Source organism: Pongo pygmaeus, chromosome 1 (assembly GCF_028885625.2).
Source record: "Pongo pygmaeus isolate AG05252 chromosome 1, NHGRI_mPonPyg2-v2.0_pri, whole genome shotgun sequence".
NCBI lineage: Eukaryota > Metazoa > Chordata > Mammalia > Primates > Hominidae > Pongo > Pongo pygmaeus.
The window spans coordinates 87,345,980-87,633,183 of NC_072373.2; the positions used below are offsets into that span (position 1 = coordinate 87,345,980).

Sequence of the window (287,204 nt, forward strand, 5' to 3'; positions counted from 1 at the left end):
CAGAATTCAGTACCAATTTGCATTGACTGTGCACCTACTAGATATTATCACAATTCTGCAAGGTAGGCACTGGCATCAATACTTTATGTAATTAAACTGAGGTACAAATTGAAGTAACTTGCCCAAAGTTATACAACTGGTCTCGAACTCCATACAGATAGTTAACTGGCTAAATCCAAATCTGATCCAAGGTCTGCCCAGCCCTAAAGCCCACACTGCTCCCACCACGCCCTCCCACTTGATCAGATGCTGCCTTCCAGGTCAAACTTGGAAAATTAACCAACTCTACCAGATAGGAAGTGATCCCTCAGTGCCTTACACCATTGCATTTGAACCATGATATTCTGGCGTATTCAATCTCCAGTAAAAATTATTACAATGTGCCAAAAAAGCTCTTTATTCATTCACATATATTATTGCATTAAATCTTCACTCCATACCCATGAGTAGAAGCAGCAAAAAGATAACCACTCCACTTTACATATGAGGAACCTGAGATTCACAATAGATAATGTGCTTCTTCCAAATTTACAATGTGAGTGAATGGAAGTGTGAAAAACAGCTCTGATTTCAGGTCAACTTCACCCTTCTCTCCCAAAGACAGTGGACACAGTGGTGTGCAGCTCTCATTTTCACTTATAGAATGTTTATAGAAAACCTTTAACAACAAAATTAGAGAAACTATAACCAAAAGCTTCATACTTCAAACTGTGAGGAAATTACATATCATTTTTTACTTTTGTCAAGTCTTTCAAAATTTTACTGACTTTAGATTTCAGGCATTACATTCACTATATTTATAGTAAAAATATATGGCATTTTATCATTTTTCTTCATATCACATGAGGCCTGGGGTGTGGTTCTTTGAAAATTTATAAAGTTTGCATAATTATCTGATACATGTAAACTAAATCCTCACCACTTTACTACTATAGTGTAGCTTACACCAGGAGTTACCCAGTTAGAAAATTTTATTGAAACTTAATGTGAGTGAATAATTTCTTGCTGCAAGTTTACAACTATTAAGACATGATCATGAAAATGGGTTGATCACTAATAAATTGGCAAATAGTGTTAAGGGTCAGGCCCAATATTAGCATGAACTCCCTCAGAATCAGTAAAAGATATTTTTTAAACAAGAAATAATTCAACTGACCCAAACACCTATCTATTTGATTTTTGTTATTAACCACATGGGCACCCACATGAGGATTGTTAGGATTCTAACAATCTTACGATTGTCAGAAGCAACATATGGAGGAAGAAATAAGGCAAAAGAGCTAAAAAAATTGCTCATAAAGCAACGAAGTTCCGACTGCCACTCAGATAGTGGGCAGTATTTCCTTTTGCTGGGGTCAGGCCAAAGAAAGGAGCAGTGTGTGCCTGTGTCACAATTATTCAAGTCCACCTCTTGTCGCATGGAGCACAGCTTAGGCCCCAGTTGGCAGAATAATATAAAGAGATACTCTGTTGGGTGACTCGAATAATTTTTATTTTTACATAAAATTTTTCAGAAAAGAACTCTAATAATTTTGATGTGATACCACTCTAGAGAATAACTAATTAATATTTTTACTTTATCAATTTTTTATTTTTGAGATGGAGTCTTGCTCTGTCACTCAGGCTGCAGTGCAGTGCTGCAATCTCGGCCCACTGCAACCTCTGCTTCCTGAGTTCAAGTGATTCTCCTGTCTCAGCCTCCCAAGTAGCTGAGATTACAGGTGCACACCACCACACCTGGCTAATTTTTGTATTTTTAGTAGAGATGGGTTTTTGCCATGTTGGCCAGGCTGGTCTCAAACTCCTGACCTCATGATCTGCCCACCTCAGGCTCCCAAAGTGCTGGGATTACAGGCTTGAGCCACCGGGCCCAGCCCAATCTTTTTCTCATATGCATACAAGCATGCACACATACACAGTCTTAGAGATAATTCCAAAAGGAAGGAAAACAGTCATAGTTCACAGTTTATTACAAATGCATATTATCCAACTCAGTAGAAATCCATGTACTCCAGAATGTACAGAAGGTATGCAATGTCCAGAGTGTCATTGTCAGCTCTGGTTTTATATATATATTAAATATATATATATTTTGAGACAGGGTCTCACTGTCACCCAGGCTGGAGTGCAGTGGCACAATCTCAGCTCACTGCAACCTCTGCCTCCCAGCCTCAAGAGATCCTCCCACCTCATCCTCCTGAGTAGTTGGGACTACATGCGCACGCCACCACACCCAGCTATTATTTTTATTTCTTTTTGTAGAGACAAGGGCTCACTATGTTTCTCAGGCTGGTCTCGAACTCCTGGTCTCAAGTGATCCTTCTGCCTTGGCCTCCCAAAGTGCTGGAATTACAGGCATGAGCCACTGCGCCCGGCCTGATTATCTGTTTTTTGAATAGTGACCCTAATGTGCTTTTCCAGTTCCAGTAACTTTTGATAAAATTTTTCAGCAGTGTCTTCATCTAGGTCCATCTGGAAAAGAAGCAAAAATAGAGATGTCTAGAAAGGAAAAATAAGATGAATAGTATTTGTATAAAAAAAAGGCATTCAATATATGAAATAAAAAGAAAGGAGGCAGCAGGAAAGGGCCATGGTGGCAGACACGTGGGGACTGTTAGGAAGCTGAGAGCCTGAAGACATACTAAATCTCAGTCTCAGTTCTAACACTCACCAAACCCACTGATGCTTCCCTTAAACAGCAAGACTGAAAGATCTGAGTTTTGCTATCTCCCCCAACTTTTATATGCCCAGGTAACAGAAGACACCAACCAACTGTGATATCAAAGGACAAAACAGAAAAATCAAGAGTTTTGTGAATTTTTAACGGCTACGCACTTCCTAATATCACTCTGGCTTAGTAAAAGAGCCCTGGTTTTAGCTGGGCTCACTGCCCTCTGGATATAAGACGATACTTCAGCCTCCATTGAAACAATGGGTGCCAGAGCCATGAGACTATGTTCTGGCTAGTGAGATGTAAATCATACCTGGAGTCTCTTCAAGAGAAACAAAGCATCCCTTTTTTCTTCCCTTCTTCCATACCACTCTCGAGCCACAAGCCTGAGAGCCATGCCCTAAAGATGGCCAGGTGGTGATTGCAAGGAACTTGGGTACCTGACAATTTGTGGACTTGCCGTGGCAGCCTGAGACTGCCTCTCTCCTAAATGCTTTTACATGCAAGAAATTTAAGATTCTATCTAGTTTAATCTATAGTTATTTTACATTCTTGTGTTTCATGCAGAAAATCTCAAGAGTATGTACAGGCAAACTTTCAGCCCTTTTAAAATAGTGATATCCTTTTTTCAAGCCAACACAGAGCCTAAACTTCAAGAACAGCCTCTTTGTTCACAAAATTCAAAGGCTAAAACTTAAATAAACTTTTGAACATTTTGAAAACAACATTTTTAAGGGCAGCCAGAGAGAAAGGTCGGGTTACCCACAAAGGGAAGCCTATCAGACTAACAGCGGATCTCTCGGCAGAAACTCTACAAGCCAGAAGAGAGTGGGGGCCAATATTCAACATTCTTAAAGAAAAGAATTTTCAATCCAGAATTTCATATCCAGTCAAATTTAGCTTCATAAGTGAAGGAGAAATAAAATCCTTTACAGACAAGCAAATGCTGAGAGATTTTGTCACCACCAGGCCTGCCCTACAAGAGCTCCTGAAGGAAGCACTAAAACATGGAAAGGAACAACTGGTACCGGCCACTGCAAAAACATGCCAAATTGTAAAGACCAGTGATGCTAGGAAGAAACTGCATCAACTAACGAACAAAATAACCAGCTAACATCATAATGACAGGATCAAACTCACACATAACATTATTAACCTTAAATGTAAATGGGCTAAATGATCCAACTAAAAGACACAGACTGGCAAGTTGGATAAAGAGTCAAGACCTATCAGTATGCTATATTTAGGAGACCCATTTCATGTGCAGAGACACACATAGGCTCAAAATAAAGGGATGGAGGAAGATCTACCAAGCAAATGGAAAACAAAAAAAGGCAGGGGTTGCAATCCTAGTCTCTGATAAAACAGACTTTAAACCAACAAAGATCAAAGAGACAAAGAAGGCCATTACATAATGGTAAAGGGACCAATTCAACAAGAAGAACTAACTATCCTAAATATATATGCACCCAATACAGGAGCACCCAGATTCATAAAGCAAGTCCTTAGAGACCTACTCAGACTCCCATACAATAATAATGGGAGACTTTAACACCCCACTGTCAACATTAGACAGATCAACGAGACAGAAAGTTAACAAGGATATCCAGGAATTGAACTCAGCTCTGCACCAAGCAGACCTAATAGACATCTACAGAACTCTCCACCCCAAATCAACAGAATATACATTCTTCTCAGCATCACATCGCACTTATTCCAAAATTGACCACATAGTTGGAAGTAAAGCACTCCTCAGCAAATGTGGAAGAAAAGAAATTATAACAAACTGTTTCTCAGACCACAGTGCAATCAAACTAGAACTCAGGATTAAGAAACTCACTCAAAACTGCTCAACTACATGGAAACTGAACAACCTGCTCCTGAGTGACTACTGGGTACATAACGAAATGAAGGCAGACATAAAGATGTTCTTTGAAACCAATGAGAACAAAGACACAACATACCAGAATCTCTGGGACAAATTTAAAGCAGTGTGTAGAGCAAAATTTATAGCACTAAAAGCCCATAAGAGAAAGCAGGAAAGATCTAAAATTCACACTCTAACATCATAATTAAAAGAAGTAGAGAAGCAAGAACAAACACATTCAAAATCTAGCAGAAGGCAAGAAATAACTAAGATCAGAGCAGAATTGAAGGAGATAGAGACACAAAAAACCCTTCAAAAAATCAATGAATCCAGGAGCTGGTTTTTTGAAAAGATCAACAAAATTGATAGACCGCTAGCAAGACTAATAAAGAAGAAGAGAGAGAAGAATCAAAGAGACACAATAAAAAATGATAAAAGGGATATCACCACCAATCCCATCAGAGAATACTGTAAACACCTCTACGCAAATAAACTAGAAAATCTAAAAGAAATGGATAAATTCCTGGACACTTACATCCTCCCAAGACTAAACCAGGAAGAAGTCAAATCCCTGAATAGACCAATAACAGGCTCTGAAATTGAGGCAATAATTAATAGCCTACCAACCAAAAAAAGCCCAGGACCAGACGGATTCACAGCCGAATTCTACCAGAGGTACAAGGAGGAGCTGGTACCATTCCTTCTAAAACTATTCCAATCAATAGAAAAAGAGGGAATCCTCCCTAACTCATTTTATGAGGCCAGCATCATCCTGATACCAAAGACTGACAGAGACACAACAAAAAAAGAGAATTTTAGACCAATATCCCTGATGAACACTGATGCAAAAATCCTCAATAAAATACTGGCAAACCAAATCCAGCAGCACGTCAAAAAGCTTATCCACCATGATCAAGTGGGCTTCATCCCTGGGATGCAAGGCTGGTTCAACATACACAAATCAATAAATGTAATCCAGCATATAAACAGAACCAAAGACAAAAACCACATGATTATCTCAATAGATGCAGAAAAGGCCTTTGACAAAATTCAACAGCCCTTCATGCTAAAAACTCTCAATAAATTAGGTATTGATAGGACATATCTCAAAATAATAAGAGCTATTTATGACAAACCCACAGCCAATATCATACTGAATGGGCAAAAACTGGAAGCATTCCCTTTGAAAACTGGCACAAGACAGGGATGCCCTCTCTCACCACTCCTATTCAACATAGTGTTGGAAGTTCTGGCCAGGGCAATCAGGCAGGAGAAAGAAAGAAAGGGTATTCAATTAGGAAAAGAGGAGGTCAAATTGTCCCTGTTTGCAAATTACATGATTGTATATTTAGAAAACCCCATCATCTCAGCCCAAAATCTCCCTAAGCTGATAAGCAACTTCAGCAAAGTGTCAGGATACAAAATCAAGGTGCAAAAATCACAAGCATTCTTATACCAATAACAGAGAGCCAAATCATGAGTGAACTTCCATTCACAACTGATTCAAAGAGAATAAAATAACTAGAAATCCAACTTACAAGAGATGTGAAAGACCTCTTCAAGGAGAACTACAAACCACTGCTCAGTGAAATAAAAGAGGACACAAACAAATGGAAGAACATTCCATGCTCATGGATAGGAAGAATCAATATCATGAAAATGGCCATACTGACCAAGGTAATTTATAGATTCAATGCCATCCCTGTCAAGCTACCAATGACTTTCTTCACAGAATTGGAAAAAACTACTTTCAAGTTCATATGGAACCAAAAAAGGGCCCACATTGCCAAGACAATCCTAAGCCAAAAGAACAAAGCTGGAGGCATCACACTACATGACTTCAAAACTATACTACAAGGCACAGTAACCAAAACAGCATGGTACTGGTACCAAAACAGAGATATAGACCAATGGAACAGAACAGAGCCCTCAGAAATAATGCCGCATATCTACAACTATCTGATCTTTGACAAACCTGACAAAAACAAGAAATGGGGAAAGGATTCCCTATTTAATAAATGGTGCTGGGAAAACTGGCTAGCCATATGTAGAAAGCTGAAAATGGATCCCTTCCTTACACCTTATACAAAAATTAATTTGAGATGGATTAAAGACTTAAATGTTAGACCTAAAACCATAAAAACCCTAGAAGAAAACCTAGGCAATACCATTCAGGACACAGGCATGGGCAAGGACTTAATGTCAAAAACACCAAAAGCAATGGCAACAAAAGCCAAAATTGACAAATGAGATCTAATTAAACTAAAGAGCTTCTGCACAGCAAAAGAAACTACCATCAGAGGAAGGCAACCTACAGAATGGGAGAAAATTTTTGCTATCTACCCATCTGACAAAGGGCTAATATCCAGAATCTACAATGAACTCAAATTTACAAGAAAAAAACAAACAACCCCATCAACAAGTGGGGGAAGGATATGAACAGACACGTCTCAAAAAAAGACATTTATGCAGCCAAAAGACACATGAAAAAATGCTCATCATCACTGGCCATCAGAGAAATGCAAACCAAACCCACAATGAGATACCATCTCACGCTAGTTAGAATGGCGATCATTAAAAAGTCAGGAAACAACAGGTGCTGGAGAGGATGTGCAGAAATAGGAACACTTTTACACTGTTGGTGGGAATGTAAACTAGTTCAACCATTGTGGAAGACAGTGTAGTGATTCCTCAAGGATCTAGAACTAGAAATACCACGTGACCCAGCCATCCCATTACTGGGTATATACCCAAAGGATTATAAATCATGCTGCTATAAAGACACATGCACATGTATGTTTACTGCAGCACTATTCACAATAGCAAAGACTTGGAATCAACCCAAATGTCCATCTATGATAGACTGGATTAAGAAAATGTGGCACATAATACAGCATGGAATACTATGCAGCCATAAAAAAGGATGAGTCCATATCCTTTGTAGGGACATGGATGAAGCAGGAAACCATCATTCTCAGCAAACTATCGCAAGGACAAAAAACCAAACACCGCATGTTCTCACTCATAGGTGGGAATTGAACAATGAGAACACTTGGACACAGGAAGGGGAACATCACACACCGGGGCCTGTTGTGGGGTGGGGGTAGTGGGGAGGGATAGCATTAGGAGATATACCTAATGTAAATGATGAGTTAAGGGGTGCAGCACACCAACATGGCACATGTATACATATGTAACAAACCTGCACGTGTGTACATGTATCCTAGAACTTAAAGTATAATAATAATTTTAAAAAAAGGAAAGAAAATAACATTTATCTTCAATCAAGTTAGAGTTTTTCCATAATGGAACTGGAAGAAGCATTATAGAACACTTCTAGTTCAACCCCATCTTTTAACAGAAGAGAAAGCTGACTTCTCCAAATTAATCAAAGGTTAAAATACTTTCTTCAATGCATTTCCATAAAACGCTAATGAGTATGTCAGTTTGTAGAACTAAACATTTTCCCCTTGATAAACAAATCATTCCTTCTAAGTTAATAGATAGTAAGTTCAAATACACCCTGCTAGCCTAAAGTAAGCTATTAGTTTACAACAGAACTCCCCAAACGGATGTTACAGGTTATGTAACATTTGCTTTAAAAAAAATTCATGGTGAAGTACTGAAAACAGCAGGATAAAATATTTCACACACATTTCTTAACTGTTTCAACTTCTCACAGCCTTTACTTTGCTGATGTGTGCTGTACAAGTCTCTGAAAGAGGGGAATGTAATATGAAGCATGGTTCAATTTTACTTGCTAGAGGAACTGCTTCTTGCAAATCTTCTCAAGAAACTAGTATCCCACAGAACATATTTTGAAAAACCTGGAAGGTTCACTTTTAGTGAAGAGATAGCACAGGAAGCCAAGTGCATGGCTCCCCTTTTAACTCATGCTAACAGAGGCCAAGATCAATGCCAGTTACTTGACTTAACTGCGATAACAGTCACCTCAATCTTGTTTTATCTTATGCTAATGCCTCCTCACAACAGGCTGGACAGTGGAAAATCGGAGGCTGAAATAAACCTTACACATGACAAAAGTACAACAAAGTAGTTCTCTTAGTTTAAAATAAATTTTCTCATTCCCCAGTATGTAACTCTATGTTTGATTTCATTTTAGATTACACCAAGTCTAAAAAACACAGTACTGACTTTTTTTCTGCACATTATTCTGTTCCTCTTCAAAACACCAATTTATTAAAGTTGATAATTGTCACAAGCAGAATTGAATACTCAAAGGGAAGTTAACTTCACACAGAAAAACACTTCATATTTCACCCAACTTGCAACGTATTTACTGAGCGTCTACCATGTGTAAGGCAGCCTGCTAGGAAATGGGGTATGATCCTCCTCCTCACAGAGCTTACATTCTGACAGGGGAACCCGAAGGTGAACAAGCATGCTCTGCAACAGGTACGAGATGTCAAGAAAGCCTATTACAGAGGCACCCAGGCCTGGTCTACAGGGTCACTAAAGGCTAAACTGATAAACTGATCTGAAGGATGAGCAGAAATCAATCATCGAGAGGCTGAGAGCAGCTCAAGTCGGGGGAATAAGATGTGCGAGAAGCAGGAGAGAGCAGGATGAAATAAAATCAGGCCAGTGTGATGCTGGTGAACAGTGAGTACCCAGAGAAGGGAAGCTGGGGGGCTGAGGGGCTGGTCAGGAACACAGGCTTAATTCATCAACCCAACAGCAAACATCAGTGCAACAATGTAAGCACATTTACCTTCTGGGTCATAATGTAATTTCTTCCAAAGCCAGTGGTGGCACTCAGATATTTGATCAGAGGATTGAGAGATTCAGGCTTTTGGTGGAAAAGCCATACCTGGAAAGGAAGGATGTGTCAATGATTTGTTTCTTCTGCCCAAGATGAGTGAGGCTGGTGGAGATTCACAATCAGCACTTTATAGAGCTCCCCAGACAAATTATAAACATCCTCTCAAATATCACCAGTGAATGGTTTGGCAAATATATTGAGAACCAATTAAAATATAGTTTAAAAGCACTTGCTTCTATAACCAATTTGTATTCCTACAATAAATGCATTTATTTCTGTAACACCTACCAAAACAAGAGCATCAAAGCCAATTCCATTTATGTTTTCCTTAGCTAATCTCAATTAAGTCAAGATTTAAGAATCTACTAAGTAAGTACTGCAGTGCTAGGTCCTCAGGTTTCCAAAGTGAATAGCAAAAATCCTGAAGGAGCTCAATGGAATGAGGGAGACAAATGTAAAGAACTGACTCAGATACAATGGGTTTTTTATGTAGAACAATTCTGATCCGTTAGTAGAGGCTGCCTCTGGAGCTCTGGGTTGAAGAATATTCAGAGACATCATGTGTGTATAGCAGAAAGGAGTATTATAGCCCATTAGTAATGTCTGCCATTGATGAGGAAACACATGCAACCCATTTGCCATGTGTGATTTAAGGAACTCCACTGGCTTCCTAAGAAAATAACAACTTGATCCTCTAAGAGAGGGAAGAAAATCTTCATAGAGGGGAATGGTGTTAAACCTTGTTGTCCTGGCTCTTGACCCACAAAATGCTCTTTCTCCACGGGAAATCACAGACTAATTGTGCAGTCACCGTCCTGCTCTGCCTGTCCCTCCAGCTTCCCATTGCTCTGTCTCTTCTCTAGCTGCTGGTGTATCTTGCCTCTAAAGAAGTGCTTTCCCTACAGTCATGGTGTCCAGTGCCATGGTAGATGTTAAACTTGCAAACTTCACTCCTAATGTTCTGCGCTTAGCCTTATAGTCCGCTTTAGTTCCAAACAGGACCTCAATTATTCGCAGAGCTTATTCTCTTTATTATCTTTTCTGTTGAAATTATTTCTACTACGAGTGAACCTATAATTCACATCTGCTAAGCCATCATACAAGTTATAAAAACTTCAGTAACATACCAGAGCTTCTGTTCCATTGTATGGTGTCAAAGTGAATGCATTTGCAAAAAAGCGAAGCTGCAGAAAAGAAAACAACAGTTATTTTTTGGTGGTTTAGAATAGAGTCACATAAGAATTATTCATTTAAATATTTTTAAAAACCCTGCCTTTCTGATTATAGAACACTTTTTAAGTAACAAAAAATAAAGAAGTCAAAAAAGAAACATCACTTAATCTCCATTATTCCAAATCAACTACTTTTAACATGAAGGCCTATTTACTTCTGATCTTTACTTTATGCCTGCCCTAAGGAAGAGACACTTCTTCCTGAGCCCTAGAGAGAATCATTTCCTAAAAGCAGCATTTTTCAAGATGTGCCACAGAAACAATGGTCCTGCAAGATGTTCAAATCACAAAACAAAAATATGGTTGTATAGTTACATAATACACAATTATCCCCTTCTTGGGAACTTTTGACGCACATGATCAGTTTGAAAACTTAGAGAAGTCCAGTTAACAGTGTTCAACATGGGTTTTCTAAAATTATATGATTACAGAACTCTTGGGATCTGTGGTGCATGAGCAATGAAACATTCCTTTAAAGAGAAGTGGACACTCAAATGGTAGTGTGGCAGTAACACTTAGAAATATTAAGCAGAGGTTTCACATTAAGTAAGTTCAAAAACCTCAAGTTAAATGGCATTCAGGTTCAATTCCTTAAATCATTTCCCAACCCTTAAACACATCTTCTAGGTCCCAAAAAGAGATTTTTATGAGCTAAGAAAAGAGGCATTCATCACTTACTAGCAATATTGCTGGCATCAACAGTGTCCATATAAAGCGAGGCAGAATTCCATATGTCAAATTGGTCAACGCTGTACCTGGACAGACCACATTGGAATAGAGACCCTGGGAACAGAGAGGTGTAGCAATGAGACTTTAACTCAGTGTATATTGACTCAGTCCAGCTACATGCTAGTTAATAAAAGAGGTATGTACATGAGCCAGAAGTCAGGTAATAAAGAATTTATGTTCTGAGTTGTCTCTGAAGTTGGGTAAAACATTTATGTTGAAGAATCCTGTATTAAGAGAACCCACTGTGAGAGGCACCCAGGATGCAAAAATTAGTGGGACAAAGTCTCTATTCTCATGAACCTTGCAATATAAAAATAACCAATCTTAAAGCTGGGGGAGAAAAGCAGGGCCTGGTTATCTGAGTTTTCCCTATTATTGGCTTAACTGAAGATCAGCTTCTCAATCATTACGAGCATTTAAGATTAAAAGATGTACGGAGTACAGTCCTTGCCTTCAAGAAGTTTCTGGCCTAATAAATAGACAGCTAAACCTAAAGTATGTGTCTGTTTCCCTACAGGTACGTAAGACCCATATCTCTAGCTTGAGGTGGGTGCTCCTGGCATTAGGCTGTATGTGCTGTCACAAAACTTTCTCCAACTGAAGATCTCTAAATCAGGTCCTTAGCCTAGAACTCATTTTAGAAAGTTCTACCCTATAAAGAGAGCCCCAATTAACACAGAGCTTATGTTAATATAAAGGGTCCTATGTGATCTATAGTTAAGCCCTGGAGCCCAGAGATCATGCCTCTTATTGGGATTTGTTTTACTATTTTATTTAGTTTAATTTATACTATACATTTTACTTTATTTTGATATTGACTATTTTAACTCATTTTTATCATTTTTAATCTCATTTTTTCTCTTAAATAAAAAAATAGGAAGTGCCAGTGTAACAGACAGTTCAATGGACAGATAGCACCCTGAGCGACAGAACCTGGAGGCTTTTCATCCTTTATTTGGTACTGCAGAGGCTTGGCACTGACTGACATGGATGAACCATCCCTGAGAATCCCCTTGATTTACCAACAATCCTCTAGAAAAAAGTCAAGAGCTAAGACTTATCCTCATGATAGTCCAAAAGTTTTTCCTAAGAAAACAATGTACTCTGCCCCTAAAACAGCTAATGAAAAGTTCTTATTCTAGGAACTTCCTAGGAACACTTGGGGACTATTCTGTCCTAAACGAAGAAATCTTCAAACTAAAATCCAGCGTTTCCAACATATATAATTTTCTGATGTTGAGAGATAGACAAAAAAGAAAGAAAGAAGACAATCTTAACCAAGACTGTATACTTCCATTTGTTTAATTATAGGGATTAAATTTTGATGATCCTGAGTATTTCTATACAGCTTGAGTGGGGGAGCATGCATGGATAATTAAAGTCTATCAGGCAGTCTATATAGAACCTGACAACATTTCCAGTAACACGGGGCTTCAAAAGAAATCCTGTAATGTCATTCTTTCTCAGCTGCTTCTTTCCTCATAAAGGCCAAGAAGAAAAAGTCATTGGCTGAGAACCAATCTCAACAGATTTTACAAGCAATAGCTAAATCTCCCTCTTTCGTAAAAGATAAAATCCCAAAGCTTACTTGATAATTGAGACTTAAATAGAATCCCAGACCTTTTCATGAAAGGAAAAGCTAATCCCTCTAAAAGGGAGTCCTCAGAGTATCAGGAAGCAGTTGTGACGAGTTTTTAAACATCTCAAGAAACTTCAGAAGGAGGTGCACAATTGGGCCAACATGCTGAGTCCAACCTGCAATATTAACAGCCAATACAAGAACATGTACACGCATGTGCAGACCACATGCGCTGACACCTACACACATGCACACACCCAAAACATACATTCACAAACACATGTGCACACACCCACAAAACCCATACATGTACATATGAACCCGCTACACATGGGTAGGCACACAAATACATACCCACACTCATGCATATCCACATGTACATATTTGTACAGACATATGCACACACAGACTCACATTCTGAATACAAAACACTGCTGTGAGTGCTTCATACAGATCCCCTTCAGTCAATCTTCCCAATAAATCTGTGAGGCAGGCACTATTACTATCCCTATTTTTCAGATGAGGAAACTGAGGCATAGGGAGATTAAATAATATGCCTAGGGTTACAAAGAGTCAGGATTCAAATTCAGTTCTAGAAAGTATGCTCTTAGCTTCAACTTTATAAGAGGCATGATTCAGGCTGGGTGTAAGCGCTATAATCCCAGCACTTTGGGAGGCTGAGGCAGGCAGATACCTGAGGTCAGGAGTTCGAGACCAGCTTGGCCAACATAGTAAAACCCTGTCTCTACTAAAAACACAAAAATTGGGTGTGGTGGCACATCCCTGTAATGCCACTCGAGAAGCTGAGGCACGAGAATCACTTGAATTCAGAAGATAGAAGTTGCAGTGAGCCAAGATTGTGCTACCGCACTCCAGCCTGGGCAACAGAATGAGACTCTGTCTCAAAAAAAAAAGGGGGGCATGATTCTAAGAGCCAGATCACAGAATACCACCTGATAAAGGTAGCAATTCCAGAATAAGCCAGGTCTAGACCATCACATAAGGGTTATATTTCTATGTCTAATTCATGATCCAAGAAGCTCCATTGAGGTAAAACATAATTCTTGATCATCTTTTTATTTCACTTTCCTCCTCAACCCTAAACCTGGCCCAGTGCCCTAAACATGATAAGTCTTTTGTAAAAAATGTTAGTGAAATTAAACTTCTCCATAGCCCCATACTCATACAACACTGTTAATCAAAGCACACAAAAGAAAATGTCCAAGGGGAAGACTGGAGATTTTCAGGTAAGAATTTAGACCTGGGCAACAGAGACATACAAAGAAGCAGTAAACCGCAGACCACAGTGGCCACAAGGACTCAGTATGACCAACAAGGGTCACCACCTCCTGAAAAACATCCTATAAACTGAGATCCTCATAGAGACAGAGCTCTGGAGTCTTACCTAAAACCACCACTATCCAGAAGGTTTTATAACTACTTGACTGTCCTATAAACGTCTGCTATGACAAACACTAGGAGGCAGCATGGTACAGTGGGAAAAGTCCAAGCTATAAAGTCAGACAGCCTCGGGCTCAATTCTGAGCTCTACCATTTACAAGTTGTGTGACCATCAGGTAAATGACTTAAGTTCTCGGAGATTTAGTGTCCTCATCTGAAAATGGTAATACTTAGACCCACCTCCATGAATGAGGCAGGTATTTAATGACATACACAGATGAATACAGCACCTGAAACACAGCAAGTACCAAAACAGTAGCTATTATCACTTTTAGTAGTGTCACTCTGTTAACATAAGTTAGAATTCCTGAAGAACCACAGAACGATGAATGAACTACCTATAACTATAATGTCAGGAGCCAATTATCTCTGCCCTAACACTTTCATATACACCAAATAGCAATCTAAACTACAAGAGTTAGTGGAAAGCCAGCTACCTTATTAGGAAATCAACAGCAGGTAATTAAGAGAACCCTCCTCTGCCATTTCCATATCACTGAGACAGGCCTTACCTGCTGGTTGAAGTTCCTGTTCAAAGCCACACTCAAAAGGTCAGTGGCATATTTGGAAGAGCTGTAGGGTTCCTTGCCTTTGCTGTGCTGGAAGTCCTCGAGGCTGAAATTAGATTTCCTTGCATTGCGAGATGATGTCCAGATGAGCTGAGATGGATTGTCACTGTGACAGAGGACAGGCTCCAGTTCCCGAATCTGGGTGAAAGAAAAAAAAAAGTATTAAAATATACTGGCAGAATACAGATAAAAATTTTGAAACCACTGTACTGTATGGTAAGAGATTAGGGTCAGAGACATCAGTATTAACTAGTTATCTAACAGAGACATGAATTAGTTACACAGAAAAACATTTATAGATATGTATACATACATGAGTTAGTATGTACATATATATATCTCTTAGTCTATCAGCAGAGAGGCTTTAGAAGACACTGATATCTCAGTAGCAATAAGCACCCAGATCTTGGTTTCTAATAACCATTCTCTGATAAAAGAAAACATTTGTCTTTAGAAAAGTAGCTGATTCTAGGACTGAACAAGGAAATACACAAGATGAGTCTGAAGCATCTTGTAGTGCCAGACAGTAAGAAACTGCTCAAAATGAAAGCTAAAACAAAAAGAGAAAACCGTAACGATGGGGGTGTGCCAAAGAGATACAGGAGCCAACTGAAAGCGTTCCCAGTGGCCAAAACCGAAAAAATTTGAGCAAGAAAATAAAATAGTATTTATAATTTCAAAGCAGAAAATACATAAACATGAGTCCATATGGACATAATAAATGATTGAATAAAGACATAAATAAAGGAGAACTGACAAATCTCCCTTGTGGAAAAAATCTAAATAATTTCTGTAGATAACCCACTCTCTTAAGGAGGTAGAGCACTAGCCAGTATGCATTGGCTGCACATAGTAACTTTCTTTCTTTTTCTCTTTTTTTTTTGAGACGGAGTTTCACTCTTGTTGCCCAGGCTGGAGTGCAATGGCATGACCTCAGCTCACCACAACTTCCGCCTCCCGGGTTCAAGCGATTCTTCTGCCTCAGCCTCCCAAGCAGCTGGGATTACAGGCATGCACCACCACACCCGGCTAATTTTGTTTTTTGATAGAGATGGGGTTTCTCTAGGTTGGTCAGGCTGATCTCAAACTCCCGACCTCAGGTAATCCGCCCGCCTTGGCCTCCCAAAGTGCTGGGATTATAGGCAGGAGCCACCGTGCCCGGCCGAACTTTCTTTCAAAAAGTAGAGTATGAAAAGGGAGAAAGAAAAAGTAACTTAACAATGGAGAAACCTGACAAACATTACCTCAAGCCAGGTGATCAAGGTTAATATCAACACTGAGAAGTCATACTGATAGAATACACCCTTGATAGATGTCATGAGAATGTCACTTTACCTCTGTGGCCTTCCTCCCAAAAACCACATTCTTCAGTCTCACCATGAGAAAAACATCAGACAAATCCCGATTGAGAGAGTCTACAAAACACCTAAGCAGTACTCCTCAAAACTGTCAAGGTCATCAAAAACAAGGAAAGTCTGAGAAGCTGTCACAACCAAGAAAAGTCTAAGGAGACATGACTGCTAAATGTAATGTAGTATCTTAAATGGGATCCTAGAACTGAAAAAAGACATTAGGCAAAAACAGAACCTGAATAAAGTGTGTACTTTAGTTAATAATAATGTAGCAGAATTGATTCATCTATTTTGACAAATGCATCATACGGATGCAAAATGTTAATAATAGGGGAAACTGGGTGTAGGGCATACAGAAAGTCTCTGTACTATCTTTGCAGTAATTCTGTAAATCAAAAACTATTGGTACATTTATTAAAGAAAAATCTACTAGGAAAGCTTCCAGAAGTATTCCATGCTCACAATAAACAAGGCAAATGCAATCAAGAAAACTCAAACATGAGATTAAATCAGTTAACTGGTTGCTCAACTATAATAATGCCCTGTACCCAGAGCTTTACAGAAACTATCACACCAAATATTAGCTTATTAAGCCCACAGCTTCTTTACCAGGATAAAATGGCCAAAGACATTGGTCTCAAACACCTCCTGAAGTCCATCAGCAGTGATCTTATCACCCTGGGTCAGCAGGCCTTCAGCTGTGGAGAACATATGAATCACTTTTCTGAAACAGCAGAAGATAATTGCATGACTTTTTAAAGCTTCTTTAACTGGAAATACTGAAAACACTTCCCGACCCATAAACTATACCTCCCTTGATTCTGTAATGACAGGAATAAAAATACCTATATCTCAGACTGGGTTATTGTATCAAATGAAATGCCAAAGACCCTCCTTCCCCCAACTAATTCACAGAAGTACTTACATACTTACAGCTCACACTACCAATAGGAACTTGAGTCTCTCAAAAACCTCCTGCTAAAACTCTCTTCACCTCTTTCCCAATCAGGTTACAGGTAAACTGTTCTAAAGGAATAATAAGCTATGCCAAAGGGACAAAAGTCTTTCTGTGCACAAAGTATGTTTAATTGTCAAAAAAAAAAAAAAAAAAAAGAGTGAAACAGATTTTTTTTTTAACTGGGAATTCTTGAAACATATTACTACAATGTTCTGCTGGGAGGTCAATTTAGTAGGTCAAGACCAATGCGGTGAGAGAGAGAGAGAGAGAGTGTGAGTGTCAGTGTGAGTGTGTGTGTGTGTGTCTGTCTGCCTGTCTTTCAATGGAGAAGAAGTAAAGCAAAAGTATTGGTATAGTAAGTAGCACACAGTAAGAATGCCTATTTATGAATAAGTGTATTGGGTCACAAAGTAAGATTTATTACTATAAATAAGAATTCTCCTGGTTGTGTTTCCACATTTTTGAAAGCCACTACGCTAATCAGTAATGAGAATCACCCAGGAAGACATTAGTTGTCTGCATCTCCCCAACCTACTGGTCAGAGCACCTGACATACAGCTGGGAAATAGTTCAAAGCAGCTTTCCTGGAAATTGGAGTCTCTCTGAGAACTCTGCCTAATTTCAAAATGTTCTTGCTAATAGGCATATCCAGGCAGACCAAAAAAAAATGACCTTCTAAACCATTTAGAATGCCCTGGAGACTTAGAATACCATAAAACACGGGACTTTCGGCACTCCCCACAAAAGAGGATTGCTTTTCTTTCATCAAACGGTTGCAACATCTCCTTTGTGTCTTCGACCTTTTCAACAACCCCTTACCTTTCATCCCCCCAACTTAACACACCAGCAAAACTAGGCAGAAAAATGAACACACTCCTTCCAATCAGTTCACCCATAAAATGAAAATTACCTTGAAAAGAGGCCAAAGAAAAGTGCTTTGATATTTAGTCGTGGATTAGGCATGATCCCAGCATTTAGATATACACAGTCTAATCTCTGAAACCTGCAAGTAAACCACCAAACAAGATTGTGAGTTGCAAGTAAAAACATCAGGACAAGATTGTGTATTCTATCTCTAGAGTGACTAGAATCAAGGAGGCCTAAGAAAGACAAAAAATGCTTTTTAAATTAATAAATTAGCCACAGCAAGCTCAGAAGAATTTACAGTATATTAGAGTTACAGCATTTCTTTCTCAACAGTTTTTCTTTAGCTACAGTAAACATTTGAGAATTCTTTCTTTGGTAGTGGCTTCAAACAGAATCTGTGGAGTCATCGTGGACTTTAGGTAAAACCTCTGATCAATAATTCCTTCCAGCTCTGTCCTCTCAATAAGGAATTGCAGCAACCCTCTATCTCTTAAACCCACTCTCCTCATCTTACAAAGTGTCTTGCTTTAAAAAAAAAATCCACATCTCCTCTGGTTGACAAGTAAAATTTATATACTATTGTTATTCACCTGACCTGATCTATTAATGCTGAAATCTGAATGCCAAAATATATAATAAAACAGAAGATCCACGTGGAAACCTTTCAGTGTTCATGGACAAGTCCTATGTATCCTAAAATGATGAAAGTTTGTAAGAATACAATGAGATTATAAGATGAATGGGGGTAAGGTATTCTTGTTGGGCTCCCCCCTGAATACCTGTCATGGAAGGGATATGAAATGCTGAGTTGAAAAAGCATTTTCAGTTTTAAACCTATGTAAGTCTTCATCTAAGACTTACATAGGTTTAACTGTACTCGTTTTGAACTAGGTTCAGGGCAGGTAAAGCCTGCTCTCATGATACTCACAGACACCATAAATATTCAGAATATCTCCTAGAGTTCTATGTACCAAACTGTCTCTGAATAACCCAAGATATTAAGAGTCATAGCTCCTAAAGTTAGGACCCTGAAATACATACATGGGTCTTCAATACAGATCACATACAACCATTTCTTGATCATCCTATAAATAATTGACAAATGACTCAAATTATTAAATTGACCATTTAAAATGCTGATATTGTTACCATCAGTAAGTGCCACATGTTACCATCATGTAAGTGCCACATGTTACCATCATGTAAGTGCCACAAAGATAGTGTGAGTTCATCCATTGTTGCTTATTCTATTACCTTATTTGCCAACTTTTATCTATGAATATTAACATATTTGGCTAGGAACAGAGAGGAAATGTTTAGTAAAGACATCAAATGAAGCTCTGGCTTCAGTAAAATGACATACCACTCATCAATAAAATAATTGATACATTGCTCTAATATGGATAAAACAGCATCACTATTTCTTACTAGTTTTCATCTGCACTATCTAAGAGAATGCTACAGATAGAAAGACCAGGTGTCAGGGATGGTGCTACTTGAGCCATTAGAAGGGATGCTCAAGCTCTCTTTAGCTCTAGTTTATTTCAGACTTAGAACTGAAGAGATCCATTTGAGCCACTGGGTGCAGTTTCTTGACATAAGTAAGAATCTATCTGGACACTTTCATATATTCCAAATTTGTGAATATCACTACAACCATCATTTCCTAAACTTGAATAACACCAACCATCTCAAAAAAAAAAAAAAAAAAAAGGCTGTTTTGTGGACTAAATAAATACCTCAAAACTTCACTAAAACGCTGATGACAGGTACCTGGGACAACTCACTTATCACCTGAAGTGCTCCCTTCTGCCCCACAGCCTCACTGCCTTGAATCTGTGTTAAGTTGCTAAGTAGCTTACGAAATACTAAATTACTAAACTTGCGATAAAGTACCGAATATCTTGAACCTTTGAAGGCATTTGGGAATAGTCAGTACTATAAATGTTAAAACTTTAGGTGTCAAAAGTAAACTGCATCGGAATGGGATATTATTAACTGGGAAATGAAGGTTCTTTTCTTCCAAATAAGAAAATATAACAAAATCTAAACAAAGCAGGTAAGAAGCCAGCTGGCTAAGAAAGTATGGGAAAAGAATGCCTGTAAACATGATTTAAAACTCCTAACTTCTCTCCACTTCATGGTTTTTATCTCCATAAGGACATTCAGTATACAGTTTCACAGCCCTGGAGACTCTTAAGTTATGGAGGAGTAGGGGATATGGAATATATCAAAATTTATGTGAAAACAGAACCTAGAAAATCTCCTCAGGTTTTGTTTTTTTTTTTTTTAAAGATGCGGTAGAAAACTAATAGTTCAGCAGTACTGGAGAGAGAAACCACATTTACAAAGGACTAAGGCCACACTAAGAAGAGCTGGAGTGAAGAAAACCAGCTTTCACTTTGTAACTTGTGCATTTGGAACAGGGAAATGCAAATGATTATCAATTCACATAAAATACGAAGTATTTTTATTCAGCAAACGTCTTCATCAAGAAGGCCTTCCTTGTTTCTACCCACTTCATTTTACTGTCCAAGGAAACACGGTAGTTGACTCTTAAGTGCCTCAATACTACAATATTTGAAAATTAATTATTCCAGATAGCCCTAGGGCAGCATAGACTAGTGCAGTGTTCTTGGACTTTTTCATCATAAATTTCTCTTACAATTTAAAAACAAATAAATAAATAAAAAGCCCTCTCTGCCCAGAAAAATGCATTGTGCACCTACATGCAATTTTGTGTTCACTTTCAGGGGAGTTATACATCTGAGGACTCTATTCCTTCATATACCAACTATTGATCAAATGTCTATTACATCCCAATTACTGTGAAGGTGTGAACAAATCTTTACTGGCCTAGGGAAAAAAAATCCCCCTAGGAAGCAGGGAGAAGCCCTGGGGTCTTGGACCCACCCAACTAATATAAGATTGGATGACCTTCCTAGGCATATTACCCTTATTTCTGTGTCTCAGTTTCTTCACCTGATAAATGTCACTCACTACTTGCCTTATGTACTTAATGAATTCATTATGTGAAGGAAAGATGTAAAAAATGAATTCAAATGTCAAACGAGTTACCTTAACGTAAGGCAGTGCAACCGATCACACATCAGGATGTACTCATAACTTAGTCTCCATGAAATAATTATGATCATGATTGAGACTGAAAATGTGGTACTGGCTGGGCGCAATGGCTCACGCCTGTAATCCCAGCACCAACTGATCACACATCAGGATGTACTCATAAATTAGTCTCCGTGAAATAATTATGATCGTGATTGAGATTGAAAATGTGGTACTGGCCAGGCGCAATGGCTCACGCCTGTAATCCCAGCACTTTGGGAGGCCAAGGCGGGTGGATCACGAGGTCAGGAGTTCGAAACCAGCCTGACCAACATGGTAAAACCCCGTCTCTACTAAAAATACAAAAATTAACCAGGCGTGGTAGCGCACGCCTGTAATCCCAGCTACTCAGGAGGTGGAGGCAGGAGAATCACCTGAACCCAGGAGGGAGGTTGAAGTGAGCCGAGATCACGCCATTGCACTCCAGCCTGGGCAACAGAGCAAGACTCCATCTCTTTCTTTAAAAAAAAAAAAAAAAAGAAAGAAAGAAAGAAAATGTGGTACTGAGACACAATGGGTCACCCTATACAGACTTCCTCAACATAACTGCTTACACTGCACCTGTTTCTTTTTAGGTTTTTCTTTCCTCTCTTATTTTATTAAGTGTTATGCTGCACAATCACATGAGAAAAAAAATCCCTCAGCAAGAGATATACCTTTGCTTAAGTTCCTTGGAGGCCCGGAAGACCGACTGCAGGTTGCTGACATCCACCTGGACAATGGTGACCTCAGCAGTGGGGTGAGAGGCCAGCAGAGCAGCACGGACAGCTTCTGCCTTGTTCATGTTCCTGCACGCCAAACACAGATGAAGCTCATCATCTTCCGCCAGCAGCCGCTTGCAGAGGGCCAGGCCAATGCCACTGGGAGGACAATTCAGACACAAGATGTGGGTTATCTGGGATGGCGTCAGGTACAGGCATTTCTCTCTGGTTCAGAAAACTGTGTCAACTTGACCTCCAATGAGAAGCCCAGATAGACAGAAAAGACTCAACAATTATTTAAGAAGGGAGGAATCCTCCACTCCAATAGTCACTTGCTTGAGACACAGTCTAGTTTGTGTTTTTCTCATCTTGAAAAACTTCAATGACACAATAACTAGACTGAAAACAAGAGTTGTTCTTTAGTTTTTCTATTACTGGGCTTTATCCTGCCAGTGGTTTTCATTTTGTACTAATTATGCCACTCATGAAAATGATTTAATATATCACCAGTAAGGGCTGAAAAGAGCATCTTATTAGCTGTTTCCTATGTGCATTTTGACTCTGCTGTCTAGGCTCCTCAGGGGCAAGGGCTCTACCACCTATTGGTATCATAAACACCATAAGGAGCACCAGAAATCTCTGATAAAGGAACAGATGAATCTTTCAAGATGAGGCATCGGTAACATGGCAGGATGTACAAATACCTCTCAACAACTATGATTAAATAATAGAAAAAGAAAGAACTCAACATGATTAAGTAGAAGGTAGGAATACACTAAATATTAGATGAGGACCAAGAAAGGGAAGCAGGGATGAGTACACCACTTGGAAACAAAGAACTTCAAAACCAGCATTGTAAAACCGCATAGGAGTGGTGACAGCAGTCAGACCAGCCTGGCTGATAGCAATGAAAAGCTGGGTAATAAGTTCTCTTTCAAGACTTAAGCTGATTCCAGGCAAATATATTAATAGTTAAAACCCAAAAAGAGCCTGGAACCATCAGTAATCTGTTAGCACCAACAACAAAGCATCAAAAATATTTATTTGTCCTCAAATGAGAACAGTAGGCATTTAATATACAATTGCACATTATCACAATATATGTAAAAGAAACAGACAAAATCAATTCAGACTTACTCAGTACCTTCCACATAAGAAGCACCAATCAACTGTTAAAGTCACTTGAGAGGGTATGCTAAAAAGTTGCCAAATGCAGACACCTACCAAGCTGGCTTAGTTAATATGCATGTGGTTAAATAATTGAAAGTGGATCAATCTTAAATGTTTAGCATGTCCTCTGTCTTAATCATTTAAAAATGCCAAATGCAACTAGTAGAAAAACGGTTTGATTGGCTTCATCCTCCACACATTTTTCACGGAAGTGCAAATGACAGGTAAAACAAGCAACAGAAGAGGCTGAGAGACTAAATGAGCAACCCTGGAATTATTATGAGCTGGTTATTCTGCACCCCAACCATGCCTTCATAGGAAAAGGTTAATTTTCTCTGGGTTTCTGAAGAGTATGTTAGCTCTCTAGCACTGAGCTAAATGGAAAGGGATTGTTTTCTCTCCACCGTCCTAATGTTCATGGGTGTTCAAATTTGTAGGCAAAAGGCTTGTACAGACAAACACCTGGAGTATAAGACATGATCACGTGGTCAGGAGCAAACTATTGGGCACTGACGATAAATACGAACAGTAGGCAAAGATGGAAAAGGGGCGGAGCCCGCCTGAGTACCCCATTCCCTTGATAACCTCAGGATCATCACTGCGACACTCATCACTTACTGACGCTCTAGTTTTCCTTTTCACTGTCATGTTTAATACAAAGCACCAGTTACTGAGCACCTCAAGAGGCCGACATGCCCCACACCTGCTGCAGAGACTCCGGGGAACCTAGGCAAAGCCAGGGGCGGGCGCTTCCGGGGTCCGTTCGTGGAGGGTCGCAGACCCCTGCTCTCTCGGACCCCTGATCCGTTGCCGCCTCTGCCAACCCAAAGGAGGCCTCACCTGCTAGCCCCGGTGATCAAAACCACCTTTCGCATCTTCGCGCACTCACACTTCCAAGCACTGAAGCAAACGCCGCCGCTGCTTTCGGAAGTCCTACGATTTCAGGCCGCCTCACCCGTCACCAATCAGAGTACGGCCACGCCCCATCTCCCGTTGCGTCATCGAGACTGCGCTGATCCCTCCAATCTCAGTCCGCCAACCGTTCCCTGCCCTCGGAGACGGCGTCGGGTGAGATAGGCCGAGGGGCGGAGCTGCGTGACGCAAAGCCCGGAGCCATTCCAGGCTCTTCTCGCTCCGCCTCGGAGCAGGTGTCCGTCACTGCTTCCTAGGGCTCAGCGGGCGCCTGATCTTTAATCCTGGTGGGGGCGTCACCCGGCCTAGCACTCAGGACAGGATCTGTGACACGCACTGGGTCTGTGCCCTGGCGCCTGAGATTGGCACTTCATTGCAGGAAGGCCTCACGGTATTTGCATCAGTGCCCGTTTTAGAGAAAAGGTTTGGGTCTAGGAGCCAAAGTTGGGCGATTATTATCTAATTTTCCACTCCTTTTTGGATGTATAGATCCAGGCATTGTGCCACTTCACAGCCCAACTTTTGATCCCAGACCTCCTCCTCTAAAGAAACTTATTTGAGAAAATGAGCACTGATTTTATTAAGAACTTTATGTAGAATCAGACGTAAATTACCAGTATTCAAAACTTGGAATGTGGCGTGGAATCAGAATCTCAGAATTTCATTCTCCGAAGTACTGAGAATGTGCTGTAACCTCCTGTATCAGTGCATCTCAAACTGTGCTAAAGGACCTGTTTTTGTTTCTAAGTCATCCCAGATGGGTGCTTTTAGAAAATACAAAAAAAAAAAAAAAGTGCTAGAAAAAGAAAAGCAAAAGGCATACAAAACACAAGCCCCGGTATTTTATTACTCGATTCAAGACATATAAAAGTACTCTGCCAAAATGAGGCAGAATAGGGTTTGGAGGCAGGGTACTTAAGGCCACTTCTGCTGACTTCCTAAAGCTCAATCAAGGAAAAACAGCAAGGGCTGGAAGTAGGGAATCTGAGACCAATTGGTGCTGGCTTCCCAAAGCTGGATCAAAAGGAAAACACCTGGGTCTGGGGGCCGAGAACCTAGGGCCAATTAACACCAACTTCCTAAAGCTAAACCAGAAGGAAAAACCCCATCTCCCCACTCCCCAGTAGCAAAGGATCAAAGGCTACTCTCCTTACAACCTTCTGTTCCCAGAAGGTTGGGCTGAGGGTTGGGCTGCTATTTTTCAAGGCCCGACAACGAGATGCAGATGAGCTGGGGAGGAAGAGAGTTTTTATTTCTGTAACCGGTTGCAGGGAGAAGGCCTGGAAATTATCGCCAGACCAACTCAAAATTACAGTTTTTCAGAGCTTATATACCTTCTAAGCGAACTGTCTATGTGTAAGTTTGCATTTATCTAAAGACATAAGTGATTAACTTCTTTTAATCTGTAACTCAGGTCTGAGTCCTGAAAACCTTCCTCTGGAGCCTCAGTAAATTTACTTAACCTAAATGGGTCCAGGTGCTGGAGTGATTACCCTTGTATTCTCTCCTGCTAAGTCATGGAGGTTTGAGGAGTTCTCTTAGACCCCCCAATGAACTTGTTTGTGGAGGCCTGGGGAGTTTCTTCAGACCACAATAAAACTTGTTTAATCCTAAAGGGGTCGTGTTAAGAATTCTTTATTTTGTATGCTTTAAGCAGCCCAGGAAAGGCCTAGGCAAAATTCTTGATGGGCTTTTGTTACATCCCAGCCTTTGTATAAGGGCACTGGTTTTTAATATTTAACCACTTAGTCAGTACTGAAACAGTTGTTAGTGAGACCTGGCCTGCCACACACTTCCACCATGTCTCAGATGGAAAGGGAAAGTGCCTTAGATTGGCTGTGGGCCAAGCACTAAGCATGGGCCATGCCATCATCTGCATAGGGCACAAATTCACCTCAGCCTTTACTTAGCCATAAACCAAATCCTTCATCCAGATAAGGGGTAGCCCATACAGACTTCAAAAGAACTACTTAAAACCCAGAAAACTTTGTAACTGGGCCCTTGAGCCACTTGCTTAGGCCCACTCCCACCCTGTGGAGTGCTTTCTCAGTTTAATAAATCCCTGCTTTTGCTTTCGCAGCTTCGTTCCTTTGTTACTTTGTGCATTTTGTCCAACTTTTCGTTCCAAATGCCAGAAACCTGGACGACTCACACTCAAGGCCCTCCTTCCGGTGACAAAACTGCTATAAAGGTTTCTAATGCTTACTCTAGGTTTCTGTATTTGTAGTAGACTGGTAATGGGACCATCACTAGCCCCAGCTCATACAGAATAAAACTGTATATCATACATCAAACGTTACTGAACATACTTTATTAATGGCCTCTTTCAGTGTTTTAATTATTTATGAACAGCAGTGATCCCTAAAACACTGAGATAATTTGTATTGGCTTTTGATCCTAGAGGTTTTGATTAATGATACCAACTTACTTAGTAATCATTTATCCTATATCAAGAAAATTAGATTGAAAGAACAAATCTGGTTATTAGAACATTAGATTCCTAAATAAAACTTTTTTTTTTTTTTTTTTTTAAGACAGAGTCTCACTCTGTCAGCAGGCTGCAGTGCAGTGGTGCGATCTCGGCTCACTGTAACCTCCACCTCCCGGGTTCAAGCAATTCTCCTGCCTCAGCCTCCTGAGTAGCTGGGACTACAGGCACATGCCACCACACTCAGCTAATTTGTGTGTGTGTGTGTGTGCATATATATATATATATATATTTTTTTTTTTTTTTTTTTTAGTAGAAATGAGGTTTCACCATGTTGGCCAGGCTGGTCTTGAACTCCTGACCTCAAGTGATCTGCCTGCCTTGGCCTCCCAAAGTGTTGGGATTACAGGCGTGAGCCACCACGCCCCGCCAATAAAAATTCTTTATCGTAGGGGAGGAACTCAGCTCCTACGCTTATCCCACTTTCAACTGTTCTAAAGAGACCACAATTTAACAATATTTTCTGAAAGTCATGGAGTAAAATTAAGCCTAATTGTGACAGTCTAGACCCAAAGGCTCATTTTAAAATGTCCTAGAGCTCAGAGGTGATGAGGAATAAGAAGAAGGAGACCAGGTTGTGTGGCTGTCCGATGAAAAACTCATTTCTATAAAGAAGGGAGAGGGCCTGGGCTGTGGAGGCTCAGCATTACCACAGTCTCGGGATGACTGCCAGCCTAAGACAGACTGAATTAAGTGAAGTCCAGACAGCTTCCGAGCAAGACCATCTGTCTCTCCTTTCCCCAAGATTTTCATTCAAGCCAAGTGATGAAACTGCTCTCTTCTTCCTTTTTTTCCACTAAAGTTGCTGCTTTCAAGGTGTCACGACTTTTGAAAGATGGGCTGAACTGCTAGAGGTGCTCAGAGAGACTAGAGTTCAAAATAGATGCCATTTAATTTTATATTTTACAAATATTTTATCACTCATAGGACACAGCTTGATAACCATCATAATATGTTTTTATTGATGAGTGAATGGATAGGTATTTTTTTTAATCATCGTAAGTTTATGTTTTGCATGGGCTCATTCTGTTCTCCTGGAAATCAGAAGAAAAATATGGTACACAATGATCCCATCTATCCCTGCCAAACCTTGGCCCTGTGATTTATCTACCATGCCCGGTGTTGAAAAATGTGCTCAGAAAACTCACATATTCTGAGAAATATTCTCAGAAAACTAAAAGTATAAACTTATTCTCAGACACCAGGTAAGAAATGGGTTGTTTGGGGTCGTTTCATTCTAATCTCTAGTATAATGACTGAGTCTAAATTCTGGTTTTCATAGTTTTTTTTGGTTTGTGCATATGCAGGCAGTCTGAGACAGACTATATTTGGATTTAAAAAGGATTTCTGTGTATCAAACAAGACAACTCTGTAACCATAACAATAAGGGATCACCAGTTAATTCTGGACTGGATTCCCCAGAACTGGACTAATTAATGTGAGGACGTAAAATCCCAGTATCTCCTATGTTTGGATATGTCAGAGACCAAGATGCTTTCCTCCCAATAAACAGTCAACTCATATGTTAGAGGCCTATTTAAATAATCCTTTGTTGGACAGCCCCACAAACAGGTATCCACACCACATACACCCCAGCTCTGGCCCGTGCCCCATCACTTCCCCAGGAATGATGTAAGACTATAAAGAGCAAAGTTTACGAAGCCCAGAACTGGCACTGTTTATACAGAAAGGGAGATCCATCAGTAGCATGACTCTTTAATCATTGTTATTTACAATTTATCATCTGACAGACTTACAGAGAATAAATAAAGAAAAGAAAATATACAATTGGTATCACGTTTCTTTTTCTAATACAGAGAAATTTTACGTATTCTATTTGGAACGTCTATGATAGTTTTAAGCAGAAATTAAATCCATTTGCTCTTTACCCCTTGACAAGACACATCATCTTCCAAAGCCTGCAGAAGGGGGCCCAGATGTTTCCTCATCACAGGAAGGGTGCACCACATCACCGCAGAAACTCAGTCCTCAGAAAAAGTTACCAGGCAACAAGGTAGAAGAATAGGATATCATGAATAATAAAGGACATATAATGGATAGGCTAGATTACAGACTCTTGGTGTGTTTGCAGGAAGCCAACTTTCAATTGTGTCCAAGCCTGTTTTCAAGAAAACAGTTTTTCACTGAAAGTGATTACCTTATCCCATTGTGCTTCCCTTGAGTCTCTGCAAATTCTTCCTTGACATGTTCATTGTGATTGTGGATGAGCACAGCCTAGCTTGGGACTCAGATTATTTTCCTGCAAGGCACCTGACATTGTTGCATGTTGTTGACAAGGTGTCTGTCTGCAGGAGAAACTAGATAGCTTGTTTCAAATAGGCTGGGTATGAGGCCAGAGTCTGGTCTCTCCTTTTGATTTGGTGTCCTGTGGAGAACTACCTTTCATTGCTGTCTAAATGCCTCAAAAAATTAAGCAGCTCTATAGATCAATTTCTCCATCAAAAAGTATACAAACAGAGAATGCACCTCACCAGGTACAAGTCTGAGTATTTTTTTCTCTTTCCTCATTTGAAAATAAACTCTCCATGTTACAGCAAAACCATTCTCCCTACATTCACTCTAGTTAACTGGATGAGAAGTTTTTGTTTCCATCTTATGTTCGTTCAAAAAAACAACATTCAGCAAATATTTATCAAGTGCTTACAATGACCTAGAAACTTAATAAGACACACATTGTTATAACCTTGACCCCTTAAATAGGGGACTTAAAAATGTCAATCATAAAACTCAAAACTGTAAACCACAAAACTGGAGTTTCAACTTCTCCCCAGGTTGCTGCTGTATTTGCAATTAATTTGGTCTAATATGGTTGTTATTCCATTTAATAACAGCTATTTAGGCAAATAAAACCTCTCTACCACTCTGAAAATAGTATTTTATCAAACATTAGGAGTCTATACCATCGTATTCTGTTCTCTCCACAAGCTATTTCCAGTGCCATTAACTAAGTGCCAACTAACTCTTGACTGAAATACTGGTTTACTCTAAACTCCTCATTTTGTCCCCAGTGCTAATCGTACTCACATAGAAGAAGCAGGAAGCATCTAGAATATCCTGCTACCTGGTTTTCTAGGCAACAAGCTATGAACAGGTCTTACTGTCTTTTGTGTTGCCTAATCTTTCTAAGTTTGTCTTGGATTGTTTCAGATGCCAAACAGCCAAACAAATCAGAAAATTTAGAAGCAGTGTAGGCAGGGTATTGCTCATGACAAAGGAACACATTAGTGTGTTAATAGTCTCTCTAAAACTGTAGAACTTTATCCAGATAGTATCTTTCCTGTTGTATCCAAGCAAGGCCAGATTACAAATTAGCAAGAATTAAAAATATCCAGCAACTAAATGAATATGTGTGGAAAAACTGGCGAAATTGAAAAAAGGTCTGTAGTTTAGTTAACAGTATTATGCCAATGATAATTTTCTGGTTCTGAAAATGGACTAAGTGAAATGTTATAAACAGGGAAAACTGGATCTAGGGTAAGGCCACTCTACTATTTTTGAACATCTTGTGAGCCTTAAGTTCTTTCAAAATAACAAGCTTTTTGTTTTTTTTTTTTAAAGGATACAGCAACTCAACAATTCCCCACTGCTCTTTGGCACCAAGTAATGCAGCTAATTGTAGCAGAAAACTCAAAATGCCAGAAATCAAATCACCATTAACCACTCCAATCTCTTTCCTTCTCAATTCAGCTCTTGAAAACATTTACTAAGTGAAAAACACATTAATCTGTTCTTATAAAAATGTTACATTTCTATTCAGAAGGATTTCCCAGCAAAAATAAGGATCTGCATCTTCCTGCAGATGCAGAAACATTAGAGACCTACCATATGCACTGCCATAGGACAGAAGTCTTACTAAAAAGGAAAGACTAGGATGGCAAATTCCAGGTCTATAAATTCGATTTACGATCAAAGACTTAGTAGCCATGTATTGCAATTTTCTTTTTTTCTTTTATTTTTGTAGTTTTGGGCAAAACATTCACTGTTCTGTTTTAGTATACTTCCTTGGAACATCTTCATCTCTTTCCATTTTGTGGACACTCCCCTTCTTCTATTCTCCTTTACTCAAAACATATGGTTTAGACCCACATCATGGCTTTCTTGTGGGAAGCCTGGATGGGACTAGAAAAACACATGTTTCCAACATGGTGCATATCTGTTTGTGCAGATATCAGACAAGATTTAATCTTGTCTAACTTATGTGTATTGTTTTGATGTTTGCCTGTGGTTATTCTGGGCACAGCAATGGTGGGCATTATTGAAAATGAACTTTGTTGACAGGTGAAAGATAATAGAACATGAAGATTTATGAACTACCATAAGCTCCACATTTCTGGGTCTTCATTTCCAAAGCAGCACTTGGAAAACCAAGCCCAGTTCAGGCAAAGAGTTCCTTTCTTCTCACCAGCATTTGAAATGGTCCAAGAATATACCCGATGCTCAAACCACCTTCCTCACCCACTTCTTCTGAAATGAAAAGGTCATTCCCTGATGGTTGGTATATCTTTTCCAAAAGGAACTTCCCCTTTCTTAAAATTCTGAAAAATTCCTTTCCATTTCATACACTGAACCTGACTTCATTTCTTAATATTTTTATCATCTCTATCATCCAGAATTTCTTCTTTCTCCATCCATATTTATCTTTTACTTCAAGATACTTACTTTCCTATTCCCTTTCAAAACTCCTTCTTGTTTCAAAATGGATTCCCAATGGCTCCAGCTACTCCTGTTTCTATCTTGCTCGACTTGACCTTCCCCTGTGACTTTCCTGTGCACTCTCCGTTGCCCCTTTTTATGTAGCCTCCTTTCTAGCCCTGACCTTCCTCCATATTCAGTCATATGCACATTCGCGTATCCTTTTTTTTCACCCCACTTGCATACAATCCTCTTCTTTATACAGTCTTATATACTTGCAAGTGATTTTTCCACAACATTAAAACCACATTTTGCTCCTCAGGCACCTCTTTGCACTCTAGATCTTTCCTGATCACATATGTGTCTGGATAGCACATCAAGTTTCAGACCTAGCTATCAGCACATTAGCCAGCAAGAATATAAGTTTAGATCTGACAATCCCAAAACACAATCTGCACATAAAATAATTCACATATATCATGAAGAAGCTAACTTACTGCAAAGGTAATAAGGCCCCACAGTTTCTGATCATTTTTTTCTATCTCCTTTTCCAAATAAGTCCTAGCTTCATTCCTCTAATTCAAATCTGAACTACTTTCAAATTCTACATACTAGGCCCTCACCATGTATTCTGTTGGGTTGCTTGGATTTGTGCTACTAAACTCTAAAGGCATGACTAAGCTAGAAACTAAACCTGTGTCTGTAATACAAAGTTCTCAGTGCCAGAAGTTGAAGCCTTCCTCATCCCAGAAAAGGATACGGATATGTATTACATGATAATACATATTGGGCAGCCATCTGAAACGGATTACTTCTGTGACTCAAGGCCGGGAAAATTCAGACATTGTAAGTTCATTTTAAATACGATTTTTTTTAAAAAAAAATATGGAATCATAGAATAACCCAGTGAACTGGTGCAGAATCATAAAAAAGAATAAGTGGAGAGATTTTAGGCAAAGGAAGATAAAATAATATTATTTTATCTTGCTCCATAAGAGGTCATGGTGTGGTCTGGATATAGCCCTACCAGAGGCATGTGGATAAAGAAGAATAGGCTGCAGGTCCTGAGTTCAAGTCCCTTTAATTCTAATGAAGCTAATACTTATCTTGAAAGTGGAGTGTGGCAGGTCCCAAGGTATCTAGCCCTGCACATACCAAATATGCTAATGTATTTGGAAACACCTGGTAAACCTAAGGCACAATACAAATGGCATGTGTTACTATTACTACCATTACAGTGATTTCTTCCATGGTCTCTTTTGCTGACTACAATTTTCAGAGCAAGAAATGACAAGATTACTAAATCCATCAGTTATAGATCCAATTTTCCAGTGAGTACTGGACATATCAGAACCAGAAAAGACCTCAAAACCATTTAATCTAATTTCCTCATCCTATAAATAAGAAAACAAAATGCAGAAAGACCAAGTGATTTAGCCAAGATGACACACTTAGTGTGAAGCAGAAAGAGGATTAAAGCTCCCAAACCAATGCTCTCTTGACTCTCAAACCAATGATTTCTCCACAGTTAGTCCTGGGATAGACTAAAGCCCAAAGGCATAGGACAACTATGGGGAAAGGACATTTGCTAGGATCAGAAGATGACCTGCAAAATGGAGCCTGTGGACTTGGGATCTATGCTTATGCTGTGGCATGGAGCAATGCTGAAAGCTGAATGGGGAAATACACATGTTCCTGAGAAACTGTTGTAGAAGGTAAACTGGTGAGGGCAACAGAGGCAGACCCAAGGGGTCAAGGCTATTCCTTCTCAGCTTGGGAAGCTGATTTGTAATGTTTTCTTGTTTCTCCTCAACTGGAATTAAGAGTTCCTTTTTCCAGCTTCCCACTAAATCTGAGGATTTGTGGAGTATGAAAGCTCAGAATCTGCTCTGAGCCTTCTTGACAGTGGCTCTGTTTCCATGAATTCTGAAGCCACAGCCTTGAGCTTTCTTTTCTGCTGGTCACGCCATCTCAGAGGCAAGAGTGTGTATACTCAGCAGTAGCAACAGATGTTCATCCTGTGCCTCTCCAGAATCAAGGACTCTCGGAGTTAGAAGGACATTAAACATTGTCTCATACCACCATCTACTTTGTGTTTGAAAACCTCCATTTTCCTTGCATTGTTCTTGAGCCTCTATCTTAACCTTTCCAGCGACAAGAGACTCCTCACCTCTGGTGGCAGCCCATTTATCCTTGTATGTTCTGAGTGCTTCATTTTCCCCAATAAGGAATGGAAATCAGTCTCCCTGTAACTTCTCCACATTAGTCCTAGGACAACTTTTTTGGGGACACTCAGAACAGATCTATTCCCTCTTAGACAAGGCCATTAGGTATTTATGCCTGAGAAATTCAGCCCCAAGCCCAAAGATCCCACAGAGGCTTCATCCTTGAAAACAGCAGGAGATTTGGACAAGATGAACTCAAGAGTCTACCATCAAGATATCAAAACTTCAGAATTTACTGATTAAAAACTCAGATTCTCACTAAAACACACACATGAAAATATCTGAACAAGACAAAGAAGAGAACCCTCTTACAAAATCACAAATAAATGGTGGATAGCATGTCTGTTATGTGTCCTCCATTGACCTCCTTTCCTATGTCCATTATCTATCCATGAATCCTTCCATCCATGAGGTACTTTTTTTTTTTTTGTAAATGACAATCCCCCTTCATACAGTCTTGCAGCAGACATTCTTTCCTATCTACATCCCCAGTTGTTTCATATATGAACTTCAATCCTGACCCCTGCCCATGAATGAACAGAACACCGATTTCAAGAAATTGGGGGTTTTCAAGAGTATATCATTCACTTTGACAGGAGAGAGAAATACAAACAGTGAGACATGTCCAGAGGCCAAATTAGAAAACCACCTGTGATTAGTTGCTGAATTCTGAGTCCTCAGATTCTCCACATCTATCAAGTGTTTTCCTAAACTTAATCTCATGTTTCCCAAGACATTAGTATTCTTCAAGTTTTTCTTTCTGAACATTCTTTTAGAATGACATGGAAAAATATTGTAGAATCTGCACATTTATAAGCACAAGCATAGTTAACCTTTATAAATTATCTGAATTTTCTAGCCTTTGTTATCCAACACTTTGGTATATCAAGTAAGATTTTCTTTTACTAGATTGTATCTGCCCTAGGCTTTTTTTTTCCTTTTTTAGTTCTTTAATGTAAAAAAAAAAAAAAAGTATATATGAGTCAGGGGTAGGGAGTGGGGGTGACCAGGAAAAGAGAGCAAAGCAAACAAGCCTCTGTCTCTCAGGTTCATTAAATGTCCAGATGGAGTGGCATAGGCATGGGTGAGTGGTAGGTCTTGTAGGGAGGACCTGAGCCATAGGAATGTGGCCAGGCACTGACAGCATCACTCATCGCCTTGTTGAAGGAGCAGAAGGTGGATTTCTTGGAATGAGGGACGGTTCTTCGTATCTCTTCTCCAGCAGCTGAGCATCAGCTTATACACAGAGTCAGGGCAAATGGCTGGTTGAGGGAGGTAAGTCTTTGGGAACAAAAATAAAGGAAAACAAAAGAGAGAGAGAGAGAGAGAGAGATAATATTACAAAGATGGGGGAAAGGGAAGTATCTTTGCATCATGGTTTGATTTGCCCCCTGCCCACTTTCTCGAACTTGATAACTGAAATGGGTGTGGTGTCCATTTTTCCTACTCGTGCAAGTTCTGAATCATATCAGCCCTTTTCTTTTTTTTTATTTATTATTATTATACTTCAGGTATATCTCCCAATGCTATCCCTCCCCCCTACCCCCACCCCACAGCAGTCCCCAGAGTGTGATGTTCCCCTTCCTGTGTCCATGTGTTCTCATTGTTCACTTCCCACCTATGAGTGAGAATATGCGGTGTTTGGTTTTTTGTCCTTGCGATAGTTTACTGAGAATGATGATTTCCAATTTCATCCATGTCCCTACAAAGGACATGAACTCATCATTTTTTATGGCTGCATAGTATTCCATGGTGTATATGTGCCACATTTTCTTAATCCAGTCTATCATTGTTGGACATTTGGGTTGGTTCCAAGTCTTTGCTATTGTGAATAATGCCGCAATAAACATACGTGTGCATGTGTCTTTATAGCAGCATGATTTACAGTCCTTTGGGTATATACCCAGTAGTGAGATGGCTGGGTCAAATGGTATTTCTAGTTCTAGATCCCTGAGGAATCGCCACACTGACTTCCACGAGGGTTGAACTAGTCTACAGTCCCACCAACAATGTAAAAGTGTTCCTATTTCTCCACATCCTCTCCAGCACATGTTGTTTCCTGATTTTTTAATGATTGCCATTCTAACTGGTGTGAGATGGTATCTCATTGTGGTTTTGATTTGCATTTCTCTGATGGCCAGTGATGGTGAGCATCTTTTTCATGTGTTTTTTGGCTGCATAAATGTCTTCTTTTGAGAACTGTCTGTTCATGTCCTTCGCCCACTTTTTGATGGGGTTGTTTGAAAAAAACATATCAGCCCTTTTCTAAGCTGTTCCATTTGTCTTCTGCAGTTCTCTGGAGCAGAATTTTTTGATGGGCCATTATGTAGTCCCTACCTTCATGCAAAAGATGAAACAACCAAAAAGAGACCAAATCTTCCATTTATGGGCAACCCATATTGAAGTTCATATTGGCTGAGCCAATCATGGCAGAGGCAGAAAACAACATTTTTCTTTGGCCCACTCATTTATCTTATGTACTCGGGAGTACATTTTCCTTTCACTGTAGTAAGAAGGCAAATTGCCTCATAACCAAGATAGCTAATTTAGACTCCCTGCTGCCAAAATATTTACAGAGTATCAGGATACAATTAAATTCTGAGACCCCTCTCTCATTTTTAATATGCATAATGTATTGTCTCTTGTCAATCCCTTAACTATCTTTGGCTTGCTTGGATCTATTCAAGCCACAGAAGATCCACTTTTTATTGTCTGCAAGATCCTTCCCTAGCTATTATCCTTTTCCTGGTAAAGATACCATAATCCAAGGGTATGCAGTTGCCAGGCCCCTTTGGGGAGGTGCAGTGCTGTAGTTACTGGCAAGCATTAAATTTCAGATCTCACAGGAATTTTAAATCTAAGCCACCCAAAAAAAAGCTTGGAGTATCTTGGCTAGGAATTCAGACTCCTGGGGAGCTTGGAAACTCATCGTTCCCTGAGTCCTGAGATGTCACAATACTGGGCCCAGAGATGCCTTCCAAGAGCAACAAGTTTAGGATATATCTGCCCATTTTCGGACATCCAAGTCTAGAAACATTGCTAGATAGTCAAAACCAACCCCATTTCTTATACTAAGCTATATTTTTAATGAATGCTAATACGTCCCTTTTACACTTTTATTTTTTGACCCAGAAGAAAAACCACATGGTCTAGATCAAGAAATAGATAAAACATGAGAGATAAGACTTTGTTTCCTGCTACCTCTGAGTTGGGGAGAAACCTGACATGACCCTTTATGCTCTCCAAGAGTCAGTGAGTTGACACATAGATAAAGCAGAGTGTATGGATGCCTGGGGAGGATACTGGTCTTTCACATCATCTGGATAGTTAGTGACAAAGACTATCATCTGGATAGTCTGTCTTCCATCTTGGCCCACTCCTGCTAAGTCAGGACTTGCCATTCTCCATCCTTCAAGGTACACAGGTCCACATCCATTCATCCTCAACAGTTCTTACCTGCCTCCCTTGGTCTCGGAAGAACTCTCCAGTATTCTCAATAACCTGTTCATCTGACAGCTGGGAATAGGGCTGTTCCTGACAAAAGGTGAAAGTCTCCCACAAAGTAACCCCAAAGGCCCACACATCACTTGCCGTAGTGAACTTGCCCTATTTAAGTAAAGAAAAGAATGGGAAATCAGAATAACCTGTGCACAACAACAACCGGTTAAATTTCATAATCTGGAGCTATACCCCTTCCCCCACCACAGGCAAGGAATTCTGAAAATGCCAAGATGTGCATGGAGTATTTAGAAACAGCCCATTCTCTCATTCTCATGATCTCAGCTTGATTCTGTTTCTCTGGGGATGAGATCCAAGAGCTGAAAAAAATGCAGCCATAAGCTATTTGACTCTGCAACTGAGTGTTAGGTCAACCTTTCAACTCTAGGGTAGCCTTGGGAAAATGCTCCTGAGAAAGGCAAAATCTGAATGGGAAGTCAATGGTTTTTATGTTAGAGATAGAGGAATCTAGTTTAAGTGCCTACAGTGAATCCAGGACTCTCATTTACCCGTTCAGTGATAATCACAGTGTTGAAAGATAGACTTTAACAAGTGACAGCAATGAGATTCAGGTGTAAATTGCATGCATTGACTACTCACATTTTCTACTCAATACAGACAACAACATTGTGAAGTGGATGATATTATTTATTATTAAATATTTTTTCCTTTGAGAAATGGGGTCTCATTATGTTGCCCAGCCTGGAGTGCAATGGCCAGTCACACGTTTGATCTCATTACTGATCAACATGGGAGTTTTGACCTCCTCTGTTTCTGACCTGAGCTGGCTCATCCCTCTTTAGGCAACCTGGTGGTCCACTGCTCCTAGGGGTGACCATATTAATGCCAAACTTAGTGAGGACACCCAATAGTCATAGCGCAGCACAGCCCAGATTTTCATCCTCCTGCCTCAGCCTCCTGAGTAGCTGGGACTACAGGTACATACCACCATGCCAGTTATCCTTATTTTTTAGATCAGAAAAATGAAACAGGAGAGGTTTCCCAGATTCTTCTGGTTAATAAGACCATTAGTAGTGGAAAAACTGGATTTGAACCAAGGTCCTCTGAATGTCAGTCTAATATATTGTTTTGAACACCACATAATACCTTCAGGGAGAGTAATGCCTAACTATCCCATTAGAAATGGGTAAAATATAGCAATGCACATATATAGGTGAAAACGATCTTTATAAGGATTTATGTGAACTGGTGTACATCACAGCATCATTCATAATAGCAGGAAATTGGAAAGTACTTAAATATCAAATTATAGAGGCATTATTAAGTTATAGTATATATCTACACAATGGAATATTATGCAGATAATAAAATGTTAAGTTAAAAATAGAGAGAGAGAATTGTATGGCATAGTGTCATCCCAATTATGTAATATACATCACATATATGTACATATGTATATAAATGCATGCATAGAAAAAAAATTGCATGCATAGAAAAAATATATGTATAGAAAAAAATCCTCAAAGAAAATATACCAAAGTATTGATAGTGGTTATCTTGGTGAGTGGAAGGGAATAACTATACATTTTTTATTTCAAAATTAATTTACAAATCCTATAAGAATATTAGCAGGAAATAAGCAGATTAATCATAAATGAACAAAACCAAATTGGTCCAGACTTTTCTCTGGAATGTTACACAAGAAAAAAGATAAAATAACATGTACATGGCATTGTAGGAAGTAAAAGTGTATAGTCTAATGAGTCTATAAATCGGCTGAGTGGTTGTAAAATCAACAATAAAAAGTCTCAGGTATGCATGGACAGAAAATATACCTCTAAGAGAGATATTTGGAAAAAATTACTCACTTATGGTATGGAATATCAAGAATCAAATAAAAATTATAAAGCAAAGAATGATGAACTTAAAAAGAACATGTTGAAAAGTATTGAAATACAATTATAGGAATTAGTCTATATAATTATGAGAAACATGCTTATGAAACTAATGGAGAAGAAAATATTTTGTATAGGTAACATTTCTTTAAATGATAAGGTTTTTAATATCTTAAATTAAGAAAAATCACTAGGTAGAAATGATAAAGAGAAACAAAGATAATAAATCTCTTATACTTTTTAACTTGTCTCCCTAAATTTTTATAAGAGTGTTAATTTTTTAGCAGAAATAGGCAAGCATTAAATAATAAGAATTAGTACACAAAGAAAATAATTTCAAATCAGAGAAAATATTACAGTCTATTGAGTTTGCCTCCTGCTGTCTCAGGTTTGTCTCCATGTGTCATGCGTGCGAGCCCACAAGCCAGTTGTTAGATAGGGCTTTAAAATGCTGAGAACTTACCAGCAAGATACTCTCCCAAGACATCCAACGGATAGGGAGCACTGCCCGGCCCTGGATCCGGTAATAGTCACCACTGTACAGGTTCCTGCTCATTCCAAAGTCAGCTATCTTGATTGTGTAGTTCTTACCCACTAAACAGTTTCGTGTGGCCAGATCTCGGTGAACAAAATTAAGAGAGGAAAGGTACTTCATGCCAGAGGCAATTTGGGTAGCCATAAACTTCAGATTGGTGTAACTGAGGAAATAGACAAGAAGACAGAAGGTAGCCTATGGAAACAGGAAGATGTGAAAGGTACACATTCTAAAATTGGTATCAACAAACTAGGGTTGAAAGCTCAACATTCTTTCTCTACTCTTGATGAATCCCTTGCATTGCCCCAAAGGGCAGCTGCTCCATTATTCCCTGCACACTGACTTCCCCCACCATCCCAGAACAGTGATACACTTTAAGGCCCACTGCTCCCTATTTTCAGATCCCAGGTTACTCTCATGACCACAGGGAGGAGACGGAAGACCTGGCTTGTTTACCTGACAGTGGGTACATTGCTGGAGGAAGAATTAGGGGGCTCGTGGCGGGAAAGAAACTGATTGAGATCTCCATTCTCCATGTATTCAGTGATCATGCAGAGAGGGTCATCAGTGATACACACAGCTAATAGATGGATGATGTTTGGGTCCTTGAGCCGAGACATGATCTTTATCTCCTTAAGAAAATCATTCCTTGGGAGGATACAGACATAGATAAATTCAGAAGTTGCCAGAGTCAGAATCAAGAGAGAGAAGAATGCACACCAACGTCTATTCCTGGACATTATGCCAAATCTTGTTTCCCTTTGGATAATTTTTGAGAGGACAGAGAAATTGACACCTGGATCTGTCTCATTCTATTCCTCCTGAAATATCATGGACCTTTATTCAATTGTAATGTTTTTGAGAACAAGATCCATGACTTATTCACATTTCTATCCCTCACATCTAACAAAATCCTTGCCACACAGAAAGTGATTAATATTTGCTGAATCAAAAATAGGCTGCTAAAAACCACTCTACAGAGTAAAACGTTTCACTGAAAATCATATCTTAAGTGCACGAGGATATTTACCTTTTTTTTTTTTTAAAGCCATGGGGTCACTCTATTACCAGTGAAGAAACTTTGTATGATGTGAACAACCATGCTTTGGCTTATCTGATTACTCTTTATTTTCTCGCACTGACTTTTCTTAATGCAGTACGAACCATCAGTCAGTTGCAACATGTATTTAGTAGCCTGTCCAAAACAGAGCTCTTTAAAGGCTGTGGTGGTAGTCATGTCAAAAGAAATATTCATTTGACCAAGACTAATAATTGTTTGAGTACATGGTGACAGACACCCTTGGGTCATAAAGTAGCAAGATTTTGTTAGTGAGGCCTCTAGCCCACATTCCCAAAACTGTTGGAGCAGATGAGTTATAAGCCCTCCAAGAGTTTGCTAGGAATCCTGGACTGGAAGTCATACTATGTCAACATAAACCACTGGAATCAATGCAGTCCTGATGCAACAACTCTCCTCTTTCATTGCCCCTTCTGTCTCAAACCAGGGGTTTCCATGGCTTGGGAGGGTTCACAGTCATGGCCATCCATCATTGCTAAGGACACAGGTGGAGGAATGGCAAACTTCACCAATTGGAACAACAGAGAAAGGCTTTGTCATATCCTATGTCCTGTGGTTTGGTTTTGTTTTGTTTCCCCTCATGCCACTTTCTCCAATCATGTGCTAAGATTAATATAAGAAATACTTCATCTCTCTATAAGACCCAGAGAATGTCACTTTTTATTCTTACCAGTATCTTAAAGATTGAAATTATCAGTTAAATTTCTAAAGCCTCGTTTCATTTCCCCACCTTTCTCTCTTCTCTATCATACATCCTGTCCATTGCAAGACTTTTAGTGAAGTCTATCACCATTCTTGGAATTTATGATAATTTGGAAAATAAGAATAATAAACTTTTTTTTACTATGAATATCAGTGAGACAAATCAAGACAACACGAATGGGAAAATGCATATGTTATCCAGGTGTGGAGATTTCTCTGGGACACATACAGCCAGCTTTCAACCAGCTTGTCTCTCTGGGTGAGGATTAACTCACCATTATTGTAATGGAAAGGCTGTCAGACAATGGAGTGTGGCTGGAAACTGCAATTTATGTAGAAAAAGATCCAAGAGATTATTAGCCAGTTTGGAAAACTGCTAGAGAACCGTGGATCCTTTTGCTCTGAGGTTCATAGATAATTTTCCAAATAGAGGTAGCTTCTCATTTTGAGGGTTGCTGGAGATAGAAGAAAAGGAGCATAAAAGAGAAAAAAGGGATGAGAAAATAAATAGAAATGTGAAAAAAGGAGACTGGAAGAGGCTTAGCAAGAAAGTCATGTGTGATTCTGAAGACTTTGTCAAGAGGAGGTAATGACATGCAGGAGTATGTCTGTGTATAAAGACCAAAGAAGTACACATCTAGACAGTTATATATGTTGGGAACAAGTACAGTGCTTGTGCACAGGGGGTTAGAAAGTAAATATGTGGCAAATACAATGGAAAATGTACCTTTGTGTTTGAGAGAGGTGGAGAAAATGATGAGGACTGCTGACCCCATCAGAATAAGAAAAAAGGATAACAGTGGAAATGGGAGGCAGCTCACTGACCTTCCCACCTCAAAAGAAAAAATTGCTCAAAAGTATCCAGGAGTATTCCTGGTCCTAAAGACGAAATACATAAAGGAAATTTCAAAATTTAGACCACAGACCTGGCATTCTTGTTGGCATCTGCTCGGAGCATTTTCACAGCCACCAGGACAGGCTGGTTGGCACTGACATCTAGGGCAAAATCTTTGTCTTTGAATTTTTCCATTCCCTCCACTTCACAGAGATGAACCTAGACAAAAGTCATCTAGTCTCAGCATCATCATTTCTCCTGAAGATGTCTCAGTACTCTTTCTGGGCATTTCCTGGAGATAAACTAACTCTTACAACTCAGGCAAAATGATCAAAAGACCAATAAGAAGATATGTGTAATATATCTATGATTCAAATAATTGATAAGATTAAAAACAATGGTAGAGTACTCAGCTAATATGCTACTTTCCTGCCTTAGAAATACACATTGATTGGAACATTAAGTGAATGAATGAATCAATAACAATATTATATTATAGCATAGCCCAATATAAAATGTCTTTTATTACAAATGCTTGAACTTCGATTCATTAGTCACTGGATCATGTAAAACATAAGGCAATTTCCTAAAATAATCCCTTAGTATAGGGTTTAGCACTATAAGCAACCCCTGTGTATTAGTAACAGTATAACAGATGTGGGTTTTCAACCTAGGGGACAGAATGAGTACATGTCACACCATGAACAGATAACATGGGTCCCTCCACTTCTTGCAACACCAGACCTATCTAAGGAGAGAACATGAGATCCACACTGAAAACCAGTAACACGTCTTAGGAAACCAAATGTTTTATTTGGAATTTAGATGGCAGTGGTGAAGAGTTCCTATTAGAATTCAAAACATTGCTTTGAGCTCCCAGAAGGTTCATGTGACTGATGCAAGAATGAAAAGTTTAATAATGCATGCATCACTCTGAGGGCAAATGAAAAGAGTACTCCTCCTTATCTTAGTTGGTGATTCATTCCCTAGTGGCTGACTCTGGGACCAAAGGCAGGGGCGAGGTTGTTTTTGACCATTTTACATATAACTCCCATTAAAGGGGAAAAAAACAAAGTGGCTATTGAGCAGCAGAATGTTCCTGGACAGTTCATAAAAGATGATCACATCTTCTGGATCTGACCCTCCGTAATCTATTGTAAACATTTTTGAAAATATTGAATGTTTTTCTAGATATCTGAAGTCTAGTGACTTGCCTGCCTTAAAAACTCCTGTACAGAAATCAGAAGTCCCAGGAATTCCACAGCTATTTGACAAAGATGAGGCTGACCCAATACTGGAATCCAGAGGACAATGCAAGGAGAGACAAGTGGAAGAGACATTCTGTTGTGAATCCACCTCTGGAAGGGTCTCTTTGTTCTACTGATCATTTTTATCCAACCACCTCCTTCAAGCTATAAGGGACTGGAGGCCCCACTCAAAGAATCAACTCACCTCCCCAAACTGTCCTTCTCCCAGCTTCTCTTTGAAAGTTAAGAGTTTCCTGGGGAACTCCTCCACAGCCACGTCTTTTCCTGAGAGCAGGTCCATGGTGACGGCAGGCACTGAGTACGTGTTGCCTCCTGTCACTCCTTGGAGGTTCACTATGTCGGCCTCTGCATAGTGGGGCACCCCCTCAGGGCCACTGGGCTGGACTGGCTTCACAACACCACTGCAGCCTGGGAAGACAAGGGCAATGAGCCTCATTCCATGGAGTGTCTTTGGAGCTCTCTTCAGGAAGGAACTCTGAGAGGAGGGCTAAAACATGCCCCTGTGAAAGCCTAACCTGCTTCATGGCATTCTTACTTGGAAAATGGTTTTGCTTCCTCTAGAGATTTTCTTGTGGCCTTCGGAATGTAGAACATCATTTTATTTCTCATTCTTTTCCTCATAATACATGATCATTAACAAATTCTGTGGCTAAACTTGTGGAATTGTGTGGTGAAGCTATAGGAAGGCTCATAGTATATCAGGGTGGGAATATTAAAGGTTGAAGATTTAATAACTTATTTCCTTAATTTTAAGACACTGTTATTGACTTAAAAACTGATTTTAGGTATAAAATACTTTCAGATTAAAGACATATGATCTAGCTTAAGACATATTCTAACCTAAAAAAACCTTAAAATATGAGGTGGAGGATGTTTTAGACTTAGGAAATAGGTAAATTACTTCCATTCACCCCAAGAAATAAATTAGTTTATATCCTTTATTCTTGCTGTCTCTGTGAAATTACTTGAATTTAGCTGCTCTTTCATGTCTTCTATCCATTGAATAATAAAATAGATGCAAGTTTCCTTTTATCCTTTGAAAAGACCCCTCAGGCTCCTTCCTGTAAAATCCTATGCTCTTGAATTTAGTCCTGTCTGCTTCTATATCCAGCTCAGGCCTAGCTCCTCTCTCCTGAACACTACAAGTTCTTTTCTACTGACTCGGGTCCCTCAGGTTGATGATCTTATAGAAAAGTTGCTCTGAGCTAAAGAGGTGACTCCAGCTTCCCTTCTGATACGACTCTGCATCATTTTTTGAAAGACATTGCAATTTGAATCAACTGACACTACTTACTATTTTACCTGTTTTATTGTTTTATTTCAATGCTTTTATTGAGAAAAGGCGAGAAATATTTTACTCTCATAATAAAATCTCATATTACTCTAATAAATGTTTACCAAAGAGAAATAAACAAAAAATAGATAGCTCAAGTAGTTATTTATTTTAGTTATTTAAATGGCTACACCACTGGGAATTTCGGAATGTCTTTAGCTTCATTTATTTATTTATTTCTCCAGGTGAAAATCTAGTCCTGCCTTTACCCACTCATGAAATTTGGTGTTGAGTGAGTACTCTATCTGGACTTTCTCACTTTCCCGACATGTAAAATGAGGTTAGACTGGTTGGACTGTTTAGGTTCTTCTGGTGTTAACACCTAAATCACATTTTATTTATTTATTTTTCTTTCTTTTCTGCTACGTGGGTCCCTCCACACATCTTATATTCAGTAGCAAAGGAGAGGTGCTCAAATTAGGCCAGGAGCAGCGGCAGACCAAATCTAGAAAGAGAATGTGGACTTCTTAGGAGGTTAGCAGAGACTAAAAATAGATGCAATGAACTGGGAGCAGGCGTGTCATACCTACCTGATGCTTGTTGAGGTTTCTCCCTCGACCCCCTGCCCACCACATCATCCTCACCTGACTCCTCCTCCCCTGGAGCAAATTCTGGGAGTTTTCGTATCAGCCTGGATGGCTCCTGGTAGTCAGGGCGAAGGGGAAAGATGCGATCGTAAGTCGAGTTGGACTCTTGTTCACTAGGTGATGAGGAGCGGTTGTTGTTGAACATGCTAGAATCACTTGGCAGGGAAAGGCTGACTGTCATTTCATCATCCAGCATCCTCCGAGAAGCCTGGAAGAGAAAAACAAGGAGAAAGGCACGTTGGCACAAAAGAGATGGTCAATTCCTCCTCTTCTTAAACTCAGCTCTTCCACTCAAATGAAATAACTCTTTACTACTGTTTAACCCCAGCAACATTGCACGTGCTAGGAATGCAGTCTGGTTCCACAAATGCCTGTGTTGTAGAAACTTAGAATAATCCTTCATTTCTTCAAGGTAGAATTTGATCTTCTAATTTCTATGATGTGCTTCCTGAAACACTTTAAAAAAAAAAAAAAAAGAAGAAGATTATCTCCATGATGCTATAAGAACCTATCAGTAGCCAAAGATCTCAATCTTATAGAGTTTTCTATGTTTTATTAAATGATGGGTTTTCCTGGCTTATCCTTTAACTACTTGGTTTTGGAATAGACATAAATTATTTATTAACTTAATACATGTGCTATAACATGATGAATCAATAGTTCTACTTGATCATTCTGACACCCTAGATTAGGATAATACCCACCACTGACCCATATTTTCACTAACCAAAAATAAAATGGCTACAACATGGGACAGGAAAGCCCCAGGTGTTCAGAGATAACAATGTGACTTACACCTAATAAGGGAGGGAGAACAACAAAGCAACTACTTCTGTGGTATCTTATCTAATATAACCTGCCTGCTCCATCAAAAGGCAAATGCCAGCATTTGCATGTATGTGACTATTTGGGTTTAAACATGTAAAATGCTCCACTCCAGCAAACACAGCTTGGGTGTTCAATGGCGAAACTCAGATGTGCACTTTTCCACTAGACTGAGAAGGTCTTTTGTTGCAGTAATATCCCCAGTACTAAGCATGAAGCTCAGAACAAAGTAGGTACTCAATATATGTGGGTTGAATCTCTCAAAGAAGGAATGTTGAGGACACCATCAAAAGTATCCTACAAATAATGCTACAGTCTACAGCTATGTTAAGTAATGTTCTTAGAATGTATGTGTGTACGTAATGATTTTTCACATAAAATTTTGTTCCCAGGAAGAAATCCTGGGTGTCATTCCAGAGCACCTTGAGTCATCTTACTCAGGACGTACAGGGGTAGAATTTCTTGGAGGACCAAGTTAAATATTCAAAGGCTAAATGTTTGCTCTACCTTTTACCTGGAGATTCCAACATTTCTCTCTTAACCCATGAAAATATTCCAACAGGCCTCAGAATAAAGACTCAGAGAAGTATGGTAAATTGCGGCTCAAATAAAGAGAAAAAGAGCTCATACAGCAGAGAACACAGACCTTCCCCCCTTGGCTAAAATGTGGTCCTAACAGAGTATTTAAGAAGGTCACATATCCTCTTCAAGCAGTTCAATGAACCTTCAGTTCACCACCACCCTCACTCTGGAATATCTCATTAAACACTAGTGTGTTCCAGCATTCTAAAGGGGGAAAAATTTTGATATTCGCCTCATTCATGCCTTGAGACATACTCATGACAGCGAGTGAGTCTCTGTGGATTCTGTCTTTCAGTCTTCTGTTGCTATTTGCGAATTGAAAGCTTTAAGTGTTTTCAGACTGGTAGACATACTTGTGGGAAGCAAGGAGACCTTCTCTTCCATGAAATATTCCTTCCTAAAAACCTTAAAACAAACATCAACCATCTCAGGAACCTGAGGGTGGAACAGGTCAGAAGGAATTGCAGGCTACTCATCAGGATTGCTCCTCCTTACCCCTGATTTGAGGCATTTTTCTCCCATCCTGCATCTAGAAAGCTCTGGAGACTCAAGCCCATTCTCATGGTGCCCTTTCCTCTCCTCTGGAATAGAGGTTCCACACAGGCATTAGTCTCCTCTGAGACCCCACTCCCAAACACAGAAATCAATCAGAATTTCTCCTCCTTCCTCTTCCCTGCCCTCAGGAGGCAGGTCAAAGCCCCACAGCTCAGAGTTTCTGTGGCCTCTACTAGTCCATGTCTATTGAGAGGAACTAATTGACCAGGAGAGATGACCATGGCCAAAGCTAGAAACACTTAATCATCAGCAGGCCCCAAAAGAATCAGACACTAAGCAGCAGTGGGTTGCTATTTGGTCCAAGGGAGTTGCTATTTGGTCCGAGAAACCAAGACAAGTCACAGATATTCCATCTTTGATGAAATGAATGTAGTTTTGAAGAAAGAAATCAATGCATTTCAATATTAACAATTGGAAAAAGCATAGAAAACTGGACACCAGTTGTATGACCTTAAGCACATCACATTTTCTCATCAGAAAAATAGTTAAACATAACAATGCCTATGAGTTATTACTCAATGAGGTGTATATAAAATTATGCATGAGGAAAAAGTCTGTTTCCTGTAAAGTGTTAGACAATGTAAAAAGTTATTCAGATCATTCGGCATAGACAGAGTCTGAAGAGTGACTCAGAGGGATACATAATCACAACCTTCAAGTACATCAAAGTAGAAATAGAATAGTGAGAAACTTGGCTTGAATATTAATGAAGCTGGATGTTTTTCTACACACACACACACACACACACACACACACCCCAAACAGACAAGCGAAGTGAAAAAGACGAGAAGGAACTTCAACAGCATTATCAGAAATTTCAGCTTGGCATTAGGAGAGTAATTCTTAACCTTGAATGTGCATCAGAAGCACTTGTTAAACTTTTTTTTAAATATGGATGCCTGGACTCCACCCAAAATCCAGTGAATCCGAATCTTCAAGGAAAATGCCTGAGTTGAGATTCAATGTATTAAGAAGAGTTTTCTGCATTTCCAAGGAAGGTTAGGAAGGTCTCAACATCTCCACTCTAAAAATGAGAAAATAGACTTAGCTAATTCTTTTCTGGCTTCATTCCTATGTTTGTTGGTAGCCTCAGTTAACTCCAACCATTAATAAATGTTTGCAATTTGCCTTTTACTCCTGGGGCAACAGTGGCTTAAGAAAGAAAGGAGCAGTTTCTTGTATCATGACCGTTCTGCACCTCCTCACCTTCTCCAGCATTTTCTGCCAGAACTGCCTCCAGAGGATGATGACAATGATGGCCAGGAGGATAAAGATGATGGCCACCAAGCAGCCAATCAGGATCCGAGTGTTGCTGTCATCAACTTTAAGCATTGGATCTGTGACCAGGGAGAAAAGGCAGAGAATACAATCATCTCACGAGTCAAGTAAAAGTATGAGGGACTGGACTGGAAACATGGAGGTAGACCCTGTTCCTTGAGGATAATTATGGAAGATGCCACCTTAATACTTCTGCTTATTCTTGCTCTTGCTACTGTTTTATTACCTTTTTTTTTTTTTTCCTGAGACAGAGTCATGTTCTGTCCCTCAGGATGGAGTGCAATGGCGTGATCTCGACTCACTGCAACTTCCCCTTCCCAGGTTCAAGCAATTCTGCCTCAGCCTCCTGAGTAGTTGGGATTACAGGCATGCGCCACTACGCCCGGCTAATTTTTGTATCTTTAGTAGAGATGGGGTTTCTCCATGTTGGCCAGGCTGGTCTCGAACTCCTGACCTCGTGATCTGCCTGCCTCTGCCTCCCAAAGTGCTGGGATTACAGGTGTGAGCCACCACGCCCATCCTGTTTATTACTTTGTTCCCATATCCTATTTCCCTCTTCCATAAGACAGTAGTCTCCCCCTCCCCATGTGTCAGACAGAATAATGGTGAGTTTTTCTATCCTTCCCAAAATTTTGTCTCTGTATTATTATGGCCTGAGTCTGCAGTCCCTTAATCACACCTCGTGAAAAACAGGTGAGGAACCAGTTTCACTCTCTGCATTCTTTGAGACATGCCAAGGTAGCTGAAAGTCCTCTTTGGACACGTTCAATCCCACATGTTTCCCACATTGCTGGCTAGTGTCATCAATGACTGCCTAAAGCAATGCATACGTGGCATGTTTATCTCCAGATGGAGAGATCAGCATTTTGTTTCTTAGATTTCCACCCCTCCTTAGAAATACCCACTATGGGTCTTTCTGACCTAGGAATTTCTGACCTAGGAATGTCCCTTTCCCTGTTTCTGACCCCAAATTCCCAAACTTTCATGGAGAAATTGGGACAACTCCAGACTCTGCCTCAGCTGAAGAAGCACATGAATCCGTAGTGAAGAGAGTATATTTGGATCCATAACTTGGAGGTAGACAGTCCTACCTTTCCAGGGCTACTCTTCATCCAAAGCCAACTGGTGTAAAGCCTCCCACACAGCCAGGGCTTTGCAACTCTCTACCCTTCTTCAGCCCCCAGTAAGTCCCTTCAAATTAATTTGTGTAATTAGGAATCACACATACCATAGGTTGTAGGTGCCATAGGAGAGGTGGGCAGGGCTTCAGAGTTGTTGTACATTGCAGCATCTGTTATAAAACAAGGGTGAGTCAGAGCCAGGGAGAAGACAGCTAGTGTTTTCTCTGAAGGCATATTGTGACCTAGCACATTACAAAATCAATTTAGTGAGTTGCCATCAGTCTTTTAAAAAGATAAAATCATAAATACATTGAATAAAAAAATCACCATTTCTCTAAATAGTAAAAGCAAGTTTTCCTTTGTAAAATTTTTGTTTCACATATTACATACTAGATGCTATGGTACAAAAAAGTTTAAGAAACAGCAATTCAAAGGGCTGTGACCACACATTATCATAAAGCATAAGAAGCAGGACCCAAATTCAGTGAAAATATAGAGAGAATATAGCGGGTAAGTGAGCAAGGGACAGATATAGTGTTAAGATGCTTTTTCCTTCAAGGATATTAGATTGTTTATAAAAGAGTCTCCACTATGCCTCATTGGCCTAGCCCTTCAATTTATGAATTAAGGCTTAATCTTTATAGATATTTACTGACATTGGAGTGTCCTTTACTGTGATTTTGCAGCTTTTGAGACTAAACCACAAAAGTGTATTTGCCAGATTGATGTTGGCAGCTTTGCCAGAGTTTTTCTCTCTGATTTGTCTAATCAAGGGGGTCACAAATTAGAATACGTATTTCCTTTCTAAGAGACATTTCTTCCAGGTATCCTAATTTTTCTTCTTCTTAACATTATTATATAAATAAGGAGGTATCTGGCCTCTGCATGTGCTTTCTGAGTTCGGTTGTCAGGCTCCAGTGAAAACTAATATTATTATGCATTGGATTTAAAACTCAAGAGACCCCAGGAGTCAAGAGACTCCAGGAGTCAAAATTATAGCTATGGTTCATAGCTATAATTAGCTATAATAAGTGTACCAATTACTATGCCAGGAGAATCCCTGAGGATGGGTGGGAATCTATTTGTCCCCCAGTTAACACTTACATTGTAAGTGGCATGACTTTGAGCATCTTGATTTCTACTCTCAGTATTCAGATAAAACAATCAATCAACTTACTCTTAGATTAAATCATTAGCACAGAAGGCATTTAAACACCAAACCTGTTTTCCTAAAAATATGCTCTATTTTCTTATCAGTACATCTTAATAAGCAAACCATCTTGAAATTTTTTTCCCTTAAAAATCAAATCTGAAAGGATAGGTTCTTCTGGTTTATTATTATTATTATTATTATTATTATTTTTAAACAGGGTCTCACTCTGTCACCCAGGCTGGAGTGCAGTGGTGCAATCTCAACCCACTGCAAGCTCTGCCTCCAGGGCTCGGGTGATCTTCCCACCTCAGCCTCCCAAGTAGCTGGGACTACAAGCACGTGCCACCACACCCAGCTAACCTTTGTGTTTTTTATAGAGACAGAGTTTCGCCATGTTGCCCAGGCTAGTCTCAAACTCTTGAGTACAAGCAATCCTCCTGCCTTGGCCTCCCAAAGTGTGGTTTATCTTTAAATTAGTCTCTTTCTCTCTTTTATGTTATTTTACACCTGGACTTTTCTTCCAGGCCCAGTACAAGTCTCATTCCTTTGATGCTGTCTATGACAAACCCACTCTAGTGCCTCTCTCCTTCTGACCATTTATTGTTCATTTTGCCTTGGACATTTCTTTTTTTAAAAGAAAAAAAAGGCATTCTGTATCTTTCATCTCCCCATCTAAAATTTAATGGTATGAACAATGTTCTAAACACCTTTTAACTTTTCAAGATTTGGCACAGTTTCTGGCTCCAGTAAGTTAAATCACTATTTGCTGCTGTTACTGTTCAATCAAAAGCAGTGTTTAAAGTTTAAAATGAATCCCTAAAAGTTAAAACAAATGGAATACGATGAACCTAACTGTATATCACATTGGTGACATAACTATATACAGAAAAGAATTATCCCACTGTTACCCAACTGACCTTAGAACGTAGTGCTTTGACTGCACATTCTTAGTAGGATATATTCTCAGGACAAAGAAAAGAGAATTGCTAAGAAATCTTAATGCTCAATAGTTATGTTGCTAGTAATAATATTGGTATTGCTTTTTGAATAACAGGATGAAGAAAATGCTGTTAACATTGTTAGGAAACATGATATTTAGCATAAATAATAGAGATGAAAGTATAAAATCAAATTTAAATAAAAACCTTATCTTTAATTTGAATTGGAAGTAACAATGTAAACTCATAATCTTTTTCTTTTTAAATATACATATTTCATTGCTTTCTTCCACTGAAAAATCCAAGAAACCATGACAACCTATTAGTAATGAGCATCCCTACTGCCCAGTTTGTGTTCTCTAAATACCATTTCCTACTAAAAGGAGTCAAGATTTCTTGAAGAAATGGTTGATTCCATGTCAGGTGCTGTACATGTTCAAAATGAGCTTGAAATACCTTGTTCTTTCAGAAAACGAGAAAGTTATCAAAGGCTTCTAGGGTCAGATCCAAAGAGCAAAGATCTCCCTTAAAAATGCAAACTCTAGGCTGGGTGCAGTGGCTCACACCTGTAATCCCAGCTCTTTGGGAGGCCTAGGTGGGAGGTTGGGAGTTCGAGACCAGCCTGGCCAGCATGGTGAAACCCCGTCTTTACTAAAAATGCAAAAAAAAAAAAAGCCGGGTGTGGTAGCTGGCACCTGTAATCCCAGCTATTTGGGAAGCTGAGGCAGGAGAATCATTTGAACCTGGGAGGTGGAGGTTGCAATGAGCCAAGATCGTACTCCAGCCTGGGCAACAGAGCAAGATACCATCTCAAAAAACAAAAACAAACAAAAAAAAAAACATGCAAACTCTAGCCAAAGACAGCACAACTTGAGTATTAAAAAGAATAATGGCCAGACACGGTGGCTCACGCCTGTAATCCCAGCACTTTGGGAGGCCAAGGCAGGTGGATCACTTGAGGTCAGGAGTTTGAGACCAGCTTGGCCAACATGGTGAAACCCTGTCTCTACTAAACATAGAAAAACTAGCCAGGCACAGTGGCAGGCACTTGTAATCCCAGCTACTTGGGAGGCTGAGGCAGAAGAATCACTCGAACCCGAGAGGCGGGGGTTGCAGTGAGCCGAGATCACACCACTGCATTCCAGCCTGGGTGACACAGCGAGACTCTGTCTCAAAAAAAAAAAAAAAAAAAAAAAAAAAAAAAAGAAGAAGAACTGCAATCAATTAAACATTAAATTGATAAAAAGCAATGAGTTTATAATGATACCAAAAAATAAGGGTAAAAAACAAAATTAATTAGACATTATTAAGGGTTGCTACGGTATCAAGTCATTACTCTGAAAATTAACAATTAAAGGGGAAAATAAGTCACATATCCTGCTCTTTCGATGTGATTTCTGAGTAAACTGGTGCATGAAGAATAGTTATTCTATTCGGAAGAAATTCAGCTAAGAAATGCAGAAAAAATAAAAGAATTAGAAAATCATCATTTAGCAACTCCTAGTGAAATAAATAATTCAGACAGTGGTTACTGATGGAGGATAAAACTTAAGGAAAAAGTTCATGAGGAATCAGAAATCAATCTTAGTATCACGAAAAGTGAGAGGATCTAGCATTACATCCCCATGATGAAGTTCAGCATAAAATATACAACACTATCCATAAAGAATTCTTGACAAAAATAAATATAGAACTGGAATCAAATTAACCTGTAGATGTAAGCACCAGTCATTAGGAATGACAGAGAACAGAAGCTCAAGTAAAATGACACCACAGAAAGCCGTCAGCCAAGCCAGAATCCATTTAAAAAGAAATAAAAATGGAAGGAATTGTTTTAGATTAAAAGAGACACAGAGCAAATAGAATAAAGAAATACACCAAGAGATCCTTATTTTGATCCTTATTTGATAAAGCCAACTGAATTAAGACATTGTTGGACAGTTAGTCATACTTGAATATGGACAGGATATTGGGTGGTATTAAGAAATTATTTAATAATAAAGGTTATTAGATGTTATCATGGCATTATACCTATGAAGATGATGCTATTTTCTTAGATGCAGTCCAATTATTTGCTAATGAAATCAAATAGTATCTCACATTTACTTTAAAATGCTACAGCCAAAAGGAAGGAATAGGTGAAACAAATATGGCAAAATATCAGTGTTTAGTAAAGCTGAGTGATGGGTGGTTTATTGTTTTCTTTACTTTTGTGTATATTTAGAAATTTTCGTTTAAATATCTCAGTAATGCTTAGGTGTGCTTTTCCTTAACAGCACACTTGTTAACTACCTTAAATTATATAAAATTTTTAACACACTATACTGTCATTTAAAAACATTCTTTCTAAGAAGAGTTACATGAATATTTTTTTCACTTCCATCCTCATCCCATCCCCTCCACAATTAAAACTAGCCACACAAAGGATTCACTGTATCCAGCAATGAGAAGCTGCCTGTACAAACCCACTCCTCTCAGAGACCTGCTAATGAGAAGTTCTGGGCATGTGCATTCCTCCTTCATCACCTTTCTCCCACTTCCCAAAGAGGACCTGAGCTCCCTACCTGATTGGAAGGTGATCTCACTGAACATCATCCAGGTATCAGCAAAATGGTATTGACACTTGATGGCACTGGCCATTCGGTGGTGGAGAGGCACCGTGACAAACCGAGCACTGGGGTTGACGTCATCCAGGACAAGGGGGAAGGAAATGGCATTAGGTTCCCACTCACTGGCTTCAGAGCGGAAGTAGCATTGTACCTCCTTAAAGATCTTCACACCTTTAGCAAACATGTTGTTGCAGTGGACCTGGTAGAGAAAGAGGCATGTGAGTGACAGGTTGGCCCTGCTAAGGTACATGGGGACACAGTGCCAGCCAACTCAGTAAGAGTCAAGACCTGCTGTTTCTGTGAGCACCACCCTTGGTGAATAGTTGGTGTTCTGCAGTCTTCTGGATTTTTCCTCCTAGGAACCTCACAGTGGCAGTGATAGTTGGTCAGGCCTTATAAAACCTGGGCTGCAACCCTGGTCACCTGTATGCACTGTCTGCCCTTGGCCACCTCACTTCATGTTGCTGGACTGCAGTTTTCTCATCTGTTAAATGAGGACTGTACTAGCATCTTCTCAGGCCCTTCCTTGCCTTGAACTCTCTTGAGTCTATAATCCTCTCAACCGCAGTTGCCATCTACCCTAATTCGAGCTATTCTGAACTGAGGTAAGGGAAGACTGCCATCCTGCTTCCTCCTAGGTACATTTCAGAGCCAGTCTTCCTCTTTTCAACGGGGCTAGGTGAGAAACCTGAAATAATATACAATCCAAAACAATTTCATCTTTTTTTTTTTTAGAAATCTCATTTCTAAATGAGAATACACATATTCTCACGTGTGTGTGTATCTATGTGTATAGATACACACACAAATCAGGGTAGATGGCAACTGCGGTTGAGAGGATTATAGACTCGAGAGAGTTCAAGGCAAGGAAGGGCCTGAGAAGATGCTGGTACAGTCCTCATTTAACAGATGAGAAAACTGCAGTCCAGCAACATGAAGTGAGGTGGCCAAGGGCAGACAGTGCATACAGGTGACCAGGGTTGCAGCCCAGGTTTTATAAGGCCTGACCAACTATCACTGCCACTGTGAAGTTCCTAGAAGGAAAAATCCAGAAGACTGCAGAACACCAACTACATATATATATAGTTGTATGTGTGTGTATATATATATATAGTTGTGTGTATATATATAGTTGTGTATATATATATATAGTTGTGTGTGTGTGTGTGTATATATATGTATATATATATGTGTGTATATATATGTATATATACACACACACACACACACACACACACACACAACTGTGCTGGTAAAAAGATAATCTTTGACTCTAAACATTTATTTTTTTCACCTGATATTAAAATAAATTAAAGCCTTTTTATGGGTCTTAAAAATCTGTGGGCCCTGGACACTGTGTTAGTGTTCTTAATGGATATGTCACCTTTAGCATCAGAACAAAAAAAAAATGAGAGCTCACTGACCTATTCTAACTCCCTTACACACAAATGGAGAATCACACCCTTAGAGATGAAGTGACTTGTGAAATGCATTTAGCTAGTTAGTAACAGAATGTGTCATTGAACTGGCATCAGCCTAGACTTTTTTCTAGCATGCCTTTTCTCTACCACACTATGATTTGTGCCTCCTTAAAGAAGTTCCACCATACCTGACCCCACTGACCTTCATGGTAGTGAAATTCCTGATGCGGTCAAATTCAAACATGATCTCAATGTAGCCATTGGTGGCACTCTCGTTCCGCCAGCCCACGTAGTCATAGCCGGGCCACACGTGGTATTCATGGGTCTGGGTGAAATCGTCCAGGCCAGACACACCATCGGTCAATTGGCCTAGCCCTTCTGTCATGCTGCTCAGGCCAGGAGAAGAGGAGGAAAAAGAGAGAGAAATCTGAGTTAATCACACATTCATGGAAGAGCTTTTACCCGGCATCTTTATTCCAGATTTTGTATGAGCTTATTATCTTGGAATTGAAGGATTGTAAATAATCAGATTTGTATTATAGTATTGACTTGTTTATCTTGCATCAATGGAGAATTAAGAATTTCATATTAGTAATTTTTATAGAATATTTGATGCTTACTCCTTTAGTAGTAAAACTTTTAAACAATATCTTATTTAATATGAAAAGGTTTCTATAATTTATTGCACCTTGCCTATTCTTACATACTGAATATGTCTTCACATAATGACTTAATATTATCAAATGCATTTGATTAATTAATTCATAGAGTAAATGATGAAATGGATAAATGCATAGAATGAATACTACCATAGTTAGTAGCACTTGCCCCATTATCAAATAAATGTTTCCAGAGCTTGGTGCTGACTCTCCTTTAACTACATGTTGTCATTGTTCAGTGAATCAATTTCAGAGAATCCAGTCACACTCTCTCCTATTCCACATAACCAACAACCCAGTTTGATATTAAACTAAGGGGGAAAAATATAAGCTCTAAATTTAAATAATAATTTCTATTTAATTTTAATTGAATTTGTAGGATACTAGACCCAGGAAGTAAAATGCATGGATTTCATGAGAATCCCAGGTACTGGATTTAGTTTTGTGTTCTAGCTTAGCAGCCTTTTTTGACTTCTGAGTAAGAGGCTCTATTTTAAAGGCTGAGTTTGCCAGAAGCCTGACTGCTGGATGGAATATAACTGCATTTATGCTTATTTGACTACTTGGAAAACACAAAGAAGCTCCTTCCTTCTTTTTATGGAGGGACAGAGCAAGAACCCATCATGTGGAACTTCTCTTTCCTCAAGCTCTGCATCTCAAGCTCTGGCAGATATGACACAAATCTCCCAATTACGAGATTGGGATACTCACCCTCAAGCAATAATGGGTGTGACCCTTGAGGTTTATAGCCAGATCAATAATATGTAAAATTTGTGAATCGCAAAAAATAAAAAAATACTAAGGGTGATTATGCCAGTCTTTTAAAATATATTTAATCATTGAAAATGTTTGGTAAATTATAAAATTTGCCTGGCCTTATCCACAGTGACCAGAGCCTGGATCTCCCTTCCAAGGTTTTGCCATCTTTTTCTTCTCTCTACAGATCAGAAAGCTAGGAGAACATAAGTTTACTTGCAATAAATATATTTCCCATTATCCCCAGAAAGATAAATCCCATGAAAGTCTTATGAAAAGCAACAGAAATTAAAAGGAATGCCTGTTCAGTTCCTCCTTGGTCAAAATTAAATCAAGTGAAGAAGGGATAAGAAAACAAATTTTCAGTGTTTATATACTTTAGAGTTATTAAAATCACCAGTGAGCATATATTATCCTTGAAATTGTTTTAAATTAAAAAAGTAACTTTTGCTAATATGACTATTTCCTGAGACTCTGATGTCATCTCTCAGTGGCTGAGAGGATCTCTTCACTCAGCCACCTCCACCAGATATTTTATTACCTCAATTATTAAATGAAAGCCAATGATGTCTACATTTTTTAATTTTTTTATCTTTCCTCTGGAGTTCAGAGCCGTAATTCCGGCTACCTTCCTTATTTCTCTACTGAATGTCTTGTCAGTCTCATAGACTTACACCCCAAACTGAATCCATCATCATCCTCTACCGATCTAAATCTTTCTCCTTGGTTTCCCTTTTCCATAAATTATACTTCTCTTTCATAGTAACAGAAAGTGCTTGCTGCACGGTAAGCACTCAAAATATATTTGTCAAATAAATAAATGTCATCCCCATTGTTTCAGTCACTTAGACCGTCAAGCTTCATCTGACCCTTTTTCTCACTCTACTGTCTTGCCCCATACATCCAATCAGATTTCAAACATACCCTAAATGAATATCTCTTCCTCATTCCCTACAGTCATGGTTATGGCCTTGGTCATTAATTCTTTTTACTTGGCAGAACTAAGAGTTTTAAAAGGTTCCTCATAGCCTCCTCATTCCATTCCAATCTGACCTTTGCATGCTGCTTGATTAATCTGTCTAAAGCACAGCTCCAATCATGTCCTTCCTCAGCTTTAAAAATCTTCAATGACTCATTACATTAATGATAATGTTTATGAAGAACAAGAACAACAATTTCTCCTCTTCCTCCTCCACCACTTCTCGCTCCTTTTGGTTTGACTTCAGGTTCCTTCAAGATATGGCATAATCTGCTTTGTTTTGCTTCTCCTGCACTACTTTGCCACATAAATATGGCCCATGGTTAAATAAACTGTTGATTTCTCCCAGACAGTCCCCTAAACTTTATAATCATGATTCCTTTTTCCTCATGCTATTCCCTCTGCCTAAAATTCCATTTCAAGATTCTGCACCTGTGAAAGTACTACCCATTCTTTGGGACCAGTTCAGATTTCATCTATTCTATCATATCTTTACTGGTCCTTCAGTCAGAAAAATGATAATTAGATAACAACTTATATGTGTATAGCAATTTATCTTACGAAATGCTTTTCACACACATTTTAATCCCTTAAGCCTTGTAGCAAACAGAAGTAACTTTTATTATATAAAATCCAGATGTTTTCATCCCCATTTTTGTGCTTTCCTACTATAGTTTACTTTTTCCTTTGAACCCCGGAGCAATCATAGGCTATCTCTTGCTCATATACTGGAATCATAGTAACTTATATTCTGTTTTAGCCCCTACTCCAAATTGTGAGCTCTTTAAAGGTAGGATCAATGACTCCATTACCTTTGAATACCTAACATGCCTGGCCAAATTCCTTGTATATAGTAACAGTTGATTAACAAAGGCTTATTAAATTAAACTGAATTCGGTTGATCTCTGATTTCTTCTATGCCTTGAATACACGCCTGTTGGGGTGTGACTGAGCGAAATTATGCCAAGACAGTTTAAGCAAAAAGGAAAGAACAGTGACTAAGAAGATGGAAAGGAAGTGACTAGGAGTAGAAGAGTGGATGAATCAGGTCTTCACCCAGGGGATGGCAGCTAGAGGGCAATAGTTCATTCTCCACACCTAAGCCAATGGAAGGCTGTAATTCCACATTCCCTTCCTGAGACTCACTAGTATCTCCTTCTCTCGAGCCCTGTCAACCTCCGTCATCTGGTCTGGTCTTCACTATGGACTGAATTCTCTCCCAGGCTCACTTTGCAGATACAGACCAAGCTTAGAGAGAAAAGTGTTAGTGTGGGCTAGAAGAATGGCAAGGCTTAAAGGCTTGAAGTGAAATGGGATAGGTGGGAGCATCCCGTACCCAGCCCTAAGTCCCTACTGTATCTGGTCACACTTCTTTGCCATGGAACTCCTTTGATCCACTTCAGGCTTATCCATTGTTCCATTCTGTTCTTCTCAACTCCAGCTTCTGCTATAGCCAGGTCAGTCTTGCCTTCAGCCCTGCTTTCTTTCTTCTGCTACCTTCTACCTACCTCCCTCTGCTACAATTCTCATCTTAACCTAGAACTTTCCTTGTCTATTGTAAGTCTTACTAGTCCCCTTTTTACAAATTTCAAAGCATTTATATGTATAAGGTCTATTCTTTCTGACTTCTTGACTTGCCCAGAGTATTATACTTATTACTTCAATTCTCTGGCCCTTTGTTTCCATAAGTAGGCCAATATTTGTGTCAGACTACATGTCCTGTTTTGAGGGTCAAAAATATGGCTATTATACTTAGAGCCATATCACAAATTTCAGCCCTTACTTTGTGTAATTGATTGTTTTCTGGGTAATTAACTTGTCTTCCTAAACTGGGCTTTAAGTTCCCTGGAAATAAAGGTCATGTATATTCCTTCATCTAAATTATTTCCAAATGCCTTGTACAGGAACTAAATAAATACTGATTGGTTGATTATTGATCCCAAGACATGATAAAATATTATTCTTTCCTAGTGGCCAATTTCCCATTCTAACAAAGTTTCCCAGGATTTACCTGTATCCAACAGCTCCATCATAGACAGAATCATTCAGATAAATGATGGAACCTCCAGGGAGTACAAACTGCTGCCCAGCTGGAGCATTGTAAGACACCAAGCCATCTGCAAAGGAAACACAGCCAAGTGAGTGCCTACTGCTCAGGCCTATTACCTCAGGGAACTATGTGAGTTTCAAGGGTACAAGCTTGCACAGCGTGTCCAGCAGGACTTCCATCTGGACACCCAGGGAAGACTTCGGAGGAGCGCCCCTCAGTGGCAGTCAACATAATGACTCTGAATGCATGACTCGGTGTGGGGCCCCAAGCCCTGAGTTAATGAGCAATGCTTCTGTCTCTATTCTTCCCAAGAGGGAATCACCATTCCAGGAGTAACTGATCCCATCCCTTTCTGATTTGATTGCCTTCATTTCCCAGAAGTTGGAGTTTTTAATAAAGTCTATAGGCTTCCTGGGCTAGTGACCTACCTAGCCAGACACAGCCGTAAAGCTCTACCCTCATGCACACATTCATGGAGTGGTCGGTGACTGGAATGAACCGGACAAATCTGGCCACAATGGGCGGCTCCAAGTCCTTTAGGAAAATGTCATAGGGGTTACTATTTCCATCCAGCACCTGAGGAGAGAGAAGAGAACGAGTGAAGAGGTGGTATTAAATCATGCTCACTTTTCTTCACCCCACCACCTTTTTGATGGGCTCTTTCTTCTTAATTCGAGGAGCAGAATGCATCTACTCTGCTTTCCCCACAGCCTTGATATTCCTTCCCTGCCTCCCTCACCCTGGGTCACACATTTACAAGGGCATGCCTGGTCTGTGGATACACATACCCACACAGACAACCTGTACACTTCTTCTCCTAGCCTAAGCCAAAATATGGTCTTGGGCATCCAGGGTCTGGATGTCTCTTCTTCCTACCTGTTTCCCATGACGGTTCCGCCAAGAGATCCAGCGAGTGCCATCCCGACTGTAATTGATCTTGTACATGGGGGCAAACTCAATGCCATGACCTCCTGCATGGCGCCCCTGGGTCCCCACCAGAGTGATAAAATGGAGGGTGTGCAAGTCAATCTGCAGAAACTCCTTCAGGTCATCAGGTTCCACTGGAATCTCAGGGCACCAGGCTCCATCCCCTTCTTCTGAGTCCAGCCTTGAGAAGTGAGGGTTGGGGAGAGAGGGAGTAACCATGAAATCATAGAGCTGTTTACTGGTTCACAGGCAAGCAGCTGCCCTGTACTAAGGGGAGAGAGCAGGATGCCCAGTCCTTATAAACATTTTGGGTTCTTGCCACAGTTTTTACTGTCACAGTACCCATTTGTAGTCAGATCCCTTTCCCTGGAGTACCATGAGACCCTGAAAGACAGTGAGCTGAGGCCTTCAGATCACACATAGCCTTCACTCCCCATCCTGATTTAGAGGTCTAAAGAGAAATAAAACTCTTCCCATTCTTCCTATGAATACTCCTATTCATGTTCCCCCATGAGTCATTTCATACCTCCCTTCCCTCTTTCAAACTCAGCCTAACAAAGCTAGCCACCATTTGCTCGGGCATCAAGTTATGGCAATAGGGAGGAGGGATAGTAGGGTCTCCAGTGTGGGTTATGCAATGCAGCAGGATGGGCATTGCCGACAAGCAAGGAGCCATAGAAACACATGGGGAGGATGAGGCGGAAGAGCGTGTCAAGGAAGTAGTAAATAATCTGGTTTCATTTTATTACCTTCAGGCTGAGCTACCACTGAGCAAAATTGTGAAGTTATTTTAGAGTTTACTTTGAGAACCTCCTACCACTTTTCCTCTCCCCTGGATTGCTCCCTTTTCTCACAGATATTACCCATTCATTTGTTGCTCCCTTCCAATTCCTCCAACCATCACTCTAGTCTTTCGTACACTAAGAAATTAAGGGGAAAGGTTCATCAGGATTGCTTTTCTTATGGGTAATTCCATTTTAATAAAATCAATACTTCACACCAAAATAATTAGATTCCAGGTAGAGTATTGGGTCCAACCAGTAGAGCAGTAGGAAGTTTATTGATGTACAAGACCTCTGAAATCAATCACCCCAGGAAACTGCCACACTCTCTCTGTGGGCAAGGATGGCCCTTCTATGTGAGAGATCCTTGAGAGAGAGGGAGAACTTGTTGGAGGCCTCAGTGTCTTGATGCTTTGCAGTGAGTGGTGCTTTGCAGTGAGTGATGTTTCATAGACCTACTGAGAAGAGGAGTGGATGCTAACTCCCAGCATCCTACATAATCCGCACCTTCCCATAGCTGCCGCTGTTGCCTGCCTCCTGCAGCAGCTCACAATGAGAAAGTCAGGGAAAGCAAATCCACTTCCTATCAATGAACCCATTCATTGTGGGTAATGTGGCCCTGGGGCCTCTGTGGTTGAGATAGGGCTGCCAGACCAGTACATGTGGCTAAGCCCTGAATTCTCTTCCTGAAAACATACAGAGCAAGACAGGCCCACTTGCTGTCTGTCCTTCACTCTCCACAGTTCCTGCCAGTAACACCACCTTCCCCAGCCCCTAGGGTCAGGAATCTGTGCCCAGGAAATCTGCTCAACCCCAGAACATGGACTTTCTTGATGTAACCATCCTCACCTTCCATATTTGGCAGCTGTAGACTCTGACCACTGACTGGAAGCTGTGATGTCCTCATCTGGAATCTGGCCTCCTGACATGCCCAGAGGATAGCGGCATATAGCTAGACCAAGAGAAACCAAAGAGAAGAGAGAGGACATGCTTTTATTTTTATTTCCAGAGCCCCCTAGGAAGAATATCACTGAATATTGAACAAGGAATAAGAGAATTTACATCTTCCTAAATTCCTCTATGGCCCCAGTTTGGCCACCCTGACTCTATCAGACTTGTCTTCCTGGCCCTGACTCCAAATTCAATTTGGGCCTCCAAGATTTGACTCCCAGCAAAATCTATATTTTGGTTCAAACTCTGAAAATCAATGTAATGCGCCAATTTATGCTTTGTACTTGGTAATAACCCCAGTGGCCCATCCCATTCTCTTATTAGCAGATGTTCACTTCTAATCAATTTCCTAACAGTAGTGAGGAACCCTCATTATCACCAGGCACCTTTATGATCCAAAGAATTATTTTTTTAAGTAGTTAATTGCATGAAAACTATAAAGCAAACTACACACTTGCCTACGAAGGAATCGAACATACATTTTTGGCCCTGGTTAGAACCATGTTCTGGCTCCTGGCTATAAACAATAACTTCTGGATACAGACTTCCACTTTTAACCAAAGACAGAGTAACAGAGACCAGATTTGCTCTCCAGTGTGAAACAACCAAAAAGGACAAAATACATGAAATATTATATTTTAAGATAATGGAGCATCTGACAACAAAGGACAACAATCTGAGAGTCAGGAAACAAAAAAGTTGAGCCCTACGGTGGCATCAGCTTACTGGCATGAGAGTGTGTCCAGGATACAACACAATGAGTGGGAACTCAAGCAGAGCCTGGAGAATTTCCTGAGTTGAGGAGACAAAAATGTGAGTCCAGAGAAGTAAAGGAAGCTAGAGTCTCAGGACACTGGGCTGCCAGATAAAATACAGTATACCTAGTTAAATTTGAATTTCAGATAAGCAACAAAAAGTTTTTTTTCTTTTTTTTAAATTATACTTTAAGTTCCAGGGTACATGTGCACAATGTGCAGGTTTGTCACATATGTATACACGTGCCATGTTGGTGTGCTGCACCCATTAACTCGTCATTTACAATAGGTATTTCTCTTAATGCCATTCCTCCCCGCTACCCCCACCCCACGACAGGCCCCAGTGTGTGATGTTCTCCACCCTGTGTCCAGGTGTTCTCACTGTTCAATTCCCACCTATGAGTGAGAACATGGGTGCCTGGCCTTCTGTCCTTGCGATAGCTTGTTCAGAATGATGGTTTCTATCTTTATCCATGTCCCTACAAAGGACATGAACTCATCATTTTTTATGACTGCATAGTATTCCATGGTATATATGTGCCACGTTTTCTTAATCCAGTCTATCATTGATGGACATTTGGTTTGATTCCAAGTCTTTGCTATTGTGAATAATGCCACAATAAACATACATGCGCATGTGTCTTTATAGTAGCATGATTTATAATCCTTTGGGTATATACCCAGTAACGGGATCGCTGGGTCAAATGGTATTTCTAGTTCGAGATCTTTGAGGAATCGCCACACTGTCTTCCACAATGATTGAACTAGTTTACACTCCCACCAACAGTGTAAAAGTGTTCCTATTTCTCCACATCCTCTCCAGCACCTGTTGTTTCCTGACTTTTTAATGATCGCCATTCTAACTAGCGTGAGATGGTATCTCATTGTGGTTTTGATTTGCATTTCTCTGATGACCAGTGATGATGAGCATTTTTTCACGTGCCTGTTGGCTGCATAAACGTTTGTCTTCTTTTGAGAAGTGTCTGGTCATATTCTTCACCCACTTTTTGATGGGGTTGTTTGATTTTTTTTCTTATAAATCTGTTTAAGTTCTTTGTAGATTCTGGATATTAGCCCTTTGTCAGATGGGTAGATAGCAAAAATATTCTCCCGTTCTGTAGGTTGCCTGTTCACTCTGATGGTAGTTTCTTTTGCTGTGCAGAAGCTCTTTAGTTTAATTAGATCCCATTTCTCAATTTTGGCTTTTGTTGCCATTGCTTTTGGTGTTTTAGTCATGAAGTCCTTGCCCATGCCTATGTCCTGAATGGTATTGCCTAGGTTTTCTTCTAGGGTTTTTATGGTTTTGAGTCTAACTTTTAAGTCTTTGATCCATCTTGAATTAATTTTTGTATAAGGTGTAAGGAAGGGATCCAGTTTCAGCTTTCTACATATGGCCAGCCAGTTTTCCCAGCACCATTTCTTAAATAGGGAATCCTTTCCCCATTTCTTGTTTTTGTCAGGTTTGTCAAAGATCAGATGGTTGTAGATGTGTGGTATTATTTCTGAGGGCTCTGTTCTGTTCCATTGGTCTATATCTCTGTTTTTGTACCAGTACCATGCTGTTTTGGTTACTGTAGTCTTGTAGTATAGTTTCAAGTCAGGTAGTGTGATGCCTCCAGCTTTGTTCTTTTGGCTTAGGATTGTCTTGGCAATGCGGGCCCTTTTTTGGTTCCATATGAACTTTAAAGTAGTTTTTTCTAATTCTGTGAAGAAAGTCATTGGTAGCTTGATGGGGATGGCATTGAATCTATAAATTACCTTGGGCAGTACGGCCATTTTCACGATATTGATTCTTCCTATCCATGAGCACAGAACATTCTTCCATTTGTTTGTGTCCTCTTTTATTTCCTTGAGCAGTGGTTTGTAGTTCTCCTTGAAGAGGTCCTTCACATCCCTTGTAAGTTGGATTCCTAGTTATTTTATTCTCTTTGAAGGAATTGTGAATGGGAGTTGAGTCATGATTTGGCTCTCTGCTTGTCTGTTATTGGTGTATAAGAATGCTTGTGATTTTTGCACCTTGATTTTGTATACTGAGACTTTGCTGAAGTTGCTTATCAGCTTAAGGAGATTTTGGGCTGAGACGATGGGGTTTTCTAAATATACAATCATGTCATCTGCAAACAGGAACAACTTGACTTTCTCTTTTCCTAATTGAATACCCTGTATTTCTTTCTCCTGCCTGATTGCCCTGGCCAGAACTTCCAACACTATGTTGAATAGGAGTGGTGAGAGAGGGCATCCCTGTCTTGTGCCAGTTTTCAAAGGCAATGCTTCCAGTTTTTGCCCATTCAGTATGATATTGGCTGTGGGTTTGTCATAAATAGCTCTTACCATCAATACCTAGTTTATTGAGAGTTTTTAGCATGAAGGGCTGTTGAATTTTGTTGAAGGCGTTTTCTGCAACTGTTGAGATAATCATGTGGTTTTTGTCTTTGGTTCTGTTTATATGACGGATTATGTTTATTGATTTGCATATGTTGAACCAGCCTTGCATCCCAATGATGAAGCTAACTTGATCGTGGTGGATGAACTTTTTGATGTGCTGCTGGATTCGGTTTGCCAGTATTTTATTGAGGATTTTTGCATTGATGTTCATCAGGGATATTGGTCTAAAATTCTTTTTTGTTGTTGTTGTGTCTCTGCCAGGCATTGGTATCAGGATGATGCTGGCCTCATAAAATGAGTTAGGGAGGATTCCCTCTATTTCTATTGATTGGAATAGCTTCAGAAGGAATGGTACCAGCTCCTCTTTGTACCTCTGGTAGAATTCGGCTGTGAATCTGTCTGGTCCTGGACTTTTTTTGGTTGGTAAGCTATTAATTATTGTGTCCATTTCAGAGCCTGTTATTGGTCTATTCAGGGATTCGACTTCTTCCTGGTTTAGTCTTGGGAGGGTGTAAGTGTCCAGGAATTTATCCATTTCTTCTAGATTTTCTAGTTTATTTGTGTAGAGGTGTTTATAGTATTCTCTGATGATAGTTTGTATCTCTGAGGGATCGGTGGTGATAACCCCTTTATCATTTTTTATTGTGTCTATTTGATTCTTCTCTCTCTTCTTTATTAGTCTTGCTAGCGGTCTATCAATTTTGTTGATCTTTTCAAAAAACCAGCTCCTGGATTCATTGATTTTTTTGAAGGGTTTTTTGTGTCTCTCTCCTTCAATTCTGCTTTGATCTTAGTTATTTCTTGCCTTCTGCTAGCTTTTGAATGTGTTTGCTCCTACTTCTCCAGTTCTTTTAATTGTGATGTTAGGGTGTCAATTTTATATCTTTCCTGCTTTCTCTTGTGGGCATTTAGTGCTATAAATTTCCCTCTACACATTGCTTTAATTGTGTCTCAGAGATTCTGGTATGTTGTGTCTTTGTTCTCATTGATTTCAAAGAACATCTTTATTTCTGCCTTAATTTTGTTATGTACCCAGTAGTCATTCAGGAGCAGGTTGTTCAGTTTCCATGTAGTTGTGTGGTTTTGAGTGAGTTTCTTAATCCTGAGTTCTAATTTGATTGCACTGTGGTCTGAGAGAGAGTTTGTTATAGTTTCTGTTCTTTTTCATTTGCTGAGGAGTGCTTTACTACCAACTATGTGGTCAATTTTGGAATAAGTGCGATGTGGTGCTGAGAAGAATGTATATGCTGCTGATTTGGGATGGGGAGTTCTGTAGATGTCTATTAGGTCCACTTGGTGCAGAGCTGAGTTCAGTTCCTGGATATCCTTGTTAACTTTCTGTCTCGTTGATCTGTCTAATGTTGACAGTGGGGTGTTAAAGTCTCCCATTATGATTGTGTGGGAGTCTAAGTCTCTTTGTTTGTAGGTCTCTAAGGACTTGCTTTGTGAATTTGGGTGCTCCAGTACTGGGTGCATATATATTTAGGATAGTTAGTTCTTCTTGTTGAATTGATCCCTTTACCATTATGTAATGGCCTTCTTTGTCTCTTTTGATCTTTGTTAGTTTAAAGTCTGTTTTTTCAGAGACTAGGATTGCAACCCCTGATTTTTTTCATTTTCCATTTGCTTGGTAGATCTTCCTCCATCCTTTTATTTTGAGCCTATGTGTGTCTCTGCACGTGAGATGAGTCTCCTGAATATAGCACACTGATGGGTCTTGACTCTTTATCTAATTTGCCAGTCTGTGTCTTTTCACTGGAGCATTTAGCCCATTTACATTTAAGGTTAATATTGTTATGTGTGAAGTTGATCCTGTCATCATGATGATAGCTGGTTATTTTGCTCATTAGTTGATGCAGTTTCTTCCTAGCATCGATAGTCTTCACCATTTGGCATGTTTTTGCAGTGGCTAATACTGGTTGTTCCTTTCCATGATTAGTGCTTCCTTCAGGAGCTCTTGTGAGGCAGGCCTGGTGGTGACAAAATCTCTCAGCATTTGTTTGTCTGTAAAAGATTTTATTTCTCCTTCACTTATGAAGCTTAGTTTGGCTGGATATGAAATTCTGGGTTAAAAATTTTTTTCTTTAAGAATGTTGAATATTGGCCTCTACTCTCTTCTGGCTTGTAGAGTTTCTGCTGAGAGATCCACTGTTAGGCTGATGGGCTTCCCTTTGTGGGTAACCTGACCTTCTCTCTGGCTGCTCTTAACATTTTTCCCTTCATTTCAACCTTGGTGAATCTGACAATTATGTGTCTTGGGGTTGCTCTTCTCGAGGAGTATCTTTGTGGCGTTCTCTGTATTTCTTGAATTTGAATGTTGGCCTGTCTTGCTAAGTTGGGGAAGTTCTCCTGGATAATATCCTGAAGAGTGTTTTCCAACTTGTTTCCATTCTCCCCGTCAGTTTCAGGTACACCAGTCAGATGTAGATTTGGTCTTTTCACATAGTCCCATATTTCTTGGAGGCTTTGTTCATTTCTTTTTACTCCTTTTTCTCTAAACTTCTCTTCTCACTTTGTTTCATTCATTTGATCTTCCACTTGATCGAATCAGCTACCGAAGCTTGTGCATGCATCACGTAGTTCTCGTGCCATGGTTTTCAGCTCCATCAGGCCATTTAAGGTCTTCTCTACGCTGTTTATTCTAGTTAGCCATTTGTCTAATCTTTTTTCAAGGTTTTTAGCTTCTTTGCGATGGGTTTGAACATCCTCCTTTAGCTTGGAGAAGTTTGTTATTACTGATACTTTGAAGCCTACTTCTGTCATCTCGTCAAAGTCATTCTCCACCCAGCTTTGTTCCATTGCTGGCGAGGAGCTGTGTTCCTTTGGAGGAGAAGAGGCACTTTGATTTTTAGAATTTTCAGCTTTTCTGCTCTGGTTTCTCCCCATCTTTGTGGTTTTATCTACCTTTAGTCTTTGATGATGGTGACCTACAGATGGGGACTTGGTGTGGATGTCCTTTTTATTGATGTTGATGCTATTCCTTTCTGTTTGTTAGTTTTCCTTCTAACAGTCAGGACCCTCAGCTGCAGGTCTGTTGGACTTTGCTGGAGGTCCACTCCAGACTCTGTTTGCCTGGGTATCACCAGTGGAGGCTGCAGAACAGCAAATATTGCAGAACAGCAAATATTGCAAAACAGCAAATGTTGCTGCCTGATCCTTCCTCTGGAAGCTTCGTCTCAGAGGGGCACCCAGCTGTATGAGGTGTCTGTCAGCCTCTACAGGGAGGTGTCTCCTAGTTAGGCTACTTGGGGGTCAGGGACCCACTTGAGGAGGCAGTCTGTCCGTTCTCAGATCTCAAACTCCGTGCTGGGAGAACCACCACTCTCTTCAAAGCTGTCAGACAGGGACGTTTAAGTCTGCAGAAGTTTCTGCTGCCTTTTGTTCAGCTATGCCCTGCCCACAGAGGTAGAGTCTACAGAGGCAGGCAGGCCTGGTTGAGCTGTGGTGGGCACCACCCAGTTTGAGCTTCCCGGCTGCTTTGTTCACCTACTCAAGCCTCAGCAATGGCAGATGCCCTTCCCCCAGCCTCGCTGCCACCTTGCAGTTCAATCTCGGACTGCTGTGCTAGCAGTGAGCAAGGATCCGTGGGCATGGGACCCTCCGAGCCAGGCGCGGGATATAATCTCCTGGTGTGCCGTTTGCTAAGACCATTGGAAAAGCACAGTATTAGGGTAAGAGTGTCCCGATTTTCCAGGTACCGTCTGTCACAGCTTCCCTTGGCTAGGAAAGGGAATTCCCTGACCCCTTGCACTTCCCAGGTGAGGTGATGCCCCACCTTGCTTCAGCTCACACTCCATGGGCTGCACCCACTTTCCAACAAGTCCCAGTGAGATGAACCCGGTACCTCAGTTGGAAATGCAGAAATCACCCGTCTTCTGCACTGCTCATGCTGGGAGCTGTAGACTGGAGCTGTTCCTATTCGGCCATCTAACAAAAAGTTTTAAGGTGTAAGTATGTCCCATGCTATAAAAAATTATCGGGCATGTGAAAAAGCAGAAAAATAGAAACCATTGTAAGAAAAAAAAGAACAATTGAAATGGATTCACAACTGATTGCATTTCAAAATCCCAATGACATTTGTTACAGAAATTATTTTGAAATAATTTTAAATCCTAAAATTTATATGGAACCACAAAAAGTTTCAAAATAGCCAAAGCAATCTTGAAAAATAAGAAATCAATCAGAAGTATCACACGTCCTAATTTCAAAATATTTTAGAAAGTTACTTAAAACAGTATGGTACCTGAAAAAACAGACATATAGACCAATAGAACAGAATAGAGAGCCTGGAAGTCATCCACACAGGTCAACTGATCTTCAACAAGAATGTCAAAAATATACAATGGGCAAAAAAAAAATCTCATCAATAAATGGTGTTGGGAAAACTGGATATCCACATGCAAGATAATAAAATTAAACTATTATCATACATTTTACCCAAAAATCAACTCAAAATGGATTAAAGATTTAAACATGATATCTAAAAGTATAAAACTCCTAGAAGAAGATACAGGAAAAAACCTTAATGGTCTAAGCAATGATTGGTCTAAGCAATGATTTCTTGGATATGATACCAAACACATAAGAAACAAAAGCAAAAACAGGCAGAACTACAATTGAACAACAACAACAAAAACTTCTGCACAGCAAAGGAAACAATGAACAAAGTGAAAAGACATTTGGAATGAGAGAAAATATTTGCAAATTATATATTTGAAGGTTAATATCCAAGATATATAGGGAACTCATACAACTTGATAGGAAACAAAAAATATGATTTTAAAGTGGTCAAAGATGTTGAATAGATATTTCTTCAAAGAAGACATACAAATGGCCAAGTTACTTGAAAAGGTGTTCAAAATCACTAATCATTAGGGAAATGCAAATTAAAACCATAATGAGATATCACCTTATACATGTCAGGATGACTATCATCAACAAAATCAAAAGATAACAAATGTTGGCAAGGATGTGGAGAAATTGGAACCCTTACAAACTGTTAGCAGGAATGTAAAATGATGCAGTCACTATAGAAAACAGTATGGAGGCTCCTCAAAAAATTAAAAATAGAACTACCATATGCTCCAGCAGTCCCATTTCTGGTATACACCCAAGAGGATCTAAATCAGCATCTTGAAGAGATATCTGCCCTTCCATGTTCATTGCAGCACTATTCACAAAAGCCAAGACATGGAAACAACACAAATGACTATCAGCAGATAAATAGATACAGAAAATGTGGGATACACATACAATGGAATCTTATTCAGCTTTAAAAAAGAAATAAATTGGGTTGGGGGCTAGGGGAGGGATAGCATTAGGAGAAATACCTAACGTAGATGATGGTTTGATGGGTGCAGCAAACCACCATGGCACGTGTATACCTATGTAACAAGCCTGCACATTATGCACATGTACCCCAGAACTTAAAGTGTAATAATAATAAAAAATAATAATTAAAAGAAGGAAAAAGAAGAAAGAAAGAAATCCTAACATTTGTGACTACATGGTTGAACCCGGTAGACATAATTCTAAGTGAAATAAACCAGCCATAGAAGAAGGAATATTGCATGATTCCACATATGTAACATATCAAAAATAGCCTAAATCATAGAAACAAAGTAGAATGATGGTTGCCAGGAGTTGGAAGGAAGGGGAAATGGGGAATTCCTATTCGAGGGATATAAATTTCAGTTATACAAGATTAATACTTTCTAGAGATCCACTGTACAACATTGTGCCTATACTTAATTACACTGTATATTACACTTAAAAACTTGTTAAGAGAGCAGGTCTCATTAAATGTTTTTACAATCATCATCATTATGATTATCATAATAAGGAACTGACTGCATTTTAACCCTAGGCACTTCACTTGTCCGACCCTAGATCATGCCTTGCTATTCAGCAATAAAATGAACTATTGAGGCATGCTATAACAACATGGATAAATTTCAAAACAATTATGCTTAGTAAAAAAAGTCAGACCAAAAAAGCACGTACTGTATGCTTCCATTTATATGTAACTTTAGAAAACAAAAACAAGTTAATCTATAGTGACAGAAAGAGATCAGTTGTTTCCTGGGGGAAGGCAGAGTGGCCAGAGAAATCATAAAGGGACACAAGCAACTTTTGGTAGTGATGGATGTGGTCATTATCTTGATTATGGTGATGATTTCACGGGTTTATATGTAAGTCAAAACTGGTCAACTTGTGCATTTTAATGTGTGCAGTCTATTGTATGTCAATTGTACTTCAATAAAACTGTTTTTGAAATAATCTCTGGAGCAAGATAATTTTGAAGATTTTTGTGTATTATCACTTCCATTTTCAAAGCCTGTAGCCAGGCCTTTATGTTCATTCACCCTAGGGGACATTTATGTTTACAGGGAAGAAAAAAGAAACTACATGAAGACAAAGAACTTCCTAGAAAGCCTGCCCTCAGAAAGGGACTGCAGGGTGGAGTAGAGGTGGCAGGGAGAAAGGCGAGACTTCTCTCAGCTTGGAGGGGTCAGAGAGAGGCAAATTATAGTACTAATAGGTACCAAGTCCCATTCCCAGGAAGTGCCCTGGAGAAGTAGCAAAAATCAAGGGAAAAAGGTTTCACGTGAGCATAATGCCCAGGCTTGGCACAGAAACAGCAGAACTACGTTCCCTAAGGAACATCATGGGCTTGAAGAATGAGGATATCCACTACAACACGAAGAACTGAAGGCAAGAGGGCCCTTCTGCCTATATCATACCAAGGAGAGCTCCTGGAGTCTTATCTCACCCTAAGAAAGGGAAAGATAGCTTTAGGCCAAGGATTAGCTGATACTTCCAGAAACTGCAATTAACCAACATCATATGCAGGAAGTTTTGGCAAGAAACATGGCCATATACCACAGGAACACTTCTATGTTCACCATCTAATATGGTTTGGCTGTGTCCCCACCAAGTCTCAACTTGAATTGTATCTCGCAGAGTTCCCACATGTTGTGGGAGGGACCTAGGGGGAGGTAACTGAATTATGGGGGCCCGCCTGTCTTTCCCGTGCTATTCTTGTAATAGTGAATAAGTCTCACGAGATCTGATGGGTTTATCAGGGGTTTCTGCTTTTGCTTCTTCCTCATTTTCTCTTGCTGCTGCCATGTAAGAAGTGCCTTTCACCTCCTGCCATGATTCTGAGGCCTCCCCAGCTATGCGGAACTGTAAATCCAATTAAACCTCTTTTTCTTCCCAGTCTTGGGTATGTCTTTATCAGCAGCATGAAAATGGATTAATACACCATAAGATATAGTTTGGATATTTGTGCCCACCCAAATCTCATACTGAAAAGTAATCCCCAATGCTGGAGGTTGGGGCTGGTGGGGGAGGAGGTAGGGTGTTTGGATCATGGGGGAGGATCTCTCATGAATGGCTTGGGCCATGCCCTTGGTGATAAGTGAGCTCTCGCTCTAAGTTCACAGGGGATCTGGTCATTTAAGAGTGTGCAGTCCCTTCCCCGCCACCCCATTCTCTCTCTCTGGCTCCTGCTTTCACCATGTGACATGCCTACTCCCACTTTACCATCCGCGATCATTATAAGCTACCTGAAGCCTCCTCAGAAGCCAAGCAGATGCCAATGCCATGCTTGTGCAGCCTGCAGAACTATGAGCCAATTAAGCCTCTTTCCTTATAAATTGACCAGTCTTGGGTATGTATTTATAACAATGCAAGAACAGCCTAACACACCATCCACTATGATTTCCAAGTCAGTTTTGAATCAAGAGATGAACATAGGAATATAATATTATTTTGTCTATTCTTATCAAAAGTATAATTTCTCCAGTAGAGGTAATATGTGCCACAGATAATCATTATGCTTGAATCTTAAGGGCAAATCTGAACTGTTTGGGGATGAAGCAACAAATTCTCAAATTCCACTTTCTGAGAAGTGAAATTGAAGGGAAGAGTAAGGATGAGGAAATACTAACACAGGATGCTAATGGGGCCAAAATTTCCAATGGATGAGATCAATGTACTTTTTGAAAATCACACACAGAAAATGGCCCTCTCAGGGGCCTGCTCTAATCCCTCCTCAACACTGACCTTACATGTCACTGAGTGTGCTAAGTGTTTTAGTCCTTGTCACCAGTGACTTAATGAATAAAGAGAGGCTTCTGGAGGCCTTTAACCTGGGCTACATGCCCAGGTCAGTTTATCAGAACACTCACATTGGCATTTAGGACCCAAGCCCAGCTACAAATAATGTAGAACTTCACTTACCCTTTGTGACTGTCACTTGCGTGTATATCTCCCTCAGGCACCTCCTGGGGAGAAGATCTAGCTGTCCAAGGCAGGCATTCCTGGATCTTTTGACTTTAGTCCATGTCATAGTGTCCCTGATTGCCATCTTGACCCTGATAATAGAATTCTTAACAATTTGCAAAGTGCTGTCCCGTGGCTTACCTTTGCTTTGCCCTTGCAATAACTCTTTGTAGTAGGCAGAGTACACACTATTACTCTCAAAATATATACAGGTTGAGTATCTCAAATCCAAAAATCTAAAATCCAAAATCTGATACTTTTTGAACACCAGCATGATGTTCAAAGGAAATGCTCATTAGAGCATTTTGGATTTTGGATTTGTGGATTTGGGATGCTCACCTGGGTAAATTTATATTACATTATATTATATATTATATTATATTATATTATATTATATATTATATTATATTATATTATATATTATATTATATATTATATTATATTATATTATATTATATTATATTATATTATATTCCAAAGTCCAAAAATTCTGAAATCCAAAACAGTTCTGGTCCCAAGCATTTCAGATAAGGGATACTCATCCTGTATGAGGAAACCGGCAGAAGGCCCACAGCTATTAAGTAGTAGGGATTGACTTAGATCACATTCTGTATCTCTATCCAAAGTTTGCCCCAATACACCAGACTTTAACCTTTGCTTTAACCAAAAGAGTGGCCTGATGCAAGCTGTGTCTCCCAAGATTCCAGGCTGCCACAGAGGCATGTAGCTTAGTCAGAGAGCTGTTCTGTAGCGTCTTCTCTCTCTTCTGAAACCAACGCTGTGTTCAGAGTCCAGTTCTATCTCCAACCCCATTTGCTTATTGCTTTCCAAACCCATGGTTTATTTTAATTCCTATATTTATTAAATAATTCATTAAGCAATTCATTGGCCTTGCGGGGATACAATGGTAAACAAAACAAAGTGCCTTTTGTCACTGGGTTTACATTCTCATGTGGGGAAACAGCCAATAAAGCAAATAAATATATAATGTGAGAGAAGATGGCAAGTGCTGTGAAGAAAAATAAACTATGCAAAAGGAATAGGCATTCTTTTATATAAAGAAATCAAGGAAGGCTTCTTAGATAAGGTGACTTGGAGCAGAGACCTGAGTGAAGGAAGACAGCAACCAGGGTGACTCTTGCAGGGATGATGGTTTATGCAAGGGGAACAGCAAATGCAAAGGTAAAGTTGAGGAAAGAGCGTGCTTGTTGTGGAGGTGGTTTGAGGTACAGCAAGGAGGCAGTTTACCCAAAGTGAAAAATCTAGTTAAAGTTATTATGCTAGCACTCTCCTTTTCCAGTGTAATGAACTTGTACTCAACAAAAGCAAGCATTTTGGGGGGAGGATAGGGCCAATTACAATGAATGCCTCCTTTCTCTGATTTCTCACATTTTAAATATCTTTCTTATACTATTAGATACATATTGCTTTGTAATGTACCACGTGTGAGTCCTATCTCCCCTGCAGGTGGCAAAATTTTGAGGGGAATAAAGCACTGTATCTTATTCATTTTTATTTCTCAGTGCATACTGGGGAGAAAATAGGTATTCAAAAATATTTATTTAAAAAAAAGGTAAACTTTAGAGATAGATGTAAATAAGGAGTAAAGATAACATTGAGTAAAATACAGACTCCCTCCAAAGCTCATCCTCCAGTCTATTTTTTTTTTTCAGGCTCCATTCTTTCAATGACTCAAGCCAAAAATCTTGAGGCCATTCTTGACTCCTTCAATACCCTGTATTCAGTCCATCCACTGAGAGAAGATTCTACTGGCTACCCTAAAAATATTCCCATATCCCACCTACTTCTCACATATTTTACTACCATAATAAGCTAATTCACTGTCTTCCATTGCCAGGAATAGTGCAATAATTTCCTAACTGGTCTCCCTTTGTCCACCTTTTCCCATGTATCTTTTAGAATGTAAGTCAGATCATGAAACTCTTCTGCTCACACTATTCACAATAGCAAAGATATTAAATCAGCCTAGGTGCCCATCAATAGTGGATTGGATAAAGAAAATGTGGGCCGCGCATGGTGGCTCATGCCTGTAATCCCAGCATTTTGGGCAGCCCAGGTGGGCGGATCACTTGAGGTCAGGAGTTTGAGACCAGACTAGCCAACACGGTGAAACCCTGTCTCCATCAAAAATACAAAAATTAGCCAGGCATGGTGGTGTGCCCATGTAATCCCAGTTACTCAGGAGGCTGAAGCAGGAAAATTGTTTGAATCTGGGAGGCGGAGGTGCAGTGATCACACCACTGCAGTCCAGCCTGGGCAACAGTGAGAGACTTCATCTCAAAAAAAAAAAAGAAAAGAAAAAAAGGAAAAAAAAGCAAAGGGGAAAAGAAAAGAAAATGTGGTACATATACAGCATGGAATACTATGTAGTCACAAAAAAATATAAGTCAGATCGTGAAACTCTTCTGCTCACACTATTCACAATAGTGAAGACATGGAATCAGACATCCCCCGGATGTCTTGGACCTTGTCCTTACCCCGCTTTCCCCATCAGCCACACTGGCCTCCTTGTTGTTCCTCAAACACACTAAGTATACTTCTTCTTCAGGAATTTTCATGTACTGTTAAGTATCTAATTCGGTAAAGTAAGAATCTTCATAGAGTTGAGAAAAGAGAAGTGAAATACCACACTGCCCATTCTTTCACATATTGACATCTCTGAAATCTGGATGCGCTTCGCAAGCAAATAGTGTCATAGTTTAACTGGCAGTAGTTTTTTTTTCTTTCTTTCTTAGAGGCACATAAAGTAATGATGCATCTTAGAGTCATGAGTTGCTTAAATTCAGTAAAATGCAGTAATGATGACATCCATTTAGAAGCATTTACCAAGTGTCAGGCAATATGATAAGCATTTTCCACCCAATATTTCATGTTTCCCACTAATCACACATTCTACAGGTAAGTTTTAACTGCAAAGGCCATTCATTGAGTAAATACTAACTCATCTTAGAACTTGGCTCTAAAGCCTGTAATTCCACTGAGCCCACAACCCTTGAAAATCAAGACTTCGCATCCACTCCCAGTTCTACCACTTATACCATGTGGGATCTGAGCAAGCTCCTGGCTCTCTTTGGGTCTGTTTCTTCATGTGGAAAGCAAGGGAGTTCTATTAGGCTTTCTGTAAGGCAGTGGTTCCCAAAGCCAGTCCATGGACCAATAGCATTAGAAAAGCCTGGAGAGGTTTTAGAATACATGTTTGTCAGCCTCCTTTTAGAGATTTTGCTTTGGTATACCTGAAGCTGAGCCCAGTAGCCTGCATATTTTTACAGTCCACCAGGCGACTGTGCTGCGTAGCCAGGCTCTGGAGCCACTGCTCCCAGGTCCCTTCAGTCTGGATGTGTAATGATTCTCTGGGACCATGCTGGGCACCAGAGAAAACCACACTGACAGTCCCACTGGGCTTTCATGCATCTCTAGACACTGGGCCATGAATGCAATGAGAGCCTCTGCTTCTTGGAATATCTAAAGTAAAGCAGAAATAGGGAATGCGGGTCACATGAGGTGAATCATGATATTGTTGCAAATAACTTTCCTTCTAATGTACTGTTCATTCTGAGAATGGCAACTAAGGAGTTTTATCAGAGCTACTGCTGCTGCAGCTGCTTTTATGCCACATTTCAGTTAAATTATATTTCCTAGGCATAGAAACCCTTTATATTTTGTGTCCTAACTGAACCCATTCAGGAATTTTCCTATATAACAGATGAGAAAAATGAAGCAAAAGAGAGGTGAAGTGTGTGGGATGGGAGGGTGGAGGTAGATCCACATAGGATACTCGCTATGTGGTGTCAAAGGAGTGCCAGTTTCCTTCCTGAAAGCTCTTTGATCTATGTACTGTGATTGCATTTCAGTTACCATTTAAAGCTGTGATCTTCAAAATATGCTTCCAGGAACAGCAGCATCAGCATCACCTGGAAACTCATTAGCAATGCTAATTATCAGTCTCCATTTGACCGATTGAGTCAGAAACTCTGGTGGGGTTGCTGGGAGGGGGTAGCGAACAGTGTTTTAACCACTACTCTAGATGACCCTAATGCAGACTCAAGCTTGAGAACTAGAGGAAGTAGGGGAGGACATGAGGCTTCATTTCATGTAAATAACTTGTTACACATGTCAGCGCTCCCCTCCTCCTCGACTCGTCCAGCTCTTCCAGCATACAGAGGGTTTAGGTCAACTGTGTGGTGGACAGCAGAGTGGCAATGACATTGATGAAAATTGGAAAGGCTCTCCCTGAGTCAACCTCTGCCTGGAGACCAACATAGAATTCTTGGAGAGGAAGAGTCCAGGAATGATAGGTAACATGTTACTCTCGACAGGAGGCAGTCAAGGAATGAGAAGTAAACTTGGCCTTTGAGAATCATCAAGTCCATCAGCAAGTTCTACAAATCCTACCTCCTGCAGTTGAGTCCAGCTGTTTCTCTCCTCTATTCTTCCCATGCAGTGTGCAACCTCCACAACCTCCCATCTGAGCTGCTATAATGCCTTCTAGCTCTTCTTCGTTGTTCCTCTATCATCCCTTCTCCACACAGTAGCCCAAATTAGCTTCCTAAAACTTTATTCTGTCATGAACCTTCTAACAGGTTTTCATTCTTCTTAAGAAAATGTGATCCATGGGGTCCACACGATTGGGTCTCAGGCTACTCTCTGGCCTCATCTCTGGCTATTCCCTGTTCTTTGCTCTCTACCAAGCACGTTGACCTTATTTCAGTTCCTGAATGCACAAAGTATCTTCCAGCCTCAAGGTCTCTGTGCATGATGCTCCTTTTACCTGGGATGTGCATCCTCCCTCCTTCACTCACTAGCTCCTGCTCATCCTCCAGCTGTCAGCCAGTCACTCCCCTCAAGGAATTCCCCCAAGTCCCCAGCTAAGTTAGGAATTTCTATTATATGCTCTTATAACAAACTTGTTTTCGTTCATAACAGTTTTTAGACTTGTAATGTAAATAATTGTTTAATTTTGGTCTGCCCACTAAACAGTATGTGTTATGAGGGCAAAGATCATGTCTTTCTTCCTCTGTTGTATCTCCAATTTCTAGTAGGATGTTTGGCATTAACCAAGTGCTCAATAAACGTCTATTGAAAAGTGATAAAGGAAGTGTTTTCTGTTGTTCATCATTTTACAAGGCTTAAAAACAAAGTCCTGGGAGTTTGATCAAGGGTAGCCTTGGCTAATGGTGTTTTAGCAGACAGCAGATTCAGGAAACTTCCTTGTAAGTCTGAGTCATGACATATTTTATTGCAATCTATCTTTACCTGCATGTATTTAGTTCACAAATGTATTTCTTTTACAAATGTGTATGTATTTATTTAATAAATAAGTTTTTGCTGTGTATCAGGTGTTCTTCTGAAGATACAGTAGTAAGCAAGACAGATAAAATAATTTGTCTCATGGATCTTACATTCCGGTAGGGGAGACAGAAAAAAGACAATAGATTTTTCATAATCAAATAGACACAATTTGATTATGTATTTGACAGTAGCTATTACTGGCTCTTTCTATTCAGATAGTGTGACGAAGCTATGGAAAATACTAAAACATGGTATGGGATAAAAGTGATGATGGTGTGTAGGGGGGCTCTATTAAGTAACAAACTTCAATGGAGATTTTCTGTTTCTCTTGTGCTTGTTTACCTCCTTGTTGAAATTGTGAGCAATTTTGAGAATAGTAATCATGTCAGATTCTTCCTTTTCCCCCTCAGTACCTGCCAACACACAGCACCCATGAGATGCTCAACACACATTTGGCAAATAAATAAGTAGATGAAAAGGCAGAGAGGGCTACAAGTATCGCACACAATCTCCGGACAACGAAAGTTAGGATGGAGGTCTAGAAATTGGGACAAAGTAATATAAGGATGAGGATGACAATTCAGAGATAAGAACTTAGTAAATCAGCAATAGTCACATTAAGAAAATAGATAAAGTTTCTCGGTGATTCAGTATGCCCAAGGGCCTTAGAGAAAAGGCACAGGAAAATGGACAAGATGATCTTGGATGACCTTTCTCATCCTACTGAATCTTTGGAACCAGGAGAAGCCCAGGGCAACCAACGTGGCACTTCTCAGCTGTACCAGTGTGGTTTTCCCATTGAATGTGCCTATTTTGGGTAAACTCCTTCTGTGGAAGGGATCTCAGCCAATAGTCAAGACTCAGAACTGCCAAGTTGGCCCAAGCCCTAAATGTCAGGTCTCCTTGCTTTCCCCCAAGTCCACTTCCTCGTTCATCAAATCCCACCAGTCTGTCTTTGTTCTATTATGAACTGTAAAGAAGCATGAAAAAGCAGGGAATGGCAAGGGAAGCAAGAGGCCCTGCAGCAAAGAAGTGTCTCCTGGTTTTTCCTGCTGAGTTGTCTTAGTGGTTTTCTGATGCTTCCGCTATCCACCAATCTCCCGGACAGAGAAGCCAATTCACTTTTCCAGTTTCCCAGAGTGGAAAACTACCAGCACAGGCTGTGGCAGGCCCAGCAGGGAGCTCCAGCCCTCCAAGCTCTGGTAGGGCCTGGCAGGCAGGCTGAGGAGAAGCAGCTGCCATCAGTCCCCAGCTTCCCAAGAATTATTTTTCATACTATCTTGCCAAGGCCGAGAGCCTGAAAGGGCTGCTTGTTCCATAATGTTTACCATCTCACTACTAGCTCCAGACCACGGGCTCCCCGTCAATGAGTGTCCTATATGCAGCTTCCAGGAAAACACACACATGGCCCACATGAGGCCCGAGGTGCAGAGACCTGACACCTGGGCCTCTCTGGGCCCAGACAAGACTGACTGGGGGGCATTATTGGGGTCAGCGGTCTCAAGCCAATCTACAATCTAAAGGGACATCTGCAATCATAAAACTTTGGAGCTTAGAAGCAAATTTAAGAAGCCAATCCCTCTAATGTCTCCGTGTTAAATATCAGAACCTCTGAGGCCCAGAAAGGTGAACTGACTTACTCAAGTTCACACAGAGGGCTAGGGTAACCAGGACTGAAATTCAGGTCTCCTGATCCCTGGTTCTTCCTTCTCCAACCCTAGGCTACCATGGCTAGCTCTTCCAATTTCTGAAAGGACAAGGTAGTCCAATTAAAGAAACTGTCACTGAGGCCTTGCTTCCCACAAGCTTCACAGAGCAGGCTATTTCAGACTGGTCCTTTGTGCAGATAAATATTGACACAATGCGGGGCCAAGAAAGATTATTTGGTTTCTTTCTTCAGCCTACAGGGCTATTCTTTGGGTATAATGGTCACCCAGACCTCTTGCGCAAGTTGAAATTCCCCTTAGGAATAGACCTTTAGGATTGCAGTTTTCCTGGAAGCCCAAAATACTTTCCAGAAACAATTCTTGCAGAGCCCCAGGAGAGCAGTCCCCAAGCTGTAGTGGGTTTCAGGGTACTAAGATAGGGATCAGATAATGAATTCTTCTTCCTGGTTGACAAAGTCAGTGAAGCTTTCATAGTAAATAGTATGTCCTTTCCCCAACAAGAAGGTAAGTTGAAGAGAAAACTGGGTAGCTGTGAAGATCAGGAGTGAAGAAGAAAACTGAGGCCACAATTTGGAATAATGGAAAGTTTATATTAAGACTTGGCTCTGCCACTTCTGAATTATGGGACCCCACTACCAGTTACCAAACCTCTACGAACTTCGGTTTCTTCATCTTTAATAATCCTGCCAAGCCAACGTTAACATAATGTATACAAAGAAGTTAGCATACTTTATAGAATGTAATGGGGCTCAATAAATGATATCTAAGAGGAGAAGAGAAAATTGTTTGTTTAAAATATTACATTCACTCTTCCTCAAACAATTAAAAGGTTTTATGACCTTAGAAAGATTACTTAAGCTTTCAGCCTCTCAATTTCATGGTAGTAATGGCACTTGTTTATAGGAATGCCATAAGGAATATATGAGTTAATTATGTCAAGCACTTAGAGCACTAATGTTCAATAAAGTTAGGTATTATTTATTTTTTAATTATTTTTACTTTGACTCATTCAGTAAAGTTTGGAGTCGGCTTCCAAAGTTGCATAAGATAAAAATAAATAAATAAATAAGTGAAGAAATTTGGATAAAGGAAAAAGAAAATAGGAACAATTAGATAAGCTAGAGCTAAGGTTAATACAGAAAGTGTATTACATTTGGTTCTATACCACTGGCTGATGATGGGTTTCAACTTTGGCTCTGAGCTTCCTAGAAGTGAAGTCAAAAAGTAAAACATGATTAGTTAACATGAATCACTGTGGCAACAAAGTATAAATTCACTTTTTATTAATATCTCTGTTTCTAGGTGGGATGGAGTAGTGTGCAGTAATCAGTGCTCCCTCTAAAAGTAACTGGAAGAGCTAAATAAAATTCATAAATCATCTACTTGAAGGAATCTGATTGTTTCTGAGGCAATGAGAATGCAGAGACCAAGACTTCAGAGAAGGGAGAATCTCAGAGAGGTGAGGGAACTTCTGTAGCCACTTTCGGCCATTTGCCCATTTGGAGCAGAGGCAGGAGGCCGACTCCGGGTTTGGCACTAGCAGAGGGTCGCTACGGGACAAAATTAGCAGAGTTTTTGAGGGAGACTTGGTATCCCTCGAGCACGCAGTATATCTCACTCAGCACATGTGCCAAATGCTGGGGCTGTGTGGAGGGGGAATGTAAGGAGAAGCCCTCTGAAGAGGTGAGCTGATTTTTTGAGAGTCGGACAGGACACAGATTAGAGTTCAGGACCTGGTTGGGAGAGAGAACACGTGGGAGTTTTTAAGAAGCACTGGAAGACCAAGAATTCAGGCTTATATCCTACCAGCTACCCAGAATGAAGACACTCTGCTCTGCTTTCAAGGTGGATTTGTCCCATGCGCAAGCCCAGGGCTCCTCCCATGCCAATACATTTCTCAAGTTAGCAATGCCTGTACATAGACAGTACACATCATTGCATACTTCCTATCTTTAATATAGGTTACAGTAGCCAAAAGACTGAATCTGACTTCCTCCCTTGAAATACCAATCATAAGATATTTACATATATTTGAATTAAATTTAACCACATTTTCCTTTGTGTATAACAATCAAAATGCTCCACTTGTAGCCTAAACGAAGACCTTAGGCATTTAGGAACAAGCATGAAGGCCTCACCCTCCCCTGCAGCCCCGGGCTGCTCTACCTCTGCAAGGAGATGGGCTCTCCCAGTTCTCTAACACTAGAAGGCTGGACCCCTGGTGCTACACTTCAGTAGCTTCAGCTGAAACGGCCTCGGTTCGTTATCTTCCTTCTAATTTACTCACACCATACTCAGCATCTCATCATTTAAAGGGGTGATATTCCTATGGGTTCCTGCTCAGCTTCCCAACATCTTTCTGAGATCAAGTCTCACATAGCATCATTTAGATATTTTTTTGTTTTGTTTTTTGCAAAAAAAAAAAAAAAAAAGCCAGGCGTGGTGGCTTACGCTGTAATCCCAGCACTTTGGGAGGCTGAGGTGGGTGGATCACCTGAGGTCGGGAGTTCGAGACCAGCCTGACCAACATGGAGAAACCTCGTCCCTACTAAGAATACAAAATTAGCCAGGCGTGGTGGTGCATGCCTGTAATCCCAGCTACTCGAGAGGCTGAGGCAGGAGAATCTCTAGAACCTGGGAGGCGGAGGTTGCAGTGAGCCGAGATCGCGCCATTGCACTCCAGCCTGGGTAATAAGAGTGCAACTCCGTTTTAAAAATAAATAAATAAATAAATAAATAAATAAAAATAATAAGAAGAAAAATAAATAAATACAGAGAAGCCTGGGAGTTTCCTTGACTTCCTTTTTCCCCCTCCCTCTTCTTATTCATCAAACATTTGTTGATTGCCTATATAAGCCAAGCACTGTAATAGGTGCTGGTCATGAAGAGACAAAAGATTATCACTACACCAGAGACAAAGACCAAAGTCATAAAAACCTCTGAAGCAGGAAGAAAAAAAAGTTGCATAAATTTTTTTAACAACTCATTACCTCCCACTTAGGCTCATAAAAAAACCTCACTGATTTTAGTGTCTTAACTTCTACTTTACTGTGTGTGTGTCCAAACCACTGATAAATTCTGTGAGGGCTATCTTGCCACATCCATACTCTTCAGAGACCCACAGGCCAGGACTAAGAGCTAAGTCAACAATCACACTATTCTCCCCAGAAAAATAATAATAATAATATATATATACATATATATATATATAGTAATGGATATGCTTGGCTTGAGCACAGGGTCCTGCATCCCTTTAGAGTTAGGGTGGCCAGAGTTCAGGACTGTTAGAAGCCCCATTCCCCAAAAGCAACTTGAGTCTGTCTTGGGGACCACAAGGGACCTTAATGGTCACTAATGGAGTTTTTTTCTCTTTCTTCCTCCTGCATCACCTGCTTGATAGAAACTGTTGTTTCATAGTGTTTATTTTCATTTTCTTCTCTTCCAAAAGTAACAAATCACAGTCTTTGATATTTGCATGTAACTTTCCAAAGCCCATTTATTTCCATTATCTCATTCAATCCCCTGCAGTAACCCTATGAAGTTCAGAGAGCAAAGTTTATGGACCCCATGTTATAAATGAGCAAAGTGAGGTGCAGAGATTTACCTAAAGTCACAAAGCTAGATAGTGACACAGCTGGAACTAGAATCTAGATCTCTTGATCTCCATTGTCGTAGTCTGTCTAGTAACCGTATCACGTGGTCATCACACCCTGCTACCAGCACACACACCCTGTTTATCGTGTGATCCCTAGGGTCAAGAATCACCAAGTTGGGGAAGAATCTGGACTGAGAGCCCAGGGAGGATTATTGCTTGTCTAATTTTTAGAACGCACTGCTCCCAGGATTTGTTGAAATGTGATAGCAAAAGGAACCTGCACCCTGGGAAAGATAGCATGGCATAGCATTATGTTAACACCAGGTGAAGACAAAGCCTTTGATCATAAAACACTTGTCATATACTGAGGATCCCAAGATTATATGGTTCCTACTTTTGGTGCCAGCCTAACCCCACCTTTGCCCTCATGACCCCTCAATAATCACTATCCTCACTCTTGTTTTTCAATTTGTGCCTCTGTGCCTTTTCTTTGGCTCAAAAGCTTTCCCTTCCTCTTTTTACCTGGCCTGGCAAATTCTTTCAGCTCCAGCTAACTCTCATACCTTCAGTGTCTCAACTAGCACGACACTGGAGATTTGACCTGATTGGGTAAAATGTGAACATATTTATGGATATATTTATGGAATAGGTATGTATATATATAAAGATATATATATCTATCTATATATAAAGACATATATATATCTATACATTTATATATAGATATATATGTTCGTGTGTAACATGTAACATGTGAACATATAGATATATCTATATATACATAAATACATACATAAATATACTCACATATATAAATATATGTATAATATTTATTATACTTATATTTTTATCCTATATATTATATTTGTTTCATATCCTTTTCCTATTTTATATCTGTATCAATCTATGTTTCTTACATACTTATATCGCTATATTATATGTCTTGATCTTATGGGCTTGAAGCCCCTAGAGTTCTTGTCAGCTTTCAGAACAAAACATTAATAAGCAAATAAGTGAAGCAGCAGTGATACATGGCCCTAATGGCCCCAGTGCCCGGTTTCCATGGTAAGCGGGGTCCCTGTCTCCTTGTCTGCTCCTGCCAACACTGTTGTTCTTCTGTAGATTCTTAATCTTTCCACATGAGAGCCCTGAGCAAAACCGAGCTCTGCAGGTGGTTGTGAAAACTGAGAGGTCCAGAAAAGGGACTTTGTGTGAAGCTCTTCCTGCAGTCCCATGATAATGTTCCTGGCCCCAAAGTTTAGACTCAAGGAGACTAGGTCTCCCTGGGCCTTTATCCCTACTGACAACAGAAAAAAAGTGGAGCTTTGTTTTTTCTTGCATTGCTTTTAGCTCCTCTGACTGCCTTTTACAACTAGGAATCTAGGCCTCAGAATGCAAAACAACAGGGTGAACGCAAAGTTTTAGTGTATGAACCAGGAATTCACTTGGCTACTTTAGATGGAAAGGTGATGATGCAGTAGATGTATTTGGAACCCTTTTATCCCAAGATACAAAGCCCAGGAATTAGGTGAAGTCTGCCCTCAAAGAAAATGAAATATTTTTATAGTATAGTAATTAAGTTAAATAATTAAAATATAAAGGACAGTATAGAATAATGGAAAGACTAATGAAGTCTGCCATTATCACAGCACAATATACAAAATTAAGGAAGAGGACAGAAGTTCTAGCATTTATTAATCACATTCTGTGTGTTTGATGCTATGCTAGGTACTTTACATATATTCTCTTACTCTTCCTAACAGCCCTTAAGGCAGCGATCAGTGATAGGTGAGAAGACTGCAGTTCAGAGAACCCAAAACTCTGACCATGTTCGTCCAGTGAGTAGGCAAAGGCTGGTTAGGTCTGCTAATAGTCTTTTCAAACATGTTTCCTCCCATCACTTTATCTCCCTAAACCTCAGTTTCCTCATTTGTACAAGATTAGATTAAATCCACCATTCTTAGCCTTTTCTGGAACTGGTCAGAGTCTTTTGAGCATCTGATAATAGAAAACTTTTTTCCTTCTGCAAATGTACTTTTGTCTTCACACATTAAGTTTGGGATGCAATTTCAGGGGATTCACGGGTCTCTGTAGCCCATTCATGGCTGGTCCATGAATCTGGGTTTCCTCTGCCTGGACATTCCTTGAGTCTCACACTCCACGAGTCTCACACTCCACAGGCAGTAGAGCACAAAGGTCAAGAGCATGCTTGTGGCCGAGTGTGGTGGCTCATGCCTGTAATCCCAGCACTTTAGGAGGGCGAGGTCAGGAGTTCAAGACCAGTCTGGCCAACATGGCAAAACCCCTTCTCTACAAAAAAATGCCAAGACTAGTTGGGCGTGGTGGCGCATGCCTGTAGTGCCAGCTACTTGGCGAGCTGAGGCAGGAGGATCACTTGAGCCCAGGAGGTCGAGGCTGCAGTGAGTCATGTTCATGCCACTGCACTCCAGCCTGGGTGACAGAGCAAGACGCCGTCTCCAAAAACAAACAAACAAAAAACTCTTAACTGATACATTGTTGGAAATTTGAAAAACGGGAAAAAGGAAAAAAGAAGTAGAAGAATAGAGCATGCTTGCTGGAGCAGGGTCGAATCCGGGTTCTGCCACTTAGCTTTCTCTGTAACCTGGTGTGAGTTACCTAATGTTTCTTGGCCTCACTTTTTCCTCTGTAAAACTAGAATAATGATAGTACTATTATATAATAATACTAATACTAATAAGATTATTGTGAAGATTAAATTTGTTGACACCACTTAAAATGGTACCCAGAATATATTAAGTGTTCATTGAATATTCTTTGAGTTTTGCATTCTCTTTTTCCCTATTTGGCACAACCAAGGGGGCTCAAGGGGCAGAAGAGTTTCTGTTTTACCCGGAGAAAGACTATTTTACTGGCAGGAAGAATGCCAAAGGCCACTCTCAGGCGTCAGCCTAGACTTAACAAACAAACACACAAGCAAGAAAGAGCCAATCTGGGCAGCTTCCAGCATTGCTCACTTAAGATAAATTCAACCAGAGAGGTCTTTTGCCAGCCTTTTATCTTTTTCTCAGGGCCCTGTTCAGGCCATCTAACACACACTCCCTCCCCTCGCCCCCCCTACACACACACATACACACACATCACAACACTAGTACCTCAGGCCTGGTTTCACAAACCTGAAACTAGCATCACCTTCTCATTAACAGATGAGGCCACATAAACCTTCTCAGCACATCTCTGGGAACATGAACGATGAGAACCCAGGGAAACAAATGAGTTTCCCATTTGGAAATATGTGTAGGTGAATTAACACATAGCAGCCTTGGTGGAAGACAAGGGAGTGGTGATAAAGGCACAACCAGGTGCAGAAGGGAACCAAAGCATCCCTGGTGCTTCAGTTTCTGGGTGGGGGTAAGTTGGCCCTGCAGGGCTTCTAGCTCCAGCCTTCCTCATTTAGCATAATGAGACTAGGTGTGAGCACTGTATATCCTATTCATCTGACTCCATTCTTTGGCCTCAGGCTGTCCCTCAAACCTCAATTACATCTCACCCCCATAAACGTACGTTGGAAGTTGGTTGCAGAAAGGAAGGCATAAGGCTGCATGGATATACATGACTTTTAGATAAAGGTCACTTCAGCACATCGCTCCCTGAGGGCCCAGGTAGAAGTCATCTGGGGTTGGGAGACAGGTAGCCCTGGGTCCCTGTCCTAGCTTTACTATTAGCTAAATGTGGAGCATGGGCAAATCACTCACCTGCTTTGACTCCCAGTTTCCTCATCTGTAAAGTGAGGAAGAGTGACTTAGATATTTCTAAGATCCATTCCAACATGAATAGCCTAGAATTCTAGTTGCCTGACCCTAAGAACTCACTGACATGTGGGATTGATACTGGAAAGAACAAAAACCACAGTGGTGAACCTAAAATAAATTTGGGGCCAGGAGGAGAAAAGCTCTTCCTCTCCTAATCCCAAACCCTGAATGGCTTTGCCACTTTTTTTCTAAGTGGAAGCATTCTGGATACCAAAGGGGGACTCCCACCCCAGGACTCTGAACTGGTAGTAAGTTGCCTGCTTCCTATGAGGGGAAAGTGTGATATGAAAATGGGAAGTTCCAGCACTGCCCTGCCCAGCTTTATACCATGGATCCTAAAGGCCTGGTTTGCCTGTTGAGAAGAAGAGATGTTTCTCCCTTTCCTAAGCACAAATAGTTGTCACAGGCCAAGTCAGGGGAGTGAGAACAAGCACCCCTGTGCTTTTTATACACAACAGTCCTCTAATTGGCTGGGTGGGTCCCAGGGCTTCAGACCGCTGGGTTAGAATTTCAGGATCATCAGGATACTTCTATTCATCCTCCTACCTGGAAAAACATAAGGTGCCAGTTCCCCACCAACCATTGAAACAGTGGTTTTATAACCCCTAGGGCAGCCTGACACTGATGTCCACTCAAACAACTACTGCAGCCCAGTATTTTTGTGCATGATTGTGGGGTCTAAAGAGGCCCCTTTCCCATGGAGATACCCTTAGTTCTCCTATCAAGTTTGGCAGTCCCAGCCCAAGTTGGAAATAAGGGAAAACTTGACTCAAGGATCCCACAGGGGAATGGATCTCCTACACAGCCCCGCTGGCTCTCTCACTCATTACCCTCCACCAGGAGCCCCAAATGTTCCTCACCCTCCTCTCAGCCATTGCATACGCTATATCTTCAGCCTGAAATGCTACTTCTTGGCCCCACCTCTAGAGCAAAAGATGCTCTGGAGCAGGGTAGCTTGTAGCACTATGACTCTCCTGCAGGTTAGGCTGGGGCAGCGTTTCTGCATTCACCTGCCATTAAGCAGAGTTTTAGGGTCTAAAATTTTTAAGTATTTATCAGTCACTTCCTGTGCACTTAGCCCCAGAGGCAAGATTCTCCTGAAATTCAGACTTCACATCCCTGAGCCTGGGAAGTAGTAGGGATTGGAAACAAGTAGTCTTTCTTGCAAAAAACAGCCATGCAACTTCAGGGGCTATAGTTCCAAGCCCAAAGCCCAACAAATCTTCCAGTATGGGCTATAAAGTTCTCACACCATAAAAATCACAGTAATTTTGTAGCAGGAAGGGTCCCATAGATTATCTAATCCAACTTAATCTTACTACAAGTGAAAATATTAAGGAAGTGTAAAGAGACACACAACAACTCCCTCACTGTCACACAATTAATTTATGACCAAGTCAGGATTATAATTAGGGTTGTTACTCAAAAGTAAGCTAAATACTTTTTTCTAAATTAACTCCAAATCATTCATCAGAACTAATAACATTCCAATCATCTGTTAATTTGTATAAATGATTTTCAGAAATTACTGGGATGATTATTTGTTTGATTTGGATGTCACTAGCTAAATGGTATTTCTGAGCCACGATTTTGATATAAGAAACTGCCTCAAATTCTTCCAATAACTTCTCCCACTGGATTAATGATGATTAGGTTCCAGTTCCTGGTGCACTGTTGCAGCTGGAAGATAGCTGAGAACACTGCCCACAATTCAGGACTACGTATATACACCTTCATGTCAGCATTTCCCACAAAGACTTGCGTAGCCTACGCTGCAGGCCCCATTGACAATGCCGCCTTTAACACTGCCATTACTGGAAATGCCACTAACACCATCTGCCTCACTGCCTGCTTTGCCAAAACTCAGATGCTTTAGAACAGTGAGCCAAGAACTCTGCTTCCTTCGTGCTTCGGCCAACTATCTCTGTCATACCACCACTACTCTGCAGCCTCCATGGATGACACCTGTGAGACATTTATGATTTCAAATATTAGAGAGTTTTTAAAAATATAAACAAGATTATTTATCCTCTCTTGGTATCTGCTGAGACCCCAAGATTGATATTTCATATCATATCATATTCAATGTTTGTTATCAGCTAAATCATGCTAATACTGAAGGCTTATTGACCAATAGTCATTGTAAGATCTTCAACAATGAGCTTCAACTAATTATTATTTTATTTTTATTTTATTGAGTTTAATGCTTAGCTCAGTTACTATTAACCAACCAATATTTTATATCCAATAACCAACTAAAATGTTTCAGTAATTTAATAATTGGTTGCATATTGGATTTGCTTATAACCCAGGTCTCCTGGCCTAAGTTCTATTTGTTATATCATGTGGCCATTCCATGGGAAAAACCTAAGTGGCCAAGAATTTACTCAGTCTTTCAGTGCCTTCAGTTACCTTTCAATACTTTCAGTTATGGTCAGTCTTTCAGTTGACACCAGTAAGGACTCCTGAAGAGTCATCCTTAAATCAACATGCATTTATCATATGCTGACTTTATGCTCAGCAGTGTGCAAGCTATAACATTCTATGAGCCTCAGGATTTATGATAGACTCTTTTATCACTGATAATGAATGAAAATTTCTCATCTGCCTCAAACACTCATCTCTGGTTTGACTTGGTAAAATAGAAAGAAATGGCAGAGAGAAGGATTAGTCCTTCAACATGTCCTGTTTTCCTATAAAGGTCTTTGCAAAGCAAGAAGTCTATTTCTTTTTCCCTGTCAGAAAGAGCCAACAAAAATACCTGACACCAGAAATAGAAAAAAAAATTAAGATGACTATTTGCTGTCTCCAAACAACCCATTTCCTGCTCCGGGGCCACAGTGTGGACTCTAACACAGAAGATTAGCTCTCCCGGTTAGTCATTTAAATGTCCTCATGGCATGCCAGTCTCCATGACTATGCTTACCACCAAAACATCCCACCACTCCATGCACTCACAGCACTCTTCCTTAGAACTCAGAGCATGAAGAATGTAGTAGGAGGCAACCAAACATCAACAATTGATTGAGAGGAATACAGAGCAGAAAAAGGAAAAAATGGTACCCAAGTTAGGATCTGAGATGCAACAGTTGAGCTTATTATGAGGAAGTAACAAGGCACTGGGCTCCTCCAGCCAATAATTCTTTGATTTTATGGATGTTTGATCATATTTGCTATTGAAGGTATAAAGAAAAACCCATGCACATGTAACTTTTATGAAGGGAGGAGAGCAAACATTTTCACAAATGTACCATTATGCTATGAAGAGGACAAAATTAAAGCACCCTCAAGAATCAGAATATAGCATGGAACAACTGGAACTTGCATATACTGCTATGGGATGGTAAAATGGTAAAGCACTTCAAAAAATTTTTGGTATTATGCAGAATAGTATATCATATGCTACACATATGAAGTCCCACTTCTAAGTGTATACTCAAAGGAACTGAGTACTTATCTCTACCAAAAGTTTTATACAAGAATAATTATAGGAGTTTTGTTCATAATGGGCCCAAACTAGAAATTATTCAAATTCCCATCTACAGTAGATTGGCTAAATAAAATATTCAAACAAAGTAATATACAACAATGAAAATGAATAGTTGACAACTGCAGGCAACAGTAGGATGAATTTCATAAACAAAATGTTGAGTGAAAGAAGCCAGACACAAAGAGTATTTATGCATCATCTAATTCCATTTATATAAAGTACAAAAATGGGCAAAACTAATCTATGTTGCTAGAAAGCAGGATAATGGCTACCTTTGGGGGGTGGTGAGAAAAGCTACTGGAAGGGAGCATGAAGAGAGCTTCTGAAGTGCTGATATAGTTCTGCTTCTTAATCCGGGTACTGTTTAGATGTGTTCAGTTTATGAATTCATAAAATTGAACACTTACACCGTATACTTTCCCATGTTCATATTTGTGGCAAAATGAAAAAAAAAATGACTCCAATTGTTCTCCAATACCTGCATCCCAGACCTTTACCATCTAATTTTTTGTGCTCTCCCACTCTGACTCGGGGCTTGGCCACATGAGTTGCTTTGGTCAATGAGACTTAGTAAACATGATTTCAGCAGTGGCTTGAAAAATGTTTGAATATTCTGGCTTCTGGTCTTGTTCCTGTGCAATTTCCAGGAAAACATACCCAGGTTAGTCTGCAGGAGGATGAAACAGAGCACAGCAAAGTTGCCCCATTCATCAGTGCCACGGCCATCCTAGATGAGCCAATAGCCAGCTGACTCCCAGTTATGCTTGAGTAAATCAACACAGAACAGAGAACAGTCCAAACAAGTCCAGCTAGGAGCCAAATAAATGCTCGTTTAAAGACATTGAGCTTTGGATAGGTTGTTAAGCAGCATTATTGTATAATAAATAATACAATTATTTACTTCCATTTAAACTTTAAAAATGCATGTAATACAAAATAATCCCACAAATTTGGGCTCAAAAGATTCTCCTAACCTATCTATTTTGAGCATGGCCACACCCTAGAGGAAAGAGAACCTGCCTGAGATCCCACAGGACCAGGATCCCAAAAGCATAACAGGACATCCAAGTAAAATCAAAGTCTAAGACAGCCCGAAACAACTGGCAAACCAACCTGAAGAAGTTCTCTAAGACATCTAAAAATTCTGTCCTGTTTTTCTCAGAAGATGCAGAAGCAAATGGTTGCTTCTGCCACCTCTCATTTTTTTAAATGCCCTCTTACTGCACCCTACTCTATATAAGAAAATCTTTTACAATATTCAACAGGTTGTAAGTATTAAAATACATATATATAAAGCATATTCATTTTTCTTCCTATTTTGGCCATATTTCCCCATGGAGATTTAAAAAGAAAGAGCTTTGTAGTCCCTCTTGGCAGCTTTTAGACCCACCATTGAACATTGATGGGTTTAAACATTCTGCTGGTCTTCTAGCATATAGCTGAGTAATAGCCATGTTACCTGGATTAACCTGAGCTTTTGCAGAACTCAAGATAGGCAACAGCAGGAACAGCACCAAGAGCATTCTGGGAATCAGGATCATCTCAGAAGATGGTGTTGGAACTGGAGTCTGCCACCAACCAATAATGCAAGAAAACAGAAAGAGAAGGAGAGGAAATGAGTGAGGCAGATACTGCCAACATGAATGAATACAATTCTCACAGTTAATTTTGTGTTCCTGCAGTGTTTATTTTTATATGTAGGACTTCGAATCACAGACTTTGGGAGTTGAATGGCACATCCAATAATCACCTAATATAATAATTTTCAAACTCTATCAGATTGCACACTCATGAAATTTAAATTAGCAAAAGTATAGTCAGACAACAAAGTTTTCGTAAGATAAATACTTACCCAAATATTGAATAATGATAAAATAAAACATATTTATCATGTAAACTGATGTTTTCATAATCTTAATATTGATTCCAATATTCAACCAAGGGAAGCATTCAATACTTTTAATGTTTGCCTTTCAAAACATATAAGTTCAATATTTATCCCGATTCATTATCTCTGGAGTGATACCTGGGATTCTGTATTTTCAGGTTTCCCCAAAATGATTCATAATATCTAATCTATGATAATAGATTAGATTTGGAGACATCAGTATGAACTTATGTTTAGCTTAATAAGGATACAAACAGTTACATATGGAAATATTTATAGATATGTGTATATGCCTGGGTTAGTATACACACATATGTTCCATCCGCTGAGAAGGCCTAGAGGCAATGACATCCCAGTAGCAATGAGCAAACTTAGTGCTCAGATCTTGATTTCTAATAACATTCTTTAATAAAAGGAGACAGGATTCCTCAGGAAAATGGCTGATTCTGGGAATGGAGCAGAATATAAACAAGATGGACTTGGAGTACCTTTTAGTGCCAGAAATTGAGAAAATGTACACACAAAAAGATGATGGGGTATGTCAAAGGGACACAGTAGCCAACTTAATGAGTTCCCCCCCCAAAAAAGCAGTATTGAATTATAAACTGAAGAATAAAATAAATATCCATGAGTCCATGCTGCTATAAATCAATGATTGAATAAACAAATGGGGAGAATATGCATATTTCCAATGCAAAAGAATTCCAAATAATTTATGTAGATAATCTGCTCTTAAGAAAATGAAGCATTACTATCTCCCTTCCCCAGCTCCTTAAGAGTAAGTTGCACGTAGTTACTTTGTCCCAAGAAGTACAGTGTAAAAATGGAAAAAGAAAAAGAGTCACTTTTCAGTGGAGAAATCTGACAAACACTTCCTCAAGACAGGTAATCAAGGTTAACATCAACATTGATAAGTCATATTGATAGTATATGTCCTTGATATGATGTGATGAAAATGACACTTTACCTCTGTGGTCTTCCTCCCAAAAACCTATTACCTCAGTCTACTTATAAAAAAATCACCAGAAAAAATCTCAATTGAGGAAAATTCTATAAAGTTCCTGATGAGTAATCCTCAAAACTGACAAGGTCATTAAAAACAAGAAAGTCTGAGAAACTATCACAGCTCAGGGAGCCTAAGGAGACATGATGACTAAGTGTAATGTTATATCCAGACAAAGGACATTAGGGGAAACTGAGGAAATCAGAATAAAGAATGGACTTTAGCTAATAATAATGTATCTATATCAGTTCATACATTTTGACAAATGTACTATGTTAATATAAGATGATAATAATAGGGGAAACTGGATGTGGGATATACAAAGATTCCCTGTACTAGCTTCACAATGATTATGTAAATATAAAACTGTTCTAGAAGGCCAGGCACAGTGGCTCATGCCTGTAATCCCAGAACTTTGGAAGGCCGAGGCAGGTGGATCACCTGAGGTCAGGAGTTCGAGACCAGCCTGGCCATCATGGTGAAACCCCGTCTCTGTTGAAAATACAAAAATTAGCCAGGCATGGTGGTGGGTGCCTGTAAACCCAGCTACTTGGGAGGCTAAGGCATGAGAATCACTTGAACCCAGGAGGTGGAGGTTGCAGTGAGCCGAGATTGTGCCACTGCACTCCAGCCTGGGCAACAGAGCGAGACAAAAAAAAAAAAACTGTTCTAGAATACAAAGTTGATTTTTTAAAAATTCCCTCTGAGTCACACTAATAATCAAGCAAGCATTGGACGCACTATTAGAAACAGTATGTGACACAATATTATAAAGAGAGAAGAAATTCCCTTAAGCTGGAGTGATTAGGGAAGGCTTCATGGAGAAATAAATATCTGATCAGATTCTTGAAGGATGGACAAGACTTTAATAGGCAATAACAGGGATGGAGTAAATAAAAGGATGACATGAGTAAGGCACTTTCTTTTTCAGGAAACGGAAGCTTTCTAAGACAATTTCTAAGCAGTATAATACTGACACACCCAGAGGGGTTAAAAAAAAAAAAAAAAAAGCAATGTAGTCAGATGGTTTTGACTGAAGAGGATGGATCCAAAGCAAATAAAACATGAAAGATTTAAATGGCCCCATAGTGAGGGGCTGAGGGGTATGTGATCCACAACTACAAAGGGTGATGAGCATAGTTTCATAGCATTGATTTGGATAAGATAAAATACATGTCTCAGTGTTCCTAGCCACTTCCAGCAACAGGAACACTATTTCCATAAATAAGTCCCTAAATAAACATGCCCAGAGAAAGAAACACACAGGTGAATCCTGGAGACATTGGTCTTGGCTATAATTGAGCACTAACTCATGACCATAATCCAGGATGTCCTTCCAGAGAGACCCTAGCTCTTTGTAAGCAGCCATTCAATAAGTGCTGAGGCCCAGGACTGACTTGGCTCACCGCCCTCTCCTAGCAGTCTTTTGCAGAAGAGTCCTAGAATTCGCTCTCTCTCTCCTGTGTCACCTCTCTCATGGGTTACTGGTCATAACTTCCTCCCCTCCATAACCTTCCCCAATAATTCCTTCTGCAAAGATTGTCTCCCACACCTCATTTCCTTTCTTTCCTTCACCAAAACACATGCTTGATTTAACTCTACTGGATCCTTCACAACATTGTTATAAAATTATCCATTTAATCATTAACTTCAAAATGGTTCATTCTTATATTGCCAAAGTATTACTTTATATCGTGCACAAAGTATGTGCTCAAAAATGGTTTTTAACTGAAATAAGCCAAACCTACTAAGTGTTCAAAAAATGTTGACTAATTTACTTGTTGAAACTGTTGCTGGGCTTCAAGCTGCGAATCTCCAAAAGCAGTAATTATTTTTCTGTTTTGCTTAAAATTAGATGACTGTCAGCTAACAAACAAAGCACTGTAAAGCACCTAGAAGTATTATACCTATACCATGTATATCTACTGCGAATCAGAGACCATCTCCTACAATATTCACAGTAACTCAGTGAGGTTTGTTTTCAACAAGGAAGCTAAGGAGAAAGAGGTTAAAGCTGATCAGGTAACACACCTGATAGGTGACCAAACTCATATGTGAACCTAAGGCTTGTGTTACTTCAAAATCCACATGCGTTTTTGTGTTGTTGTTGTTGTTGTTCCTTCTTTTGTTTTTGCTCATCATCACACTATATCATCCTTTGATCTGGGCTCCACCTGCCTCACCAGAGCTGCCCTTCTCCTCATCCTTTCCACCTCAGTCACACTGGGGCTTCTTTTCTTTTTTCTTCCATTTTCTTTTGCCTAAGGACCTCTGCCGAGAAGTTTCTCTCCTCTCTTTGCCTAGCTCAAATCTCCACTAAATGGTCACTTTCTCAGCAAAATATTCTCTGATCCTCTTGGTTGTTACATGCTCTAAAAACATAATGTTTCTATATAGAAATGATCATAGTTTCTCATTATATATTCATTGCTGTGATTGTTTAATTTGTATTCCCCCCCAAAACACACAAGCTCCATGTTCATTTTATTCATTAGTGTAGTCTCAACACTACCAGAGTGCCTGATAAGTATTTGCAGAATGAATTAATGATTGTCTTGAGCCATATATTCAGTGACTACATCTGTTCATTCTAAATTCCATACCCTAAAAGGAAGTATCTCCAAAGCTTATTGTGAGCAGAATCACCCTTTTCTGCACCTTTGAATGAGTCTTTCCAAGGGTTCAATATTTAAACAATGTGACATGTGAACAGAACCCAAAAGTATACATGGAAGCATGTCAAGGAGCTACTAGAAAAGCCCTTCTCTACCCACTTCTTTAGTTAGTAGTACAAACCCCTTTGACAATTTATTTAAGCCTTAAGAAATAAAACTCAAAATGCAAACACCCCTGGTCAAGCCATTGGCCTTCATTCATTCATTCAGCAACTATTTTGTAAATATCTATTAGGTGCTATTACAGGTGATAAGCACATCAGTAAAAAAGGCAAAGAAGGTTCCTGCCAACATGGAACTTATAGTACATAAGAAAACAAGTAAATGAAGAAGAATTTTAAAGAAACATATGTACAGGGAAGAAAATAAAATAGAGTAATGTAATAGAAAGGGAATAAGAGCTGTTCTAGGTAAGGTGGCCAGCAAAGGCCTCTCTGAGCATGCAATTGGTATAGAAATAGATAAGCAGAACATTGAAGAGAGTGAACAACCCAGAAAAGACTCATGAATAAATGGAAATGTACTACATGAGAAAGGGGGCATTTAAACTTGGTGAAGAAGTTTCAGATGCTTTAGTAGCCTTTCAAAAGCAAATGAAGGTATATCTACACCTCACAAAAATGAAGAGCCCAAAATGTAACGATGGAACCATAAGAATATTTCAAGGAAAATCTAGAAAAATTTGCTATGAGCTAAAGATAAGGAAGGCCTGCACAAATGAAACATGGAAAGCAAAATCCAGAAATGAAAAGAATAATAAATTTTTCCATCAAAATTCAAAACTTCTTTAAGACCAAAAGACATCATAAACATAACATGTAAACAACTGGCTAAGATAAATATTTGAAATTGTATAATGAAATAACTTCTAGTATTAATAATCTCTATAAATCATTTTTTAAAAGCCACTAGAAAAATGGGCCAAGTAAATAAAAAGCATTCAACAGGGGAGACAATATAATGCTGTAAACATCTAAAAGTATTCAACCTCGCAAGTACTCACAAAGACAAACATTAAAGCAGTAGTTGAATGCCAATTTTACCTATTAGATTGGCAAAATTTTAAAGTGTGATAATATAAAATTTGGCAATAATACGGCAAATGCATGCTCTCATACTCTGCTGCTGGGTATATAAATTAGAAGATAATTTCAATAAAAATACATGTACCATAATTTCTATATCCCATTTATTATTATTTACCCTAAAGAAAGACTTGAGTGTGTACACAATGAGGCATGCACAAAAAAAGTGTTTTGCAATATATTTTTTAACAACAAAAACTTAGAAAAATGTCTACCAACAGGATAATGTTATTAACTATAGTATATTCCTACTGTGAAATGCTATGCAATAGTAACAACGAATGCATTAGAGCTACTCACAGTTACAAGGGTTGAAGTCTATGACATGTTTTTAGGCGAACAAGAAGGTTGCAAAGTTTATGTAAAGCACACTATATATTTTTATGATAGATACACACTCATGTACATTTATATATATATAAGATCTGGAAGATTAAACACCATGCTGACAGCAGTGGTTCCCTCAGAGACGGAGTTAGGAGATGGACTGCTGTATTTGTCAGAGGAGATTGTGAATGGTGATCAAAGGCAGACTTCAGCCTTATTTGTAATGTTTTGACTTTCAACAAGGAAAATGTGTTCCTTGTTAATGTCATTTATATTAGCTTTTCTGACAAAACCAAACAAAACATTTTTCCTGGAAGCAGGTTATCAGAATCTCAAGGACGCTTTCTGTGCATTTCCGAGAGTTGGAGGTGTGGGAGGACCACGTCCTATACTTCAAGAATCACTTGTTGTAGTGCGAAATGTCTTAGCACATCTTGCACGTGAATAGAGTGGAAGAAGAAAACAGTTGAGAATTACTGCCTGTTTCTATTTTAGAATTCCTGAACTTTATCAGTTATTTATAGATGCATTATATCACTGAGCCTCACCACAATCCTGTGGAGAGAAATTATCATCTCCTTTTGACAATAGAAAAGTACGGCCTTAAGTTACTTCACCCTCAATTGAGGCTATTTTACCTGGTCTGGTTGCTGCTTCCCATTCATTGTGCTGAATTAGAGTTTGCTTCTTTACCTGTCTTTCAGACAAGCCTGACCGTGAGTCATTGAAGGTCAAGGATCTTGTGTATCTCTATCTCGAAATGAGATTAATTTTCACTTGCTTGGGTCACTAAGTTAGAAGACCACAGAGTTAGAACTGGATCCCAGTTCCCCTGCCTCCAAGGTCAGTGTTTCTAGGCCCACAGCCCAATATTTACCAAAGAACATCAAGGAGCATGTGGCTCAGAGAGAATATGTCCTTTGTAGTAAAGAACCCACTTCCCTCTTCACAGTCAAAATCCTCTTCCCTAGCCAAGCTGGATGGACATTCCAAATTGATTTCAAAGGAAGTCATGGCTCAGGACTTCCCAGATCTGACAAAAGACCACCAGCTCTCTATCTCAGGACTGCCCCACTGGGATCTGGACAGGCCATGTGTCCAAGCCACCAGGAAACCAGGAAGTAAAATGGAAGATCAGGCAGACAGGAGTGTGGCAGCCACAACTAGAAATTAGCAGCTCTCCAGGAAAGAAAAAAGCAAGAGTGTGAGAGGTTAAATGTTTCACAAATTATCTCTGTACTTGGGTGAGCTTCCAAAAGCCTTTTTCTGAGACACATTCAGGGCCAAATCATGGTGAAAGGGTAAGTTATCTGCACATTCTGCCTGACACAGTTCCAGTCCATGTAGGGTTCTTATAGGCAGGGTTTGCTCCTACCTATAAGAACTTCAATGAATATGTGGCTCATGGATGAGCCAGGAATATGTGGGCATCCTAGGTCAGCTCTTGGTTGTACACACATGACACCATATTTCTCTTTTCCAACTGTCTTAGCAATCAGATCATTTCCCAAAACAAGCTTCACACTAGTGCTCAGATAGGATGGTATGGGGACACAGCTAGGAACCTTGGGAGATAAGTGCTGAAATGATTTTTGACCTGCCAAGTGAGAAAGAGTGAGCAGGAAGTTAAGGTCTCCCTCTTGCCTGGTTTATACCCCTGGTGATCTCAGAGCAAGCCCCAGCACTCTGGACTGGTGGAAACAGCAGCCCTTCAGTGGTTCAAAACACAAGCCCTACTGCAATGTCTGTTTCTTGCTTTAGATCTAAATACACATGATAGATTATATACGTATATACATACATATGTGCATGTGTGTGTGTACATATATATGTGCATGTGTGTATATATATGTGCATGTGTGTGTATATATGTATGTGTGTACATATATAAATATATATTTAAATGATATAGATATGAAGAGAAACACCTTTGAAATGTAGCTATAATAGTGAACTACATTTCTTTGGAAAAATACCACCATCATTTCCACCCCAGTGATAATATGGAAAGTAAGAAGAGCAGGCAACTCCTGGATCTTTTGCTCCAACAAAATGGAAAGTTTGAGTACCTCCATTCTTCCTAAGCCCCTCAGGAGTGACCATAACTCAAATATGGTAGAACTCTTTTTTCTCCAAGTCTGATCATTGGCAAAAACCAACTTTTTCTCTGAAGCAGAACTAGGGGTATACCCCACTGTAAGAAATGCCTAAAGTTACCAAACTCATAAATCATGAAACGTTTATCTACACTACAGAGTAGTTCTTTGCAAAAGGATTCAATGTCGGGTAACTTTAAATAACAAATCCCACACAGTACATTTAAAATAACATTCAGTATACAAAAATATTCCATCTACTTACCAAACTCATAAATCACTAGATGAGTAGCCATTACAAAGTAATTCATCCCTTGACAAAAGAATCCAGTGCTGGGTTCCTTTGAATAGCAAATCTTTTCAGTACATTCAAAACTGATGCAACATACCAAGATCCAGTTTATACCCAACTTTTCAGGAGTACGGCTTGTGTAAAAAGAAAGACATGTCTGATTTGGTAGATGGCCATTCTCTCCATGGAGTCCATTTTTCCAGATCCAAAAGCTAGGGACTATCTGAGGTGGCCTCGACTTTGCTAAAGAATGAAAATTCAGATTTCCCCCAGGGATCTTGACACTGAGCCTGTGATCTGGACCGGAGAGGAAGTGCTGGTCCTCCAGGAAAATCATCTGTGGCCTGTAGCCCAGGCCAGGCCTCTCCACCTAAGCTCAAATACACCTCCCCTGCAGGAAAGGTAAGACCCTGGAAGGGCTGGAGTACGAAGGGGAAAAGAGATAAAGGGACAGGTCAAGTTGGGGCAGGCAAATACAATGTGTGTGTGTGTGTGTGTGTGTGTATGCATGACTGTGTGTAGCACTTGCATTTGTGTGTGTTGAAGATTAAGATTTGGTGGGAGAAGAACACCCCCATGATTTAGGGCTATGTATTTTAATTCAGGGGCCATTCAGAGCATTTAAATCTTGTTTTTCCTCTCTGCTGAGTCATTTTCATTTCAGATTAAACAAATATGAAGAGCAGTCTTGGAGTATTTCATATTAAACAAACAAAATGAGCTTGGTTTTGGCAAGAGATGGGCCCTCAAACACATACACAGAAACAAACAGCAGAGCTGTCCCAAACACTCGCATCTCATGTTCTGTTTCTATTCCTGAGGATTTGTTGAAGTTTTCCTAACTCTCAACTTTCCTCTGGGAGTCCCAACCTCGTGCTTGTCAAAATGCAGCCCCTCGGTGTGGAGCCAAAGGCCCAGAATGACCCCTTCCGTAAGTATCTGGGCACATAGGATGTGCCCCAGGTGACCTGAGGTGACCCACACTGGATGAAATAGCAAGCTCCACTTCTGCCTTTGTTAGAAGAGTACTTTGCTCCCCTCCATCTCAGTCTTTTCTTCTGTAAAATGAGATGCTAGAGTTTGTAGAAGAGGTGAGGGGGGAAAGTGCTAGATGGCTATCTCATTCTCTCACTCCTTTCTAGGAAGACAAGAGGATGCTGAGTCACATCACTATTATAGAAAACATCCCTCTTCCAGGGGCAGAATGGAGTCACAGAACATTGACTGCATTACATCATTCACCTAGTTTCCTGTCTGTACTATACACACTGGAAACGTCAAATATAACGTCTTCATTTGATTACTGGGAGGAAGAAGGAGAGAAAATGCAAACTGAAGGCAGAGCATTTTCCAGATACAAAACAGTGTTTTGGAAGTGTTATAATCCAGTATCCCTCGGCCTGCTAAGACCCTGGACAAGTTACTCAACCTTGGTGAGCCCTAGCAATCTCTGGCTTTTCATTTGGATCTTTTACTCTCACCTCTAACTTGCTGGAAACTTTTCTGCACGTGAGTATCTTTCCCAACCAGCTCCTCTCATTTTGTTTCCCACCGTACCTTCTGTCCCAGGCTCCGCAGCCCTTGGAAGCGTGTGCTGGTGAGCAGAGGGCCATCTTTCCACATTACTGGGCACAAGAGGGTCAGCCTAAGGGACTGTGGTCAGAGGGTTTTGAAATCAACCAAGGAAACATGTCAGCCCTCAAAATCATAGAACCATATGGTAAAAACCTGAAGGGACCTGAAAGCTCATCTTTCTCAATTCTCTCCAATTGGAGGTGATAAAAATAAGGCAGCCCAAAAAGCAGAGTGACCTCCCCAGGGGCAGCAGCTGCTCACAGGCAAGGCCAGGCCCCTGGTATTCCAGCCTAGCACTTGTTCTCTTATCACACTATCCCTATTAGCCCAACTTCCTGTTTTTCCTTCCTAAAGCTCTGAGCCACCCGTACCTTCTTTAGGCCCTGTCTGTCTCTGATAACTGGTTTCTTTAAACCAGATTGAAGTTACTTCCTTCCACCCTCTGAGCCCCTGCACTCAATGTTCTGCCTCCTACCTCCCTTGCTGCTCCTTATGAGTCACCTTGTCTGAGACCAGGCTTGCTGGGTTTGAGTCCTGTCTCCCACCTCTCATCAGCAGCATGCACCTGGGCACACTCTTGAACCTTGGCACCTCTGTCTTCTCACCTGTAAAAATGGGAGTAATAATGGCACCCGCCCATAGAAATGTTGTAAGGATGAAATGAGTTAACACGTAAGAAGTGCCTAGAACCTAGTGCCTGTCTCATAAATGTTACCATTTATTTGTATTTCTCTTTTGTTTTCACTGTGCCTGGCATCATGTTCTCAATAAATTTGCAAAGTTAGGGGCAAAAAGCATGCCACCCCTAGCCATACCCTTATTTCTGTATCCCTTAACACCTATATAGTAAGTACACACAGAATATCTGTAGGTTGGTTGGCAGGTATTTACATGATAGTAAAACAGGCAAAAACAACAATACAAATTTCCTGCCTTTGACCAGGACATTTCGCTTGGTCCATACTGTGAGTGAAGCTGCCTCTGGAGAAAGTGCCTTGGGCTTCAGCAGTCATGAAAGACCCAAGTGGTTTCCCATGAACCAGTAGAGCAGAAATCAGCCTGGGCTGAGGAGAACTGAGTGGCAGCCACTTCTGTGGGGGCAGTGATGTGATTACGCTGCTTGATCAATACTGTGAGTGAGAGTGCTCACACCCCAAGAAGCTTCCAGTTCAGCCACTCAAAGCCACAAGGCCCAGGAGCTTGTTTTGATTGTGCCATTTCCACCAGGACCATCCTACTCTTGCAGTTATGGCTGTGCTGCCTCTTGAGAACACATGGCTCTGAAGGGCTGCTAACTTTTAGCGCAGGCCCAATCAACATGGCCTGAAGCATCACTGAGACATCAATCAATTCTATCTCACCTAGCTATAGGAACCCCTCCTGAACCCAGAAGAGATCACGTGTGATGCCAATAGACCCTCCTTCCTGATCCCTTCAGGAGACCCTCCTTGGAGAGAAACTTGGGCTCAACTTCCCAGACACCAGGCAGGGTCTGTCTACCCTTTTGGCAGAGCAGTCTTAGTGTCTTTCCCTTAACATACTCAAGACTCAGGATATCAAGGCCTACCCTGGTGTTTTTACCACAAAGAGATGGAGACCTCTCACCTTCTCTGAAACCATCAGAGACAGAAAGGATTTCTCCTCCCAGGCCTTTGCAACCATATCCTGTAGTGATAACTTCAGAAATGCTATGGGTGAGGAACTTCTAAAACAGCCAGGTACTAACTAGTCTCTGGGTTTAGGGACACTTTTCTGTCAGTGTAGAAAGTATGAGCTGGTTAAAAGTAGAAAATGGTATCACTATTAAAATTAAATGGGACAATGCATATAAAGAACTTATAGTACAATTCCTGGGATATAGTAAGTGCTTATAAATATCAATTTTTGAATAGCGGTATGAATAGAATGGTGTATAGGAAGAAAAAGATCAGCAGTCAAGGTGGCAATCATATGTTTAGCATCTATTGTGAGCTCAGGACTGGTTGAGTCACCTGGGGCAACACAACAATAACAAAAAGTCAGTCTTTTTTTCTTGCCAGGAGGAGATTTACATGACTAGCGCCTGTGAGCATTTGGAAAAACCAAAAAGACAATGAGCAAGCAGCTTCACGCCAGGCCATGGCTGCAGGGTTGGTGCAATAGATTAGAAGATGTATAAGTGGACCTGGATGAATAACAGACTTTAGAAAAGACCATGAAGAAAAAATACAAAACAAGCAATCTTGAAAAATTGCAGTCTCAACATCCAGGCTGTTGAAAAAGGCAAAGGCTCAGGAAGACCTTCAATTGTGAGAGGGAGAAAGAAAGCGAGAGTTGAATTCAGAACAGACCAGTTTGTTCTCCATCCTCACCAATCCCTGACAGCTGTAGACCTCATAGGGACTTAGAAGGCCTTCTAAGGCTCAACTGCATTGGGAAAAAGAAGCAGGATGAAGACACACGGCAGTGGCTCTAAACTTAATCTACCCCTTTTTTTCTGATGTTAGGCATGGTAGAACAAAGCAGATTGGCCCAGGGACATACAGACACTAAGAGTGAAGGCTCTCTAGCCCCATACCTAGGAAGAATATGGCCCAGGAGTTCCTGCCTGAATCCCAGAGCCTGAAAGCCTCATTCAGCAGTTGGATTAGCACCAAGTGTCTGGGATTCTTTTCCTGGTCCCTACCCTTTCCTCCAAACAAGTCAGTCCCTCAGCACCTGCAGTTTCTGCAATCCTTGCCAAGATAATAAAGTCATTGATCAAGAGAAGTTCAGCTTCTAACCCCTTCCATTTCATGCTTCCTTCACATTGCTGGCCGGACATTCTCTTCTGCGTTAATTTAACTTGCAGCCTCTGAACCAAGCAGTGCAGAAAATATGTTTGTTCAAGGTGATTAAACATCTATAGGCTCCATCTCCACTCAGGAAGCTTCCCCTTGAGTCACCAGCATCTGGTACCTACTTTTGATAAGTAAAGAGCCCTCCTCTCTATCCTACCAGGCCCACTCCTCTCCACTTTCTGGCCCAGGTTAAAAATACCACATTGCCAGGGCCAAGTGTGACACCAAGGGCTTGCCCCATGCTGGCCTCAGAGGCTTCTCAATCTCATTCTCAGAATGCCCTTGCTTGGGTCTAACCTCCCAGCAACTCCACCTCTCCTGCAGAAGACTCACATTTATCAGCCCCTTTGCACAAGAGCTTATGGCTTGTGAGTTGCCCCTTTTCACCAGGTAAATGTATGCTTTCCTTCAAACTCTTGCTCCTATCTGACTTGCCTACCCACCTGTGGGCTCAGACGATGCTTTGAGGATATGAATATATATGAATGTAGAATTTTTCAGTGGTAGTATCTTTATGCATGTCTGTCTCCCTGGCTAGGCTTGAGGAAGGGGTCTTGTCATGGTCTTCTTTACATTCTTATGCAGAGAACAGAGTTGGGTGATAATCAGTGAATGTGCTGGGTAGATGAGTGGATGGCCTGAGGGCTCTGCAGTGTCCAGGAATGGCTGCTGACCTGTTCATCTCACTGCCAGGAGTTGAAAAGATGTCATACACAGATGTCATACACACTATGCTCTTATCTTCACCATGGCACTTCTTCTAGGCCATAATAATCTGTCTCCTCTCTTGAGTGATTCACTGCACCTATTCCCCAAAACTTAGCAGATAACCATTTAGTGACTTAAATTGCTCCTTAATTGTGTTAGCGTGTATGTGTGAAATTTTTATCTCCTCCTCAAGACTGTAAGTCCCTGAAGGGCAAGAATATTTTGCATGTCTCAGGGCTTATGAGAGTACTGATAAACATTTATGGAGCACTTATTATGTATCAGGCAGTGTGCTAAGATTTACATGAATTTTCCTCATTTGGTTCAGGGCCTCAGAAGGATCTTGAACAAGTGAAGAGAACAGAAGCAGAAACTTAGCCAGATGACAGTAAGCTGGCCTCTGGGCCTGAGTTCTAGTCCCAGATCTGCCACTCAACACCCCAGGGCCTAAGCAGTCGTCCCATACCCAGAATGGGCTCAGCTCCCTCTTCATTCCAACAAGGAGGCTGGAATGAGTGAAAATGGAGGAGTTCCAAGGCCCCTGTCTGCCCTGGCACTGTAAATTCTACCAGCCGTGGTTCTAAACACTCCAGCGGGTGCACCACAACAGAATAGAGCTGCCCCCTGATCCAGAAGGAATGCTGCTCCCCCTTTAGCCCAGGCACATACTGTATTACAGTAATGAGAGCTTTGGCTGCTTTAAATATCACAAAACAAAAACAACGGACAGCCCGAGTTCATCATCCCCATCCAGACCACAGAGGAGCACACCGCCAGGCCGAGGCCAGAGCGACATGGTGAGAGAAGCCCACACAGTCGCTTTCAGGGATCCATTGGCTCGTAGCTGGAATGAAAATCACCAATGGCAGGGGCTGTTAAGAGGCAGTCAGGGGGACAGCCCTCAAGGTCACATTGGGACAAAGAGGCCCTGGCTGTAGTGAGATTGGATATCTGGAATCCTGGATCCACCAGAGATGAGCTGGTGCCAAGCCTGAGGCTACAGGAACCACGGTCTCTCACCTCTGGGAGAGCCAGGAAAGTCCAGCCAAAGGTCTCCACAGAAATGAGGCTACAGTCTCCCTCTGGGTCCTGGGAGGCATCTGCAAAGCAGAACAGCAAACATTAATCAGAAGGGCCAGAGTGGGTGAGCATGCAAAAAGCACAGGAGCCAGGTCCTTTTTCTCTCAATGATTCCCCCAAAAGCAAAAGGGCAAATCTTCAGGGGATTCTGGCAGGCCCTGCATGGAAAACCCCTTGAAGCAAGAGCTATGCTGTTGAGAGTCCTTAGTAAACCCCCATTATGTGAAATGGCCCCGGACTATTCAGAAGCCTTATCAGATAGTGCTATAGACTGGATGTGTGTTCCCCCAAAATTCCTATATTGAAATTCTAACCCTCAATGTGACAGTATTAGGAAGTAAGGCCTTTGAGGAGTGATTAGGTCATGAGGGTGGCACCCCGTTTCAGGGTCCTTTTAAAAGAGACCCCACAGAGATGCCTCACTGCTTCTACCATGTGAGGACACAGTGAGAACGTGCCATCCATAAACCAGGCAGTGGGCCCTAACCAGACCCTGAATCTGCCAGCACCTTGATCTTGGATGTCCTAGCCTCCAGGACAATGAGAAATAAATTTCTGTTGTTTATAAGGTACCTGGACTATCTTTTTTTTATTATAGTATCCAAATGGGGTAAAGTAGATAGTCATTTGATGTTGGTATGTGTCAAATCAGGGTGAAAAGCATGTACATGAAGGAACTCCCTACATGGACAATGAATAAGGTTCATGCACACTCTCTTCCTGCAGAAGTGGCTTTGCTGCCCCTTTACAACCCTCAGGCTGTTAGACTCCATTGCTCCAAGGCATTTCCTGGTGATTGGGGAATGGAACAGGCATTTATCTCAGCAAGGTAGGGATTAGGGGCAGGGAGTTGCTTTATCTATATCCCATCTACCCCATAATAAATGGTACCTCTGCCAGAATAGAAAATTGATAAAAGATTTGCCAATATTTTTTGTTTGATAGCAAAGACACATGGGCAACTCTTTCCTAAGCTGTAGGTTCTTTGTAGGATAAGGCCTCCCAATAACTGTGTCAGCCAGGGCTTTAAAAGGGAGACTGAAGGTCTAAAGTCAAATGAAGGATGCCACCACCTCTGCCAAGATTCTGCTCAGCATTAACTGCAGGAATGTGCAGATCTGTCTCCTCTCTTGTGTGCAATAGGAGCCAATGGCGTATGATGTCATCAATCCCATGGGGATCCCAGCATGCACACAGAGTATCAAACTCATTTTGGAAAGACAGACACACTCTGGAAAGTGTGGAGGGGGAGAAGCTATGGGGAAAAATCCATTAGACATGAAAACCAGAAACTGGAATAACTACATAAAGGGAGCTTATGTGACTTCATCACCTCCTTTTGTGAGGTTCCTAGCACACTGCTTGGCCTGCCCTTGAAGGTGAAGATAGTATCTCTCTTCATCTCTAACACCTAACACAGTGCCTTCCACAGACAGGTGATCAAGAAATATTCATGAATTCACCTATAGTAGGTGCTCAATAAATTTTGTTCCCTTTTTAACATTCTTAATCTCTTGTACCTCAGGAACTTAAGCCAATTGGAGGTTCGTGTCCTATTTGCCACACAAGGCTGGCACTAAATGGACAACAGTGCTCTGGCACACACCATCTTCTCATCTTCCATCTGTCCTCTCTTCCTCCCTCACACTCACCCCTCTTCTGATGAGAACAATAGCATAATAGCAGGCTCTTCATTACCTTCCCTTCTCTGAACTCCTCATTGATGTTGATAAAATTCTCTTAACTGGAAGCTAATTTTTTTCCATATGATTCAGTCTTATCTCTATTTTTATCTCATTTTCACAGTGCCAAATATAATACATTTATCTCATTATAAACTCACTGATATCAGGAACTAGGCTATACGTTCTGTATAGGCATCGTGGCACATAGCACAATGCCTTATATACTTCTGAACAAACTGCATATACTCTCTATCCCAAGCTATGACTTTCCTAGTTATATTTTATGCTTTATCACTCAATCTAGTCTTCTTCCTTTACACATGTTCCCAACTTCCAAAAGGAAAAGATGGCTTGAAATATTCATTAACCAGCATTTATTGAGAACTTATTACATATCAGAAAATATGCTAGGTGATAAAGAAGAAAAAATGTATACACACACACACACACACACACACACAGAGTATAAAAGATCAGAAATGCCACAGTTTAAGTCACTTTCTCTATTGAAGCCAAGGGAGTTAGCTAGCTGGGTGGCTTATCGGAAACAGCATCTGACCAGCTGCTGAACTAATGGTGTAATCTTGGATGAGCCAAATATTCTCCCTGAGCCTCTGTTTCTTAATCCTTCATAATGTGAGGAAGACATATCCTCTCTAACATTATGTTCCTTCTGGACAACGAGCAGGACCAAAGCTTATGTAATTAGATCCTATGGTAGAGAATAAATATATTGTAGCTATTGGCATAAAGATTGAGAATCATGAGGTTGAAATAGGATAACATTTAAACTGCATGTAACACCAATTACATTTAAGTTCACATCAACAGACTACATACTCAAAGACTCTAGCAGTAACAGACATTCAATGAATGACCTATACTCAGAGTTACACACATGAATCTAGTTGGGTAGGGAATATCTATTCAAAACCAGGAGCCAACAGTAGGAGATGATACATTGTTCATGTTCTTGGTTTTTCTGAAGTCACTGCTTGCATGGGACCTAAGTATAAGCTGCTTGCATAGTCAGTATAAGATGGGGGAGAAGGTAAAAGATATCTTTTCTCCAGCTGATGGAAGAATTCAAAAATTTTGTAAGGATAATGAAAGAAATAATCCAAGATGGAAGACAGAGTGACAATAATTGCAACGAGCAAAGATGAAAAATATGATTCAGAACTTTATGCATAATAACGCCACGTAATGAGGAAGCTGGGAAGAAAAATAAGACAAAGAGGAGGAAAAGGAGAATCCCAAACTGTACAACTAAAACTAATAAAAAGAACTAGACTCTTCTCAGAGGAGGTAAATTGGGCTTTGTGACTAGAAAGCTGTATCTCCAGGATGCAAAGGTTCAAGGAGCTTAACACAGCTCCAGTGGGAAGAGAAAAGTGGTGATGAGTGACTCCCTACCAAGAAAACAAGGGGATTTACTGAAAGACCTTGGAATGTTTCACGCAGAAAAAAGAAAACTACACTGGGACTTAATGTTGGTCTTCAAATATGTGATGACCTATTCTGAAATAAAAGCATTCAGCTCATACAACAGAACTCCACTCATGACTAAGGAAATTGCAGAGAGTCAGATTTTTATCAAAAATAAGAGGGAACACCCTAAAAATTAGAGCCATCCAAAAACGGGCTGTGCTTCTTTGTGAGGTTATGAGCTCTCCACTACTGGAAATATTCAAGTAGAGGCTGACTAATCATCTTACTTGTGAGGCTGTAGGGAGGATCCTTCTTCATGTAGGATATTGGTTTAGATAACTTTTCAGATCCCTTTCAGTTTTAATAATCTATGTGTCTGTTCACCAGAGTGCAAAAGCAGGGTAACTTGACATCAGCCTGACACAAAGCAAATGGATACTCATGAGCTGAAAGAGCTACTTTATTCATACTGATACAGAGTCAAAGCCTTACCTAGCAATAGTTTATGGCCAAGAGCCATATGGCTTGTAAGCATATGAACACTCCCACATGACCATATCACCTACATAGGTAAATACCAGAGCTGATCATTGTTACCTTCCATTTACTGCAAATGCCATCTGGCCCAGATACTGTGGCAAAACTAGTATATCAGGCTATCCTCCACTACAGCTGAACTGTTTAAACCAACTTTGAGCTTCAGAAGTAAGGTCTGGAAGACAAAATTAATCACTTTTCCAAGGGAGTTGGGTCAACCTATTTAATACCACTTAATAGTTGTAAAGAATGATCCTATCTACAATGGTCAGCTATAAAAAGTGTTTTAACCTACAAACATACATTAGTAAATTACCTCTGCTGCTTTTTTTTTTTTCAGTTCTTCTTCCCATACCCAGATCTCCCCAAGTCCTAAATTATTTATCAGGGTCTTGAATGCCATTGAAATATATACCAACACTGCTCAGTGTTCTCCTGAGCACTGCTGAATGTGGTAAAGTTTCATTTCACCACAACACATGTAGAAGACAGAATGCAAAAAAGAAAACACCAGTTTAATCACACAGCACATAGTTGCCTTTTCTGTCTCAACCAGTAGCTATAAGTGGTTTTAAGACATGAACTATGCCATTCTCGTAGTGCCCTGTAAGTAATTAATGACTCTGAGTAACACCTCATAGAGGCATCTTCTCAGTAATACCTCCTCCAAAGTCTTGCTGTGACCGCAAATCCCAATAATAGAGTAAGAGATTCTCATTTCTTCCAAAATTTTGGTTAGGATGTATGCTTTAACATGTGTAGTAAAAGGACGACCCAGCCCCAGCATGCTCATGTTTCTATGCAAATACCTCCTCTTGTGTAGAGGTCTGCAAGTACATCAGATTTCCAAGGCTGAAGTCATGTGCTAAAAATGCTGAAGGCTCAGCACTCTCCATACTATGCTGGAGTTTCAAAGTCTTAGCTGCCTGAGAATAAAATATTCCCCCGAGTGTGAATCTTCAATATGGCATGCAAACGAGTTGCATGATGTCCTTGACCTAGCTCCCTGAAAAGGGATGTGGCATACAAAACTGAGTGTCTGGGTCATAGTCATGGGATCCACAATAGCCCAATAGACACTGCACTCACAAAGCCCTGAGCCTGGGTAGGATCCAGGGCTGATAAGGAGCACATTTACCCAAATAGCAAAAGATGGTGTTGCCAGTAGAAGCCAGGATATTGTTGCCAAATATCAGGTGAGGCGTGGAAAAGTCATATGGTTAGAATCCTGCAATACTGAAAAGAAGAAATGGTGAGAGATAGGATCAGGGCAAAGTCATGGTCACTGTAAATGTGCTAGACATCCACCTCTGTGTGGTCCATTGCAGTTTAAAGAAGCTCTCTCATGAGTGACCACCTTTGTTTGAAAATAGAGTTGCAGATGCTTTGTTTGAAAACAGAGTTGCAGATGCTTATGGTTATAGTTAGGGCATGTGTGGGAAATCCATTTCCTAACAAATTGAGCTACATATCAACTTAGGAAGAGGTGACAATAGAAGCTAATTAGGAGGAAAAGATCTTTCTGAGTGTTATCTAAACTATTTATTTGTGAATCCAAAAATCTCAGTGTTTATGTCTAAGAATTTTACTGTAGAACTTTGCATCTTATTTTTATATCTGTGTGTTTTAAAACTAAAACTGAGTTTTCACTTGGATAAAATTGATGGCATATTCGGAAATAATGACTAAGTCTTACAGAAAGGAGATAAAAGTGAGATTAAGAGAAGTTGAATTCATTGAAGATATTCTATATTTTGCTTTTATTTTTTCATGCTTTGAATAGAACAAACAAGAAGCAGAGAATGGCATAACTGTATCCAACCACCTGCTGGACAGTGTGTAGGAACCATATTGCAAAACCACATTTAGCCTCAAGCTGTCCTCCAACAACACTCCATACTCTTCAAAACCAATGTTCATGACACTCAGCAATCTCAAATTGGAACAACTGCTACAATCCGTTTTTCACAGAAATTTGGGTTCACAGTACAAGACAAGGTAAGTGCTATTCCTTAAACAGGTGATATTTGGAAGTAGAAGTGTCCAGAGACTATGCAGAATTGGAAAAAGGAGATGTAAATCAATGCAAGCAGAGTGAACATAGATCCTTTAGAGGATACTATTAAGTCACTGTGGCCTAGCAAGGAAAGTGTTTAGATTTATAATGCTAACAAGGTAAGTTTCAATCCAACTCTGCACACAGGTTTTCAGAAGGCATTGAGAAATTCAAATGTCTCTTATCTGTTCTCAAAATCTCCTTGCCCTCTCCCCACATTCACAGGCATCAGGGAGCACTGGTATAAGTTAGAAGCCTATGCCAGCCTTCTCCTGAATCTCCTGTCATGGGAGCTTCCGATTGCAGACAATCTTGGTTAAATAAGCGTAAATCCCAGAGAATATCCTTATAGTATAGACAATCCCAATTTTGGATTACAGATTATAAAGCTCCGCACTATATGAGTCAAACAGGGTAACTTCAGGCTAGGGAAGGCATGCTGATCTTCCTTCCTTTTCTTCAAAAACCCCCAGGACAGGGCTTTAGGAATAAAGCACATTACTATGAGGCTATGAATTGTGGGAGAAGGCCTCCAAAGCTAGCAATGGGAATGACTGGGGAGAATCCTCTGAACAGCCCCTCAGACTGCTGCATAGTTCAAGAAGAGAATGGTAAATTACAAGGTGCCTACAAGCCTCCCACTAGCCAGCTTCTGTTGGTAGAAACATTCCTGATGCAACCTTCTCCCAGCCCTGAGGATGCTTGAGCTATGCCCACCTATACACAGCAGGAGTTAGGGGAGAGGCAGGCAGAGGATAGCACAACCCTAATCATAATGCTAGATTTCAACCCAGCTTGAAATGGAAACTATTCCCCCCATTCCCCTGAAAAATATTCACCACGGCACATCCAGAAGTAAAAAATAAAGGAGAAGGGAGAGTGTAGTAAATATATTGTCTGTAACGTGAAGGCCTGGAAGTGGCAGCGAGATAAGACACCTGGAATGAACACAGATCATGCCTCCCTGGTGCTTTGGATGCCTGGAATGAGCACAGACCATGCCTCCCTCGTGCTTTGAGCAGCCTCAGATGTGCATACAGTAAGAGGCTAACCGACTCTGGTAAGGAAGGCATCTACCTGAACAGCTTCTGAGAACTGAATCCCTTGACTGTTCTGCTTGGACACATTATCCCACAGAGCATTGCCGTTTGTCTGATCTTACCCCCTTCTCAACTATCCCACCTTCTCTGTTTTCCCTTCAGTCAGCTTTCCATGTTCAATTTCATTCAGCAAAGTGTTCTAAGACAGTTCTGCTGCAGATAGACAAGCAGATAAACTGCAGATATTAGTGACCAACAGATTAGCAGATTCTCTTCTCAGTCTCGTTGAGGATTTACTTAATTGGCAGTTGCTGTCTTCAGTGTTAACAGCTATAGATTTTTAGGGTTAGAAATGAAGAACTCTAGCCCATCTACTTCTACTATCACTCCACCAACAACCATAACAAGCAGTATAGCTCAGTGGTTGAGCCACAAGCTCTAGAATGAGGGTGCCTGGCTTTAAATCTAAAAGCTGACCTTTACTAACTGTGTGAGTTTAAGCAAGTTCCGTAACACTCAAGCCTCAGTTTTCTCATAGAAAAATAGGATCCTTTCCAAGAGGATCATCGTGAGGAGTAATCATGAGGACTCAATAAGTTAATACCTAGAAACAGTGCTTGGCATCAAGTCTTAGCTCTTATTATTACAACTGGAGCTGTTTAAACAACTGGAGCTGGTCTCAATTTGTAGTAAATGTATTTTGACTCTCCCTAGTACACAACTAGGCCTCACACATATTAAATAATCATGACATTACAACACTTTGGCAGCAAAAACAAATACACCCAAAGCAAACAAAAAGCCCATCCCCTTTGCTCTAATAAGAAACAGTCCAGGTTAGCATGCAAAATTGTCAGGTTTGATCTCATATTGGAACGTGTTTCTCTAAGTAGGTCTAACCCCACATTTGTTGGGGCACTTCGGTTTTCAGCAAATGACTATGTGAGACTTTGTAGTTTCAAGTTTTCTTTGCCATGAGGTTCTTGTGATTCAGATTTTATGACCCACCCAAGAGATCACCTGGGCTCCAACAGTTGAGGTGCTCTGTGCACTCCTGCAGTGGCAAGCCTTATTTTTTTTAAGTGTCTCTAACTCCATCTCTTCTAAGAAACACACACTCTAACCAATAGTCTTTATCCATTAATTCTATGAAGTTCAACAAAAAGATTAACAGAGAAAAAGTTGTTTAAATGAATATGTTATTACTTTCCTACTGAGCTCTCCCAGTAAGATCATGATTAGACTCAAGGTGCATGTACCCCCACCAACTCCCACCCGCTACCCAGAATGAGAATGGGGAATTCAGCAAAAAGAGGCATGGAGGCCCACGGAGAGGATTCTGGTTGAATCTCTTGTATAATAGAAATCTCAGCAGAGAAGTGGAGACTCTGGGCAGCTAAGTACAGGAACCCAGGCCCAACAATTGGGAAGTACATTCTGGAACCTCGAACAGAGGATTAGCACAGTCAGACAAGTGGGGGCTTTCCAGCCCAGGGGAAGCTGGTGGCTGGGCAGACAGCGGGGGCAGGGAAGAAGGCTGGGAGGCACAAGCTGCCTCTGATTTCAGCAGGAAGAGTTGGGCAAACAGCAAGGGTATGGGTGGAGAGGAGGGAGGAAAGGGGCCTCTGGTTTAGGCTCCAGCCAGGAGGGTGTAGCTGTCAGTTGCATTTGGGGCTGGGGATTGGTGAGGTGCTGGTCCAGCAATCACCTCCACTAAATGTGCATCCAATCAGTGTCATTTTTCAAGCCCTCACTCAGCTTTGGCCAAGGAAGCAGCAATGAAAGCCAGAGGCTCAAGCTGAAACAGGCAGGAACCTGGAGCTAATGAAATATGACACCAAGAGGGAAACTGAAGGGAAAGAGTCACAGCCAAACAAACACACCCTCAGCCAGAGCTGGAGCCCAGAGGCCTGAGAGGGGGACCCTGGCCTTTCAGGGGGAGATGGCCAGCTGTTCCTGCTCTCCTCCTTTCCAGGGTCACAAATCCCCCAGAAAGGGGAGGCTCTTTTTGCTCAGAGCATGCACACTCGCCACATTCACAATTTAGAGACGATCCTTTTATGAACCCTTGTTTGGTGAAACTTTTAGTGTTTTTTTTGTTTTGTTTTGTTTTTTAAGAAAAAAAAGGAAAAGAAGCATTTAAAACACTTCAATGTCTTGTGTCGTTCAGAAGCTATGCCAAACCCATGAAATTTACTATCACTTCTCTCCTACCTTTTAACCAATACTGGAATATAATGAGTGGGTTATGTCATGGATAATCCACAGTAATAGACAACATTTAGCTCTAGAATGAGTTCATTGATTTACTTTTCAATACATAAGCCAGTAGGACCTAGTCATTAGTAGCCTTGCCCATTTTGAGTCAGAGGAACTGTGTTCATAGTTCAGCATTACCTCTGACCCGCTATATGACCTAGGGCAAACCACTCAACCTCTCTGAGCCTTAATTTTCTCATCTGAGCCTTAATTTTCTCATCTGTTAAATGAGAATGATCGTAACAATCCCATATAACTGTTATTACAATTAAATAAGATTGTCTATTTAAAGCAGTTTTCATAGTGCCTGGCATATAGCAAGTATTCAGTAAATGGTAGCTATGAGTGTATCTGAGGCTCAAACATTTATAATTCTCCAAATAATCCTGTTAAAATAATTTTTAAAAGCCCATTTGCAAGACATTGGCACAGTGCTCTACATCCCCATTTTAAGTCTCTGCTCAACTTTCTCCTAATGCTCATGCCCAGCAGGGATCAATAGCATCACTCCTCACACTGATGGTACAAAGCATCAGCTTAAAAATCACGGCTTTCTGGCTGGGGACGGTAGCTCATGCCTGTAATCCCAGCACTTTGGGAGGCCGAGGCAGGTGGATAACTTGAGCTCAGAAGTTTGAGACCAGCCTGGCCAACATGGTGAAACCCCGTCTCTACTAAAAATGCAAAAATTAGCCGGCGTGGTAGCGAATGCCTGTAATCCCAGCTACTTGGGTGACTGAGACACAAGAATTGCTTGAACCTGGCAGGTGGAGTCTACAGTGAGCCAAGATTGCACCAGTGCACTCTAGCCTGGGCAACAGAGCTAGTCTCCATCTCAACAAAAAAAAAAAAAAAGAAAAAAGGGCTGCTTTATTTTCTGACTTGTCTCACCAGCTTTCCCATCGTGTTAAAAGGTTTTGTGTCTATATGAAGGGACTGTAATAAATTGGAAAGAATGTCCACCTAGCACATCAAAAACTTGACAAAATTAATAAAGTTGAATTCAAAATTTTTTTTTAGCAATTAAGTCTAAATTCTAGAACTAAGTCACAGTAAAGATATTGCTCCACAGCCAAAGCAAGACATTTGGATTTTGACATTTGAATATTTTTCATGGATACATTCAAAATTCTCTGAACAAAAATTTTACATGTGATTGAGTCAAATAAAGTGGTATTAAAATTTGAAAGATAATGTTTCTGTGTTTGAGAAATTATGGAACACAAAATTACCAGGAAAAAACAAAAACAAAAACACAAAGCTAGTCTGCTTTTTTGTGAGTTGATGAATAATGTTTTGACTGAAAGATATTTCTATCAGTTACTAATAAAAATACTTCTAGATTTTTTATATATCACAGAAATGTAGCTCAACATGCATTTTTTTTAATATTTATTGAAAAATTTCTAAACATCAGGAACTTTGCTAAGCACTATGAATAAGTAACACAGTTACTTCCCACATGTCTTAGAGTTTCATGGGAGGCTGGAAAAAAGAAAAATCAATGACAGAATGATATGATGGGGCAATGATAGGAGAACACAGGGACTTGGCCAAGGTTTAAGGGGCAGGAACAGCATCTCAGACTAAACAACATCTAAGCTGAGATCTAAGGGATGTGCAAAACATAAAATGAGGAGGTGGGGGAAAGAACTCCACAGGTAGAGGCATCCTCATAAAGAAAGACCCAGAGACTAAAGGGCCTTTCCTCAGAGGGAATGTGGGAAACATGGAATCGCTCAAGTATGGAGTGTACAGCAAAGCAGAAAGATATGAGACCAGTGAGGAAAACCAAAACCTTCTAGGGCATTTACTCTGAGAGCAAAGCAGAGCCACCGGAGGGCTTTTAGGCAGAGGAGTGGCATATCCAGTCAGTGACTTAAAATCAGAAGAGAAAAAAATGGAAACGGGAAGGCAGAGTTAAGAAACTATTACCCTAAAAGGCAACAATGGAGGGGATGGAGACAAACCAGGAGTTCGAGACCACCCTGGCCAACATGGTGAAACCCCATCTCTACTAAAAATACAAAAATTAGCTGGGTGTGGTGGCATGTTCCTGTAATCTCAGCTACTCGGGAGGCTGAGGCAGAAGAAGCGCTTGAGCCTGGGAGGCAGAGGTTGCAAACTATGAGAGATTTAGCTATGAAATCAAATGGATCATGATTTGATTCAAATATGAGGGTGTAGAAGAGAGAGAGAAGCCAAGAATGATGCTGAGTTTCTTGCTTCTGAGGCCAAGGATCCCAATGCAGGGCCTTTGCGCTTACTGCCCTCTCTGCCTGAAATGTTCTTCACATACCTCTCAGGCTCCCTTACTCACTTCATCCAGGCTCTGGCTACAAGGCTGCCTGGTCAGAGGTCCTCTTCGACCACCCCATATAAAACAACACCTAGTCAGTGCCCAAACCCTCAGCTCAGCTCCATTATTCTTTATCCTCTTATCCCCTAATACCACTTCAGAGTATTTCTTATCCCCTGACTTGTCATACATTTGTCTGTTCAATGACCTTGCTGTCCCTTTGAGAATGTAAGCTCCATGAAAGCAGCAGTTGTTTCTATTTTGTTTCACTCTCAGTACCTAAAATAGCTCCCAGCACATTATCACTCTCAATATGTCTTTATTTGATGAATAAACTCATAAAGATAGAAAACGTCAAAAGAAAAAACACAAAGGCGGTTCAGAAACGCTCCCTCACTTTCCAACACTAGTTCTAATACTTTCATTCAGAAGCTCCTTTGCTTTTTAGTTAATGAAAATGTAAGATATACAGAAAAGTACACAAATCGCACATGTAAAGCTCAATGACAAAGTGAACATACCTGTGTTATCACCACTCAGGGCCAGAAATATAACAACCTCAGCAACTCAGAAGCCCCCAGCACAGCCCTCCCAGTCACTAACCTCTTGCTCTTCCCCAAAGGTATCAGGTAAACTGATGTCTAACTTCATATAGTTTTGTCTGTTTTTGAACTTTATATAAATATAATAACTCCATTTGTCTTCTTTTTGTTTGGCCCCTTTCGCTCAAAATTAGGTTTGTGAGGTTCATCCATGTAGTTCTATGGAGCAGTACGTCATGCTTTTTCATAGTTTAATAAGATTCCACTTTACAAATAGCCTATAATTTATATAATTTATTTTTTACTATTGATGAACATCTGGGTGTTTCCAATTTGGAGCCATAACTAATGATGCCGTATAGACATTCCAGTACATACTTTTAGGTAAACATATGGATATACATTTTCATTGGATTATAGCTAGGTCATATTATATGCTGGGTCATAGAGTATGGTCAGATTATATGCTGGGTCATAGAGTATGAAAATGTTCCATTTTAATAAATATTGCCAAAATGTTTTTCAAATAGGTCATACCACGTTTGATTCTTACCAGCAGTATACGTTATTTCCCACTGTTTCAAGTCTTCAACAATGCTTGGTAATACGAGTCTATTTGGTTTCAGCCACTTTGGTGGGCATGTAGTGGCATCACATTTCCCTAGTGACTGAGGTAAAGGTGGAGTGAAGGCAAGCTTCTTTTCAAGTCATTTGGATATCCATTCTTGTGAAGTTCCCATTCTGGTCTCTTTCCCCTTTTCTTGTCTTTTTCTTATTGATTTGTGAGAGGTCCTTACATGTCCTGAATACAAATCCTCGATTGGTCATAAGTGCTCCAAATAGTTCCTCTGACTCCATTGTTTGCCTTTTCCTTTCTTAACAGTGACTTTTGATAAACATACATTCTTCACTTTAATGGAATTCACGTGATCAATCTTTCCCTTTCTGTTAGTGCTTTCTGTGGCTTGGAGCTGTTGTAGGAAGCATTCATAAAGAAGGATGAGTAGAGCAGGGAAATGGAGGTGGAAGGAAGGCACTTTCTAAACGGCGGCGGGAGGAGATGGGTGTCAGCCAAGGCAGGGATGTGCTCTCAAGACTGAAAACACTGGGCTGGACTCACTAGAGCAGAAGGTTTGTGTCAGTAAATGTGGGAGAATGTTTAGCCAGGTAAGGTGAAGCTAGACTGCACGGGACCGTAAGGCAGGCCAAGGCATTTCCCCATGACCTGAAGGCACTGAGGATGCTCTGAAGGTCTGTGTCTCCACCTACCTATAGGCCTTGCCTGTCTTTGTTTGCAGCCTACCATGTGGATACGCCCACCACAGAATTGAACCAGTGTCCCTTGTGATACCTTTCTACCTTCTACCTACTTTTATTTCTGTCTTTATCAGACTGCATGGCAATTTATGTATATTCCAATCTAAACTGACAACTTCAAAAGTAGATATTGGTAGCAGAATGCAAGATCAGTTTGTACAGGCTCATAAGAGCTGATTATTAAATTTTCAGGGCTTCTGTGAGCCAATTGACATCATGTTGGTAGCTTGAAATCAAACATGGCAAGAGTATTTACTCAATGGAAATCAGCAAAAGCTACAAATCAGGGTATCGCCTCCCCACAGAGCCAGTTGTACTTGCCAGCACATCACTAGACATTGGTCTTATTCATCTCTATATTCCTGTCACCAAGCACAGCGTTTGCATCAATGTTTGTTGAATTAAATTGCATTTTTTCACACCTATCACCCCTTTTAGGACTCCACATAAATAAATTCTTTGAACAATCATTATGAGAATCCTGCCCTCTGCTCCTTCAGTACAACCAGACAGTAGGTTGCATTCCTTTGTCATGCACAGTGAGGCCATCCCTGAGAGTTTTCAAGGGCATTTGTGAGGCAATTAGAGAACACCAGGCAATGCACAATTAAGGGCAAGGCAGGGTGTTGGAGTGGCCAATCCTTCCAGAGCCCAGTCCTCAAGAGATCTTTACAACCCGGCTGGTGCTCCTAAGAGGTCTGTGAATCTCATGAGATTCACAGAGTAATAGCAGCCCAGGCACTTCCTAGAGCCAAAAGCTCATCGAACTCACAAGGCCACTAAAGGAGCAGCCTGTGGGCCCGCTGTGTCAGGCACCAGGCATGTCCCTTGTTGTTCCCTCCAAAAACAGGATGGGGAAATGTCAGTTGGTGAGAGAGCTTGTGACTCACGACCATACCCTGGGGTGGAAAGAGGTTTTCAGTAGAAGGAATGAGTAAAGTTTTATCTGCCACACAAACCCGAGAGTCAAAACTTGGTAAAAGAATGAATACAAATTAAATAGACACAACTCCAGCATTTCAAAGCAATTAAAAAATGTAACTGTACATCCGTTTTTAGAGCAAGAATACAACTCCAATGATTCTTAACCGAAAGAATGCCCAGGGCTCAGGGGGCCAGCGGGGAAGAATCTCCTCAGGAACAGGCATGAGGGCTTGTGTGATTCAAACAAAAATTACTCACTATTATAATTGCTTTAATTTATTTTTAGTCATGGTTATTTACTCAGAAATTTCAAATAACATTAGGGAAGGCATAACTTTTTATGTTTATAAAAAGATGTGTGGGTTTTCTAAAGGATGAGAAACATTCATATATTTTAATTCTCATCTTTTACAGATGAGGAAACTGAAAATCCATCTGTAAACTCTACAAAAGCATCGAGGAAATCTATCTTATCACCCGTTATGTATCTAGTACTAACAATGCCTAGCACATAGTAGGTATGCTGGAAAGAGCTGCTGAATGAATCAGTAAATAAATGAATGAGAACCCGAGAGGAGATATGACTTGGCCAGTGTCACACATGTTGACATTTTGGCAGAGCTGGCATGAGTGTCCTAAGCCCAAAACCAGTGAGCTTTCCACCCTAGAGGAGTAGTTAATTAAGAACATGGACTCTGGAGCCAGACTGCCTGGGTTTCTACGCCAGCCCCACCACCTGCTAGCTTTGTGACTATGAGCAGATTATGTAATATTCGTGAACCTCATTTCCTTCTTCCATAAAATGGGAATAATCACAGCCCTGCTTCCAGAAAGCAGTTACAAGCATAAAGTGAGGAAACACATGTAAAGTATTTAGAAAGTGCCCAGCTCTCAGGATGTGCTCAATACACAAAGGCCACAAATGATAAGACAGGACTAAATGAAGTAGTTCCTAATGGCTCAGCATTCTGTCTTTTGTTGTTGTTGTTGTTGTTGTTGTTGACAAAGTCTTGCCTTGTCACCCAGGCTATAGTGCAGTGTCGTGATCTCAGCTTACTGCAATCTCTGCCTCCCGGGTTCAAGCGATCCTCCTAACTCAGCCTCCCAAGTAGCTAGGATTACAGGCATGCACCACCACACCTGGCTATTTTTTTTTTTTTTTTTTTTTTTGTATTTTTAGTAGAGATGGGGTTTCACCATGTTGGCCAGGCTGGTCTCAAACTCCTGGCCTCAAGTGATCTGCCTGCCTTGGCCTCCCAAAGTGCTGGGATTACAGGCGTGAGCCATGGCACCCAGCCGGCATTCTGTCTTCTGTGTTCTTGGTAAGCCCTTTGAAAAATTAACCTAAGACAAAACCTTGATGCCTTCTTTTTAAATGACAATTTACATTTTTTCCAGCAGCCCATCAATTTAAAGTAAACTCAAAGACTAAAAAAAAAAAAAATAAGTGAGACCAATAAGATAGTCTTTGAGGAAAGTTCTGCTTTACTCTGTACTTTATCCCCTAAAAAGCCTGACAGGGGACTGGTGAGATACCTTGGTGGTCACGAGCACAGACTTTAGGCCTTAACTGCCTGGGTTGAAATCTTAATTTCTCAATTGGTTTTCATGTATGACCTTGGGCAAGTTATCTTCTCTGTTGGTGTTAATGCTTCCTCAGTTATAAAATGAGCTTAATAACTGCCCTTACCACATATAGGGTTGTGGTGAGGACTAGCCAGTGCCTGGCACTTTCTTGGAAACACAGGTATTAACCATCACCTCACACAATAGACATTCATGTGACATCACGTGTTTCCATAACTTCAGCTGCATGACAGAGAGTGCTGTTGTCTCGCCATTGGCTATCCTTGAAGACTAAGTTGCAACTGGCACCCGAGCCACAGTCCAGATCCACAGTGCAGCGTGACACTAGCCTGCGGAGATGCGCAAATCATATCTAAAGCCAGCACTGATCACTGGAACCAAGCTCCATGTCAACCAGCCTGAGTTAAAGAACCTAAGTCACACAACAAAAGTGTGCACAATTTTCCCGCAGAACATCATGAGGGGACCAAGGGCTCTGAGGCTTCATCATCAGTGAAAACAGAGCACCAGGGTACGAGCCCCCTGACAAGGGTCTTGGGAAGGCCGGCCCCACAGCTGGAACCAACCAAGCTGTGACTGGCAGGTGCCAAGGGACACACTGGGAGCTGAGCACTCTCAGGTACTTCTCTACTTCTTGGTACTTTCCTGGACCTTCTCCAGCCAGTTTCCTGGCAGAAGCATAGCTAAGTTCAACCCAGGACAGCTTGTGGACTATCACGTCTCCTGAAGCTCCACAGACACCCCTCCTCTGTGCGTCATGGCAGTCTTCTTTATAGAATTCATAACCCACACACAATTGAATTTTTAATAGAGACGTGTATAAATGTTCTTCAACTAGCAGAGCTTAAAACCAATAAACATGTATTTATAGGGTCAGTGAAGTGCTGTGGTTAAGAGCTTAGGCTCCAAGGTAGGTGCTGCTTGAGTTCAAATCCTGACTGAACAACTTATTTACCTGGGCTGAAACACTTAACATCTCTGTGCCTCAGTTGCCATATTGGTAAAATATAATCATTATTTTGACAACTAGTAGTTTCCATGAGAGGAAGTAGAGTTAACCTGTGTAAAACACGTGGGAATTACCCAGAAAATAGCAGGCATGCAGCACAGGCTAGCTACGATTAGTATACCACTTATACTGGGTGGTACAGATATCTGTGCAAATGAAGAGAAAGGAGCCATAGAGAAGTCTCACACTGAACCAAAAATGAGGTTGTGTCCTTGTATGTGCTGTGCTTGTACTGGAGACATGTCAGTCTCACTTGCTTCATTCTTAATGCACGCTCACGTATTCCCATTGATAGAAGCCACTTAGAACATGTCCAGAGCAGCAGCCCTTTCAACTGCTCTCATCCTTTTACTTGCATAACACTGAAGTTGCCGAACCAATCTCATTCAAAGTTTCCAAAACAGTCACCTTTGGACTGAGTCAGCCTGGAAATTTTTAGTACACTGGGTTGCAGCTTCAAATAGCTGTGAAAACACCAGATGCTCACCTATATGGTGTCCTGCTTCTCTGATTGCAGCGGCATATAAAAGGGCACCCAAAAGAACAATCCACCTTGTGACCCCATTAATGCTTGGCATATGTGCCCTAAATACTCATTATTTGTTGCAGGACCAGGTATGTAACTGCACTAGGGCCAGTATTGATGATGTCAGTGTCTTGGAATTCAGCCTCTTCTCTCCATCCCCAACCTGGCTCAGGCAGCATCCCCCTGGTTCTGTACATCAGACACCTCCTCCATCCCCACCGGAAATCTCAGTCATAAAAGAACACAGGTCAGAGTGTCATTACAGTATTATAGTCAGTTATAATCAAAACCGGGATGAGAACATGCAGGGCTACTGGCTCGAACATTAGAGCTCTTTTCCTAAGACAGTTGGGAAAGCAGCCCTTGATGTTATGTTCATCCAACAATGTGTAAAATTAAAAAAGAAAAAAACCCACCTCAAAGTAAATATATATTCCTAATCTGCCATGGTCACTTCTGGAAATGATAAGCAAGCTCTCAACGTTGCTATGGGGAGTCCATATAATGAGCATGGAACTCACAGAAGCCAGGGAAAGCAAGCCCAGCAGTGGGGCCGTTTTATGGCCATGGTGACTACATTTATTCCTAGGCTTAAGACCAGGCCACTGGGCATACAAGAAAGAGCAAACCACTCGTCAGTATTCCAGGTGCAGGTAATGCCTTGCCTCCTCTTCCTTCTACCACATCCAGGCCACCTTTAGGGGAAATCAGAGAGGTACAACTCCACCTTTATAGAAACACAGCGAGGCTGGACATGAAGACAGTGGCAGGCAGCAGAGAGGCCAGAGCAGCCCAAAGCCCGGCAGCCTCATTGTCTTCTCCTTGTTCTGGATCTTCCCACTTTCTCCCCAGTCAGGAGCCCTGCTGAGCCCCAACCAAAATCTTCACCTTGTGTGGGTAACGTTAACAAAAGAAAATGAAATTTAACGCAGCCAACTCTGCAACACTTAGCAACCCAGAAGGCTGAAAGCAATTTAATCCAACAACTTTTTGTTATCAACAAAAACAAGAATGATAGGCCAGGCTTGGTGGCTCACGCCTGTAATCCCAGTACTTTGGGAGGCCAAGGCGGGCAGATAACCTGAGGTTAGGAGTTCAAGACCAGCCTTGCCAATATGGCAAAACCCCATTTCTACTAAAAATACAAAAAATTCCCATTACCGGGTATATACCGAAAGGATTATAAATCATTCTACTATAAAGACACATGCACACGTATGTTTACTGCAACACTATTTACAATAGCAAAAACTTGGAATCAACCCAAATGTCCATCAATGATAGACTGGATAAAGAAAATGTGGCACATATACACCATGGAATACTATGCAGCCATAAAAAACAATGAGTTCATATCCTTTGTGGGGACATGGATGAAGCTGGAAGCCATCATTCTCAGCAAACTAACACAGGAACAGAAAACCAAACACCGCATATTCTCACTCATAAGTGGGAGTTGAACAATGGGGACACATGGACACAGGGAGGGGGATATCACACACCAGGGCCTGTCATGGGGTGGGCGGCAAGGGGAGGGAGAGCATTAGGACAAATACCTAATGCACGCGGGGCTTAAAACCTAGATGGCGGGTTGATAAGTGCAGCAAATCGCTATGGCACATGTATGCCTATGCAACAAACCTGCACGTTCTGCACATGTATCCCAGAACTTAAAGTAAAATTTTTAAAAAAATACAAAAATTAGCTGGGCATGGTGCCGGGTACCTGTAATCCCAGCTACTCCAGAGGATGAAGTAGGAGAATCACTTGAACCCAAGAGGCGGAAGTTGCAGTGAGCCAAGATCAAGCCACTGCAAGAATGATAAATATCTATTCAGAACTTATAAAAAGCTCCAGGCACTCTTACAGATCTGTGGGGAAAACAAAATGAATAGAACGCAGTCCCTCTTCTTCGGTTATTCTTTGCCTAGCACTGTCTGATGCTGAATAGAATGCCTGGTGTGCGTACCTCACCTTACTGGATTACGAATCTCAGCTCTGCCACTTAATAGCCATATGGCCTTTGGGCAAATCACTTAGCCTCTGTCTGCTTCAGTTTCCTTATCTGTAAAATGGGAATAATGATAAATCCTTCTTCACAGGATTGCTGCAAGGGTTAAATAGGTCAAAGGGCTTAGAAAAGTGGCTGCTACAGAAAAACTACTTAATAAAGACTTGCATTAGTAAGCTTCCACAGTATGTATGTCAATAAAACAGCTTCCTTGCCTAGGGAGCATCCAGTCTCTTAGGATATTACAGCCAGAAAGGACCTCCGAGATCACCCAGTTCTCAGTGTGCAGGTAAGAATGAGGTTCAGGGACACCAGTTGACTTGTCCACAATTATATACCTTGTTAAAAAAGTAGAGCCCTGAGATTAGACCCAGGCCCCCAACCTGGATCTCCAGTGTGCCTCCCAGTCTAAAAAGCTAGTTGGTAAATCACTCTGCTGACTCTTCTCAGAACATATTTGTATTTCAGTGACTCAAATAAAGAAATACATAATGTTAGGAGTATTGTTGCAATAGCACCATGACAAAATATATGGGATAGTATTTTAAGGCAGTGACCACCCACTCTCCCATTTCATTCATACATTCTATGAAAGAACACAGATACTTCTGCTTCATTCTTTTCTAAATATATTTCATGCATAAAAACTTAGTATAAATGATTTCTTCAAATCCTCACAGCAATACTGTGAGATAGATATTGTATATTTTATATATAATTATTCCAATCATACTGAAGCGCAAACCAAGGCACCCAATAGTTAAAAAACATGCCCCAAATCACAGCTAATGAAAGGTAAAATTGTGATTTAAACCCAGAAAATTTATCTCCAGAATTCACCCTTCTAGCCACTAGGCCGTACTATCTCACTAGCCTGAGAGGGAAAAGTTCTTGTGTCCCAATTCAAGTTTGAGTGTTATCCACATCTGTAGATTTCAAATTTTCCTGATTTTTAAAGTGCAGATTTTCATGGTAGGAATCACATAAGGTAGCAATGGTGCTAAGGGTGCTATTCATGTGTGTGTGTGTGTGTGTGTGTGTGTGTGTGTGTGTTGGTGTGTGTGTGTGTTTCTGTGCTCTGTGTATGTGGTTTTCAAAGCTCCCAGGACCCACACAATATGAATTTACATATAATCCTCTTTGGGTGGTTGGTTGTTGATTGGTTTGAATCATTTTAAGAATTTTCTGCCCACACAAGCAGAAGTATTCTACTGGGAGACAGAGCATCTATCTTTGAACCACTGTTAGATTGCTGTAAAATCTCTTATTCACAGACTTCTCAGAAGTTCACATGGCCAAACTCTGAGCTTTGAGCAGTAGCAAACTCTAAGAACAGTTCTGCAAGAATGAGTCCCATTCTTCATGCTCCTTAAGGAGCCCAAATAAAGAATTAGTGGTGTTAGTTGGGAAGAAAAAATAAATTAATAAATTTCATGAAAGTTCTTGGCATTTGGCTTCAGGTTTGTGGAGTCAGGGCCTCATGGTGTTGAGATGTGTTATTCACATCAATCAATGTAATAATTCTTTTGGTTTGTAGAATTCCTTATGCTTAAAAAAGAAAGATATTTTATCATCCTTGTCAAATAGAGGCTTGGAAGGAAGAAGGAAGGATGTTCCCTTAAACAGAAAAGAAAACTGAGACAGAAAAGTTTAAGTGATTTAGACCCAGAAAATCAAAGTTTTATAACTGGACGAACTCACCTGTGCAAGGCCAAGGACCTAAACCTGGGCTTCCTGACTCTGAGTCTAGAGCTTTTCTGAAAAATAAGGCAACACAGAGGTGTATTTGTGTGGGTCTATTTCTGAATTCTTTATTGCATTCCTTTGACCTATGTCTGTACTTCTGTCAATACCACACAGCCTTGATTACTACAGCTATATAATAAGTCTTCAAATAGGGTAGACTGATTCCTCCCACTTAGTTTGTTTTAAAAATTGTTCTAGCTATTATGGTTCCTGAGCCTTTAGTCAAAATTTTAGAATAATCCTCTTTCTATCTATTTTAAAAAAACAACATTGCTGAGATTTGGGTAGGAATTATATTAAATGTATATATTGATTTGGGGAGAATTGGCATCTTTAGTATATTGTGTCTTTACTATATCAAGTACTTCCATGAACATAGTATGTCTCTCAGTTTATTCAGATCTTTTTATTTCTTTCATCAGTCTTTGTAGCCTTCAACATACAAGTCCTATGTATGTTTTATTATATTTAAACTTACATAATATATATTACAAATATAATATATTTAAATGTACTTACACTTATTATTTTTGAGTGATTAAAATTAGCACTATATTTCTTATTCTGGTGTCAGCATTTTCATTACAAGTATGTAGACGTACAATTGATTTTTGTATCCTGTGAGCTTGTTGAGCCTGTATCCTGTGGTCTCTTATTAGATCTAGGAGAATTTATTAGTTCTAGGAGAGTTTTTTGTAAACGTATTGGTATTTTTTTCTGTAGGCAATTATGTCATCTTCAAATATAGTTTTATTTCTTCCTTTCCAATATTTATGCCTTTAATTTCTTTTCTGTAATGGCTAGAATTTCCAGTGCTATGTTGAATAGGAGTGGCAGGAGCAGATATTCTTGCCTTGATCCCTGTCTTAGGGAGAAAACACTAAGTCTTTCTTCACAAAGTATGATGTTAGCTGTAAACTTTTTAATTGAGGTAATTATTCTATTCCTAACTTGCCGAGAGTTTTTTTTAAGTCATGAATGAGTGTTGAATTTTGTCAAATAATTTTCTGCATCAATTAATATAATCACATGATTTTAAAATATTGAACCAGTCTTGCATACTTAGAATAAATCTAATTTGATATGATGTGTAATTCTTTTTATACATGGTTGTATTCAATTTGCTAATATCTTGTAGAGGATTTTCACATGTATTAATATAGCTACTCCTGCTTTCATTAGATTAATGTTTATATAATATAGCTTTTTTCATCCTTTTTCTTTGAACATGGCTATGTCATTACATTCAAAGGGGCTTCTTATAGACAGCATATAGTTGGGTCATGTTTTTAAAGCACTCTGCTAAACTTTGTCATTTTTATAAGTCCAAAAAAGTTAAACATCAGTAATTACATGTGTTAAACATAAGTAATTACATTGTTTTAAGCTTCAAAATGATATCCTCAAAATCCTTAAAATATGAAAATTTCACAAGTGAAGAAACTGAGACACAGAGAAATAAAAGTACTTGCCTAAGTCAGTATATCTAGGAAGCAATAGAATTGGAATTTGAACCCAATCTGGCTCTGGTATTCTTGCTTGCACCCATTATTCTTTGCCAGCCTGGGCTAGCCAGCAAGCAGAGCTGCCTCATTCTCACCCCTAGAGTTAACTTTAGCACAGGCTATACATATTTTAATAGGGCCACCTACTCAGTGAACTCTAATCCCACTTGGGAGAGAAGTAAAGTTCCAGTTCACTGATCAGGCCCCTGGCCTGACAGTACTTGCAGCCATGAATGCTGGTCATGACTAGCTGCTGTTGCTACAAGGTTTGAGCAGGCAGTGGGTAATAGTGCTCTCCTTATCATCCTAGAAGTTTTAGGCAGAAAAGGCCCAAATCAATGGCAGGCCAAGTGACTGGGGGAAAGTCCCTGGCCAGTTAAAAAAGGAGATGCATACTTAAGCCTGGGCAAACAGAGCAGCAGTGTCCAGCTCCAGTGAGGCCCACCAAGATAAACATGGACCCCCACCCTCCACCCTCACTGTGGGTTTCTCCAGGAAAGAGGTGGGAGGAGCCCCGGCAGGACACAGGACAGGCCCTTGGGTCTGGTCCAAAGCAAACACACAGACATGATCAGGGACTTCATGAGGTTATTAACTCAAAGCTATCCTGTATTTGGTGGGAGTCACCTAAATGTTCCAAGAGGGACCCAAAATTTACCTTCTTCCTTTGAATGAAGCAGATCATACAATGAATCAGAGCAGAGACATGAAAGTCTATACACAATTAATGGCTCCCTTCTGCTGTGAACCTTCCTGTGCTGTGAACATACACTCTCTGCTATAAACTGAATGTTTGTGTCCCCTTAAAATTCCTATGTTTAAATCTGACCCCCAAAGTCATGGCATTTGGAGTTGAGGCCTTTGTGGGGTGATTAGATCGTGAGGACAGAGCCCTTGTGGATAAGACTAGTACCCTTATACAAAGGACCCCAGAGAGTTCTCTTCCCCCTTCTACCATGTGACAACACAGCAAGAAGACAGTTATCTGTGAACCAGCAAGCAGGCCTAACCAGACACCAAATCTGCTGGCACTTTGATCTAGGACTTCCCAGCCTCCAGAATTGTGAAAAATAAATTTCTCTTATTTATAAGTCACCCTGCATATGGTAGTTTGTGACAGCAGGTCCAACATACTACAACCCTATCTTACCACCTTCATCATCCATAAATGGTCTCTTGGGATTCGGGTAGGCCTGAGTAGCCTAATTAATGAAAAGAGGACACAATGCCCTGGTAAATTACCACTGTCACCAGAGAGGAGAGGACCCGGGTAACTAGCATAAAGAAAAACATATTGCAAAAGACTCTCAATCAATCTACAATTGTAGATTGTGTAACCCAACCAACCAAACTGCAGTCAAAGGTCATATAGATGAAATCTTCACCCTGTCCCTGAAAACCTTTCTCCCGTGTGTCAAGGCTGAGTACAGTGCACGTTAACAAGCTGATATGCCAGTGATCTATTTTATAAAAGCTAGAAAACAGATCCAGGAAGGTTAAGACACTGTCTCAAGGTCATCCAGCAAAAGGGGAAGCAGAGCCCAGGCTTAAAGTCTGGTTTCAATCTGGATCTTTTGGCTCCAGACAGCGTTCTCTTCATTCTACCATGCTTCCTCACAAAAGCAAGCAGACGTCGATGCTCACGTCTCTAAGGACACAACACTCCTCCCAGAAAAGAAGCCAGATTGACTTACCCAAAGATAATCAGCAAGTCCCTAACTGAAATTCAGTCTTCTTAGAAATGTCTTAGCTCCATAATTTCAACTTTATAAAAAATTGCGTTTTTATAGAAGACTGGAATGTGTTCAGCTGATAGGATTATGAATAAAGTCCTCTCCCTCTCCCCTCAAAAAAATAGTCTTTAAGGTTGGGTTATATTATTTTCTTTTTCACCTTTTTGGTAAAGGAGTTCATTTTCCTAAATGCCATTCTAAAGATGACTAAGGTCATTGAACTGAATCCTAAAATTCTAAAGATGACTAAGGCCATTGAACTGAAGTCTTCAACAAGAAAGAAATGAGCTGAACAAACCAGGAGGTATCATGTTACTCGACTTAACTTCAAAGTATACTACAGGGCTATAGTAACCAAAACAGCATGGTGCTGGTACAGAAACAGACATATAGACCAATGTAACAGAATAGAGAGCCCAGAAATAATGCTGCATATTTACAACCATCTGATCTTCAACAAAATCAACAAAAACAAGCACTAGGAAAAGGACTCTCCGTTCAATAAATGATATTGAGGTAGCTGGCTAGCCATATGCGGAAGATTGAAACTGGACCCCTATCTTATATACCACATATGAAAATCAACTCAAGATGGATTAAAGACTTAAATGTAAAACCTAAAACCATAGAAACTTTGGAAAATAACCTAGGAAATACCATTCTGGACATAGGACTTGGCAAAGATTTCATGATGAAGACACCAAAAGCAATTGCAACAAAAACAGAAATTTACCAATGACAACTAATTAAAAAGCTTTTGCACAGCAAAAGATACTATTAACGGTAAATAAACAACCTACAGAATGGGAGAAAATATTTGCAAAGTAGCAGGGCAACAAGAGACAAAGACTTAATGTCCAGAATCTATAAGGAACTTGAACAAATTTACAAGCAAAAACCAAACAACCCCATTAAAAAGTGGGCAAAGAACATGAACAGACATTTTCAAAAAAAGACATACATGCGGGCAACAGGCATACGAAAAAAAGACTTGACATCACTAATCATTAGAGCAATGCAAATCAAAACCATAATAAGATACCATCTCACACTCATCAGAATAGCTATTATTAAAAAAAAAAAAAACAGATGTTGGCAAGGTTGAAAAAAAAACAACACATACTCTGCTGGTGGGAGTGCAAATTAGTTCAGCGATTGTGGAAGGCAGTGTGGTGATTCCTCAAAGAACTAAAAGGAGAATTACCATTCGACCCAGCAATCTTATTATTGGGTATATACCCAAAGGGCTATAAATTGTTCTACCATAAAGACACATGTTCATTGCAGCACTATCCACAATAGCAAAGACATGGAATCAAACTAAATGCCCATTAATGGTAGACTGAATAAAGAAAACATAGTATATACACACCATAGAATACTATGCAGCCATAAAAAAGAATGAGATCATGTCCTTTGCAGCAACATGGATGGAGCTGGAGGCTCCATACTGTCAAAAATATAACTGAGTTCTTGACTTAAAAATATGATGTTCATCTGTGTCTCTGAAAATTTGTATGTTTCTCTTTCCATGTCAGAGAACATGATCTCATTATCCTAAGCAAATTAACACAGGAACAGAAAACCAAATATCTCATGTTCTCACTTACAAGTAGGAGCTAAGCAAGGAAAACACACGGATACTAGGAGCGGAACAACAGACTCTGGGGCCTACTTGAGGATGGTCAGTGGGAGGAGGGAGAGAATCAGAAAAAAAAACCTATTGGGTACTGTGCTTATTACCCAGGTGACAAAATTACCTGTACACCAAATCCCCATTACTATATGACAAACCTGCACAGATACCACTGAAACTAAAATGAAAGTTAAAAAAAAAAAAAAAGAGCTAGTGAGTGTCACTCTTGTAAGAACACGCCTTAGTACTGTAGACACCACACTGTCAAAAATATAACTGAGTTCTTGACTTAAAAATATGATGCTCATCTGTGTCTCTGAAAATTTGTATGTTTCTCTTTCCATGTCAAATTATTTCAAGACCTCTTCAGGACCCTCTCCCTGACGTGCAGGTCTCCAGGACTCTGACTCCACTGAGTGCCAGTCACCAAGTCCAGCCTGGAGTTCGGTGGCTGGGCAGTTTCTCCACCTCACTGGTTTCTGAACACAACCTACTTTGTTGCCTGAGGGAGCCTTAGAAATTGTGCCACTTTGTGAGGACAGATGGTTTTAAAGGAAGATACGAGGTTACCTGGGGAAGGCTAGTCTATCTGCCCTCCAGGACAAGCATGGCCAGATTTGTGGGAAGGAATGCATTCCGGGCAACAGACCAGAGGGATTACTCAGTGACTTACTCTGTGACCTTGGGCCAGTGATTCCTCATTTACAAAAGAGGGCTTTGGATTAGATGATCTTGAGGGTTCCTCCCTGCTCTAACTTTCTGCAAGACTACGTTTCTAGTGCTAAATCCCAGAGGATTTATTTGAAAGAGATAGACACATCAGGTAGGACAGACCTTTAGCAACCAAATATTAATAACAGCTCATTTTAACGTGTTTACTTTGCGTCATGCACTGTTTTAACACTCCACATACATTGCCTCACTTAATCTTCACGGTAACTTTATGAGACAGGAATTATTATTATCACTAATTTATGTATCAGTAAACTAAGTTCAAAGAAGTTACTTAACCTGCCCAAGGTCACACTAGTAGGTAACAGAGATGGGTAACTAGTAGATAACTAGTAGGTAACTACCAATAGGTAACTAGTAGGTAACAAAGTCAACTCTTTAGCTCAGCCAGTTTGACTCCAGAGCCATGTTCTTCGCTGCTGCTTCATGTTGAAAGATCTGTCTGCAGAGCTCAGCATCTCCCATGTGACCTTTACTGACTTTCGGTTTCACCAAATTCACTCTCCCTCTTCCCTACAAGTTGCCCAAATTCTTTATGGCTTCCCTTGTACAAAGTTTAAAAAATAAAAAATAAAAAAACCTTTTCTCAAGTCCCAGCACATAGGTATAAATAATATAAAATGGGAGAGGCAGTGTGGAATTGTATATAAAGTGTATGTGAAAGCTGAAAGCTGAGGGAGTTACATTCATATCCAGCAGGTGGGGAAGTGGTTTAGAAAGTAGAATAACTTCCTGGATCCCTGAAATCACTGACTGCTCAAAAATTCATAAACACCTCCTCCACATTTTCACTTGTTTCTGCCTGGTTCCCAGGTGAGAGTTGCTTGGGAAGTGCTGTTCAGTTCCAAGATGCTAAATTAAAAGATGGAGATGAGTCACTCAACTTGGGGAATGTAGAAAAGTCAGAAGAAGAAAAGCTAGAAGTCCTCCCTTGCGTCCCCCCACCTATTCATGTAGGAGAGGTTCCTCTGTGCCTCCTCTTTCTCCTGGGGTTATCCACGACAATGAAAAACCCACTGGGAGAAGGCATAAGGAGTCTGAGAAGATCAACTGATTTATCCATGAGTACAGTATTGCAAACTGTAATCAGCTATTAGAATCCATTGACAAACAAAATATTAATTGAATGCCAATATGTGCAAAGCAATCTGGAGATATAGGGTACTTGCCCTCTTGACTAAGTCTTCCACGGTAAACCCTCAATAAATTTGAAGTTTTCCACCAAGTGACAGAGCAGCATTTGGAAGTGGCCCCCTGGGGTAGGAAGCATCCTGCCCGGACCCTTAGGGAGGAAAAGAAAAATGCGATAGTTTGAGGAAAGCAAAACCTCTATCCTCAACCCACCATGGGCTTGGATCTCAAGTATGCTATTATCGTTTTTCCTCGTGTGCTCCTGGGATCCAGCTCACAGCATCCAAAGCTGGAGTCAACCCAAACTGGCCACATCTCGCATAATATTGTTTTTGGTTCACTCTCTGTGATTGGCCAAAACCCCCTGAACACAGAGGAAACACTGTTTCCTTTTGACCACTTTAAACCCTTTTATTTCTCACAGGAAGGGCATTGACTTTTCCACTATAAAGAAAATAGAAAACTGAGCATGGGGCATCACAGGGAAGGGAAGTCTGCAGGGCGTGCTTGTTCGGAGCCCAGGCTTTGAGTTCCTGTTTCAGCTCTCTACTTTCTAGCTGTGTGACTTGGCAAGTTACTTATCCTTAGTGAGCCTCACTTCCGTCATCTGTGGAAGGGGTGGATAATATTTACCTCCTAGGATTTTTTTAACTCCAGGGACTTTTAAAAACATTGCACATAAAATCACTGGCTCCCCCAAAGTACTTGGCACTGTGTCTTACACACAGTAGGTTCTTAAGAAATGGTAACTATTATTGCTGTTGTTTCCAAAATGTGCAAGAGGCAATGATGAAATTTTGCTTTGGAGTCTATGTTTGAGCTTAATAAGCTATAAAAGTGTGCCTATTCTTTTAGTTCATTCAACAGACATTAGCTGAGAACTTCGTATGTGCCTGAATGAGCTAGACTCTGGAGATAAATGATACATAACACATTTTCCCCTCCTTCAGGATTTCATAGCCTAGCAGGGGGTAAAGTATTATATAAACTAATAACAACAGTGGTGTGACAATTGCTGTAGAGGAAAGTGCTGTGTGGGCATAAGGAGGGAGCAATTAATTCACTTGGTTGGAAACAGCTTAGTGTGAGTCAGGCTGGAATTACAAGGCCGAGCTGTTCTGCCCATTTCTGCTTGTGACTTGGAGCATGTGACCAGGAGTAAGGCAGAAGTCTTATGAGCCTTTAGAACAAATAGGGAAGTGTTAGACATCATTCTTGACTGTCCACTTGCACTCATGTAAACACACACACGTTCCAATGTACTACCACACACTACATTCACACACACACACACACACTTCAAATCACCTGCATACATGCACATGTACATTCCAACTTAAGCATACACACAGTTTTCAACTCACTTGCCTATAAACACACACACATTTCAATCAGTTACTAGAATGTGACATTCCACTACTTGTCTGTCTTTGGCTGTCTACACTGCTAGGCCAGGCCCAGGACTTCTCTCTGAACTCCAACAATCTCTGAACACCCTTCCTGTCTACACTTTCAGCTCTCTCAAAATGTTCAGTTACCCTTCCTGTCTGTGCTCATGACTTCAGTCTCATTCTCACCAAACCATCCTCTTTTCTGCAGCCACAGGGATTTTTCTAAAACTCAACCCAATAGGGTCTCTTTTCTGCTTAAATAAAACTTCATTGACCACTTCTCTACTTCCCATTACTGATCCTAGCATGATACACAAGGCCTTCCATGATCTCATCTGTCCCAAAAACTCAGCTGTCTTTCTGCCACTTATATTCACTTATCCATTTATTAAACAGATATTAGCTAAGTGCCCACAATGTGCAAGTCTTTGAGCTGGGCACATTCTCCTTGAAACACATGCTTTAGCAGGTCTAACAAAGTGTGGTTCCTTGAAAGCCCCAAGCCATCTCCAGGCTACAGGCCCTTGCTCACCTGTTCCTTTTGACTGGTAGACTTGCCATCAACAACGACATGATCAGGACCCTTCCATTTCCCGCCATCGTCCCCTCACAGAATTGAGCACATGTCCTCTGCAGTTGCTTTCGTCCTGTGGTTGCTGCTGTGCCAGCGCCAGAATCCCTTTCTTCTACTCATTGGCTTACAAGTGCATCCCCATCCCCGCTACCCTGTAATCGCTACATTATTCTACATCTCCACCATCCAGCATCATCCCTGGACCATGGGAATCTCTTAGGAAGCACTTTCTGAGTGAAGCAATGTTTCTCCTCTACTGTTTTTTTGAGATGGAGTTTCACGCTTGTTGGCCAGGCTGGAATGCAATAGCGTGATCTTGACTCACTGCAACCTCCACCTCCCGAGTCCAAGCATTCTCCTGCCTCAGCCTCTCTAGTAGTTGAAATTACAGGTGCCCGCCGCCATGCCCGGCTAATTTTTTTTTTTGTACTTTTAGTAGAGACAGGGTTTCACTATGTTGGCCAGGCTGGTCTCAAATTCCTGACCTCAGGTGATCCACCCGCCTCAGCCTCGCAAAGTGCTGGGATTACAGGCGTGAGCCACCATGCCCACCCAATGTTTCTCTTCTTATCCAAATCGTGAAAATTTAGTTGTGCCATTTTTATCCCTCCCAGTTAAAGAGGTCCTACAGAGGAAACTGTATATCCAACATTGTAGCAAACAATAAATAATCTCTGTATAGTGCTCTGCACCAGTTCATCTTTATACTAGTAGGTGGCAGAAGTAAGACTCAGGTGCAAATTTCTGACTAAATTGTGTGTCCAAAAGAACAGGTAAAAATAAAACAGAGATTGCTGGTGAAACAGTAAAGCAAAAGGGGTGAGCTGCTCTCACCAAAAGATAAATGTCACACTTTACCAGGTTCACTGATTACCTATGAAAGCAGGTTAATCCTGCTCTGTATTATTAAGTCCTAGGAGGTAGAGCTTCTGTTATTCATTCATTAATTCATTCACTCACTCATTCATTCTTCAGTGTATATTACTGAGTAGCAAATACATCTGGGTCTGTGTTAAAGTGCTAGATAATCCATCCGTGAATTAAGAGCACGCGAATTGCTTTTGGTGAGAGAAGACCACCCCTTTTGCTTTACCGAACCCTCTGCATTGGGATTGCAGCCTGAATTGAGGGAGAGGGAAACAGACAGATTGAAGATAGGTTCTGGAGGGTGAAACAAGCCTTGCTGATGGCTCATATGTCGAAAGAATAATCAAGGATGACTCAGCTTGTGTACCTGAATGGATGGTTTTGCCATTTATTGAGTTTGGGAAGAATAGAAAAGCAATACATTTGGAGGAAAGTAAACCCAGCTTTGAACACAGCAAGCTTAAATTATCTGTAAATCATCCAAGTAGAAATAAGCATTCTGATTGTTATCTAATCTGGAGCTCAGAGATGAGGCCTGAGCTAGAGATATAAATTGGAGGGACAAAAGCATATAAACGGCCTTTAAGGATGAGACTAGAGAGATTATCTAGAGAGAGAGTACGTGTAAAAAGGGAAGAAAAAGGGGCCAGGACCCTTACTAAGGCTCTTTCTACTCTACCACACTGCCTTTTTTTGCTTGGATTTGTAAGTGGAGGCAAATAGATACACATGTAAAATGTGTCGGCTGAAATGGACATAGCATGGTCCATGGGGGGAAATGCTGGAACTCGTCTGTTTTTTTGTTTTGTTTTGTTTTGTTTTAACTAAAGTGCTGTAGGTGAAGGGAAAAAATGGAGATCTGAATCATTGAGAGTTCTTAAAAAACAGGTTCTTGCTCTCTTGCTCTCTCTCTCTCTCTCTCTCACACACACACACACACACACACATAATGACAGATGATAATCAGCTACCCATGCACAAATGAAAAATACAAACCCCATGAGTCTAAAATGCTTCATCTTCTCATCTTTTAATAGGACACAAGAGAAATAAAAAGCCAGAGTTGCCCTAACATTAGTTCATTTCTCTCCCATGACTCATTAAGCATTGATGTCACCTTAAAATTTTACGATTAAGAGAAATCGGCCCTTTGTGAATTAATGGAGCTCTTCCCTGCCCTGGACCCAGCAGGGTCCATCTGACATGAAGCAACACAGTTTATGGGGAATATAAGAGGGTGATGTTCCCATACCCTTCCTGAACCGGGGCCCCACCTTTGAGAACACCAACTGGCTCCCAAAAGCTGCCCTCTAAGAGGCTCTTCTGTGCACAAACTTTTTAATGATGTATTAATTTTTCTTGAAAGGTAGGGGAAAGAATTTGGAAGTACATTTGAGCTGATTGTTATATCTACAAAATTAATGTCTTTATGTCTAATTACAGAACTAAAATGGGCAATTAGAGCCCATAATTAAAGAATGTACATAATGATGAAATTACAGTGTGCAATGATTCAGGAAAAATCTTAATTATACTCTGTGAACCTGAAGTTCCTGGCACTATCTCACATTGCTATTTTCATCCCAGAAATCATTTGTATGAGCTCATCTCACAGGTTTTCCATGTCTCTGAGTGGGGATGCTTCATGGGGACAGAGAGGCCCTGAGAACGTGCCCACTGGTAACTTTCACTGAGACCAGTCAGCACAGTCCATCCTCATGAGAATGGCCGCCAGCACATTGAAAAAACCAAAACTGTATCTCATGACTAATGTGACTGAAAGCTGTTCTCTGGGCAGTTTTCAAAAGTTAATCTTTTACCACAACACTACGGGTGGAGATTTGCCTAAGTACTACTTATTTAGACGCACCATCAAAACATTTGGTCAATTAATTAAGAAACAATAAAGTACACATGGATCTATATGTATATATGTGTATACATATATATATTTAGTTTAGTATAAATATGCATATGTGTGTAAATATATAATATATAGTTTTTAAAAGAATATGAAGAAAGATAAGAGCATCGTGTATGATGTAGTTTGTGTAGATCCAGGCACTAATTTGTGCACTACTTTGCAAAAAACTATTGAGAAATATAACAGGGAAAAGTTAGAAAAGCAAAAAGTCAAGGCACAAGAGGGCAAATGTGGAGGACCAGGAGCCAGAGGATCCACCTGGACGGAATGCTAAAATTATGTCAGACATTTTTTTATAAGCACTACTTATATGTTGACTCATTTAATCCCCATCACAACTCTATGAGATAGACACAATTGTTTTATAGATGAAACAATAGAAGCACAGAATGGTTAATAATTTGCCGGTTACCAAGCTGGTAAGTGACGGAGCCAGGTTTAGAACACAAGCACCTGGCTGCAGAGCCCAGCAGTGGCCCACTGAAGGCTTTTGAGCAACAGAGTGACACAAGAAGATGTATCAAGAGTATGTGCTCTGGTAGCTCTAAAGAGGATGAGCTAAAGTTGAGGGAAAACTGCAAGCATTGAACTATAGCAATTGCCCAGAAAAGTGACCAAGACAGTCTGACCATTGAGAGTGACAAACAAATAGAGGGAGAGATGAGAGACAGGGTAGGGCTGAGTGACTGGTAGGTATGATAGGGAAGGTAGGTCAAAGATGACTATGTTTTTTACCTAAATGACAAAACGAATTGTGATAACATTATCAGAGACAGGAAAGGGAAGGAAGAATACAATGGAAGAGTTGAGTTCTTCACAGATGTTGTGTCTTTGAGATACTGAGGGCTTCCACAAGGAGGTGTCCATCAGGCAGCTAGAGATTCCAGACAAGAGCTTAATTTATCGGGCTAGAAAGGCTAATTAGAAAGGAGACTAGGAAGAGAGAACCAAAGCCAGGGGCAGCCTGACAAGGCCAAGGGAGAGAACACAGAGGAGAAGGAAAGGGGAGTCACAGAAAGGACATGACTCCAAAGTAAAAAAGGCAGTAGTTATTAGTCACCGCCTCCCAGAAGCTTCTCAGCCTTCACCTAGAATAACCCCATCTTCCTCTATCATAACTCACACATTTGGGACATGGTAACCCTCGGGAAATGCTAATGATATGATCATTGCTATTTATTAAAATTGCTCAACAGTCAGCTCCAAAAGGGCAAGGGTAGCATCTGTCTTGTTCACTGCTGAATCCTGGAAGCCTTGTGCTTAGCCTGGCATTAAATAAATGTCCTGGGCAACGAAGGAGTGAGTAGAGGATTGTAGGAACTGAGCTGATGAGAAGTTGGCAGTAGGAACTCATTCCCAGTCCGGTGCCATTTCTACTGTGCCCCACGACCTTCTCCTCTCCCAACCACTGCCCCCAGCTTCTCAGGGGCAGCCCTCACAGCCCTCACAGCCCTCACAGCTGATAGGTTCACATGTTACAGACCATGCGTGTATGTGTGCTGACAGGGTACAAAGAGGCCAAGCCACAGCCACTTTTCCCTTCACAGACCACACCCCTCATTTACTGTGAACCTCCTGGCACATGAAGAAAAGGTTAAATACAGCATTTCAACCACCATAACAAGCATAAAATGTTTACCAGGGCCAAAGGAAAAAGCAGAATCCCACCCTCGGGCCTCCCACCACTTGTACCAGAGTCAAATCACTGAAATTAGTGTTCTGGCTCCTCAGCTAACATAACCACTTGCTCCTGGCAAATCAGAGAGAAGCCACTTACCCTTCCAGATCACATGAGCCTCTGGGTATCAACAGACAACAGAAGCACTAGAGGTTTGCATTTGGTTAAAGCAACTAAAATCAGAGGCATCAGCAAAGCTGAATTCAGTCAATCGTATCCAAAGTATTTGGGTTGATATTAGCTAAATTATTAATGCCCAGGAGGAAACTAGAGGGCAACAGTTTCTTTTATCATTGTTGTCACGGCTCTTCTGATCTGTCAGCTTGGCTAGGCTGTAGACCCCAGTTACTGAAACACTGATCCAGGTGTTGCTGTGAAGATGTTCTGTAGATTGATTAAAATCCATCATGGGTTGACTTTACGTGAGGAAGATCATCCTAGGTAACCTGAACAAGCCTGATTCAATCAACTGCAAAGCCTTAAAATGGAGAGCTGTGCCAGGCACAATGGCTCATGCCTGTAATCCCAGTACCTTGGGAGGCCAAGGTGGGCAGACCAGCCTGGCCAACATGGTGAAGCCCTGTCTCTACTAAAAATACAAAAATTAGCCAGGCATGGTGGCGCGTGCCTTTAATCCCAGCTACTGGGGAGGCTGAGACGGGAGAATTGCTTGAACCCAGGAGGCAGAGGTCGCAGTGAGCCGAGATCGTGCCACTGCACTCCAGCCTGGGCGACAGAGCAAGACTCTGTCTCAAAAACAAACAAACAAAACAAATGTTTACAAAGCAAATCACCTATATAAACAAAATTACAGGGAGAACTTAAACCTTTTTAACCTTTAGAAAGCAAACTATTTTCAGGTTTTAAAAACGTGTTATTAGTTGATAATGTATATAGCAGCAGTGATAAAGTTCCCAATTTCTCTGTTCATCACAGCAGGGCCCTTCACTTTGTGCTAGGAGCACTTGCTGGCCATGCTTCTCTGTTAACATTAATGCGCTCATAGAGAAAATAGCCCAGTTACAGAAAGATACAGCTGTCTCTCTTTAAATGGGCTGGTGACTCCTGACCAAAAGCAGGAAAAATAATATGTAGAATATTTCAAGCCCAAATAAACAGAATACCAATTCTAAGGAAGAATTACTGTATTCATAAATTAAATAATTCACATAAAGAGATCAGTTCTTCTGTCTAGCACACAAGCACTTCATAAATATTAGCCATTATTATTGAATTATTAATTAATGAGTATACATTTATTGATTAGTAATTAGGATTGTGATACAATAATTAAAATAACTAATGTTATTGTTGCTGATACAATTAAGTATAACTATACATGCATGTTTATAACAAAAGTGTTCACTAAAAAGCCATGTAACATTCAAATTTTTGGACTTGACTGTGATGTGTTTGGAAAATGGGAGAAAATAGATTTGATTCCCATTTACATTTCAACTTACTTAAAATTCTAATGGTATTCGATCATCTCCATTGTTTCACAGCCTTTGAACAGGCTTCAGAAGCATAACAGCCATATTTCATAAATTAAAAATCAGAATACTGCATTTTACAAACAATATTTTTCCCCGGTTGGTGAATTTTTGTGAAAAACATCTAAAAGTTGTTATATTCGATTATAGTAATAATTTAACAAGTTGCTTATATTGAGAAGAATAAAATAATAACAAAAGGAATATAAAATTTAATAAAAATATTTCCAGTCACTATTGTTTGCATGTTTGAAATCAGAACTACCCTTAAAAATCCTGCATGTATTTGTCACCATGTGACATGAGCAAAGGTTATAATATTTGTGCCCCAAAGGAGCTAAAGTACATTTCTTTAAATATTTTCTTAGGTATTTAAATCATGTCAGGAGTCTGCCCCTGACTCAGCTGCCAGATTCCTGTGAATGGATAATGTTTCTGCTGCACCTAAGTCAAATCTCTCCCCATCCCCACCTATTTAATAGCATGGTGGGTTGAATTGTGTCCAAGAAAGATATCTTTAACAGTGTGGTGGGTTGAATCGTGTCCAAGAAAGACCCTATTTCCAAATAAGGAACCAAAGAGTTAAGGTTATATTCATAGGTAACCTTAGGAATGTAATCTTATTTGAAACTAGGGTCTTTGCAGATGTTATCAAGTTAAAATGAGGTTATCTGGATTGGGGTGTCACCCAATGACTAGGATCTAAGGGAAAGGAGAAAAAGATGTGGACACAAAGACAGAGAGACATACACAAGGAAGAGTATGTAAACATCAAGGCAGAGATTGGAGTGATTGCAAGAGCCATCAAAAATTAGATGTCAAAGAAGCTTCTCTAGAACCTTCAGAGGGAATATGGCCCTGCTGACACCTTGATCTTGGACTTCCAGCCTCCAGAACTGTGAGACAATCAATGTCTGTTGTCCTAAGCCACCCAGTTTGTGATCACTTGTTACAGTAACCCCAGGAAACCCGTAAAAGCAGTCAGATCCATTATTCCTTTTCTTCAGAAGTATTTTTCCCATCAATCACAAGCTAAGGTCTAATGTGTCTAACATTCACAAGCCTAACCAGGGTTATCACATCAAATACTTAGCCTGGATCTCCCCTGCCACGGTACCTTTACTTCCAGTGGCTTTCCAATAAAATTGTATTTACAAACAGGCTGCTGGCCCACAGGCTGTCATTTGCCAACTTGATTTTTTTCAATATTGAATTAAAATTTTATTTATCTTGATAGCTGAGTTTTTGGCATCCCCTTAAAGTTTGTACTCCAGGGGAGTGCTTCACTGCCTCACCCTACTACTGGCCTTATCCCTCTAAATTCTTCCCCCACTCCCCTCACCTCGCTTTATCCATTAGTTTGCATTTTTCCAGGCTGAATTGTTCTCTTTCTTTCCAGCCTCTCTCCAATGCTCTGAGTAATAATTCTTGGTCTCCAGTGACTCTGACAATTGACTGCATCTGCAAATTTTAATAACAGCTAATATTTCCTGCAGATAATTGAGGAAGGTGTCAATTAAGGCCAATCCTAACCATATGCCGACTGGCCTTCCCTAGACACTTCCCTTGAGGGAGAGGGGTAGTGTCATTGTTGGGGTTGTGGGGGTGTCCTTTGTCATTCTCCTGCCTCATTTATGCAATCTAAGCCATCCTAATCATTTGGCTATCATATTGAGAACATTGCATAAAAGATGGTAACTAGTTAAAGGACAGCTCATCTTATGCTGGTCCCTCACTCACCACCAGTGCATTTCTTCCAAATAATATCCTTTAAATGTGTTTGGCCTTGAGTTTCTTGTTTGTGTGTGTGTGTTTGTTCTTTTCTATAATTTAGTGTGACTGCCTGCTCCCTGATCCAAGCTTCTCTGCCTGGTTGTAAAGGTTCCCTGTTGACTTGTGCTTTATTGCAGTGTGACAAAAAGAGCTCTGGACAAAAATTCAAGCCACTGGGAAACACAGGGTCTGCCATAGTCTATCTGTGTGGGTCTCTGGCCAAGCCACTTGCCCCCTTTAGCCCTCCCTTTTCTTCATCTGTAACACAGAATAACAATTTCTGTCCTTTCTTCTTGTGGTGGTTATGAGTAAAGAGAATAATAAGTGTTCAAGTGCCTTATTACTAAAGTAAGTACTGTACAAAAGCTTACAGACATAGATGTACAAGGAAGACCCTTGCATTATTGTTTGTAATCACAAAACACTGGAACTGGGGGACTGGCAGCAAAATATGGTATATTCAAACAACAAATGAATCTGCCATCATTCAAAAATAATTGACTTGGAGATAGATAGATGATTGATAGATAGATAGATAGACATATATGAATAGTTCCATTTTGAAAATGATATGTGCGTATATATATCTCCATCCAAAGTTGCATGGAGATATATATGTATATATTCATAAGTTTACATATATATATTCATGAGTTTACATATATCTTAAATAATTATAAAAATATATATATATATCCATGAAACTTTAGAAAAATGTCAAGAAGGATAAACATCAAACTTAAATGTTAAGAAAAGTAGTTATCTCTGGGGAATTAGAAAAGTTGGCTGGGAAGAGAAATTTTACATCTTATTTTATATAATTCTTAAGTGGTGAGATTTGAGGTTAGTACAACTTAATGATTTTCAGGTTTTTAATTTTTTTAAAATGCAGAAAAAATAAAGTGCTACATAAATGCCAGCTATTCAGCTGCAACCATGTGCCAGATGATTTTACATACATGCTCCTTATAGTACACATTTTTAATCACTAACCCTCCCCCTTTCCCCCACACGCATTTTTTCAACAGCTGGGGAAATTAATCCCACAGTGATAAAGGGGTTTACTCAAGATTACATAACTAGTAAGTCAGAGCAGTGATCCATCATCCACTTTGACTATAACTCTGCGTACTCTTTCCGGAGTTCACACTGACTCATTGCCATCGAAGCTACGCCTGTCCTTCATTTGCTCATTCATTCATTTCACAAATACTTACTGAATGTCTACCCTGTGTTTAGCACCATACTTGGTCCCAGCAAGAGCTGCATAGATGAACAAGGCAAGCTTTCTGCCCTTAAGCACTTCAAAATCTTTTGTGCTGCTAGTAAAAAACAGAAGGAAAAAGAACGCGAGAGAGAGAATGAGAGAGACAGGAGAGTAAACAGTTGGGAACTGTCCATCTGACCTGGCTCCTCTTGTGAGGTTGAGTCAGAAGATGACTCTGATCACCTCCTTCTAACAGTGCCCTTTGTGCTGGAACATGGCAAAGATGCTCTTGGCATTTTGGTACACAGTTTCTCAACCTCCTTCATGGTTTTTGTCCAACATGGACATATGGGTGGTGAAAAGAAAAAAGGGGAGCAATGCATTTGTAGAAATTTGAAGGAAGAAAAGGGCTCTGGTCATGTTAGGAGTTATTCAAGAGATGAAGTTTAAACCAATTTATACTGGCTAAAAAAGGAAAAAAGAAATCCTCTGACTCAAAATAAAGAAACATAGACTTACTGTGGGCCTGTGTGTGATTTTTCTTAGGATTTTCAGAAATATCATAAACAGTCTACATATCCTTCTCCTCTTATGGATCTGGGGATCACAGATTGGACTTTATTGATTAACAGACCATAAACAAAGGATTTAGAGAAGTGTTCACCTTTATCTCTAAAGCTCACTTAAGTAGGTTTTTTCCTCCCCATGGAGTTGACTTTTTATTCAAATGATATTATCTGTTATATCTTTGACATGTGCCATAGTTTTGATAAAAGGCAGCATGTATGAGTGGCAAAAAAAAAATCATACATGCAAGTCCCTGTTAATCAGAATCACTGAGGACAGCATTATAAAGGAAATGGGACATGAGCTAGGAAGGGTCGAATCTGACAGTGGGGTGGGCAGGAGCCACTTAAGATGCAGTGGGAACCTGAGACAAGGTGCAGGCAGATGAATGAGCACACCTAGGGCCATGAGGGAACAAGGTTCACTCAGCTGTAGCACTGCAAGTAATGTTGGCAACCATCTACTACACAGTCCCTTGTTTTACAGGTGTTCCATCTGAGATCTAGAGGGTGAACTAACTGCCTTGTCAAAATCACACAGCAGTACCAAACTGCTTATGTTAAAAGAGGCTCCCGGTCCACTTTATGATGTTTAATGCATGCTCTGTGAACATTCTATGATGTTTAATGCATGCTCTGTGAACATTCTGTCCCCAGGAACAAGTAGAGTTTCAGAAAGGGGAGGTTATGGACACGTACAGGAAACAGGAAGTCTGAAAAGGTTTTTGATTTGTGTAGAAAATATACGTAGGAAACTAAGGGAAGTGAAATTGGGAAGATCAATTGGGATTTGACTCTGAAAGACCTTGAATGTCAAACCAATTCTGTATATGTAACAGAGAACTACTCCATACGTTCGAGCAGAGCTCAAATAGCAAACTTACCATTTTTTATCCCCGGGAACAAGACTAACATATGAAAATAACTAAGAGCAAGGAAAGATATTCCCAAGAGTAAAAAACTTCTCAGAATCCCAGGGAAATAAGGAAATTACCTAGGTTTTTTTATGCATTCTCTCAACAAATATTCCTTTACAATATCTTCCCTTTAAAAAATATGTAACTCATTTCTTTTTCTGATGAAAAAGTGATGCATGCTCATTTATGACTTTTCAATTGCATAAAGAAACAAAAATGGTCCCATAATTCCCTCACCTAAAAGCCATCATAGTTAACATTTTGGCATATTTTCATTAGGGTTTTTTTTCTATGCACTTTCACATCATTGATTGTATGTCTTTATATTACATTGTGACTTCTATCTTGATTTAATATAATATCATAAATACCTTCTTGTGTTATCTAAAACCCTCAAAACCCAAAGGCTTATAACTTATATATTTAACCATATACTCAAGGCTGGTCATTTAGGGTTTTTTAGTACATAATTCTATAATAAATTTGTGTATAATCTTTGTGTATAGATTTTGTCCTTTTCAGCATATTCCTTAGAGTACATTCATAAAACTAAAGTTCCTAAGTCAAATATTATGGAAAATTTTTAAGGATATTCACATATCTTGTCTAACTGGTTTCTATTTCTGATAATTTAATAAGTAAAAAATATACATACAATTCTGGAGTTAGGAAGAATTACTAGAGTTTTTATTGAATGAAAGTAGTTTTTCCTGTTTTAATATCTTTTCTTTAATTAGTAAATATTTAATATTTGGGCAAAAAAAGTCTTCATAAAATTAGTTTGTAGCAAAATAAAAGTCCAGATTAAATTGAATGTCTACTCAGCCCTTCCCCGCATTTTGCACTGTTGCTTTCTCCTGTCTTCTGATCAGTACTCCAGCCCCCTTCCTTTTCTCACTCCTGTCCTCCCCCAGCCTCTCAGACTCTTGGATATTTTCAGTTCTGTGATTTATTAGGGGGTTTCCATTTTGCATTTCCGAGTACAGGGCTCAAGTCCATGTGCTGAGGCTTCTGCACCTTTCCCCAGGACTTTGAAAAGTAAAGTTGTGCAACAAAAAGATTAATGGTGCTTTCCTGATTTTCACGGCCTGTGTGTTGCTCATTATCTTCCCTTGGATGCAATCACTGGCTTTTGTTCCGAAGCCACAGGAGGCTAGACATTGGTCTTCCCAGAGCAGGGAGACTTCTCTAGGACTAATACTAGGCAGAAAGCTGAGTCACCAGCCTCTTGTGTAGTCAAGTCCCCTCCACTCCATTCTGCTTGGCATGGTTCTGCCGCAGCCTCCTTCACTGCCCACCTGCTCTTATCCTGGCCCTCCTAACAAGCCTCTCCACCCTCAACTTCTTTCCCTTCTAGTCTTTTTCATACATTACAGCAAGATCAAGTTTTCTCACAGTAAAATTCATATCATTTTACAACTCTGCTCAAATATCTGCAGCAGTTCTTTGTAACTTACATGGAAAAGAAAATCCAATATTTTGCAACGAATCCATACATATTTATTTATTGAGTTGACGTGAGATAGGAGACCCTCTCCAGCAAGCTCTATAGGTTTTTTAATGGGTAGCCAGAGCATTAAGCACTATGGAATCTGTACAATGAGCTCTATGTCTAGTTTGTGAGCTAAAACAGACACATGAAAAGTGAAATGACTCAGTCCTGCATATTTGACTGCCAGATGTCACACTCAACATTTTTAAAACTCAACTCTCTCTCTTCTCCCCAATCTATGTTTTCAATCTAACGGTTCCATTATTCAGGTTCTCAAGAAAAGACACATACAGGCCAGTGATACTGGGAGATTTAGGGGGCAGGAGACTTTGACCTTGCAATGTCCATTGAAATCCAATTATTACATATTCACTTTCTTAGTTATGCTTAGGGTGAATAAAGGGGCAACGAAATTTATAAAACATAGCCCCACTGTTATGAGTATATAATCTAATGGCAGAGACACAGAGCTTGCTAGAAAGGGTCCTCTGTCCCATGTCAACCCCACACACCCAAACTGTGCCTCAGAAGCTGAAGTCTCTAAATCCCCCTCATTCAGTTATTCAGTTTAGAAAAAGTGGACTAGGACACCTCCACATACTTTCTTGATTCTCTTCTACTTGCTTTCTACTGAATCCCAGTCAATCCAGATATTAGAACAACTATTAGTATTTGCAAGCACTTCATATTTATAAAACACTCATTCAAACATTATCTGAATTGATCTTCACAAAAAACTCACAAGGCATGTTTTTATCACCTTCGTTTTACAGATGAGAAACACATGCTTTAGGGAAATTAAGCCACACAACTAGGTTCTTTTCACTGCAATAAACATATGTCTAATTTCTAATATATGTCAGGAACTAAGGGTAAAAAGGTATGTGAAATGAAGCTCTTTTCTATCAATGACTTTACAATCTGGAGAGAGAGACAGACTCCAAATGGATAATTTCCACATAATGTAGTATGAGAACAGACGGTGTAGAAGTTGCTGCAAAAGCAGAGAAGTAAATGTCCAACCTAACCTGCAGATTCAGAGAAGGAAGCTGGGGTGGTTATGTCACCTGGATGGAAACCTGAATGAGGTGTTAGTTAGCTCACAGATGAAGAAACTAGAATTTGAACTCAGATGTGTCTGACTCTCCAGTTCATGTTTTTCCTGACATCCTGTTACACAATAGCTTTTCAATGGATATTCACTGAGTGAATGAATGAATGGTGAATGAATGAATGAATGAATACATTGTACTTCTTCCAATGAAAAGAATGTCTAAAATATCAGCCCAAATAGTAACTTTGGCTTTAAAACCTTCACATTCTGACCAGCTAAGCTCATCAGCTCTGCATCTTTGGGAATTCCAGGAGGGCTTCCAAGAAACAAGGTTTAACATAAGGGGCTCTAATTCACTCCTACAATCTTTAATTGGTTGAAGTCAAGGTAGACTCTAGAATTAAGGAGAAGACTCTCCACTTATGTCTACCCAGACTCTTCACAAACCCTTTTAGTGTCCTGGACTATGCAGACAAAGGGAAAAGGAACTAAGTAAGATTAAAGCTTCTGGAGTTACAGCAAAGATTCCCACAGAATCTCACCCTAAACCTCTTTGGCCCCAGATAACTCTGGATGAGGAAAAAGAATCTCAATTCTCCTACACCCACCTCCTCTGAAATTTGGTTCTGGGAAGAAAACCAAGATCTCCAAGACTTGCAGAGCAGAGCAGAGTGCCCACATCCTCCAGTGATTACACGGGTCCCACCCCTCCTCCTACAACCTCCGGCTTCACTGTGTTTGTGGAGCAGATGCCTCCATGCCAGCTTCTCTTCTGTATTTTCTGATCCTTGGCCTAAGTCTCTGCCTTCTGTCTCTGTATGCTTGGCATACTCACGCAGCTATTCTTGGAGCTTGTGTGTGCCATCATTTCACAATTCAAAAACCCAAATAAGAGACAGGTGGTGGGATTCTCCAAGAGAATTAAAAGAAGGACTCCAAGCCCATACAGTCTGCCCAGTGAATAGCCCAGAGCGGGGCCAAAACCAGTGCTACCTTTTTAGGAGTAAAATGTGTATTATAACCAACTCATACAAGTCTTTTTATTTCCTTGGTCCCAGATATATTTTTATTCAGAATTTCCTTTTGATTCCAATTCTTGGGGAAAGTCAAACTTGTGTTGAACAATTAATGAAATCAATTTGTGGAGGAGGGAGTCAGCTCAATAAAATTACATAAAATGATAACCATTTCTTTGAGGAGGGACATAGTAAATGGATTTTGGAAAGTCACAGGCTCTGTGGTACCATTATCCAGACCAATTTTAGGCTCAAGACCCTTTGTGGGTTGCTTGGGAATTATGGTTTATGGTTCAGTTTCTCCATGAATAGCCATGGATTCAGATGGGCTTGCAAAGTTTGCCACTGGGGCAAGATAGTACAGCTATTTGATTCTTTAAGGAAATATTTAGAGTCACTCACATAAGCTAGGGTCAGCAAACTGTTTTCTATAAAGTTCCAGATAGTAAATACTTTTGGCTTTGTGGGTCATACAGTCTCTTTTACAACTATTCGACTCAGTCAATACAGCACAAAAGAAGCCATAGACAATATGTAAATACATGAGCGTCACTGTGATCTAATAAAACTTTATTTGCAAAAAGAGGTGGCAGGCTGGATGCCACCAGCAGGCCACAGTTTTCCAACTCCTGTCATAAACCATCTGTTCTGTGCAGGAGTGTCACTCTCAGGAGGGAAGGTGTCCGGTGACATCTCTAGAAAGGAAGTTGCTGCTTTGATGTGAGGAAACTTCAAGTTCTGGTTGTTTTGTCATTACCTAAGTAATTGAGTGTCAGAAACTACATTTAACATGATCCCTAGGTGATGTGTATACATTACATCTGGAGACCAGCAAGTCTCAAAGGCCAATCAAATTACAGATTCTGATTTAGTCTGAAGTCTTAGATCCTGCATTTTTAACAAGCTCTTTGATGATGCCAATGCTCTCACTAGATGATATTTCAGATAGTAAAGATGCATTTTAGACCATTCTCTACAAGACTTAATACTGGAGCAGAACATAAGCACAGGGGGGTCCCAACTGCCCACCGCCACCTACCTCCTCTACCCCCAAACAAAATACTGCCTGATAAATACTATGCTAAATGTTACACAAAAGCAAAAATGTTTGACAGAGACTCAGACCTTACCTAGAGGGGATCATGGATTTTTGACTGTGAAAAAAAATTTAATGTCTCTTATAAGACAATTAGATATCAGTGAGAAATCCTGAAACGTGCTATGAAAGTCTAGAAAAGAGACTCCAAACCCCTCTCATCCATCATAAATGGAGAAACCAGGAGTTCTGTGCCCTAAAAAACAGGAAGTTTGAGCAAGTTCAGGCTCAGGAAGCAATTCAGTGAACACTGCCAGCAAGAAATACTTAACAACATTTTTCCTACAGCCCACAATTTGGGGCTAAAATATGTAGTATAATACAAAAAATTACAAAGAAATGAGAATTGAAACAATGAAAATAAGATTCTACCTAGCAGCCCAAATCTGCTCTGACAGTAATAGAGTTTGTGGCTAACCCTTAAATCTACTCTTATAAGCTATAACGATCAAAGCAAAAACAAGAAATTGAGACCTTAGAAAATCCTTGCTCCAAGTGTCTCATGCATATATATTTTTACGTTTTCCAAATGGTTTATTGTTATGACACCTTTAATCTTATTCAGGACTGCACTCACACTCAGCGAGAGGGACATCAGAAATGAGCATCTCTAACAGTAAAGTCATCCTTCCCTGCTAGAGCACGTAAAACACACGTGCTGAATCCCTAAAATGGTGTCCAGACTGTCCAGATGTCTCAGCCCAGCCAACAGTCAGGGCTTTCCACAGTCTGGCAAGTGTCCTCCTTTCCAGTGTTATCTTCTACCACTCCTCAACCCAATCCTCTGCCCCAAGTAGATGGCCGTTTCCTACCTCCCCTTCACTCCACATGCCCAGCACACTCCGTGTTCACCAGATCACTCTGGGTCCTCGTTGCCTAGGTCAGTTCCAAGAATAATGACCCACATCTTTCCTTCTGCATATCAAATTCCTTCCTAGCCCCCAAGGCTTAGCTCAAGCTCCACACCCTCCATATTCAAAGCATGAGTTCCTTGAACATCCCAGCTACAAGTGTCCTTTCCTTCCTTCAACCATTTGTCATGGTCCTGACTCATGCTTACCTCCCTTGAGTGTAATTCTCTTTTTCATTCCTTTCCTATTAGCCCATGAGAAACCGAGGCTGGAGTTATCTCTTATTTATATTTGTATCCCTTCAAACTACTTCCAGAGTCCCTTACACATCACAGGTGCTCAATAAACTTTGTTACCTTTTTGGTAAATAAAAATATTGTCCACAGTTTATGAATCCCATGAACAAATAAGAGCATGTTATTCTCTAGACCGCTCCCCTCCTCCCCAGTTCTTTCTTCATGTTACTGAAGTCTGCTCTCAGCTTATGCATTTCAGAATGTTTCTGGAGCCCTGTTTACCTAGAATTGTCCATGTCAGCCCTTGGTTCCTCCCCTCCATTCCTCTTTGAAGAACTTTTATTTATTTATTTATTTTTTTGAGACAGGGTCTCATTCTGTCACCCAGGCTGGAGTGCAACGATGTGAACAGGGCTTATCATGCCTCAACCTCCCAGACTCAAACCATTCTTCAGCCTCAGCCTCTCCAGTAGCTGGAACCACAGGCAGGCCCCATCATACCTGGCATTTTTTTTTTTTTTTTTTTTTTGTGCAGACAAGGTCTTGCCACGTTGCCCAAGCTGGTCTCCAACCTGGCTCAAGTGATCCTTCCTCCTCGGCCTCCCAAAGTGCTGGGACTACGGACGTGAGCCATTGAGCAGCCTGAAGAGCTTCTCTCCTCAGTTTCCGCTAGGCTCTCTCTCTCTGTGGTGGAGGGACATCCACAGCAGCTATAGATTCTCTGGTTAGTTGAACACTGATCCTGAGAGCTTGCCTTTCTAAAATAATCCTGGCACAGCCATCGTCCCAAATTTCAGACATTGAGGTTTATGCAGCAACATGATCACAGAGTTTTGTTTACTTCAGCTGCAATCCATTCTGTGACAAGCAGACATTTCCAGGTGCGTTCCTGTCACAGCCAGACCACCATCCTCACTGCCACCCCCACCTCCAACGCCCCAGCCTGCCCTGTCTTCATGCCCTGGAAAGCGTGCACAGCAGAATACATAAAACCAGAACCTCCGACCAGAGACTTGCGAGAAACACACCATTCCTAGGCCACTTGCTATGGAAAAAAGACAGTTTCTAACTAATGAAGGCTGTCATAATTGGAAATGCAGGCTTTTCCCTTTCAAGGAGAAATTAATGTTGGCAGAGTTGCTCTTTTGAGCTACCCCCCAGTGATTTTGGAAGAGCCATTTTAGAAGAGAGAAGGAAAGGAAGACACTGTGAATGGCAAAGGGAGAGAAGAAAATGGAGAAAGAGAAGGCGATGGAAAGAGAAAACAAAACAGGAGGGAGCCGGGGTGGGGGCGGTGGAAGGGAGAGGGAGAGAATAAGGATCGAAAAGAGAAGGGAGCAGACTGGGGAGTGGGGAGGGGAAGGGAAGAAGGGGAGGAGAAGGGAAAAGAGGAAGGAGAGGGTGGAGGAAGACTGACTAGGGGTACCACCACTGGATCTCATAAGCACGGGGCTGTCGGTGCTGCAGTGGTCTTGACTTCACCCTCTGGGAACTCTAACATCCACCAGGGGACAGGCCCCCCACAGCTTGTTAGAAATACTCAGTGCTACAAAATCTGTGTCAGAGTTCCCTAGCCCCAGACAACTGAACAGAATTCAGGAGTTCAATCTCCAAAGGCTGTTGTTACCCTTCTGCTCTCAGTACCCATTAAAGAGGCAAGATCTTTGAAAAGCAGGTGGCCACCCATCCAGAGTATGCCTTATGTTCCAGATTACCTATTAATAACTTCTCCTGTCCTCACTAGTTCTCCAGATTGGATGCTGAATTATTTGGTCTCCCTATTAATAAGAAACACAAGAAACTAAAATTTAGTAAATCTCTAAACAGATTGAAATACTCAGTCTGATCGTTCCCAGAAAGAGAATGAGCCTGAATTAGTGACCAGAAGGACTCTTCCTGGAGGAGCCAAGGTGTTTGAGATAGTTCCAGGGATAATGTGACAGTGGGGGTGGAGGAGTGCACCAAAATCAGGCTTCACAGGACAAGGCTATATATAGCATATGCCTTGAATATTCTAATAGTAATTTATGGAAATCATTATTTAAGATTGGTGTCCAGGCATGGTGGCTCATGCCTGTAATCCCAGCACTTTAGGAGGCCACGGTGGTAGGATTGCTTGAGCTCAGGAGTTCAAGACCAGCCTGGGCAACATAGTGAGACCCCCATCTCCACAAAAAATACAAAGTGGTGGCGTGCACCTGTATTTCCAGCTACTTGGAAGACTGAGGTGGGAGGATAATTTGAGCCTGGAGGCAGAGGTTGCAGTGAGCCAAGATTGCACAAGATTACACTGCTATACTCCAGCCTGGGTGAGAGAGTAAGACCCTGTTTAAAAAAAAAAAAAAAACTCCAGTGGCAGGGGAAGAAAAGACCACAGTGATAGTTTCTGAAAGGTAAAGCAGAACAAATCATAGGTAAATAATGTTTGGAAAATCTCATGTAATAGAGAAACCCTATAATAATTTCTGGTTGGTGGTGAAGCATAGCAATGAATTATTCATTCTAAAATATACACTGTGAAGGCTCAAGTTAAGACCTCTTAACTCTCCCATACCTAGAGTGTATCATAAGGAAGGAAAGGAGGGAGGAAGGAAGAAAGGGAGGGAGGAAGAAAAGGCAAATTTCAAGGCAATCTGTGGGAAGAAGGAAACCTAAGACATTAAACTATGAAGTGAATTATTACCACCAGGAAGCTAAAGAGCAATGAGGCATTCCCTAGGTAATAAACAGAAAGGAGGGGATAATACAAAAAGCATCTTAACAGGGAGAAGAAATCTTCTGGGGAATGTAAGAAAATACCACTTTAGCCCCACCCTTATCCCAATAATCATTCACATTATTTACTCACTCATTCATTCATTCAGCACACATTCCAGAAGCTGTGCAGAATACAGTAAAGCCTAAGTTGAATCTGAGGGCTCTCACTGAGCATCCTCCATGTGTCAGACCCTGTGCTAGATGCTAGAGGCACAGGCATGAAAGAGATATGGAACTCCAGGCTGGGAAGTTCCCAGACACAATCTAGAAACTGCTACAGTTCTAGATCCTCAGTGGGATTTTAGCCTGCCAAAGGATGAACTGAGAAGTCCCATTCAGACCAAAATTCACCTGCAGCAGACCACCTTGATATGTGGAAATGGTTTCCTAATAAAAGTTCTGCAATATAGCATGCTTCTCTTTTTGCCTTGAGTCACAGCTAAGCGCTGTACGAGTCTGCAATCAGTATCCCTGGCCTAGGTTTTCTTACATTTAATTCCCCCAAAACATAATTACAGGACTCTTGTACTGTTATCCTGGTTACAGTGCTTCTATTAAGTATTGTTTTACTCTAAATCACTCAAATTATTCCTATAAGAAAACAACTTATAAAATAATTGTTAAAAATAAAAAATAAAAAGAAAGTGTAATATTAGAAAACATGGATTGACGCAGGAACCCTACAGATTCCAGTGGGTCCTGTAAGGGCAGAGAAATCCCAGAAAGAGGCCAGATACCCTGGCTCACTCAAAACTGAGGAAGACAGTCTAGGCCAGGACACTCTAAAACTGCCCTCTAATCTAGGGCTGGTCACAACCAAATCAACGGAAGTGAAAATGAGTTAATTGACAGTCCACATCAGATTTCCTATATAGTCAAATATATTGTCTCCTCATCTGATAGCAGCTCTAGGCACAGAAACCAAGTGTTCAACTTTCCCTGTGACACCAGGCAGGAAAAGTGAGGGGATTCAATGTGAGCCACACCACCCCCAATCTCATGTGGTAACAAGCCTCAGTGACTGGACCTACTTACATCAATGGGTGCAGAGCATTCTCTGTGGAGCAGGATCCTCAAAAACAGCTGGCCTCTGCTTCTTTTCAATTATTTCAGCTTCTTTAGAATAATTCAAGCCACAAACCTTGGAACTTTCTAGAGGATTGAACCCCAGGCAACTTGGAGGTCTCCCTTGATGGAGGCTGGGAAAAAGAGAAAGCAATATTTTATTACAGACTTCGGTTCCATTCACATTTCTTTCCTCTTTGGCACTCCTGCCCAGCGCTGTGCAATACAAACCTTCTAAGCACACCAGGCACTAAAGGAATTGGATGTATCCCAGAGGATCTCGGAGGGATGTTGTTTATACCTAAACTGATACTTGCCCAGTTAAGAAATTAAAACTGAGAATTTGAAATTTATTGTGTATTAACTCATTAAATAATAGTAATTTTGTTGAATAATAATTGTCATAAAAATAACTTTATCTTCAAAATTGTTATAAAAATAACTTTATCTTCAAAATGAGAAGAATGACATCATTTTACATTCTTTAAAATCTCTTAAATATTTGGCTTGACCAGACACGGTTGGATTATCGTATCTGCTTCTGGATTCAATGTGTTGCAATGGCACATGTCACTAAGCCTCTGGAAAATTCCACCGTACACTCGTGAGAGAATGAGAATAAAAACAACTTAGTATTATTATTAAAATAATTTTGATCTATGGATCTCCTGAAAGGGTCTCAAGGACTCCCCAGAATCCCAGAACACACTGGGAATCACTGCTCCATACGATGAAAAGTGAGTCTCATTTCCACTGCACCATCACCCTTCTTCAGACATAACTAATTATCAGTTACTTGAGTAATTTTCTAGAAATAGTTTACACATATATAAAAACTATGGATTTATAGTGTTTGAGGGTTTTTGGTTTTTTTGTTTGTTTGTTTGTTTGTTTGCTGTTGTATTCTTTAGACAGGGTGTTGCTTTGCTGCCCAGGCTGGAGTGCAGTGGAGTGATCATAGCTCACTATAGCCTTGAACCCCTGGGCTCAAGTGATCCTTTTGCCTCAGCCTCTTAAGTAGCTAGGACTACAGGTACACAAAACCATGCCCAGCTAATTTTTGTATTTTTTGTAGAGACCAGGTCTTGTTATGTTACCCAAGCTGGTCTCGAGCTCCTGGCTTCAGGCAATCAAGAGATCCTCCCACCTCGGCCTCACAAAGTGCTGGGATTACAGATGTGAGCCACCATGCCTTGAGATGCATAGTTTTTTTAATTTGAAAAGTTGAATATTAGTATGCTATACATTTCACCTTGGCTTGTCTATTATACACGTTGGGGACAGTTCCACATCTGCACACATAGTTACCTCTTTCCTTTCCTCTGATCTGTTGTGTCCCTCCGAATAGATATAACTCTCTATAACGTATACAGTGCCACAGTGTTCAGGCGGGCTGCTGAATGGCTCATTTCTTTAGTGAAGGATACAGTACTTAATGGGAATAAAATGGCCACACAAAGCAAGAACAAATGCTACACATCTCAGCACAACTTTCCTCCGGCTTCTAGTTTCCTAACAAGGTATGCAGCTGAAGTCTTACAAAGTTGACAAAACAACCAAATTTTACTATACTTCGGCCCTTTTCTACTTGGGGCTTACCTCACCGCTCCAGAAAAACTTTCATTAACAATCTCTGAGCCAACATTTATAGGAATGTTTACAACCACCAGCCTCTCCTGGTTCTTGAAACACTCACTATCATCAGTATCACATCAGTGTCAGGGAAGAAAACGACCCAAATGTCCCCAAACAGTATTTTTTTTTTTTTTTTTTGAGACAGAGTCTCATTCTATCACCCAGGCTGGAGTGCAGTGGCACGATCCATGATCTCAGCCACTGCAACCTCCGCCTCTCGGGTTCAAGCGATTCTCATGCCTCAGCTTCCCAAGTACCTGGGATTACGGGCACCTGCCACCATGCCTGGCTAGTTTTTGTATTTTTAGTAGAGACTGGGTTTCGACATGTTGCCCAGGCTGGTCTCGAACTCCTGATCTCAGGTAATCCACTCGCCTTGGCCTCCCAAAGTGCTGGGATTACAGGCATGAGCCACCATGCCCGGCCCCCAAACAATATTTCTGAAAGCTAGTTCCCTGCAGTATTAAGGTGGCAAAAGGTTAATCCTGTTGGTTCACAATTTCGCTGACATAGAAGCTAAAGGAAACCCTATCTCACAAAGCTAATTTGCTTTGATCACACTGAAGGTCTCAAATGCTAAAATTTCTTTGTTTGTTTGTTTGCTTGTTTGTTTTTTAAGACAGGGCCTTGTTCTGTCACACAGGCTGGAGTGCAGTGGCGTGATCATGGCTCACTGCAACCTCCACCTCTTGGGTTCAAGTGATCTTCCTACCTCAGCCTCCCAAGTAGCTGGGACTGCAGGCATGTGCCACCACACCCAGCTAATTTTTGTATTTTTTGTACAGACAAGGTTTTGCCATGTAGCCCAGGCTGATCTCTAACTCCGGAGTTTAAGCAATCCTCCCACCTCGGCCTCCCAAAGTGCTGGGATTAGAGGCGTAAGCCACCATGCCTGGCCACAAATGCTAAAAGTTTTGTAGACCATCTGAGTTCACTTCCTCACTCAGATTTACTAGCTGTACAATCTTGGGAGGTTTCTTAGTGTCTACTTGTAAAATAGAGGTGATACTTACATGATAAAATTATGAGGATGCATAATTGTAATTATGTACAAAATGTTCCTACCACATAGTGGGTACTCAGCACTCAGTAATTGTTAAGTCCTCTCTCCTTATTGTCTGTGAACCAAAATGAGCTGTGGGGCTGATCGTACGTGCTGGACTTAGCTGGCTTTTCAGGGAACCCCAGTGGTCTACTCTTTTAGGAAGTCTGGGAATGTAGGAAACTGGGGTAAGAGAAAATGGCAGAGCATTTTTCTTTTCCAAACAAAAGGAATTTCCTGGAGTGTCTGTCGTCTGTCTGATTCAAGATGAGAAGCGCAAGTCTGCTTTCCTACATTCCTCCCCACCAGGCCAGGAAGATGGGCACCGACAGTCCCTGCATTTCTGTTTCAGCTTTCCAATCTGCCTCCGAAATTACATAGTCCAGTGTGGTTTGCATTTGTAGGTCCATAAGTCATATAGAAAACCCCGCCCAGGCTTGGAGGAGCCCCTCAGGTAAGCATGACAATTTTTGAATCCTTCCAAGAGTAGAACCAGCACCTGCAATTACATCCTCCATTTACAAATGAGGAAACTAATATTTAGAGATGCTAACTAAATTCCCCAAGCAGCCCCAACAAGGGCAGAGTCAGAATTCCAAACCAAGTCTGTCTTATGCCAAAGTGCATGTTTTCAACCACATCATCATATGATGCTCCAACTAGGAAAGGTAACACCCTTCTCATGATGTAGCGAGGCCAGTGGGTTTCACGGAGATAGTGAGATTTCACAGGTGAGACAAATATCCTTAACCGTAGGCTGATGGTCTTACTAACACAAAGTTATAACTAAAATCAAAATTAAAATTCTTCAGAAAATTATTTCTATTTCTAAACTTGACACGAAAGCAGAATGACAAAACACCAAAGAGTAAACCAAAATTCGATTCATTTTTGGATTATTGTAGATTATTTATTTTACTTAAATTTAATTAGTATTTTGTTAGGAGATTAAGATTATTACATTATTTCAATAGATTATTGTTTTAATAGCTTAATAATTTAATAGTAATTTGTTCAACCACGTTTCTGAGTTCCTAGTATGTAATATGTACTATAGTTGATAGAAAGATGAAGGAAACATGTTCCTTGGCCTCAAAAAAGATATAATGGATATTACAAGATATAGTAGATACATATGTCTGGGTTGGTAAGGTAGTAAGAAAGGAAAGAACAAGGTGCTAAAAGAAGGAGAAATCAAGCCAGTTGAGTGTTCCCTAAAGATTTGTTGGAGTGAGGAGGCATTATTTGAGCTGACTCTTGAACTATCACTAGGATTTTGTCAGGTAGAAAGAATGCAGACAGAAGTCTAAGAAAAGGGAACAATTTGAATAGGCAAGTTATGGGATAAGAAGATTAATAAATAGTTGGCAGGAGGACAGGAACACACAGGTAATCGAAGACAAAGCTGGAAGCTGGAAGATGATTGAGGTGGGAAAACGCAGGGCTCCGAATGCCAGCAAGGAGTGAGCACAAGAGAGCCGGCAAAGGCTTTGGAGAGTGGGATGGCAGGCTCAGAGAAGCTCTGTGAGGCTGAACCTGGCATGTGGGGTGCTTTGGAGGAGAGACCTGAGGCAGGATGACCAATGAAAGCCTGACATACAATAATGACATCAGGAAAGGGAAATAAATAATGTGGACATATAATAATGTGGAGAGGGGCTGGGTGCAGTGGCTCACGCCTGTAATCCCAGCACTTTGGGAGGCCAAGGCAGGTGGATCACTTGAGGCCAGGAGTTCAAGACCACCCTGGCCAACATGATGAAAACACGTCTCTACTAAAAATACAAAAATTAGCTGGGCATGGTGGCACACACCCACTGTAATTTCAGCTACTTGGGAGGCTGAGACATGAGAATCACTTGAACCTGGAAGGCTGAGGCTGCAGTGAGCTGAGATCGAGCCACTGCACTACAGCCAGGGTAACAGAGCAAGACTGTCTCAAGAAATAATAATAATAATGTGGAGAGGATTGAGAATTGATCAGTGACTAGCATAGGAGGGAAGAAGGAGGGAGTTGAAAAGCCTGGGAGTCTGGGCTGCATGTGACCGGGAGCACATAGTTATTTATTTATTTATGTATTTATTTCTGAGATGGAGTCTCACTCTGTTGCCCAGACTGGAGTGCAGTGGTGCAGTCTTACTTCACTGCAACCTCTGCCTCTCAGGTTCAAGTGATTCTCCTGCCTCAGCCTCCCAAGTAGCTGAGATTACAGGTGCGCACCACCCCGCCCTGCTAATTTTTGTACTTTTAGTAGAGATGGGCTTTCACCATGTTGGCCAGGCTGTTCTCGAACTTCTGACCTCAAGTGATCTGCCTTCCTCGGCCTTCCAAAATGTTGGGATTACAGGCGTGAGCCACCACACCTGGACTGTTATTATTATTATTTTTTTTTAACGTGGAGGAGGAATTGGTTTGTAAGGGGAGGTTGTGAGTTTGGTTTGAAACATAAGTTATTTGGTTCCTTAGAATGAAAACAGGTAGACACATCTTGACTTTGGCATTCAAGAGAAGGGTTGGTCTTAGAGATCCACATTTGAACTTCAACTACATAAATGCAATAATTAAAGTCTGAGACAGATTAAGTGATCCAGGAGGAAGGAAGAGAAGAAAAGCGAAGACAGAACGTTGGGGCTCATCTACATGGGGTGGGTGAGAGGAGAAGAGCTGTGTTTCCTTTATCTTCTTCCAGGTAAGACTCGGGTCAACTTAAAAATGGTTCCAGACCTAACCCAACTTCCTTATTTTACGGATGAAGAAAACCCAAACCCAAAGAGTTAACTGATTTATCCAAGGCCTCACAGCTTCTTTGTAGCAGAACTGAGACTAGATGGATTAAGTGACCATTGGGAATTAGTGTTGCTTAGCAACTGAACTAGTTGCTGTATATCATATAATGTGGTTGGAGTCAGAGAAGCTTGAGAACACACTACAAACTTCATTTATCTTTGTTACATCAGCCCAGCACTGTAACTGTGCCCAACAGTCTAATCAGCGCAGGGGTTCAGACCATATCTTATTCATCTTCTTGTCACTGTCCCCTCTATTCTCTCTTTTCCTACCACTGCCTCCACCACCAGAGTTATTGCAGAGTAGAGAAATTGCAGATTATTTTCCTTTTTGAATATGAAGACAGGCTTTTGAAAGGAGATAAAGAGTTAATTTAGAATGAACATAACCCCTGGGGAAACTGAGGCTCAGAGACATTCAATGACTTACCCCAGATCACCAGTTAGTGGCAAAGCCTGGACCCAAATCCCAACTCTTGTTTCTTTGCATGACACTACCAACCTCTAGTGTAAGAAACAAACTTTCTAGTCCCTAATTTCTTTGAATATATGCTGTGCCATCCTCTTCTCTCAAGGTGCTTCTTTTAAAAAGAGCTTCATGATCCAAAAAGTTTGTGGAGTGCTCTAAGCTCGCCCTCTCTTGGATAGTCAAAATGTTGATTACCATATTAAAGACTGTGGGACATTCTTCAGTAAAGAAACTTGCTTAATTCTCTAACAATATTTTTTGAACTAATTTGACCACGGAACTGTGGCCCTGTAATCTACTTAAAAACCCACAGATTTCCAAGAATTGCACTTTGGGAAACAGTGCCTAAGTCTCATTAGCAAGACTTGCTTTGTAGGTCTCAAGCAGAAATGTCACTAGTGAGTGGTCCTCACTATGGGATAAGGTTGGGGAGTGGTGAGAGATGGGAAAGAGAAGCAACAAGTAGTCCTAGTCTCTTCCAGAGCCATCTGCTCTGCCAGTAACAAAGGGTGAAACAGCTACTGAGCAATTTCAATTTGGAATCCTCACTGTAAGCTTAAGGCACTTTCTCCTACTAAGGATTCTGGTGGGAAAATGAGTGTTTTTGTTCTCATACATTCCACATGAGCTGATGTGCTCGTTCCACGCTGCTTCTGCCACCATTCGTGGTCATGCCATTTTGTCCTTCCACATCCCTCTGGCTTTTCTTTCTGCACTCCACCACCCTGGTCCAAACCCTGTCCCTTCACATGTGGACTACCAAAAGCAATCTTCTTTTTTTGTTTGTTTGCTTTTTAATTTTTTCCTCAGTGCTCCTTGTTCTGAGAAAGCAGCCCTCTAATGGGTCTCCCTGACTTGATTTCTTCTCCCCTGCAATTTACTTACATACTGCTGTCACATCTTAAGACAACACTTCACCAGCTTTCAGATAAAGGAAATGTTCAAAATTCCACAACATCCAAAGCTCTATTTAATGTCAGAAAACACATCTATGCAATGCTATTTCTCCATGCTCCCCAAGGCAAATATCCCACCACCCTAGGCTCCTGTCCTCACTGTTAACTGAACCAGCCAGCCATAAGCAATCTGACTGCCAAGTGTCTGTTCCACTGCTCTTTGCTTCCTGGCTATCCAATTTATTCAATTCTTATTCAATTTGCAGCATCCAGCACCAGTCCCCTGGCTATACAAACCCTTCCACGCACTCTTACATTTGCAGATTCTGAGCAACTAGCCCCCCATTTACTTGCATTGCTCTTTTACTGCTCCCTGAATTTTCTAACTGAAAATAAACTCAGAAAGGGAAAGGACTGTTTTATTAAATACAAGCCTCTTAGTACTCAAAAAAAAAAAAAGAAAAAAACCTCTTGCTAAATACAGGAATGAATCTGTCAGAGGCATCTGAACCAGAGCAACTCCATCTTGAATAGGGACTGGATAAAATGAGACTGAGACCTGCTGGGCTGCATTCCCAGGAGGTTAAGGCATTCTTAGTCCCAGGATGAGACAGGACGTTGGTACAAGATACATACAGGTCACAAAGACCCTGCTGATAAAGCAGGAAGCAGTAAAGAAGCCTACCAAATCCCATCAAAACCAAAATGGTGATGAAAGTGACCTGTGGTCATCCTCACTGCTCATTAGACGCTAATTATAATGCATTAACATGCTAAAAGACATTCCCACCAGCGCTATAACAGTTTACAAATGCCAAGGCAACATCTGGAAGTTACTTCATATAGTCTAAAAAGGGGAGGGATCCTCAGTTCCGAGGGAAATCCCTGCCCCTTTTCCAGAAAACTCATGAATAATCCACTCCTTATTTAGCATATAATCAATAAATAACTATAAGTATACCCAATTGAGCAGCTCATGCCACTGCTCTGCCTATGGAGTAGCCATTCTTTTGTTTCTTTCCTTCTCTAATAAACTTGCTTTCACTTTACTCTATAGACTTGCCCAGAACTCTTTCTCACGCGAGGTCTAAGAACCCTCTCTTGGGGTGTAGATTGAGACCCCTTTCCGGTAACAAATCCATATTGACCTTAGAGCTATGATTTAACTAGAAAATGTCAAGTCCACAAAACATTAAGGAAACGAATCTCTTTCTGGGCCTCAAGTGCATTTAAATATTTCTAGTTCAATTGACTTTAGTTATAGAAACGCAGGGGAAGATTTATTCTATCTCATCCTGGATGGTCCAGAGCATTTTCATTCTTTTTTTTAGAGATAGATTTGTACTTTCTACCACCCTCTCTTCGGCTCTTTGCCATGCTTGGCCTCCAGGAAGGACAGTCTAGACCGAGTATATTAAGTGATATTTAAACATGTATCTCTAAATCTTCCAAGGGTCTGGCCAAAAGCGTATTCTTCCCAAGAACACATCTTTCTTGACAATTGCCCCTTCATTCATTCTTTTACTTATTTGACAAGCATTTAGTGAGTGAGTGCTTGAGGTACAAGGATGGATTTTTTAAAAAAATCATGGTTCTTGAGGCATCCACAGTCTAATGCAGTTTTACACAAAATGTGATCAGACAGACACCTGCAACAGAATCACCTGAGGGAGGTTGTTTTAAAAGATGCAGGCCCCCTGGACATTTGCACAGACAATTTCTTATTCAGTAAATTCGGAGTGGCATCTGGGACCTGCATTTTTTGAAAAGCTCTCCAGGTGATTCTGATGCATATTAAAGATTGAGACCCACTGGTCCAATGGAAAAGACAGGAATGTAAGAGGATAATTGTAGAGCAGTTGTTCCTAGTTGCAGTTAAACAGATATTCACAATGTGAAATGGAGACATAAGAAGAGGCTTTAGTGGGTAAGTCTTGGGTGTTGCAATGAGAAAGATACAGGTTCAAATTCTGCTGCTGCCACTTACTTGTCATGTGATTGACTTTTCTTGGTGTCGTGTGTCCTCACATGTAAAATAGCCAAAGTACTCACCTCACACCAATTACAAGGTTTTCATGAGATTACATATGTAAAGTGCTTAACTTAAATTTTAGAGCATAATAAGCACTCATTACTCAGAAGTCCTCACAGTTGTCATTTTTAATTATTAATGGAACTTAAAGGAAAGACCGCAAATGAGAAAAGTTTTCCTGAGAACCGTGGAGCCCAAATTTAATTTTAAAGCAGTGTGTCTCAAAGGATAAATATCTTGCAGTCCACAAGAGTTCTAGGATTTTAAAATTTTTCTGTCTTTGATTATAATTTAACATTTTAATACAAGCAGTAACCATCATGCAATTTCACTGCCTGGCTTTTCATTTGTGTTTACAATTGCACAAATGCCAAATGAAAGCCAGATAAGTCAAGGATCAATCTGGACATAGAGGAAATGGGAAAACTGAGTCGTTGCATGGCATGAGGCAGTTCAATCTACTCAGCCATAGGATTCGATGCCATCTTCATGCTGTGAGCAGATGTGCCATGGGGACTTTGGCTTTTTACATACTAACACATACCAGCTTGTAAGCAGAAACTTGAGGCATCAACACACAAAGAAGAATGGTTCTGTCCCTGATTCTGTTAGTAAATGGATTAGATATCCATTTACTACCAATTTTAATATCAACACAATGCTAACCCTATCTTCAAGTGAGAAGACAATTTAACAAATTATCAAATGACACCTCATTGAAACTGACATTCGATGATTGCTTACTACAGAGTTTTGGTTGAGATCTTATTTTCCTGAACTTATGAACCCTCAAAGCTATTAATAACAATTTGTTCAACGTGCTTACACTAACAGGCATGCTTTGCATGAAATTAATATATTTAAATAACAGATTTAAACATAGACCAGACCCTGAGGATACATGGTTCTACTGTGTCTATCTTTAAGTTCCACACTAGTGATTAGTTTCAACAAAACCACATTATCTATCACATTAAAATAATTTAAATTTTATTGGGTTTCATAGTTATATTTGATTTCTCTTTCTCTCTCTCAAATCCTGAGGTCTGCTAAGATATAGTTGATTTCATTTATTAATTTGTTTTGGCTCTATAGTTGCATAAGAACTATAAGCATAAGAAGTGTATACCTAGTTTTAAAATTATACATGTTTTAATAAGATCCTAATAATAGATCACCCAAAAAGCTGAAAAAAAATTCCCTATAAAACATATCCATGTATTATTCAGGTTTGAGTAATACCAAAAGGGACAATCCTGAGGAAAAGTTTGTTCAGGGCTGTCTACTCTTCTATCATCACCTGTCTCTCTTGAAGAAGGCAGTCTCCGCCTGTTCACCAGGCATGAGTGACAGAGAATCCGCTTCATCAGCAGCTTATGACCACGCCACCCCTGCAGTATGCCTGTTCCATAAGGCCCTTGGCCACTGCTTCACAAACTTCCCGACCCACCTTACATTGCCAATAGCAAAGCCATTATTTGGGGTTGGGGAAAAGAGAGGACCAAGAGATCCTCTTCTTTGCAAGTGAAACACCATTTACTCTACACTTAAAGCTATTTATTTATCTAGCCTTAAGAAGTGTGGTTGGCTGGGCACAGTGGCTCATGCCTGTAATCCCAGCACTTTGGGAGGCTGAGGTGGGCAGATCACCTGACGTCAGGAGTTCAAGACCAGCCTGGCCAACGTAGTGAAACCCCCTCTCTGCTAAAAATACAAAATTAGCCAGGTGTGGTAGTGCATGCCTGTAATCCCAGCTATTCAGGAGGCTGAGGCAGGAGAATCACTTGAACCCAGGAGGCAGAGGTTGCAATGAGCCAAGTGTGCCATTGCAATCCAGCCTGGGCAACAGAGCGAGACTCTGTCTCAAAAAAAAAAAAAAAGTAAATGATGTGGATCTAGATATCTCAATCCTTTGTCACCACTTTCATCTAACCCTCATGTATTCAGAAGAAAGTGTCATACACCATGATCATCAGGCTATCTGGTGGATATGTTTTCCTAATGCCTATTGCCGAATCATGCATTTGTAACTATAATAACTTCATCATCATAAGGATGGATTTGAAAGTATTTTTAAATAGCATCGTAGTACTTCCCTCAATAGCTCTGAGAAACTGTAGCTGAGTAAATTTAGGAACAAGTTGTAGATGACAATTATGGCTTATGTTCCTATGGAGGGCTGGATTAAGACCTTATAGCGGCTTCAGATACAGAAATATTATAGTCTCTTCTCCACTCCCACCCCAACATGTACTTCATTATTTTTAAAAATGCTAAAAAGTAGCATTTTTAAGAATGTAAGAACATTCAATAAAACTTCTATTTTCTATTTTTCCATTAAGACTACTTCAATACATTTTTGGAAACCAAACATTAGCTTATTTCCAAAAGGAACTGGAGGTGTCCCTACTAGAGTCCTAAACACTTTTGGGAAAAAGCAAATTGCAAGTGCATCCAGGGTTTTCATAGGCATCATATCTCTTAAAAGCCAGGTCTCATTTCTTATGTACAGTCTGCGGATAACAAATACGGAGCCATTCTGAATGTGCCAGACTCTCTTTTTCCAATTTAACTACCCAAGAACTCCTTCCCAGGCTTCTCCTTGCCCTAACCCTACCCAACCCCAATGAGGGCTTAGTTCTAAAAATATGAAATTCCTTTCAATATTCAAGTACATTGTAAGTTAGAAAATTAGATCTTCTGGCTGGGTGCAGTGGCTCACACCTGTAATCCCAGCACTTTGGGAGGCCGAGGCGTGGGGATCACCTGAGGTCAGGAGTTCGAGACCAGACTGGCCAACAGGGCAAAGCTTCGTCTCTACTAAAAACACAAAAATTAGCCGGGCGTGGTGGTGGGTGCCTGTAATCCCAGCTACTTGGAAGGCTGAGGCAGGAGAATCACCTGAGCCGGGGAGGCGGAAGTTATAGTGAGCCAAGATCGAGCCTCTGCACTCCAGCCTGGGTGACAGAGTAAGACTCCATCTCAAGAAAGAAAAAGAAAATTAGATCTTCTGCCCTATTTCAATGCTCTTCTTTCCTATACTACTTCTGCAAAAGGCATGAGGTCAGCAGTGAAAGGGAAATGCAGAGTCATTGAAGTTTACCTGTGTAGATAGGTCAACAGCAGACATTCTGAGCATCTTTGTTAGAATATGTTTTGTAGATGTTGGCAACTCAATCCATTGAAAAATGATAATGAAAAGCACCAGGGAACCTAGAGGTGGAACTTTCTACAGCTCAGGGAAAGGCACAGTGTAGCTCCATTTTTCTGGAGCATCGGGGGGCGCTGGTGGATCTAGCAGAGGGGCAGAAGAAGCTGGTACCTTAAGTCATGAAAATGAAACAGGCAAGTGAACTTCAGAAAGTTGTGAAGGAAAGACAATAGGAAGACCATCAATCCTCTTTAAACTGTGAAAACAAAGCTTGCCACCAAAATACAGCAAAAGGATTAGAAAGCAACTTTTCAGCCGCCCTTGAAGGAATTGTATAGGTCTAGAATTTACATCCTAGCTTGACATCCAAGCTTGATACCCCTTTGGTAATAAATGGCTAAGCAAAAGGCTTAGAAAATTTTTCACCTCCAGACATGATATTAAGCAGCAGTTAATTTGTTTTTTACATAACACTGAATGTTCAAATAAGAATTTCTTAAAAGCTTTAACAAATGAAAAGTATTTCAGAAAAGAGAGAACACTCAGTGAGAGAGGGAAAGGTTAAAGGTAAGCACTTCTATTATCAAAGGACTGAATACACCCATGAGGAAAGGAGTATGATCAAGAGAAAGACACCAGCACTGCCTGTAGTCAAACCAGGAGAAACCAAATCTGGGGTAGTATTCTGAAACCCTCCTGGAATAACCACCTTCTGTTTGTTGTTAAAATAAAATAAAACAGTCCAGGCGCAGTGGCTCACACCTGTAATCCCAGCACTTCAGGTGGCCGAGGTGGACGGATCACCTGAGTTCGGGAGTTCAAGACCAGCCTAATCAACATGGAGAAACCCCGTCTCTACTAAAAAAAAAAAAAAAAAACAGAAAATTAGCTGGGCATGGTGGCGCATGCCTGTAATCCCAGCTACTTGGGAGGCTGAAACAGGACAATCACTTGAACCTGGGAGGTGGAGGTTGCAGTGAGCCAGGATGGCGCCATTGCACTCCAGTCTGGGAAACAAGAGCAAAACTCCACCTCAAAAAATAGATAGATAGATAAATAAATACATAAATAAATAAATAAATAAAATAGGCCAGGCGTGGTGGCTTACGCCTGTAATCCCAACACTTTGGGAAGCCATGGCGGGTGGATCACCTGAGGTCAGGAGTTCAAGACCATCCTGGCCAACATGGTGAAACCCTGTCTCTACTAAAAATACAAAAAGTAGCTGGGCGTGGTGTGGGTGCCTGTAATCCCAGCTACTTCGGAGGCTGAGGCAGGAGGATGGAGAATGGCTTGAACCCAGGAGGCAGAGGTTGCAGTGAGCCGAGATCCCGCCACTGCACTCTAGCATGGGCGACAGGGAGAGACTGTGTCTCAAAAATAAATAAATAAAGAAATATAAATAAAATAAAATAGCCCTGTATATAATATAGACCCAATACAAACTGAGTTTTCACATAAGCTTATCTGTTCCTCCTTATCTGTACTCACAAAGACATTAGTATCTTTCTACAATGTTCACAAATCATAAGAATCAAGATTTAAGTCCAGTACTTCTGATAGTAAGTCCAGTACTTAGGCGATTTTTTCCATGACCTAGCTCTCTTTAGATGCTGATCTTAATAGCATAACCAATTAAAAGAAACTTACTTACTGAGCTCTTTTCCATCCTCAAAGACTATAATGTATGACATTTCAATTATTGCCCTCTAAAAATTTTTCCAACCACAAATAAGAACTGTGCCAGGCATATAAAATAAGCCCTTAATCTAATATACAGTGAGAGCTCAGTAAGTACTCACTTATGGGTTAATGCTATAAGATGAGTTAGAGCAATCGCCTAAGACATGGTCTTTGCTAAACTAAGTGATACTGACCAAAAGAACTAGGGATTCCAAGAAGTAAGATCTGGGATGGATGGAGGATCTGAAACTTAAGCTGGCCTTCAAAGAAGAGTGGTATTTGGCTAAAATGAGAGGAGAGAGGAGCATATTCAGAGAGTATGGGGACAGGGTGACAACTAGGGTGAAGATCATAGCGACTCAAGTCTTATCTGTGAAAGTGAATATGGGGATGTGGGTGCTGACAGGACAGCGATTAGCATAACTGAACTGGAAAATATAGAAATTGTATATTGCCCTTTACAGATGAGAAAAATGTAAATGCAGAAAGATTTAAAACATCGTTGCACAAAGTCCCACTGCTTGTAGGTGGCAAAGTTAAAATTAGAATCTCACCCTATCAACCCTTGGCCCATCACTCTTTCTACCATACCAAGTTGTAGTTAAAACAACTCAATGAGGGTGGGTCCAGTGGCTCATGTTTGTAATACTAGCATTTTGAGAAGCCAAGGTGGGAGGACTGCTTGAGCCCAGGAGTTTGAGACCAGCCTGAACAACATAGTGAAACCTCATCTCTACAAAAAACAACAGTTAGCCAGGTGTGGTAGTGCGCACATATAGTCCCAGCTAGTCGAGGGGCTGAGGTGGAAGGATCACAAACAAACAAAAATGACTATCTTTAAGTGATAGTTATTATAATTTGAAGAGTATGACACAAAAATACCTACTTATCTGCTATTAACCTATTGAATTAGTCTTCAAGAATTTGAAACATTTCTGCCTCAGGTAGCTTTAATAAATAAAATAATATCATTTAAGTTTAGGGTACTTATCTGAAAAACAAAATTAATCATTTTAAAATACAGATGCTCATGATTATAACTATATTACAATGACTGCCTTCAAATAAGAAAGAAGTAACCAAGATGGACTCAAAGTGTTAGAATTTGGAGATTGGGCAGATTTTTTTAATTAAACTTTAATTCTTTTTAAAGCAGTTGTAGGTTCACAGCAAAATTAAGCAGAAAGTACAGATTGTTCCCATATACACCCTTGTCCTCTGCTACAAAAAAAAACCTCCCTCACAATTGACATCCCTCACGACATTGGCACATTTATTACAATCAATAAGCCTATCAATAAAACTAATGGTCTGTGATATCAACACATCATTTTCAGCTGGGCGCAGTGGCTCACACTTGCAATCCCAGCACTTTGGGAGGCCGAGGGGGGCAGATCATGAGGTCACAAGTTTGAAACCAGCCTGGCCAGCATGGTGAAACCCTGTCTGTACTAAAAATACAAAAATTAGTTGGGCGTGATAGCACGCGCCTGTAATCCCAGCTACTCAGGAGGCTGAGGCAGGAGAATCGCTTGAACCCAGGAGGCAGAGGTTGCAGTGAGCCGAGATCACACCACTGCACTCCAGCCTGGGCGACAGAGCGAGACTTCATCTCAAAAAAAAAAAAAAAAAAATCATTTCACCCAAAGTGCATTGTTTGTCTTAGGGTTCACTCTCAGTGTTGTACATTCTATGGGTTTTGACAAAGGTATAATGACAGACATCCACCATTGTAGTAACCACAGAACAGTTTCACTACCCTAAAAATCCTCTGTGTTCAATTGATCCCTCCCTCACCCCTAATCGCTGGCAACTACGAATAGTTTTTACTGTTTCCATAGTTTTGTCCAATGAAATTCAGAATTCGAACTACTATTTCTACTGAATGAGTATCACTTTTGCACTGTCATAAAGTTGAAAAATTGTAAGTTGAACCGTTTGAAGTCAGGACCACCTGTATTTTTCTCAACCTGTGGTTTGTATTCTCATTCTCTTGACATTGTCTTTCACAGAGCGGAAGTTTACAATTTTAATGAAGTCCAGCTAATCAGTGATTTCTTTCACAGATAGTGCCTTTGGTGCTGTATCTAAAAAGTCATCACAATATCCAAGATTACTGAGATTTTTTCTTATGTTATTTTCTATGTGTTTCATTGTTTTGCATTTACATTTTGGTCTATGATCCACTTTGAGTTGCTTTTGTGAAGGATATAAGGTTTGCACCTAAGATTCATTATTTTTGCATGTGGATGTCCAGTTGCTCCAGCACCATTTGTTGAAAATACTACCTTTTCTCCATCGGATTGCCTTTGCTCCTTTGTCAAAGAACAGTTGGCTACATTATATGGGTCTATCTGGGCTCTCTATTCTGTTTTGTTGATCTATTTGTTTATTTTTTCACCAATACCACAATGTATTGATTACCAGAGCTTTACAGTAAGCCTTGAAGTCAGGTACTGTCAGTCCTTTGACTTTGTTCTCATTCAATATTGCAGTGGCTAATCTGGTCTTTTAACTGTCTATATAAACTTTAGAATCAGCTGGTTGAGGCCAGTCATGGTGGTGCATGTCTGTAATCCCAGCTGCTCAGGAGGCTAAGACAGGAGAATCACTTGGACCCGGGAGGTGGAGGTTGCAGTGAGCCGAGATTGCGCCACTGCACTCCAGTCTGGGCAACAGAGCAAGACTCCGTCTCAAAGATAGAAAAAGAAAAAAGAAAAAAAAAAAGAATCAGTTTGTTGATATCCACAAAACAACTTGCTAGAATTTTGGTTGGGATTAGGACTTATTTTTAATTTCCACTGATACTATTTTAGCATTATTATGTCCATTTTAAACTCTCTGTTATGTACACATTCTAAAATTACAACTGCATCTGTCTGAGGAACAGATTACTATTCTTGAGTGAATTTAGCTCCCACTACTCTTATTGAGGTCAATTTGCTCCCCTGCATCTCAAGAGGGTTCATCCTGAAGGACAAGTGCCAGTAGCTTTTGAAAACTTCACCAATCCTCTAACTTTTACATGCCTCTGAGAAGTTACAGTACTGCAAGGCATTTTGGTATGGCTCCCACAAGGACTTCCAAAGTGCGATTTTCTTTTACAAAGCCCAAGTAGTCACTCATTTTACTTCCAGCAAGAAATGGAAGTGGCATATATTGGTGTGACTGTACTTTAAAATTGCCAAAAACACACATAGACACACTTGCACGCACTTCTCCAACCTTACCATGGGGATATGGGAGTTTGTTCTTTAATGCTTGGATTTAGACATAGAATGATAGCCATAATTATGATGATAATAATGAAGACCATGGCAACAAAGACAATGGTGATGATAAGAAGTACAGTCCCAGGCCGGGCGCAGTGGCTCACGCCTGTAATCCCAACACTTTGGGAGGCCGAGGCAGGTGGATCACCTGAGGTCAGGAGTTCGAGACCAGCCTGGCCAACCTGGTGAAACCCCATCTCTACTAAAAATACAAAAAGTTGCTGGGCGTGGTGGCGGGTGCCTGTAATCCCAGCTACTCAGGAGGCTGAGGCAGGAGAATCACTTGAACCCAGGAGGCAGAGAGCGCAGTGAGCCAAGATCGCACCATTGCACTCCAGCCTGGGTGACAGAGTGAAACTCCGTTTCAATTAAAAAAAAAAAAAAAAAAGTACAGTCCCAAAAAGGAGGAAAAAGAGGATGGGGCTCTTGGTAATGGCTTTATGCCTCATTTGCCTATATCAATGTCTCCTTTATCAGAGATTTAATCATATTTTATGTGTTTCTGAAATTTTCTCTAGTCACTGCTATATGTGTCTGTTGTTTCCTAAGTTCTTAAGGATAGAATTATGTCTTTTACTTCTGGATCCTTCATTTCATTTGTTTGTATATTCAGCAGATATTTTATTAAATGTCTACTATGTCCAGATATTGTGTTAAGCCCTAGCACTGAATAAGGCATGCACTAAGTGCACAGAAAAAAAAATTTTCTAATAAATGAGAAACCTCAAACTGTAGCTACATAACATTATAAACAGCTTGAGCGGCAGCAATATGATTTATTCTTTTCATAATAACAAATAGGGCATAAAAAATTTATTTATTATTTTGTTATGTTTAATAAATACATATTGAGTAACTGATAGCAAATAAAACATAGTACTAATACAAGGTTGTAATAACAGAGAAATTGTGCAAAGGGTAGAAGGAATTCACGAGAACTCTGCATTTTGTTTTCAGTTTTTCTATAAAGCTAAAGTTGCTCTATAATTTTTAAAAATTATAAAAAATATAAAATTTGGGGTCCTATTTATGGCATAACACCTAGCTCCACTGACAATCACCATTTAATAACTATTTCTGTATTATTTTTGAATTAGAGCTCAGTAAACTTTAAAAGCTAAATTTTATTAACCCAATGTGGATACCAATTTTCTAAATCAAGTTTCATACAGTCAAATTCATATTATACTCCCTAGAACCTAAAGCAATGAATGCTTATAAATGCTTGTAACTTCGTGGGGTTTGTTCATCATAAAACATAGAACAGTGTCCAGCAGAGACTAGGCATCCAATAACTACATACTGAGGAGTAAATAAATAAATACAGCAAAAACAAAATTATGACAGAGTTTACCAGGATGCTATGATATTTTTAATAGATAAAAAATATACCTGTGATTGTTTTTAAATCACCACTATTTAAGAGAAAAATAAAATCAGTGGAAAACTATCTCAGACATGAGAGTTCACTGAGATTTGTATTGTTTCATGTTTTTTGGATTCATAAGAGCATTCAAATTTTAAAAGGAAAAAATGCAAAAATGCTAGATTATTTGCCCTCATTTTTAATCCATCTCCCATATCAATTTATTTTGGCTACCTAAGCTATTAAGGCCCTAAGGATTATCTTGCATTACAGCAAAATTTGCCGGTTTAGCTACCTACAAAATATGTCCCAAAGGGTATCCACACCTACCATCTTCACAGGTACAGTGCTTTCCAGTTTCCTATACATTATCTTATCTAAACTCAAATGAAGGGGATAAAAACTCATGGGGAAATTGAGGACCAATGAAGTTAAAAAACTGCTCTGAGGTCGAAACCCTACAAAATGATGGTGGTGGGACTAGAGCCTCACTACATGTTCTTTTCACTACATCACGCATCTGAAGTTCTATTTATCACATGCCCTCTCCCTCTCACTCACACTACAGAGCACCAGCCAGCACTAATCTCGGAGCTATAGATCCAAAGGGCCCCTCACAGATTTTTGTGGGGTTCTTTTAGGCACAAATCACAAGCCACAGACGACTTAATGAGTGGATCCATTACAGACAATATCCAATTTCCAGGAGAAGCCCAGCTAAACTCAGGAGCTCTGTAGTAAGTCCAAACCCATGTTTAGAATTCCTCTACCTTTGCATTGCCCTTCCAGGCCTTAGCGACTCTTGGGCTGGCTCAAAACTGACCTTCTTCAGCATTTCAAAGCCAAAGTAAGATTCCAGCTAATAAGTACATAATTTGCCAAATGCTGGGGTTTATAAAATTAGGGAACATCAAATATTTCTATGCAAAACAATTAGAAAATAAGAGAACTAATTTTAGCCAAATCGTACGTGAATAATGCAGGCTTAATAATAGCATATTTAAATGTATACAAATATAATTAAAAGACAGAAAAAGTTTACAGAGATCATCACTTTAGACACGAGGTGATTGATGTTCCAATAAATATCCTTGACAGGTATCTGGACATCTCAGCTTCTTTACTAAACTATGTTATTAGCACAGTGTTAATAAATCTTTGATGAATAGAATTAAATCAAATGGAATAAAATTGAATTGCCAAAGACAACACAGTTGGAGATTTATCAGCAGAGGTACTTAATTCTGTTTCACATCAGAATCACCTGGAGAGCAGTTCAAAGTACTGATTCCCAATCTCCAACCTCAGATATTCTGATTTGATTGGTCTGAAAATCTTTTAAGGTCTACCTGGGGTTTCTAATTTCCTGGTGAACAGTCCTCATTATGGATGGTTGCTGCATTCAGAGAAGCCCTGGGATGCCTGGGGATGCTGGACACATTTCTGGACTGACTAGTCATTGTTGGGACAGAGTCGATCAATTCATATGTTGCACAGCTTCAAACAGGGCAAGAGGTATAAAGAGTCCAGTGTGTCTGTGTTGTGGACAGGTCACCATTTATGTGAGCTGGCACAAGAACGTTAGCATGTCTGTGGAGGTCCACTTTTAGACGTGTGTTTGCTTTCTGGATGCCTGCGAGACGTGTGTTTGGATTGTGTGTTTGAGGTGAGGGTGATGTGAAGTGCCTGAAAGCAGATCTTGTAAAGGAGCTTGGGAAGGATATTTGAGAGCTCATGCGAATTGAAAATGGTGTGACATGAATGTATGGGGGGTGGCCGCTCTAATTTTTTCATGTGTCTATTAAAAATGCAAATACATGGAAAGGTTTGAAGTAAATTCACTGTGTGTGATAGAGAATTCATATGACTCCAAGACTGGGGAGCAATTATACAAGAAGGAAAGAAAAGTTCGAGTTCACAGAGTGGCTAGGGGAGAATAAGCAGGTGAAAAGGTTCTGTGCTTGGACATGGAGACTCTGTTGAGGAATCTAAGTGAAAGGCATTCTGGAAACACCTTACCCACTTCCCTTACATTTAAGGTTTCTAAAGCAAATGGATCTTACCCAGAAACAGAGGCTGAAGCCTCCCCACTGCAGGCTGGCTCTCCACCCCCACCCCAGGAGCAGCGGCCTCCCTTCTGACTGCAGGCACAGAATAGGGAATGCCAGGAAAAGGATGAAGGGAGATGTGCCTGCCAGTGACAAGAAGGTCCTGGGTCAAGGATCTGCCCTCAGACTGGTCCTGACTAAACACTTCCTTTTCAGAGACAGGGGATGCTTCACCCAGCACAGTGTCCTTCAGCCTGCGCTGCTTTGGGCAAGGAATCACATTAAACCAGGCCAGCGGAGGAGAATTTAAGAGAGAGAATTTAAGATAGAGCCCTCAGGAATATTCCCCTGGGAGGGAGGAAGGCCTGCTTCCATTCAAAGGAGATGGGCACTAAGACTGAAGCCACCCATTTCAGAGTTTCACACACATCCAAATCCATCTGCCCTCCCGCCAGCATCAGCACTGACAGCCAGACCCAGCACCACAGCACCGACTGCCAGACCCAGTACCACAGGGGCTGCCTCATATGATGTTCTGGTGTTTACTGATCCTAATCAAAAGAGCTGATATGGGTAAGCCCTTGATAGGCTTCAGCATGCATGCACATCCAATACGTCTTGCAGCAATCACACTGAAAGGTACTGCCATTGTTCCCATATAATAAATACAGAAGTCAAGGTTCAGAAAGGCAAAGCAACTTTGCTAAGTAGTAAAAGGTAGAGCCAGAACTTATCCTGAATCTTCTGACTCTAAGTCCCAGGCTCTTTGCATAACAAAGGTAAGTATATACCAAAGACCCAGAAATCAACTCCACATCTGATATCCAGACAAATGTTCAGCCAAGTGCAGAAGTGGCCTCCGAGAGAGAATTCATACTGCTCCCGTAGCCTGACACCTTCACCTCCTGATCAGCCGGTGAAATATGGAATTTCACCCCAAAAGTAACCAAATGCAAGGGAGATGAGGGGAGTATCACTGAATAGTGATTCCAAGCATAGGTTTTAGAGTCAGATATACATGAGTTTCAAATGTATTAGCTACATTTCCTTGAGCAACTCATTTCACTTCTCTAAGCGTTAATGTCCTTACATGTAAGATAGAAATAATGCCTTACATAGCTGTGAGAATTCAATCAAATTATGCATGAAAAGCTCTGAGCATGAATTATGTATTATTTTGAGTCTGGTGCATAGAAAGTACTCAGAATTTAGCTTCTTTTTATTTTACACACACACACGAATATAACCATAGACATCATTAGCTGATGAGCTGCCGTTGGCATCCTCTCTATTACTGATAATTAACATCCTTGTTGTGACTTGCTCATCATACTGCCGCTATTGTCTCAGCCAGAATAAGCCTTAAAAAGGAAATGAAAGCAGAGGTATGGAGTGGAAAGAACACTGGACTAGCAGTAGAGAGAATCTCAATTTCATTTTCAGCTCCGCTACAGATGTACTGTGGGACTTGAACAGGTCGGTCCCCTTCCTATCATTTTTTACATCTGTGGAGCGAGGGGGTCAGATGAGAGGCCTAAGGCCCTTTTCAGGACTCTTAACTCTGTTGTAGGAAGCCAACGATCGGCAAAATGGTGCTGAACCCCCTACTGGCTTGAACAGTACGAACTCTTGCCTCAAATGGCTGGTCTGAGAGTTTCGGCCACTGGGAACAGTTCTCTTTCCCTTTGGATGGGACTTTTGAACCTAGGCCAGGACTCAGAGGTCCCAAATGAAAACAGCCCCAAGTCATTCCATAACAAAGGGAAAGGCACCCAGAGCCAGTGAGGAGATGAGTCTGGGAAGCTGTATTTCACTGTCACAACTGAAAAATCTTCCATGCATCCAGCCTCCCCCTAGCCACCCCAAATCTCAGGGGGAAGACACCCCTCATCCAAAGTTACCCTTCTCACAAGTAAATCAGCAACTCCCCTGAAAAACAAAAAGTGCTTGGTCTATACTATCTCCAAAACTCAGGACCTTCTAACACCACTACTAAATATCTAAAAACTTAGCTCTCCTGCTCTGCCTTCTTCATCCTGAAACTAACTCTGCAATCGGCCTGTCTTGCCTGCCAACAATTTCAACTCTGCTAACACTGTTTATTGTATCTTGCAGCTGCTATGGATTCATTTATTTTGCTTCAGCCTTCTTTGGTTATTACTGCTCTTTATTCTTCCCTTCATAGCATAAATCCAGACCCCCAAAAACATGGGATCTGATTTCTTGAGTCTGTGGTGCCTCATTCCGTTCCCTTCCTTGTCTGACTTAAAACGCCCTTCTGTTTCCTTTTTAAAACTTTTCCTGAAACACCAAAAGAAGTATATGCGGAGCTTTCATTTTCAAAAAAGAAAAAATAATAAAGAAAAAAGACCCACATAACTTACTTTCATCCAGGGGCGCACAGTTTTGGAAAGAAGAAAACAGAGCTATAATCCACTGCGTTTCCCCAACCCAAAAAGAAGAATTTGTTGTGAAATGCTTCTTTTTCCACTTTGCTGGTGAAGGAGCCCGGTGGTAGGCATACATCCACAGGCTGATGCAAGATGCCTTTGAGAGAAACCTCACATTCTGAGGATTCCTGGGAAAGCGCCAGAGATCCCAGCATCCAATATATTGCACATTTGGTTTCAATTAGGAAGGGGGTTGGGGAGGGAAGAAGGAAAGTCACCAATCAGAGCTGTTTTCTGTTTGGAGACTATTTCTTTTGACCCAAGGGACTATGGGCAAAGCTATAATTTACAGCAAAACCCATTCATAGAAGAAAAAATATGTATAACCATAGGACAGACTTAAAGACACCGCTCCCTTCTGCCTTATTCCCACCCATATCCATCTCCTCTTCCTTCCCCTCCATCTAAGACTTGATCCCCATCCTGTGATCCCCACCCCCCCAACCCACCGCCTACCCCACACCTCATTTTTCTTACTTAAGCTGAAGCTATAAGCAAAACTTAAAGTTTGGAGTTTCTTCCAATTGAAGCTTCCAGGACAGTTGGGGCACACACGCGGAGCTGACCTTTAGTATTTTGACCATGAAAGCCTAGAGCTGAGCTCTCCCCGGAAAGATTTGATTTAATCCCTTCCCACCACTGCTCCCCCCACCAAAAAAAAAGCTGGAAAGTGTCAGAATCCAGGATTCCTATTTTTTTCCACTCAATTCCCAGTTGGCTGCTGCCTCTGAGGGTCTGTTGCTGTCCTGGATTCATGCTGCTAAATGAAAACACAAGCATTTACAAGGACTTTCTAAATTATTTTGTGAACTTTTTTTCCCCTCCTTTATCTTCTCCCCGCTTCCACAGCCATAGTCAGAGATCATGTGAAAGGGGCGGGTAGGCAACAGGGGAGGAGCCTTCACTCCACTCTCCAAACAATAACTAATAACCCTCTCCATCCATCCAGGCTCCAGCCTTAACCCTTCAGAGCCTGGATCATTCCTGACCAAGCCCACGCTGGGCTGTTCTGGAGGTCCTGATTCTCCGTGAGTATGGAGAATGTAGGGCAAGCAGGGACCCACAGGCAGGAGATCCAAAGAGGGAGGTAGATGGCAAAAGACACGTTAAGAAGACCAAGCTTACCTTTGAGAGCCAGACTTCTTGTAAAGAGACCTCCTTTCTCTGGGCTCTGGAGCTATCACCAGCTCTTCTCTGTTTGTAGTTAATCTGGGATTGCACAGTTTCCAAGATGAGCAAGAAAAGAAGTGAGCAAACAGGAAAGGGAGGATGGAAAGAGATCATGGAGGAACATTCCCATAGTAAGTTAGGGGCAGGAGATGTTTCATAAGGGGAATGGAAAGGCACACACACACACACACACACACACACACACACAATGAGGGTGGCCATGAAACTGAAAGCCAGTGTTGAGTCAGTGTTAAGTCCCTAAAAGTCTCATAAGTTCAGCACCAGTCTGAGGGTCAGAAAGCAGCCGTTAATATCTGTGCCTCACAGCTGTTACAGAAAAGGACACGGAGAACATGGGAATGGTTCAGAGGGCCGCCATGGAAATGATTAAAGGCAGCAAGCAAGACCTTAGAGAAACAACTAGAACTAGGGTTAGTTTATGAAGAGAAAAGACACTGCAGATACCAACTTATTAAGAAGACTCTTCAAATAACTTACAGCATCTGAAGTCAGGTCTGAGGATGACTCAGGCCAAACATGCAGCTCAACTCAATAAATATGTGTTGGGCTCTTATCAGGCACTTTACTGGGTGCTTGCCAGAGACAACTAGAAATCCTCCTCAAATGTCTACGCCTGTAGTAGTTCACCTCTTTGGCATTACTATAAAGAATGTACCAAAAATACAATCTGTGATTTCACAGATTTGGTGATAGTATAGGTCAAATGTGGAAAACAGTAACAACTTCATAAAACCAGACTAAGCCTGATAAAGGACAGGGCCTGTAGATATAGGTATGCGTTTTCCTTTTTCATTTTAAGATGGTTCTACTCCATAGGTGAGATTGTTTTTCCCTGTGTATGTATAATTAGGACTCAAGTTGTAGTCTTAATTGAGCCAGGACTGAGCCAGTGATGTAGGCTGCAAAACCCAGACACACCTGGGTTTGTCTGAGGCGGACTAGGCAGTCAAAAGTCTATTTGTATATAGACCAGGACACTTCTGGGGAAGAACTCACTGAACACAGACAGGACCAAGGGATAAAAGTCCCAAGAACAACTGAGCTATGTCAACAGTAACGAGTAGCTCAAAGGAAAATAGCATGTCTATCAATCACTCAAAACACAATCTCCATCACTCAGGCTATTCTCAGCCAAAGCTGGGGTCTAATCTTGAACTCTAGGAAGAAGGTTCTACAAAGAAAAGAGCAAGGAAAAGCTGAAAGTGATATTTTACTAAAACACTTAAGGGATATTTAAAGCATGAGGAGGATTCATTAGATTGAAGCCTCAGTTTTCGGAGACAACTCTGGTTGAGTGACAACCAGTGTTCAGCCTTGACACCAGCCACTGCTGTAGGAAGCCAGAGCTGGAAAGTAAGAAAATGGCAAATGCTAACTTCAAAGCTGACAGGACTAACCCATGGAACACACAGAAGAAATGTCCTGGGAACTCTCAGAGCTATTTGGTAGAGTTTTGAGTAAGACTGGAATTCCTAATATTGTGGGAACAGATGTGGAGAAATATCATTTTATTACTCTTCTGTGAACAGATTTTACCCCCTGGTTGGTCTGGCTTGGGAAATGTGAGTCATTGCATTCAGAATTATTTATGTTCCATAGGAAGTAATGTATTTTCGTTATGAGGACTGTTTTACACTGAAAACAAATGACTGAAAAACAATATAGAATTCCATTACTGGGATTTTACTAAAAATAGGACAGATCTATCCGGAATGGTCAAGATGCAGTGTTAATTAGAAGTAAGATGTGCAAGATGACTTTTCAAGACCTTTTCTAGTCTACAAACCAAGGTTCAAGTAAATACAAAAGTTGAGCATTGAAATAACTATAATATTTCTGTCTCTAAATAGCTATGAGCTGGATGCTTTTGTGATGCTTCAGGACATAGAATGAAGGATGAAAGTAAAATGAATTAACCTAACTTAGTTTGAGAAACACACACATACCTTAAAAGGATACATGGATATTCACACAAACCAAACCCATGTGGTACATTTAACTTCACAAGGAATTTAAGCCACAAATTAGCCACCACCAGTAACTTAGTCAACAGGTTTTTCTTCTCTCCTGTCCTGTCCTGTCTTCTCTTCTCCTTTCCTCCCCTCTTCTCTTCTTTCCTCTCCTCTTTTCTTCTCCTCTCCTCATTCTCTTATTTCTTCTCTCTCTCATTCATTTCTTGTCTCTCTCTCCTCTGCTTACCACTGCTCATTTTGCTTTAGCCCATTCTCTTTCAGCAAACCAGCCTTTTCTGCTTATTTTCCATAATATTATAGCTGGTTATAATAGGCACCTGTAACAGTGCCTTAGTTCTCAAATTTATCTCTCCTTGCTTCAAGCGATCATGACAGAATGACAGATATTATGGGAGTCCAGTTCTAGAATGCTGGGATGGAGAATTTTATTGGTCAAATGTGTTTCTTATGTGCATCCTCTATCTCTAAACTGTAGAGGGCAATGGATCATATAATATGAATATGGCTCCAAGAGCTCATACGCATACATGAATCAATTCTCAGAAAAGGGATGTCATACATTAGAAGACACCCCAAAATTGTCTGTTACACCAATAATTAGCCAAGCATGACAATCCCTGGATTTTAAAGAAATTATGCCTTACTAACACAAAAGCAGAGAATATTGTGTACTTTGGAGTTATATTCTGCACACATTTAACTTAAGCACCAATTTTAGAATCTAATTCTTTTTCTTTTTATTTTATTTTATTTTATTTTTATTTATTTATTTATTTATTTTTGAGACAGAGTTTCGCTCTTGTCGCCCAGGCTGGAGTGCAATGGCATGTTCTTGGCTCACAGCAACCTCTGCCTCCCAGGTTCAAGCGATTCTCCTGCCTCAGCTTCCTGAGTGGCTGGGATTACAGGTGCAAACCACCATGCCAAGCAAATTTTTGTATTTTTAGTAGAGACGGGGTTTCACCATGCTGGCCAGGCTGGTCTCAAACCGCTGACCTCAAGTGATCCACCCGCCTCAGCCTCCCACAGTGCTAGGATTACAGGCATGAGCCACCGCGCCCGGCCTCCAATTTTAGACCCTAACTCTTAAGGCTCCCTGTTACTGGTTGTTCTATCCATAATAGACAAATCCACTGACATATATTAAGGCATAAAGGCTTAATAGTCTTTAAAAATCAGTATGGAGGAACTCTTGCAGACAATAAAACACTTTAGTTTTCTAAAAAGCAAAATAGTCTGAATGTTCAGACAGCTGCATGTAGACTTGCTTTTAGTGTCTTCCTGAATTTACCCCATGATTCCTGAATTTTAGTGTCCTTAAGAATTATCCTATGAAGTCATATCCACAGAAGTATGTATACTATCTTATAAGTGATTTAAAGGTCTTTCAAAGATAATTTTAACTCTAAGAGATTGTTCACTTTATCTTCTGGGTCCTAACTGTGCACACTACTAGGTGCTGTTCTCCTGTTGGAGACTTTCATGGAAAATGATCCAATTACAAACCCCTAGGGGGCAGAGTCACCTTGAACAAGTCATTCACTTTTCTAATTGTAAAATGGGGGACAATATGAAATGAAAATTCACAGGGTTGTGAAGATCAAATAAGATCCAGAAAGAATAATTTATTGAGTACAATTAGCAGGAGGGGAGATTCTGGATATATAAAGCAGAACTTTTGACATATAAAACTTCTGACACTGTATACCAGACACTGTTATAAGAATTCTACATTTATTATTTCATTTAACACTCAGAAGAATTTTATGGGATGGGTACTATTATTTTCCCAATGGCCATGTGAGGAAACCAATGCACAGAGAAGTTAACTTGCCCAAGATCATACCTACCAGAGCTAGAATATGTGTGTGTATGTGTGACAACAAAATGTGTGTCTGTGTGACAATAATATGCTGTATGTTTGTGTAGTGAATAGGAAAAATTTCAGAGCAGTTAGGAAATAGTTAATTCTTAGTTTTTCAGAGTTTGAAGTCTTGTTATCCATATGGAAAATCATCTATGTCCTTTTTTTCCCATCCTTTGCTCTCCTGAAGCCCATCAGTGACTATGTTCCTACCCCTTAGCACGTCCACCAGAGAAAGAGATGAGAAATCAAAAAAGGAAAATTCAAATCAGTCCATCTGGTGACTCTCCCATGGATGAACTGAAAAGTTAAGAGAAAGTTAAGGTTAATGGCCAAAATAAGATTCTTATTTGTCTGTTTCTGACAATGCCACATACAATATGTCACAGTTCAAGGAGTGCTTTCACAGACATGACTTCATCTGATCCTCAGACAGCCCCAATATGTACTCAGTGCAGATATTAATATCCTCACTTCACAGAAAGGAAAATGAAGCTCAGGGACTTGGTAACTTAGTTGAGGTTTTTTGCTGTTAAGTAACAGAATCTGAGTTTGAATCCAGTTCTTGTGATTCTCAATGCTCCTTCTGCCCATTTGGCATCAATGACAAACCTCAGAGCCTCTAGACTCTTAATTTACACTCAATTCTGGAGCACGAGGTTATCTGGTCCCCTGCCTGCTTTGCTGTTCTTTCATTTTCTTTTTCATTGTAGAGAAAGAATAGCAATTCCTTGCCTCGGCAGAAATTCTAAGATGAGAGGTGAAGAAACAGACACAGAAATCTCAGAATTGTAACCCAGGTTTAGCTTCCTTGAAGAGAGTGAGGCTACAAAAAGTTTTTTAAATGACTTATTTTATATAATGATCAAGGATATAAACCCTTCTCCAGGCTACAGTCTGGCACCTTAAACCATCCCTGTCAGATAAGATAGCAACCTTCTTTTAAGCATCTCCAGAAAACAGGATCTCTCAACAGTCCTCAGTGTTTATCAACACTCAGTGTCAAAAGTTCTGCTTTATGTATCCTGAATCTCCTCACTGCCATTTGAACCCTATCCTTGTCTGTACTCTGTGGAAACAACCCTCAGCTAGCTGAACCATCTCCCAGCTCCTCATGCACCCCTGTGTCTAAGCAGAGTGAACTTGGAGCAGCAGTGTTGCTTTTCCATGCTCAGGCCCAGTTTTCAGGAATCATCTTATACTTAATAATAACCCTCCTTATGAAACTTAAAGACTCTCAGCTGCCTCGCTTCCAGGCTGGAGTTTTTCCAGCATCCATGAGAGAATCAACATAGTCCCCACTGACTGTACTGATCCAAGAAGTTTGGAGGATAAAAGACTTTTAGTTATTGAGCTTTATTTTTAGTGATTCATTCCTCTTTTCCCATCGATCTCTGGAGGACACTGGAAGTCTGGGAGGTTAATATCTGTGAGTACTTATTGGGAGGGAGTATCTAAATAATTCTTAAAAATTATTTTACCCACTAAAATATCTCTCTTTAGGGACTCTGTTTGCATGAAGTCCTATCATCCCACCCTTAATGCATAACTCTATCCCAGTGTTCTGAGTTACACCATAAACACACTATGTTGTGTGTTCTAACACACAACATATTTCAAAGCAGAAAGGAATTTATAGCACCAATGTTATTTTTCCATGTACAATTCCAGTTTGCAATGTCCAGCAGCACTCAAATTGCCCTTCGAGATAAAGATCAGATTCTGATTCTCTGTAATCCTTGCCTGTTTCTGGGAAGGCTCAGATGTTTATCTTATGGATGGAATCTGTGTTCTTCAAGGTCCTCCATGTCCCAGAGAAGAACACAGGTGCATAAACTCTTTTCATTTTAAACATTTAAGAGATTAGAGGTGAACAAAACAAATAGAAAAAATAAATAGGCAAAGCACCCCAAAACCAAGCAGGGGTCAGGGGAGTGGTTTGAGGGGGATGGAATCTAGAGAAGATCACCCTATGGGATGTCAGTAATCTCTGAAAACACAGATCAAGCCCTGAAATCTTTCATTCTTTGCTTAGCCCATGGGGAGCCCCAGTTTCTTCAATAGAATGAAGATTAGAGGTAGAATTTTTTTCTTTTTCATGAGAAATCTGGAATACACTTGAGAGACCTGGCAGAAGTGAATGGAGAGATGGGTCCTGAGTCTGCATCTCTCCCACTTCCTGCAACCGAGACCCCTGGATCCTCATCTGCAGACTCAGTCTCATCCCTCCCCATCTCCTTAGAATCAATCTAAGCCTGAGATAGGGGGATCTGTTCAGTAGCAGCTAGTCCATTTGGGATTAAAGACCTGCATCTCATCTGGGCCCCAATTCCAACTTTCATTGGAATTACTGAGGCCCAGGAGAGTAGGTGTTTGTAGGTCTTCTCAGTCTACAGTGACTTTGGTACTGCTCCCTCCCCTATAGACCTGGCCAGCAGGGAAAAAAGAATGAAGTCAATGTGCAGAAAAAAGCAAAGGCAAGTTAGACTCCTGGCAGTTTTCGAGTTCTCAGTTGCAAGCTCTTCCCAAGGTCAAGATGCTCTTCCTGCTCTTGGATTCCATATGACACTAGTGTCCATATACTGTGTTCCCATTTGCTGCTTAAACTGCATCAAACAGGCTTCTGTGATTTGAAGTCATACCCTTTTCAGGTCTCTGTACAGGTGCCTTTTCTAGTAAATTAACTAACACTGCTACCAGAATAGAAGATGGGTATTGTTGTTTCAATTATGACAGACAAGGAAACCACTCAGAGACTCATGTTGGCATTCCCAGCAACTCTTTGATGTAGGAGTAGAGCCCAGAGCATGGAATCCACAGGGAGGTATTACTCAGAAATCTAGGCAAGTAAGTACTTGGTCAACAGGTAGACAAAGAGTCAAGATCCGGTCAGGAAAGTAGACACCATATTAGGTATTTCAAGAGCATGGATTTAATAAGGAATTGATTGATCACACAGGTGTTGGAGAACTGACTGAGCAGAAATTTAATAACTGCAGAAAGCAGAAAGCAATTACCATCCCAAGGCTGGGGGATGAAAAGGGGAGGGTTGGGGCTATCAGAACTTAGGCACTAGAAGAAGTGGGCACCATGAAGCTAGGGCTCTGACCTTTGAGATGGTTCATAACGTTGAACGGTGCTGGTACCATTGAGGAAGCAAGTTGAGGCTGCTTCTGGGAATGTGGAAAGAAGCTGGAAGCCATAATAAACTGCCACAGTGATATGAAATGCCACTGCTGGGGCAAAGTGCCACTTCTGGAGCAATGATATTGATATCAAGAAATAGAAAATTACTCTCTTCTCTCCTTCTCCTGACTTTCAGTATTCATCTTCCGCGTCCTCTTGACAGAACCTAAGAGGAAGCCTATTGGCAAAGGAATCTCTGACTGCAGTTTGCAGAGCCTCAGATCTGACATCACAGAGCAGAGCATAGAATATTTAGAGCCGACAATAGGCAAATTCCCACCACTCTTGCTATCCACTCATTAAATACATTCTCTCCACCCATTACTGACTTCTGGCCCAGATTGCCACCTATATGTGTCCTCTCTCCTTAGATTCCAGACTTTGCAATGCCAACTAAATCTTCTTTCAGTTGCCGTACCTGGTACAGTATACCAGGCACCACTTCCTCTTTACAGGGTATTTCTAAACTATAGCCCTATTCAGGCAGCTCCAACCTGCTCCTACTAATCAGATCATGCCAAAATACCTCCTCAGATCGGACAACCAACCCCAGGGCCTTTGCACTTGCTATCCCCTCTGCATAGGCTACTCTTCCCCATGTAGCCACCTACATTGTTCCCTTCCTTCCTAAAGGACCTTACCAGTGAAATCTGGTGTCCCTTTCTAATATTTTATCTCCATTACCATTTTCTGTCCCCCTTTCTCATCTTTTGTTTCATGTTAGAGCTTATTAACACACTGCAGGCCAGGCATGGTGGCTCACACCAATAATCCCAACACTTTGGAAGGCTGAGGTGGGAGGACACCTTGAGGCCAGGAGTTTGAGACCAGCCTGGGCAACACAGACTTTGTCTCTACCAAAAAAAGAAAAAAAAAAAAGGCCACATGGTGGAACATGCTTATAGTCCTAGCTATTCAGGAGGTGAAGGCAGGAGGGTCGCTTTAGCCCAGAAGTTTGAGGCTGCAATGAGCTATGATCACAGCACTGCACTCCAGCCTAGGCAACAGAGCAAGATCCTGTCTCAAAGAAAAAAAAAAAAAAACTATATAGTTTATTTATTTATACCCCCTAGAATGTAAGCACTATTATATTGTTTACTAGCATATCTCCAAGTGTCTATAACTGTTCTTAGCATATAGTGGGGATTTATAAAATATTTGTTAAATGTGGAATGAATGAATGAATACCTGAGATAAAACCTACCTGAGAAAGCTGGAAATGTAGCGTCCTAAACAAAGAAGACAGAAGGCGACTAGAGAGAATATCCCTTGCCTGCCCTGGAAGTCACCTTTAGGAGTCGACTGGGGAAATATGAACACAAAAGCTCCTTGAGTTCTCAGGGCCATTGTGGGAGGAAGAATAAAAAGAACCAAGTGGGGAAATGCAGTGGACCATGGGTGCCCAGCTCTTTCAGCAGTTCTTACTCCAATAAGCTGAAGGAACTGTAGCTAATGCAGCAGGAGATGTCTAAATCTTATAGTAGAGAAAGATAAATTGCTAAAGGATGAAGTGGAGGCATGTAGGTGGCAGGATGGAAACAGTGGGACATCAGGATGTAGAGGGGATGGGGACTTTGGGTCTTGACAGGCAACACGGCATCCATCCTTCAAAAAAATCCCAGCCCAGACTAAGGGCAGGGTAGCAATGAGCTTTGATCCTTGTCCTCCAAAAAAATTATTCCTCCATGGGTAGAGAGAATATGATTTTTACATTGAGGAATGGAGAGCTCCAGACATCATTCACCCTGATCCACCTCTGCCACTGGAGGGTGAGACATGAAGGCTGGAGGAGAAACATGGTGCTCATGTGGCCTAAAATTCCAGCAGTGATCAGGGAGGGCCAACCTTATGCCAGTAACTGAGACTCCCAGGGATGGAAGAACCCAAACTAAGGGCCAGTCTGGTCCTAATACTTTCCTGAGAGGTCTCAGGGTATCCTGTGTCTCTGGATCCTGCTTGTCTTTCCCTTCTCTGCCTCCCAAAACTCCACCCAGCTCTTCTACCTGCCAATGCATCCTGATCAGGGAGGAATAAAAGCTGGTGGCTGTGTTACACTGGGAAGTCTCCTTACTTCACCATCAGTAAGAAGAACTCACGAATTAGGGAAGTGAACAGTATGACAGTAGGATAAGAAGTCAGAATTATAGGCTTGGAGCAGTGACTCACGCCTGTAATCCCAGCATTTGGGAGGCCAAGGTGGGTGGATCACCTGAGGTTAGGAGTTCGAGACCAGCCTGGCCAACATGGTGAAACCCCGTCTCTACTAAAAATACAAAAATTAGCTGGATGTGGTGGCGGGCACCTATAATCCCAGCTACTTGGTAGGCTGACGCAGGAGAATCACTTGAACCCGGGAGGCGGAGGTTGCAGTGAGCCGAAATCATGCCACTGCACTCCAGCCTGGGTGACAGAGCTAGACTGTCTCAAAAAAAAAAAAAAAAAAAAGGAAAAAGTCAGAATTACAGGACTTTAATCCATGTTCTGCCACTTATTGACCATGAGAATCTGGGCAAGATTTCTTCAACCTTCTCACAACCAACAAAATAAGTTTTCTTTCTAGAATCCCACACAACGTAACTAAAAATGAAGCCCTTCCATCCATGACCTAAATTTTCTGTATTTCAGTTTTCTCATCTGTAAAATAGGGATATTAATAGTATTTAACCTGTGGAAATGTTGAAAGGTATAAATGAGTTAATATACTTGGAGAGTTTAGGATAGTGCTGAAGATAGTAAATCTTTCATTAATATAAGCCTTATTACAATTATAATTAGAATTATTTTTCTTAAATGTATGCTTAGCTAACCTAACTAACTAACCTAACTTTAATGGTCTTCTGCTTACTCCAGACTCCCATCTACAATTTCCTTCAACCCTACCCAGATCTACTTTCATCAGAGTATCTTGATACCCTCTCAATCGTTACCTGCTCTCACCCAGAAACTACTAACGGTTACGCTCCTAAATGATTACAGCAGGCCTCAAGTGCCTCTGCCAGAAATTTTCCCAGAGAAAGAAAAGAAAGACCCTCTGTGCAGTTGCAGAGGATGATAATTCCCCAGAACCCGTCAGTCACTCCAGCAAAGCCCCTGAAGAGTCACAACTGCAGTACACTGTCAGTTGCAGGACGCCTAGCTGGCATGGCCCTTTCACCCCTTCTTCCTCCTCTCCATGTTGAATATTTAAATAAATATCTCTTCCACCAGCCTCAAAACTTCTTGAAAGTTGGAATTATGTCTTCACTTTGTATCCCCAGAATCTACAGCCCATAGTAGTAGTTTCAACCCATGCAGAATAACTATAATACATGGTAAAAAATAAAAATAAAAAAAACAAAAAATTTGATGCCTGCCATCAATGAGATTTAAATCAAGTGTTATGGGATTTTAGAGGAAGAAGAGAAGACTTCTTGTTGGATGGATCACAAAGTGAGATCCATCCATTCATTGAGAAAATCACATTTTGCCAGGTCTTGAAGAACAAATACAATTTGGAATTCCAGGTAAAGAGAACCAAGTCAGCAAAGATGTCAAGGCCAGAAAGTGCAGACCATGTTGTAGAAACAAAACAAATGGAGACAAGGTCCCAAACACTGGTACCTGTGTGCAACTGAAGTAAAGAAGAGAGGAAGGCATTTCGTGTTGATAAATAGAGCAAAAAGGAGAATCCAGTATCTACTTGTAGTCAGAGACTATAACAAAAGGATGTGGAAGAGAGAGATGCTGAATTAGGTGCCACAATCCTTGATAATGAGAAAGAGCAGCCAGTTTGTAAGGTGTTGAGAAATTAGCATGTGAAGGAATGGAGAAACAGTGAGTGAGAAATAATAGTTTATACAATTTTACAGTGAAAGGCAAAGAATAAAAAGCAGCTTGGAACTACCTTAAGATGGAACATAGGATTCTTACACAGAAGTATAAGGTATAGTGCAATGATTAAGAACACGATTCTGGTACTGGCTACTTGAGTTTTAATCGTAGTTCAGCTACTTGCTATCAGGGTGATCTTGAGCAAGTTATTTAACCTCTCTGTGCCTCTTTTCCCTGATACATATCCTGGGTGATTATTGTGAGGATTACGTGAGTTTATAAATATAAAGCTGTTACCATAGTATCTGCCTCATACTAATCACTCAATAAATGTTAACTAGCTAGAATATAGAAGACAGAATATGTATACATACACATATATGTGTGTATACATACATATATATTAAACATAAATATACATGTGGAAATATATAGAAAGATGATGACCATCAGGAAATCAGGAAAAGTCAAAAGCACTAGATAAATTAAGGCTTCTATTGAATAACCAGAAATATTTCTGCTTTGAGCCACACAAAAATAGAAAATAAGAGCCTAAAGAAGTCTTGAAGCTCATTGAGCCCAATGCCTTCCCCCTTCCAACACACACACACTCTCTGCTCCATTCTATAGAGAAAGAAACAGGCTCAAAAATAAATGACTGGCCTCAACTTACTCTAGTTAATAACTAGGTTGGATGAAAACCCAGGTACCTTATTTCTCAATCCAGTGCAGAGCAACCATTTCATAGAAAATGTTGTAAAGAGAACCCAACAAGTTGCTCGACATCTGAAGTGATTTATCAAAGGGTTAATAGAATAAAAGGGAGACCCATCCAAGGTAAGGGATAAAGACTGTCCAGGAGCAACTGCATTGAACTGGGCTCCTATCTCAAAATCCCAAATTTCCAGCATTTTTATTTCTACTTTGGAATTAGTTTAAAAGACAGTGTCTCTAGAAAGAACCCACGAAGTATTCAATTCTGAAACACAATATTATATAATCATGAGCATATCCAAAATGTACATTTGGCAATAATGAAGAACTCTGAGCTTCAAAAAAAAATTGGGAGAAGTAGAAAAGGGAACCATTTCTTCTGTGGAATGATAAAAATAAAAGTCAAATTTTGGTTAAACTTCTAATTTTCCACTTTCATATGTTATCAAATGATATAATTTTGGTGCATCCGATTTTATACTAAAAATCCTCCATTGTGTATGGAAAGCTAAATGAGAATGTATTATTCTCAGATATATTAAACAAAACTTGGTTACCCAATAGGTCAGATTATGTTTCTGATTAAACAATTTGCTGGTTAAATATAGGACTTAAACCAGTAACAGATCACCAGTGGTTTGCTATTGTTCGGTTCTTCCCAAAGGAGTAATTATTTGAGAAACCAGGGATGGAGGAAAGAAAGGAAGCTGGTTTTTGGAATAAAATAAAAGGACTTAATTTGCAGTTTTCATGAAAAAAAGAGGAATCAGATGAAAATAAAATTGGTATTCTGGGTTTGGGGACCTAAACAGATCCAATATAAAAAAAGAAAGAAATGGATTATAGAAATGTGAAACTATCATCACAATTTTAGTTGCACATTTGAAAAACATAAGGAAAAATGTCGAAAATAGAACTTTTATTTGGTCTGCCAACTGAAAATTGATATTTTTATTATGCTTTCAGTCAAGGGCTGATTTGTAAATACTAGGTAGAGTTTTTCTTCATAAGTTAAACAGCTTTTTTCTGTAGAGAATATTCTGAAGATCATGGGGAATAAGAAAAGACAGAATATGTTAGGAGATTTTTAAAAGACAGCAAAGACTGGGACCTCTGGGCCTCATTTCTTGTATTCCTACAAGGGTACAGTAAAGTGCTGGGTCCAACTTCATCACTTATTAAATCCTTTTTGGTTCATTCACCTAAATCAAGTAGGATAAACAAAGGTTAAAAGAATCACAGTTCTCAGATAACCATTGGTTATGATTATTTAATCTGAACCATAAAATTTGATGCTTGGTTTTGTCCTCCAATAAAAATAAAACCCTATAATGATAATTCCTGTGTGTGATCAAAAAAAATTGTCAAGAGAGAAAAATATTTGTATCTTCTAAATGGCATCCTTTAATAAAAGGGCATATGGGTGTATGACCATCCACTAACTTTTGTTTTTTTTCAAAATACATCATGAGATGTGTTCTTTTTTAAGCTAACACCCCATGTTTGCAAACCTTGAACCATAACTATAAAATAATTTGCCTGTGTAAGATGTGTTGTAGCTAGTATCTCACAGGAATAAAATAAATATGAAAATACAGTTTTTAAAAATTAGTCATTTCAAGATATCATATTTACATGCATTTTTACCTCCTTCCACCTGAGATTGCATTTAAATGTCACCAAAAGGAGAAGCACCTTCAGGATGCTGGAGTAAGCACCTCTGAAAATCTATTCTTCCACAAAACAAAAAAAACACTGAAGAAATTATCAAAATAAACTTATTTAGAACTCTGAATGTTAACTAAAGGCTTGCAACAATCTGAGGAGAATTTATTAAAGAAAAACAGCTGAAACTAGGTAAAAACAATGAGCTTTATGAAGTTTTAACTTGGTCTATTCTCATCCCCTTCTGCCCAGCTCTACAGCAGCCTCAAAAACATGATAGCTTGGGGCAAAAAAAAAAAAAAACAGTCACTTAACAGCCATGAGAGGTGGAAGAAGGTTCGGAGCTCCCCTAAAATACTATCCCCAGAAAATTATTACTATTTTACCTGTCTCCCCTCAGAGCTTGTCTCTATTTAACCTGATTCAGATCTCACTTAGTAAAAAGCCTTATCCCCAAGATGTTTGTCAAAAACAGTCAGTGGCAATGGTTTAAAAATGCAGTGGCCTAGGGCAGCAATACCAGTTGGGGCAAGCAAGAAGTTGGCCAAAAAACTTAAAAGAAAAAGCTGGATATTTATACAGCCATAGAAGACTTTGAAAAAGTCCTACATATTCTTGGTAATCTAGAAGGCCATAAACACGTACAGGTCCATGAGTCTGTCCAGAAAAGACCTGAAAAGGACCTATGCTCTCACCTCTGTCTGACCTTTAGGCTCTGTGCAAGCAGAAAGTGAAGACTAAAAAATAGTTGTAAATTTCTGGCCAATGCATTGAAGGTGCACCCCAAAACACACAGAGAACCCCTCAGCAAAGAGTGGAGAATTTTTGGTTCAAAATATTTAAGAAAATCTGTCCAGTCATTAGCTGACCACTAAGTTACCACAGCACAAATTTCAGTGGCTGCACATGCAAAGAGTTCAGACTGCAAAATTGATCAAGAAAAGTCACTAAATACACAAACAGCAACAACAACAAGCTCTGAGGAGAGGGAAAACCTGATTTTCAGGACTGCCATAATGTATCATTCAAATTGTCCAGTTTAAAAAAAAGAAAAGAAAAGAAACATGCTTACAAGAAGGAAAGTATGGCTCCCACAAGAGAAACAAACTGGTAAAAAAAAACTGTCCTTGGGAAAACTCAGATATCGAACTTACTGGTCAAAGACCTTAAATAAGCTATTATAAATGGTGGCCTGTGGGATACCATCAAGCATACCAACATATGTATAATAGGAGTCCTGGAAGAAGAGAGAAAATAGGGCAGGAAGAATACATAAGAAAATAATGTCCAAGAAAATTTCATATTTAATTAAAAATATTATTCTTCACATCCAAGAAGCTCAATGAACTCCAAGTAGAATAAATTTAAAAGATCTAAACCTAGACTCATTATAGTCAAATTATTAAATGCCCAAAACTAAAAGATAATCTTGAAAGCATCATGAGAAAAGTGATCCCAGCTGCTCAGAAGGCTAAGGCAGGAGAATTGCTTGAACCAGGGAGGTGGAGGTTGTAGAGAGCCAAAATTGCCCCATTCCACTCCAGCTTGGGCAACAAGAGCGAAACTCCTAGAAAAAAAAAAAAAAAAAAAAAACAAATAAAACCATGCATGATAAAATGATAAAAGAGATCCTCAATAACATTAAATACTGACTCCTCATCAGATACCATGGAGGTCAGAAGGTAGTGGTATAACATATTCAAGGTGCCGAAAGAAAAAGAATGTCAATCGAGAATTCCACGTCAGCAAAACTATCCTTCACAATGAAGAAATTAAGATATTACCAGAGTTCTTAAAACTGAAATAATTAATTGCTAATCCCAGCTACTCAGGAGGCTGAGGCAGGAGAATCGCTTGAACCTGGGAGGCGGAGGTTGCAGTGAGCCAAGATTGCACTCTAGCCTGGGTGACACAGCGAGACTCCATCTTTAAAAAAAAAAAAAAAAAGGTACTGGGTTAGTAAGGACAGCAAATGGTTGAGATGAAACAAGACTGGCAATAAATTGATCATTATAGAGGTTGGGTGAGTGATACATAATGTATGTAGGTTTATTACACTATTTTATCTTCTTTTGTATGTGCTTTAAATTTTCCATAATAAAAACATTTACATTAATTAGTTAATATCAGAAGAATCTATCAGAAAAAGAAGGGGGGCTATCAGAGTACATACTCTCTGTTAGGAATATCATTGTGAAATTTCATGTCTCCCAAGATACAGAAAAGATTCTTAAGCCTTCCAGAGAACGAAAAAATAGTTTACCTACAAATAGGAATCAGACTAGCATCAGGCTTTTCATGAACAATAATGGATGCTTGAAGCCAATGAAGCAAGACCATTAAACTCCTAAAGAAAAATTCTCCTAAACTTAAAAGTATCTACCCTGTCAAAATATCTATCAAATATGGAATAAAGTTTCCAAGAACTCAGGAAATTTGGTTCTCATTCTCCTTTTGTGGGACATTGTTTGAGGATGATTGAAGCAAATGAAGAATAAACAAAAAAGAGGCAAATGTGATTTCAAGAAGAAAAAATGTATTAAAGTCCAAGCAATAAGTAGAACTGGCAGGGAAATGACAGAAAAGATATGTTTCTTCTGCCAACAAGAAAGACATAAACAAAAGTAACTGTGTAAAGTACAAAAAATGTTCATCTTCACAACTAAACAAAAATACATGTTTAAATTCTTATTTAAATTTTTTGTCTATCAAATTATTACCCAAGTGTTTATAATATCTGGTGAGGTTAAGATTTAGTGAAATAAAAAATTGTGTATTGTTGGTGCGGTAGGAAGAATAATGGCCCCCAGAGTTATCCATGCCCTAATCCCCAGAACCTGAGAATATGTTACCTTGCATGGCAACAGGGACTCTGCCGATGGGATTAAGCGTAAGGACCCTAAGATGGGAAGATTATCGTTGGTTAGCTGAGTGGTCCTGTCTAATCCCATGAGCCCTTAAAAACGTAGAACCTTTCCCGCTGGGTCAGAGAGATACAACAACCAAAAGCAACAGAATGAGTCTGAAAATGGCAGCATGAGAAGGATTCAATACCCTATTACTGGTTCTGAGATGTAGGCGCCATCTGCAAGGACCAGAGAGCGGCGTGGGGGAGCTACGGAGAGCCCCAACTAACAGCCAACAAGGAAACAGGAGGCTCAGTCCCACAACCCCATGGAACTCCATGCTGCCATCTGAATGATGCCATCTGAATGAGCAAAAAAAAAAAAAAATGGATTCTTCCTTCCCTAGAGCCTATGGGAAGAAACTCAGCCCTGACAACAACCTGATTTTAGCTTGATGGGACTTGTACCAGACTTCTGACCTGCAGAAATATAAGATAATAATAAGTTTGTGTAGTTTAAACCACTAAGTTTGTGGTAATTTGTTATGGCAGCAATAAAAAAAACTAAGACAATTGGCAAAAGTATAAGTTAGTAAAATTCCCTAGCAATGCAAAAAAAAAAAGTAATCAGAGCTTTAAGAATATTTATATCCTTTGACCAAATAATTCTATGTCTGGGAATCCATACTCAGGAAATACTCATTAATATGGAAAGCCTCTTATTAAAAAATATTTGTCACAGCACTATTTATATTATCAAAAAGCTGGAAGAAAAAAATATTAATGTTCAACACTAAGTAAAAAGTTAACAAATCCACCTGAATAAACATGATTTGGCAAATAAAAAGTAGACTTATAAATATTAATTACACAATATGAGGAAATGTTTTTGCTATAGTGTTAACTATTTAACCACTGTTTTTTTTTTTTTTTTTTTTTTTTTTTTTTTTTTTTTTTTTTTGGGAGACGGAGTTTCGCTCTTGTTGCCCAGGCTGGAGTGCAATGGCGCGATCTCAGCTCACCGCAACCTCCGCCTCCCGGGTTCAAGCGATTCTCCTGCCTCAGCCTCCCGAGTAGCTGGGATTACAGGCATGCGCCACCACTCCGGCTAATTTTGTATTTTTAGTAGAGACGAGGTTTATCCATGTTGGTCAGGCTGGTCTTGAACTGCCAACCTCAGGTGATCCGCCCGCCTCTGCCTCCCAAAGTGCTGGGATTACAGGCGTGAGCCACCGCGCCCGGCTATTTATACACTCTTAAGGTACATAGAAAAGAAATACCTAAGAGAAAAATACACAGAAACAATAGCAGCTGCATTCGAAAATAGGTCACTTTAAATATGCTATTTCTCTGCATTTCCAAGTTTCTATTACTGAACCTGGGTGCCCTTCATCTGCTAGTAGGACACAGAGGATCGAGGTATGGATAATGTTAGCATTTCTCAGACGGTCAAGCAGGTGGACTTTTACTCAACCCTGTGTGACTTGGACCTGGGCTAAACATTCTCTCTCCTAAGGCTGAGGCGTGAGCATTTGAAAATACTGCCCTCTACTGCACAGAAATAGCCCTGCGGGAAAAGCTACAAAAAACAGTTAACCATGCCCAGCCTGGACAAGGCCCCCAGGAAGGCAGCCGACTCACAGAAACTAGCCTATAATACACTCAGAAAATAAGTGAAAAATCAAGCTATAAAACCCGGCTTAAGCAAATACATTCTGCTCCAGGGCTTCAGATATTAGCTCATCATTACCCTCAAGTTATGCTTATGCAAGCCCCCCTGACAGCAGGGCAGATTAGGGTAGGACAGGCAGTAGGGCTGAGGGCTGCTGCCACATTCCAGAGGATTCCAGACAGCTCCAGAAACAAGACCCTGGAGTATCATTTTTGGAAGGCCAACCAAATTTGGTTATGAGGATAGAAGAGTGAGACAAAAATAGCTTGTTACTAATAAACGTTAACCAAAGAGTACTGTGGGCCTTTAATTTGATCACTATTTGGATATTCTTGTCTCTGATTGAGAATACGCCAATAAGCAAAGCAGTTAGTCTTACAACTTTGTTCTGCAGGGGTAGAGCTCTCAACTTCCACCTGCAACCCAAGACAGGAACCATAGGTTGTGGTTTTCTGCTTCTCACCCCCTGGAAGCAAGTTATCAAGAGCACCATTCCATTGCCCAACAGCTCAGTAAATGGGACTGGATAGAATTTAGTGTCCTCAGGCCCTTTGCTCTACTGAGGCTGTCTGAGCAGTGCCAAATTCAGCCTGCCAAATGCACTGCCCTTCAGTATGTTATAAGAATATAATAAAGGGAAGGGAAAGAGTGTGAGAAAAACTTTTCCACTGAAACAATTACACTCACCTAAGTATAGCCCAACTCTGCTTTCAAATGTTGATTCATTATTCCCAGAACTGCTCTTTGCCATCCCCTACAAACACAACTCCCCCATATACAAACACACACATACAAACATACACTTTCCTACAAATAAAGACGAAATATACCCTAAGTCCAAGAACAATAATTGGCTTTGGGCTGGTGTTGTATAAGCTTATTGTGATTCTTCTTAATTCGCACTAGCTTGAGCATGACCCTGGCAACAGCCATCTGGCCCTGATCACCATCTGGCACTCTCTCTCTTTGTGCTTTTGACCCTTCCTCCTTGGATACCACAGGCTGAGCCGTCTCATACCAATGGGCCCTTTTCCCAAACTGCTAATCGTGAAATTCACTAAAAATATTTGCTCTCTCTTCATTCTTATTTTCCATTGCTCCTCAATTCTGATAGCTTAAAAATTATAAACCCAACTATTTTATTCCTTTACTCTTTCAAAAGCCATGGTTGGTATGTATAGCATTTTTCAGAATGTTGTTGGGATTAGAAGGTGTGGTGGGTAGCAGCATAGCATAGTATTAATTGCAACAATGGTAGTATTTTGCCATTACTTTCAATGGCAAAAACCACAATTACTTTTGCACCAGTCTAATAATTCAAAGCAGGGATCTCAGAGCCAGACAGACCTGGATTTTAATCCTCACTCACAATCCGCTAGTTATGAAGTCTTGAATAACTTATTTAAACTCTCTCTTTAATCAATGAATTATTTTAAAATATATTTTCAAACTTCAAAATGCATAAAGATACTTTTTTCTTTTTAATTGAGGCATAACATTAAAAACAAATTTTAAGTGTCCAGCCTAGTTTTTAGAAATGTATCTGTAGCCACAGCTGATAAAAATATAGATATACCCAGCACTCAGGAGGCTCCCTTGTGGTTCTCCCTCAATAGATACCCCTTCCATAGAACTTGACTCTTCTGACCTTTTCCATCATAGATTAGTTTTGCCAATTCTTAATCATCATACATATGGAATAATGAATTGGATACTCTTTTGTGCCTAGCTTCTTTCTCCCAATATTATTGCTAGGCAAGATGCAAATTTTTTTTTTTTTTCAAGACGGAGTCTCACGCTCACCCAGGCTGGAGTGCAGTGCCGCAATCTCTGCTCACTGCAACCTCCACTTCCCAGGTTCAAACGATTCTCCTGCCTCAGCTTCTCGAGTAGCTGGAATTACAGGCATGCACCACCATGCCTGGCTAATTTTTTTTGTATTTTTAGTAAAGATGGGGTTTCACCATGTTGGCCAGACTGGTCTCAAACTCCTGACCTCAGGTAATCCACCAGCCTCGGCCTCCCAAAGTGCTGGGATTACAGGCATGAACCACCACGCCCAGCTGCCAAATTTGTATTTAACTTTTAAGGAACTGCCAAACTTCAACATGGCTATGCCATTTTATCTTGGCACCAACAATCTGTGAGAGTTCTGTATCCTGGTCAACGCCTTGTATGATCAGTCCTTTTAATTCTACACATTTTAATAGATGTGTCAGGGTACCTCATCATCATGGTTTGCATTTCCATTTCCCTAATGACATTTAGCATCTTTTTGTGTGCTCATTTGCTATCAGCTTATCTTCCTTATTGAAGTACCTATACAAATCTTCTATTTATTTTTTTTAATTTATTTGAGACAGAGTCTCAGTCTGTAGCCCAGGCTGGAGTGCAGTGGCACGATCTCAGCTCACTGCAACCTCTGCCTCCCAGGTCCAAGCAATTCTCCTGCCTCAGCCTCCCGAGTAGCTCGGACTACAGGCACGTGCCACCATGTCAGGCTAATTTTTGTATTTTTTTAGTAGAGACAGGGTTTAACCATGTTAGCCAGGATGGTCTTGATCTCTGGACCTTGTGATCCACCCCCCTCGGCCTCCCAAAGTGCTGGGATTATAGGCGTGAGCCACCACGCCCAGCCTCTTCTAGAAGTTTTACATAGTTTTAGCTTTTACATTTAGGTCTATGATTTATTTCAAATTAATTTTTATATTTGGTGCAAGGTATGTATAAAAGTTTACTTTCTTCAAGATGGATATCTAATTGTTTCAGCACCGTTTGTTGAAAATACTATTTTTCTCCATTGAAATGCCTCTGCACCTTAGTTGGAAATGAATTGACAATATACTTATTTCTTCCTTTCCTTCCTTTCCTTTCCTCCCTCCCTCCCTTCCTCCCTTCCTTCCTCTCTTTTCCTTCCTTCCTCCTTTCTTTCCTTTCTTTTCTTTCTTTCTTTCTTTTCTGAGATGGGGTCTCACTATGTTGACCAGGCTGATCTTGAACTCCTGGCTTCAAGTGATCCTCCTACCTCAGCCTCCCAAAATGTTGAGATTACAGGCGTGAGCCACCACGCCTGGCCTCAAATTGACAGTATATGTATTGTCTATTTCTAGATTCATCTATTTATAGATTATCTATTCTGTCTCATTGATATATTTGTCTACCTTGTCATCTATAGAACATTTTGGGGAGAATTGACATCTTAACACCAAATCTTCTGATCTGCTTCTGTCATTTTACTCAACAAGGTTTTTTACTTTTCAATGTACAGGTCCTTCACATATTAGTCAGATTTACCCATAAGCATTTCATGTTTTAACATTACTATAAATGATGTTGATTTTCTAAATTTTAATGTCTAATTATTTGTTGCTAGAATATAGAAATACAAATGATTTTTGTATGTTGATCTTGTATCCCACAACCTTATTAAATTTATTAGCTCTGATAACTTTCATGCAGATCCCACAGGATTTTCTAGGTAGATAATCATGTTATCTTCAAATAGACAGATTTATTTATTCCTTTCCAATGTAGATACCTATGTTTTTCTTGCCTTATTTGACTGGGTAGAACTTCTATACAACATTGAAGAGGTAGCAAAAAAGAACATACTGCCTTGTTCCTGATTTTGGGGGGAAAATACACAGTCTTTCACGATTAAGTGTGATAGTAAAATGTAGGTTTTGCAAACATGACCTTTGTTTATCACATCTATTCCTTCTATCCCTAGTGTCATGAGACTAAACTTTTATAAGGATGTTGGATTTTGTGAAATGTATTTTCTAAATCTATAATTTGTCTTTTTGTCTGTTAATATACTGAATTCTGCTTATTAATTTTCAAATGTTAAGCCAACCATGCATTCCTGGGCTACACCCCACTTTGTTATATTATCCACTTAATATATTGTTGAATTCTATTTGCTAAAATTGTGTGAAGAATTTTACACCTAAGTTTGTGGAAGCCAGCCTTTAAGATGGGTCCCCATAATCTCTGCCTTCTAGTATTTATACCCTTGAGTAGTCACTTATTGTACAATAGTTGGCCAATATGGTATTATAGACATGATGCTATGTCACTTCTGAGGTTAATTATAAAAGACACTGGCTTCTATCTTGCTGCTGTCTCTCTTCCTTGGGTCATTTGTGCTGAGGAAAGCCAGCTTCCATGTCATGAGGTCCTATGGAGAGGTCCATATGGCACAGGACTGAGGCTTTTTACCAAAGGCCACGTGAGTGAGCTTGGCATCACGGTCTTCAGCCCCAGTGCAGTCTGGATGACGCTGCCTTGGCTGATGGCTTGACTCCAACCTCATGAGAGAACCAGAGACAGAACTACCCAGCTAAGCCACTCCTGGATTACTAATCTTTAGAAACTAAAAAATAAATATGCGGTGTTATGCAGCAATAAAATAAAATAGACACCATTAAGGTACCTGAATGAGAGACAACATACTATTCATTGAGAAAACAGAATGGCGAAGATACACAGATAAAAGAGAAACAAGGAGAACAGTAAGTACAAGTTTATAGTTCCTAGCATCAGATAATAGAAAACCAGTCCCCTTAGTGATATTGCCCATCTTGTCAAGGATAGGATATGTGGAAGAAAAGAAGCCATTTAAGTTTCTTTGATTAAAATGAAGAGAATGCAGACACCTATTACATTTCACAATAAAGTCTGACTTGCCCTAAATACAGCTAATTCTACTAAGGCCATATTAAATAGTTGGATCAAGGGCCACTATTTCCTCTTTAAATTAGGATTTCTTTATTCCATAGTGACCCTAGGTGATTTTAATATTTTATTAATCTATTTTCAGAAGACTGATTTAAAAATGTCTTTATAAGAACACAGAGATACTCTTTATCTTGTTAGGATGAACGAGAACTGAATTTATGTGCCTCTAATGAGATTAACATGAAGTATGCACACTATGAAGTTTTTTGGGTTTGTTTCTGTTTTGTTTTGTTTTGATTAGACAGAGTCTTGCTCTGTTGCCCAGGCTGGAGTGCAGTGGGGCAATTTCGGCTCACTGCAACCTCTGCCTCCTGGGTTCAAGTGATTCTCCTGTTTCAGCCTCCCAAGTAGCTGGGACTACAGGCCTACACCACCACGCCTGGCTAATTGTATTTTTAGTAGAGACAGGGTTTTACCATGTTGGCCAGGCTGGTCTCAAACTTCTGACCTCAAGTGATCTGCCCCCCTCGGCCTCCCAAAGTGCTGGAATTACTAGTGTGAGCCACTGTGCCCAGCCTATGAAATATTTTTAACTTTTACAAAATTGATTACAGTGGCTCACGCCTGGAATCCCAGCACTTTGGGAGGCCAAGGCGGGCAGATCACAAGATCAGGAGATCGAGACCACCCTGGCTAACACGGTGAAACCCCGTCTCTACTAAAAAATACAAAAAATTAGCTGGGCATGATGGTGGGCACCTGTAGTCCCAGCTACTAGGGAGACTGAGGCAGAAGAATGGCGTGAACCCAGGAGGCAGAGCTTGCAGTGAGCCGAGATCACGCCACTGCACTCCAGCCTGAGCAACAGTGAGATTCCGCCTCAAAAAAAAAAAAAAAAAATTGACCTTGAATTTAATCAAGCTTCAGCTATAACTATAATTTTCAGGAAATATGGAGGCTAGAGGAGCAGGTTAAAGCACATCATGGAAATGAAACCCAAAATCTGCAAATCTATGTTGAAAAAGTATCCAGTTTTTTCTAACAAATAAATATCAAACAAAAAAATAAAAGAAGAGGAAGGAGAACTTGCATATATTTTTAAATATTTAAGGGAATATTTAAGAGACATACTAGTCAAAGGCAATAAATTGACTTTAGAGCCTGATTCAAATAATTCAACACAAAAAATATATATTTATGAGACACTGGGGGCTGGGCACAGAGGCTCACACCTGTAATCCTAGCAACTTGAGAGCCAAGGATGGGGGATAGCTTGAACTCAGGAGTTCAAGACCAGCCTGGGCTACATGGTGAAACTCCCTCTCTACAAAAAAAAACAAAAATTTAGCCGGCATGGTGGTGCGCACCTGCAGTCCCAGCAACTTGAGGGGCTGAAGCAGGAGAATCACTTGAGCCCAGGAGGTTGAGGCTGCTGAGCCAAGATCTTGCCACTGCACTCCAGCCTGGGTGACAAAGTGAGACCGTCTCAGAAAAAAAAAAAAAAAAAAGATATTTATGAGACACTTGGGGAAGTTCAAACGCTGGCTGGATATTACATGATATTAAGGTGTGATTGTTAATTATTAAGGTTTTAAAAATATTATGGGGTGGGCATTGTGGCTCACGCCTGTAATCCCAACACTTTGAGAGGCTGAGGTGGGAGGATCACTTGCGCCCAGGAGTTTGGGAACAGCCTGGGCAACATGGCAAGACCTCGTCTCTACAAAATAAATTACCTGGACCAGTGGCACGTGCCTGTAGTCCCAGCTACTTGGGAAGCTGAGGTTGGGGGATCACTTGAGCCCAGGAGTTCGGGGCTGCAGTGAGCCATGTTCATGCCACTGTACTTCAGCCTGGGTGACAGAGTGAGACCTGGTCTAAATATATATACATATATTCATATATATAAACACACACATACACTGGTTATTTTATCACTCCAATATACACTGATACACTGAAGTATTACAACCAAGATGTTGAACTGATTTTTTTTTTTTTTTACCTTTTAAAAAGTCAGTTTATTGAAGTTTAATTTCCATACAGTAAAATTTACCTTTTTATATGTAGTTGGATAAATTTTGGCAAACACATGTAGTCATGTAAAGACCTCTACAATAACAAGATATACATTTCCAGCATCTTCCCAATATTCTTCCTCACTTCTCTTTTTTTATTTTATTTTATTTTATTTTATTTATGAAGTATTTATTGATCATTCTTGGGTGTTTCTCGGAGAGGGGGATATGGCAGGGTTATAGGATAATAGCGGAGAGAAGGTCAGGAGATAAACACATGAACAAAGGTCTCTGGTTTTCCTAGGCAGAGGACCCTGCGGCCTTCTGCAGTGTTTGTGTCCCTGGGTACTTGAGATTAGGGAGTGGTGATGACTCTTAAAGAGCATGCTGCCTTCAAGCATCTGTTTAACAAAGCACATCTTGCACCGCCCTTAAGCCATTTAACCCTGAGTTGACACAGCACATGTTTCAGAGAGCACGGGGCTGGGGGCAAGGCCATAGATCAACAGCATCCCAAGGCAGAAGAATTTCTCCTAGTCAGAACAAAATGGAGTCTCCTATGCCCACCTCTTTCTACACAGACACAGCAACAATCTGATCTCTCCTTCCTTTCCCCACACTTCCCCCTCTTCTCTTCAACAAAACCGCCATCATCCTCATGGCCCGCTCCCAATGGTCGCTGTCTCTTTGGAGCTGTTGGGTACACCTCCCAGACAGGGCGGCCGGGCAGAGGTGCTCCTCACCTCCCAGACAGGGCGGCCGGGCAGAGGCGCTCCTCACCTCCCAGACGGGGCGGCCGGGCAGAGGCGCTCCTCACTTCCCAGACGGGGCGGCCGGGCAGAGGCGCTCCTCACTTCCTCCCAGACGGGGTGGCAGCCAGGCAGAGGCGCTCCTCACCTCCCAGACGGGGCGGCCGGGCAGAGGAGCTCCTCACTTCCCAGAGGGGGCCGCCGGGCAGAGGCGCTCCTCACTTCCCAGACGGGGCGGCCGGGCAGAGACGATCCTCACTTCCTCCCAGACGGGGTGGCGGCCAGGCAGAGGCGCTCCTCGCCTCCCAGACAGGGCGGCCGGACAGAGGCGCTCCTCACTTCCCAGACTGGGTGGCCGGGCAGAGGCGCTCCTTACTTCCCAGATGGGGCAGCCGGGCAGAGGCGCTCCTCACCTCCCAGACGGGGTGGCCAGGCAGAGGCACTCCTCACTTCCCAGACGGTGTGGCGGCTGGGCAGAGGCGCTCCTCACTTCCCAGATGGGGCAGCCAGGCAGAGGCGCTCCTCACTTCCTCCCAGATGGGGTGGCAGCCAGGCAGAGGCACTCCTCACTTCCCAGACGGGGTGGCCGGGCAGAGGCGCTCCTCACTTCCCAGACGGGGCGGCCAGGCAGAGGTGCTCCTCACTTCCTCCCAGACGGGGTGGCGGCCGGGCAGACGCACTCCTCACCTCCCAGGCGGGGCGGCCGGTCAGAGGCGCTCCTCACCTCCCAGACGGGGTGGCCAGGCAGAGGCGCTCCTCACTTCCCATATGGGGTGGCGGCCGGACAGAGGCGCTCCTCACTTCCCAGATGGGGCAGCTGGGCAGAGGCGCTCCTCACTTCCTCCCAGACGTGGTGGCGGCCGGGCAGAGGTGCTCCTCACCTCCCAGACGGGGCAGCCAGGCAGAGGTGCTCCTCATCTCCCAGACGGGGCAGCCGGGCAGAGGTGCTCCTCACTTCCTCCCAGACGGGGTGGCGGCCGGGCAGAGGTGCTCCTCACCTCCCAGACAGGGTGGCCAGGCAGAGGCGCTCCTCACTTCCCATATGGGGTGGCGGCCGGGCAGAGGCGCTCCTCACTTCCCAGATGGGGCAGCCGGGCAGAGGTGCTCCTCACTTCCTCCCAGACGGGGTGGCGGCCAGGCAGAGGCGCTCCTCACCTCCCAGACGGGGCGGCCGGGCAGAGGTGCTCCTCATCTCCCAGACGGGGTAGCCGGGCAGAGGTGCTCCTCACTTCCTCCCAGACGGGGTGGCAGCCGGTCAGAGGCGCTCCTCACCTCCCAGACGGGGTGGCCAGGCAGAGGCGCTCCTCACTTCCCATATGGGGTGGCGGCCGGACAGAGGCGCTCCTCACTTCCCAGATGGGGCAGCTGGGCAGAGGCGCTCCTCACTTCCTCCCAGACGTGGTGGCGGCCGGGCAGAGGTGCTCCTCACCTCCCAGACGGGGCAGCCAGGCAGAGGTGCTCCTCATCTCCCAGACGGGGCAGCCGGGCAGAGGTGCTCCTCACTTCCTCCCAGACGGGGTGGCGGCCGGGCAGAGGTGCTCCTCACCTCCCAGACAGGGTGGCCAGGCAGAGGCGCTCCTCACTTCCCATATGGGGTGGCGGCCGGGCAGAGGCGCTCCTCACTTCCCAGATGGGGCAGCCGGGCAGAGGTGCTCCTCACTTCCTCCCAGACGGGGTGGCGGCCAGGCAGAGGCGCTCCTCACCTCCCAGACGGGGCGGCCGGGCAGAGGTGCTCCTCATCTCCCAGACGGGGTAGCCGGGCAGAGGTGCTCCTCACTTCCTCCCAGACGGGGTGGCAGCCGGGCAGAGGCACTCCTCACCTCCCCGACGGGGCGGCCGGGCAGAGGCGCTCCTCACTTCCCAGACGGGGCGGCCGGGCAGAGGCGCTCCTCACTTCCCATATGGGGTGGCGGCCGGACAGAGGCGCTCCTCACTTCCCAAACGGGGCAGCCGGGCAGAGGTGCTCCTCACTTCCTCCCAGACGGGGTGGCGGCCAGGCAGAGGCGCTCCTCACCTCCCAGACGGGGCGGCCGGGCAGAGGCGCTCCTCACTTCCCAGATGGGGCAGCCGGGCAGAGGTGCTCCTCACTTCCCAGATGGGGCAGCCGGGCAGAGGCGCTCCTCACTTCCTATACGGGATGGCGGCCGGGCAGAGACGTTCCTCACTTCCCAGATGGGGCGGCTGCGCAGAGGGGCTCCTCACACCCCAGAGGATGGGCGGCCAGGCAGAGACGCTCCTCACTTCCTAGACGGGGTGGCGGCGGGGCAGAGGCTGTAATCTTAGCACTTTAAGAGGCCAAGGCAGGAGGCTGGTAGGTGGAGGTTGTAGCAAGCCGAGATCACGCCACTGCACTCCAGCCTGAGCACCATTGAGCATTGAGTGAGCGAGACTCCGTCTGCAATCCCAGCACCTCAGGAGGCCGAGGCAGGCAGATCACTCGAGGCCGGGAGCTGGAGACCAGCCCGGTCAACACGGCGAAACCCCGTCTCCACCAAAAATACAAAAACCATTCAGGCGTGGTGGCGCACGCCTGCAATCCCAGGCCCTCTCCCAGGAGAGTCACAGGAGCCGAGGCAGGGAGGTTGCAGCGAGCCGAGATCACGGCAGTACAGTCCAGCTTCGGCAACAGAGGGAGACGGAAAAAAGGAGAGGGAGACCGAAGAAGGGAGAGGGAGAGGAGAGAGAGAGGAGAGAGGAGAGCAATGTTGAACTGATTTTAAAGTAATTCAGTGGGTGGGTGGGGTGTAGAGGGAAAGTGAGAAATAAATGAACCAAGACTAACCACAATTAATTGTTAGAAACTAAGTAATAGAGGCTTATTACTCTGTTCTACTGTATATGTTTGAATTTAAGTAGACAAAAAGTATGGGTCTCTGGATTTAGACTCTGGGTTCAATTCTCAGCTTTGCTTCTTATGAGGTATATAATCTTAAACAATTTACTGAACCTCTATGCCTCAGTTTCCCTGTGGACTGGACAATAAAAGTTCCCACCTCATAGGGACATAATAAGGATTAAATGAGACAATGTATGTGAAGTGCTTAGTGCAATGCCTGACACATGGTTAAGTGTTAGAACATGTTAGCCACAGTTATCCTTACTGAATATTTACTTTATACACGCGTGACAGTTAATCTCTCCTTTATCACATTTCAGACCTTTTAGAAGTCTATAAAATAAGCCAGATGTGGTCACACATGCCTGTATTCCCAGCACTTTGGGAGGCCAAGGTGGAAGGATTTCTTGAGCCCTGGAGTTCAAGACCAGCCTGGGCAACATAGTGAGACCATCTTTACCAAAAATTAAAATAAAAAATTAGCGGGGGGAGGCCGAGACAGGCAGATCACCTGAGGTAGGGTGTTCAAGACCAGCCTGACCAACATGGAGAAACCCAGTCTCTACTAAAAACACAAAATTAGCCAGGCGTGGTGGCGCATGTCTGTAATCCCAGCTACTCAGGAGGCTGAGGCAGGAGAATCGCTTGAACCTGGGAGGCGGAAGTTTCAGTGAGCCAAGATCATGCCATTGTACTCCAGCCTGGGCAACAAGAGTGAAACTCCGTCTCAAAAAAAAAAAAAAAAAAAATTAGCTGAGCATGGTGCTGCATGCCTATAGTCCTAGCTACTTGGAAAGCCGAAGTAGGAGGATCCCTTGAGCCCACAATTTTGAGACCACAGTGAGTTATGATTGAGCCACTGCACCCCAGCCTGAGCAAAAGGGTGAGACCCTGTCTCCAATTAAAAAAAAAAAAAAGTAAGGAATTTATTTTAAAAAATAATAAAATAAAATGTATATTTTAAACTTTAAAAGAAAATCTATTGTCTCATTTCAATCTTATCCATATTATCTATGTTATATATTTTACTCTATAAAATACAATATGAGTTGTACACATGGTTTTGTAAGAAGAAAAAAACAACTTTGCCTACCAGAACAAAATCTGAGATTTGTGGGAAGGATCATTTCCTGGGAAGTGGAATCACTGAGAGAGAAACTGAAGAACTGATGTGGAAAAGATGAGTCATGAAGCTACAAGGATAGACTTTTTGTTCTTATGGTGTCCTAACTTTGTTGATAATTTGGAAAACACTGTTCATATAAACATATTTAATGTCACCACTGACTCACTGAGTTTTTTGGCAAGCCTTTTAGACCTTTCAGCTTTAAAGACATAATACTGAATGTATACATTCCATCAGAGGACTCATATTAAACCTCTTGAAGAAAGGCTTTACCTCAAACTGTATTACCTTAAATTTCTATATATTTCCTTCATATATTCCTCTGAATCATAAGGCATTATCATATTTCACAAATGAAGACTCTATTAAATGCCCAATGCCAAAGACGATAGCATAATGAAGACTACGCTTTCTTATACTGCAACAATGCACATCCCGCTCTCTGAAAGTATGTTTACATCCTCCACCTCAACTGCACCACAGCCAATTTTACCTCAGAGTTCCTTCACAGCTGTACCAAAGTGGCTAATGTGAACACCTTTGGTTAATTTTTCCTTTAAGCCTTTATAAAAGATAAAGCTTTTTAATCATAAAATTAAGAATGTATTGTCCAAAAATTTATAGAGAGAAAAAAACCCACCCATAACGTCATCACCTTAACACTTTTTTTTTTTTTTTTTTGAGACAGAGCCTCGCTCTGTGGCTCAGGCTGGAGTGCACTGGTGCAATCTCAGCTCACTGTACCCTCTGCCTCCTGGGTTCAAATGATTCTCCTGCCTCAGCCTCCCGAGTAGTTGGGATTACAGACGTGTGCCACCACACCCGGCTAATATTTGTATTTTTAGTAGAGATGGGGTTTCTCTATGTTACCCAGGCTGGTCTTGAACTCCTGACCTCAGGTGACCCACCTGCCTCAGCCTTCCAAAGTGCTGGGATTACAGGTGTGAGCCATTGCGCCTGGCCTTAACACATTATTATACTTTTTACTTCTCATTCAGCCTGAAAGAAGTGCCTGTAGTATTTTTAAACCAAATTGTTCACTAACTTTCCTCTTTCTCTTCCCTGCCTACCATCCTGACCCCCATTTCAGAAAATGTTGAGTCAGAGAGGGATAAAATTTACAAAGACTCCTATTTAAGCTGGTTGTTTCTAGCAGTCTGAGATATTTGCAAAGTGGAATTATCCCCAGAATGCCTGTTTCCTGGCCCCATCTATTCATCTTTTGCTTGTGCTGTTCTCAAGTGAAATGTTCTTCACTCTTCTCTTCTCCTCGTCTAAGCTTTCAAAGCCAGAACACATCCAGTCTCTTCCCTCTCATCCTTGGTTGTTGATTTCTAAGCTAAGTCTATGCCTCCAAGTCAGTAATTCTCACTCCTAGCTGCCTTTTGGAATCATCGAATGCTTTTTATAAATTAGATGCTCTGGCCTTCTACCAGACTGAGAATCATAATCTCTAGGATTGAAGTCAAAAACTTGCAAGATTTTTCAAAAATCTCTCCAAGTAATTCAGAGGATCCTAAGGGTTGGAAACCATTGTTCTAGTAATTACAATTCTCCTGGTCATGTCTTGCTAGTTTTTTCTTTTTTTTTTTTTTTTTTTGAGACAGAGTCGTCCAGGCTGGAGTGCAGTGGCATGATCTCTGCTCACTGCAACCTCCGCCTCCCAGGTTCAAACAATTCTCCTGCCTCAGCCTCCTGAGTAGCTAGGATTACAGGCGCACGCCACCACACCCAGCTAATTTTTGTCTTTTTAGTAGAGACAGGGTTTCACCATGTTGGTCAGGCTGGTCTCGAACTCCTAACGTCGTGATCCGCCCCCCCCTCCCTCGGCCTCCCAAAGTGCTGGGATTACAGGCGTGAGTCACCGCACGCAGCTCATCTTTCATTCTTTTACCACCATCAGTACCGCCCCCTCAGGTGTTTGAAAGAACAAAGCTCACATAAGATTTATCTATTTGGTTTCTGGCTTAATTTATTATTGCTCTGGAAACACTGGCCTCTCTCAGTCTCTCTCCCTAATTTATGTTTCTTTTTAGTACCATCCCTGAACATTTTTTAATAATTTCAACTTTTATTCTTGATTCAGGCAGTACCTGTGCAGGTTTGTTACATGAATATATTGTGTGATGCTACGGCTTGGGGTACAATTGATTCTGTCACCCAGGTAGTAAGCATAGCTTTTCAACTATTGGTGAAAAACTATTGGTTTTTCAACCTTTCCCCTCTCAAGCAGTCCCCAGTGTCTATTGTTGCTATCTTTATGTTCATGAGTACTCAATGTTTACCTCCCACTTATAAGCGAAAACATGTGGCATTTGGTCCAGCAATCCCATTACTGTGCATATAACCAAAAAAATATATAAATCATTCACCCAAAAAGACACATGTACTTGTATGTTCATCACAGCACTATTCACAATAGCAAAGACATGGAATCAAGCTAGGTGCCCATCAAAGGTGGACTGGATAAAGAAAATGTGGTACATATACACCATGGAATACTACGCAGCCATAAAAAAGAATGAAATCATGTCCTTTGCAGTAACACGGATGCAGCTGGAGGCCATTATCTTAAAACAAACCAACACAGGAACATCTCTGAACTTTCAGTCAGCCTCACCAAATTCTCTTACAGTGACCATTCTCAAGCCTTAATGTACACCAAAATCACGCAGATGGCTTGTTAAAACATACATTTCTAGGCTGCACCCCCAAATGCATAATGTAGTAATTCTGAGAATCTGTATTTCTAACAAGTTTCCAGGTGATGCTGATATACCTGGTCAGGCGATCACACTTAGAAATATCAGTTATAGATTTCCTAATTAACCCCATATTTTGGGCATCAATCAACTGGCAACTTGATGCAGTTAAGGGACCCCTTTCCTTCCCAAAATAATTATAAATCTTCCTTTCATGATCCACTTCTAAATCACAATACACATTTGCACTTAGAGGTAATTAAATCTGGCCAGGCACCATGGCTCACGCCTGTAATCTCAGCACTTTGGGAAGCCAAGACGGGAAGATCACCTGAGGTCAGGAGTTCAAAACCAGCCTGGCCAACATGGTGAAACCCCGTCTCTACTAAAAAATTAGCTGGGCATGGTGGCAGGCGCCTGTAATCCCAGCTACTAGGGAGGCTGAGACAGTAGAATCGCTCGAACCCGGGAAGCAGAGGTTGCAGGGAGCCAAGATCATGCCATTGCACTCCAGCCTGGGCAACAAGAGTGAAACACCGTCTCAAAAAAATAAATAAATAAAAATAAACATCTAACCCCAATTTGAGAAGGAAATAGCTCTACTCTCAAAATGATGGGTGTGCTAGTTAATTTTATGTGTCAACTTGACTGGGTTAAGGGATGCCCAGACAGTTGGTAAAACATTATTCCTAGGTGTGTCTTTGAGAGTGTTTCTAGAAGATATTAACATTTGAGTCAGGAGACTGAGTAAAGAAGATTGCCCTCATCAGTGTGGGTGGGCAGCATCCAATACATTGAGGGCCTGAATAAAACGAAAGGGCAGAGGAAGGGTCAACTGGCTCTGCTTCAGCTGGGACATCCATCTTCTCCTGCCCTTGGACATCTGCACTCCTGGTTCTCCAGCCTGCAGACTCAGACTAGGACTTACACCATTGGCTCCCCTGGTTCTCAGGCCTTCGGGTTTGGACTGGAACCACACCACCAGCTTGCAGAGGGCAGATCATGGGACTTAGCCTCCATAATCACAAGCCAATTCCTCATAATAAATCTTTCTATATATCTACATATTTCAGCTGGTGCAAAAGTAATTGCAGTTTTTCCCATTACTTTTAATATCCTATCGGTTCTGTTTTTCTGGAGAACCCTAATACAATGAGATCCTTCGATGAGTACACGATAAACTCCAATTTATGATTGCCTTTGTTTAACTCTTACTGAGCTTAATTCCTTACATTTTAGTAATAAATTATCTTTTCATTGTTACGTGGGTTAATTTTGTCCCTTTAACCAGAATGTAAACTTTTTAAGAACAAGTCTCTGTGTTATACTTTTTAAACCCCATCTAATACTGCTGGCCACATGACAAGCACTCAGACCTTATTGGCTAACTCATTCATTCATCACTTCCCAATATGTATTTCCTAAACCAGGGCTCAAAACAGGACCATGAATTGCAAAAACGCCCACGTTGGCCAACAGAAAAACAGATTTCCAAACTAACTGAATGATTTGTGTTTTAGTCACTCTTCTAAGAGTATGCATGCTTTTTCCTTGCCTCTTTTTACCCAGATAACTGAAATCTGACTGTACTATGATGAATAAAGAGGAAGTGCTAGCAATAGTAAGCTGGAATTAGAAATAAAATCAAAATTACCAATAAAAGCCAAAACTTCCAGGAATAGAAGAGGTAGAAGTTGAAAACTGAATTTTTCTTTATCTTCCAATAGATGTCACTAATAATGCCTTTGTGGACATCAAAACTGGATTAAATTAGACAGGTAAGAGGGAAATTGAACAAAAATCAAATATTCAAGTAACATACCCATTGGGCTTATATGTTCACTTGTGACTATCAAAAAAGTTATTAAATCACAGCCGGTCGATCAAGCCAGACTCAAAATGACTATCAACTGTCACATAAATTCTATACTGTTACTGCCAAATTATTCTAGCTTTTATTTTCATAAACATTTTACCCAATTCTGTATTTTCTGAATTATAACAATTATTTAACAAGAACTCATAAAAATACATAATGCTATCACCTTATCATTTCATGGATCAGAGGCTCTCAGAGTTTGTTCTTAACTACCCAATGTTCCCCAGCCATCGCTCCTCTCCAACAAAACCACTACACAATCCTGTTTCCATTCTTCCCTTTTCCTAGCATCACTAGTATGTTCTTACAACAGGGGGAGAAGAAATAGCAGGTGGAAATAGCAGAGGAAATAGCAAGGTTCAAGAAAAAAAGAAATGGATCATACCATTAGTACCAGTTTTTGGCATTCAGGAGCTAAAGACTGTAATTCCATTCTTACAACCCATTTGGAGCTCATTTCAATGAGAAGTCAAACTTCACTCATCTTTTTGAAAACTGGAATAGATAACAGTAGCAAAATTGAGCTGTTATTGAAATAAAATAGAAAATATGCTAAATGAACGATTTAGGCCTTAGTTAAAAAAAATAGATAAGATTGATGGATATCAACATCACACGCTCTTCAAAAAAAAAAAAAGTGATCCTTAAACAAAAGACTCCTCAGCAAATGTGGAAGAAAAGAAATTATAACAAACTGTTTCTCAGACCACAGTGCAATCAAACTAGAACTCAGGATTAAGAAACTCACTCAAAACTGCTCAACTACATGGAAACTGAACAACCTGCTCCTGAATGACTACTGGGTACATAACGAAATGAAGGCAGACATAAAGATGTTCTTTGAAACCAATGAGAACAAAGACACAACATACCAGAATCTCTGGGACACATTTAAAGCAGTGTGTAGAGCAAAATTTATAGCACTAAAAGCCCATAAGAGAAAGCAGGAAAGATCTAAAATTCACACCCTAACATCACAATTAAAAGAACTAGAAAAGCAAGAGCAAACACATTCAAAAGCTAGCAGAAGGCAAGAAATAACTAAAATCAGAGCAGAACTGAAGGAAATAGAGACACAAAAAACCCTTCAAAAAATAAATGAATCCAGGAGCTGGTTTTTTGAAAGGATCAACAAAATTGATAGACCGCTAGCAAGATTAATAAAGAAAAAAAGAGAGAAGAATCAAATAGATGCAATAAAAAATGATAAAGGGGATATCACTACCGATCCCACAGAAATACAAACTACCATCAGAGAATATTACAAACACCTCTATGCAAATAAACTAGAAAATCTAGAAGAAATGGATAAATTCCTCGACACATACACCCTCCCAAGACTAAACCAGGAAGAAGTTGAATCTCTGAATAGACCAATAACAGGAGCTGAAATTGTGGCAATAATCAATAGCTTACCAACCAAAAAAAGTCCAGGACCAGATGGATTCACAGCCGAATTCTACCAGAGGTACAAGGAGGAGCTGGTACCATTCCTTCTGAAAGTATTATAATCAATAGAAAAAGAGGGAATCCTCCCTAACTCATTTTATGAGGCCAGCATCATCCTGATACCAAAGCCTGGCAGAGACACAACAAAAAAAGAGAATTTTAGACCAATATCCTTGATGAACATTGATGCAAAAATCCTCAATAAAATACTGGCAAACAGAATCCAGCAGCACATCAAAAAGCTTATCCACCATGATCAAGTGGGCTTCATCCCTGGGATGCAAGGCTGGTTCAATATACACAAATCAATAAATGTAATCCAGCATATAAACAGAACGAAAGACAAAAACCACATGATTATCTCAATAGATGCAGAAAAGGCCTTTGACAAAATTCAACAACCCTTCATGCTAAAAACTCTCAATAAATTAGGAATTGATGGGACGTATCTCAAAATAATAAGAGCTATTTATGACAAACCCACAGCCAATATCATACTGAATGGGCAAAAACTGGAAGCATTCCCTTTGAAAACTGGCACAAGACAGGGATGCCCTCTCTCACCACTTCTATTCAACATAGTGTTGGAAGTTCTGGCCAGGGCAATTAGGCAGGAGAAGGAAATCAAGGGTATTCAATTAGGAAAAGAGGAAGTCAAATTGTCCCTGTTTGCAGATGACATGATAGTATATCTAGAAAACCCCATTGTCTCAGCCCAAAATCTCCTTAAGCTGATAAGCAACTTCAGCAAAGTCTCAGGATACAAAATCAATGTGCAAAAATCACAAGCATTCTTATACATCAATAACAGACAAACAGAGAGCCAAATCATGAGTGAACTCCCATTCACAATTGCTTCAAAGAGAATAAAATACCTAGGAATCCAACTTACAAGGGATGTGAAAGACCTCTTCAAGGAGAACTACAAACCACTGCTCAAGGAAATAAAAGAGGATACAAACAAATGGAAGAACATTCCATGCTCATGGGTAGGAAGAATCAATATCATGAAAATGGCCATCCTTCCCAAGGTAATTTACAGATTCAATGCCATCCCCATCAAGCTACCAATGACTTTCTTCACAGAATTGGAAAAAACTACTTTAAAGTTCATATGGAACCAAAAAAGAGCCCGCATCGCCAAGTCAATCCTAAGCCAAAAGAACAAAGCTGGAGGCATCACACTACCTGACTTCAAACTATACTACAAGGCTACAGTAACCAAAACAGCATGGTACTGGTACCAAAACAGAGATATAGATCAATGGAACAGAACAGAGCCGTCAGAAATAATGCCACATATCTACAAGTATCTGATCTTTGACAAACCTGACAAAAACAAGAAATGGGGAAAGGATTCCCTATTTAATAAATGGTGCTGGGAAAACTGGCTAGCCATATGTAGAAAGCTGAAACTGGATCCCTTCCTTACACCTTATACAAAAATCAATTCAAGATGGATTAAAGACTTAAATGTTAGACCTAAAACCATAAAAACCCTAGAAGAAAACCTAGGCATTACCATTCAGGACATAGGCATGGGCAAGGACTTCATGTCTAAAACACCAAAAGCAATGGCAACAAAAGCCAAAATTGACAAATGGGATCTAATTAAACTCAAGAGCTTCTGCACAGCAAAAGAAACCACCATCAGAGTGAACAGGCAACCTACAAAATGGGAGAAAATTTTCGCAACCTACTCATCTGACAAAGGGCTAATATCCAGAATCTACAATGAACTCCAACAAATTTACAAGAAAAAAACAAACAACCCCATCAAAAAGTGGGCGAAGGACATGAACAGACACTTCTCAAAAGAAGACATTTATGCAGCCAAAAAACACATGAAAAAATGCTCACCGTCACTGGCCATCAGAGAAATGCAAATCAAAACCACAATGAGACACCATCTCACACCAGTTAGAATGGCAATCATTAAAAAGTCAGGAAACAACAGGTGCTGGAGAGGATGTGGAGAAATAGGAACACTTTTACACTGTTGGTGGGACTGTAAACTAGTTCAACCCTTGTGGAAGTCAGTGTGGCGATTCCTCAGGGATCTAGAACTAGAAATTCCATTCGACCCAGCCATCCCGTTACTGGGTATATACCCAAAGGACTATAAATCATGCTGCTATAAAGACACATGCACACGTATGTTTATTGCGGCATTATTCACAATAGCAAAGACTTGGAACCAACCCAAATGTCCAACAATGATAGACTGGATTAAGAAAATGTGGCACATCTACACCATGGAATACTATGCAGCCATAAAAAATGATGAGTTCACGTCCTTTGTAGGGACATGGATGAAATTGGAAATCATCATTCTCAGTAAACTATCGCAAGAACAAAAAACCAAACACCGCATATTCTCACTCATAGGTGGGAATTGAACAATGAGAACACATGGACACAGGAAGGGGAACATCACACTCTGGGGACTGTTGTGGGGTGGGGGGAGGGGGGAGGGATAGCATTGGGAGATATACCTAATGCTAGATGACGGGTTGGTGGGTGCAGCGCACCAGCATGGCACATGTATACATATGTAACTTACCTGCACATTGCGCACATGTACCATAAAACCTAAAGTATAATAATAATAATAATAATAATAAAAGAAAAAAAAAAAGAAAAAAAAAAAAAAGACCCACCCCATGAATGACATCCTATCTTGTGACAACTTGTTAGTGGAAAATAAAATTTATTCATCTCTTTTCTAGATATAATTTTTAGAATCATTTATCTAGATGTTCATTTTTATACTTTTGGTCAGTACTTAAATATTATTTAAGATGCATTTATAAAGCTCAGTCTTTTCATGCAAATAGCATTTTAGACACAGAGAACCCTTACTAATGACCAATGATCTATGGCCCATATTTAAAGAACCACCTTTGTCTTTTTTTTTTTTTAATCCTCTAAAATAACAACAACAGTAACAAAAAACTGGAATAGCCTGCCAGAGAAAATTCAGAAACTACATTCTTTTGAATTCCTAAGTGCCACCAAATATTTGGGCAAAACAGAGTAAATGAATAATTTGAAACAAGGCTTCTCGACCTTGACACCATTGACACTTTAGGCCAGATAATTCTTTGTCGTAGGAGACCGTCCTGTGCATTGTAGGATGTTTAGTGACATCCCTAATCCCTATTAGATGCCAGTGGTATTATTTCACTTTCCCACTTGTCACAACCAAAAACATCTCCAGACATTGCCAAATGCCCCTTTGGGAGGAGGACAAAATAATCTTTGGGTGAGAGCTACTATTATAAGGTGATAAGAAGATAAAGCCCAAAGTTAGATATTCACTGAAAGAAGTTCTATGACTCTGCAACCTCACTGAAGCATCAATTTGTTTTTATGCATTATCTTAAAGTTTCTCCCAAGTTTCATATTTTCTCAATGAAATAATTTCTTCAAGTACAAACGACACTCCAGAGACAAGATACATTTATTTTGCTGCCCAATTATTTTCTTAAAAAAGCTTAATGTTTGATAAAATAAAACAAACTTTTAGTACCATAGAAACCTTTCAACATGTACAATGACATATTATTACTATGTACAACTTCAAAAACAAATGCTTCCAGCTCCAAGTAAACTGATGTTGAACATCCTGCCTATATTTCAGCGGTACGAAATTTCCTGGATGGCCAATGGTCTCCTTGGCTTGGAAAAAAATATATAAATAAGACCTTCAATGAGTTGGGAATCATAAAAATGCTATCTGAAATTCAGTCATCTGGATCTTGGGAAGTTTGCAATAGCTGTGAGAGTTCAACAAGCAAAATAAAATCCTGTGGATATTTAAACTTCAGTTGTCCAAGACGTCTTGTAGGTTCACAGTTGGTCTATCAAAAATAAAAGCTATTCCTATCGTGGCAAACAAAACTTGGTATCTGGTTCAAATGCCATTTTTCACCAGCTCATGAACTCCATTCTCATCGATGATTAGAGGTGCATGGAATTCTTTATCTGCCACATAACTTTCTAATCCCTAAAAAAAGGATTGAAATGAAACACAATTAGAAAATTTGCACTTGCCGTGCAATGCTGGACTTGCTATAATGATGATTTAAAGCACAAATGCCAAAAAAGGTTGAGATGCAGAATATAAAAGTCAAAATCTATTTAATAGACATTTTAGAGTAGACTTAATGACTGACTTGTCAAAGCATAAAACAAAAATATAAAAAGAAAATTACTCTGATCATTTCTATAGTTAATAAGATGATAAACATTTTTCCTATAATCATCTCTCATAGAGTTAACTTTTTTTTTTTTTTGAGACGGAGTAGTCTCACCCCTCTGCTCACTGCAACCCCCACCTCCCAGCTTCAAGCAATTCTCGTGCCTCAGCCTCCTGAGTAGGTGGGACTACAGGCGCCTGCCATCACACCCGTCTAAGTTTTTGTATTTTTTAGTAGAAACAAGGCTTCATCATGTTGGCCAGGCTGGTCTCAAACTCCTGACCTCAAATGATCTACCTGCCTTGGCCTCCCAAAGCGCTGGGATTACAGGCATAAGCCACCGCAAGTGGCCAATAGAGTTAACTTTCTAAGCAAGAAAGCTATCTCTGATGCTACAACAAAGCAATACAAAGATCTCCAGGAAAAATATTACATAAGTAAAAGAACAGAGACCTCTAAATCCCCAAGTTTTAAAAGTGACAGTACTAAGTACTTGAACAAACTAGACTCCTTGAAAGAAAACTTACATTGCATTTAAAAAAAGCCAGGTGATTTATCTAAAAACCAAGGCTGATTATGTATTTTTCAAAAGCCTACTGCATTTCAATGAGTAGGTGAAATGGACTAGATATTGTAGATGTCTGTTAATGGCAACTAATCCACTTATGGGATAGATGCAAAGCCATAACACGAATTCTCAAAGAGAAGAATTCAGAACAAATGCAGCTTCTCAACTTGTTCCCAGGAAGAGCTTCTCAGGACAGGACCATCAGAAAATGCTGCACCTTCTCTAAGGACATCCCTACTTAAACATAAAACAATGCCAGAATTCTACTTTTTAAAAAAGTTTTATTTCTTTTTTTGTAATTTTTTTTTTCTTTATAAAGACAGGTCTCACTATATTGCCCAGGCTGGTCTCAAACTCCTGAGCTCAAGCAATCCTCTTGCCTCAGCCTCCCAAAGTACTGGGATTACAGGAGTGAGCCACTGTGCCCAACCTTATTTCATTTTTAATTGACAATAATTGTATATATTTTTCAGATACAGTGTGATGATTCAATGCATGTATACACTGTCGAATAATCAAATAAAGCCAATTAACATATCTATCACCTCAAATACTTATCCTTTCTTTGTGGTGAGAACATTTAAAATCCACTTTTTCATTATTTTCAAATATACAAAGCTTTGTAAAAGAATAGAGGAAAAACTAAAGCAGACTTACTTCTCCAGCATAGGAGATAAGAGGAGAGATTTCACACTGGATTGGTACATCATTGGCATCCTTCAAGCTAAGAAAAAAACAAATTTGTGTTAAAGATTTTGCTTCCCATGTTACTTGCCAGAACAAAAGCACAAACCATAACTTTCCTCTGAGAAGCTTGCAGATAACAATTCTTCCAGTTAAACAAATGGAATAGATGCTACCCTGATGATCACTAAATTCCCTGAGGATTAAGTTAATATGAAATTCTCAGGTCAGAAGGACACTATTTGGGGCAAGTGCCAATAATTACTGGTAGCTCTTTACAGCACTTCACTAGTTTTTACACACTGTCCCCTTACATACATCTCATTTTTTACCATTTCCAAGTTTCAATTTGATAAAAAGGTGACTACTTACTAGGTATATACTATATGCCAAGCCCAGTGCTAGGTGCTCTGAAGCCTTCATATTGCATTTTAATCTTCACCACTACCTTGGTACTATTAATGCTGACAATCATTCTAAAGCTGTACTATCCAATACAGAAGCCAATAGCTGCAGAGGGCTACTTAAATTTAATTAAAATTTTTAAAACTAATTTAAAATTTAAAATTCAGTTTCTCAGTCATAATAATCACACTTTAAGTGTTCAGAAGCCATGAATGGCCAATGACTACAAAATTGGACAACAAAGATATGCAACATTTCCTTCACTGCAGAAAGTTCTATCAGACAGTTAAATTATTTCCCAGTACATGTTTTTTCTGTACAACCCAAATATCCTAGATTAGCTGAGCTAATTTATTCAATATGTTTCAAAGTACTTCTCTGTTACCAAAAGTCCCTTTTTAAAGAGCTAAGGCAGAATGCACTCAAGCAAAGACAAGGTCAAAGTCCCTATTTGTTTCATCTAGGTCACAACCTAACATTTATAGCAATTCTGAATTTCTAAGTTATCCAACACAAAAGTCAATAAATAGTCAATGCATTTGCAGTCATTAGACCTCTTTGTTATTTGCCACTTCAAGAATCTTACCAATAAGACACAGGGCACAAAAATATTAGTCTCTTGTCAAACCATAGCTTTTTCTGTGCTTTCCCTAAGTACACAGTCTCAAACTTTGCTGGAGTCAATAAAAATCAGAGGGCTTCTGAGTTTAGCTACAGGTCAACCTTTCTCTAGCATTCAAAGCACTCTCTATCCTACTTCACCTTACTTATCCTGAGACTCTCCACTCAAACCAGACCAGTCACACTCTTTGGATTATTCCAAGTCATTCTCAACTATGGTCCCATAAAAACCATACTCATCCTCCAAGATTTGGCTCAAGCCCCAATCTTCTCTTGACCACTGCATTTCATAGTGATTGTCTCCATCCATTTATTCATATAAAAAATAAATGTGGCTGGGTGCAGTGGCTCACACCTGTAATCCCAGCACTTTGGGAGGCCGAGGTGGGTGGATCACCTGAGGTCAGGAGTTTGAGACCAGCCTGGCTAACATGGTGAAACCCTGTCTCTAATAAAAATACAAAATTAGCCGGGTGTGGTGGCATGCACCTGTAAAGCCAGCTACTCCAGAAGCTGAGGCAGGAGAATCGCTAGAACCCAAGAGGCAGAGGTTGCAGTGAGCCGAGATTGCACCACTGCACTCCAGCCTGGGTGACAGAGCGAGACTCTGTCTCAAAAATAAATAAATACATTAATTAATTAATTTAATTAATGTGGCTGGGTGTGGTGGCTCATGCCTATAATCTCAGCACTTTGAGAGGCCAAGGTGGGCAGATCACTTGAGGTCAGGAATTCGAGACCAGCCTGGCCAGCATGGTGAAACCCCATCTCTACTAACAATACAAAAAATTAGCTGGGCGTGGAGGCGAGCATCTGTAATCCCAGCTACTCAGGAGGCTGAGGCAGGAGAATCGCTTGAGCCCAGGAGGTGAAGGTTGCAATGAGCTGAGATCGCTCCACTGTACTCCAGCCTGGGCGACAGAGCAAGACACTGTCTCAAAAATAATAATAACAATAATAAAAAATAAATGTATTAGACACCTGCTAAGTCACTGCCTCCCAGAGTAATTATTGCTATAGCACACATTTAGCACATAATCACATACTGCCTGAAAATGTTACTTAACATTTATGTATGTGCATCTTGAACATCCCAGTAGTCTGTAAGAGGTGACTTATTTCTCTTGTATAAGATACTTCAGCACCTAGGATACTAATAGCACCTATAAACCTATGAGCAGGCCTACCAATGCTTGTCGTCTGAACAAATAACACTATGAAAATAGATGACAAACTAATGAAGGGAAAAGAGGAGGCATAGTGGGGCACACACCTCTCTACATACATGCCAGACTCTACCACAAGAGCTCAAGACGTCTAGTCCAGACCTTCTGGGGCAACTCAAAGTCATACAAAACCAAATGAATTTTGAGTAGGCACGCCAAGGGAAAAAAAAGGAAAAAATGAGGACCCACCCCATTAATAAGATGTATATAGCCCAGTCCCACCTAAACCCCTGAAGGATTCAGTGTAGCAGGAACAGAAGGTGGCTGTGAACCCAAGAAACACATATATAGCTGGCCTGAATATGTAACTTCCATTCTACTACCACAAAGATACCCCAAGAAACTAAGGAGTCAACTTCAGTAAACAAAATTGGATGCCCTGAAGGAGGGAAAACAGAAGCTACCATCACCAAAAGTAAAATCTCAGGATATAAGCAAATTAGCCCAATAAACCTACTGCCCCACAATTCTTTAGCCATTCATCCTTTTGGTAGCTAACACTATTCAGTAAGCATTAAGGTGAGAAATGAAAATAATATCGAGTCAGAACTCAGCATGGTTGTTTCCATTCTTTCAGAATATCTCCTAGCTGCTTCTTCCCTCTTTTACACAATATACTTCCTTTTCATCTCTCACTATTGCATGATGTTCTTCACCTATGTCAGGTCATCCTTTGGTGCTAAGGATTATGCAGGAACTCTTTTTCAGTGCATGGTATCATTTAAAGCCAAACTTTGATTTCACTTTAATTATTCTACAAATGGCTAAAATGAAGTAAACTGGGCGATGGGGGATATTAAATAAAAGAGTAAGAATAACGTTTAAAGCTTTTTGTATCTTAAGTAAGATAGCTAGATGCTGTCTTCAGTTATATAATTAACAATCTATTACACCGTTAGGTTAAAAGCTATGGTTCAATAACAAAGAAATTTAGTCAAAGTTTTATTTCTTAAATATAAAAGCAGCTTGCTTCCATATATTAAAAATGGTGGATGAGACAGAAAGTGACAAAGGGCTCTGCATCCCAGTTCCCAAGGCAGGAGGGACAACAGTCATCTATGGCAGCAGTCCCCAACCCCTGGGCCATGAACCGGTACTACTCTGTGGCCTGTTAGGACCTGGATCACACACCAGGAGATGAGCAGTGGGCAAGTGAGTAAAGCTTCATCTGTATTTACAGATGCTCCCCACCACTCACATTACTGCCTGAGCCCCACCTCCTGTCAGATCAGTGGCCGCAACAGATTCTCTTAAGAATGTGAACACTATCGTGAACTGCCCATGTAAGGGATCTAGGTTGTGTGCTCCTTATGAGAATCTAATGCCTGATGATGTCTCCCATCATCCCCAAATGGGACCATCTAGTTGCAGGAAAACAAGCTCAGGGCTCCCACTGATTCTACATTACAGTAAGTTGTATAATTATTTCATTACAATGTAATAATAATAGAAATAAAGTGTACTATAAATGTAACATGCTTGAATCATCCTGAAACCACCCTCACCACCCTAAGTCTGTGGAAAAATTGTCTTCCACAAAGCCAGTCCCTGGTGCCAAAATAGGTTGGAGACCGCTGATCTACAGCACCTATAAGAAATTGATCAGATCTTTGAGTCCACTTCCTTGTTTACAGAATCACATCCCAGAAACACTGACACTCACAGGAATTTGGGCAGAGGAATGGCACAGACAGGAAAAAGCACGTGGGTGACACTGATGAAGGTGCTACTCTATTTCTGAGATAACTTCCATCTCCAGATCTTTTGCCCTGCATATATTTCCCAAATTACCTTAAAAACTTTTTCTTTCTTTTTTTTTTTTTTTTTTTTTTTTGAGATGGAGTCTTGCTCTGTCACCAAGGCTGGAGTGCAATGGTGCAATCTCAGCTCATTGCAACCTCTGCCTTCCAGGTTCAAGTGATTCTCCCACCTGAGCCTCCTGAGTAGCTGGGATTACAAACGTGCACCACCACACCAGCTAATTTTTGTATTCTTAGTAGAGATGAGGTTTCACCATGTTTGCCAGGCTGATCTCGAACTCCTGACCTCAGGTAATTTGCCCGCCTTGGCCTCCCAAAGTGCTGGGATTACAGGCGTGAGCCACCACACCCAACCTTAAAAACTTTAACTTTCAAAGTGTAACAATAACATCAAGCTGTCTCTTAAACTATAAAGATAATGGCTTTTCCAAACTCTGTCAGTACCCAGATGGGAGAGGATATGTGTTACTTCTAACTAAAAATGATCTGCCATTAGGATAAAAAGATTCTTTAGAAGCAAGATAGTAACTGACTAAAATTAATGCAGTGACCAAAAAGGAGAGCTGTTAGTGTGAGAATAAATCAACAGAACAGTTTTCTCCATATTAAGGGTCATCAAATATGACAGGAACAATCAGCCTTTATACTGAGAGCAGACACCGAATTCCACAAGACACATCTTCAGAATGGTATTTTTAACCCCGCATAAGCTTATGTTAAAGGTGCAAAATGTGTTCTCCCTGACCTGTAACCTGCTCTGGATCTTACCTATCATCTGAAAATCTGTCAGTTCCAGCTCTAACACCTGTGGTCAGATTCTTTAGTAAAGCATGCTCCCCATTTCCAGCATGCAACAAGATTCTGAGTTAGTGTCATCCAGAGAGATACCTGCCACCAAGTAAGCAGTGCACCCACACCAAAGCTTCAACCATCCTCCCTCCAGACCCCCAAAAGGCAGAGCACTAAACTACGATGCCAGTTAGTATGGAGGGAAGCACAGCCCCATCACCATGCACTGTAGGCAGGCTGGTATATTTACTTGTGATTGACATCAGCTGTGATGGTCTCTGACTTCCCATTTGTAGCACTGCTATGTGGGAATAAATAAGCATTAATGGGAATGGAAGCAAATCAAACAATAACAATGAAATGGAGTTGCAAAATATACTTGATTGAATGGTATGTATTTATGGTAAATCATAAATTTGTCCCAAGAGACCAAAAGGGGGTAAAAAAATAAAAATAAAAATAAAAATAAAACTCAATGGCCAAAGATGAAACATGAGGACAATGTGACATGCCAAGAGCAAGCTTGTTGACAATACAGACCCCAAAAGTGGCCTTGGACTGGGAGATGAAAGCTACCACTGCTGCTTCTTGTAAAACCAGTTATGTACCAGTAAATTCCAATGTTCAGTGTTCTCTAACATTTTATTATTTTTCTTGAGATGGAGTCTCACTCTGTCACCCAGGCCGGAGTGCAGTGGTACAGTCTCAGCTCACTGAAACTTCTCCCTCCCGTGTTCAAGCAATTCTCCTGCCTCAGCCACCCAAGTAGCGGGGATACAGGCATGCGCTACCACGCCCAGCTAATTTTGTATATTTAGTAGAGACAGGGTTTCACCATGTTGGCCAGGCTGGTCTTGAACTTCTAACCTCAGGTAATCTGCCTGCCTCAGTCTCCCAAAATACTGGGATTACAGGCACGAACAACCGTGCCCAGCCCAATATTTTACCATTTATTGAGGCATTCTTGCAGTCAGCCATCTTATCCATTAGGAATATAAATTAAATGGCAGAATGCTTTTTACATAAGTACGGATATACCAGATGATTCGGAAAGGGAAATTCTAGGTGCCAGTGAAGGTTTCATCACAAAATACAAGATTTAGGCTGAGCGCAATAGCTCACACCTGTAATCCCAGCACTTTGGGTGGCCGAGGCGGGTGTATTGTTTAAACCCAGGAGGTGAAGGTTGCAGTGAGCCAAGTTCACGCCACTGTACTCCAGCCTGGGTGACAGAGCAAGACCTTGTCTTAAAAAAAAAAAAAAAAAAAGATTGGCCGGACATGGCAGCTCACGCCTGTAATCCCAGCACTTCGGGAGGCCAAAGCGGGCAGATCACCTGAGGTCAGGAGTTCGGGATTAGCCTGACCAACATGGTGAAATCCTGTCTCTACTAAAAATACAAAAATTAGCTGGGCTTTATGGCAGGCGAGTGTAACTCCAGCTACTTGGGAGGCTGAGGCAGAAGAATCACATGAACTCAGGAGGCAGAGGTCGCAGTGGGCAGAGATTGTGCCATTGCACTCCAGCCTGGGTGACAAGAGTGAAACTGTCTCCAAAAAACAAACAAACAAAAAAAAACAGATTTAGCTGAAAAGTACTTTATCTTGGATTTAAATAACTACAATACCTTCTTTTTTTAACTTCTCAAAACCAAGGCCATTTCTAAAGTATTAGTGAATGTAATCGACATTTACTTCTCTTCTAGACACCTTCCTCAGTGACCTGAAAGTGCTACAGTGAAAACTGCCATTGGACTACAATTTGTAGGTAGCCTGGGGGTGGCGGGGCTATGAGTGGGTCTCACAGACAGTACTATTAACAGTAGTGAGGTCGGCCAGGCCCAGTGGCTCACACCTGTAATCCCAGCACTTTGGGAGGCCAAGGTGGGTGGATCACAAGGTCAGGAGATCGAGAGCACTCTGGTCAACATGGTGAAAGCCCATCTCTACTAAAAATACAAAAATTAGCTGGGTGTGGTGGCGTGTGCCTGTATAGTCCCTGCTACTCGAGAGGCTGAGGTAGGAGAATCGATTGAACACGGGAGGGGGAGGCTGCAGTGAGCTGAGACTGCGCCACTGCACTCCAACCTGGTGACAAAGCAAGACTCTGCCTCAAAAAAAAAAAAAAAAAAAATAGTGGTGAGGCCACAGATACATGGGCAGCAACAAACAATCCTCTGTGGCTGAAGGACTTGCCCTGTAGTATAGTGTGTTACTGATGGGCTTTAACCATATGGCACACCAAAAAAAAAATATCTTCTGATCATTATTTAGTAGAAGTCTTTTTGCTGTCATGGTGGCAATGTTTCCAAAAAATAAAAATTAAAAAAAGAGACATTTGAAAGACTCCTCTTCACAAGAAAGTAAAACAATCATTCTCTTTGTAATAGGCAAAGCTACTGTTATTTCACGTCAGGAACTGTTCACACATCAAAACTTTGCTTTTTAAAAAAGATCTAGGAATACAGAGAGAGAGAGAGAGAAAGAAGTCCAAGAGGAAAAGTCCAAGAAAGCATTCATACGAAAGAGAAAAGATACTGACTTACCGGGGAATTGCTGGAAGACGAGAGCCATTTTCATCTATGAAGTGGCCCCCTGCATTGAGGACCCAGCAATGATGAAGGGACATCAAAGCATGCCTTGCAGTAGTAGGGTTATCTTTCCCATTCTGACTGTCAGCATTTTTTAGTGGGGAAAACTCATCTTCTCGCAATACTTCATATACCACAAACTTCCTAGAGTGAAACCATATAAAGACCTCTTTATTATGAAACTGCATACACAGCTTCTAACCCTTTAACATAGCTAAGGCTTTGGTCTCAACAATAGGCTTTCCTATTCCAATTTGAATGATGAATAAAATATTGCTCACCCTTGGACTAAAGAAAGTTGAAATTTTCTTTTTCAATGCAAAATGAGAAATCATTTGCCCCCTCAACTATAGAACAGTTCATCTTAAGTCAGAAATATTAGAAATCTTAATGTACAAAGATCACATTAGTATCTGTTCTGGAAAAAAAAAAAAAACAGGCAAAAAAGATGATTTAGAAATGGAAAGATTAATTTCATTTTATTTATTTATGGTTTTTTTTTGAGACAGAGTCTCACTCTGTTACCCAGGCTGGAGTGCAGTGGCGCAATCTCAGCTCACTGCAACCTCTCCTCCTGGGTTCAAGAGATTCTCTCACCTCAGCCTCCTGAGTAGCTGGGACTTCAGGCATGCACCACCACGCCCAGCCAATTTTTGTACTGTTAGTAGAGACAGGGTTTCACCATGTTGGCCAGGCTGGTATCCAACTCCTTGGCCTGAAGTCATCCACCCGCCTCAGCCTCCCAAACTGCTGGAATTACAGGTGTGAGCCACCACACATTAACTTTATACAGCTTATTTGTCTTTCTCATTTTTGCGCTCGTCAAATTCTAAGACAAGCATCTCAACATCAAATGTGATCTTTATAGAGAGCTATATAATCTAAAAACATGTTTACTGAAACACCTATTCACAGGGCAGTAAGAAGATATTCTAAATACAAAACGAGACAATTCTTTATCTTAACCTTTTCAGTTTCTCATCCAAAATAAATGACTTTAACAACTTTACAGGAGACCAAGGCGGGGCATAGTGGCTCAAGCCTGTAATCCCAGCACTTTGGGCGGCCGAGATGGGAAGATCACTTGAGGCCACAAGTTTGAGACCTGCCTGCTCAACATAGTAAGACCCCATCTCATTTAATAAATAAATAAATATATATATATAAATATATACCTATATAAATATATATATAAATATATACCTATATATATAAATATATATAAATATATATAAATATATATAAATATATATAAATATATATAAATATATATATAAATATATATAAAATATATATATATAATATATATAAATATATATATATGAAAAAAAACTTTATAGGAGCCAGAAACTAGTTGATTTAAAAAAAAAAAGTTGTACTCATAGGCAACTCAGATCACACTCCTGGTTTTATTCTAGAGAACCATAATGAATCTAGACTACAAACTCACAATCAAAATGCCATGTGAGATATGTGCTATCAAATGTTTCCTGAAAACAGTTTCATGCCTAAGAGAGTGAAAAGCAGCATTTTAAGACATTTATTTAACCTTATTGGTACTATTCAAAGCATACTTTGCAAACTGGAAGATGTCAAAGACAAATTTTTCCATCTTTATTCCATTGGGTTTGTCTGGCTTAATTAACTGTCCTTGGGTATCCACATAAGGAATCTTCTTTTGAGCCACATGGTGCTGCAACTGAGGTTCATAAACACTAAGAAGCAGGAGGAGAAAAGATATAATCACGTTCCAGATTTAAAATGCCAGAAAATCTTATAACACTCAGGAGCAAATGTGTCAACAACCAATACTAAGATTTTCAAAGTGAAGAGCATTTAAGTTTCAGTTCATATTTAAATAGTAAATGAATAGCTTTCCCCCAATCATCTCTTTATATTTAAAAAAAAATCAAATAATGGTCTCCACTAAAACTGTGTACGTGTGCATTAAAACTGTATCCATTACAAATGCCTTAAAACTGTATATGTGTACATTAAAAAATGCATTAAGTTACTATGGATGAAACAGTAACACAGCTACAAATGGCATAGAATGGAAAATATTTTGGAACTGGAGTTGATATTCTAAAGTAATGCATATTAACTTTTTAAAAAGTAGACAGTCATCTTGAATGTCTAAAAGCTAAGTGAAATCTATAGTGAGAATGTCCTTCATTTAAAACCATGGTGGGATAAAATAGCTCTTATTTTATCCTTTGTAGCACTACCCGCTGATTTTCATGCAGGTGTCAAGTAATTTCTTCACTCTTTAGCACACTAGTTTCTAAATGCCAGCCTGGGAATCGGCTGAATTAGAATTTTGTGGGCAGCTTTCTAAAAATATAGATGCCCCGAACCCACCTCCTGAAATTCTAATTCAGTTGGTGTAAGGTGAACATCTGTATTTTTAAAAAGCTCACAGTTGTGGTAAAGAAAGTTTCATTTCTTATGCTTTGCTTCAACAGAACCTAGCACATAGTTGGGGGTGGGAGAGTGAGAAGACAGAAATGTTTTGGCCTCCCATTAACGCGCTGGGGAATGGGCTCCAATGATTCCCACCTTACAATACATCTTACTAAAAACAATCACAACATGAGATAAATGTCCATTTGATAAGTGATCCTCAGGAAAGATGAATTCTGTGGGATATGGACCTGGGGTGTCTGCATCCCTCTCAAGTGTCTTAGTTTCTGATTAACAATAAATATAATTTTAAAAGGCCCCCATCTTGCCCATACTTGACAACATCTCTCAGAAATGGTACAGTGAAGAAATGGTTGGCAATGTTCCCCGCATTGAACAGCAGTCGTCCATCTGAGCTTCGTTTTTGAGCTGTTGCCAGGGAAATCTCACTATATTCTACCACCTGGTAAACTCCATCCACTCGGCAAACCACTCCAACTGGTTCTGTAGGGTTCGTTTTCTCTACCACCTGTCCACCAAAGAAAGACAACAGTAGAGGAAGAAATTGAATTAAATGTTTCTTTGGAGATTTGCCATTGTCAAAGATGACATTTACAACTTTGCTTACACTAAAAGGTATAAAGCCAAGAAGAATCTTTAACTTTAGACAATCAACTATCCATCTTTATATACCTTGACAGGCACTTTCCAACTGGAAACGAGGTACATTATTTCCTTCCTACTTATCACCTAACTAAACCTTGGGCTAGAAATTCCATCATATACATATATCTAGCACAGAGTAAATCACACTGGACTGGGAATGATTAAATCAGGAGTCAACATCCCCCATGTATCTTGTACTTTTTATTTAATTTATCCTTAACCACACTCAATTACTTCGATAATAAATAAAATGAAATTTCTCTGGGATTCATAAGACAAAAGACTTAAGTTAGGCATTTTGTCTCTCATTTTCTATTGCCCGATATTTCATTTGAAAATAGCATTTCTTTAATTTTCATTAGTGAATATGGCATTTTCCTTGTTTTTCAGGGACCTGAGTAGGAGGTAAAGGGGTTTAGAGCAGGCAGGTCACTAGCCTCCAACTCCAACTTTAATCAGAAAATCCACCCGTATTTATCTGTTTTGTATACTCAATTTTGTTTGAAATAAGTGATTCTATACTTCAAAAAAATAATTTTGAAAACCAGTGATGTGATAATTTATCAATGGCTCTGGGCTGATGGGGAGCTGAGAAAAGAGGGTATACTAAAATCAGAGGGAAAATGTAAGAACACATAATTTTTAAAAACCTCACAAGTGATTCTGGTATGCCACCACACTAATCCCACGCATCACTGACTTAAGTGTTTAGAAGAAAATTATAAAAGAACTATATGCAATGCACTAATATAAAATCAAGGTTCAGATAAGATAAATATCCAACCGAAGAATCAAACAATAAAAAATATTTGTCAACCTAGGCAACAAGGTGAAACCCTGTCTTCTATTTAAAAAATAAAAAAATTAGCCAGGCGTGGTGGCATGCTGGAGTCTCAGCTACTAGGGAGACTGAGGAAAGAGGATCACCTGAGTCTGGGGAGGTTGAGGCTACAGTGAAACGTGATTGCGCCACTGCACTCCGCTCCAGCCTGGGCAACAGAGTAAGACCCTGTCTCAAAAATCCCTATCTATTTGAAGGTATCGTTTTGTTTGTCCAGTCTAATTATCAACTCAGTGTGCTTCAAAATATGTTTAAAACTCTGTCCCCAATTTGACAAGTCTATCCTAAGTAGACATGAAATTATATTAATAAAGTTAAAACTTTTTTTCAACAACTGATTTCTTAAAATAAATACAGTCAGTAACAGTCTCGTCCAGAAAACTAAAGGCACTATTGAGAACTTCGTTTACACAGCAATTAGAGATATAGGCACTGAGTCCAGCTCAGTGAGGCAGGACTGCTGGATAAGTAAGCCTGCTGTGTGGTTCACTGTTTGCCACCCTGAAAGGAACACAGTTCTTAATGAAAAGAAACTTTCTACCGAGGAAGTAGATTAAACTGAAGGGGAACATTATGCAGCAAATTATTTAAATCAATCACGGGCCTATTTACAATTCTTATCTACAAACCCATCACCACCTCTTACTTCATGTACTCTACCTACAGTGGGTATCTTACTAGGCAGGGAATTTGGGATAGATTCCCCTTATTCTGTCTCTTTTTTTTTTTTTTTTAATGCACACAGGTTTATTTTCCAGTCACCACTATATACTCCTACTCCCAACCAGCCATAAAAATAAAAATATGCATATTCACATTTTATATTTCCCAAAGGTTTACTTCTATGGCAACTATTAAACTCTGAATATTTTAAAAGTCTACATTACAGAAGAAAGCATTTGTAAACTGCATCAAGTGGGAATCCATTTATATTATACAGAAAAGATATAAAGTATAGACTGGGCGTGGTAGCTCACACCTATAATCTCAGCACTTTGGGAGGCTGAGGTGGGTGTATCACCTGAGGTCAGGAGTTCAAGACCAGCCTGGCCAACATGGTGAAACCCCATCTCTACTGAAAATTTAAAAAAAAAATTAGCCAGGCATGGTGGCAGGCACTGTAATCCCAGCGATTCAGGAGGCTGAGGCAGAAGAATCACTTGAACCTGGGAGGCAGAGATTGCAGTGAGCCAAGATTGCGCCACTGAGCTCCAGCTGGGGCAACAAGAGAAAGACTCTATCTCAAAAAAAAAAAAAAAAAAAAAAAAGAAAGAAAAAGATATACAGTACAAACTTAAAAGGTTTACTCAATATTTCATAAGTTTAATCCAGAAAAGCTGAGTCCAGGGCCGGACACAGTGGCTCACACCTATAATCCCAGCACTCCGGGAGGGCAAGGCAGGTGGATCACTTGAGGTCAGGAGTTAAGAGACCAGCCTGGCCAACATGGTAAATTAGCCAGGTGTGGTGGCACATGCCTGTAATCCCAGCTACTTGGGAGGCTGAGCAGGAGGATCACTTGAACCTGGTAGGCAGAGGTTGCAGTGAGCTGAAATAAAAGCTGAGTCCAAAATAACACTTTAACCTCAGAGTTACTATAATTGCTTTACAAAATGATCTTCAATTAATCAATGGTTCCTACCTTTTTAACTTTGTACTTTTGCAAACTACCTCACTCTTTCAGTCTTTTCTCATGTTCTTCACTCCATAAAAAATAAAGTACTATTAAAGGGGGCCTATTAAAGTACTGCAGGCCAGGCATGGTGGTTCACACCTGTAATCCCAGCACTTTGGAAGGCTCAGGCAGGCAGATCGCCTGAGCCCAGGATTTCGAGACCAGCCTGGGCAACATAGCAAAACCTCACCTCTACAAAAAATACAAAAATTAGCCAGGCATGGTGCCGGGTGCCTGTAGTCTCAGCTACTTAGGAGGCTGAGGTGAGAGGATCACCTGAACCCAGGAGGTCGAGGCTGCAGGGAAGCCATGATAATGCCACTGCATATCCAGCCTGGGTGGCAGAGTGAGACCCTGTCTCAAAATAAATAAATACAATAAAAATAAAGTACTGCAAATAATTCTACTACCACAGTATGAATCATCCCCTAACTTAGGTGTTTTAAAATACATATTTTAATGCTTTGATTTTCTTATTTTAAAAGGGCAGGGAAGCAATTACGTAAACGGCTTCTAACATTTATTCTAAAAGATTTTAATATATGCCAGTCTAGTCATATTTTGGTTCCATCTGAATATTTACTTATTCATTCACTGAATGACTACTACATTACATGCCAGACACAGGACTAAACAGTGAGTGTCTTTGCAAGGAAGACTGAGTCTGGATTTATCCTACAGAGCCCACAGGTAATGGCGAGGAGTGACTTAACACTTGCATCTTTGCGTGATTGGTGTACTCACAAAAGTTAGCACACAAGTTTAAAGATTTTTGAACTGTCAGCAAAAACTAATCTATAGAGTATGGTTCTATAATGTAATATAATATAAGACTAGGAAGTTGGGAAACATGAACTCTAATCCTGGCTCTGTTAATGTGATAAAGAACCTTGAGCCTGAGTCTTATAAAGTACTAGAACTCTGGCTGGGTGCAGTGGCTCACGCCTGTAATCTCAACACTTAAAGCAGGCAGATCACCTGAGGTCAGAAGTTCAAGACCAGCCTGGGCAACACAGTGAAACCCTGTCTCTACTAAAAATACAAAAAGACCCAGAAAAATTAACCAGGCGTGGTGGTGCATGCCTGTGGTACCAGCTACTCCAGAGGCTGAGGCAGGAGAATTGCTGAGCCTGGAGGCAGAAGTTGCAGTGAGCCAAGATCACATCACTGCAATCCAGCCTAGGCAACAGAGCCAGACCCTGTCAAATAAATAAATAAATAAATAAACAAACAAAGTACTAGAACTCAGGATTCTCATTTCTGAGATCAAAGGGGTTGACCAGATGATCTCTGGGGTACCTTCCAGGTTGAACACTCTCTGATTGCATAAAGTTTAAATTGGTTCTGAAGCTCGTAACAGTAAAATTTTAAGTTTCTATTTTAGAAAAAAAGAGCGACACTGGCTGGGCACGGTGGCTCACGCCTGTAATCCCAGCACTTGGGGAGGCTGAGGCAGGTGGATCATGAGGTCAGGCATTCGAGACCAGCCTGGCCAACATAGTGAAACCCCGTCTGTACTAAAAATACAAAAAAATTAGCTGGGCCTGGTGGTGGGTGCCTATAATCCCAGCTACTCAGGAGGCTGAGGCAGGAGAATTGCTTGAACCTGGGAGGCGGAGGTTGCAGTGAGCCAAGATCATGCCACTGCACTCCAGCCCAGGTGACAATGCGAGACTCCGTCTCAAAAAAAAAAAAGTGACAAAGTGGAAGGCATGTGCCTATAATCCCAGCTACTGGGGAGGGTGAGGCAGGAGAATCACTTGAACCCAGGAGGCAGAGGTTGCAGTGAGCCGAGATCCTGCCACTGCACTCCAGCCTGGATGACATAGTGAGTCTGTGGCTAAAAATAAAAAAAAATACAGTTCAGATACTCACAGAGTACTGCAACAGATAGAAGTCTTAAATAAATGAACTAAACCAACTCTTATTTTCAGAGTCCAGAGGAGGCTGATTAGGTCTATCAGCTTAATCTCTCAAAACTTTTATCAGTAAATTTAAGATTTCAGCTTCCAATGTGACTTTGCATAAAATTTCTAGATTAACTTTGAGAGAAATAACTTCTTTGGCAGATCTTCTTTTTAAATACAGATATTTCAAAATAATTTGAAATCAAATTTGTTTTTGTCAGAAGCCTATATGGTTACTGCTTTTGGCAGAAAGGTCTTCCTTTTGCATCACAATTATAAAATTATTCTAATTTTCTTCTAATACCTTTATGGTTTCATTTTTAAATATTTCACTGTGTAATCTACCTAAAACTGAGTATTTGTATGAGCTTTGACAGAGAGATCTTACTTTATTGTTAGTCAGTTATATCATTCATTTCCTCCACTGATTCAAAATGCCCTATTTTATAAAATGTGTTCTTCTTATACATACACAGATGTGTTTTTGACTGACCTACTCTATTTTCATTAATCTGTCATTCCATTCTGGTTCCAGTACCATACTCTTTTAATTTACAATTCCTTTTAATGCTTGATAGATTGTCTTCGGCCCCCTTTCCTCCCTTATCTTCATCCTTTTTCAACATTTTCCTGGCCACCTTTACATGTTTATTCTAAACTTTGCAATCATTCTGTCAAGTGTCTCCAAAACAGTCTCACTGAGATTTTGACTGGGATTTTATTACACTGTTTTTGATGAGAATGGATACCTATACAGACTTCTACTAACGTTTATATCAGTATTTTTAAGTCTTCCAAAGTGTTTTTAAAGGTTTGCATGTTTGCTGTCTATTTTATTTCTAGCTATAATATATATATTTTTTGCTACCATAAAGACATGCCATCATCTATACAACTAAAAACGTGTTGAAAAGTACAATGCCAAGAACAGACTCATTACATATCATTACAAACCTCCCTCCAACTTAGTATCAGTCTGTGTGTGGTCATTCAAGCAGTTATTCATCTCTTTAATTGTCCTTATGCCCAACTTGCATATTTCTATCTTATTCAAAAGATCATAAGATACCTTGTCACCTGACTTAGGAAGTCTAAATCTGTTATTTCTACCACATTTTCCTTACCTACTCCAATAACTTTGTCACAGGAAAAAAGTTGGGTTAATCTGATTGAACACAATTTGATATTAATGAATCCAATCCAGGTCTAGTGATGACCACTTTCCCAAGTACTTACAAATCCTCCTCACATACTTTAAACTCTTACCTGTGATAAGTATACAACATTACTTCTAAAATCAAGTCTTGCCAATTTAAGAAAAAAAGTGGGGTGTGGGACCGTTTAGTTACTTTAGAGAGATAAATGCTTCTAAAATACTCAAATCACCCTAATAAACTTGGTTTGACTTCTGGAATGCATATATGACAGAGAAAGACCATCAAAAGCCTCACCATGGTTGAGAAAGGCATTACCTTTGCTCCACAGTCTGCTCCTTTCTGAATGCAAAATCCAATGAACCGTGGGTCTGCCACTTTTACTAATATGTTGTCAACACAATAGACATGAATGCTCCAAATGCCTCTTTGCTCCATATCCTCCACAATATTCTGGGCTGCAAGTGCCCGATAAAGACCACCATTCCCATCTGGAAAACAAAATAGCCCATTAGTAGCATATCAAAATCCATTATAAAGGTAACACAAAGATTGTTTCCAAACTAGGGTTAAGATCCCCAAAACACAAAATTCACTTTACAAAGGCAAGAAAACTAAATATCCATAAGGAAGGAATCAGGTGTCAAAAAAATTAAACTATAGGATTTTGAAGGTTACTTAGCATTAACTATCCAGAGAATAACACTATCAATGTAAGATCAGGCAACCCCAAAAACCATATCTTTCTTTTTAACTCAGCCCCTTTTAGTAATATATTGTATGATATAAAATCCTTTATCAGGCAATGATTATTTCATAACATTTCAAGTTTCATTAACATTTGTATGATTCAAGTTAACTCTGTATTTATAACCCCAACGCTGACAATTTCACCCATCTCAAAAATAAAAATACGTAAGTATTTTGTATCAAATCATTTGTTAAAAAAACAGATTGATACGAAGGCCTAAGGTGATTTAAACTAGATATAAATAAAGCCTCTTCTTTCTCCATCTATTTATAATGCTGCTTTAATGTACTTTGTCCAATAACAACCTTAACCATAGCTTAAGTGATGAAAAATTAGACAACTTCACAAAATACAGCTAAGAATAGTAACTCTTCCATTAACCAAAAGAATTAAGATGAAATAAAAGCCTACATCTAGAGAGCACCACTGTTAATATTGTTAATTTCTTTTCAGCCTTTCCTCCAAGTACAGATTCTCATAAATATAAATCTGTCAGTAGGTCTATTTTTATAGATTGAGGTTGTACTCAGGGTCACTGAATGTGGCTACACAGGCAATACACTGTCCAATTCTAGTGGGTCCCATTAACAAACCACAATGTATATGCACTACCTGGAACTGTGCAAAGCAGTGGCCCTAATCATAGACTGTATGCAGTTTTTCATTTTGCATTCTCTTACTTAACTTGCTGAAATAATGTTTAGCATTTAATGCCACCAATTATTTTAATGCTATTTAAGAATTAACGTTATTTATAAACTATAATTTAGCCTCTCATTTATTAAATAGCATATGGTTTCCAAGTTTTCACTATAATAAACAATGTAGCCATGAACACTGCAGTATACATAAAATATCTGCTATATGGCTGGGCACGGTGGCTAACGCCTGTAATCCCAGAACTTTGGGAGGCCAAGGCAGGTAGATCATATGAGGTCAGGAGTTTGAGACAAGCCTAGCCAACATGGCGAAACCCCTTTTCTACAAAAAAATACAAAAACTTGGCTGTGCATGGTGGCGCGTGCCTGTAATCCCAGCTACTCAGGAGGCTGAGGCAGGAGAATCACTTGAACCCAGTAGGCAGAGGTTACAGTGAGCCGAGATTGTGCCACTGTACTCCAGCCTGGGCAAGAGAGTGAGACTCTGTCTCAAAAATTTAAAAAAATAAAATAAAATACTTGTTATAGAGAAAGAATACCCTGAATGCTCCTCAAATTGCTCCATAGAGCAGACACCCACAACAAGCATAAAAGTGTATCCATTACACCAACGGGCATTTTCATCTTTTTAAATCATTTCCAAGTTGCAAAAAACACATATATATTAATGTTTGAATATCCAAATCACCATGTTAAAAAGAAAATTAACATTTGATGATTTATGTTGTTATCCTTTCTAGTCACCATTAAATAAGGATGATTACAAACCTGGAGCCATAGAAACTTTGTTCTTCTCTTCCAAAATAATTTTCCCATCAAAACTCATGGCAGGGAGCATTCCTTGCTGAAAAAAGATTACATTCTCTTTTTTTAAACCAAAGTACTTATGCTTGGTGAAGAACTCCTTTGTAGATTCCATTGTTCTGCCACTGGTCATTATATACCTTACAAGAGAAAATCAGATCTTCTAAGCAATCGTGCTAGGCGGACTAGGGCAAAATAAAATTTCATCTATTTCCTAAGCTAAAGATATCTTTGAAAGCACTTGCTTATTATTTTGACTTCCTTCATATTTTTCCTGGGTAAGACACATTCATTAGCTTTTACCCAAGGGGAATTTCTTTCAGTAATTTCATCAACTCTTAGGTATGAAATAAATCTACTTACAATATTAAACATACTAAACATATCTCCTTCAACAGAACCTATAAAATGGCTTAAGTAAACATTTTAGAACTCTGTGAAAGTGTATTTTAAATTTGAAATGCCTATTCTGAATAAACAGGAAGAAAAGGGTAACTGTAATACAGTTTAATGATCTCTTGGGGTTCTTTTTATTGAAATTTGAAATGCAATCTGGGCTCTGCTAGCCCTCCATTTAAAAATTATAATAGTATAATTATACTTTCTGTTGTCACAAAAATCCAACCCATGCTAGTGTGGCAAAAAATAAAAAAATTATTTCTAAAACTATAATTAGTGACTGTGGTAGCTTTTGCCCTTACTAGAATGTAAACTACATATAAGAAAGGATTTTTGCCTGTTTGTGTTACTGATTTATCCTCAACACCTAGAAACAGACACTCAATTAATATTTGTTAAATGAATAAACAAAATGGTATAATTTCATACCACAGGAGGTATCTGTCTGTTTAACAAATTATCCTGGATATTTTGAACTTTAGGTACAAAAGGTTTGGATATATTTAGAAGATGACAGAAGAAGTGGCTAAACTTGTCTGCATAAGAACAGAAATTCTGAGTTGTGAAGAGATGGAAGAAAGAGAGAAGAAAATTCAACATGATAATAGGAGGCCAGGGCTGTAAGTAGAATGTTGGCCACTTAGAACACAGATGTTCCTCCAAATTCCCCACCGGAATCAAGACAAACAAAACAGTTCACAGCAGGCCAGTACTCATGGTGAGAAGAGCTAGAAGAGCTACAAAAATTACAAAAAGCAGTTTTTTAAAGGCATCAGAGAGCTTCAGAGGCAAAATAGATTGGAACTATAAGTCCAGAGACAGAATCTTTCAAAAGGGAACTGAGGCTATACAGCTGCCTTGTCCTGAGGGCATCTGCTGACTTGGGGTACAGGCTAGTGGTGAATATGGCTTGGACCAAAGGCTGCTGCTAGGGCACAGAAACTAGTAGAGCTTTTGTTGATTACATGGGACTGAAATAACAAGATAGGGACTTGGGGGACCTCAAACACACAGCTGATTTTCCCCTCAAAACATGCTAACTTCCAAAACTGCTCGGGGAAAGAGATTAAAGAGCTGAACCAAAAACTTATAAAAAGCAGAGCAGGATCTTCTGTAATCTCTTGGTTCTTAGGAAACTAACACTGGCTGGACACAGTGGCTCACACCTGTAATCCCAGCATTTTGGGAGGTCGAGGTGGGCAGATCACTTGAGCTCAGGAATTTGAGACCAGAACCCTGTCTCTACAAAAAATACAAAAAAAACAACCGGGCACAGTGGCTCATGCCTGTAATCTCAGCACTTTGAGAGGCTGAGGCGGGCAGATCACGAGGTCAGGAGTTCAAGACCAGCTTGACCAACAGGGTGAAACTCCGTCTCTACTAAAAATACAAAAATTAGCCAGGTGTGGTGATGTGCACCTGTAATGCCAGCTACTCAGGAGGCTGAGGCAGGAGAACCACTTGAACCTGGGAGGCAGGGGTTGTAGTGGGCCGAAATCGCGCCACTGCACTCCAGCCTGGGGACAGAGCAAGACTCCCTCTCAAAAAAAAAAAAAAAAGAAAAAAAAAAAAATTAGCCAGGCATGGTAGCAGGTGCCTGTATTCCCAGCTACTGGGGAGGCTGAGGTGGGAGGATGGCTTGAGACCAGAAGGCAAAGGTGACAGTCAGCTAACACTGCACTACTGCACTCCAGCCTGGGTGACTGAGACAGACCCTGTCTCAAAAAAAAAAAAAAATGGAAGGAACTAACACTGACCAAGGTGGTGCCCCTGAGAACCTGAGAATACAGCATACTAGTAGAGGCTGAGGACACAAGCATGGCCCATAGCACAGAAGTCAATGCAGCTTTCACCTGGTGTGTATGTGGAAGAGGTGCAAGGGTGTGGGAGAGCTAAATAACCTGGTACTTGAAAATATGAGTTTCTAGATGCAGAGAGCTCACTGAGTACTTTAAGGTACTCAGGAATGTAAAAGTTGGCGGTGAGTATATATTGCTTATTAAGTCAACAGTGGTCATCTATCAAGCAATAATATATAGTACTTTTAACATATATAGTAAATTATACCTCCCAAGAAAATCAACAGTAACAAGAAATATGTCTGTGAGTGAATAAAGTATATATGCATTTTGAATATTGTAAAACAATATATGTTCAGACACACTCCAATAATGAGACGTATCTTACCATGGAATAATGCATTTGTTGCCGTAATATTTTTCAGCAACCTGTTGTAGCTTCAGGATACGCTCTGCTTGAATCTGAAAAAGTGTCTTACGGGATGGCAAACCAACATCATACATCCCCTTAGGATATGCAACGCCGAGTCTTGTCCCCTGCCCACCAGCTAGAAGAAGAACTGCTACTTTATTCTGAGAAATCTGGAAAAGTCCTAGAAAAGAAAACACTTGTATCACAAAACCTCTACAATTCAACACTTTAGTATTAAATATACATAGGTAGCAGCAAAGACTCATCAAAAGGGAAGTAAGGCTATACAGCTGCCTTGTCCTGGGGTCATTTGCTGATTTGGGGTACAGGCTAGTGGTGGAGAATCTGGCTTGGACCAAAGCCTGCTTGCTGCTTTTATTGATCACATGGGACGGAAATAACAAGATAGGGGCTTATCAACGTAAGGCACAGAGAACACAGAATCTCCATAGAATTGTGGATGACTACCTTGCTAATAAAAACATTTCTATTCTTAAAACAATTAAATTTATATAACCCAACTGAACACCAAACAATGAATGATGCATTTTAATGAACTAAGTATTTTTTGCTGATAATGTCAGGAGGTAAGAACCGAGAGATATAATAAATGTTTCGCAAAAATTTGATAACTAATTGATGTGGCAAGTCAAGAAAAAGATAGAATAAAGAAAATACCAAAGTTTCAGGATGAATGATGACACTATCAAATTACCTCCAGCCTATAATAAATAATCAATGAGCATGCAAATATAGCAGGTAAGCTACATAAAGAAAATAAATCTTCAGTTAGGAAAGTAGTAAAGTATAATGGGTGAGAACTCAGGCTCTGAAGTTAGGATTTCTGGTTTGAAACCCAACTCAACAGAATGAGCTTGAGGTATCACCTGCAAAGGGTATCAGAAGTCTTTGTAGGGTGATGGAAATGTGCTTACGTTGATTGGGATGGTAGTTATATGAGTATACATTTGTTAAAACATAAAATTGGCTGGGCAGTGGCTCACTCCAGCACTTTGGGAGGCCGCGGCAGGTGGATCACCTGAGGTCAGGAGTTTGAGAACAGTCTGGACAACATGGCGGAACCTGTCTCTACTAAAAATACAAAAATTAGCCGGGCATGGTGGCACACACCTGTAGGCTGAAACAGGAGAATTGCTTGAACCCAGAAGGCAGAGGTTGCAGTGAGCTGAGATGGCGCCACTGCACTCCCGCCTGGGTGACAGAGCGAGACTCAAAAAAAAAAACAAAATACAAAAACATAAAACTACGAGACAGGCAGATCACGTGAAGCCAGGAGTTCAAGACCAGACCAGGCTGGCCAACATGGCGAAACCTCATCTCAACTAAAAATACAAAAATTAGCCAGGCATGGTGGTGCATGCCTGTAATCCCAGCTACTGAGGAGGCTGAGGCATGAGAATTGCTTGAACCTAGGAGGCAGAGGTTGCAGTGAGCTAAGACTGCACCACTGCACTCCAGCCTGGGTGACAGTAAAACACTATCTCAAAAACAAAACAAAACCAAAAGGTACAACTAGTGCATTTTATTACATGTAAATATATATTAATTTATTAAAATGCCTTTTGTAGGCTGGGCGCAGTGGCTCACGCCTGTAATCCCAGCACTTTGGAAGGCCAAGGCGGGAGGATTACCTGAGGTCAGGAGTTCGAGACCAGCCTGATCAACATGGCAAAACCCCATCTCTACTAAAAATACAAAAATTAGCCAAGCACGGTGGCAAGCACCTGTAATCCCAGCTACTCAGGAGGCTGAGGCAGGAGAATCACTTGAACCTGGGAGGCGGAGGTTGCAGTGAGCCGAGATCGTGCCACTGCACTCCAGCCTGGGTGACAGAGCAGGACTCCGTCTCAAAAATAAATAAATAAATAAAATGCCTTTTTTAAAAATGGGCCATCTATACCAGCTAAGAAGAATATAAGACTCAGACTATCTTCATTACTGATTTATTTCTTTGGTCTGGAAGCCTGTCAATTTTTGCCAGCTGAATATTCAGCAAGAAGTAGTCGTCAAGCATAATGTTTGAACAAAAATGTTATTCTTCGAATGAAAATAAATTCAAGATGATTTGAGATCCAAATACAAATAAATGTAACTATAAAAGCTACAAAAGAGCTCTCAGTCTGAATTTAAAAAAAAATCCTGCCATAATCTATTCCTAAGATCCATCTTATCATTCAAAAGTGGACAGTCTCAGTACCATAAGGCAGAGTAGCTTGTGAAAAGAGGCTATGTGGAAATTGAGTCTCTGGCAAGCTAGAAAAACTATAAAATTAAAGCCATGGTAAACAGTTTTGTTCTTGTTTTCTGAGTTTCATACTTTCATTAGAATTTTTAGAAATTTTGTGAACAAACCTGGCCACTGGCCACAATTGTAGGCTAAGCCAGACGACGCAGTCAGTGATGGCAACTATCAATTATTATTTTAAAATCCTTAGGTAATGTGGGTTTATTTCATTTACCAACTTTGTGCTTTATTTGTCTTTGACATATTGGGTTTTCTTAAAGCTAATACACTAGTAGGTCAACAACATAAAGAAAAATAAACCCGGCCAGGTGCAGTGGCTCACATCTGTAATCTCAACACTTTGGAAGGCCAAAGTGGGCGAATCACCTGAGGTCAGGAGTTCAAGACCAGCCTGGCCAACATGGTGAAACCCCGTCTCTACTAAAAATACAAAAATTAGCTGGGTATGGTGGTGCATGCCGGTAATCCCAGCTGCTCAGGAGGCTGAGGCAGACAAATTGCTTGAACCCAGGAGGCGGAGGCTGCAGTGAGACGAGATCGTGCCACCGCACTCCAGCTTGGGCAACAGAGTGAGACTCCGTCTCAAAAAAAAAAAAAAAAAAAAAAGAAAAAGAAAAAAATAAACCCATTATAAATTTAGAGCCAGTTCTGACTCTATTTTTCCTTTATTAGTAAGTATAGTCCAAGAACATTATTCAGCAATCATTCCAGCTATTTCTTCTTTTTTTTTTGAGACAGAGTCTCACACTGTCACCGAGACTGGAGTGCAGTGGCACAACCCTGGCTTACTGCAACCTCCGCCTCCTGGGTTCAAGTGATCCTCCCACCTCAGCCTCCCATGTAGCTGAGACTACAGGTGCACACCAACACACTTAGCTAATTTTTGTATTTTTAGTAGAGACAGGGGTCTCACCATGTTGCCCAGGCTGGTCTCGAACTCCTAGGCTCAAGTGATCTGCCCACCTCAGCCTCCCAAAGTGCTGGGATTACAGACATGAGCCACCCTGCCCAGCCTATTCCAGCTATTTTTTCAATTTAAAAACCCAACAGCACATTATATATTTTCATAATTTTCACCTTTTATATGAAGCTGACCTTAGCTACCTGAGAGTTAAATCTTCTTTCTTCCTTCCCTAAAACCAAAATTGTCCTCATTAACTCCATAGCATTTAATTGTACCTCATCAGAGTTTGAAAATAAGAACATAAAATCAGGTGTACCAAAATAGAACCCAAAATAGTAACTATAATCTAAGAGGCAGTTACTGTGTAATTTTCACCACTTTAGAGATAATAAACTCAGAGAAGTTAAGAGTCTCGCCCAGGGTCACATAGCTAGTAAATGTGAATCAGGATTAGGACCTGACTCCAGGGCCTCTTCACCATCACACCACCCTGCCACCAGAGGTTGTGTTGCCTTTTTTTTTGGTCTGTCTTACCCACCCTAAATGATGGGTAAGACTAAATGAAATGAAAAATTTCATTTTTCATCCTAAATGAAAAAACTGTTGAGCAAGAAGAGCCAACATTCTCCAAAACTTCCCAAACACTGAGATTTTTAACAGCCATTCTGAGTTTGTATTTGCCTTAAGCAAGACCCATAACCACTACATAACAAAAACTGAGATGAAGAAATTTAAAGGGAACAGGGAACCTTTCAAGACATTTGAAAACTGTTTTATATTTGGTTATTCTCTGAATTATATTAAATAAACTATGGTTTCTAGAAAATAAATTTAATTCTGCTATCACCTACAAAGCATTGTTTTAAAATACAAGTCCACAATCTCTTACCTAAACCCATGGGTCAGATTTGTTTCAGAACCCAGAACTGTTCAAAATTTATAAAAGGACTATAGTACATATATAATATGCTATATTATAATTATATATGTCCCCAGCAGATCTGAAACAGCACCCTATAATCACATTAAGTGGGATAAATAAAGTTGACAAATAGTCTCATGTCTATTCAGGTCAGGTTTTGTACCATTTTAGAAATGCAGATAAAGAACTGCTGTCTGGACACTTGCATACCATCAAAGGTGTTAGAATAAAAAATATTTCTGAACATCTTCAAAAGAAGTGCCAAATATCTACATTTTGGACGCAGAGATCTTTGTTCTTTTTATACAGTACATTTCCTTCATATGGCACACGTGTTTTCAGTTGTTTTACTCTTAACATGGTGCCAACCCTATTCCTGACTTCTTACTTTCACTCTCAGTCCCAGGTAAGTTATTTCCCTCAGCTAACTGACCTGAAAAAGGTAAAAGCTACACTCCCAGAGCCAGCTCCATGTCTCAGCTCCTGCTCACCTGATGGCATTCAACATCAATTCAGTGCTTTCTATAGGTCTAACCAGGTATCAAAATAGCCCTGTATAAACTTTTCTCTTCCTTAGATGGGTTCCCTAAATTACTGCTTCATTCCTACTCTCCAGTTGTTTCACATTTAAAGTTTTGCTAACCAGCAGCTCACAGTGGCCTCATTCTTTATTCAGATAAATGGCATGTGTTTGTTTCCTAAACTCCTGTTCGCTCTTCAGTGCTTCTTTCCATCTCCAAACCTGATAACCAGTCCAGTCACCAATTAACAGTGGCACTGAGATGATGCCAACCAGATGTACACTACCAGGTAGATATCCATTTACATCTCACCTCTATTTAACCACAACTATTATAATGAATTATAACACAATCCACATATATTTGCAATAAAAAGGTTTTTCATTAACTTCTTCCTGTTTACACATCTCACTTATGAGCAAAGACGGAAAAACAAGAGAAAAGGCAGCAGTCCCTGGAGAATCAAGGCCAGCTGTAATTCACAAATGAAATGCAGCTACAGCTATTGTTCACAGTATCAAATTGTGTGTACATTGGCTGAAGTACTCAGTACTCATCTACTTCAACTATTACTATGGTAAAGTTGCAATATTTATCAAAAGTATGTAACACATAAATCAGTATCTGTCTTATGATGACAGATAAAATGCTGTTTTGAATTAAGTGGGCCAATAAAATTCAATAAGCTTTTTGTTTATATGGCAATTATACATTATTTCAAACTGCTTTTGTCATAACATAAATTTTGTATGGGCAGCACAGCACCTACCTGAAAAAATGTTAACTAAATATAAATGTATTTAAATCCATGTGACAATTAGGAAATTATAAATTTCTATCTTAAAGCTACCTCTGCAGAAATACTGAAAAACAATGAAAAGTTCAATACTGTATCACCCTTTCTATCTCTCCATGATAAGACATAAGGGTTAATAATTTTCCTACACAAGGGAACTCAACACAGGCAAAACTGAAATTTAAATTTTAAAAAGCGGCCAGGTGCAGTGGCTCACACCTGTAATCCCAGCACTTGGGAGGCAGCTCATACCTGTAATCCCAGCACTTGGGAGGCCAAGGCAGGCAAATCACTTGAGGTCAGGAGTTCAAAACCAGCCGGGCCAACATGTGGTGAAACCCCCTCTCTACTAAAAATACAAAAATTGGCTGGGTGTGGTGGCAGGCGCCTATAATCCCAGCTACTGGGGAGGCTGAGACAGGAGAATTGCTTGAACCCAGGAGGCAGAGGTTGCAGTGAGCTGAGATCATGCCATTGCACTCCAGCCTGGGCAACAGAGTGAGACTCTGTCTCAAAAAAGAAAAAAATCAAAAGTTGGGAAAAAAAAAAGAAAGCCAGACTGACACATTTCCAAGGCTGGAGTATCTCTCTCCTTGGAGAGTCATGCATTGTGGGTCCAAGAGAATCTAAGCACTTTTTCTGATAACATTCACAAGAAACAGAGAAAAAAGTTTATAGTGGCCTGTCAGAGGTCAAATGCTTCCTGGATAACTTCCTACTTATACTAGTTCCTCCTATACACTTTAACAAGGAAGATAGCACAGGTCCTTTTGAAGTAAAGCACTGTCAGAACTTTCATTTAAATTATCAGAACTCCAGGACAAGTGGAGTTGGGTAAACAGGCTATTCAACTGGTAGGAATAAAGGAAAGCTATCCAAGAAAGTTAGAATAATTTAAATCTTTAATTTTTAATCACAATATAGCTGAAACTACAATATTTCCCCCAAAATAGTAAGCACAAAAAGCAGACTAATCAGGAAAATCTCTATCTGAACCAGTTTTAAATAGCAGAGATTACATTAGGTGAATTTCATTAGGTATAATAACGGCATATGATTAGTAAGAAAATGCCCATATATTTAGACATGGATACCTAACTATATGAGGATAAAAATAACATGATGTTTGGGATTTGCCTTAAAATACTGCAGCAAAGGGGGAAAAAACAGAGGGAGAGAGAAAGCAAAAGGAGCAAAACTTTCATAATTTTTAATCAAGATGGCTTATGTGGGGGTTCACTATACTAAATTTGCCGCTAAATATTTGTTTCAAAATATCCTTGACATTTTTCATGATAAATTCATGTGCAGGCTACAAAACTATACACAAATCACAATCCCAATATATGCATATGTGTGTGTGTGAAAGAAAAGACTGTAAAATATTATTAGTGAGTATCTCTGTATGGTGGAATCACAGAGATTTGTATTTTTTCCTTTGTAATTTTTAGTATTTTCCAATTTCTCCAAAATAAACATTTTTTTTTTTTTTTTTTTTGAGATGGAGTCTCGCTGTGTCGCCCAGGCTGGAGTACAGTGGCGCGATCTTGGCTCACTACAAGCTCCGCCTCCCAGGTTCACACCATCCTCCTGCCTCAGCCTCCCGAGTAGCTGGGACTACAAGCACCTGCCACCACACCCGGCTAATTTTTTGTATTTTTAGTACAGACGGGGTTTCACCGCGTTAGCCAGGATGGTCTCAATCTCCTGACCTCATGATCCTCCTGCCTTGGCCTCCCAAAGTGCTGGGATTACAGGCGTGAGCCACCATGCCCGGCCATATTACTTTTAAAATAAAACAAATCTATTAAAAACATCAGTACCCTAGATTTCAGAAAATGTAGAGGAGATAATGTTAAGAATGCATTTCTTCTAAATAATCCACTTACTTTACTATAGTGCTATATGGTAGAGAGGCACCATTATGATTAATAGGAAAATGTCTCATAGGCAAAAAAGGCTGAGACTGAATACTAATTAGATATTATAATATAAAATTGGTAGATTTGTGTTCAAATAAGCATGCATTTGTTTTAATAAAGAATGGGAATTTTTATCAAGCAAACAGGTTTTCCCAGTGTATCTTTACTAAAATAGCATTCTCAAAGCTTATAATTACTTCTCTTTCAAGATCTCAGCTTTGTAAAATAAGGATTTTCTAGTTGCTCCTTTACATTCCATTTTCTACAACTGCCCAGAAAACTTCAAGAAATAAAGCAAGATCTCTCTTCAACAAGGAGTACAGTGGTCATTTATATTCAACCTTCAGAAATAAATAATTTTCTACTCTAGTTGTAAAAATGTCCATTATCATCTGAATAACCACCAGATACTTTGCAATTACTGGACAATGCTTTCATTCCCCCATTCTGAGGAGGTGGGGGTGTGGGGAAGTAAAAACTGTCCCTGATACAATTACCAGGATCTTCCTACTACCTGAAATACAATGCCATGATCTTCACAATGGCTTCTCTTCCCTTTGATAACTTACTGCAGAAACTTCATTTTACTATGAATTTGCAGACACATGGTAGTTTCTGGCTAAGTGAAAAGGATATAATGTCAACATAAAGTCTCCTTCTCCACCCTTACTGTTTAAGCTACAAATAAATATCTTTCCCTTGACACTAAGCCAAAAGGAAGTTTGCACCGTGTTATGCTATACTTGGTTCTAATAGTTCCAGATTTTAGTTTACATGAAAAGTCATAAATGTAGACTAGCTCCACATAGTCCAACAAAAAGGCCATAAAGAAGACTCAAATTACAGGATATCTTAATTGTGGCTTATGTTCCCCATTACACAAGGTCCAAGTTTTGACTTTCCATAAGAGTTACTACTAAGACTTCATCCCTTTAAAATCCCCAGGAAAAATACAAGCAACTGGGATACTAGAGGGTAAAGAAAGGCCTGTGTGGCTTTTGGTTTGGAATAGTAGCTTTTTTGAAACCCAGGGAAGAAGGGAAGGATTAGTGAATCCAAAGTAACAGAAGTCATGGTATCACTGAAACTCTTCATTCACAAGGACACATCTAGGCATCATTCTCTCACATCTTAGTGACAGAGCTCTATCCTAAGTAAAAAGCTAGGTTAGCTACTACCAAGCATTTTACATCTGAAAAGCACCTCCTTGAAGAAGATTCAATTATTTTCAAACTGTTTTTAAACTTCTAAACTCTTTTAAATAAAACCTCATGTAAAGATCAAACACACAGAACAGAAAAAGGTAGAACTACTCATAGTAGAGGATAAAGGGGTTGGAGACCTACCAGTTTAGTATCTGCTCCCTCCCTCCCTATAAGAGGCAGCTTCCCCAACAGTGAAAACCCTTGGGTTCTTTGGAACACCCTTTGAAAATCAGTAAATTTGTCAGCCTGGAGAAAGACAGAGAGAGGTATACAGCAGGTTGATAATGCCAGTAATCTTTCTTTTTACAGGGGGTGAGGGGATGCCAAAGAGTGGAAAACAAAATAAAAATAGCCATGTTGTAAATATAGACTATAAGATTGTATGTATAGTATTACTACACATCTATGAAATCAAATATATATACAATCTGTCCGGGCACGGTGGCTCATACCTGTAATCCCAGTACTTGGAGAAGCCCAGGTGGGCGGATCACTTGTGAAACCCCATCTCTACTAAAAATACCAAAAACTTAGCCGGGCATGGTGGTGCGCACCTGTAATCCCAGCTACTCGGGAAGCTGAGGCAGGAGTATTGCTTAAGCCTAAGAGGCAGAGGTTGCAGTGAGTGAGGATCACACCACTGCACTCCAGCCTGGGCAACAAAGCGAGGCTGTCTCAACAAAAAACCACACAGAAACAAAAAAATATGTATACAATCAAGTACTGGGTAGTAATGTGAGCAAATAAAAATACAGCTTTGATGAGATTATGGGCAATCTGTGATTTCAGTATTATTTTTGCAATAAAATAATGTCTTTCAGAAAGTTAAGGAAAGTATTTGCCCAAGTTCTCATTCACAGTTGAGAAAATGAGGCCCAGATTTGACAAGGATCATGTACAAACACTGAGGGAATCAGCTACAATATTTAGTCAACATTTTACTTACAGAGGAGTAATAGATTATAAAAAACACAGCTTTCAACTCCACCAAAAGCTACAGTTGAGCTATTTTGCCATTCTCAAAAGCACAAATTAGTATTACGTTAAGGGGACAGATTTTTTTACATGCTTTAGAATGAAAAGCATTGGGGCAATTCAACAAACACTTATTGATCAACTTATAACTATAAAACTCTTGTTCTAAATGCTACGTAACATACAGAGACAACTAGTACATGGGCTGCTCTTCAAGAATTTACAATTTATTGAGGAAGACAAACAACTCTTATGATAAGCTAGAATGAAATAAAAGCATGAACAACTAATTCTAACTTGGGACACAAAAGAAAAGGTCACAGATAAAATATTATGTGTGGTGAACCTTAATGAATGAGTGTAAGTTCCCCAAGTGGCAGAACTACTGCACCGTACAACTCCAAGAAATGACCTTACAAGGTGACCTAGCTAGGTAGAGAAAGGGCAAAGGGCACATCAAGCTAAGGATAAACATGAGCAAAAGTAGGGAAGGCATGGTATCATGTTCAGGGAAAGGTGAATTATTTGGTTCAGCTAAAATGTTGATTGGAAATATGGGTTAGAGTCAGGTTAGGGCAGGTTTACAGATTAAGCCAGCTGGGCTGGGCGCAGTGGCTCACACCTGTAACCCCAACACTTTGGGAGGCCAAGGTGGGCGAATCACTTGAGGTCAGGAGTTCAAGACCATGCTGGCCAACATGGTGAAACCCTATCTATATTAAAAATACAAAAATTAGCCAGGTGTGGTAGCGCATGCCTATAATCCCAGCTACTCGGGAGGCTGAGGCAGGAGAATCACTTGAGCCCAGGAGGTGGAGGTTGCAGTAAGCAGAGATCGCCCCACTGCACTCCAGCCTGGGCAACAGAGTGAGACCCTGTCTTAAAAAAAAAAAAATTAAGCTAGCTTAAACTTAAGTATTTAACTTGTGCTTCAGGAAAAGAAATCTAGCAGAAGTATAGAAATTGAGGAGGGAAAGAGACTGGAGGCAAATTAAGACTTGAGTGAGAGAAGCCTTAAATGGAGCATCAAAAATAAAAAGACAATTTTGTCACTTTCTGCTAGGTCACCTGGTTTAATGTAGTATGAATCAAAATATTAGTGACATGATCCAGCTACCTGAACAATTTTAGTATATCTCAAATAAACTTCAGTAAGAAATATGTACATGCCCAGTACCTTCACTTTCCCAGGCCTGGAGCTGATCTTGATCCCTTGTAGCACTGCCTAATACCTCTCGAGGCACAGGTTCCATTCGTGCATCCACATTCTTTTGGTGAGAAGACTGGTTAAAACCTTCAATGGCCTTTTGGAAAAAGAAGTTCAGCTCCTCAAAGTTCATGGCCTGGAGCTCTGCATAAAGTTCTACCTGTTGGGCTTCTTCAAGCTCATTCCAGAAACGTAGTAGGTGCTCTTGCCCAGCTTGGGACAATGTGAGTTTGAGGTCATTAATGTTCATAATGCTCTAATAGCCAAGCTTTGTAGAAATAGGGGTATAATGTATGTACCTGTAAACCTAAAAGAGAAAAGTAATTAATGGCATGTCAAAATCCAACCTCCAAAATAGAGGGCTTTTTTCCCCTCTAAAAATAAGAATATTTTTAAAACTCGGTGTTAAAAAAATTAACTTCCGCTTTTCCATCACTCAATATTTGTAAGAGATCAAACCTGTAAGACAATAATACGTACCAGGCACTTCCAAGTACTTTACCTTCATGGTCTTGTTTAATTTTCAACAACCCTATGGCATAGGCACTATTATTACCACTCCTTTACAGTTAAGAAGACAGGCAGAGAGGCTAAGCAACCTAACCAGTGAGTGGAGCTGCGACAGGAACCCAAGCAGCCTGATGACACGGTTCACACTCTCTACCACGTTTAGTTGTCTCTGTATTAGTCCTCTGACCACTAAGCTACCACTGAAAGAACACCTGACTGCTTAATATTTAAATGTTTTGCTTGTATCTCTAATGATAGAAATACTATTATGTGTTGTTGTAGACAGTATACTGAAATATTCAGGAAGACAGAACAACCTATAATAAGGAAAAATACATTTCATTTCATTAGCAACTTCTGCAAAGAAGCAATAACACCTCTATTTTCTCTACTCACTAAAAACTTGGATCCTCCTTAAAGAGACAAGCAATACACATATAACAATCAGTGAATAAGACAAATGTTTTCTAAAGAGCTATATTCTGTGATAATATAGTAAAATGTTAAACTTCACAGTGCTAAAAAATAAGAAAATGAGGAAATATTTAATCTACTTGCCCAATACAGACAAATGCAACAGGAGATAGGTGCTGTCTAGAAAGTTCACAAACAGGCACGATCTAGCCATGTGTTAAGGGTTGGGCAGACTACATAGATAAGATTAGAGGCCAGGCATGGTAGCTCACACCTGTAATCCCAGCACAGGCCTGGGCTCAGGAGTTCAAGACCAGCCTGGGCAACATGGCAAAACCCCACCCCGACAAAAAACACAAAAATTAGCCAGATGTGGTAACAAATGCCTGTAGTCCCAGCTACTCGGGAGTCTGAGGTGGGAGGAACACCTGAATTCGGAAGGTCGAGGCTACAATGAGGCGTAATCATGTCACTCCAGGCTCAGCGACAGGAAATTCTATCTCAAAAAAATAAAAGATTAGGAAACAAGCAGAGCCTGGGGGCCATGATGAGCAAGCATGTGTGGGATGGAAAGCAGTAAGAAGGTTAACGTATGACAAATGATATAAAATGGCCTGGGGTAGGGCTAGATCATGAAAAGCCTGAAAACTAACCAAAAGAATTTAGACTTCAGAGAATAAGCAATAGAAAGCGAACAGCAGATTCTCAAACAGGGCAGTGTTACCATGCTTTAAAGAGATGAGAGAAAGGAGCAATGGCATACAACAGATTGTAAGGAGGGACAACTAGAAGCAGGAAAAGAAGTTAAAAGACAACTGCAGGTATGAAATACCAAAGGTCTGAACCAGATTAGTGGCACAGAAAATAAGAGTGAAAGGAATAAATTTGAGGGTCACTGTAAAGAATCATCACTGCGTTATAATTGCTTCGATGTGAGGGACAGAGGGAAAAAGTAGGTACTAAAGACACTTATCTTCTCTTCCTATAAGAACAGTGAAAAGTAATACACATGGTAGTTCAGAGCACAATTCTAGGCTAAGCTGAGCCACTTAATTTCCCCATGCCTCGGTTACCTTATCTGTAAAATGAGATTAATAATAGTATCTACCTCACCAGGATCATTAAACATCAAACACCATTTACAAGCTCAGGTCTAGAGAACCTACATCTGTGTGTTCCCTGAGGTGGTAATAACAACACTTAGCTTTCAATGTTCATTATGGTACTAAGAGGCATTCCTATTGATTTATATAGGTTTCAAGAGTCATGATGCTATTATTTTTTAATTTTAAAAAATCACATTAAAAAAGACACTTGAGAGGAACAGATTTATATTAAATTATTTTCCAAGGAATGTAGTTTTTCCCAAGATCTCATTTATGCTACTGCTTTGCCTCTGATTTAAGGGAGTACATTGTAGTAGGAAGATCAGCAAGGAACCAGATAACCAAAGAATAGGAAGTCCCTGTTCTTGGTCCTTCTCCATCATTTGATTCTACGCAATCATTTTACCTCCCTGTGCACAGATTTCCTCATGAATATAAGACAACCAACCTTTCTCACATGCCTTCAAGAGAGTCAAGAGTAAAGAGTGCTCTGTCTGATAAAAGGCATACACAAACATATTACTATAACATTTTAAGATATAAACCAAACTTTTCCTAAAAGATCATTAGATACTCCTCCACATTCAGACACTTGGGAAAATGAATCCATGCAAATAAGATACCTCATAGGGCCGGGCGCAGCGGCTCACGCCTGTAATCCCAGCACTTTGGGAGGCTGAGGCGGGCGGATCATGAGGTCAAGAGATGGAGACCATCCTGGCCAACATGGTGAAACCCCATCTCTACTAAAAATACAAAAATTAGCTGGGCATGGTGGTGCGCGCCTGTAGTCCCAGCTACTCAGGAGGCTGAGGCAGCAGAATCGCTTGAACCGGGGAGGCGGAGGTTGTAGTGAGCCGACATCACGCCACTGAACTCCAGCCTGGCGACAGAGTGAGACTCTCCGTCTCAAAAAAAAAAAAAAAGGTACCTCACAGGTTAAACTTTGATATCTGGGCCTAAACCACTGGTAACATGTGTTCATTTACATGTTGTATAATGTTCATAATGTAACGACCATACTTGAGTTTTGGACAAGCACAATTCATCTATTATATTTATTTGAGGCAGATATAAGCACCTTCATGCCACAAAAACAGTACCATGTTTCCCATTAACGATGTTTAGAGGCATGTGTGTGTAATGGTAAGCAGCAATGAACAGAAGAGTTAAAAGATATGGATTTTTATTTTGACAACCGAAATCTGAAAAAGTTGAAAATCTGCTCTAGAAATTATGACAAAACTTGGTACATGCCCACAGCCTAATCCATCTGCATCAAAATATATGACAAATTTGGTAATAATCTACCATTATCAAATATATTCTTATTAGAATTTAAATACCAGTATTAAAGAAATCCAGTATTTCTCCCTCCTTTTCTGGCCTCCCCCACCCGGCCCCTATCTCTGCTGGTATACGTATGCCCTCGAAATGAATAAGTAAACCTCTTAAAGCTTTTGAAAAACGGTATCAGAGTTGAGACATAACCACCAACTGAATCCTATAAATGCCTGGCAGCACAGCCTGTGAAGTCTTTCTTTGCTCCAGCTAAGTGAGCCAACTGACTAACCGTGAAGAAATAGACAACTGCCTTGAGTTTCCAGCGAACTCTTGGATCCACACCCAGTGAATTTCACCTAAAAGTCCTTAAACTTTTGCAATACCAAATGACACACACATATGATCATAATCCTATTACCTGATTTCAGATTTCATAAACCATGTAGAAGTAAGTGTAGCACAGCGACAGGCCAAAGTTCAAGCAGCCATATGTTCAGCATACGTGTGCTCACATCCTTCTGCTTGGCCAAGAGAGGGGAAACCCAGAAATTTCAATTCTCTCTCACTATCAGTATCATGGCAAACCAAACCAAAAAAGGAAAGAAAAAAGTGGCAAGCAAACAGGTTTTGTCCCACTGTTCTGTCCTCCAAATGTATCCCCCGTCTTTGTCAGAGCTCTCAATTCTTTTCCTCATATATTCAAGACACACCAACTGGCTTCCACCTGACAGTTCCAACGATCTCCTGTCCCACTACAGGCCCCCACACTTGGTATAACTGTCCACAAGGCCCTAGCCTGAGAGCCTCGAGGTCTCTACTGCCCACCCGGGAGCGGCCCCACTCCCAATCCCACACGCCTACACAACCCCCTCGGACTCAGACACTGGCCCAGACCTCCTCCCACAACGCCCCCAGTCCATCTGGGGCGCGCTCATTTCACCCCTGGCCCCGCCATCCACCCGGCTGCCCAGCCCACACACCCTCTCGCGGGGTGGCGGAGGATGGGGTGCGACTGCGGGGCGCACGGGCTGGGGTGTGTGTGTGCGGGCGAGCGGGAGGTTCCTCGGCGTGTGCTCGGCTGCCCGCGCTGTGCGCGTTCGTGCGACGCGTGTCCACGTCTGAGCGCGTGGCCGTGTGTGCGGTGGTGCCAGGCCCTCCGCCCGCCCGGGTTCCGAGACCCGCCGTCCCCTCGCTGGGCTGGGAGCCCCTCACCTTCCTCGGCGCGACCGCAGCTACGCCCGTCTCCAGCTCCTTCCGCGCGGCCGCTCATCGGCGTCCCGCGCCCGCTCCGAATATATACCCTCATCCGGGGGGCCGCGGCGGCGGGGCGGGCCGGGAGTGGGGCCAAGGGGAGCGCCAGCCCCGGCCACCCCGCCCCTCTCGCCACGACTAGTGGCTGCCGGCGCCTGGAGGAGTGGAAGCCGACCGCCCAGACACGTCAGCGCCGGGATCGCAGACGACGACGCGGACGCGGTCGCGGCCAGGAGCGCCGGGGCGGGGCTAGGGATGGGGGCCGGGCGTGAAAGGAGTAACCCGCTGGGGCGGGGCGGGGCCTAGTGCGTCACTCATTCTCTGGCCCAATGGGGATAGTCCTGGAGCGCTGTCGGCTGGCGTTCCCTTCCCTCCAGCGCACTAGCTGAGGGTGAAGGATGTCAGTTGGGTCTGCTAGGAGGGCCAGGACCCGGCCGGCAGAGAGCGCCTCGTGGGTCTCAGAACCCCTGACGTCCCTAGGTTGTACTGGGAGGTGCAAGCCCAAGGCTCTTAGTCGGCCCAGCGGCACGGGGCACAAGCGGGCCACAGAGATGGGCAGGGAGCTGTGTCCCCACGGTGGCGGATTTCCGAGCCACCCACGCGGGTGGTTGGGAAAGAGCGGCGGATTTTCCTGCGGAGAAACTTTCAGGGCGCGCCTGGCGCGCTCTCTGACCTTGGGCTAGTTATTTTGTGTGCAGTTCACAAGATGCCTGGCCGGGCTCCAAACTCGCTCTGTTTGGTTGTGTTTTGGCTCCCAAGAAGGCGAAGCCAGGCCTTTTTTCTTTTGCACAAACAGACAGGAAAGGAGAGAGGAAATGCAAGCAAAGGTATTAGGTAACCTAAGGTAGTATAAGCCCGGTGTCATCGTTGTGAGTCTGCAGACTTAACGTCGCTAGGCCTCAGTACTCTGCAGAAAGATCGTGGAGGACCTGGATGACCTCCCAGGGCATTCCAGGACCAGTGTTTACAGTCCTGTTACATAACCTAGTGTGGTGTGCACACACAGGTTATTATATGTTCAGCACTGTGCCCTTGGAAGCTATGTTTACATTTAAAGTTGTGTTGCATTTTGCAGCTTTTGCAAGAAGTGGAATATGTTGAAATACGAAAACACCTAGATTTAACATACCACCTATCATAAAGAGATTCAGGCGCCTTTCTTCTACTTTCTTGAGTGCAAAGGCCTTTTCATTCCCTTTAGCAATTGCATAATCACCCACTGCCTCAAGTAACAACAGAAAAACCTAAACTTGGTAAGTAATGCTGGTAGATTTACATTCAGGAGATTGTATACTCTCCATCTCTCATGATCCTAGAACTTCATTCATTTCTTTGAAAGAAGAATAGTGTAGTGATTGGTTTATTAATCATGGGATCTGAAGACAATTTCAGCTTCTTTATTGCTTGTGATCTTTGGCAAGCTACTTGTGCGATCAGTTTTCTCATCTATAAAAAACAGACAATAAAGATGAAAATGCCATTTGGTGGTTGTATTAAACCAATCGATATAAATGAAGTATGTAAAACAGTAAACACTAAATAACTTTTAGTTATTATTTTTTATTAAGTACTTATTAATTCAAACTAGGAGACCCAGATTCAAAATCAGTCTACACTTACTGTGTGACTTTGGGTAACTCATTTAACCACTCCAAACTCCAATGTCCTTTTATGAAATGAAGCTAATACCTATTTCACATGGGTATAGTAAAAAATAAGAAAGAACCTAAGATAATGTCTGCAATATTATAGGCATTCTATAAGTCTTAGATGAATGACTGAGTAAAGAACAAAATTATTAGTTAGAAATCCTTTAAAGAAAAAAGATAGAACTGAGGTCTAGCTCAATGCTTTTAATGAATTCCTATAAAATCAAATTTGTACTTTTACCCTTTTTTGCTGAAGTTTCATTTGTTTGTTATTCTGGTTACTAGGCATAAGAGGGGCCATAATCTCATCTTGCCAGCTAAATGTCCAGAAATGTCTAACACTAGAGTTATTTCTGTCCTTCGAAATACTTTTTATATACATTGTCTTTTAAGAGCTGATTGAAGAAAACAAGGCAACGATGCTCACTCTACCTATGATTTTTTGACATTACACCAAAGGTATCAGCTAATGAAGTTAGACAACAGAAATCCTAAGAGGCTTATAAATTAGAAAAAATATATAAGAATTAAAAAATTATTTTTTAAGAATTTTAAAAAGTCATAAAACTACTTCGACTTGCAAATGACAAGAGAGAATACCTGGAAAACCCTTGAGAGTCAACAATAAGACTAACAAACCACAGAAAAATTTTGGTTAGTGTATTATTCCGTTTTCACACTGCTATCAAGAGATACCCAAGACTGGATAATTTATAGAGAAAAGAAGTTTAATTGACTCACAGTTCTGCATGGCTGCAGAGGCCTTAGGCAACTTACTATCCTGGTGGAAGGCACCTCTTCACAGGGCAGCAGGAGAGAGAATAAGTGCTGAGCAAAGGGGGAAGCCCCTTACAAAACCATCATATCTGCCAGGCTCAGTGGCTCACGACTGTAATCCCAGCACTTTGGGAGGCTGAGGCAGGTGAATCACGAGGTCGGGAGTTTGAGATCAGCCTGGCCAACATAGTGAAACCCCGTCTCTATTAAAAATACAAAAATTAGCTGGGTGTGGTGGCACACGCCTGTAGTCCCAGCTACTTAGGAGGCTGAGGCAGGAGAGTTGCTTGAACCCAGGAGGCAGAGGTTGCAGTGAGCCAAGATTGCACCATTGCACTCTAGCCTGGGCAACAAGAGTGAAACTCTGTCTCAAAACAAAGAAACAAACAAACAAACAAACAAACTGAATCATACCGCGATTACAGGAGAGATGTTTTAAGTGGGCCATTACTACAAACAAATTAAAAAATTCAAGACATACAAGAGTAGGTTTTGTGTTTTGTCTTTTAGGGATGATAGAATTATGGTGATTTTTATATTCTTTTGGATGATTTTGAGGGGTTATTTTCTAAATATGCTACAGAGGAAATTGTTTTATAATTAGGAGAATTTTTTTTTTAATTTCAGAAGAGCAGGTATGCTAACAACTTAAAAAGCTGCTTCCTTGATTGTTCTTCTCTGAAGTCATGACAGATATGTGCCAGTCTGGCCACACTCTCTTGCTTATTACAACCAGTAATGATCCATCACCCAGGGTTTTTTGTTTTTGTTTTGTTTTGTTTTGTTTTTGAGACAGGGTCTCCATCTGTTGCCCAGGCTGGAGTCCAGTGGCATGATCTCAGCTCACTGCAACCTCCACCTCCCGGGTTCAAGTGATTCTCATGCCTCAGCCTCCCAAGTAACTGGGGTTACAGACATGTGCCACCATGTGTGGCTAATTTTTGTATTTTTAGTAGAAAACGTGCATTCTGCCATGTTGTCCGGCTGGCCTCGAACTCCTGGCCTCAAGTGATCCACTCACCTCTGCCTTCCAAAGTGCTGGGATTACAGGCGTGAGCCACTGTGCCTGGCCCCACCAAGATTTTTTGAACAGTAGGCTGGTATTAGCAAGTATACACTAGAGGAGACTTCCCTCCATTGTCCTGAGTGCAATGGCCTCAGCTAGTCCACTGAACTTCTACAAATGTCCGGATTATTTCCCAGCAGTGTAGACAATACACCAGGAGAAAGTCTGGCTCAACTCAAGGCTCTGTTCAAGGCAAGGCCTGAGCATTCATGAGATCACTGTTTCTGAGAGCCTTCAAATAAATGGGTGGGGTGGGATTAGGGTTTTGACTTTCCTGTTGACAATTTCCTAGGACATGAGTACTTCATTCTCCCAAGAGATCATCCTGACTTAGCTTACCACTTCTTCCACCCTATAAATTTTCTGTACTTCAAAGTGTGTTTTGAAATTCTGTGGAATGATGAGTACACTCTATTAAATGACAAATTTATTTTTTTTACCCAGCGTTTCCCACACCCTCCTAAAGTATATGCTGTCCTTCAGGGGGTTAAGTTTTCAGAAAAATATTTGTGCATCTACAGTGTGTGGGATGCTGGGGATGATATACAAAGATGAGTAAACATACAACCTCTCAAAACTGATTATAACCTAAGAATCACATAAATAACAAAATGGAATGAACAGGAGAGAAAGTGGGCAAGAAGGTATTGGTGTGCCAGGTACAGTGGCTCATACCTGTAATCCCAGCACTTTGGGAGGTCAAGGCGGGCCAATCACTGGAGCTCAGGAGTTTGAGACCTGCCTGGGCAACATGGCAAAACCCTACCTCTACAAAAAATACAAAAATTAGCCAGGCATGATGTCACTTGCCTATGGTCCCAGCTACTCCAGAGGCTGAGGTGGGAAGATCACTTGAGCCCAGGAGTTTGAGGCTGCAGTGAGCTGTGATTGTACCACTGCACTCCAGCCTGGGCAACAGAGCCAGACTCTGTCTCAGAAAAAAGAAAAAAAAAGGAAAGAAATAAAAATTGAGAGTATCAGTGTGTGATAATTACAGGAGGTACACAACCTCAGGATTCCACACTGAGGTATGGTCTTTATAGTGTGGAGGAGTGGACTTGAAATTTTATTCCTGTGTTGTTGACTGGAAATTACCTGGTTCACCTCCCTTAATTCATAGATAAGGAGACAAAATTTCTCATAAGTTAAGAGATTAACTGAAGGAAAGAACAAGTAGTTAAGAAAAAACAGGAGGATCAGAAGTCAAACTATTGCCACATAACAGAGATCCTCTGAAGGTAATGAGTGTAAAAATAATCCAATCATTAAAAACCTCAACCACCATAATCAATTATTCCAATATATTTTCTTCTCTTAAAACCAAATGGCTTGTAACCATTATGAGTCCTAGGTCAAATACTTAATGCATACTCTTGAGAGCCCACTTGGCTGAATCTTTCCTTTTTTTTTTTTTGAGATGGAGTTTCACTTTGTCACCCAGGCTGGAGTGCAGTGGCACAGTCTCAGCTCACTGCATATTCCGCCTCCCAGATTCAAGGAATTTTCCTGTCTTATCCTCTCAAGTAGCTGGGATTACAGGCGCCTGCCACCACGCCCGGCTAATTTTTTGTATTTTTAGTGGAGACAGTGTTTCGCCATGTTGCCCAGGCTGGTCTCAAACTCCTGCCCTCCAGCGATCTACCCACCTTGGCCTCCCAAAGTGTTGAGATTACAGGCGTGAGCTACCACACCCGGCCTTGGCTGGATCTTTCTAATGCAGGCAGCCACACAGTGTTACTCTCTGCAAGGGAAATTCCTCAAAAACCTAGCCTAGAATGGCATCTGACCTACATTGAAACCAGAAGGGCAGCATACTTTATTCTAAACCTGCCTCTCCACCTATTTGGTCATTGTTCAGCCATCCATCTCTGCTGGGCTGTTGACCTTCCATAAGATGGTTTCTCAAATGTGGATGATTTCTCAGAATACAATTTTCATAATATAGTTTTTCAGCTCTACTCTAAGTGAACATGTCTGAATTTATTGTGCATTTTATCTCTTATCCTTCTCACACATACGATATACCACAAGTTATTTTTGTTGGAGATATCTCCTGGTCACCTATTCCTTCTTTATGAATAGACAACAAATTAACTTTGTTTTTATTTTCCAGGTAATATCTTAGGCACAGCAAAAACTTCCTCAACATTTTTTGCTCCAGACCTCATATCTCCCCTTGGCCTGTGTTACTGAATATTAGTGGAAGAAAGAACCGATGTTGCAATAAAAGTCTCTGGCAGTGCTAACTGGCTTGACATCAAAATTGAATTACAAAAACAAAAAAAGAAAAAAATTGAATTACAAAAGTGTGGTTTCAAAACTTACTTGGGTTCTCAGAGCTGCTGGGTAATTATTTCCTGTGTCCCCCCCAAAGCATTTATTTATTCATTTAATTTGTCATTAACTGCTTAGCATAATAGGTAAGAATATGAACTCTGAAGCCAGACTACAAGAGTTGGAGTCTTGGCTCTGCAGTTACTATGACCTTCAACAAGTTAACTGATGTCTCCATGCCTTGATTCCCAAATGCAGGCATAAATAAAGCCTATCAGGCCTGGCGTGGTGGCTCACACCCATAATCCCAGCACTTCGGTAGGCTGAGGCAGGAGAATTGCTTGAGCCCAGGAATCTGAGAACTAGCCTGGGCAACATAGTGAGACCCCCGTCTCTACAAAAAAAAAAAAAAAATTAAGGTGGAAAAAGAAATAAGACCTACTTAATAATAAGACCTACTGACTAGAGTTGCTGTGAGGGTTAATATTTATTAAGTGTTTAGAGCAGTTTCTGACACAGAATAAGAGCTCTGTAAGTTTTTTTAAAAAAATTATATTTGTTGGCTGGGTGCAGTGGCTCACTTCTATAATCCCAGCACTTTGGGAGGTCGAGGTGGGCAGATCACTTGAGGTCAGGAGTTCGAAACCAGGCTGACCAACATGGTGAAACCCCGTCTCTACTGAAAATACAAAAATTAGCCAGTCGTGGTGGCAGGTGCCTGTAGTCCCAGCTATTTGGGAGGCTGAGACAGGAGAATTGCTTGAACCTCGGAGGCAGAGGCTGCAATGAGCCGAGATAGTGCCACTGCCCTCCAGCCTAGGCGACAGAGCAAGACTCCATCTCACTATATACATATATATACACCTATATATGTGTGTATGTATGTGTGTACATATATATATATACTTGCAAAGCTAAACTTAGCAAATGTGTGTGTGTGTATGTATGTGTATATATATATATATATAACTTCATGATGGAAAGAAAGGAGAGAAAGAAGGGAAGGAGGGAGGGAGGGAGGACAGAGGGAATAAGGAAGGAAGGAAGGAAATCACCTTTTGGGCCTGGCACATAAAACAAATCCTATATGTGTGTATACATATATACACACACACACACACACATATATTTACTAAGTTTGGCCTTGTGAGTGTCAGGTATTGAGAATAGAATGGTGTGCATTTGGAGGGGGTTTGTGTAACCCCTCTCCTTGAGTGCAGGCAGGACCTGTGACTTGCTTCTAACAGAATATGGAAAAGGAGATATTCACTCCCCTGAATACATTATGCTATTTGACAAAGGTGAGTGGCTGTCACTCCCAAGATCATGTTACATTATGTAAGACTCCTTCTTGCCAACAAACTATTTTCACAATTCGGCTGGCCTTGAGGAAACCAACTGCCATGTTGTGAATGGCCCGTGGAGAGGACCACATGGCAGAGAACTGCATGCAGCTTCTAGGAGCTGAGAGTGGCCTCCAGCCAACAAAAACACAAACAATAACAAAACAACAACAACAAAACCCTGAAATTTGCAATCCTGCAAATGCAAGGAAACAGAGGGAGCTTGGAATTGGAGTCTTCTCCAGTCAAGCCTCCAGGTGAGAATGCAGTGAAGCTGACATCTTGACTACAGTCTGGTGGGACCTTGAAGCAGAAAACCCAGGTGAGCCCTGGGCCAACAACACCTTGATTGCAGCCTTGTGAGAGACCCTGAACGAGAATACTCAGGTAGATGAACATATTGGAGAAAAACATGCAATCATGCTGACTGGTCTGACTTTAAATTCATGAACACCACAGAAATATGATATGCTATATTTCTCTAGTCTACTCGAGAGAAATATCATTTTACCATCCTCCTAGATGATTATTTCACATCTTTTTTTTTTTCCTCAGGCCTCTATAATCTTCTCTCCCATGCTCACTCTCAACAGATAACCTTGCTTCTTTCATTGAGAAAAGAAAAGCAATCAGAAGAGAACTTTTACAAGTTCCCACCACCACACCCTCCCATGTACTTGTATCTGCACTCATATTTTTATCTTATCTCTATGTGCTTAGGATAAACTGTCCATGGTTCAACCCCTCTACCTGTGAGCTAGATCCCATCCTTTCATGCCCACTCAAGGACATCACTCTGGGGCTTGAATTATTTAATTTTTTAAAATTTAATTGAGACGGGGTTTCGCCATGTTGCCCAGGCTGGTCTCAAGTGATCCACCTGCCTCATCCTCTCAAAGTGCTGGGATTACAAGTGTAAACCACCATGCCCGGCCTTGAATACTTACACAATTAACAATGTCTTTAACTGAATTCCCAAATGATTCCTATACTCCTCCAAAACTACCTGCTTCCCTCCCTCAGTCTTCCCTATCTCTATGGTTTCTCAGGCCAAAAATCTTAGGGTCAGCCGGGCACGGTGGCTCACACCTGTAATCCCAGCACTTTGGGAGGCCAAGGCGGGTGGATCACAAGGTCAGGAGATCGAGACCATCCTGGCTAACACAGAGAAACCCCATCTTTACTAAAAATAGAAAAATTAGCCGGGCGTGGCAGTGTGTGCCTGTAGTCCCAGCTGCTGGGGAGGCTGAGGCAGGAGAATGGCGTGAACCCGGATGGTGGAGCTTGCAGTGAGCTGAGATTGCGCCACTGCACTCCAGCCTGGGCGAGAAAGCGAGACTCCATCTCAAAAAAAAAAAAAAAAAAAAATCTTAGGGTCATCCTTCACTCCTTTTTCTCATACCAGATCCAATCTACAGCAAATCCCATAGGCTCTGTCTTCAAAGTACGTCTAGAATCTGACCAATTCTCACTATCAATTTCTCCCATCATCATTTCTTACCTGGATTACATAACGGCCTCCAAACCAGTCTTGCTGCTACCCTTGCCCTTGTTTTTAACTTTTCTTTTCTTTCTTCCTTTTTTTTTTTTTTTTTTTTAAATTATATTGGGGTCTCACTGTTGCCCAGGCTGGTCTCGGACTCCTGGGCTCAAGTGATCTTCCAGCTTCAGCCTCCCAAAGTGCTGGGACTACAGGCGTCAATGACCATACCTGGCCCCCTTGCCCTTCTTAAAGCCATTCTCAATACAACAGCCAGAATGATGATCTGTGGATTTATAGTACCCTTGTGCTCAAAACACTCTGATGGCTTCCTATCTCAACCAGAATAAAATGCAAAATCACCAAATGACCCACAAGGTCATCATCTATGCTGTCCCACTCCACCTGGCCCACTCCTTCTCTAACTTCTCCCTTTTATGTTCTCCATAGCCTGCCCTGGTTCACCAGACTCCAGCCACACTGGAGCTTAGAATTTGTCCTGAGGGCAGTGAGGAGTCCTTGAAGGGTTTTTCTTTTTCTTGTTTTTTGTTTTTGTTTTTGTTTTTTTGAAACAGAGTTTTGCTCTGTTGCCCAGGCTGGAGTGCAGTGGTGCAATCTCGACTCACTGCAACCTCAGCCTCCCAAAGTGCTGGGATTACAGGTGTCAGTCACTGTGCCAGATCCCCTGAAGGGTTTTTAAAAGCCACCATTTTGTCTTCTCTGCCTATAAAGTGGGACAAAATACAGATAGTTAATATGACAGGCCTGCACCTCCTACAATACCAGTCCCTTATGTGATAAAACTGTTCTGATTGGCCTTGCTGACCCAGCAGGGGCACAAAGGGTCCCTTAGTAGCCAAGCTGGTGTTACTTGAGATTCCTTTTTTATTTTCCTTTTTGTGATGAAAGAAAGATTAAAAGCAAACAAACAAACAAAAAAAAATCAGTTGAAGACCTGAAGCTTTTAGGATTTTTAAAAGAAAAAAATAGATTATTTTTTAATTTTACAGATATTATAAACATTAAAATTTGAAACATACAAAGGAGAGAAAGAAGGGAAGGAGGGAGGGAAGGAGGGAGGGGGAATAAGGTAGAAAGAACGGAAATCACCTTTTGGGCCTGGCACATAAAACAATTCCTATTAAAGCTAGTATTTTTCCTTATAGAGTAGAAAGTCTAAGTACTTTTAAAAGACTATTTACTATCCTTGGCAGTGTTCCTCCCCAGGGAGACAGAGGAACAGTGTCTTCTCTGAAATCTTGACTTCACGTAGCACACCACACCCTGCCCCAGTTGAGCTCATTTCTCACCCACAAGTTTTTGAAAAGATGCCCTGGGGTTTGCTCATGAGCCCAGACCTTTCTGGCATCTCACTGAAGTAACTTCTGACTAGATTTGTCATGATCGTAAGGCTGTTTTAAAGAGACAATTTAGATTCTTCTTTTGACGGAATATATTTCATTGTACTGTATTCTCAACAGTTAAAATGAATGCATGATGAAATATAAACAGGCCACCCAAGAATAAAATAAATCCTTTTGATTGAAATGAACATACAGACTTTTTTCTTTTCCTCACCAGATTATCTCATTAAATTACATCATGATGGAAATCTACAGATTTTTTTTTTTTACATTTGATGTGTGTTTGTTTGTTTGTTTGTTTTTGAGACAGAATCTCTCTCTGTTGCCAGGCTGGAGTGCAGTGGCGTGATCTCGGCTCACTGTAACCTCCACCTCCCAGGTTCAAGCAGTTCTCCTACCTCAGCCTCCCGAGTAGCTGGGACTACAGGTGTATGCCACCACACACAGCTAATATTTGTAATTTTAGTAGAGACAGGGTTTCACCACGTTGGTCAGGATGGTCTTGATCTCTTGACCTCGTGATCCGCCTACCTCGGCCTCCCAAAGTGCTGGGATTACAGGCATTAGCCACAGCACCCGGCATTTGTTTGTATTTTTAAAGATTAATTTGTCCTTTATTTATTTGTCATTTAACATTATTCCATTAGTATTAGGTTTTATGAAGCTCTACTGTAACTCCTAAAAAAAGTTGTGATAGTTTGTTTGGAGGTAGCCTTTTTGTTTAAATAACTGTCTAAAATTGTTATTTATTATTAGCCATAAAAAACTTGACTTTAGGCCACAATTTAGTACACAATAGTAAACTGCTAAAAAGCAATTTAGGAATATGAAAATATACAATAAATGGAACTTTCCAAATGGCAGTTGTGAATTTTTTTTTCTTGTTCTATATTGCCCATGTCAGAGTGCAGTGACTTAATTACAGCTCACTGCAGCCTCAAACTCCTGGGCTCAAGTGATCCTCCCACCTCACCCTCCCAAGTAGCTGAGACTCCAGATGCATGCCACCACACCTGGCTAACTTTTATTTTTTTATTTTTGTAGAGAAAGGTATTGCTTTGTTGCCCAGGCTGGAGTGACTCTTTGATACAGCACCTGATTATAGCTGATTTGGATAATTATTAGAATAAGGAAAGCTTATATTTAAACTAACAATGTAAAATATTTTCAATTATGTGCTTAAATTTTTTTACCACAAAAGTTAAGGTTATTTTCTAATAATTATTTTGGTTTTTTTTTGTTTGTTTGTTTGTTTGTTTTAGACAGAGTCTTGCTCTGTCACGCAGGCTGGAGTGCAGTGTGCAGGAGTGTGATCTCAGCTCACTGCAACCTCCGCCTCCTGGGTTCAAGCGATTCTCTTGCCTCAGCCATCTAAGTAGCGAGGACTACAGGTGTGCGCCAACACACCCGGCTAATTTTTGTCCTTTTAGTAAAGACAGGGTTTCGTCATGTTGGCTAGGTTGGTCTCAAGCTCCTGATCCACCTGCCTCAGCCTCCCAAAGTGCTAGGATTACAGGCATGAGCCACCATACCCGGCCCTGATATTATTTTCATCTTATAGTTCAATAAACTGAGGCTGAGAAATGTTAAGTAGCTTTTTCAAGGTCTCAACTGTGGCAGATTTTGAATATGAACACATCTCTCTTACTACAAATTTCATACTCTTAATCACTGAATTCATATATCCAACCATTTATTTTCCAAAATAGTAAATACTCTGTCCAGCACCCATTTAGATAAATATTGCAGAGTAACATCTCAAAAAGACAATAATGGGCCAGGCACGATGGCTCACGCCTGTAATCCCAGCTCTTTGGGAGGCTGAGGCAGGTGGAGCACGAGGTAAAGAAATGGAGACCATCCTGCCCAATATGGTGAAACCCCATCTCTACTACAAATACAAAAAATTAGCTGGGCATGGTGCCATGCGCCTGTAGTCCCAGCTACTTGGGAGGCTGAGTCAGGAGAATTGCTTGAACTTATTTTGTATTTTTAGTAGAGACGGGTTTCTCCATGTTGGCCAGGAGGGTCTCGATCTCCTGACCTCATGATCTGCCCTCCTCAGCCTCCCAAAGTGCTGAGATTACAGGCGCGACCCACTGCGCCGGGCCCCTGGAAGAAACTTTCTAAGTCATCATATCCTACCTCCCAACCAATGCATGAATCATTTCTTCAACATCTCTGACAGATAAAGAGCTAATGAAATCATGAATTAGGTATTGTCAGATAGAAATGTTATAAAATCTCTTTGTTCTATGGATGGATGTATTCATTTTATGTGGATGCTGTAACAAATACTACAAACGTAGTGGCTTCAAGCCACACAAATTTGTTACATCACAGTTTCTCTGGATCAGGAAGCTGGGTAAGTTCAATTGGGTCCTTTACTTAGGGTACAAAAAGGCTAAAATCAGCTGGACGCAGTGGCTGACGCCTATAATCCCAGCACTTTGGGAGGCTGAGGTGGGTGGATCACCTGAGGTCAGGAGTTTGAGACCAGCTTAGACAACATGGTGAAACCCTGTCTCCACTAAAAATACAAAATTAGCTGGGTGTAGTGACAGGCGCCTGTAATTCCAGCTACTTGGGAGGCTGAGGCAGGAGAATAGCTTGAACCTGGGAGGTGGAGGTTGCAGTGAGCCAAGATTGCGCCACTGCACTTCAGCCTGGGCAACAGAGCAAGACTCTGTCTCAAAAAAAAAAAAAAAAAAGGAAAAAAAATGCTTAAATCGAGATGTTGGCAGACGGCTGTGCTCCTTAATGGAGCCCTGGGGAAGAATACACGTCCAGACTTGTTCAAGTTGTTGGCCATATTCAGTTTCTTGAGGTCCCTGTTTCCTTGCTGCCGTCAGGCCAGGGCCAGGCTTTGCTCTTAGAGGGTGCTCACATTTATTTTCATGCTTTCCATGTGGCCTCTTCCAACAACGGCAAGTAGAGTTCTTCTCATGATTTGAATCTCTGACTTTCCCTTCTGCCACCTCTCTCTGACTCCAGCTGGAGAAAGTTCTCTGCTTTTTATTTATTTTATTTTTATTTTTTTGAGACAGAGTCATGCTCTGTCGCCCAGGCTGGAGTGCAGTAGCGTGATCTTGGCTCACTGCAACCTCGGTCTCCCAGGTTCAAGCAACTACTCTGCCTCAGCCTCCTGAGCAGCTGGGACTACAGGCGCGCGCCAACACGCCTGGCTAATTTTTGTATTTTTAGTAGAGACAAGGTTTCACCATATTGGCCAGTCTGGTCTCGAACTCCCAACCTCACGATCCGCCACCCTCAGCCTCCCAAAGTGTTGGGATCAAAGGCATGAGCCACCATGGCCGGCCATAAAAGTTATCTGCTTTGCCGGGTGCGTGGAGGCTGCAGTGAGCCAAAATCGCACCAGTGCACTCCAGCCTAGGTGACAGAGCGAGACGCCGTCTCAAAAAACAAAAACAAAAACAAAAACAAAAAAACAACGAAAGTCCACCAGATTACAAGGATGAGAGGGGTGTGAATTCTGCTAAGATGTAAGCACAGTTAAATGATTACCAGCCATTATTCTGGAGGTCGCAAGATTTGCAACTTCCCCAGTCACTCCTGTAAATAACTTCATTACTGTAGAACCTAAGATTGGCCTTTTGAGATGTCTTTTCAGACTTTTGCACTTCTGACAACCAGATGACCCCACCTAGACCAGGGGCTCCTCTGTGGTCCCCACCCAGAAGCAGACTCAGAAAGAGACTATTTCCTACACTCCTATGATTGCATCCCCAGCCAATCAGTATTCCCTCTTCTGAAGCCCCATGCCCACTAAATTATGCTTGAGAAGCGCTAGCCTTTGCATTTTTGAGTTTTCAGGGAGGTTGATTTGAGTAATAATAAAACTCCAGTCTTCCATTTAGCTGGCTCTAGGTGTATTAAACTCTCTCTATTGCAATTCCCCTGTCTTGATAAATTGGCTGCATCTAGGCAGTGGGCAGGATGAGCCCATTGGGTGGTTACATACGCACTTGACAAATAATTATTGGGCTCTTACTGTGTATCAGGCAACATATTTGATACAGGGGATATAATAGTGACCAAGCCAGAAACAGTTCATGATCAAATGAAGCCAGAGGACAGGCCATATTCAAATGTAATTACACTAATAAATGTTAAGGTACAATTATAATCAAAGTACGTATCTGTACTTTGAGACTGCTATGATGCTATGGTAGTACAAATTATGAAGTTGACATCACTTGGAGGGTGTGGTTCAAGAAAGACTTCCTTAAAGAAGTGAAATCCCCGCACATATTTGAAAAAGAGCCATTACATCTCTGAAGTATTTTTTTCAAATATTCCTTATCTTTATATCATGTCAAAACAAATAAATGTAGTGTGAGTAAGGGATATTAGTGTGTGTGTGTGTGTGTGTATGTGTGTGTGATTTAGGGGGTGTCAAAGTGGCCTACCATTTACTTCTCCTTGCCTCTATCCAGCAGAAAATGTGTTAGGGGAATTTAGGCAGACAATTTTCCAATGAAATAAATATTTTGTTTTATTTTATTTTATTTTTTGAGAAACAGGATCTTACTTTGTCACCCAGGCTGGAGTGCAGTAGTACAATCACATCTCACCTCAGCCTCAACTTTCCAGGCTCAAGCAATTTTCTTGCCTCACCGTCCTGAGTAGCTGAGACTATAGATGCATGACACCACATCTGACTATTTTTTTTTTTTTTTTTGGTATCTTTTGTAGAGATGGGGGTCTCACTATGTTGCCCAGGCTGGTCTTGAACTCCTGGGCTCAAGTGATGCTCCCACCTCAGCCTCCCAAAGAGCTCGGATTACAAGCATGAGTCACTGTACCCCACCTAAAATTTTTTTAAAAATATAAATACAAATTGAGATTGCTTTGCTCTTAAAAATTGTTCTTGACAGTAGGACAGCCTTCCATCAGGAGAAAATTTGGAATACAAAAGAAAAGAATGCTAATTTGAGATGGTGTTTCCCTTTTTTTATGAGAAATAAAAAGTAATGTATGGCCAGGGTGTAATATAAGACAGGTCTAGGACGGAGCAAATGCTTCAGTGATCAGGATGTGTTGTTTAAAAGGAAAAGCCAGCCCCATCTGGGAAGTGAGGAGCACCTCTGCCTGGCCACCCCGTCTGGGAGGTGAGGAGTGCCTCTGCCCGGCCGCCCCGTCTGGGAGGTGAGGAGTGCCTCTGCCCGGCTGCCACCCCGTCTGGGAGGAAGTGAGGAGCACCTCTGCCCGGCTGCCCCGTCTGGGAGATGAGGAGCACCTCTGCCCGACCGCCCCGTCTGGGAGGTGAGGAGCGCCTCTGCCTGGCCGCCACCCCGTCTGGGAGGAAGTGAGGAGCGCCTCTGCCTGGCCGCCCCGTCTGGGAGGTGAGGAGCGCCTCTGCCCGGCCACCCCGTCTGGGAAGTGAGGAGTGCCTCTGCCTGGCCGCCACCCCGTCTGGGAGGAAGTGAGGAGCGCCTCTGCCCAGCTGCCCCATGTGGGAAGTGAGGAGCGCCTCTGCCCAGCCACCACACCGTCTGGGAAGTGAGGAGCACCTCTGGCCACCCTGTCTGGGAGGTGAGGAGCGCCTCTGCCTGGCTGCCCAGTCTGGGAAGTGAGGAGCACCTCTGCCCGGTCGTCCTGTCTGGGAGGTGAGGAGCGCCTCTGCCTGGCCACCCCGTCTGGGAAGTGAGGAGCGCCTCTGCCCGGCCGCCCCGTCTGGGAGGAAGTGAGGAGCGCCTCTGCCTGGCTGCCACCCCGTCTGGGAGGAAGTGAGGAGCGCCTCTGCCTGGCTGCCACCCCGTCTGGGAGGAAGTGAGGAGCGCCTCTGCCCGGCCGCCCCATCTGGGAGGTGAGGAGCGTCTCTGCCCGGCCGCCCTGTCTGGGAGGTGTACCCAACAGCTCCAAAGAGACAGCGACCATTGGGAGCGGGCCATGAGGACGATGGCAGTTTTGTTGAAAAGAAGGGGGGGAAGTGTGGGGAAAGGAAGGAGAGATCAGATTGTTGCTGCGTCTGTGTAGAAAGAGGTGGGCATAGGAGACTCCATTTTGTTCTGACTAGGAGAAATTCTTCTGCCTTGGGATGCTGTTGATCTATGGCCTTGCCCCTAGCCCCGGGCTCTCTGAAACATGTGCTGTGTCAACTCAGGGTTAAATGGATTAAGGGGGGTGCAAGATGTGCTTTGTTAAACAGATGCTTGAAGGCAGCATGCTCTTTAAGAGTCATCACCACTCCCTAATCTCAAGTAACCAGGGACACAAACACTGCAGAAGGCCGCAGGGTCCTCTGCCTAGGAAAACCAGAGACCTTTGTTCATGTGTTTATCTCCTGACCTTCTCTCCACTATTATCCTATGACCCTGCCATATCCCCGTCTCCGAGAAACACCCAAGAATGATCAATAAATACTTCATAAATAAAAAAATAAATAACTAAATAAATAAAAAATAAAAAAAATTAAAAAAAAAGGAACAGCCAAACCATCAGCAATTTCTAATGTTTTGTTTCTTAACTTTGAGATGTAATGTCCCAAAAGAAAAAAAAAATTGCCCTTCTTGGTTAGTATGAGTTGTACTTATTTTCTGTGAAGTCAGTAGGAAATCACTGCTGCTCTCAATGATGAGTAAACTGAATTGCAAAGGGAGTACCTGCCCCACCCGACTCCCTCATAATCTTCTCTCCAGAAAGTATAGCTGCTTTCTCTTCCTCCAGGAGCTGACAGGAACTGAGTGGAAGAGAGCCAGCATCTGAGCCAAGCCAGAGGCATTTCCCTTGAACGCTTACGAAGAGACTAAGAAAAAAAATCCTTCCCCGTTACTTGGGATTACAATTTCCCAAGGAACAGTGGCCATAGGGCCACTCAATGGACAGATTTTGAAGGCAGAGGCTGCAAGAGAACAGAGAACTGAGGGAAGAGGGGAGTGTGTGGATGAGATTAATTGAACAGTCTGGACTCTGAAAATCCATTTGGTAGCTGCTCTTGACTCAATCCTTGGGGTAGTACCAGTCTAAGGTGCATGTAGATCCTATACCAGGGTTCCAAACTATCTCAGGGTCAAAATGGCTGGCAGGCCAGCTGTTGCAGCATCAGTGGCTGGATGGTTTTTGAAAGTGTATTATAATGCTGCAGGATTCCATAAACTGGGGTTAATGCCAGATGATACCATATATAAGGATGAAGAAGTAAGAGAAGCCATAAGAAGCCCTCCTGTGAACCTTTATAATAACAGGATGTTTCACATCAACTGCACTGGACCTGACTATGAGGCAGCAGATCTCGCCTAAAGAACAGTGGACCAAATATGACAGGATAAATTCTACCTTGAACCGTATCTGAAAGCGGTTACTCGGGAGAGAAAAGAGAGAAAAGAATGGGCAAAGAAGTAATCATGCAGTTGAAATCTATGGATGCAGCTGTCCTCAAAGTATTTTTATGAAGATGTTGGTTAAAGCCAAAACACAATTTAATAGTTATTTAGGCCGAGCGCAGTGGCTCACACCTGTAATCCCAGCACTTTGGGAGGCCGAGGCGGGTGGATCACCTGAAGTCAAGAGTTCAAGATCAGCCTGGCCAACATAGCGAAACCCTGTCTCTACTTAAAAAAATACAAAAATTAGTCAGGCGTGGTGGCGGGAGCTTGTAATCCCAGCTACTCGGGAGACTGAGGTAGGAGAATCGCTTGAACCTGGGAGGCGAAAGTTACAGTGAGCCGAGATCGCACCACTGCACTCCAGCCTGGGTGACAGAGTGAGGCGCCGTCTCAGAAAAAAAAAAAAAAAAAAAAGAAAAGAAAAGTATTTAGTCTGCACGTTTTCCTTTAAATAAATACCTATAGTAAAAAGAACAACAACAAAAAAAAAACTGTCTCAAATGAATCCAATACGTACCCCAACTTTACCAAGTTGGTTGATGTTTGTTTTTATTTTTGGCCTCCTGAGATCGCTGTATTTTATTATCCAGATAAAATAATGCCAATTACAGCCGGGCGCGATGGCTCACTCCTGTAATCCCAGCACTTTGGGAGGCCAAGGCGGGCGGATCACGAGGTCAGGAGATCGAGACTATCCTGGCTAACACGGTGAAACCCCGTCTCTACTAAAAATACAAAAAAAATTTAGCCAGACGTGGTGGCGGGCGCCTGTAGTCCCAGCTACTCGCGAGGCTGAGGCAGGAGAATGGCGTGAACCCGAGAGGCGGAGCTTGCAGTGAGCCGAGATTGCGCCACTGCACTCCAGCCTGGACGACACAGCGAGACTCCGTCTCAAAAAATAAATAAAATAAAATAATTCCAATTTCATGTCTTTGGATTCCCCACAAGCAGAAAATCAGGTAATCACTTGATTGTCTCTGTACCCAAGGAACAAAATCTTTAATATACAGAGCGGTTTGGCCCCTCCTTATTTCCACACACTAGTCTGTGAGTACCGTCTTTACATCACCCAAAGACCTGTTGAATCGCTTCCCCAAACAAAAGATGAATTCTCTCTGGAGCTATAAAATGCAGCTTGTAAAACTGTAATATTTTTGCAATCTGCGACTACCACCCAGAAACCATTTTAAAATGACAAAGATTTTCTGCTTTTTTTTTTTTTTTTTTTTGAGACAGAGTTTCACGCTTGTTGCCCAGGCTGGAGTGCAATGGCGCAATCTCGGCTCACTGCAACCTCTGCCTCCCTGGTTCAAGTGATTCTCCTGCCTCAGCCTCCCAAGTAGCTGGGATTACTGGCATGCACCACCATGCCCAGCTAATTTTGTATTTTTAGTAGAGACGGGGTTTCTCCATGTTGGTCAGGCTGGTCTCGAACTCTCAACCTCAGGTGATCCGTCCACCTTGGCCCCCCAAAGTGGTGGGATTACAGGTGTTAGCCACTGCCACTGGTGTTTTCTGGTTTCTTATTCAGAGATTATAGTCAGGATCTTAATGATCTCATGTAGAATATTTCTCTTTAAAATTTGGTACAGTTTATTATGAACAATGTCTTTGTATGAGAAAAATATAATAATCATATGTAATACAAATTCTGTAGGCAAGAAAGAAAAGTATGTTATCCTGCAGGATCAGGCTGGACTGTTTTTTTTTTTTTTTTGAGATGGAATCTGGCTCTGTCACCCAGACTGGAGTTCAGTGGCGAAATCTAGGTTCACTGCAACCTCCACCTCCCAGGTTCAAGCGATTCTCCTGCCTCAGCCTCCCGAGTAGCTGGGATTACAGGCACCTGCCACAACGCCCAGCTAATTTTTGCATTTTTAGTAGAGACAGAGTTTCGTCATGTTGCCCAGGCTGGTCTTGAACTCCTGACCTCAAAGGATCCACTTGCCTCAGCCTCCCAAAGTGCTAGGATTGCAGGCATGAGTCACCACACCTGGTTCAGGCTAGGCTTTTAATTCTGCTGCTCACCCGGTGTGGTCAGACAAACCTGCCCTCTTGTGTACGTGAGCTTTGAGCGTTTGTTGGGCTGTTCTAACAGAGATCATAGTTGCCATACTTACCTTCATTGAGAACTGTATTTTTCCATAAAGAGGGTGCTGCTTCAAGTTAGGAAGGAACTTCAGAAGGGCTTAATATGAAGTGATGCAAGAATAAGAAAAGGCCTCTCAGTTCAGGCAACTGAAAGTTTGAGACACAGAGTCATTCAATTCATATGCTCCGAGATCAGTCATTATTAGCCTGTATGTGTGATTTTTGTTTTCCTGTACAACCTAGAAAATTAATCTTTGGTCATGTTCCTGGAACTCAAAGAAATATCATGAGCAATGAGTTAAGTATGTATTTTATCTAAGAAATGTAGTCTACCTATTATATGGGGCATATGTATGTGAGGCACATATGCAAAATTATTCAGCTTTGTTGAAGCCAGTAGTGAAAAGCATAATTAAAGAGAGATTTAAGGCTTGAAATTCTGGTGACACAGGGGATAGGCTGCTTGAATTTGGCCACAAAACCTTATTTCTGACATATTAAACAAACCGATTAAGAAACAATTGGCCCATATAGGCCCACGTCTATGTTAACAGTAAAATATTCCTTATGAATTAATCATCAGTCAACTTACTGAGTTTTGCATCCAAGTAAGAATCCCCTTTTACCTATTCATACAGCTATAAACTACAAACAAAATTAAGAACCTGTTATCTGTGGAAGGAAAAGATATTGTTAAAATCTCCGGCAAAAATCCACCCCCCATTTTCATTTAAACATGAAAGTGAAGTTGTATTAAGGAGGTTAAAAATTATATATAATAATACTTACATGAAATAAAAATATTGATGGTGGCAGTATTATTTTTCCTCCACAATATCAAAGGGTAGAGAATATAGTCTATATTTAATTATTCCTTGACAAGCTTAACAACCTAATTGTTTTTTTTGAGACAAAGTTCACTCTGTCACCCAGGCTGGAGTACAGTGGCATGATCTTGGCTTCCTGCAACCTCTGCCTCCTGGGTTCAAACAATTCTCCTGCCTCAGCCTCCCGAGTAGCTGGGATTTCAAGTGTGCACCACCAAGCCCAGCTGATTTTTTGTATTTTTAGTAGAGATGGGGTTTCACCATGTTGCCCAGACTGCTCTCAAACTCCTGACCTCAAGTGATCCACCTGCCTCGGCCTCCAAAGTGCAGGGATTACAGATGTGAGCCACCGTGCCCAACCACCTAATGAAAAAAATAATAACAGTAATAATAGAAAAAAAGCAAAAAGCATTAATAACTATGTTTCTGGATCCACTGTAGATGACATATTTTTCCACAGTTGCAAGTAAAAATGAGTTTTCCAAATGTAAAATTGTTAGAAACAAAAAGTATGGGCATGCTAAAAAAAAATCCTGCTATGAGGGAGGTTCCTTACATCAAAAATGTTCAGGATGAGTTAGGCACTAACCCCAAATGATGAGAAAAATGGACATAACATTGAAGGGAAAATGTTTTGAAAAGCTCAACTTGCAGCCCAACATAAGAAGAGAAATTTGGATGACGATGAGAACAAAAGGGAGGGAAAGACACCTCACAGGTGTTTCATGTGAATAAGCTCATTTAGTCTTCACAGCAATTTTATAATGTAAATATAATTATTATCTCTATGTTACAAAAGAGGAAACCAAGTCTTGTAAAGTTTAAGCAGCTTACTAAGGTCATATCGTTACTGTGTGAGGAAGTCTCTCCAACTTTGAGAGTGCAAGGGAGAGTCATACAAGTCCCTGGAACACTCCAACTTCCAAGCTGCCTCCTTTGCCTGGTCCTGAAATCTCTAATTCTCTCTCTCCCTCTCTCTCTCTCGCTCTCTCTCTCTTTCTCTCTCTCTCTCTCTTTCTTTCTCTCTCTCTCACACACACACACATTTGGCGTCTCCTCCCCTCTTTTACCCTAATTAAACTTGGCCTTTGTCAGCAGGCAACTGGTTCTGATGCTCTGTCAATGAAGATAATGGAGAAATATGGCATTTATTTTTGGAGATGGAGTCTCGCTCTGTCACCAGGCTGGAGTGCAGTGGCGGTCTCGGCTCACTGCAACCTCCGCCTCCTGGGTTCAAGCGACTCTCCTGCCTCAGCCTCCCAAGTAGCTGGGATTACAGGTGCGCACCACCACGCCCAGCTAATTTTTGTATTTTTAGTAGAGATGGGGTTTCACCATGTTGGCCAGGCTGGTCTTGAACTCGTGACCTTGTGATCCACCCGCCTCAGCCTCCCAAAGTGCTGAGATTACAGGTGTGAGCCACCACACCCAGCCGAAATATGGCATTAAAATGGAACCTTTTGTTCCTTAACCCCAGACTCTCTATGTCCACTTGTGATACAAACCAATGTAATAACATAACCAGCCCTTGCCATATCTTCCCTGCTGCTTAAGGGTTAGCCAATTAGCTGATCTCCCTTGCCTGTTTCTTTGGGAAGAAAGAAAACAATTGTGTCATGTACATGAACAGACACATGAACAAATAGGTGGAAGCCATTTTGAATGGTAGAACTTCAGTGTGCCAAAATCATAAAAGTGACTCTCACAACACCACTTTCAGGCAGCCTAGGTCAGGGGCTATAGCTCCACATGTTATTTATCATCAGAGCCAACCTCCAAATTCTCTTTCTTGGCAATAATGCAAAGTCAGATGCTTAGGCCTTTGATGAATGTGCAGCAATAATAAGAAGGGAGTGCTGGCCGGGTGCAGTGGCTCTTGCCTGTAATCCCAACACTTTGAGAGGCCAAGGTGAGAGGATCACTTGAGCCTAGGAGTTTGAGACCAGCCTGGGCAACATGGCAAGACCCTAGCTCTACATAAAATACAAAAAAAAAAAAAAAAAAAATTAGCCAGGTGTGGTCGTGGATACCTGTAGTCCCAGCTACTAGGGAGGCTGAGGTGGGAGAATCACTTGAACCCAGAAGGTCGAGGCTGCAGGAGCCATCAGCATGCCACTGCACTCCAGCTTGGGCAACAGAGCAAGATTGTATAAATAAATAAATAAATAAATAAAGAGTGCTGCTGGGAGTGGTGGCTCACACCTGTAATCCCAGCACTTTGGGAGGCTGAGGCGGGTGGATCACCTGAGGTCGGGAGTACAAGACCAGCCTGACCAACATGGTGAAACCTGTCTCTACTAAAAATACAAAAGAGTTAGCCGGGCATGGTAGTGGGCGCCTGTAATCCCAGCTACTCGGGAGGCTGAGGCAGGAGAATTGCTTGAAGCCGGGAGGTGGAGGTTGCGGTGAGCAGAGATCACACCACTGCACTCCAGCCTGGGTGACAGAGCAAGACTGTCTCACAAAAAAAAAAAAAAAAGACGTGGTTCAGTGGCGAGGAGTATAATTTTTTTAGCTCTCTTATTCCCTGGCAGAAATAATGTAGCCTTCTTATTATAACACATGTCCTTTTAGCTGTAAGATAAATAAGATGAGGTCACTGCTTTTACAGATCTCACATGCAAAGGGAAGAAACAGAGAAATGTTATTTAGTGTTAAGAATTTATAAATATTCACAAAATTTGTTGGAAACATCAAGGAAGGAATAGTTGATTCAGCCCAGGGACCACAGGTTTACACAGATGTGGATACATGGGCTGATTCTTAAAGGATGAGTAGATACTTGCCAAGCAATGATACACAGAAATGGAGGAAGTACTGCTATTGAAAACAGATATTGGAACACTCGGTCTGAAATCCAGGCATGTGTTGGGGAGGAGTGGGCAGGGCATATGGAGCTACTGAAGAATTTCAAGAAGTGAAGGAATCTGATCAAAATTTTTAATTATCTTGGCAGCGTGGAGCCTGAAGGCAGGAAGATCACTGTAATAGTTTAAATAAGAGATTATGATGGTCCAAAATATGCTGATGGGCCGCGCATGGTGGCTCACGCTTGTAATCCCAGCACTTTGGGAGCTGAGATGGGAGGACTGTTTGAGGCCAAGAGTTCGAGACCATCCTGGTCAAAATAGTGAGGGTCCATCTCTATTATTAAATATATATATAGCTGATGATGAGTATGAAGTTCAGGAAATAAATATAAGAGATATTTAAGATTTAGGATGGGAAAGGCTTACTGATTTCATATTGACAGTGAGGGAGGAGGAGAACTAAATGGCTTTCATGTTTCTGACTTAGGTCACTGAGTAGATGGGTTATTACCTGAACAAAGAATATAGTCAAGGTAGGTTTTGAGATATCTCCTTGGCTAATGAACAATTCTCTCTTCTGTAAGAACAGTCCCCTCTCAAAAGGAAAAGTGCACAATAGTCTTTGTACAATGTGGATCAATTTCTGTCATAGTTTATTGGTCTAGCATGGACACTTAAACACACTGTGCCAATTAAAGATTCTCTTCTGGGAATTTGTGATTGGGCCTACAGAAAGTCACTTTTGAGGCTGGGTGCAGTGGCTCATGCCTGTAATCCCAGCACTTTGGGAGGCTAAGGTGGGCAGATCACGAGGTCAGGAGTTCGAGACCAGCCTGGCCAACATGATGAAACCCCATCTCTACTAAAAATACCAAAATTAGCTGGGTGTTGTGGTGGATGCCTGTAATCCCAGCTACTCAGGAGGCTGAGGCAGAAGAATCGTTTGAACCTGGGAGGTGGAGGTTGCAGTGAACTGAGATGGAGCCATTGCACTCCAGCCTATGGGCAACAAGAACGAAACTCCGTCTAAAAAGAAAAAAAAAGCCACTTTTCAAATGGGGCTAGAATTTTAATTGCCTGTGCAGTGGACAGTCATATCCCACTGGTATATGGGGAAGCAGAGAAAAGACAACAGCAGCAGCAGGAAGAAGAAGGGGACAGAGGAGGAAGAGAGGGAGAGACAGCCTAATAAAGCACAAAGCAGGTATTCCCCAAAAGAAAAGCAGAGACTAAGAGGTAAAGCAAGAAAAAAATAGGGAGAGTACTGGCAGCTTCCCAGTTTCTGGATCCAATCCCTGCATGAGATCTGACTGCATAGCTACTCTTATATTCCATATTCCATAAACTCAACTGTGTCCTAATTATAAGTTTTTTTTTTTTTTTTTTTTGGTCTATTCATTTCGGCTAGCATGAGTTTCTGTTACTGCCAATACAGGAATAAAGACAAAAAAATGGGGTTTGGGATATGGAGATTTGAGGTATTCACAGGACTACTAAGTGAAAACATCTAGTAGGCCCTTAGATATATATATGGGTGGCTGGGCGCAGTGGCACACACCTATAATCCCAGCACTTTGGGAGGCTGAGGTGGGCGGATCACCTGAGGTCAGGAGTTCAAGACCAGCCTGGCCAATGTGGTGAAACCCTGTCTCTACTACAAATACAAAAATTAGCCGGGTATGGTAGCACATGCCTGTAATCCCAGCTACTTGGGAGGCTGAGGCAGGAGAATTGCTTGAACCTGGGAGACGGAGGTTGCAGTGAGCCAAGATCATGCTACTGCACTTCAGCCTGGGTAACAGAGCAAGACTCCATTTCAAAAAGAAAAATATATATAGAGAGAGAGAGAGTCCACAAAAGTGGGGAGGCTGGCATGAAATATTTGTCTGTGTTTGGCATATATAAGTGGAATTTGAAAGAGAAAGGCTGTGTGGTCATCTAGATAGAGCATAAGGAGATAAGAAATATAAGCTATCTAGACACTAAAATGATTTCAGAGGAAAGTTAAAGGACTTGTTATTTTCTTTTCTTTTTTTTCTTTTTCAGACGGATTCTTGCTCTGTTGCCCAGGCTGGAGTGCAGTGGCGCAATCTTGGCTCACTGCAACCTCTGCCTCCCAGGTTTAAGCAATTCTCTGCCTCAGCCTCCAGAGTAGCTGGGATTATAGGCGCATGCCACCACACCTGGCTAATTTTTTGTATTTTTTTTTTTTTTTTTAGTGGAGACAGGGGTTTCACCATCTTGGCCAGGCTGGTCTTGAACTCCTGACCTCATGATCCACCCGCCTCGGCCTCCCAAAGTGCTGGGATTACAGGCATGAGTCACCGCGCCTGGCCAGGACTTGTTATTTTCAAGGAAACAGAAATAACCCTTTGGGTATCGTAGTTAAAACAGAATTTTCCCTAACTCTCAGACTTAGTATGATTAAGACATATAAATTATAATTAATACTATTAAGTAATGAGTAATGACAGACATTAGTAAAAAGAGAACCTCCATGTGTCAATCTGACATAGTATAATATTTATTCCATGAATAATATTTATTCATGCTCAGTGTCTTCCATTTCCTCTTAGGAAAAACCAACTACCAGTGGAAAATTTTGATGACTCTATTATCACCTATTTCATAGAATGCAGAAATTTAGGATGTAATACAACCAACTCTTTGCTATAGAAATCAGAAATGAGCCTGGGCAACATAGTGAGACCCTGTCTCTACAAAAAAATTTAAAAATTAGTTGTGCATGGTGGCACATGCCTGTGGTCCCAGCTACTCAGGAGGCTGCAGTGAGCTGTGATGGTGCCACTGCACCCCACAGAGAGACCTTGTCTCAAAAACAAAAAACAAAACAAAGAGAGAAAAGAAAAAAGGAAAGAAATGATTTCTTACTTTAGCTGCAAATGAGGATCAGAATGCCTCACTAAGTCAAAAACTTTATCATAGCTCCTAAATCAGCAGTGGCCCTGAGGTTTTTGTCACCAAACATATGTTAAGCATTATTTGTCATGAAATTTTGTGTAATAAAAAGTTTATTTTTTAATTAAATGTTCTCTAGGACATATGTCAATTACTATGGTCCTTTGGACCATACTTGCTCCATCCTTTTCCTCTTAAAGTTACACATTTCTTAGCCAGGCACGGTGGCTCATGTCTGTAATCCCAGCACTTTGGGAGGCTGAGGTGAGTGGATTGCTTGAGGTCAGGAGTTTGAGACCAGCATGGCCAACATGGTGAAACCCTCTCTCTACTAAAAATACAAAATTAGACTGGGTGTGGTGGCTCACACCTGTAATCCCAGCACTTTGGGAGGCCAAGGCGGGCAGATCACTTGAGGTCAGGAGTTCGAGATCAGCCTGGCCAACATGGTGAGACCCCTATCTCTACTGAAAATACAAAATTAGCCGGGCATAGTGGTGCACACCTGTAGTTCCAGCTACTTGGGAGGCTGAGGTGGGAGAATTGCTTGCACCTGGGAGGTGGAGGTTGCAGTGAGCCAAGATAGCGCCACTGCACTCCAACCTAGGAGACAGAGTGAGACTCCGTCTCAAAAAAAAAAAGTATTATTTGCTATTTTGTCAGGGTGTATGCAGGTTCTCAGTAATTATAGCTCTGTTTTCCCTTGCAAGCATAACCAAGAGATACAAAGGATAAAACAAAAAGTCCACTTACTGTTGCTTCCCCTAAAATAAGAAAATCCATTTTAAATGAGTGTTAACAATTGTTAAATTATAAAAGGGATGAGGCCAGGTGCAGTGGCTCACGCCTATAATCCCAGCACTTTGGGAGGCCGAGGCAGGCAGATCACTTGAGGTCAGGAGTTGGAGACCAGCCTGCCCAATATGGTGAAACCCTGTCTCTACTAAAAGTACAAAAATTAGTTGGGCATGGTGGCGGGCGCCTGTCGTCCAGCTACTCGGGAGGCTGAGGCAGGAGAATTGCTTGAACCTGGGAGGCAGAGGTTGCAGTGAGCTGAGACCATGACACTGCACTCCAGCCTGGGCAACAGAGCAAGACTCTGTCTCAAAATAATAATAATAATAATAATAATAATAATAATAATAAAAGGGATGGGTTTAAGTGTATAGTCTAAGCTAGTTTTTCATCAACTAGCTGTTCTGTGTTCTGAGGAACACCAACATCACACAAATTCTCAACAGATACTTTTAATACAAAGAGTCTTAATTGGGTCCTGGCAGGGAAATACAGTTATAAAAGACATTATATGAGACAATTGGGAAAAACTGAATGTGGACTGTGCTATGGTTTGAGTGTGTCCCCCAGAATTCATGTGTTGGAAACTGGTGCCCAGAGTGGCAGTGTTGGGAGACAGGGTCTTTAAGAAGTGGTTAGGTCATAAAGAGGGACGGATGCTGCTCTCATGGGACTGAGTGAATTCTCGAGAGAGTGAGTCCTTGTTCTCTGGAGACTAGATTAGTTAGGAGAGTGGGTTGTTACAAAAACAAGGCCACCCCTGGTCTTGCCCCTTCTACTTCTCTGTCGCGTTATGATGTAGCTTGGAACCTTCACCAGAACCTGATCTCATAAGTACTAACAATTTGACAGGGAAGCGCACAGGGAAGATAATTAGAGAAAGTAACAACTGAGCTGTTTAAATATAAGATCAATATGATTTTATCACACAGATAACTGGGCATGGGTAGGCAGGGAATTGAATGGCACTTTATTTTATTGTTTTTCTTTTTTTTAGACGGAGTCTGGCTCTGTTGCCCAGGCTGGAGTGCAGTGGCACAATCTCAGCTCACTGCAACCACTGCCTCCTAGGTTCAAGCAATTCTCATGCCTCAGCCTCCCGAGTAGCTGGGATTACAGGCACGTGCCACCATATCTGGCTAATTTTTTTCTGTTTTATTTTTGAGACATGGTCTCACTCTGTCATCTGGGCTGGAGTGCAGTTGGTGTCATCACGGCTCACTGCAGCCTTGACCTCCTGGGCACAGGTGATCCTCCCACCTCAGCCTCCCAGATAGTTGGGACTACAGGTGTATGCCACCATGCCAGGCTAATTTTTCTATTTTTTGTATAGACAGGGTTTCACCATGTTTCCCAGGTTGGTCTCGAACTCCTGGCTCAAGCAATCCACCCACCTCAGCCTCACAAAATGTTGGGATTACAGGCGTGTGCCACTGTGCCTGGCCTGAATGGCATTTTAATGAGAGGATCAGAAAGAGGAAAAAGGATGGACTTTGCAGAAATACAGGTAGGTGCAGCTGCAGCATGAAATATAAATAGGGAAAGCGATAGGCGGCATGATTGACAGGTGGAGCCAGATTGTAAAAAGTCTTATATGCCAATTCAAGGGAATTAGATATAATTTTGAAGGCAAATGGGCAGAATGGGAAATAAAATGAAGAATTTTAAACATGAGTAGCATGATCAGGTTTCTTTTTAAAAATGAAAACTGTTAGCAGTATTAAGAGACAAGAGGGCAGGAGACAGGGATCTTTTAAGAAACTCTAGTAAAAGATCAAGGACTAAACCAAGTAGTATCTGAGGAAATGAAAAAGGGAAGCTGGATCTGGAAGGAATTACTGGGTTGACTAGCAGGCAATCTAGCACAGTGGTGACTCTGAAGTTAGATATTCATTTGTCCACTGTGTAAACCCTAGGAAGTAAGCTAAACAATCCATTTCCTTAACCATAAAATGAAGTGAACATTAATATCTTCCTCATAGGCTTCTTGGGAGGATTAACCAAAAAGCATTTAGCACGTTTGGTGCAAAATAACGCTCAGTTAGTCACTATTCTATCAGGGAGATGAAGAGATTGAGCTACTCCTAAGTAGCTCTTGAATAAAGGCCTGCTTCTGCTTTTCAATCCTAACCAATGCGTTTTGTTTAGATGAGTGGTTCTAAAAGTGCAGTCTCCACACTAGCAGCAGCAACAGCCCCACCTGAGAACTTGTTTGAAATGCAAATTCTCGAATCCAACAAAGAACTAGTCAGAAACTCTAGGGGCGGGGCCCAGCAGTCGGTAGCCTAACAGGCCCTCCCAGGTGATTCTGTTATATGCTGAAGGATAAGAATTACTGGTTTAAATATTCTTATCTCCAGTCTAAGTTATTAAAACAGTCTCTTAGGGTGTCCCTTCTAACAACATTTTCCTGTTGAATTTATCTTCCAGATCTGTCACTGACTTCCCAAAACAACATGCCAGTGCCACTCCCAGACAGACCAGTACATAAATACCACCTCTCAGTTTTTATGAAATGTCAGGCAAGTCTCTTTATTTGGGTTAATTGGGTCTCAGTTGTC

At 40.8% G+C, this 287,204-nt stretch overlaps 4 protein-coding genes and 1 pseudogene across 13 annotated transcripts; 2 read left to right on the plus strand and 3 right to left on the minus strand.

Moving 5' to 3' along the window:
- Positions 1-1,952: 1,952 nt before the first annotated feature.
- On the minus strand, positions 1,953-24,708 carry HSD17B7 (hydroxysteroid 17-beta dehydrogenase 7). 2 transcript variants are annotated; one of them, XM_054447475.2, is made up of 9 exons: positions 23,903-24,671; positions 21,848-22,051; positions 18,112-18,204; positions 16,853-16,967; positions 14,835-15,029; positions 11,232-11,336; positions 10,449-10,505; positions 9,271-9,369; positions 1,953-2,472 (listed from the first exon to the last, which is right to left on the minus strand). In XM_054447475.2, the coding sequence occupies exons 1-9, from the start codon at positions 23,935-23,937 to the stop codon at positions 2,350-2,352; spliced, it is 1,026 nt and encodes a 341-aa protein (XP_054303450.1). In that variant the 5' UTR covers positions 23,938-24,671; the 3' UTR covers positions 1,953-2,349. The 2 variants fall into 2 exon arrangements, 1 of the variants encoding a protein (XP_054303450.1); XR_008493564.2 differs by lacking the exons at positions 1,953-2,472; positions 9,271-9,369; positions 10,449-10,505; positions 11,232-11,336 and having other exon boundaries at positions 15,008-15,029; positions 16,853-16,941; positions 23,903-24,708.
- Positions 24,709-28,162: 3,454 nt separating this feature from the next.
- DDR2 (discoidin domain receptor tyrosine kinase 2) lies at positions 28,163-181,663 on the minus strand. Of its 6 annotated transcripts, XM_063649449.1 has the most exons (20): positions 181,611-181,658; positions 181,068-181,151; positions 157,082-157,245; positions 107,389-107,468; positions 93,360-93,468; positions 62,517-62,619; positions 60,835-61,066; positions 60,387-60,534; positions 59,920-60,025; positions 55,717-55,900; positions 54,049-54,292; positions 49,501-49,563; positions 48,201-48,331; positions 45,030-45,240; positions 43,297-43,520; positions 41,936-42,063; positions 39,686-39,877; positions 39,158-39,392; positions 36,797-36,946; positions 28,163-34,621 (listed from the first exon to the last, which is right to left on the minus strand). In XM_063649449.1, exons 5-20 carry the CDS (start codon positions 93,439-93,441, stop codon positions 34,487-34,489), a joined length of 2,568 nt encoding a protein of 855 aa, XP_063505519.1. In that variant the 5' UTR covers positions 93,442-93,468; positions 107,389-107,468; positions 157,082-157,245; positions 181,068-181,151; positions 181,611-181,658; the 3' UTR covers positions 28,163-34,486. The 6 variants fall into 6 exon arrangements, with proteins under 6 accessions (XP_063505519.1, XP_054359306.1, XP_063505516.1 ...); XM_054503331.2 differs by lacking the exon at positions 107,389-107,468 and having other exon boundaries at positions 181,611-181,663; XM_063649446.1 differs by having other exon boundaries at positions 181,068-181,651.
- Positions 181,664-206,444: 24,781 nt separating this feature from the next.
- Positions 206,445-209,690, plus strand: LOC134740034 (collagen alpha-2(I) chain-like). Its single transcript, XM_063669025.1, has 2 exons — positions 206,445-207,319; positions 207,867-209,690. Exons 1-2 carry the CDS (start codon positions 207,118-207,120, stop codon positions 208,598-208,600), a joined length of 936 nt encoding a protein of 311 aa, XP_063525095.1. The 5' UTR covers positions 206,445-207,117; the 3' UTR covers positions 208,601-209,690.
- A 10,056-nt stretch (positions 209,691-219,746) lies between these two features.
- UAP1 (UDP-N-acetylglucosamine pyrophosphorylase 1) lies at positions 219,747-258,154 on the minus strand. Of its 4 annotated transcripts, none has more exons than XM_054485632.2 (11): positions 257,861-258,154; positions 253,305-253,641; positions 242,593-242,797; positions 239,971-240,146; positions 238,111-238,283; positions 231,885-232,078; positions 230,721-230,861; positions 229,102-229,290; positions 226,807-226,857; positions 221,729-221,795; positions 219,747-220,310 (listed from the first exon to the last, which is right to left on the minus strand). In XM_054485632.2, exons 2-11 carry the CDS (start codon positions 253,582-253,584, stop codon positions 220,218-220,220), a joined length of 1,569 nt encoding a protein of 522 aa, XP_054341607.1. In that variant the 5' UTR covers positions 253,585-253,641; positions 257,861-258,154; the 3' UTR covers positions 219,747-220,217. The 4 variants fall into 4 exon arrangements, with proteins under 4 accessions (XP_054341607.1, XP_054341616.1, XP_054341636.1 ...); XM_054485641.2 differs by having other exon boundaries at positions 226,807-226,854; positions 257,861-258,150; XM_054485661.2 differs by lacking the exon at positions 226,807-226,857.
- Positions 258,155-274,890: 16,736 nt separating this feature from the next.
- LOC129013961 (cytochrome b-c1 complex subunit 7-like) lies at positions 274,891-275,217 on the plus strand (annotated as a pseudogene).
- Positions 275,218-287,204: the final 11,987 nt, after the last annotated feature.

Coding starts and splice junctions, on each gene's coding strand:
- HSD17B7 (XM_054447475.2), bottom strand. CDS start 23,937: ATGCGAAAGGTGGTTTTGATCACCGGGGCTAGCAG. Junction 15,030..16,852: donor TCTTTGGCCATTTTATCCTG/GTAAAGAAGCTG, acceptor TCTTTCACCCAG/ATTCGGGAACTGGAGCCTGT. Junction 11,337..14,834: donor ACAGGAACTTCAACCAGCAG/GTAAGGCCTGTC, acceptor CTCTGTTCCCAG/GGTCTCTATTCCAATGTGGT.
- DDR2 (XM_054503331.2), bottom strand. CDS start 93,441: ATGATCCTGATTCCCAGAATGCTCTTGGTGCTGTTCCTGCTGTTGCCT. Junction 55,901..59,919: donor GATGGAGCTGTTGGATACAG/GTAAATCCTGGG, acceptor TGGCCTGAGCAG/CATGACAGAAGGGCTAGGCC. Junction 54,293..55,716: donor GGAATTTCACTACCATGAAG/GTCAGTGGGGTC, acceptor TTTCTCTACCAG/GTCCACTGCAACAACATGTT.
- LOC134740034 (XM_063669025.1), top strand. CDS start 207,118: ATGGGGCAGCTGGGCAGAGGCGCTCCTCACTTCCTCCCAGACGTGGTG. Junction 207,320..207,866: donor CTCCTCACCTCCCAGACAGG/GTGGCCAGGCAG, acceptor CCTCCCAGACAG/GGTGGCCAGGCAGAGGCGCT.
- UAP1 (XM_054485632.2), bottom strand. CDS start 253,584: ATGAACATTAATGACCTCAAACTCACATTGTCCCAAGCTGGGCAAGAG. Junction 230,862..231,884: donor TTTCTGAGAGATGTTGTCAA/GTATGGGCAAGA, acceptor CCTGCTTCTTAG/TGTTTATGAACCTCAGTTGC. Junction 220,311..221,728: donor TTATCTCCTATGCTGGAGAA/GTAAGTCTGCTT, acceptor TCCTTTTTTTAG/GGATTAGAAAGTTATGTGGC.